Source organism: Ovis aries, chromosome 8 (assembly GCF_016772045.2).
Source record: "Ovis aries strain OAR_USU_Benz2616 breed Rambouillet chromosome 8, ARS-UI_Ramb_v3.0, whole genome shotgun sequence".
NCBI classification, from domain to species: domain Eukaryota; kingdom Metazoa; phylum Chordata; class Mammalia; order Artiodactyla; family Bovidae; genus Ovis; species Ovis aries.
Window position 1 is genome coordinate 20556486 of NC_056061.1, and position 288358 is coordinate 20844843.

Genomic DNA, 288358 nt, shown 5'->3' on the forward strand with positions numbered 1-288358 from the left:
CTCGAGAGTGAATGGGACTCGGGAAAGCTGAAGGCGGGGGACAGGAGAACTTATCTGCTGCGCAGAAGAGCTGAGGGAGGAAAGGGCCTGCGTGGGGGGTGGGGGGCAAGGCGAACACGTGAGTTCAAGCCAGAGTACTGAGCAGGGGCCGAACGCGGAGGGTTTGGAAGGGTGTTTAAACTTCATCCTCGAAGCAAGGAGCAGCCACGGAGGGTTCAGACGAGAGGAATGACATGATCCGATTATCTGGCGGGTGAAGGAGGGTTTGGGGGAGGACAGTTTGAAGAGGGGAGAATTACAAGGCTATTAGCGAATAGCTGGGTGGGGAAGAGGTAGTGGAAGTGAACGAGGACAGATTGAATACACATTTTAAAGACTGACGTCTCCAGATCGCTAGACATCAGCTCTCTACCATAACCTTCTCACTGCCTCTCCGCGCGCTGCGGTTTTCCCGGGTAACAGTTAACACCTGCGGAAGCCGAGAGGCGGAAATAATGGGGCGGGGGTGGGGGGTACCGATAGCCTCTCTAAGGTCCAGTATCGGTCCGTGAAGCGCTTTTTGGATACCCCCGATTGAGTCTGTTCACACATGCATTCCTTTTCTCCGTTGTTTTTTGACTAAGTGAAGTGAAGTGAAGTGAAGTCGCTCAGTCGTGTCCGACTCTTTGCGACCCGTGGACTGTAGCCCACCAGGCTCCTCTGTCCATGGGATTCTCTAGGCAAGAATACTGGAGTGGGTTGCCATTTCGTCGAAACTTCCAATGAGATTATCTTTGGGGCTTTGCTTTCTGGAAGGCAGCGGAACTTAAGAGAAAAGAATTTAGGCTTAGAAATGAGGTTGATCCAAGTCTGGATCTTGGATCAGCCACTGACTGGGACTGATTCTCTCTGGGCTTCTCTTCACTGGGAAGTATAATACCTAACTTTCCTGGTTGTCACAAAGACAAGATAAAATATGTATAAGAAGTTCTAGCATACTTCCCCGGAGAAGGCAATGGCACCCCACTCCAGTATTCTTGCCTGGAAAATCCCATGGAAGGAGGAGCCTGGTAGGCTGCAGTCCATGGGGTCGCTGAGAGTCGGACGTGACTGAGCGACTTCACTTTCACTTTTCACTTTCATGCATTGGAGAAGGAAACGGCAACCCACTCCAGTGTTCTTGCCTGGAGAAGCCCAGGGACGGGGGAGCCTGGTGGGCTGTCTCTATGGGGTCACAGAGTTGGACACGACTGAAGCGACTTAGCAGCAGCAGCAGCATACTTCCCTGGTGGTCCAGTGGCTAAGAATCCACCTGCCAATGCAGGGGACATGAGTTGGCTCCCTGGTCCAGGAAGATTCCACATGCCATGGGGCAACTAAGCCCCGGGGCCACAACTACAGAAGCCCTTGTGATGTGCTGTGCTTAGTCGCTCAGTCGTGCCCAACCCTTTGAGACCTGGTGGACTGTGGCCCGCCAGGCTCCTCTGTCCATGGGATTCTCCAGGCAAGAATACTGGAGTGGGTTGCCATGCTCTCCTCCAGGGGATCTTCCCAACTCAGGGATCAAACCCAGGTCTTCCGCATTGAAGGCTGATTCTTTACCATCTGAGCCACCAGGGAAGCCCAGGAATACTTGAGTGGGTAGCCTACCCCTTCTCCAGGAGATCTTGCGGGACCCAGGAATCAAACTAGGGTCTCCTGCATTTCAGGCAGGTTCTTTACCAGCTACCAGGGAAGCCCCACAGAAGCCCTTGGGCAGCCACAAATAAAGAAGTGAAAAGGGAGTTTTTTGTTTTGTTGTTGTTGTTTTTTTTAAGTTCTAGTATGTAAGTAATCAGTAAATAATAGGTTTAGCATATTTGTATTGAAAGCAAATTCACACCCATGAAAATATTATATATTCTTGCACACAAAACACAAAAAGATACTTTGATACACTGAATCATTTTCTAACTCCATTTTTTCCTTTTTTTTTTTTTTTCTTTCATTCTTGCTAAGAAGGTGGGTATGGGCAGCTTCTGGCTTCTACCAGGTGTGGCTCTGAGAGTAATGAATGAAGATAAACAATGGGAGCATTGTTCACCCTGAGGAATTCATAGGGTGGGGCAGGTGGGCTCCCTTGGGGATCTTTTCTGTCTAAGACAGTACCTTGATGGGAATCCAGTAGTTTATTTTACACCGGAATCCTGAGCTAGATCAGGAATTTGTTGATCAGGTAATGAGAAAACTAAAAGGCCAGGTGGATCCTAGTACTTTTACATGCCATTCTTTCCTTAAAAAAGTCTCTAGTAAAAAAAAAAAAGCATAGTGAAAGAAAAACATGGAAATGCAACAGATTATTGATCATACTTTTGTATATAATACAATAAATAAGCCTCCTTAAAACTGATATACTTCAGCCACACAGACTTTTATGTTAGGCATGTGCGCCTGTTTTATTCTTGAGTTCATACCATTTTGATTTTTCTTTTATAATGCATCCCTGAAGTTCATGTAAAGTTCCAAGATGCTATGAAGATTATAATTGTTAGAATCCATCTACAACATCTCACAAACTAAGATCTAAAACTTACTTGTCATGTGAAACATTTTTCAAAAGGGTCTCTCACAGGCTATCTAACCCCTACTCCTACGTACTATCTAATCTTCCTCTATTTTGCATCTCTAACTATAATTTATGCTTATATTTGCTAGCCCTTCTGTGAAAATTGAGAACAGCTGGTCAGGGCTCCTTTGTTTCGTGTATAAAAAATGTATTCTGTATTGCTTAGATAAGACAGAATTTAAACAGAACTGCAAGCCTAGTTTTATTCTAAAGTAGTTACAGTTCTTCAGATTGTCAGTTTGACGACCTAATCAATTTTGTCCTTAATATTTAGTAACCCTGATTGTCACTCTCTGGAGTAGACCAAATGAGGTATTAGTTTGAAACCTTTACAGGCTACTGCTTCCTTCACACTCTTCCTTTTCTGATTCAACTCAATAAATAAATATATTTTGAATATTTTCTATACGTGAAACAATGTGACAGAGATTCAATTAAAACAAATACAGGTACCTCTCTCCCTCATTCATGATCTATTGATAGAAATTTGAGACAAGTAATTATATAGGTTGATAAGTACAATGAAAGGAAGAGATCAGAGAGGAGAGAAAGGTTCATAACTTGGGAGGACACGAGAGGGGTGAAGATGGGAAACAGGAGAAATAATGTGTGTCAGATGAGAAGAACTTGTGAGAAAGCAGAAAAGTCTACTTGACAGGTGCTTACAGGAATGGAGTCTGATTCATGGGGGCTGGAAGAGTGAGCCTGAGACGGGAGTGGGTGCCTGAAGGCCGAGAAGGAGACAGCAGCAGGCTCTGAGGCTCTGAGGGTTATGGGAAGCGGAAAAACTGGCAGAACTCGTTTAGATTTGCATTTTTGAAAGACCACACTGGCTGCGGCATGGGAAATGGATTGGAAAAAGAGGCAGGGAGACCAGTTAGGAGTTTATACCAATACTCTAGACCAGAGACGATGACACCTCCCCTCTTATACTCTAAGTGCCCCAAACCAACAGCATCTGCAACACTTGGGAGCTTTCCAGAAACACAGACTCCTGTCTCCACCCCCACCAGGACCTCTGAACCAGATTCTGCATTATAATTATATTTCCAAGTCAGGATAGAGCCATGGGCAAATCTGAGCGATAAAGGGTGACAATACAAAATATATATTGAGTCTTAGAATGTAAACAGGGCGGAAAAAAAGAAAGATTAAATTTTGAATGCAATGGCCAAAACAATTTGTATTATCCACATTATTTCCTCATCTCTAACGGCCTATTGACTTTTCAAAAACTGGTTGTTGATGTTCACTGGTAGTTCCAGCAGTAATTCTTAATGCTGTAGCTCACCGTGGCCAGGTCTCACCTTCTGGGCCTCTCTTTTGTGGGCCCAGAAACTTGTTTTCTGTCAGTGTGCTTGCCATGGGTATACTGCTCCATGATTAAGTTAGTCACAGAAGTATACAAACCAGCACCAATGCCAGTATATTAAATATCAGTGAGAACTATAAGATGGTGAGGTACAGTCTCTTCAGCAGAAAACAACTTTGGGAGCCAAACTCCATCAGAGGTTGTTAGATAAACATAAAGAAAAGCAAAGTTGACTGAGGGATTCTGATGTTAGAAGCAACAAAGTAAGGATGCTTGTCCTTCCCACCTCTCAATCCTATTAAAGTACAATCTTGTTCTGACTCTTATTAAAACTGTAAGGAAGACTTTGTTCAGGACTATTGCAATAGGGGTCAAGACTATGGCAACAGTGGAAAGAGATCAAGGTTCACCTCTGAATATGGCAAAGACAGCCGGGGATTTCCAGGCAAGGAGCAGAATGACAAGGAGTCGATGGGACAGTACTAGGAGGAGACATTAATGCAAGGGGGATTCTTGTTGAACCCACTTAACAGGATTCCTGCTGAAGGCAGGTCAAGGATTTATACATCAAAGGCGGAGAATGAGGAACTGGATCAGATATCAGGGGTAATCAGATATTAAGGATGGGGGATTCTCTCTAAACTGACTTAGCAGAAATCTTCCTAAAACTGGACTAAGCAGGTCAGAGAGGACTCAAGGATGAGGCTTAATCAGAAAGGGGGCTTGGCGGAGTCTGACGTTAGTTTGATCAAGGAGAGAGTCTTCGTCATCACCGTCTGTGCAGTTCTGCCACCAGTGCTGAGTGAGTGAGTAAGTAAAAGTCACTCAGTTGTGTCTGACTCTTTGCAACCCCATGGACTATACCGTCCACAGAATTCTCCAGGCCAGAATACTGAAGTGGGTAGCCTGTTCCTCCTCCAGGGGATCTTGCCAACCCAGGGATTGAACCCAGGTCTCCCACATTGCAGGCGGATTCTTTATCAGCTGAGCCACCAGGGCAGCCACCAGTGCCACACAGCTAGAATAAGCTGACCAAATCCTCTCCCAGCACAGAGCTTGACAGAGCACTGTCTAGCTTGCCTCCTAAGCTGGCCTTTCTCTAATTTCTATTTCTTCTTTGGATGTTAATGAGAGAGTCGGGCTTTCTCCTGCTGAGACTTTTTCCCATGTTCCCTTCATTATCTGTTGATTTACAGTGTTAACTTTCAAGGAATATCCCTGCTTTCAAGTTTCTAGCTGCCTGCAATACATTTGCGTAGTTTAAAAAAATAGTTCTGGAAGAACATTCATATACTTGATCTGAGTGGGTTCTTAGTTTACCTACTCTCAGAGAGCCCCTGAGGCTGGAAAAGTTGCGAAGCCAAGAAAATGATTTATTGAAACTATTGTTTCCCAAATGGATTTGAAATTTCATTTCCGTTTCCTGCAGTATGTTGGGAGAGATTTAGGGTAACTTCACAGTTTCTATTTTGTTTTGTTTTTTTTTCCAAACACCTTCAGAAGAGGCACAGGGGGGCAGCTTCCCCCTCCAGGCTTAAAAGAGGCCATGACTAAGCAGTGGCCTGTTTCCACTCTCTTGGGGGAGATTGAGGTGGAGGGGAAGATCACTGTGGATTTCTGGAGGAGAGTTCTAGGTTCTGCTGTCATCACAGTTGCCACCTGCAGTCCAAAGACCTGAGCTGTTTGCCTGGCTGAGAGGCAGGGAGGGGAATTTTGAGGCTGGATCATTTCCACAAACAGGTTGAGCCAGGGTCCTCTTACTTCTCCTGGAACCACATGTCTTTAACAGCTGTCATGCAGACACCCCACTCATAACAGCCACAAACCCTTAACTTGAGTGTTGAAATTTGTCCTGGGCGTTGAATGTCAGGCTTAGCTTATGGTGCTAAGATCAATAGGGTTCTACCCTCATGACCGGAGAAGGTAATGGCAACCCACTCCAGTACTCTTGCCTGGAAAACCCCATGGACAGAGGAGCCTTGTAGGCTGCAGTCCATGGGGTCGCAAGTATCAATATTTTGGTTTTTTGCATCACCAATAAAAAAGCACACATTTAAATATAAAAAATAAAAAATATTGTAATTTCAAAAGTGAAATCATAGAAGGTAAGATGTAACCCAATGGAGAGATAAGAGTGTTCTCATAGAATGGGGGCCAAAATCTAGGAAGAGTTAGTGTGGTCAGCAGACTAGTGCTAGTAACATGTGCTCTAGTAGCCTGCATCTGAGCCACACCCATCCCAGCCCCTCACTAACCCTGACACCAGTGTGATATGGGCAGTTATGTTATAGAGCTTCCCTGGTGGCTCAGCCAGTAAAGAATTTGCCTGCAATGTGGGAGACTGCCTGAAATACACGAGACCTGGGTTCAATCTCTGGGTCAGGAAAATCCCCTGGAGCAGGAAATGGTAACCCACACCAATATTCTTGCCTGGGAAATCCCTTGTACAAGAGGAGCCTGGCAGTCTTGGGTTCACAAGAGTTGGACATGACTTAGCAACTAAACCACTTTATGTTTTAGAATTCTGAAATGGCCCAGTGTCAAATCAACTCATGCTGATTATCATGGGTCCCTGCCGCTAACTAGCTGTGTGACTTTGACTAAGTCACTTAACCTCTCTGGTACTAGTTCCTCTTTCAAAACTGGGAACATTGGAATGGATAATCACGCATTCTTTTCTAGAGCTAACTCTCTAGGGTTTCAAAGTGTACTTTCAAAATTTCCAAGGGCTCTCAGGATGACTAAGATCCCCAGAAGGATCACCAGCACGTGGTCTGCAGAGCCACCATCCCACACACCAGCTCTTCCTGCCCACTTCCATCTTCTCACCCCACGTTCCACACCTCCTCTCTCCTCTGCCCATCCTTCCTCTCTCCCAGTCCTCCCCACACCCCACACTGGAATCAATCAGAAAAGAATTTTAGATATGTATTTTTCTTAACTCACAAACATTGACTGATTACTAACAGTGTTTGTCAAAACCAAGAAAAAGGCTCTATGCCCCTGAAAATGTGTTTGTGCTTCATTGAGGCACCTTGTATATGACTTACCTTAGAACTGTATAACGCTTTGGAGATGCAAAGGTTCTTATGTATAGTATCATATTCCTGATGAGCTTGAAAGATAGGTTTTATTATCTATCTGTTATAGATGAGGAATCCAGCAAAGAAAAATAAAACTACTTGAACAAGAGCTCACAGTTAGTAAATGACAGATCCAGACCTCCTAAATCAAGATCTTCTAGGGTGGGGCTTTGAAAGTATACATTTTTACCTATAATTTTAGTTTCTTAGAAAATCCCCTTCAGATACATATAAATCAATATTATGATTTTTAAAAGAGAAACACTACCCCCAAAAAATCCACTTCAAGAATTATATCCAGAGCATTGTTGTTTAGCCTCTGGGGATAACTTTGATGTTTTATGGGATGTTTTTGTTTGCTCTTTTATTCTCCCAGTGCCACCTCCACATAAGGTGTTCCACAAAGTACTTTTTGAGAAGATAGATGGATAAAAAGAAAGATAGATGCATAGATGGCTGGATATATTAACCAAACAACAAATGAGTGACTGAATTAACGAATGGTCTCAGACTATTTAGCTTTTCAATTATTAATGAGAAAATATTACCACATCTTTGTTAAAGCCATGTATTTAACCAGTAATTTAAAAGCACATCTATCCACTTATTTAGTAAGCATTTGTCACTTTAATTAAGCATTATTAATTGGAAACATAAGATTGAGAATTACTCTCCTACTTTTATTCATCCACTTAATGTGCCAAGAATTTCTGTTGCAAATCAACAGAGATCAATTACCTACCTCTTTAATGGACTGGAAAGTGTAAAATGACAAATTGCTAAGCTTTTTCATCTATCTAGAATACAAAGAGGGCTTCCCTGGAGACTCAGACAGTAAAGAATCCACCTGCAATGCGGGAGACCTGGGTCCAGTCCCTGGGTTGGGAAAACCCCCCGGAGGAGGGCATGGCAACCCACTCCAGTATTCTTGCCTGGAGAATCTCATGGACAGAGGGCTTGGTGGGCTGGAGTCCATAGGATTGCAAAGAGTCAGACACGACTGAGCGACTAAGCACAGCACGGCACAGGATACAAAGAACTGGGTATTGTCCCAGAAGCTTTTCTTGCTTTGGCAGAGGCTTTCATCAAAGTTTAAGCTGCTGGTACTTACACCAGCTGACTTTTTCCATACAAAGAAAAGAAGCAAAAAAAGTAATTTATCCAAGAACTATTAAAAGTAAAAATATATCAATAACGTGAAAGCAAGTTTTACTGGGTGTGTAACGATTTGAGGTAAAGTTGGATTGGGTCACAAAAAGACTGTGGGAACCAAGAGAAACAGGCCTAACCAGCTCTTCTTGTTCCAAAGAATGGAATCTAGAATGAGTCATGTCTAACACTGGGAAGTGATTCCTTAAAGTCCCTATGATAACTTTACAGATAATGAACCAAATTTCATCTGCTTTAAAACATTTTATCTATGTGATGGGCAATATAATCACAAAATATTAGTTACACGTAAATAGTGATGTTCTTGAGGCAAAATCAAAACTCAATTTTGCAAATTCTTGAGGAATTCACACAAAAACCCAACAGTGTTTTTCTGGTGTGGGTGAGGAAAAGGAATGAAGAAGAAATAAATCCTAATTCTGTCCTATACTTCTGGAATGTTTTACCTTTTTACAACAATCACATACTATATTTTAAGCAGAAAAATAATTTAAAACATTATGTTCAGCTTCTGGAGTTTGCATGATCAATAAATAATTCCCACAGATTTCTACTCTGCATTATAAAGATGTTTTCTCATTCATATTGATTGCTTCTAATTCAGTACACACAGAGATTTAAGCAACTGAGTGAATACGAGGGCTGCAAAAATCAAAGTACAGTCACTGCAAAATGTATGTTTCTAGTCCTATTAGAGGGGCTTCCCAGGTGGCACAGTGGTGAAGAATCCGCCTACTGAGGCAGGAGACATTAGTTTGATTCCTGGTCAGGGAGATCCCCTGGAGTAGCAAATGGCAACCCACTCCAGTATTCCATGGAATCATGGACAGCGAAGCCAGTTGGACTACAGTCCATGGGGTTGCAAAGAATTGGACATGACTAAGTGACTGGACAGGTACACACAGTCCTACTAGAAACATTACTGCTGGCCCAGGTTTTCAAACACAGTTTCCTCAAACTTGAACTGAATAAATTAAAAGTTATTATCATTCTAAGTTGGACAGAAAATTTGCAAACCTAGCTACATATGTAATATAAATTTATTACAGGTTACTATTTAACTGTGTGTTTCTGATCAAAGTGTACAATTATATAATGCAAACTATATATGTTGCAAATTCACAACATTCCCTAAAGCAATAGAAAACTTGAAATAAATAATGACAAACTACAGATACCTCTTTTGTTTAAAATTCTTACACGTTTCATTGGCTTTAGGAAAGGACTTGGAACTCATAATAATGAACTTGGATTTATTACTTTGACAACTGTGGAGAAGAATAAGACATACATTTTTAGAAAAGTACCAAGAGTAGACTCTGTAAATATAATAACTATTTTAAAATAGTACTATCAAGTCATAAGTCTTTATCAAACAAGTTTAGGAAATTAGGTGTGGTACACGAGCAATTTTTAAGACAGCTGAAGTCAGCTGTATTAAATAGCATCTTAGTTTTAATGGCAATCTGTTAAAGCTGTAGCAGACATTTTCTCGCCTAACTGAACAGAATATATGGAGAAACACTTCACCTTTGTGCTAAGGTTCAGGGACATCAGGGGCCGTGCTGCGGGAGGCACGCCACGATGACTAAGGGTTTTACACGCTGTCCGGCTCCCTTGTTGCCTCCTTCGCTGCCTGTTTTTCCCAGCATGCCACAGCCCCCATCTCAGGTTTCCTCCTCGTATGCCACACCCTAAGAACACAGTAATAATTGGAAGTAGCCAGCAAAAAGACTGATAAGCAAGCTCATGTAATTTTACTCACAAACCTGAGTCAACAAGCTCTGATATTGAGGTGGGAGATATCCAGGCCCCAGTCTGAGCAGCTGCACCTGGTCCCCTGCCAACGCTTTGAGATGGCTTACCAACAGTGGACCCTGACTGGGTGCATTCCTGTGCATTTCCCTGACACACGCACAGAGAAGGCCCTCAGTCCAGGGGAAGGACAAAAGGAGGGAGAGGCTGGAATCCATCCGGACTGAGAGATCCATGCCCACCTGCCTGCCTGCTCAGTCACTTCAGTTGTGCAGGCGCATGGACGGTAGCCCGCCAGGCTCCTCTGTCCATGGAGATTCTCCAGGCTGGAGTCGGTTGCCATGCCCTTCTCCAGGGGATCTTCCCGACCCAGGGATCGGACCCACGTCTCATGTTTCCTAAATTGGCAGGCGGGCTCTTTACCACCAGCGCCATCTGGGAAGCCCCTCCATGCTCACACCAGGACTAAATTATAGAGGTGACTGGCCAGACACAACCCAGAAAACTGCTCCTATATTAGCAACCTAAGCGGCCCTTATTGTGGGCAACTCACTCTGAGCTCACCTGCATGCTCTTCCACGCACTTTGCTTCTTCCAGACATACTTTGCTTCTAATACATGCTTTTGTCTTTTTCACAGTCTTGGCTGAATTCTTTCTTCAAAGAAGACAAGAACTGAGGTCCGTCTTTCGGTGCTTCACCACTGGAATCAATGTCAAGCTCTGTTAACGGCTTCATTCCTCTCCAATGGTGAGATCATGACCTTTACGACTCAGCTCAGTACTCCATAGCTTTTTGCCAAGTCCATGCTGTATCTTGATCCAGGTTGGTAAGATGGTAGAAAAAATTAGTTGCCAAATAATAAAAGCAATGTAGTTCAGGTTAGTGAGTGCCTATGACAGTCAGTCTCTGGGTCAGCTCCCAATAAATAGTAGCCCTCTTCCCTGTCCCATTTTAAACAATTTTGGAGAAGGCAATGGCAACCCACTCCAGTACTCTTGCCTGGAGAATCCCATAGACGGAGGAGCCTGGTAGGCTGCAGTCCATGGGGTCGCACAGAGTCGGACACAACTGAACGATTTCACTTTCACTTTTCACTTTTATTCATTGGAGAAGGAAATGGCAACTCACTCCAGTGTTCTTGCCTGGAGAATTGCAGGGGCGGTGGAGCCTGGTGGGCTGCTGTCTCTGGGGTCACGGAGAGTCGGACACGATTGAAATGACTTAGCAGCAGCAGCCGCAGCCCCTGTCCCATTTTAAACAATTCAAGTAATAAAGTAAAAATGGAAGCCATTACCAATAGTCCTTGGTTGCAAATGTGAGATCCAACTAGGCCTGCTGACTAAACTACAAAGTTAGGAAAATTTTCCCACCCAATCCTAGACAGCCCAGGACGGAACCAGGCTTACATGATGGAGCCCTCCCTCCCAAGAAAACAGGAAACAGCTGAGCTGTGCATGCCTAATGTGACTTTCTGATTTATCAACTCCACTTAGATGATGTTGCATGAAATCATCTCAGCTTTCACTCTTCTATACAACCAGCCTTCCGTTACTCCGTCATCTTTTCTTCGTTAGTTACCTTAGATTCAGAGGATTGAGCTAAGATACTCATTGCAAGTCACAGTGTCATCAAGAGTCTATACAAAGCCCCTGTATGCTTAGTTATTTATATACCACCCCTGTTTTCTTCCCCACTACAGGCAACAAAACTAATGTAGTTTATATGTGTTCTTGAATTCACATGCAACTTTATAAAAAGCATTGTTGCTTGAGTGTGTGTTTTAAAACTTTATACAAATTTGCACACACAAAGTCCTATTCTGGGTCTTTTCTGTTTTTAATATCTGTCTATGTTGTTATATGCATATCCAGTTTATTTATTCTAAATGTTGCATGGTGCTCCAAGGTGTACAAACACATTTCACTTGGCTCAATCCCTCAAGTGATGGACGTCCTGATTCCTCTACATCCTCATGCCTGTCCCATTTTGTTCCCAGCTGGGTCGCAGAGCTGTGGGTACCTGATCTGATTGAGCACTGCCAAATTACTGTCCAGAATGGCTGCGCCCATCTACACTCTTTTCAGCAGTGCAGGAGGGTCCCTGTTATCCAATGTCCCCACCAAATTTTATATTATCTAACTTTCAATTTTTGCCATTCTCACAGAGTATAAGCTGGTGTTTCTCAGCTTTTAAAATTCATTACGGAGGCAGACATAGAGAACAGACTTATGGACACAGGGAGATGGGATAGATAGGAGAGGGTGAGACTACTGGAGAGAGTAGCATGGAAACGTATACAGTAATATATGCAAAATAGACAGCCAGTGGGAATTTTTTGTATGACTCAAGGAACTCCAGCCGGGGCTCTGTGACAACCTAGAGGGGTGGAACGGGGCGGGAGGTGGGAGGAAGGCTTCAGAGGGAGGGAACATATGTATGCCTATCACTGATTCATGTTGATGTTTGGCCGGAACCAGTACAATATTGTAAAACAAACATCTTGCAATAAAAACTTTTAAAAAATTCATTATTAAGTTTGGACAGCTGTCGATACACATGGTAGGCATTTAGGTTTCTGTAAATGATATGTCATACAATTTGCCTGTTTTCTGAAACAACTCCTAGATTTTTCAGGGTGAGATATATATATATATATATATATATATATATATATATGAATGTATTTCAAATGTTGGTTCCTTGTCTGTGTAGGAGTCACAAATATCTTCCCCTAGTCTCATCTACCAGTATGTCCCGTATGTCCATCTACCAGATTTTGTCCAGTATGTCCTTTGCAAAACAGACATCCTTATTTTTGCTTCAAACTCCTAAATTATTTTTGCTTTATGACTGTGCTTTAGTTCTTTCTGATGAGTCCATATTTGTTCTTATGACAGTTTAGTCTAGGCTACCTATATGTGCTGTTCCCTACACAATCAAGGTGAAAAGATTTATATGACCTGTTTTAGCTATATAAAAATAGTGGCTTTTTGCTTTCAATAAAAAAGCTGTTTTGTTTTAGTATTGGGGTAGTGTGGGCAGACAGACTTGATAAATACAGAATATGAGTTGAATGAAATATCCCCCGAATCCTACAGTGAATACAAACCGAATTACTCCCGCCAATAGATTAATAAGTGGGAAGAGAGAGAGAGAACTGTCTGGACCTGCCCAAAAACTTACAAATCAAGCCATTCCTTGCTAAACTCACCTTTGTGTTCTAGGAAGTTTCGGTAGATTCCTGGGATCTTCCCTATGTGGACAATCATGTTTTCAGCAAACCACTATAATATCGTAAAGTAATTAGGCTCCAATTAAAATAAATTAACTAATTTAAAAAAAAGTTTTCTTTTCTTTTTTTCTGATCTTATGCCCTTTCTTTTCTTTTTGTTTTTTGGTCTTACTGAACTGACTAGAGCTTCTAATGGTGAGAGCAGACATCCTTACCTTGTTCCCAATCTTCGTGGGAAGGCATAAGACTTTCACATTAAATATGATGTTAGCTGTAGGGGTTCTGATAGATTTTCTTTATGAAGTTGAGAGATTTCCTTTCTATTTCTATTTTTCTGAGTTTTTTGGTGAGTGAGTTAATACTGAATTACCAAATATTTTCCCAGCTTCAATTGATATGACCACGTACATTTTCTTTTTTAGCTTTCTAATATGGTGATGACAGTGATTTATTTTCAAATATTAAATCAGCCTTGTAAATCTGGCATAAGCCTCACTTGGTTACAGAATATAATTCTTTTTATACATTGCTAATTCTATATTGTTAGGGATTTAGAATATGTACTATTGAGGAATATTGGTCTGTATGTTTCTGGGATGTTTTTTCTTTGTTTGTATGCTGTCCATTTTGGAGTCAGGGTAAAATTAGCTTTATAAAATAAATTGAAATTATTCTCTCCTTTTCTGTTTTCTGGGAAGTTTGTATATAATTGATATTAATTTTTTAAATATTTGGTAGATATCTCCAGTGAAAGCATCTGGGCCCACAGATTTGTTTTTTGGAGGATTTTTACTTATGAAATGAATTTCCTTAATAGTTACAGGGATCTACAAAGTATTTCATATGGAGTGAATTACAGGAGTCCACATCTTTCAAAAAAAGAGGTTTATTTCATCTAAGTTGTCAAATATATGTGTGTAGAGTTTTTTGTACTGTAAATGTTCCCTTGTGATTCTTTTGATGTCTGCAGAATCTGTGCTCCTATCTTTATTTTCATTCCTAATATTGGTAATTTGTATCTTCTCTCTGTTTTATCAGTTTTGCTACAGATTTGTCAAATTTTGTTTTTTTTCCCCAAAGATCCAACTCTCTATTTTATTGATTTTCTGTGATTAAAAAAAAATTTTGCTATCATTGATTTCTGTTTTCACCTTTATTATTTCCTTGCTTCTTCTTGCTATGGGTTCAGTTTGTATTTACCTGTATTTTTGATTTCTGTGTTCTTCCCTCCCTCCTTATATTCCAGGGTTTGTCCCATTAAAGTTCCCTTTCTGTTTAAGGGATTCTTCAGCCATTCTTTAAGTACATCTACTGGAGATAAGTTCTTGTTTCTCCTTCCTTGGAGAATGTGTTGATTTCATTTTCATTCTTAAAAGACGTTTTCTCTGGGTGCAAGATCCTGGTTGACTTTTTTCAGTACTTGAAAATAGCGTTCAACTTCCTTCCAGTCACCATGATTTCTGATGAGAAATCTGCTGTCATTCTGATATGTTCCCCCATCATAGTAAAGTACTGTTTTCTCTATTTCCTAAATTTTTAAATTTGTCTTTAGTTTTTAGAAGTTTAATTGTGACATGCCATTCTGTAGATTTCTTTGGATTTATAGTGTTTGTGATCCATTCACCTTCTTGAATCCTTTTTTTGTTGTTTTGTTTTTAAAGATTTATTTATTTATTTTATGGCTGCTCTGGGTCTTCATTGCTGTGCACGGGCTTTCTACAGTTGTGGAGAGTGGGGGCTACTCCCTAGCTGCGGTGAACAGGAGCGTCTCATTGCAGTGATCTCTATTGTTTTGGAGCATGGGCTCCAGGGTGCCTGGGCTTCAGTAGTTGCCGGTCCTGGGCCCAGCTGTCCCACGGCATGTGGAATCTTCCCAGACCAGGGATTGAACCTGCTTCTTTTTAAATAACACATTTTGGTAACACAGCACACAGTACATTCTAGAGCAGATTTTCTGCAGAGTAAATTAAGAGGCTTATAGAGTTTCTATAATATCTGAACATGCAAAAGAACAGGAAGAAATAAGCCTGACTGTCATCAAAGCCAGGCAGGTGAAAAAGAGACAGTCTTCTCCAGGGTAATAATCTGGTCAAGCTTGCACACTAACAGAAGTGAGCCACTGACCCAGCATACTGTGCAGAAGCAAGCAGCTGAGACCTCAACAAAACCTTCAGTTCCTCAGCTCGTCATTTCCACTGTTGTACTTCTATTCTTTGAGCATCAAAGCTGTTTTTCACACCTCAGTCAGATGGGCATGAACAGCATGATGAGAACTTGCTGTCCTTCATAAGTAGACCTTGTCCTCAAATCAGGTTGGTTTGTTGACTTGGCTCTGAGACCCTCATCCTGATAGTACTTCTGGCTTTAGTCTTGACTTTTTACTTGGTCTCGGTGATCCTAACATTGCTGTCTTTTGTCTTTGATACTTCCCTGTCATGTCTCCAGCTGGAAATCAGGTCTATTTGCTCCCTTCCAATGAAAAGTAAAAGCAACCTCACTTCCCATGGAAAATTTGGTGACTGCAAGCTGGTGCATTGAATCTCAAATACATTCAATAGAGGAGAAAACTTAAGAATATGGGTGTAAAGATGTGATCGGTCACCCGTCCCTAAATTTGATAAATAGTACATAATATCAAGTCCCACTGTTGAGTGTGTCCTAGTCCTCAAGAGATGCCTTAGGAATAAAGCCAACTGGATTCACCTTCAAGTAGGGCCAGAAAACATTGGCCCAGGAAGTTGAATTTAATACTGTTGTTTTCAGTAGCTCCTATGCTATAGACTGAATTGCTGTGTCTTCCCCAGAATTCATTTTTTGAAGCTCTAATCCCCAGTGTGATTGTATTAAAAGGTGGAACCTTTAGGAGGTAATCAGGTCGTGAGGGTGCTACTGCTGCTGCTAAGCCACTTCAGTCGTGTCTGACTCTGTGCAACCCCATAGACAGCAGCCCACCCCCATCCCTGGGATTCTCCAGGCAAGAACACTGGAGTGGGTTGCCATTTCCTTCTCCAATGCATGAAAGTGAAAAGTGAAAGTGAAGTCACTCAGTTGTGTCTGACTCTTAGCGACCCCATGGACTGCAGCCCACCAGGCTCCTGCATCCATGGGATTTTCCAGGCAAGAGTACTGGAGTGGGGTGCCATTGCCTTCTCCAATGCATGAAAGTGAAAAGTGAAAGTGAAGTCGCTCAGTTGTGTAATATTTACATAGAGGGCTATAGTGAGTACTGAAGGAGAAAAAAGTATGGGAAATAGTCTGTCATAAATAATAGGTCCTCAGTGCAGACCACTTTCTTCATGGAATTTTATCATTTTATAATTTTGTCTCAGCAAATGGTCTTTAATTTTATGAGATAAGGTTCTAGTACATTTGAATTCTACCTCTCTAAGCAACTTGATTATAGATTTATGCAGAAGTGTAAGTTGGCAGGAGAGCACAATGTTTATTTGTATTTACTTTAAATTAATAAATACATTTGTCTGCATAACAAAGGAAATGGCTTTTCACTTGACAGTCTAGGACATGCCTTAGCTGATGATAGTTTTTCTAACAATGCTAATCTTACTTGAGTGGGTACAGAGAAGACAAGGGATGATGGAGAGGTATTTGGATCATAGTATGATCTCCTAGCCTCAGGTCCACACTGTTCAGAAAAATCTACAATTTCATCATTTCTCTCAGTACTCAGTAACACATATGCTATACTCAAAGTTATCAAATGCCTAAATAATGTTGGTTTGGGCCAACCTTTCTGCAACTTAAAAATGTATCTTCACTGCCTTAAAGATTATAGAAGTAACAGATGTATAAACAATTCAGACAAACATAAATAAAGTGGAAAGAACCTTGAAATGGGGCAAGGTTAGGGAAAGATAAAAGTCAGAGACATACATAATAAAAAATAATGTTGCCACTATTAAAAAAAACAGCAAATAACAAGTTTTGGTGAGGATGTGGAAAAATTGGGACCCTTTTGCATTGTTAGTAGGAATGCAAAATGGTGCAGCTGCTACGAAAAGCAGTACAGAGTTTCTTCAAAAAATAAAAGAAAACCCAGAATCACCATATGTTCTGGCAATCCCACTTCTGGGTATATATCCAAAACTGCTGAAAATAGGATCTTGAAGAGATATTCACACATCCGTGTTCATTACAGCGTTACTCACACTAGCTGAGAGACGGAAGCAACCTGTGTCCACCCACAGATAAATAAACTGTGGCATGATGCAGGTATTAATGCTACAGCGAAAGCCATATGCAACATATAAATGTGTCAATCAAACCAACACGTTGTATACCTTAAGCTCACACACTGGTTTTTGTCAATTATATCTCTTTTTAAAGAAAGGGGAAATGTGGTCTATACATATAACAAAGCATTATTTAGCCCTTAAAAAGGAGGGGATTCTGTCATATGCTACAAAAATGGATGAAACTTGAGTACATTGTGCTTAGTAGAGGAAGTCAGTCACAAAAAGACAAATACGGCATGATTTCACTTACATGAGGGATCTAAAATAGTCAGACTCTGAGACGCACAAAGTAGAAGGCTTGTTGAAGGGATTGGAGGAAGCAAAAAAGGAGAGTTGTTGTTTTATGGTGTTTGAGTTTTGTAAGATGAAAAAATTGTGAGCTCTGTTGCACAGCAATGTGCATATAGTTCAGTTGAGTTGAGTTCAGTTCAGTTGCTCAGTCGTGTCAGACTCTTTGCGACCCCATGAATTGCAGCACGCCAGGCCTCCTTGTCCATCACCATCTCCCAGAGTTCACTCAGAATCACGTCCATTGAGTCTGTGATGCCATCCAGCCATCTCGTCCTCTGCCGTCCCCTTCTCCTCCTGCCCCCAATCCCTCCCAGCATCAGAGTCTTTTCCAATGAATCAACTCTTCCCATGAGGTGGCCAAAGTACTGGAGCTTCAGCTTTAGCATCATTCCTTCCAAAGAAATCCCAGGGCTGATCTCCTTCAGAATGGACTGGTTGGATCTCCTTGCAGTCCAAGGGATTCTCAAGAGTCTTCTCCAACACCACAGTTCAAAAGCATCGATTCTTCGGTGCTCAGCCTTCTTCACAGTCCAACTCTCACATCCATACATGACCACAGGAAAAACCATAGCCTTGACTAGACGGACCTTAGTCGGCAAAGTAATGTCTCTGCTTTTGCATATAGTTAGCACTAAGAAATGGTTAAGATGGTAAATTTTATGTTACGTGTTGTTTTTTTTTTTTAAGCACAATAAAAAAAATAGAACCCACATGTTCCTCAAACAAACCCCAGTGATTCTATTTTGATGGAGGGCAAATGTTCTGTCTGAGTAGTTCTGGGGCTGGAGCTAGAGTTCTCCAGCTTTCTAATTTGTGAGATGGAACCTGTGTCCCTCTGCTATGTTGTCTGTTAGGCTAGAGATACAGATGTTTCCCAGGGAAGCCCCGTCATCCTTGGGAAGGAGCCCCTGGACAGCAGAGTGCTGCTGGAGAATCAGCCCCAGCTTCAGAGTACTCTGCACTGAGTACATCTCTGCATCTCTCAGCCTCAATTTCCTGGTCTGTACCTGTGGATAATATTTACTTTGCTCTGTTGTGAGGATTAGACCTTGAGCCTTCCCAAGTGGCTCGGTGGAAAAGAGCCTGCCTGCCAGTGCAGGAGATGAGGGTTCGATCCCTGGGTCTAGAAGATAGCCCTGGAGGAAGAAATGGCAACCCACGCCACTATTCTCATCTGGGAAATCCCATGAACAGAGGAGCCTGGTGGGCTACAGTCTGTGGGCTTGCAAGAGTTGGACAGGACTTAGTGACTAAACAACTTGTTAGCTATTTTGACTGCTACCCCTAGGCTGTTCTAGTTTGATTTTCAGGGTCCCTCTGTCAGCAAATCACATTCTCAGTGATCCAAGCAGGCAGTTCCAGGGGAAGCTCTTAGACACAAACCTTAATGAGCTCGGAAGGGGGGCATTGCTTTCCAGAGCAACCAACAATAGGCAAGTTATCTGAATGGGTCTTTGAAATCTGTTATAAAGGTGAGCAACCATCCCTAAAAGAAACATCAAAGACACAGCTCTCAAAAGCATCATTCATAGCAAACCAGTGCTTATACTGCCTATTTTATCAAACAGGAAGTTGTTATGTAAACTTCAGGATCTATTGAGAAACTGTAAGTGGGAAGGGCCTGGCTTCCTGTGGAAGAGAGTGATGGAACTAACTAATTAGTGGCTGAGCCCCCTACACAGATCAGGCAATGTGATTTAGAGAAGGTATTATTAGCTCAGGACTTCCCTGGTGGCTCAGATGGTAAAGCGTCTGCCTACAATGCGGGAGACCCGGGTTCAGCAATATAATCCATTTTTGAGGAAAGTAGCTCTCACGGCCTAGATATGTACTTAGGCCGCAAAGATCCTCTGCCACAGAGGATTGCCATCCTGGAAGGTACTTCTTAATAATAAAAACAAGATTGAAAACAAAAAATGACTCTATTCAATCTAATTATAGCTATTCAGTGTCCGTTTTTACATGAGCTGTTAAAGTGGGCATTGAGAATTTCCAAACAGAAGTTCATGGACAGAGTAGGACAAGCATTTAAACATTTGCTACCTTCTCTCTTAGAGAGTTCGATAGAATTAGAGAAAATTAGACAGTCACTGTCTACCTGTTCAGATTTCAGCAGTGTCATGATAGATATCTGAGTCAAACATGGGCAAACAAGAGACAAGTAAAATTAGGACTGAAGACTCCTAGAAGAAAACAGATTGCATCACGGGGCGCCCTTAGAGATCAGATTGCTTTTTATGCCATGAACACTGGGACCTGACATTAAAAAGTGAGAGAGAGAATATGTCTCTAGATTCATGTTTAGTCTGTGGGGTTTTTTTTTCCTCCTTTAGTTTTACTCAGTTGTTGAATCTTTAGTGCTGCTTTATTAACAAGAGGTGAACGCTGGCCTGGTGTGTGACTTAGAAACTGTAACAGGGAAATGGCATTTTTCAGTAATTTCAGTGTTGTCTTTTCATCTTGTAAAACAGAGCCCATACCTTCCTTTACCCCTACCTTTAATGATGTGAACAAAGTTTCCAAACTCCAAGGCTGCTGTCATTTGCAGCAAAATGTATACATTTCCTTCTGGACTCCTTTTTTAAAAGTAAATACAAAAATTTGTGAATATCATGTCTGCACCATCGGATTTATGCTAATAAGAGCCAATTCAAACTAAAGGTAATTGTTTTTGTGCTCATTTCCCAGATAACTTTGAGAATGTTCAAGAAAGGGGTTCAAGAATGTTCAAGAAAGGTTGGGCTAGAATTATGTTTCCTCAGTTTAAGAATTTTAACATACCCATGTGTCGAGATTTGGTGTTAAGCACGTAAAAGTAATTTATTTCTAAGAAGCAAGTATTGAAGCTAGTGAATGAGTAAATTAAAAACCAGACAAGATTCAAGATTATCCTTATATCCCTGTCATTTACCTGAATTTCAAAATTCTTCCTTAAATTGAGGGAAAGGAGTGAAATTATAATTCATGAAATGTCAGGGGCATGTGTAGTGTCTGAAAATGTGTTTTGTATTTTCTTGTGGAAAAAGGGTAGAAAACACTGAGTTTTTTTATTTTTAAGTCCCTAAGATTCTAAGATTTTGTCAAAAGAAATTTTCAAGAAAGCTTTAACAAAGGCATGCAATGTTAGCCTTTGAACTGTTTAAGTTTGTATTTCTTCTGCCATATGACCCAGCAATCCCACTGCTGGGCATACACACCAGGGAAACTAGAATTGAAAGAGACACGTGTACCCCAGTGTTCATTGCAGCACTGTTTATAATAGCCAGGACATGGAAGCAACCTAGATGTCTATCGGCAGACGAATGGATAAGAAAGCTGTGGTACATATACACAATGGAGTGTTACTCAGCTGTTAAAAAGAATGCATTTGAATCAGTTCTAATAAGGTGGATGAAACTAGGGCCTATTATACAGAGTGAAGTAAGTCAGAAAGAAAAACACCAGTACAGTATATTAACGCATATATATTGAATTTAGAAAGATGGTAACGATGACCCTATAGGCAAGACAGCAAAAGAGACACAGATGTAAAGAACAGACTTTTGGGCTCTGTGGGAGAAGATGAGGGTGGGATGATTTGAGAAAACAGCATTGAAACATGTATATTATCATATGTGAAATAGATCGCCAGTCCAGGTTCAATGCATGAGACAGGGTGCTCAGGGCTGGTGCACGGGGATGACCCAGAGGGATGGGATTGGGGGGGGAGGTGGGAAGGGGGTTCAGGATGGGGAACATATGTACACCATGGCTGATTCATGTCAATGTATGGCAAAACCCACCGCAATATTGTAAAGTAATTAGCCTCCAATTAAAATCAATTTTTAAAAAAGTTTGTATTTCTTGTTAGGGCTCCAGGGTGGTTTGGAAACATCAATCCTTAACCATCTGGGTCCATTTACCAGCCACACACACAAAAAAAGCCACTGATCTCAGGAGGAGTTGATTGGCCTTTGCCATTTCCCTGTAAAGATAAAGATTAGGTTTTGTTAACACAGGTGCTACTTAAATTCTGTTTGGGTTCATGGAGTGTTACACTGCCACCCTGTGGACATGAGGCTTTTCAGCTTTTGGGGTAGTGGTGCTCCGTCATGTCTGACTCTCAGTGACCCTTTGGACTGTAACTGGCCAGGCTCCTCTGTCTGTGGCATTTTCCAGGCAAGAATACTGGAACCGGTTGCCATTTCCTACTCCAGGGGATCTTCCCCACTTAGGGATTGAACTCATGTCTCTTGCATCTCATGCATTGGCAGGTGGCAGATTCTTTACCACTGTGTCTCCTGGGAAGCCTGTTTCAGCTTTTAGGGAGGTCTTTTAATTACTAACTAGTACCCAGCCTAAAAATATTCAGGGCAAGCAATTGTAACAAACATACCACTTTACTGGGAGACTTTGATTATGGAGGAGGCAATGTATGTGTAGGAGCCGGGGGGTATATAGGAAATCTCTATACCTTCCACTTTATTTTACTGTGAACCTGCTCCCAAAGATAAAGTCTTAAAAAATATCAAACAAGAAAAATAAAAATGTAGGGCAAATAGTATCTATCTACCCACCAGATAAATAGATATGTAGATAAATATGTATAACTTTAAAATAGTATATGTGAAATTGTGAAAATTTGGGGCATTTTTCACCGTGCAGAAATTAAAAGAATAATGGTTTTCTACTCCAATGAAATTATGTAAAACAATAATTACTCCATAAGCCAGTTAAAAAAATACAACTATAACATCACCAGAAATATGTAAAATGATAGGTACCGCAAAAGCCAGTTTAAAAAAATTAACAATACCACCACCAGAAACCATAAAACTCATTCTGGGAAAGTGGGTTTCTTTTCTGAGCTAAGTGCCAGTTGAGATTGGCCAACTATTCTGGTTTGTCCGGAACAAAAAGTTTTCCTAGGATGCAGGAATTTCCATGTTAAAACTGGAGAAGTTCTGGGCAAACCAGACTTCCCTGGTAACACAGACAGTAAAGAATCTGCCTGCAATGCAGGAGACCTGGGTTCGATCCCTGGGTCGGGAAGATCCCCTGGAGAAGGGAATGGCAACCACTTTAGTATTCTTGCCTGGAGAATTCCAGGGTAGACCATGGAATTGCAAAGAGTTGGACACGACTGATTGACTAACGCTTTCACTTCACTTTCTGGACAAACCAGAAAGACTTGATCACCCAGAGTGTGACCCACATATTGCTATCTTGCCCAGGGATTTTAGCCTTCTTTCTAGTAATTTGTTACAGACATAGGGGAGCTCATTGTAATCAGCATAGAGTAAAAGGGGAGTATGGTGAGCTGAAAGCAGATGGAACTAGCGTCATTAACAGCATTATTCATAATCATCCCAAAATGGAAGCAGTCCAGAAGTTTGTCATCTGTTGAATGGACAAATAAAATGTGGTATATTCATACAATGGAATATTATTGCGCAATAAAAATAAATTAAATACTGATACATGCTACAACCCCAGATAACTCTTGAAGACACCATGCTGAGTAAAAGCAGTGGACCTAAAAGGCCACAATTGCGATTCCATTTATATGAAATGTCCAGAGTAGGCAAATCCATAGAGACAGAAAGTAAATTAGTGGTTGCCAGGGGGTGGAGGGAGGGGAATGAAGAATGTTAATGGGTGCGGGTTTCTTTTTTGGATGATGAAATGTTCTTAGATTAGATAGTGGTAATGATTTCACAACTCTGTAAATAGACTAAAAGCCATGGAATATCACACTTTAAATGGGCGAATTGTCTGGTATGTGAATTATATTTCAATAAAGTTGTTTACAAAAGAGAATAGATCCTCAGTGTCATGCTTCCACTGTAGCAGACTGTCAGGAAACAGAATGATGAGTAATATGGAAAAACATGAAAAATTAACGTATATGTAAAAGTTTCCATGATTAACCCCTTTCAGATCTATAAGCTATGGAATCAATTAACTTGCAAATGACTTGAGAGAGTAAGGAAGCCATCAATTTCAGATGCAACTTTGTCTGAGAGATTCAGAGATATATGTATCTGGGTTTGACTCCTCACTGCTCAGGCCTCAGTTTCCTCACCTGTAAAATGGGTTTGATAACGTGTTCACTGAGTTGAGTTGCTGTAAGGCCTGAAGGCAGGTGGGTCTTGGGCAATCTGGTTGGCCTTCTGAGGCACAATTGTCGTGACTGTTGTTCATGCATATTCTATTTTCCTGTTGTCGTCGTCAGCCCAGAAACCGACCAAGTGCTGGGTTGGGTGAACTGTCATTCTGGGTAAACTATTCCGTATACTCAGTGTAAAAGTTAGGGGAGTTTTGACAAGGCATCCCTGGAGAGGAGCTCCTGACTGAGACAACCAGTCATGGTTTTAAACAATTAAAGTCAGTTTAGGAAGGGAAAGTGAAGAAGGGCATCTGAAGTAGGTGTGCGGCGGTGCAAAATCTAGACCCAGTCCTGGTTCCTCCTTCCACAGGTAGGAGGGAAATCCTGCGGAATTCGCCAGTAGGGGCTCCCGGGGGCTCCAGGTATGATCATTTCGGCTGAATCTACGGAAGAATGAAGAAAACTCACGTGAACAGAAAACTGGCCTAAGATCAAAGCAGTAGAGGGAAACTGCTGATGTATTTCAGGTAGGACCCGTGCTTCAGAATTCATTATTTTGTATAACTTTGAAAAAGGTTATACATTATGTATAACTTTGAAAAAAGTTGTACATTATGTATAACTTTGAAAAAAATTTGTGTGAAACCCAATTAAATTTTTAAAATTAGCATAATGTGAGATTTTTAAAATAACATTTAATTCTTTTAATAACAGTTAAAATTAGCATAATTTGCAATTCTTTTAATAACAGCTAACAATTGCTGAACACACACACACACCCAGAAATCCTAAAACCACAGTGACTGTTTTTTAATATGTTTACTTAATAAGTATTTGTCGAACAGGTGTTAGGTTGAATCATGTGAAACTGATGTTCGGATATCAGCCCATTTCACATGCTTGAGCCTATTGGCTAAATTTTAGTTCAAGGAGTCAGCAGTGAGAACACTGCTACTCTCAACTGATGGATAATCTAGGAAGGAATACAGCCTTAACACAAATAACTGAAGAGTAATTAGTTGGCAAATAATTACAGGTGTGCCAGCTATGAGCAGAAAGAGGGGTCCAGGGGACCATGGACTGAGGGAGCCAACTGGGAACGTGGTGGGAGGGATGGGCGAGAGGAGTCAGATGCAGAAAGGGGTGGGCCTTCTAGGTGCTGGAGAATGACCAGGGAAGGCCCGCTGGGGAAGAAAAGACCCAGAAAGCGCTCTGGCCAGTTGGAGGCTGATGTAAGGAGGAGATCAGAGGGAGAGGAGCCGAGCGGGTAGGCTGAGGAGGCCCTCGTAAACCATATTCGTTTTAGGGACTTCTAAACGTTGAACTGTTAAAAGGGTAAACTGCGGCACATTAATAATTTTGAGAGAAAATGTGAGCAAATGCAGATTCTAATGGGGCAGCGCCAAATCAGAATTCGTTAGGAGGGAAGTGGGTAGAAGAGCTCTGTGGACAGGAGCTAGGGGAGAGACTCACACAGCTAAGTGAAGAGGCAAAGCAAGGAAATTATTTATCTGTTTTATTTGGACGTGCCGCCTGACGTGTGTGATCTTATTTCCCGGACCAGGAATGGAACTCCGACCCGGCCCCATGCGTTGGCAGCCAGGGAAGTCCCAAGGAAATTATCTGATTGAGCAGCTGCCTCATTTGGGAAAAGCCCAGGTGGCTGTTCGCGATGGATTGTTCTCAGGTTTTAATTTCTCAACCTCGAGACATTTACAGGCAGGCTTAAGTTTTGGTTTGCTTACCTCAACCACCAGAACATTAGAACCAACTCAGACTAATGGCCTCCCTGTTTAATTAATTAAACAGTCTAAAGGGAAATTGGAAGCCACAAAGTGCTTTAGGTAGGGGAGCAGTTGATTTTTATTAATACATTGTGTATTGGTATCAAATTAGTCTCAGAGACCGTCTAGTTGTCATTTCCAAGTCTGAACAGAATGAAGCATCCAAAGTCTGAATTGCTGTCCAGTCTGAGGAGTGCAGGCTGTGCATCTGTGCCTCTAGAAGGAGTGTCCATTCGTGATGAGGGCAGTGCTTATCCTGATGGGCAGGGAGGCAGTGATCACACCACAGCCCTCACAGCCGGGTCCCTTGAGATTCATTTTCAGGCTCTCTTGTTCCTCTGAGAAACTGTGACTATTCAGTTTCCAGCAGAACAGATGGAAGTTGAGATTCAGAAAGGAGGTGGCATATGGAAGACATCATACTTCTCTTTTACACTTGAAATAAATGGCTTGGGGTGGATTAGCTGCTGAGAAGTCCCTTCAGAACAATTGAGCCAGGGTTTTAAAGTGGCTATTTTGGTGAAAATTCAAGGTAGGTATAAAAGCAACTGATAGGATGCAACATTGGTTACAGTAGTTGATCTGCTTTATACAATCACACTACACATAATATTGAAACACACAGCCATGCTGTCTGTAGGTAGTGCACCGAGTTGGTTGTTCTTTTCCAGTCACTAAGTCATGTCTGGCTCTTTGTAACCCCATGGGCTGTAGCATGTCAAGCTTCCTTGTCCTTCACTGTCTTCCAGAGTTTGCTCAAACTCATGTCCATTGAATCAATGATGCCATCCAATCATCTCGTCCTCTGTCACCCTCTTCTCCTCCTGCCTTCAATCTTTCCCAGTATCAGAGTGTTTTCAACTCTTTGCATCAGGTGGCCGAAGTATTGGTGTTTCAGCTTCAGCATCAGTCCTTCCAATGAATATTCAGGATTGATTTCCATTAGGATGGACTAGTTTAATCTCCTTGCAGTCTAAGGGACTCTCGAATCTTTTGCAGCACCACAGTTCAGAAGATCAATTCTTCGGTGCTCAGTCATCTTTATGGTCCGTCTCATATCTGTACATGAAATGTTAAAAAGAAACTGTATGCTGAAAAAACAGCTTTGACTATAGGGACCTTTGTCAGCAAAGTAATGTCTCTGCTTTTTAATATGATGTCTGGGTTTGTCATAGCTTTTCTTCCAAGGAGCAAGCATCTTTTAATTTCATGGCTATAAGACTGTTTAATACCTGGAACAAACCTTACTAGTAAATAACAGCTCTGTGCTCCTGAAGCTTAATTAGGATCCATTCTTTCCATGTAATTAGGATAAGCTACCAGAAAAAGAAAAATAGAGTTATTGTGAATTTTTAACAGTAAATCTTTTCATGTTTGATACCAATATTATCACCCACAAACATTTTTGTATGACCCGCAAGATGTTAGGCTTCATTTTTATCTGTTATCATTTCATATTCTTTTCATTTTTATTATAGTGTATCACTTTCAGAGACGGCAATGGCAACCCATTCCAGTACTCTTACCTGGAAAGTCCTGTGGATGGAGGAGCCTGGTAGGCTGCAGTCCATGGGGTTGCTAAGAGTCAGACATGACTGAGTGACTTTACTTTCACTTTTCACTTTCATGCATTGAAGGAAATGGCAACCCGCTCCAGTTCTCTTGCCTGGAGAATAATGAGGATGGGGGAGCCTGGTGGGCTGCTGTCTATGGGGTTGCACAGAGCTGGACACGACTGAAGTGACTTAGCAGCAGCACAGTGTATCGCTTTAGAAACTCTTGACTAAGAATCACAGTAACAAATTGAAAATATCTTAAACAACGTCTGAAAGTAGGTGGGCCCAGTGTTAATTCAATAAACTGCTAAATTTGTATGAATTTTAAAGTCAAAACTAGAGATAGAAAGAAAATTTGAGCTCGTAAATGGCTCAAAGCCCAAAACACAAACCCAAGTCCGGAGATGGCCATCATCCCCACTTAACTCATAAATTCTCCTTTGCTGTCAGAGTTCTCCCAGGGAGAGGAATCAAAAGCACAGAACATTGTGATCTTGTGAACATAGTGGTGTTGGTGATTAGAACAGGCCAATGAAGCGTAGTTATCTCACACATGTCAGAGGGATTTAGTGGGTCAGCTTTTCACAGTTCTAGAGATCAGGAAACAATCTGATTGACATATTCATAAGGACATTTTTAGTTCCCGGTAAGGCAGAATTTTGGCCTCTGTGGTGATTCAGGCAGTAAAGAATCTGCAGGAGACCTGGGTTTGACTCTGAGTCGGGAAGATCCCTTTGAGAAGGGTATGGCTACCCTCTCCAGTATTCTTGCCTGGAGAATTCCATGGACAGAGGAGCCTGGTGAACTGTTACAGTTCATGGAGTCACAAAGAACTGAACATGACTGAGTGACTAACACTTACTTACTTAAGCCAAAATTTAGTCTCTTGTCCAAAGCCTATTTAGTCTTAGATCTTTGTCTTGGTAATTCTTTTGAGAAACAGGTAGCATATTTCATATATTCTGAGAAACATCTAGCATAATGTGAGTCTTATATAAAGAATGTTACTATTACAAATGATAATAATATACTTAAAATGTTGCCATTCCTCCAAGAGCTTTATTCAAATCTAAAACTTGAGAAATGATGAGTTATAGCAACAATCAGAAAGTAATATAATTCAGGGATTGTTTTTCTCCTGTTATGATTATAATTGTTTTAAATTTGGGAGTGAAGGTGGGGAGTGGGAACTATTCTAAACTTTAAATTGATAGTGCTAAATAAAATGCATTTCTACCTTAAAAGGAGCAGGACCATTCTATAAATTAGATAGTCCACTTAAGAAAGATAAAAAGATTGCTGATGAGCCACTGAAAACATTATCTGGCTAAAGACAGTTTAATGTCAAGGTTAATGTTAAGATTAAGGTTATGGACTTTCAGTTCAGTTCAGTCGCTCAGTCGTGTCCGACTCTTTTCGACCCCATGAATTGCAGCATGCCAGGCCTCCCTGTCCATCACCATCTCCCGCAGTTCACTCAGACTAGCATCCATCGAGTCAGTGATGCCGTCCAGCCATCTCATCCTCTGTCGTCCCCTTCTTCTCCTGCCCCCAATCCCTCCCAGCATCAGAATCTTTTCCAATGAGTCAACTCTTCGCATGAAATGGCCAAAGTACTGGAGTTTCAGCTTTAGCATCATTCCTTCCAAAGAAATCCCAGGGCTGATCTCCTTCAGAATGGACTGGTTGGATCTCCTTGCAGTTCAAGGGACTCTCAAGAGTCTTCTCCAACACCACAGTTCAAAAGCATCAATTCTTCAGCGCTCAGCCTTCTTCACAGTCCAACTCTCACATCCATACATGACTACTGGAAAAACCATAGCCTTGACTAGATGGACCTTAGCTGGCAAAGTAATATCTCTGCTTTAGAATATGGACTTCAGGGTTAGATAAATATGGGTTTCATTCGCAAATCCTGCTACCTTTCATCTATCTGAACCTAAGAAAGTTTTTTAACCTTTCAGGCCTCAGTTTTCCCAACTGCAAAGTGGATATGCTAATAGTTATTTTTTTGAGTCTTAGACTATAACAAGATAACCCACATAAGCCATTTCTCGGTGTGTAGTACACAGACATTGCTCATTCTGTGTGAATAATCACAACAGCGGTATTTGTGTGTTGATACAAAACTCATGATAGAAGAAAACCACAAGAACCATCCCGAATTATGTGTGTATATCCAAACAGGGAAATTAAACTCTGACACATAAACAAAAACATTCAAATAGCATATTTTCAAAACTCCAATTGCAGACTTTTCCCCTTAGTGATTGCCTTTTAAATGGGAACCCTGATTGAGGCCCGCAAAGCAATTTACCGTGCTCTTGCCAGGCAGAAAATGGACACTCATGCCTCCTTGATGATATGGCAGCTTGGCACTGATCACATATTAGGCTGTTGGCTATTAATGTCCAGATGCCTGTGGTTTGAACTAACCTCCTTCTCCAAGCCCAGTCTTTGAAATAAAAAAGTAAATAATATAGTATTTTAAGTTACATTGTTAAATATATTTTTAGTAATATTAAACTACATTGTTTAATGATATTAATCATATTTTATAATAGCTAATAGTATATCATATAATTACTTATATTTAAAATATTTGATTAAATTTTAAAATTTAAAATATTTAATGGTACAAATCTGTTAATAAGACTTGAATAATTAATAAAATAAATATTAATTATTTAAAACACAAAATTATATAATTATAAACAATTTTAGAGGGGCTTTGCAATCATTTTGTGTTGCAAAATTTCTTTCTAGTGAAAGATTCAACTGGAACGTTTGTCTGAGGTATATGTTGCAATATTTGCAAATGCAGATCCGGTGATGTGATAAACAACCAACTTGCTAAGTCTGAAGTCATGGTTTCCTAGTTCATCATCTCTGAGTTTAAACAGCGTGTCTGTTGTCCACAATAGCAATAAGAGCTTGTGAAAGAAAGTACTTTGCTCTTGGCTCTGATCTTTGCTTGTAAGTGGTTGAAATATTTTTGTTGAAAAATATGTGAGGGGGATGGAGGCGTCTTTTTGCTAAACACAAATAGCTAAAGAAAATAATGTTTGTGCAAATGTTTTTAATTTGTGAGCAGATAACCTTGTTACATGGGACTAGTTCATATAATGGACCTAGTTCACTGTTCCAGTTAAAATCACAATCTTATATATCTTTAAATAATAAACAAAATTATATAGAGTTTCAGTTCAGTTCAGCTCAGTTCAGTCGCTCAGTTGTGTCCGACTCTTTGCGACCCCATGAATTGCAGCATGCCAGGCCTCCTGTCCATCACCAACTCCCGGAGTTTACCCAAACTCATGTCCATTAAGTCAGTGATGCCATCCAGCCATCTCATCCTCTATTGTCCCTTCTCCTCCTGCCCCCAATCCCTCCCAGGATCAGGGTCTTTTCCAATAGAGTTTACTCAGTGCTATAATATCTAATATAGCAACCTGCAAACTCAGCCCTCTAACTCCCCAAATGTGTCCTTTTTCCTCTTTAGAACTTATTAGCATATAATAACTTAGTATGTGTTTTACCTGTACCCGAGTGACAACGGGGATTTTGATCTGTTTGGTCCACTGGTGTTTTCATAGTTCTCTGCATGGTGTTTGGCACATAGTGCCAAATAACTGTTCAAAGAGTCAATTCAGTGACTGTCAAAGAGTCAACGAAGAAGTCATTAGAGCTAATTTAACCTCAACTGGAACAACCTGGGTACCTAGAGGGACAAAATTCTTAAACGTGAAGAAATTGACCAAGATCATACCAAGTGGCAGGTACTAATACACTGTGATTGAATCTGTTATAATCTCCACCTACAGATGAGGAAGTCGAGTCAGACAGAACTGAAGTAACTCCAAAGCTCATAGGCGGAGCCAAGATCAGATACAGGCTAATATAGGAGTCTGTGTTCTAACTACTGTGCTATTTCCAGAACAGGAAAGGTGAGGGCTCTGACGTCAGAGACATGTTGGAGGTGGGGGACATAAGAGAAATAAAGTGCTTTGAAATCTAATACCATGTCTACCGTGATGGTAGTAATAGATCTTTCCCTACAGGCTAAGGGTGAAGAACTGTTTTCCGACATACCAAGAGCCTCTCTTTACCACTGCAGTAATTTCTGAAGCAAAGGAAAACCTGAAAGATTCCTTTTCTTCTCTTTCCTAGGTGAACTTTGGTGGTATTCTTGGAAAGACATTGGTATTTAAAATTAATTGGTTTTGTGCTCAGACTAGGTCATAAATAGTAAACAGCAATAAATGGTGTAATAGAAATAGGAAGGAAGGGGGCAGGGCACAACCATTAAAAGACTGACACAGCTGTTGAGGACAGAAGGAAAACTGGTTAGCATCTACCAGGCGCAAGATGGTGGAAGATTGGACTCGCAGTAGACCCTGAGCCTCATTACACAGTCACTGCAATGCATTAGCAGGCTGAATGACACACGCCCAGGCACCATGGCGGTTCTGAGGCTGAGCAGAAGAGGCCAAAAAATGGGCAGTGCCCCTGTTCCTGGAAATCTCTGCCCATTCTCAGAGATAGTTAGAATATTCCTCCTGCTCAGTAGCCTAAGAAATTACCCAGCCCATAAAAACTATTAACAACCACTCCTGCACCCTGGGGCTGCTCTCACTTTCTGAGATGGACCTTATCTGACTCGGGAATGTGTATTCTCTCTAAATAAACTTGCTTTCACTTTTCTATGGATCGCTCTTGAATTCTCTCCTGTATGAAGCCAGGGACCCTCACTTGGTGGCCCGTCCCAGGAACTCGCCTAAGACATGGGACAGGACCATTCTCTTGATCCCCATTTTCCTGCAACATAATTAGATATTGGGTAAGTTTTCCTGTTTTCCCCCCTCTTTTGTTTCTCAATATCTGTATTAAGGACAATGTTGAAGTTTTTCCCACATCAGTTTAGTTCAGTGCAGTCCAGTCGCTCAGTCGTGTCTGACTCTTTGTGACCCCATGAATTGCAGCATGCCAGGCCTCCCTGTCCATCACCAACTCCCAGAGTTCACTCAGACTAGCGTCCATCGAGTCAGTGATGCCGTCCAGCCATCTCATCCTCGGTCGTCCCCTTCTCCTCCTGCCCCCAATCCCTCCCAGCATCAGAGTCTTTTCCAATGAGTCAACTCTTTGCATGAAGTGGCCAAAGTATTGGAGTTTCAGCTTTGGCATCCTTCCTTCCAAAGAAATCCCAGGGCTGATCTCCTTTAGAATGGACTGGTTGGATCTCCTTGCAGTCCAAGGGACTCAAGAGTCTTCTCCAACACCACAGTTCAAAAGCATCAATACTTCAGCGCTCAGCCTTCTTCACAGTCCAACTCTCACATCCATACATGACCACAGGAAAAACCATAGCCTTGACTAGACGGACCTTAGTTGGCAAAGTAATGTCTTTGCTTTTCAATATGCTATCTAGGTTGGTCATAACTTTTCTTCCAATACTCACAGCTTAATAATTACAGTTATAATCCCACATTTCTTAGAGCGTGCAACTTCATTACAAGATAAAAGTCCTGGGGCTTGGTTCTCATGGGTCAGAGTCGCTGCCTCCCTTACCTGCTCCCGTGTCCCACCGAGGTTCCCTGGCTCAGTGAGCTGCATCTGTGCTTTCCTGTCCTGTGCCCACCTTCTGTCCTATAGCAGTTGCTTCCTTTGCTCTGTTCAAGTATTTCATGCCTGGAGTAGGGTTTGAAACAGCAGCGGTTCTGTTCCAGTGGGGTGCTGGTAGTGTGCATGGCGGTGTGCAAGGTGGTGCTGTGTGACACTGTGGGGTTCCTGGGCCCCAGTGCCATGCTGGTTGGAGGAGCTTCATTAAGAACAAAGGTTGGGACTTCCCTGGCAGTCCAGTGGTTAAGACACTGCCCCTCCACTGCAGAGAGCACAGGTTCTATCCCTGGTAGAGGAACTGGGATCCTGCATGCTGTGGGGTGTGGTCAAAAAGCAGAAAAAAGAAAACAAGAGTTGGGGGCACTCTTGTTGGAGAGGAACCATGAGAACCCTGCTGTGGATTCTGACTCCTCTGATCTGGAGGCTGGGAGAGGAGGGCCTGATTTGGCATTTGAAAACCTCTCAACTTTATTACAAAAGCAGTTTTCACTTTGGGGCTGGCTGTGGGTAAAATATTAAGTGGTCATCCAGTGTCTGGATTCAATCTCTGAAAATATTTTCCATGAAAACACAAGGCCTTTTAGTCTCAATTAGATTGAAAAGGCTCGAAAAGTGCAAATACTTTCAAAATAAAACCGAAAAAAAAAATTGGTAGAAATATATCAGAATATTTTTTCTCTGAGTGGTGAAGAAAGAAAGAAAGGAGAAAGGAGGGAGGGAGAGAGGGAGCTGGTTTTACTTTACATACTTGAGACCAGTCTCAGAATACATATATAATTTTATACACTCCTTTCTACCTAATATTACGGCATTAATTTCCTCAAGCCATTAAAAACTCCTCCTAAGGCAGATTTTTAAGAACCGTTAAGTACCTCATACAAAGAGCAACTGCTTAAAAACTAGCCTCCTAGAACTTTATGAATCTGAGAAAGCTCCAAACTTGGAAGCAGCAGGGAAACAGGCTCTGAACAACAAAAACAATAATAAAATCCCCTGAGCACTCAGAGGTAAATAAATATACGAGACGAGCCGGAAAAAAAAAATGATGCCTTTATATTGTGATTTTTATCTTTTGTTGTTCCGTGCAAAAGGTGTGGCATAATTGATCCCATCTCCACCTTCAAGTCTCAGGGAAGGAGTGTGGAGGACATGAGTGTCTAATAACTCCTCACTTGTGCATTTCAGCCACAGAGGTCCCAGGCTAAAATAGAACTTAAATTTGATAATAATGTAGCAAATCCAAATTGCAGACCAGAAACTGAAATGTGTGTTTCTGGCCTCTGGTCCTCCTGGTGAGGGTATTGGCTGTTGAACCTGAAAAGCTAATAATTTAATATTTTCCTCCTTGACATGCTGTAGCATCACCCCTTTCTTGAGGGGTAAAGAGGAGATGCACTGGCTCTGATGAATGTCAGTGGGGGACCATACCCCCTCAATTGATACCCACCATAGGAATAATTATTGCCTTGGTGATGGCTAGTGTATCTGTCATTTTAGCCAATTTCATGGTTCAGCATATGTGCTATGGCAGAGCGTGATCAGGCTTCTAGTGGATCTGATAAAGTAGTAATGCAGGATGGCAAGGCCATGTGCTGGAGCAAGATTTTGCTAGCATGGCAAACTCTTAGGCCATGAATGTTGACATGGCCTTCTCAAGCCCGGTAGTGTAAAAGGTCCTTCTCTGAGGCTCCTTTTGATGATTGTAAAATTTTATTTCCCTGTAAAATTTCATTCCCCATGTGGTACTGATAGACTGCAACTGAGTTAGAGGATGTACATTGTATATTTTCAACATACATAATTTCAAAACTGAGATGTATTTGATCACATTAAATCTGTTGTTAACCATCTGTAAAGCTTATTCTAACAACATAGGATTAGAGTAAAGGTACATTTTACCAATTTCTCCTTTCCTACTGATTCAGCTATGAACCAGGCCATTGTTTCAGAATGTGATCTGTTCATTGCAGAATTGACCCTATGGGAAAGTCTTATTCTAAGGGATTTGTGGGAGTCTAAGTCTTATTTGCTAGGATAACATTTTTAACGCATTTACAAAAATTTTGTTCAAAGCCATCTTGGAGGAACTTGTTTGGTGTGAACTCTAGTCACGTGTTTCAAGTACCCTATTCTAACTTGAGATGAATTTGGAGGCTCAAGTAAGTCCTATGCTTTCAAATTCTCATTTAGAATATGTTAAAAAGTTATTATTTAAACATTAATTTTTTGAAGCCGTAATATGTACACATGGTACAAAACTCAGACATTACAAATAAATATTAACCTCTTGTCAGATACGTGATTTGCAAATATTTTCTCTCATTCTGTAGGTTGCTTTTTCATTTTGTTGATGAGTTCCTTAGCTATGCAGAAGCTTCTTAGTTTGCTCTAAGTTCTCTTTGTTTATTTTTGCTTTTGTTGCCTTTGTTTTTGGTATCAAATCCTTCATTTACATTTGATTCAAATATCACTTCTAGTTTTATCCGTTTTTATTTCTCTGCTGCAATTTTATCTTTGTCGGCCAATTCCTTTTTTCAATTATCCATTTTTCTAAACATCATTTTGCAAAATGTCATGTGGGTTTATCACTGGGAGACAAGGAGGCAACACGCTGGCTTGCTTTGCTGTCTGTGTAAGAACGGAATAACAGATATACAGTGAGTGGCCAATCACTGATAAACTTTGAAAGAAGCGACACGACTGATATCTGATCTTAATGTGCGTCTGTTATATACATCTGATTTGTGGACTGCAGAGATAGCAGAGAATTTCATATTTAATGCACAGTACTCACAGGTAATATATTGTGCTAGCTGAAGTTTGAACTGTATTAGTAGTTGACTAAGCTGTGGTAATTGAAACTCCTATATTCCAGTCATGACTGCCTGCACAGTGGCAGATTTTATTCCAAAGATGGTGCAATAGTCTCTCCCATCCTACATGTTCTTCTAAGATTTTGCCATTCCCATCTCAAAAGGTAGGGTCTAATTCCCCTTTCCTTGAATCAAGGCAGTTTTATGCCTTTCTGGTAACCAATAAAATGGGGAAAATAGCCTCATTAAAAAAAAATAGCTGAATGATTTCTAAAGATGAATCATGAAAGTCAATACACTTAATACTGGCACACTTTTATCAAAGCTCTAAGTCACCATGTGAGCTACCCAACTGCTTGGTGACTATTGTGCTGTGAAGTCCAAAGAAGTCTATTTGGAGAAATCACTTGGACAAGTTGTGTGAATTAATGGTTAATCCACTATTAGATTATTGAAATTTTAGGTGAAGTCTTTTGCTAATATAATTAATTTTATAACAAACATCTTGGAACTTACTTCATTTTTCACAAGTGTGAATCTATGTGCCAGTTAAATTCCTCAAATCAGAATAAGCACAAATCCTGATACTGAAAGGATACACCAAAGAATTAGATTAAGTGAGAGTAAAGATTATATTTAGGTTTTCAAGGAAGTACTTAGTGGTCCACTTAGCGAAGTAACAGTTACAAATATTACTTGTGCAAATAAGACAGAAAGGGCTAGTGGCACCAGGAAAAGATACATTTCTTTGGGAAGAGAAAATTCCATAGTTTATTCTCTGATTGAAACATACTTTTGTAGAAAAATGGCCATATCCTCTGACCAAGAAATTGGAGAGTTGCATATTCTTTGATCTATGTTCTTTCAAATGCAGACCATGAACAAAACATAAGCAGAGGGTGGGGAATTTTTTCAAGTGACCAGGTTTTAGGGGTCAATATGGAGTCAATACCATTCTTCATGTTGTTCACCAGTTTGGTTAGCATTTACTAAAGGATGCTCAGCTCGAAACAAACCCTCAGGTGGGTGTTCCTCACAATGAGAACTTCACATCATTAACACAAGGGTAAGTTACAACAGTATAATTTATTTAAGAAGACAAGGAAGTTGATTTGAAACTATAGATTGTCGTGAGAAAAAAAATACCAACATGACAATATCTGGCCTTAAGGAGTTAACCCTCAGCAATCTAAAAAGTAGCCATCCAGAATGACTCACTTCTGTACGTTGCAAACTTTTCAAATTCTTTGTTTCGGGCTTGAACTTTTATCTCCATGCTGAGCAGATTGAAATTTGTACAATATTTCCTTTTCAAGACAGTTACCCTCAGACATATCTTAGGTCTCTGTGGTGGCCAGTTTCAGTTCTCTGTCTCAATAGACTTGATGAGGCAGTGTTTTAGTTAATATGTAGTGAAGTTCTGAAAGTGCCTAACAAACTTCTGTGTCTTTAGCTGACCCTCAGAGTACTTATTAATTTCAGGTTTGTTTGCTTTTTCGTTTTAAAGTGTGTATGTTTGGTTTCAAAGGGTTAAGTTTTTCCTCTCTGCTGCATCATCTGATTTGGGCCCTTTGATTTTTTTTTTTAATATTCTTTATTAGAATAGTGTTACTGTTTGCTAAACATGCTTAAAACCCAGTTTCCTGCATAGCTGAACAAACCTCAAAGAAGTGAAGTGGTGGGGGGGTCCACTGAGTCTGATCCCATCTCAGACTGTGCGCCTGTCACGTGCTGGCTGAAATGTAATTTGCGTTCTCTGCTTTGTTTACTTTCCTTGGGAAGCGCGCTCCTAAGACCTAACCTTTACTCAGTGGGTGACTTTCTTTATGGGAGTGAAAGGAAGCCTCCTTATGAAATAGCTGTTACGGGAACGATACAAACTATCTAGGACTCAAAGTTCTAAACATTATTTAAAAGGCAAGGAGATCCCGACACATCAGAACAAGACCAAAGAGTCCACCCGCCACTCTTTCAGCTGCAGTGATGAAACCCAAAGAATTCAGATAGGGAAATGGAGAAAATGAGAAGAAAGTTCATGTGAACATCCGCCATTAGTGAAGTGATGAAGAACCTTCACTGGCTTAGCCTGAAACTTGTCAGTTTTGCAACTCTTGGCTGCATATGGATTTCTGTGGGCCAGTGTACAGTTTTAAACAGCTGTTTAAAGTCATGTGTAACTAACCTGGTAAGTTTTCCTGGTCTAACATTTGTCTTTATAGGAAGCAGAACAGGTAGAATTCAGCTTGTTATATTGGTTAAATTATTTTCTGTTTATGAGAAGTTTTCTCATGAGAAATGATGGCAAGGCAAGAGTCTTTTTCCAAAATAAGTTAGGAACGTTAGTGATTATAGTAAGTAGGGCAGAGCTGCTTCATTTCTTTCAAGTTGTCTGTTCATAGATTATTATTATTTTTGCAACAGGGGGCATGGGATTCGGGCAAAGGAGGTGTAAATGAAATCAATTTGCACACCTTAAAAAATATCAGTTAAATTCATTTATTACAAAATCATTTATATTTGTCTTGAAGCATGAAATAGGTTCAGCCACAGGGCAATGCCTTGTCATTGCAGGCAAAAGTACTATTTATATTGTGGATAGATGATTATATCGGGAGGGGGATGATGAGGGAAGCAGATGTGGATGCCATGTATAACACTTATCTCATTATTAATCATTATATATTTACATGTTATTTTATGTATTATATACTTATATGTGATTATCATTATTAAATGACAGAATTGTTTGTAAATTCCTATCTGTGCATTTATAATATTTTTGGTGAGTTTTTCTGGACATTTATAATTGTGTTCTCATTTCTGGGTGTCATTCCTCCTAAATAGTGTTTCACATCTTTAGAGTTATTGTGACTTATTTGTGCTTACAACAGTCACTGAATCAACTTTAAAAGCCAAATACATTCTAGTCAGGAAAGATGTACTCTCCTTATCTAAAGACAATGTGACAATACTTACAGTCATATCTTTAAAATAGAAAAATACCAAATACTATTCATTATTAGGCTAAAGTATTAGAGATAGAAGTCTGCGGTAGAGTGAAAAAGGAAAGGCATTTGTGTTATACTCTCGGTTTAATTTAAACTATCATTTTAAACACTGCTTACGCTTACTATTATTTCAGCACTTTTAAAAAATATGGTTCAAAAAATAATAAAAATATGGTAGGTATTTTATAAAATTCTTTGCTGAAGATGTCACTACCACGAATGTAGAAATATGTGCTTTAAGGTTTTTATAAACTTAAATATCCAAACTTAAAAATGGAAAACTGGGACTATTAAATATTTTCTTTTTTATTAAATTTTTTTCTCTGATTATAAAAACAATACATGTTCATTGTAAAATGTTTATGATAGAGAAGAATAAAAGATAAAATCCTGTAATTCCACAACGATTGACTTATAATTGTATTTTCTTTCAGTGATTTTTTTCCTCAAGTATGTATATAATTTTTCACACACTGTGCACCCAGATCTTTCATTGAACATTACTTTGTGGATTTTCCTGTACACAGGAAAACAGTTTATTGCACTGTTTGAATGTTTGATGTTTTTATGGAAATACAGTCCTTAATATATTTTAAATATTCCATCATATGAATGTGCCGCTACACTTTGTTTATTAATTTCCCAACTATCAAAACTGATGTTGGCTGTTTCTATTATTGGAGTCTCCATTTTAATTTTTAGCTAAACTTAGTCTTATCTTATTTTTGTGTGTGGGCTCCTTGATTTCAGGGTTTGGCAGAAGGAGTAGACAGTCTGTTCCTTTGCTGAGTTGCCTTCCGTTCACCTCCTACAGAGAAAGGCACAGCTGATATGGTGGCGACTGCAGAAGACACGGTCTGCCAGTTTGACTAGTGATTGTAATCCTGTTCTCCATCTGTTCCTCCCACATCAGGGCAGGGGAGACAAAAGCTAGGTGAAAGAACAATGAACAGAGCCACAGATCAGAGGAATGATATGAAAAGTGCTGGAGTTTATTGCACTGTTTGAATTTTTTTTTTCTATGCTACTGTTTTTAGCTTGGACTTTGCTATGCGGGCCATCTTTGATTTTATTGGGTAGTTCTTTGTGTTAATTAATTTTTTGTTATCATGCTTGGTAAATAACATATAACATACTTACTATAACTGCCAATTCATGTATCTCAACATTTTTAGAAAATTATTAGTCATTATTTCTCAAAAGGTTGCCTCTTCTATATCCTTTTTTTGCCTACTGATACTCTGTGTATGTTCAGTCACTCAGTTGCATCTGTCTCTTTGGGCCCATGGATTGTAACCTGCCAGGCTCCTCTGGAATTTCCCAGGCAAGGATACTGGAGTGGGTTGCCATCTCCTCCTCCAGCGATCTTCCCTACCCAGGGATCAAAACTGTGTCCCTGCATCTTTTGTATTGGCGGGCAGATTATTTACCACTGAACCACCTCGGAAGCCCTGAGACTCAAATTAGATGTATATTATATTATCATTCTCACTGGGTGATTCTTGATATTGAGGCATCTTTGCCTTTTAAAAAGAAACAGAAGTGTCTTGTAGAAAGGAATGTTAAAACTGCTGTCCCCAAATACACAAGTCATAGTTCTCTATTTGAGCGTGGGCTTTACACTAATGGAGGAATCTGTATGTTTTAGTTGAGTGTATTAACTGACCTGATATTTTAAGATTGCATATGCCATGTGCTGCAGAGAGCAAAAAAATAATTATTTTTCAGAACACTAGCATTGTGAGATCCTTTATGAAAAAAAAAAAAAAAGAGAGAGATTCATGGCCAAATAATTTATGGAAATGCTTTTTGCCCATACCCTCTTATTGTAGATTCAACAGGATACAACCTCATATTGATGGCTTTGTTTATTCATGACTTTGTGATCTTCTTGGGCAATAAAACTTTTTCTTTTTAAGTAACAAATCCCAACAGTTGAGGACCTAGTGCTTAGAAGTACTCTTTTAGAAGCCTCAAGTCAATTCAATAAGATTGTCAGAAATAATAAGATTCAGATGGTTGTCCTGTTTAAAAAAGTATATATATATATGTATATATACAATACCTTTCTTATATATCAATATACAACTTTATAACACACATGCTAAGTTGCTTCAGTTGTGTCCAACTCTTTGTGATCCTATGGACTGTAGCCCTCCAGGCTGCCCTGTCCATGGGGATTCTCCAGGCAAGATGCTGGAGTGGGTTGCCATGTCCTCCTCCAGGGGATCTTTCCAACCCAGGGATCCAACCTGCATCTCTTATGTCTCCTGCATTGACAAGTGGGTTTTTTACCACCAGTGCCCCCAAATCATAATTCCAAAATTCCATAAAATATCCAGAAATTAGTACAACATGTACCAATACAGGAATAGGCAAGCCAGTAAAACAGAATATGCTCCAGAAATTATACTATGTACATAAGGGAGTGTGGACTATGATAAAGATGAAAATTCAAACCAAAGTGAGGCTATCCATTTAGAATGAAAAGTAATTCCTTCCCTCAGTAGGTGAAAGAATCAGTAAACTGACAGTTCAGGTAAGGAAATATTGTTCAAAACTATGATAAAAAGAAATGAGCTATCAAGCCGCGAAAGACATGGAGGAAGCCTAAATGCCTGTTACTAAGTGGAAGAAGCAACCTGAAAAGGCTGTGTGACTCCAGCTGTATGATGTTCTGGAGAGGGCAGAGCTGCAGGGATACCGGAAAGGTCCGTGGTTCAGAGCGATGGCGTTGGGCTGTGGGGAGATGGATGGGCAGAACACAGAGGATTGTCACAGCAGTGAAAGTACTCTGTATGGTATTATATTATTATACTTTTGTCCAAATACCAAGACTGAACCCTAAGGTAAATTGTGGACTTTGGGCGGTTGTGATTATCCCACTGTAGGCTCGTGCTTACTAAAAATGTGCTATTCTGGTGAATGGTGTTGATAATGGGAGAAGCTATGCATGTGTGGGAGCAGGGAGCTGATGGGAAATCTCTGTACCTTAAACTCAGTTCTGTCATACACCTTAAGCTAATCTAAACAAAATAAAGTAAAAAATAAAGTACTCCTTTCTTTGAAAAGAAAAGTGAAAAAAAAGATTCAAAAAATTTCAACTCCTATTAACATATTACTACCAGATTAAAATAATATATATAATTTAAATACAAACAGACAACAAAAACAGAACAAGACCTCATCCTATAAAATATTTTGTTATGTTAGGGAAGACTATTTGTATAATCTTGGAGTGGGAAAGAAGTTGGTTTCAAAAACCTAGATTCACTAAAAGAAACTATTAATAAATTTAACTGCTTAGAAATTAAATATATGACAATAAAGAGAAAACAATAAAAACAAAGCCAAAGAATGGAAAAAGTTTTACATATGATAAACACAATTTTACCAACTCTTAGGAGAGTATTTAAATATTGTTCAGAACAAGAAGGCCTGCTTTTTTAATAAAGAAGCATTAATGACTGAAAAATGTGATAGATGTTCAACCTCACAGCAACATAGAATTGCACAGGAAAACCCGTGGTGGATTCATGTTGATGTATGGCAAAACCAATACAATATTGTAAAGTTAAAAAAAAAAAGAATTGCATAGGAAAAGTGAATTATCAGTCTTTATTCTATCAGATTGGCAGAGATAAAGACATCTTATAATTGGCCAAGTTTGGATAAGCTGGAACTTCCATGTGCTTTTCATTAGGATGTAACTTGATAGCATTCTAGAAAATACTGGGTAAATAAATACCAAAATTAAAAGAGAATGCATACTTTTAACCCTGAACATGAAGAAATTTATCTGAAGAGATTATTTCATCACTACCGAGGGAACATTTCATGCAAAAATGGGCTCGATAAAGGACAGAAATGGTATGGACCTAACGGATGCAGAATATATTAAGAAGAGGTGGCAAGAATATACAGACGAACTGTACAAAAAAGATCTTCATGACCCAGATAATCATGACAGTATGATCACTCACCTACAGCCAGATATCCTGGAATGTGAAGTCAAGTGGGCCTTAGAAAGCATCACTACGAACAAAGCTAGTGGAGGTGATGGAATTCCAGTAGGTCTATTTCAAATCCTGAAAGATGATGCTGTGAAAGTGCTGCGCTCAATATGCTGGCAAATGTGGAAAACTCAGCAGTGGCCACAGGACTGGAAAAGGTCAGTTTTCATTCCAATCCCAAAGAAAGGCAATGCCAAAGAATGCTCAAACTACCACACAATTGCACTCATCTCACACGCTAGCAAAGTAATTCTCAAAAGTCTCCAAGCCAGGCTTCGGCAATACGTGAACCGTGAACTTCCAGATGTTCAAGCTGGTTTTAGAAAAGACAGAGGAACCAGAGATTAAATTGCCAACATCTGCTGGATCATGGAAAAAGCAAGAGAGTTCCAGAAAAACATCTATTTCTGCTTTATTGACTATGCCAAAGTCTTTGACTGTGTGGATCACAATAAACTGGGGAAAATTCTGAAAGAGATGGGAATACCAGACCACCTGAACTGCCTCTTTATATGCAGGTCAGGAAGCAACAGTTAGAACTGGACATGGAACAACAGACTGGTTCCAAATAAGAAAAGGAGTACGTCAAGGCTGTATATTGTCACCTTGTTTATTTAACTTATATGTAGAGTACATCATGAGAAACTCTGGGCTGGAAGAAGCACAAGCTTCATTGAACATTGCCAGGAGAAATATCAATAACCTCAAATATGCAGATGACACTACCCTTAAGGCAGAAAATGAAGAAATAAAGAGCCTCTTGATGAAAGTGAAAGTGGAGAATGAAAAAGTGGGCTTAAAGCTCAACATTCAGAAAACGAAGATCACGGCATCTGGTCCCATCACTTCATGGGAAATAGATGGGGAAACAGTGGAAACAGTGTCAGACTTTATTTTTTGGGCTCCAAAATCACTGCAGATGGTGATTACAGCCATGAAATTAAAAGACGCTTACTCCTTGGAAGAAAAGTTATGACCAACCTAGATAGCATATTCAAAAGCAGAGGCATGACTTTGCCAACAAAGTCCATCTAGTCAAGGCTATGGTTTTTTTCCAGTGGTCATGTATGGATGCGAGAGTTGGACTGCTAAGAAGGCTGAGCGCTGAAGAATTGATGCTTTTGAACTGTGGTGTTGGAGAAGACTCTTGAGAGTCTCTCGGACTGCAAAGAGATCCAACCAATGTATTCTGAAGGAGATCAGCCCTGGGATTTCTTTGGAAGGAATGATGCTAAAGCTGAAACTCCAGTACTTTGGCCACCTCATGGGAAGAGTTGACTCACTGGAAAAGACTCTGATGCTGGGAGGGATTGTGGGCAGGAGGAAAAGGGGACGACCGAGGGTGAGATGGCTGGATGGCATCACAGACTCGGATGTGAGTCTGAGTGAACTCCAGGAGATGGTGATGGACAGGGAGGCCTGGTGTGCTGCGATTCACGGTGTCACAAAGAGTCGGACACGACTGAGTGACTGAACTAAACTGAACTGAACTGAACTGAACTGAATGATATGTCTGCAAAAGGCTGTTTATAGCAAATTTGCACATAATATTAATAATAGATTTCTAAGTGCCTGGCAGTGTACTATAATAATGAATATATAATTTAATTTAATCTTCACAGAACTTTGACTGAGTGAGTGAAGTCGCTCAGTCATGTCCGACTCTTTGCGACCCCGTGGACTGTAGCCCACCAGGCTCCTCTGTCCATGGGATTCTCCAGGCAAGAATACTGGAGTGGGTTGCCATTTCCTTCTCCAGGGGATCTTCCCAACCCAGGGATCGAACCCAGGTCTCCCGCATTGCAGGCAGACGCGTTAACCTCTGAGCCACCAGGGAAGCCCCACAGAACTTTAAGCACTAATTATTCTCCTACTTATGTTTCAGATGAGAATACGAAGTTTAAACAACACAGCTAGCTTTTAAAATGATTACATCAGGAGCAAATATCATATGTGGGATTAAAATGCAGATCATTCTGCTCTGTTTCACTAATAATAGAAAGTAAAGAGTGAAGTTAGTTCTGCCTGAGGTGGGCAATATAGGGACGCTTGTGCCAAGAAGTAGGAGTTGGGTTGAGGATCTAAGTTTCTGGGACTGGGACAGTGTCTTTCAAGCAGGTAATTGGAAGAGGTGAGCTCAGGTAAATGAGAACTCTCACTCCAATGTGAGGAATTCGGGACAGATTAGAGGCGGCATCTGTGCTTTGGTTAAGGGCACAGGCTCTGGAGGCAACTAGAGCCCCATTAAAATCCTAACTCTTGGACAACTTACTAGACCTCCCTGTCTCTCAGCCGCAAAATGAAGTTAATGAAAGTATCTCCCGAATAGGGTTGTTGGGACGTTGAATGAGATTCAGTGTAGAACACCAAGAAGAGTGCCTGGAACTTGAGACTCACTCACTAATGTTAGCTATGATTATGGGGAGGAGGGGGATGGAGAGGATGTTGGAAATTAGGGAAGAGTGTTGACAAAATCATCTTCCTCTGAACCTCCTAGACCTGACTCATGAGGCTACCTTGCCTAAGACTGTTCGATGGGCACGCCATTCGGTTTATTAAACTTAATTTTGAGAGCTGCCAACAGAAAAACTCAGTACTATTATGGTGTGACTTAAAGGTCACCAAGAAATGTCTCTGTTGTTTCATTATTTAAAAACTACCCAGGTATTCACTCTTTTGCTTTTATGAGCTAACATTGATTTTTGAAGGGATAGGAAAAAATTCAATTGCAAATTCGCCGTCTTACATGTCATTGTATTTGATTGTGTTTCAATCACATACGGGGGAATCAAAAGCTTCATTTTGAACAAAATTATGAACACAAAGAACTATGAAGCATTTTGTTGCACAATTAACCTAAAAGATACAGTTCTTACTCTCTATGTACTTAATTATCTAAAAACAAAAAATATTAAGCTTTCTTCTCCTTTCTCTAAAAATATAAATGGTTAGGGAATGGAGATCAAAGGAATCTTTATTCACACACCAAATGAGAGGAAAAGAAGTCAACATTTGTCCTTTGGTTCCTATGTCTGATTACTTCTCAAGAAATGAGAGTAATCCCTCATGATCTTAGGCTACTGGGTGATGCTTCCAAGGCACTTCTGGACCCTTCCTGAATAGTAGGCCATCTTGAATTCTTGGATTTATTCCTTCAGCATATAGTTATGGAACACCATTATCCTTTTGGCATTGTTCTAGAGGCTGGAGAGAGTGAGCAGCAAAGTGGATGGTGCTTACATGGAATGGAAAGAGAAGGCTCCAGTGATGGTCATCTTTTTGCTATCTTCTGAAAAGCACAGGCTCTTCCAAAGGCCACAACAGATGCTTAAGCCACCTTCCAAGCCCTTTTAGATTTTCTGTTGTCTCTTGAAACGTATCTTGCTTGTAGTGCTGGGTCACCCCAGGACAGATGGTGTGCTCCTTGCTAAACTAATCACCTCTCCAATTCAATGGCTCAGATTCAGCAACTTTTGAGGAGAGGTTCTGGCCAGTACTGGACCTTCTAAGTGACTCATTGGGAAAATAATTTGCCTGCCAAGGCAGGAGTCACAGGAAGCACTGGTTCCATTCTTGGGTCAGGAAGATCCCCTGGAGGAGGAAATGGCTATCCACTCCAGTATTCTTGCCTGGAAAAGCCCGTGGACAGAGGAGTCTGGCGGGCTACAGTCCATAGAGTCCTAAAGAGTTGGACACGGCTGAGCACAGGCTGGTGCTAGTTAGTGCCAGTTAGAGTTACTAAAAATATTCACTTAGTTCTCCTCTGCCTATAATTCTAAGTCAATGAGTAGGGCGGGTTGACAATGATATCATACCTATGTAAGGTTATTTGGGTGCATACCAGGTTATCATAGACTCAGCATTGCCATCTTTTGTAAGCCTTTCTTCTCAAGAAGGACTCTGCTCAAAAATGACTAGAGAGAGGATGAACAATATACAGACTCTTCCTTCTTAGTTTCCATTTATTTTCCTTCAGTCAAAAAAAAGATCTTAACATTTGTGAAAATGTGAGAAATAAACAGAGGAATCTGCTGTTTCACTGTATGCAATATTCTGAATTTGTATATTTCGCTTTGCTCTTAATAAGACTGCTTTAAAAAAAAAAAGCCATGTGCCCTGAGGTTAGAAGATCTGACCCCTAATTTGTCAGGTAGCAGCTGTTGCGCTTGCTTGCACACATTTATGCAGACACAGTGCCTCTGTGTAAAGTCTCGAATGTGTTTGCAAACTGGGCTTTTAAGAATTAATATCAATCTCGTATCTATCTGTGAGACAAATGAGACTTTAGTTTTTGTTTGTTTTAAGAAAAGAACCCTGGGCTTCAATGAACCATCAGCAAAAAATGTTGAAGCCATGACTATATAAATGAAAATAGGATGGTCTTCAATCAAAATACTGTTAAACCTGCACCAAGCTTGACCTATTGTACTACTTGCAAACAATTTAGAAATTTCTGGGTTGTGATTATATGCTAACTTGATGATTCATGGGAAATCCAGATGGGAATCTAATAATTCTTTTTGCCCAGCATGCAGGATCTTAGTTCCCACACCAGGGATTGAACCCATGCCCTCTACAGCAGAAGGGCGGAGTCCCAGGGGAGTCTGGTGGGAATCTAATAACTCTTGACGACAATGGGTGGTATTCTGTTTCATTTTACAGTAACAGGCTCTAGTAGTCACGTACAAGTTGTTTTGTCTGTGAGATTTAAGCAATGCGAAAGGAAGATGGGTACAGATACTCAAAAGCTTATATACTAAACAAGGTTGATGGCTCTTATGTTTACGAGAAGCTGAGAAAGATGGAAAAAATGTTTAATTTTTTTTTAAGATTGGCATCCAAGTTATAGAGATATGAGTAGAGAAATCTTTTAAATAGGAGCACAATTTTAGACTGTGCCTTACGTCTTCATGCAACTAATTGAAAATGTAGCTCTGCTCTTCATTTAACCATGGATAGTTGACATTTTAAAGGACTGGGTGGCAGAAAATTATGTTTATATAAAAATTGTTTCATCAAATGTGAACACTTTGCTAAGTGGCTTATCATGAAATTTGCCAAATCTCTGAAAAAGCAACAGTTCAAAATGAGGTTGAGAGTGTAATTTGAAACAGGATGTCCTATTTTGTTGGTTTGGCCGCTTTGATTAAAACCTTCTGTGAGGCAACTTTCGTGATCGGCTGAGATGCAAGTTAACGTGACAATATGTTGACCTAGTAAACAAAAAGCACAATGGCTCTGTAACCAAGAACAGATACAGTCACTTCACTGCTTAGTGAAAACAGCACAGCCTAGCCCCTAACCACTGCTCCCTGTCCCTCTGCCCCAAGGGGGGAAAAACCAGTTTCAGCAGTGGCTTCTTCTGGACATATGTAAATCCCTTCATGGAAAAGTTACGAAACCCCAGGAAATCCCACTTGTGAATCATTGTAGTTTTTGACCCAGAAGTTAGTTCCTATAATGCTCATTTCATGAAAAACTTCCCCCAACCCCCATTTCTAGCGGTTAGTTTGCATAAAAAAAGCTCAAGACTATAAACCTGACAAACCATAATTTTCCCAAACAGGCAGGATTTTTAGCAATTAACAGGTTAAGCTCATTATTCAGACAAAGTCTCTGAGTATAATTGTGTGTGTGTACGTGCCTGCTTAGTCCCTTAGTCTTGTCTGACTCTTTGTGACCCCATGCACTGTAGCCGGCCAGGCTCCTCTCTCCATGGAATTTTCCAGGCAAGTATACTGGAGAGAGTTGCCAGGTCCTACTGTGGAGGATCTTCCTGACCCAGAGATCGAATCCATGTCTCTTGCATCTCCTGCATTAGCAGGCAGATTCTTTACCACTGAGCCACCTGGGAAGCCCCATGATGGTATAAGCCACAGATTAATGATTATGCTAATCACTATGCTAATCACACATGGATTATATGCTGTTGTTGTTCAGTTGCTCAGTTGTGTCTGATTCTTTGGACCCCATGGACTGTAGCACTGCAGGCTTTCCTGTCCTTTGCCAACTCCAGGAGGTTGCTCAAACTCAAGTCCATTGAGCCAGTGATGCCATCCAACCATCTCATTCTCTGTCGTCCCCTTCTCCTCCTGCCATCAGTCTTTCCCAGCATCAGGGTCTTTTCAAATGAGTCAGTTCTTCACATCAGGTGCCCAAAGTATTGGAGTTTCAGCTTCAGCATCAGTCCTTCCAATGAATATTCAGGACTGATTTCCTTTAGGATTGACTGAATTGATTTCTTTGCAGTCCAAGGGAGTCTCAAGAGTCTTTTCCAACACCACAGTTTAAAAGCATCAATTCTTTAGCATTCAGCTTTCTTTAGGGTCCAACTCTCACATCTATATGTGACTGCTAGAAAAACTATAACTTTGACTATATGGACCTTTGTTGGCAAAGTAATGTCTCTGCTTTTTAACATGCTGTCTAAGTTGGTCATCAGAGAAGGCAATGGCACCCCATTCCAGTACTCTTGCCTGGAAAATCCCATGGATAGAGGAGCCTGGTAGGCTGCAGTCCATGGGGTAGCTAAGAGTCGGACACAACTGAGCGACTTCCCTTTCACTTTTCATTTTCATGCATTGGAGAAGGAAATGGCAACCCACTCCAGTGTTCTTGCCTGGAGAATCCCAGGGATGGGGGAGCCTGGTGGGTTCCCGTCTATGGGGTCGCACAGAGTCGGACACGACTGAAGCGACTTAGCAGCCTAGGTTAGTCACAGCTTTTCTTCCAAGGAGCAAGTGTGTTTTAATTTCATGGCTGTAGTCACCATTAGCACTGATTTTGGAGCCCAAGAAAATAAAGTTTGTCACTGTTTCCATTGTTTCCCCATCTATTTGCCATGAAGTAGTAGGACTGGATGCTATTATCTTCATTTTTTGAACGTTGAATTTTAAGCCAGCTTTTTCACTCTCCTCTTTCACCTTCATCAAGAGGCTCTTTAGTTCCTCTTCATTTTCTGCCTTAAAGGTGGTGTCATCTGCATATCTGAGGTTATTGATATTTCTCCCAGCAATCTTGACTCCAGCTTGTGCTTCATCCAGCCTGGCATTTTGCATGATAAACTCTGCATAAGTTAAATAAACTGGGTGACAACATACAGCCTTGATGTACTCCTTTCCCCATTTAGAACTATGGTTATATGTGTCATGTGGGAAAAATCATTCAAAGGACCCCAAGGTGATGATGGAATAGGCCTCCGAAACCTTGGGGTGCTTTGAGGTTTTGCATGACACATATAATTGTGTATCTGATTAGCACAGTCATTAATCTATTTCCGGCATGCATACTCTACACTTAGGTTTCCTGATACCACCTTTGTCTCTGTATAAGACAATTTAAGTGACTTGTGTTATAAGGGCATTGCGGCATTCTCCAAGTCATGTGCTTGGCAATTTACTCAAGTAAAGTGGAATACAGTGTTTTTTCATTATCCCTATTTTGGGGAGCTTCCAGGGCTTCCCAGGCAGCACTAGTGATAAAGAACCCACCTGCCAATACAGGAGACTTAAGAGCTGTGGGTTCGATCCCTGGGTCAGGAAGATTCCCTGGAGAAGGAAATGGTCACCCACTCCAGTATTTTTGCCTGGAAAATCCCATGGACAGAGGAGCTTGACAGGATATGGTCCATAGGGTCACAAACAGCCCAGTATGACTGAAGTGACTTTGCACACAAACACTAATTTTTACACCATGGCTTTATACAAAACTGTTTAATCTGTCTTCTGGTTGTATAGTATTTACAACAGAAATATTGTATGTTAAATGCTATACTTTTCAAGCAACCCAAACACCTGGTTAGCATAAATCTTTTAGTGGTAATGCCATTCCATTAGCTCCTTTGTTTCCAGAACTTCTGAAAATCCCTTTGCTAAAGAGTTGGAGACTGACTAGTCATATAAACCTCAAATATTGCATAGCCCAATGGCTCAGCTGGTAAAGCACCTGCCTGCTAATGCAGGAGATGCAAAAGACGTGGGTGTGATCCCTGGGTTCAGAAGATGCCCTGGAGAAGGAAATGGCAACCCATTCCAGTATTCTTGCCTGGAGAATCCCATGGACAGAGGAGCCCAGCAGGCTATAGTCTGTGGGGTCGCAAAGAGTCAGACATGACTGAGCATGCATGCCTAGACACACACATTGCATAGCCATGAGAACTGAGAAACACTGTTCATATTAGTACATGAGACTTTATGAGGAACAAAATCAAGTTGTTTCTGGGCTTCAGGTTATTAACCTCCTGGTCAAATAGTCTGCTTAGCTTATGATTTTATTTTTCCATTTTTAAATTCTGGATCTAAGGGCACTAATGATATTTGTATAGGAAGTACTTTCTTGGATGGAGGAAAATAGCTTTTCACATTATAAAAACAAATCCAAAATAATAAGCATAGAAACACAAGGAAGAAATACACCTTGAAAAAATCTTGCCTAGGGCAGCTGCTATTCACACATTCACCTTGTGTGTCATGAACAAAAACGTATACAGATTTAGGTTAGAAGATGAATGCACTTTTTGTGTGGTTTGTTATATAATATTAATTAAATGCAGTCAATTGTTGTTTTAGTCTCTTTAAAAAAATGAAAAATGCAAATGTAGTTCATCTCTAGTCTGGGAGTCCTTGATTGGCTAATGTCACAGGCTTATTTAATACTTATTTAATTGTTCTTAACCACTTTTTTTGGCTACATCCTGACTCCCACTTTTATCATTTCTGCAGAATCCTTAGGCATTGCATCTTATCCAGGCACACTTTGTTTTACTGCACTCTTCATATATTGTGGTTTTTTACAAATTGAAGATTTGTGATAACCTTGTATTGTTTCATGATGGTTAGCATTTGTTAGCAATAAAACATCTTAAATTAAAGCATGTACTTTTTAAAAAACAGTGCTATTGTACACTTAATAGATTATAGTATAGTGTGAACATACTTGTACATGCACTGGGAAGCCCCCAGATTTGCTGATTTCCTTTATTTCAGTAGTCTGGAACCAAACTCATGGGGTCTCCAAGGTATTCCTGTTAACTTGCAGAGGCATCTTGTCTGGTTTTATGACTGATTTAATGACTTTAAAACATTTGGCTCCTTAATTTACATTTAGAAAACACTGGAGAGGCAAAAAAAGGAAGCTCTTTTTTTCTTTTTTTTAATGTTGTGGTAGTTACACCGTCCCTCTTTCTTCATTTCAGGGCAGACAGCTTGATGTTGGCACGCCTCACAATCTGAGTGAACCGGTGAGTAATTGCTTCCACTGCCTGGGATTTTACAGTGTTTGCATTGATAAAAAAGGGACAAAAGTCAAGTTTGATTACCGTAATAATAATTCCTAAGTAAAAGCTCATATAATTGTGCCCGATGGAGGAAGCTGGATGGAAAATAGAGAGAAGTCTGCATCACAGATTATTCAAACATGAGTTCAGGCACAGTTCGTTGAAGTGGAAAGAACACAGGACTAAGCCAAGACCATGATTTTGATTATACCTAGCTGTGTTCAGTTCAGTTCAGTTGCTCATCCTGTCCGACTCTGTGAGACCCCATGGACTGCAGAAAGCCAGGCTTCCTTGTCCATCACCAACTCCCAGAGCTTGCTCAAACTCATGTCCATCAAGTCAGCGATGTCATCCAACCATCTCATCCTCTGTGGTCCCCTTCTCCTGCCTTCAATCTTTCCCAGCATCAGGGTCTTTTCTAATGAGTCAGTTCTTTGCATGAAGCAGCCAAAATATTGGAGCTTCAGCTTTAGCATCAGTCCTTCCGATGAATGTGGCTTTGGCCAAATTACTTAAAATTTCTGAGATGTAGTTAAAACTACTAAAATACAGGTGTTCTGAGAGGGTTGGATTAGACAGTGTCTGCTCTTTCCTCTATCAGTTACATTTATAGTCTTCTTTCTTTCCTGCACCTGTATCCATTTACACAACACGTGTTTGGTGACTCCAAGTATAGGTATAAACCAGGCGCTGTGCTGGGTAGTAGAGACTTAAGAATGAGTAAAACAGGGTCTCTGTTCCAAAGGACTCACAGTCTTGTAAGAGAGACAGACGTGTACCTAAAATCATAGCCAGACAGCATTGTGAGAGTCAGAATAGCGGTGGGTGGGAGGAGAAAGAAGAATACTCAGGAGGAAAAGCAGCTTGCTTGCCTGCAGGTCTTGCATGGCTAAAACTAGAAAAACGAAGAGTTTTCTAGAAGGACTAGAGGGGAAAGGTACACTAATCAGAGGGAGCCCTTTGTATCCAGACCCGGAAGTTTGAGACAGCTGAGTTGTGCAGAAAAGGAGGGGTACTTCAGCTTGCTTGGGGGAGTGTGTGTGTGCAGAGACAGGAAGCAGAAGGCTGGGCTGACAAGCTAGGTGGGGCCAGATGGTGGAGAGCTCGGTATACCATGTTGGGAATATTTGGTTTCAATGACACACAGGGTTTTAGATAGGATAAGGATATGATTAGGTTTTGTTGTCCCCCATGAAGCTGTTTGCAAGTGGTGGTGGCCCCAGAAAAACAAGGACATGAGTGAGCAAGGAACCGAGACAGAGTGCAGGCAACAAAGAAGTGAGTCCGTAGAACCTGGTGATGGATTGTCCGTGAGGATGGGGTGGGAAGGCAGTGAAAGAAGGAGAAGGTGCCCTGACTCCTGGCTCAGGCAGCTCAGAAGACTGAAGCGTATTAATAGCAAACAGGAGAGAGAGCAAATTTGAGGGTACAAAGGGAGGAATTTGATGTTTCATATGCGGAATTTGGGGCTTCCCAGGTGGCCCTAGGGGTGAAGAACCTGCTTGCCAATGCAGGAGATGTAAGAGACACGAGTTCGATCCCGGGGTAGAGAAGATCCCCTGCAGGAGGAAACGGCAACTCACTCCAGTACCTGAGGTGTTTGTCAGGACTCAAATGGAGCTATTTAACCAACAGTTGAAATCTGGGTCTGGCGCTCAGGAAGGGAAGTTCAAATTCGGATGGTTGATACTGACAAGGGAGATGAGCTCAGTCTTGGAGAACCTGAAGAGTGAAAAGAGAAAGAGTTGAGGATAGGACATAGACACGAAAGGAAGAAGGAGAGAAAAAGGAGATGGCAGAGCAGAAGGAACTGAGGGAAAGGGGAAGGCGATTTAGGTGTTGTTGCGGCCTGGGCACTGAATGGTCCACGCAATCACAGGCGCAGACAAACCAGGCAAGGAGGCACAAGCTGAATCTGTCCAGTGGGAGGTCAGGGCAGCTGACTTCCCAAACTACCCACCTACCTCGGTTTTGATGTGCTGCCTCTGCTTGAGTCTCCAGCTTTAGGTTTGGCTTGTTGCGTGATACACCCCAAGGACCTCTATGATGTGCTTGACACCATGCTGTTCTGGACTTCCCCTGCCCCAAGCACCCAGTGGACAGTGTGTTCCCAGACATTCCGTTGCTCCCTGGGGTCTAGGCCTGCCCGCCCCAGGCTAGACTCCACTCAGCACCCCTGAGCCACTCCAAGCCCTCCTCTGTCTGTGAATACGACAGCTCTGCTTACACTCTCAAAAGTCCTGATTGCTGCGAGGCCACAGATTCCTTGGCAGATAGATTTCTACTTCGGGAACACTGTTGAGAGCTGCACCTTCAGGTAACTAGAAAAATCACAGTTCTTCAGTCATCACTCTCTCTTACCTTCTCTTATAGTGTATCCAAGGATGTCACTTCTGGAATTCGGCAGATCAGGAAAACTGTGCCTTAAAGTGTGTAAGTATTAATTATGTTTCTGTTTTGATATTAATGTTTCCCTCAAGAGAAACATTCTCCATGAGGATTCCCATGTGAGTTTCCATTGGCTTTTAATTAGCTGGCTTGACTCTAAAGCAAAAGTATGAGTAATACATAATGGAAATGGAGTAATGGAGAAATGAGATCAGTTTTTTTTTTTTTTAAATCAATTAATTTGGCTTTGTGGGGTCTTAGTTGTGGCACCGGGAAGGCAATGGCACCCCATTCCAGTGCTCTTGCCTGGAAAATCCCATGGATGGAGGAGCCTGGTAGGCTGCAGTCCATGGGGTCGCTGAGGGTCGGACACGACTGAAGCGACTTAGCAGCAGCAGCTGCAGTTGCGGCACACGGAATCTTTGTTTGCATCACGGGAGAGCTTTCTCTGTGGTGCATAGACTCTTTAGTTGTGGAGTGAGCTCCGCAGTTGCAGTGTGAGGGCTTAGTTGCTCTGTGGCATGCGAGATCTTAATTCCCCAACCAGGGACTGAACATGCATCCTCTGCATTGCAAAGTGGATTTTAACCCCTGGACCATCGGGGAAGTCCCAAAATCAACATTATTAATGCAACTGGTGAACTGGAAACCAAAAGAAGTTAATGCAAACCATGGAAGCCAGAAATGACCAATTGCTCCAAACTGTAGCGACCTTTTAGTAAAATGTTAAGTATTTGGTAAATGTCCTAGTCCTGTACTTCTCAAATTTTAATATGCAAATATCTGGGATCTCGCTAAAATGCAGATTCTGATTCACTAGGTTTTGTGTGGGGACTAGAAATTCTGTGCTTGTAACACGCTCCTAGGTGATGCAATGCTGGGTGTTTCCAGACCACACTTTGAAGAGACCTAGATCACGTTCAGGGTTTCTCTGTGGGGAAGATGGAAGCAGTCTAACCCAGAGGGCACACACACCTAGGTTTACTTCACTTCGTGTAGGAAATACATTCCCTAATACTTTTTTATTTTTCATTTATCCTGGCTTTGCCAATTAGTGTGTGACTTCGTTAAGGTACTTGGTACTTTACTTTCCTAATAGGTAAATTAAGATAATAAGCGAATCTCTGCTAAGGATAGTACTTGTTACACTATAATTAATTACTTCTATCTCATGGATAAGAGTTTTATAATTTAAAAATGGGTTGCTTTGTTCAGTTCAGAGATTAAATTAGTTAGGATCATGATAACTTAAAGTAATATCACTTCTTGAACTTCCTTGGTGGCTGAGATGGTAAAGAATCCACTTGCGATGAGGGAGACCTGGGTTCAGTCCCTGATTTGGGAAGATCCCCTGGAGGGGTGCATGGCAACCCACTCCAGTATTTTTGCCTGGAGAATCCTCATGGACAGTGGAGCTTGATGGCGTGGAGTCCATGGGGTCGCAAAAGAGTTGGACACGACTGAGCGACTAAGCACACAGAATATCATTTTCTATTAATGACTCAAATTACAGCATGGAGATTTAAAGAAGGATATTAACGTCTTCGTATGTATAGTCAGTCCTCACAGCTTTTCTTGTACAAGTGTCCTCACAGATCTCAGCTCCAGGAGTCACTTACACCCACTCTCCTGCTTGTGACGGTGTGCTTCATAGACTGGCAGTTACCCAAAGATGGAGCAGGTGCTGTTTGGACTTGTGAACAATCACACACTCTAAATACATTTTTCCAGGGACTTCCTGGGTGGCCTGGTGGCTAAGACTCCACATTCCCAGGGCAGAGGGCTGTCGTTTGATCCCTGGTTGGGAAACGAGATCCCACATGCTGCCACTAAGACCCAGTGCAGCCAAGTAAATACACAAGCGAAAAAATAAAAACACTTTCCTTGCCCTTGGGAGCACATTGTCCAGATGGTAGTTTGAATCATTATTTGCCTGGTCACGTGTTTAGTGTCCTTTGCCGGCACGTGGGGCCATCAGGGGAAGACGCTTTCTGTCTTGTCCACACTGTCCCCTCCTCCGAACACAGTGAGGGGCGCGTAGCTAGTCCTCAGACTGCACTGAGCGAGTGAAGGAATGAGAAGTACCATGTGTTGGGGGAATCAGTCCGGCAAGCAGAGTGGATGCTGGGGTGGCCAGTTTGGGCAGAAGAATCTGCTGGCCTTTCCTAACCAGACCTATTGGTGGCTTTTCATTTCCGATTCTGTCTCCCTCGGCACCTACCAACAGCCCTTCATTGTCTAACCTGGTCTATCGCGGATTACTGCTTAGCTGAGATTTTCTAGGAGACATCGTGTGTCCTTGTTTTTCCAGTAATGCAAAGAACATACTTTTTACAGCAGTTTGTACAGTGGCCTTCCTGGACGGAAGGCCCAGCTCTGGAATCTTTTGCTTTGATTATTCTTTATCGATTGTTTCGTCATGTGTTCATGCTCATGCCCCATTGCTCAGCCTTATCCAACTCTTTGTGACCCTTTGGACCATAGTCCACCAGACTCCTCTGTCCATGGGGTTTTCCAGGCAAGAATATTGGAGTGGGTTGCCATATCCTCCTCCAGGTGGTCTTCCTAACTCAGGGACTGAAGCTGAGTCTCCTGTGTCCCCTGAATTGAAGGTGGATTCTTTTACCTGCTGAACCACAGGGGAAGCATTTTGTCGATGGTGGGGCATAAATTAATTTGGCAGAAATGCCTAGCTAAGTGTCATTAAAATTATTTACAACTCTAAAGATTTTGAGTAATTTTCCTTTCCTTTTTCCTCCATGCAGAATGAAACCTATGCTGCAGTTTGTGAGGTGAGTGCCAGTGACTTGCAGAAAAGGTGTCATTAAACCTCACGTCTTTCTCTCTTATCCTTAAAACACTATTAAAATAAGGATAAAGAAGGCTGAGTCATTCTTGGTGCACAGAAATGTTCTTGCTAGGAGTGCTCTAACTCTGGGTGTAAAAATGACTGTGTGTTTCTATCTTTGACTCAAGTACTTGCTGAACTCTACGTATCTATGTGCATATATAAAATGCATACATGAACGTACATAGATGTATGTATGCACTCATACACATTCACACGTGTACATATGTATTACTCTAATCTGGTTTGAAAGGTTCTTCTGCTTCCTGAAGCCTGGGTGGTGGGAAGAGAGGAAAAGGCACAGTGAGGATACCCTCATCTCTGCTGATTTCACCTCTTCCCCCTAAAGCCTATGGGTTATCATTAAATACAGTGCATTCGAAGATAACCTTTTATTTATTTGTTTGTTTATTTTCTCTTTTGGCCACATTCCACAGCAGGGATTGAACCCATGCTCTCTGCATAGGAAGTGCAGGATCTTAACCACTGGAAACTACCAGGAAAGTCGCAGAAGAGTACTCTGAGGTTGCAATCTTCTTCCTTATTCAGCAAACTCCTTTGGCAACACAGCTTTTTAAAATTTAAATTTCAGTTAATTTACTTCTTGCTGTGATAATAAGGGACCTCATACTGACTCTGGCTGACCAGGTGTCTTCCAATTACCCTCTCCTCTAGCCCCACGGGAGGTCTCTCCCCTGCACTTGACCTTCTTCTCCTTCAGTCTTCTTCAATTAAAATTTCCTGTCCAGGATTCTATATCCTGCAGAATTTATTAGTTTATTTGACGATAGGTACTTATGATGAAGCTGCATTATTTCTCAGTTTCACATCTATGCTGTATTCTATTTAAAATTTCCTTGAAACCAGAGAACAGAACTATCCTATCTTGCCTGAGGAAGAGATACAGATGATCATTCATTAGTAAAATAGAAAAAATTCCTTTGAATAGAAAATAAAAGCAAAAACTTAAATTGGAATATTCTCTCAATAGTCTGTGGTGACCCTGTATCTGAGTGATTTTTCCTTGGGAATGAATGGTGATTGAGTTAGGCAAGAAGAAATAAAGGAAAAATTGCTCCTTATGTAAATAGACAAGTAAAGCTCATTCCTGGATGAGATTAAAACAAAAGCAAAAAGACAACTGCCTGAGAACTCTTTGATGGGACCAAAACAAAAGCAGCAGCCAGAATAACAGTCCCGGAGAGGATTGTGTTTAGAAGCCAGAGAGCGAAAGTGCCTGAAGCATCCAAGCAGTTCAGGACTGGGTTTCTTTCTTTTTTTTTTTAAACTTTGTTAATTTAAAGCCTTTTTTTTTTTTTAAGTTGGAGGATAATTGCTTTATCCTGTTGTGTTAATTTTTGCTGTACAACAACGTGAATCTGCAGTATGTATACCTATATCCCCTTCCTCTTAAGCCTCCCTCCCACTCCCTGCATCCCGCCGGTCTAGGTCATCACAGCGCACAGAGCTGAGCTCCCCGAGTTATACAGCAGCTTCCCACTAGCTATTTATGTTACATGCAGCGTATACGCACCAATGCTGTTTCTCAATTCGTCCCACCCGCTTCCCGCCCTGTGTCCACACGCCCACTCTCTGCATGGGCATCTCTGTTCCTCGAGGACTGGGTCTCTAGCGCGATAGTTCACTGTTCATCACTATGCTGCCCAGTCCTGCTTACGTAACACGTACCTTGGCTCTCTGTTGTAACATGTAATTATTCTATTCTTTCCTATTATATTTTGCTACTTTATACATTAAATAATGTAGACCTGAACAGTCATACATGCTCGATAGAGGTGGAGGTAAAGAGAGAGAGATAGAGATAGATATTTTTAACTCAGCTGCTCACACCTGTAGGAAATTTGAACTCCTCGACCATCAACGCTTCCACCTAGAAAGCTTGGGATTTGCCCACACGTTTCTTGGAGGGAATAGTTTTAGAAGTGGTAGCTTGCAAGGTATAATTTGGAAAACGATGTGAGCAAGTAACATGGCTTATCCCTGATAATTTAGAACACAAATTAGATTATCCTAATCTAGAAGGTTCTAAAAACTTATGACTTCTCATTGCCATTTAAGCAAAAGTACAAACTACCAGTGTTTGCTGGCTCATCCACCTCATCTTGCCTCCTGTTCCTTGTTCTCTGCACCAGCCATACTGGCCTTTCCCTCATCTCCGAGTCTATGCGGCATATTCCTACCTCAAGGCATTTGCCCTTGTCCAGGTTTTTGCAAGTCCAGCTCCTTCTGATCACTCAGGTCTTGTCTTGAAGGTCACCTCTGCATGGTTCTTCCTGACCACCCTAACTAAAGTTAGTCCCCTTCCTGTCTGGTCATGCCTTATGTCTTTGACTTTTATCTAAGTCTCCTCATTCATGTCCAACTCTTTGTGACCTTTTGGGTCATAGCCCACCGGGCTCCTCTGTCCATGGGATTCCCCAGGCGAGAATACATTATCCAAGCATACTTTATTTTTTAAGTTAGTTACTTTGTTATTGTGTATTTTCTTCTAAGAGAATATAAATTCCATGAAGTCAGGGAACTTACTGGTCTTATACACTGCCATAGCCTTAAAATCTAAAACAGTGCTTGGCATGGAAAAGGTATCAGTAAATATTTTTTGAATGAATGACTTTTTAGGAGATGAAGCCACAATTCATATGGAGACTCTGCAATAGAGGCATCCAGGGAGGGTGGTGGGGCCTATCCTCCTTGAGCTGCAGGAATAGCAAAAGACAGCAGGTGTGATAGTCAGGGAAACACAGGAGTGGAGCCAGAGGGGGTGATGATAAAAGTCATCTTACTGCCAGGAGAACAGAGGCAGCAGATGGGTGTAGCCCCTGGGAAGGATGAACTTGGCTTTTGCAGTGGGAATGGCAGCTCAGTCGCCTGGAATATGTTGTATAAATGCCGTGTCCAGGGCTTTTGGCTCAGATTCTGTGAACTTCATAAATCCAAATTCCTTCAAGTTCTTTCCAGGGCAACTTGAGTTTGAGAAACACTGGATAACTTCATTTGAAGTCTAGTGTTAGATGAGAGAGAGAGAGAGCAAGGGAGATAGAGGGAGGAAGGCACACAGAAAAAGAGAGGGAGAGACAAAAGAGGAAATCCTATTCAATAGCTTTGCCTCCACTCGAGATAACACTTAAACTCTTTGGAGTACAAACTTCTAGTTATAAGATTAACAAGTTCTGGGAATCCAACATACAACATGGTGATTATAGCTAATAACACTGTATTATGTTCTTGAATGCTGCTAAAGAGTTGACCTTAAATATTCTCACCACAAAGCAGAAATGGTAATTATATGATGGAATGAAGGTGTTAGCTTATGGTGGTAATCATTTATCTTAATAAAGCTGGGGAAAAAAGGCAAGCTTCATTGAAATAAACAAAACATTTAAGCTCCTGGATAGGTCAGAACTAGCTGTGTTACCACATACTCATTATTCCATTTCCTTCCTTCTTCCTCAGTTTTCTTTCTTGAAAAGAAATCCCAGGTTAATGATAATTTTGCTGCCACTTGGTACATTTATTCTCTGCAGTTAATGAATGTGCTGAGTGTATTTTACTGAAACCACAAAGAAGATGTGAAAAATATACTAGACTCTTAAGTTAAATAATCCTGAGCCCAGACTGAGGTATTTAATCCCTAACTAAGCAAACCTGGGCTTATCAGGCTCCACTTCCTTGGAGAGCACAGATCAAATATGGGACAGTTGAGTATTTGCAAATTAAACAGCCCTTCTCTACCTGGACATGCAGAGGAAATGCACTGAGTCATGGTTTCCCTTATTATCATGAGAAACAATAGAATGTTGTCCCAGGAGTTATAATTATAAACTGAATGAGAGTGGGAAGATTGACTGTGGTTGTGTTGTAGTTTTATGCTGCGTGCCTTTTCTCCTTGCCTTTTCTCCTCCTAGCTATTGTTAATGTTAAAAGTCGCAGGAAATTTGTGTCTCAGCCCCCAAAATGTTTACTCTTTTTCAGTTAATGAGATGAGATGTTAAGCACCATTAGGTTTTTGTAGACCTTAAAATTTAACTTTGGCCCTTAGCATTCATTGAAATGTTCAGTTGCTCCAAAGTTTATAGTCCACTTTCAATTTTTCAAGGAAGGCACGGATACATAAAATAAATAGGCTTCATTTTAGGCTAGAGTTTTAAGTAACTCACTAAACCTTCGACTAAGATGCAAACATATAATTGCACTGTTGAGCTCAGTATTTTGTCACTTTGTGGGGTGTCACCCATTAGAAGGTCATGAAATTAACTTACTGGATTAAAGAGTTACAATAAATAAAATGACATAGGATAGAACGTGTAAGATTGCATCACAGCTCAGGATTCCTTTTGGAGATGAAAATGTTCTAAATTCAGATTGTGATGATGATTTTACAATTCTTTGAAGATTCTAAAAACCACTGAATTATGTGCTTTAAATGGGTAGATTTTATGGTATGTAAAATATATTTCAATAAAACTGTTTAAAAAAAAGGGAAAAAAACGACCATTTCAGCAATCTTTTTTCCCTAACTTGTATGCGTGTAAAAAGTTGTTTTGTTAAATGTATTTTGGGATTCAGGACATGGTCAAAAAAGATTGAAAGCTGTTGTTCTAATCCCACTAGCAAATGGGAACTTGAGTATTACAGCTCAAATTCTTGATATACAGGTATAGTTATATATCAGGCATTTCTATTTCAAAATTTGGTTGAAGCTTGTGAGCAAAAGCAGTACAAAGGCTGCGCTGACTGGCATGCTACCTGTCTTCCATAGCGAGAATCCTGTGAAGTCGGCTGCAGCAGCGGGGAAGGCGCCTATGAAGAGGAAGTGCTGGGTAAGCAGACTCACACAACTGTTGCTGAAAATAATCTGCACCACTCCAGGGACCTGTCCTAATGTAGGGGCAATGAGCCATCTCTTAAAATATCTAGACGTCTACGTCTCAGTGTGACACATATATACATACATTTATATAATCAAATATATATATATTTTATTAACTTCAAATGTGTAATCCATATTTAGAGACTCAGCAGAAGTCTTCTTTCAGAGGAAAACAGGGGAAACAGCATATGACATGTTTAGAATTTGAGATTTTGCCCTCAGTTCAGTGGATGCAATCACTTCTCTCTTAATATAAGGGACAAATGTGAATCCTGAGCAACTAGATTATCAGGAAATGCCACTGTTTTAATGAACTGAAAGTGTAGAAATATTTTATTTAATGTAAATTTCATTACTCAGCTAACAGTTTTTCAATTCACTGAGTGCCTTCTATAGTTATGGCTCCTTATAACATATTGGGAAATTTGCAGAATGTATAGAAGTTATGCTTCTCAGTGTTAGATCTGGAGTAAGTAAGGAACTTGACTGTATATGTCTCCAGTTCCCTCTGACTTATTTCAGAGCAGGTTGGGTGTCTTTAAGAGACTTTGCCCGAGTGTTTTAATTCTCTAGTCTAAGAATCAACACTTTGATAAACTATAGCCTATGTTAGCAGCTAGCTTTTCCAGGAATTCCCCAGTTTTTCCTCCCACTGGAAGATAAACAGTTCCTTCCAGAACAAGAGATGATTGGCTTTTCCATAAGCTGCAGTCCTTGTTTCAATGGTTGATGAAAATTGGCAGGTGGATCTTTCCTTGCTATCCTGATTTGCTTCTGAATCAGAGTGGTGAAGAAACCTTATCCTGTAAGTTCAGGAAAAGATGCCTGCTTTTGCCTGCTTTTCTATAATACTGGATGTCCTAGCCAAAGCAAGTAGGCAAGAAAAAGGCATCCAAATTTGAAAGGTGGAAGTAAAATGATTTTTGTTTGCAGATGATATAATCTTATATGCAGAAAACCCCAAAGATACCACAAAATACCCTGTTAGAACTAATAAACAAATTTGGCAAAGTAGCAAGAAACAAAGTTAAAACTAGAAAATTAACTGCATTACTATGCACAAATAATGAACCATCCAAAAAGGAAATTATGATGAAAACTTCATTTACAATAGCATCAATAAAATACTTAGAAATTAACCAAGGAGGTGAATGATTTGTAAAGTGAAATGTTCACCAAACATTTCCAAAACAAATTAAAGAAGGCAAGTAAATGGAAAGACATTCTACATTCATGGATTAAAAAACTTGGTATATTGCCAAGATGTCAATATTATCAGAGCAATCTACAGATTTAATGCAATCCCTATCAAAATTCCAAATACATTTTTGCAGATGTTTTACATGGGATCGAAAGACCGATTCTGCAATTTATATGGAATCTCAAGTGACCCCAAATTCTGAAAAGAACAGAGTTGGAGAATTCATACTTCCTGATTTCAAACTTATTGCAAACCTATAATAATCAAAACAGTATGGTTCTGGCATTCAGAATTCTAACACTTATATAGTGTCTGGGAAGTAGCACCAATAACTGTGGGTACCAATTGTAATGTTGCTAATGCTTAAAAGTCATGAAATATTTCATAATAAAAAAGAGAAGAATATAGGATCCTTTGGAGCTCAGTTACTTGCACATATAAAAATAATGTGTTTGACACAATGGGCTATAGATATGCCGGGGTCCAGCCCTGGTGGATCCAGGGTGATTCGAAGGTGGGGACAGAGTCGGCGTGTTTGGAAATAACTTATTTAATTACAGATAGAGAAGGATTAGAAAACTAGCAGAGCAAAAGAGGTTGAATAACTTGGTTCACATGGAATACCAATCACCACCTACGTAGGCCGCAGGCGTCTTCCCGTTCTCCCAAAGGAGAGGAGGCACTGAGGCCCCCCGGTCCGATCTTAGAAGCCCAGGCAAAATTAGCAGGCTTGGTGGGTACCCATGCACCAGATGGGAATTCAGCCAGAAAAACGGAGAGCAAGAAAGAAGCGACATGGGGAATCAGTCTTTCCGGAAACTGATCCCATTTCTTTATTTTTGGGTTTGCTTATATACCTTTTGTTACACATAGGGATGAATACAGAGTCACGCGGGGGTCAGCAGTCCTGACCTTTATCAAAATCAGGTGCTTCACATAAATGTATAAAAAAAAAGGTCTTAGGGGTTTTACATCATCTTCTGGCCATGAGACCTGCTGACATTTTACGACCCTTTCTTTCTGATAACCAAAAGACTTATTTTTTCCAAGGGTGTTTTTTCTTAAACCAGGCACCGCCCTCCAAATAAAGTTACATTCCTATAGGGTGAGGGTGTAGTGAGTTACAATCAAGAAAGTAATTTATTTAACCCACGGTCAACATGATTAATCTTAAAGGTTAATACTTATTTTTCCTATATACTTAAAGGTAATACTTATTTATCCTATATGCTAGTTATATTCATTATAAGGGCAGGGAATATGGAGATTTAGCAGCAAACATCAGCCCAACAAATGAAAATCCTTTCCCCAATGTTTCCCTTAAGATCTATTTAGTCTTAAGATAGTGATAAAGTTACATTTTTACATAGCAAGGACACAGTGATTTATAACAAAGAGATACAGTGATCTATTACAATAGAGAAAATTCATTAACTCAAAAAGTCTAGTATTGCTAACCTTAAAAACTACTATATTTCCTTTTCTATATTCCAAATACATTGATTAATATATTCCCAGGTGCCTAAGGATATGGAGGCCTGATGGCAATCATTGACTCAACAATGAGAAAAGCCCTGTGCTGATTAAGACTTTTGAAATACTCCAAAACTCTCCGTGCTGTTTATGGTTAAGAGGTAGAAAACAATCATGTGTGTAGTGGCAGGAGTATGGATAATCCTGTCACACAAGCTAGTCTGTCAGCAGAGAGGTTTGACCTGAGACACCCTTGTCACACCCAGGGCAGGGAATTAGCAGCAATTATTGGCACAACAAATGAAAAAACCCTTCACCAATATAATTCCTAACCAACCCACTATACTGACAATTTCCAACTTCCCAAAAGAATTTGCCTTTAGTAAGCCTAAAACATCTCATGCCTCTCTGGTTGGGAGGCTGTAAACAATCACATGTGGCCAGACGAACCTATACAGGCGGGCTACATAACCTTCAGAGGAGTCCGTAAGCTGAAACACTCTTGTCATGCCCAGGAATTTTTATTGACTTGGAGCTGCACGTTTACTCCTTCTCCGAGAGAACCGGTGGGGAGCAGCCCCCCATAAAGTCAGAGGTGTAGGCGAGAGCATGAAACAGTAAAGAAGATAGACTCTGGTTTGGGGGGTAGATGCTCGGGAACAGGGGTTTCCTGAGGCTTGATCACGCCTTTGCATATGCCAAGCCTCCTTCCTCATGACCTGTGCCATGGGCGGAGTTCCTCACGCTGGCCCCCGGCATCAATACATAGTGTAAAATTTAAAAGTATCTTGAGATATGTGCCCTGGGTCAGTGGATGGTTCTGTTGCCCTACACATACCCTTGGCATCCACCCCTCTAACCTATGAGAAGAGAAAACCAGTCTCAGAACACTCCATTTTGCTTGCCTGTAAGAAAAACTATCTTCAAAGATTAGATGGCTCAGTGGGTAAAGAATCTGCCTGCAATGCTAGAGACATAGGATATGCAGGTTCAATACCTGGGTCAGAAAGATCCCTTGGAGAAGGAAATGGCAACCCACTCCAATATTTTTCTTGGAAAACTGCATGGACAGAGGAGCCTGGTGGGCTACATCCAAAGGGTCACAAAGAGTTGGACACGACTAAGCAGGTAGGCAGGATGAGGGGAAAAAAGCTGCCAGACCAACTGGCTGATTTAAAGAAATAAACCACCTGAATTATAGGCATCAGTTACTGTTCAGATGAATAATTGTGGCAAGATGTAGCAGGAGCGTGCTGAGATGAAGCAGGGACATGCTGTCCTGTGTCAACAGACATGGGATGTGGTGAATGAAATCTTGCTTTCTCCCCAGAAAATGCAGACCTCCCCACTGCACCCTTTGCTTCTTCCATTGGAAGCCATGGTATGACATTACGATGGAAATCGGCCAACATCTCTGGAGTAAAATACATCATTCAGTGGAAATACACACAACTTCCTGGAAGCTGGACTTACACTGAGGTATGAACCACTGCCTACGTACCTGCATGCCCATTCAGTCACGCGACCCCATGGATTGTAGCCCTCCTGGCTCCTCTGCCCATGGGATTCTCCAGGCAAGAATACTGGAGTGGGTTGCCACTTCCTACTCCAGGGGATCCCAATCCATGGATCTAACTTGTGCCTCTTGTGTCTCCTGCGTTGGCAGGTGGATGCTTTACCACCGCTGAACTTCAGTCTTTGCTCTCTTCATGCTAAACCTTTTATTTTTGAGGAAAATATATTATTGGATATAGATATTATTGCTTCAGCTCAGCATCACATAACCAACTACTCATATCATTGGTCATTATCTGTCCATCCCATTGAAAATGATGCCAACTAGGGTGGAGGTCAGGGAGGTCATCCAGGCGGGTCCCTATTAAGACAGCAAAAGCAGGTTCAGAGAACAATCCCAAGACACCAGGTGTTTTAACACAGAAAATTAAAGGAAAGCCTTGAGGTAAATGCCAAATAATTGAATCCATAATTTTGCAGGTTTGAAGACGGAAGGAATTTCGGTGTGAATTGTGTGGACTGAGATGGGGATATCTCAGCTCTGAGCTCCAGGCCTCCTTTTCAGCTGGCCTGGCAGGCTCTGTGCTGTGTGTGCTTAGTTGCTCAGTCCTGTCTGACTCTTTGTGACCCACGTGGACTGTAGCCCTCAAGGCTCCTCTGTCCATGGAATTCTCCAGGCAAGAATACTAGAGTGGGAAGCCATTCCCTTCTCCAGGGGATCTTCCCGACCTAGGGATTGAACCCGGGTCTCCAGCGCTGCAGGTGGCTTCTTTACTGTCTGAGCCACCAGGGAAGCCCTGGATCACTTCATACCCAGAAGGCCATGCATCATCTACAAATGAATCTGTGCTCTTGAGTTACAATATCTGGAAGTGATTCCATGAATACTGATGTTTGATCTCTCATTGATTAGGCTGTGTCCAAGCTCTCCTACGTGGTAGAGCCCCTGCATCCCTTCACTGAATATGTTTTTCGAGTGGTTTGGATCTTCACAGCCCAGCTGCATCTGTATTCCCCTCCAAGTCCCAGTTACAGGACTCATCCTTATGGAGGTATGGCATGCATGCCTTGCTGGAGAAATCAGGGGTCATTCCAAAGCTTTGGTTTCGTTTGCTTTTATTTTAAATAGTGAAATAGATTTATTCCTTTGTTAATCAATCCATCTAACAATGGGGTATGTAACTAGGTGTCAAGTCGTCTTCTAGGTGCTCACCATGAAAAGTGAAAGTGTTAGTCACTCAGTCCTGTCCAACTTTTTGTGACCCCATGGACTGTAGCCTACCAGGCTCCTCTCTCCATGGGATTTCCCAGGCAAGAACACTGGAGTGGGCTGCCATTTCCTTCTCCAAGGGATGTTCTTGACCCAGGGATTGAACCCAGGTCTCCCACATTGCAGGCAGATTCTTTACCATCTGAGCCACCAGGGAAGTCCAGGTGCCCACCATACCTCTGATCAAAACAAAAGTCTCTGCTCTAGTGAAGCTCACCTTTTGGTGGAAAGGAAATTCCCTCGACAGTAAATCTAATAAAAAAGGAAAGTATACTGTGAATAGGAAGACATGGGTTGCTATGGTAAGAAAAATGCTTTGAGCAGGGTCTGTCCATGAAAAATGGGGAGTGCATTAAAGTAGTTGGTCAGAATAAGCCTCATTATGTGATTAGGAGTTATGGAAGGTTTTAAAGGAGTAATTGCTTCAAATGCTCCTTAAAAAGATAATTGGCAAATACACACAGACTGCGTTGAATGATATTGAGTGATAGGGACTGGGAAGTACAGAAGTAGCAAGACCAACTGGGAGGTTATTATTGAACTTCAACTTTTGGTTAGAGATGATTTTAAAAAATAGTCAATATGTTGGAACATTTTCTGATTTATTCTTTGAAAGATTTGACTTCCATACTGGGAAAAGGATTCAAGCCTAGAGGCTTTCAGGGAGATAAATGCCAGGAGAAGACATTCAGGGAGAGTTTCTGGTATTCTCAACATCTGAGTTAGCCGAGGGGACTTGGAAGGGCTTATTCCAAGCCAGATGTTGGATGTCCCTACCCCTCAGTTCTGGAGAATCAGCTGCGTGCAGAGACCCTCACACTGAACTAGGCCTTGGACCAAACCTCAGCAGGACAGCTGATGACGCTGGCTGGGGCATTTTCCCTCACGCCTGGTTAGTGCCTTCTTTTTGCTTATCAGACTTTAGGTACATGTGGTCCCTCTGATGATCATTCCTTGACCATCCTCAGGACCTCAGATTAGACATGGGTCTCGGGCAATATTTGAAATGTTCCAGGTCAGAGTAGAATACATAGATCCTTTTTGTTCAGAGCAGTGCCTCACGGACTCCAACAGTGTGGGAGCATTTTCCAGTACTGGATACATACGGTGGTCCAGGGCAGATGATTAGTTAAATCAAAGTAGTGAAGAAGGCAAATGTTTCTTTCCATTTCTGAGTCTTTCTCTGGATATGCAAGCCTCCAAACCCTCCATATGTTTCAGTTCTTGTACTGGGTATCCTTTCCATGGATAACATCTCATGCTTCAATTCTGTCTCACTTTTTTAGCCACATCAAAACTTAGAGTTATCCATTTTGTGTTCCGTCACCTTGTGGCCCTTTTCTCTTTCAGCTATGGGAAATATATGACTTTAGATGGTTGTTATTGCCTTTTAATTGGGGCCCTTATGAAGATAATTTCTTAATCAGGTGGAATAATCACCTTGCCTAACCTGACCAGCCTTTTCAGCCTTTTCAGAGAGATTTGGACTACTCACAACTTGCCCCAGAGGTGGCATGGAATGCACTTGCAGCGGGGCAGATCAAGCCTGTCTGGGTGTGGACTAAAGAGTTAGGTTTTCTGACATCCTAATTCCGATTCGCTAGCAGATGATTCCTACTTCCCCGCCCACCTGAGTCACTTAGTGCATGGAGCTGAGGAGTGAGGCAATGATATCTGTGTTTGCTCAAGCTGCGTCTGAGAGTTGGGGAGGCACCGTATCAGAGATCAGCTGAAGGGCCTTTTTAAAACACAGCCAGTGGGAAGGCTGCTCTGGCTTCTCTCTCCCCACTCTAAGGGGACACGGGTGATGCAGTGCACCTCCCAAAAACTGTTCAGAGGGAGAGAGCCTGCTGAAGAGCAAAGTGCTATCAGTCTGCCTTTCTATGAAAAGAGGAAATAAACGGTGGGGTTGCAGGGCATAGGAGGTATGGAAAGCAGGTGAGGGCGGACTGGGCTGTTAGGTCATTTGTTTTCCTTTCTGTTCTTTGCCACTGGGGTAGATCCTACAGTCTGTGGGTGAATGCTCGGTTAGCAAATGCATGCTCATTTTTGTCCTTCATGAGGGAAGGGATGCTGCTAAGGCACAGAAAACCTGGATTTGGGGGACCTTGAGAGCTGGGGGGAGGAGAGTACTGTCTGGGTCAGCAGAGCTGATGCCAGCAAAAGGGAAGCAGGCTGTTCTAATTCAGGCTTATCTAAATTCCTATCTTTAGCTAGAACTGGTCCAGCCACAGGACCCTAATGAGGGAAAAGGCCCCAGGCCTTATTTCTTTCAACTCGTGTTAATCATTGACTTCAGTTTTGTTACAGAGTCTCTTCTCCTTCCTAACCTGGTTCCATCCCATGTTTGAACTCAGTCAGGTACCTGGAGATTTTTCACAGTTTTTTTTTTTTTTCCCCCTACAGCATTATCCTATTTGTAGACTTCCACATTTAATTTTATTGCATAAATTAGAAGTGAGGGAAATAACACTTTCTTTAAAGAATCCCTTAGAAGAGTAGCTAACTGATATTGTTTAGGGATCAAGAATTGCAGTTCATAGATATATTACCTCCTACCACTTATTGTGACTATTAAAGAAAATATTTCATTTATGCTAAGTTTTCAAAAAACAAGACTTTACCCTACCCTATTTACGTTTTTCTCTGTATATTTTCTGCTCACGGTGTTACCATTATCTCTTCTAGTTCCTGAAACTGCTCCTTTCATTAGGAATATTGAAAGCTCAAGTCCCGACACGGTGGAAGTCAGTTGGGCTCCACCTCAATTCCCAGGTGGACCTATTTTGGGATATAACTTAAGGCTGATCAGCAAAAATCAGAAATTAGATTCAGGGACACAGAGAACCAGTTTCCAGTTTTACTCCACTCTACCAAATACCACCTACAGGTAAGAATTTAGTGGTGCATGAAGAACATAACCAGCATGGGTGCATGCATGATAATTATCTAAGAAATATGGCTACAAAATAATTTAAAATGTATTTTGAGATGTCTAACTGACTTTGTGCTGCTGATCTGAAGTTGTGTTTTCCCTCAAGTTTGTATGCTTGCTAGATTACACCATCCTAAGCAAAAACATTTTCAAGCATTTCTATTATATTCAGAGAAAAATACAAATGTGAGCTCATAAATATGGGCTAAAAAAAGACAACATAAGCACCATCAATATCATTTCTTCATTTAATCCAACATGAAGAAAGTAAAGAGGTAGAATTCTGTTAATGGTATTTTTACATTAACTGTTAAGGGAGTTATTTTATTATTGTTAGCTTTTCTAGCATTTACTAAGACCTCTGTAAATTAGGGCATGAATGAGGGTCATGCAGATAGCAGAGTTCAGTTTTTGACTTCTGTGACCCTGAACTGTTCTGTGGGGAATGCAAACAAGGACATGATTGATGGTCATTTCAGTGCTGAGCAGCAGCACCGAGTAACTAGATACACACATTGCCACCTTGTCCTTTAAATAGAAACGTTATTGCTCCTTCTATTTTTATCTTATGTTCACACCATGCCATGTAAAACACATCTCTCCAAATTGTTTTTGGAATAGGTTTTCTATTGCAGCAGTAAATGAAGTTGGTGAGGGGCCGGAAGCAGAATCTAGTATTACCACTCCGTCTCCAGCAGGTATAGACTGGGGGTGTGCCTCCTGCTACTGGGAAGTTGAGGGGTGGAAGGGTGGATTCAGATCTGACAGGTCCTGTGTCATCTGGTGTTCCTTAAGCCCCTGCTCGTCTGCCAAATAACACTGTCTTGTGAATACTTGATAAGTTTCCATTTTAAACGAGAAATCAGTCCCATCTGACAAACAGGAGTAAGTTGCCAGAGCAAAGTTTTCACATTGAAATTTAAAAATTAAAAAAAGAAAAAAAAAGGAATTGAAAAAATGGCCCCAAGCAAACTCTTGGTTTCAGTTAAAGTCTCTAGTGATTATGGGAGAAGGCAATGGCAACCCACTCCAGTACTCTTGCCTGGAAAATCCCATGGACGAAGGAGCCTGGTAGGCTGTAGTCCATGGGGTCGCTAACAGTCGGCACGACTGAACGACTTCACTTTCATTTTTCACTTTCATGTGTTGGAGAAGGAAATGGCAACCCACTCCAGTGTTCTTGCCTGGAGAATCCCAGGGATGGGGGAGCCTGGTGGGCTGCCGTCTATGGGGTCGCACAGAGTCTGACATGACTGAAGCGACTTAGCAGCAGCAGTGATTGTGACTTTCATTTACATACTTAGGGAATACATATATCCTACTCTAACCTCCGCTTTATGGGTCATCATTTAATAAAGATCAGATGTCTTTTTCTTCCAGTTTCCTTTAGTTTTCAAATCTATCTGGACTTAGTAAGTAACATTTTACTATTCTGAATATTCAAACTACGAAATTAGCTCTTGTTATTAGTTGGCAAGTACTTATTTTTTTTTTTTTTCAGCTTCAGCATTTTAACGTTTACCTTAGGAGACTAAATATTTACTGCATGATTCCCACGTAAGCAAAACCTTAATAAAAGAAAATGCTTGGAGAAGGAAATGGCAACCCACTCCAGTATTCTTGCCTAGGAAATCCCATGGACAGAGGAGCCTGGCGGGCTACAGTCTATGGAGTCTCAAGAGTCAGACACTACTAAGCAAGTAGCCACCCCCGATGTAAATGGTATTGTGTTTTTAATTTCAAATTCCACTTGTTCTTTGTGGTTATATAGGAAAACAATCAATATTTATATATCGATGTTGCTGTTGTTGGTTATTTGTTTCAGGAGTGTTTTATTGATATATATATATATTTTTTTTTTCTGTATACAAGATAAAATTTCTCACTATTAGGGAAAAAAAAAAAAAAGAAAATGCTCTCTAAGAAGCACCAGAAATATTTTAGGGAAAGTTAGTTCAAAACGTTTGGAATAATACGCGAAAACTCAAAATACTAGGAGTGTGTTTTCTGTCTACGTGGCAACCCTGTTTGCTGACTTGACCTCCCATTCCCCAAATCTGCCCCCAGATATGCTGGTGGGTATTTATTGAATGTCATCCATTACTAACCTTTAGTTTCTTTGGCTGTTACTAGACTCTAGGAAAAGAGAGGTATTTTTGTTATACAAGAAGCATCCCAAGGACGAGTTAAATATAGAGCAGGTTTAAGGTTGTTATTACTGTGATTACTGCATAACATTTATTAATTACCCTAAAAGTGTTGATCAAGGCACAATGCATCAGTCTCCAGTCGAATAGGACGTCACACAGAGTTCTGCAGTCCTCAGATTTCATTACTATAGGCTTTTCTCCTGCCTCAAAGGGAGAGATAATTGAAGACAAAACAGAGGCAACCAAAGTCTGCCCATAGGTGTGTGTTATGCAACCAGCCCCTCCAGCCTGCTGGTCTACCTTCACCAAGCAGTCAGATTCCCAGGGTGGAGGATAATGAGCCGAGCTCCTGTTTGGGCAAGGCTGTTGAGAAGAGTGACACTGCATGTGCTGTTATTTTGAGGGCATTCAGGGTCACATACCCAGAAATCCTGCTTGGTTGACACAGTACTTCCCGCCCCAATCATAGAATGTGATTTATACCGCAGTTGAAATACCCCAGTATCTTCCAAGAATATCTGGCAAAGCTCTTCTGTGTGCCAGCCTGCTTGTTTTTAAGGGTGGTATTGATCTGTTTTGTGTCACTATGTACATGATTGGTCTGTCTGTCTATAAAGTCGTGTTGTTGTTTTAGTTCAAGAAGAGGAACAGTGGCTCTTTTTATCCAGGAAAACTTCTCTAAGAAAGAGGTCTTTAAAGCATTTAGTAGATGAAGCACATTGCCTTCAGTCAGATGCCACACACCATAATATTACAGGTCAGTGTAATAGAGAAAAATGTTTCCTTAGTGTGTAAGGAAAGATCCAGGTTGACTTTAATGCCTTTGTTAAAGAGTAAATAAATGAGTTCTCTTTAGTGTCACTGTTTTGTCTGGTTTGTTACATAGTAACACATCTATTTGCCTCACTTCTCCAGGAATATCAGTTAATGTCCACCAGCAGGTTGTTTATTTCTCTGAAGGAACTCTCATATGGGTGAAGGACGCTGCCAACATGTCTGATGTGTCTGGCCTGAGAATTTTTTACAGAGGCTCAGGATTAATTTCTTCCATCTCCATAGACTGGCTTTATCAGAAAATGTATTTCATCATGGATGAAATGGTTAGTCTGAGAATTTAAAGTGAACAACTAGATATTGAAAATCTAATGCATATCTTGACATATTAATATTTATAAGTAAACATAATTCTTTCAATAATTAATCATTGAGTGTTCACTATGTTTTAGATACTGGGTTAGCAATGAATCATACATAGAGTCTTATAGGAGGGTCTAGATTTTACCTAGTACTAAGTACTTTACGAAGAATTGATGCTTTTGAACTGTGGTGTTGGAGAAGACTCTTGAGAGTCCCTTGGACTGCAAGGAGATCCAACCAGTCCATCCTAAAGGAGATCAGCCCTGGGATTTCTTTGGAAGGAATGATGCTAAAGCTGAAACTCCAGTACTTTGGCCACCTCATGGGAAGAGTTGACTCATTGGAAAAGACTCTGATGCTGAGAGGGATTGGGGGCAGGAGGAGAAGGGGACGACCGAGGATGAGATGGCTGGACGGCATCACCTACTCGATGGACGCGAGTCTGAGTGAACTCCGGGAGTTGGTGATGGACAGGGAGGCCTGGTGTACTGCAATTCATGGGATTGCAAAGAGTCGGACACGACTGAGCGACTGAACTGAACTGAACTGAAATATTTTACTTAGTCCTGATATACCATTAAATCATCTTTCTTGTGATTTTTCAGAGCTGTAATTTTTCACTAATGATAATTTGACTTCCATGAGACAGTGGTACCTGAATTATCACTGGATAACAACTGCCAATCATGATTAAAATCAGCTGTGAGCATTTTAAATTATGTAATATTGGTATTATCAAATCAAGTTTCCTTTTTTGAAAGAGAGGCTGGTCTCAGTCACCGTGGCTGGAAGCCCATAAGCTTCAGTTCAGTTCAGTTGCTCACTTGTGTCCGACTCTTTGCCACCCCATGGACTGCAGAGCGCCAGGCTTTCCTGTCCATCACCAACTCCCAGAGTTTACTCATACTCACGTCCATGAGCTGGTGATGCCATCCAACCATCTCCTCCTCTGTCGTCCCCTTCTCCTCCCGCCTTCAATCTTTCCCAGCATCAGGATCTTTTCAAATGAGTCTGCTCTTCACCTCAGGTGGCCAAAGTACTGGAGTTTCAGCTTCAACATCAGTCCTTCCAATGAATATTCAGGACTGATTTCCTTTAGGATGGACTGGTTGGATCTCCTTGCAGTCCAAGGGACTCTCAAGAGTCTTCTCCAACACCACAGTTCAAAAGCATCAATTCTTCAGTGCTTAGATAGGCCCATAAGCTTAGATATAGCTAAAATATTAATAAAATTAGTTGAGTATCTCCACAAATATGAAAAATATGTACTTGTATTTCATGGATACCAAGAGAATATGAACTCATCAAGATATAGGATATAAAACTGTCTTTTAAGGGCTTTTTCATGTTTTCAAAAAGTGCCTGTGACTAGTGGAATTCTAAGCACAGAACAGTTGCTCCAGGAATATTTGTTGGCCAAATAGACTAGAGACACTAATGCTACTGATGTACTTTTCTCTAGGTGTGTGTCTGTGATTTAGAGAACTGCTCAAACATTGAGACAATTACACCTCCCTCAATCATTGCACCTCAAAAAATTGTGGCTGATTCATACAATGGGTAAGTGTTAGCCTTGCAAATGTGAATTCTCTTCCTTTGGCAAGAATCTTAGGGAAACTTGTTTGCTAATAATATTGTAGTGACAGATGAGCCAATCTTATTTCATATTTAATTAAATCCAGGCAAAGTTTTCATTCTTATAGAGCTAAGAGGAAATTTCTTTAAAACTTCACCCACAACTTTTCTAGGTAAGCAGGTTTTCCTTTCTCCTTTGCAGTAGATTATGGGCATATGGGAAAAATCTCTTCTCTGGGACTCAGGGACCTGGCTTCTCTTCTTGGGTTTGTCATGATTTTATGCATGACTCAGAGTTTTATTCCCCTTCAGCTCTTCCAATGAGAAGCCCTTCCTGCCTATCTTTCCTCTCTTCATTACACCATTTTCTCTTGCTGAGCAGTTCAGTGCCTGTTTGCTTTTCTTGTCTGGCTATCATGTCTGTTGGGAGACAGGTTTAGCATTCTTCCACTGACTCCTTTCTGCTGATTTTGGGTGGTCCTTCCCAGCTGTTTTTACTCAATTGTGGGGTATTTCATCATGATTTTGTAAAACGCTGACACTATTGCCTCACTCATTTGTGAATATTTTTAAAAGCTTGTTACTGTTGTTCAGTTACTAAGTTGTGTCTGACTCCTTGTGACCCCATGAACTGCAGCATGCCAGGCTTCCTTGTCCTTCACTTTCTCCAGGAGTTTGCTCAAACTCAAGTCTACTGAGTCAGTGATGCCATCCAACCATCTCATCCTCAGTTGCCCCCTTCTTCTCCTGCCCTTAATCTTCCCCAGCATCAGGGTCTTTTCCAATGAGTTGGCTTTTCGCATCAAGCGTCTGGAGCTGCAGCTTCAGCACCAGTTCTTCCAATGAATATTTAATGTTGATGTCCTATAGGATTGGCCTGTTTAATCTCCTTGCAGTCCAAGGAGTCTTCTCCAACACCACAGTTTGAAGGCATCAATTCTTCGGGACTCAGCCTTCTTTATGGTCCAGCTCTCACATCCATACTTCTGGATAAACTGTAGCTATGACTATATGGACCTTTGTCAGCAATAAAGCTTAGTCTAATACAAATGCAGGGTTAGTATTGCTGGTAGCAACTGTGCAAAATAATACCATAAAGTTTTAAAAAATGGCTTAAATGTTTGTTTTCTTCCGTTTTGTCGTTCACAATGCATGGGAATATTTATGGACAGATTTTGACTAAGAATTTCTGTGTATTGGAGAAAAATGTTTCATAATAAATGACAGGTTCAGTCATGTAAGTTTTATGTAATATGATTTTAAGAGTAGACTTCACTAGAAAACCTGTAAAGACCCCTGTTGTTCTTAAATTCTGATTCCTTAAGAAGTCACATGTAATAATTAGGAGATTAAGTCTTATAAGAGAGGCTGACATTTTCCAGGATTCCAACTTCTAACTTAAATGAATAGAGCATATTTGTAATAAATGCCTTTACCAGTTTGCATCTTGGGAAACCCTGTACTTATCCACTCTGGAGATACTTGGTTCTGATTGCCCAACAGGATAAGACAATGGTGTTTTTCCTTCTTCACCCTTGCACTGACTCACACCAGGCTTCTTCCGCTCCTGTGTCAGGTACGTCTTTTATCTCCTGAGAGACGGCATTTATAGAGTCAATCTTCCTGTGCCTTCTGGTGGGGGCTCAGAAGCCATGCGTATTGTGCAGAGTGGCACTTTAAAGGACTTTGCAATCAAGCCACAGTCCAAGCGGATCATTTATTTCAACGACACTGCCCAAGTCTTCATGTCAACCTTTCTCGACGGCTCCGCATCCCACATCATCCTACCTCATGTCCCCTTTACTAATGTGAAGAGCTTTGCTTGTGAAAACAACGACTTCCTGGTCACAGATGGCAAGGCTGTTTTCCAACAGGATTCTCTGTCTTTTAATGAATTCATCGTGGGATGTGACCTGAGTCACATAGAAGAATTTGGCTTTGGCAACTTGGTCATCTTTGGCTCATACACCCAGCCACACCCGCTGCCGGGCCGCCCACAGCAGCTCTCCGTGCTGTTCGGCTCCCACCAGGCCCTGGTTCAGTGGAAGCCCCCTACGCTCGCCATCGGCGCCAGTGAGTTCCCTGTCCCCCGCCTGGAGGCTGGCCTTGTCAGAAGGAGAGGAAAACTTAATAGGCTTGGCATGGCAACTCAGCTTTGAGAGCCCTTATGTGATTATTTAGCCAGTAACCCAAAGTGCTACTTAGCACTCTCTTTGTCTCCTCTCTCTCACACATACACACAGTGTTATTACGTTTGTTCTACATTTACCAGTTTTGATAAAGAGAATTTCTATATTTTATCATGTACATCCAAACAGAAGGGTTGGAACATTTATTGAGAGTCTTCATGGAGCCAGGCACTGACATTCTAGTTGGAGGGAATGCATTAGCCAGGGGGATGGAACACTTGGGTTGAGATTTTGTATCTGGGAGACCTTGCATGAATTTGAGCCTAAAACTCTCGGGACTTGAATTTTCATCTCTGGAGAGGCAGCATGTGTGGTGGGTTTGCAGGTGGGCTCTAGGGCCCACCTGCACAGATTCAAAGGCTAGTATCAGCAGACTAGCCTTTTAGCAGAATGACCTGGGCAAGTTACTTAACCATTTCATACATGTTTCCACTACTGGAAATAAAAATATTAAGTATATCCTTCTAAGGGATTGTCATATAGACCGAATTAAGATGTATAGGTAGACCCCAGAACAGTATCTAGCAAAGCAGTTGGCAGTTTTTTTTCTTTTAATAAAAGAAGGACCAGATAATAAAGATTTTCCATTTTGTGGGTCATACAGTTTCTGGGATAGCTACTCAACTCTGTCTTTGTGGTATGTAAGCAGCCATAGATAATATGTAAATAAGTCACTATGACTGTGTTCCATTACAACTTTATTTATAAAAACAGGCAGTGGGCCAGATTTGGCCTGTGGGCTGCAGTTTGCCAACCTCTGGTCCCCTAGCAAACATTGGCTGCTGCTGCTAAGTCACTTCAGTCGTGTCCGACTCTGTGTGGCCCCATAGATGGCAGCCCTACTTTTACTTTAAGACCAAGTTAATTATGCCTGTTTGATGTATATCTCAAAGATGGCTGAAAATGAATTAGCAAAATTTTTTAATTTTTATTTTTTGGGCTTCTAGGAGAGTGATATTCTGCTGACACTGGAATAATATTAGAGATTCATTGTTAAGCGTTTATTAGGAGCTTGTATAGTATACCCTTCTGATAGTTCTATGCAGCCAGTCGCACAGCACAGAGAGGGGAACAGTGGCCTCCCATTTGTTGGCAAGATGTCTCTTTGATGAGACAAAATGAGTGAGTAGAACGGCCACTGTCCTAATCATGTCATCAAGTTAACCCTGGCAATTAAGGGGTAACAGGCTCAATTATCCTTCCACTCAAGCTGAAGCTGTAGATAAGTTGACTGACAATCCTTTGTTTGCCCTTTGCTGATATCATTCTGGTCAGTAATATTGTTTAACTCTTCCGCATAGGTCCTTCTGCCTGGCAGGACTGGACTTATGAGGTGAAAGTATCAACCCAAGACCTTCCTGAAACCACTCACGTGTTCTCTAATATAAGTGGGACCATCCTTAATGTACATGACCTTCAGAGTGCTACAAAATATGAGGTTTCTGTGAGAGCAAGTTCTCCCAAGGGGCCAGGCCCTTGGTCAGAGCCCTCAGTGGGAACTACTCTGGTACCAGGTGAGAGAATGCTCTTGATTTAGGGAGTGATTCTGACAAAAGAGGCTTTCTCCCTGTCTTCTTTAAAATTGTTCACCTTAGATGTTGGAAAGAAATGAGAATGAGGATGCACTGACCCCTTGAGCATGTTTATTGTCTGAGGTTAGGAAAGCAAGTAAAGCACAGTGTGATATGAATGTTTCTAATGTTCTATTTTATACTGTCCAAGATGTTTTTGAACAAACAATATCATTTTCTTCTTCTTCATGGTTTTCTCCTTTCTCATGGCTTATTAAGCTGTAGCACTGCTTGGATGCTGAAAGTCTCGACAAGAGAAGTTGAGGGGCTGTGAATTATGTTGAATTCTGTCCTCTTGGTTGAAAGAAAATGGAAAGAACTGAACCATTTATACTACCGTTGCTTCTGAATGTCACCAATAGCTAAAGCAAAACAGCAAAAGAATTTGCCATGATGTGACATTGCTATAGTGGCAGCATAATACACATTTCCCTTCACATTCAATTACAAATCTTTACATAAAAATAAAAGTGTGTTTAATATGATAGAGTATTCTTTTAAGCAGATACAATTATTCATATACTTCCAGTGTATTTTTCAAAATGCTGATTTGCTTTATAAAAGAAATCTAACAAACAAGATGTGTACCTAAAAATGCGTGTTTTCTGTGATATTTCTTTCAATTGTTTTTAAACCAAACAGCTGCAGAACCACCGTTTATCATGGCTGTGAAAGAAGATGGACTTTGGAGTAAGCCATTAAATAGCTTTGGCCCAGGAGAATTCCTATCCTCTGATATAGGAAATGTGTCAGGTAAACACCAAGTTCCCTGTACACTTGGATGGCGGGTTTCTACTTGTTAGACTTCCTGAGATATTTGACCAATCAGAAGAATTGAGTGTTTTAATATTAGGTCAATAATGAAAGGAAAAAATATTGACTGAATTATACTGCCAGTGATAAGATGGAGAAAATGTCTGTTCTCAAGGAGGAGGGCCATTTATTACTCCACAAAATGTGAGGTTATTTAATGATGTATGCCCATTTCTCGTGTATTTTAATCTCTCAGTGTCATCTCAAAGTAACCGCCTATCTTGTTCCATGAAGATAGCTATAGTTAAGTAATTTTTTATGAGTTTGCTATAAGACCAGAGCACAAAACAGCTATATGACGTTCTAAATAAAGCATAAGAAAGAATTTCATGGCAAAGAAGATCATGTAATAAATGCCTAAGGCAAACTACCTACCCGTTTATTACTTAATGGCATCTTCTATAATTATCTAATTATTTGATTTCTTTATTTGGTCATTAAAAATTACCACAGCACTTCTGACCAAAATGAGTTGGACTTAGGAGGTAGGGTGATACTAATGGAAAGAATGATACTTTGAAGTTGGTTCAATTCTGGGTTCCTCCTCTTTTCATCTGTGAGACTTCGGGCAAAACAGGTAATTTTTACCTAGTCTTGGGTTTGCCATGTCAAAAAATGGAAATGATTTCTACTTTAGAGCTTTAAGAATTGAGTGAGATATATAAAAGTGCCCAGGACAATGTTGGCAAAGAGGAGATGCTCAATGAATATTAGTTCCTGTGTCTAGTTCCAGGGCTTAAGATTTTAAAGTAATATTATTAAAACATTCTTGACACATCTCTGAAGCTCTAGTGAATATCCATGTTATTGTTGAGGTATGTGTGTGATTTGCTGATGCGCTACGTTTACACTGGCATGCATGAGAAAGTAACTGCTACCAATTCACTTTGTTTTGAGACATGGATTGGTATAACAACAGCCTCTACTACAGCGACATGAAAGGTGATGTTTATGTATGGCTGCTGAATGGGACAGACATCTCAGAGAATTATCAGATACCCAACATTGCAGGAGCAGGGGCTTTAGCTTTTGAGTGGCTGGGTCACTTTCTCTACTGGGCTGGAAAGACCTATGTGGTAAGTTAAAGCCTGATGTCCTACATGCTCTCAAACAATGCCTACCCACTTCAGTGACTGGCGTGTCTTCATGATTTTTTTCATACTTGTGTTTCACCTGTGTTATTATTTACTAAATATTTGTCTCTAAACCTACTCACCTTTTAATCAAAATATTCATGTAGAAAGGAAATTCTATATCAGTATTTGATTAATCAGTATTATATTTTCAATGATATCTTGAAATAAATATATTAAAATGTTCACCGGTAGAGTAGCGTCCTGGGGAAGATGGCACACCCCAAAGGCATAATGAAAAGAAACTAAGCGAGGGGACTATTTTCAACAGTATGGACAGGGCTAGGGAAAATGAGCATAGGACGGTGAAGCATGCTCTGGGCTAGCAAGTGTGGGAGGATATTACTGACTCTAGGCATTAAGGACAAGGGAAAGAAGGGAAAGAATGGTGAGGGATGTAGCTTTAGCAGAGTTGCCAACATGAAAATCAGCCATTGTCCAAAGGTATAGTCCAGCAAGGAGTGATACGATAGCACATATGAACCTCCATCCCTCTTTTCTTCTGCCCTCTGATCTTCGGCCGCTGCTTCCATTGGCTGAACCTCCCTGGAAGCCAGAGAACAGGGAGCTAGGTTGATGCACTCCATCAGTGTCAGGCTCAGGGGCCACTGAGGAGGGCGGACAGGGTGGGATTTGGGGGCAGGATGAAGACACCCTGTGCACTGTGCCCGCTGAAGGAAAGAATGGTTGATGAGATCAACGGTCTAATAGATCAAGAAAAAAATTGTTTCAGTTTTACAATACAAAAAAGTCATTTTGGTTTTATGGTACAAAAATTATTTCCTAATCAGGAGGGCACATGTCCATTTGTTTATTTATTCATTATCTGTTACCAGCATGTTTAGAGCCTTGAAAATTGGCATGGTAGAGAATATGAGGAAAATAGTAGTCATGTCTCTGCCTTTGAAAAAAATATATCAGCTTTCTTGAGATATAATTTATGTACCGTAAAATTCACCCTTTGATTATATAAAATGCAGTGGTTTTTAGTATGTTTTGTGCTGTGCAACCATCACCACTTGCCCCTGCTCTTTTCATGACATAAAAATAAATTCATGGGGATTTCCTTGGTGGTCCAGTGGCTAAGACTCCACATTCCCAATTCCTGGGGGGCCTGGGTTCGATTCCTAGTCAGGAGACTAGATCCCACATGCCACAACTAAGACCAGTGCCAAAAAAAGAAAACATCATGAGTCATCAGAAGCACACAGAGCATTGCTGTTGTATGTGCTCAGTCGTGTCCAACTCTTTGCGACTCCATAGACTGTAGCCCACCGGGCTCCTCTGTCCATGGGATTTTCCAGGCAGGCATACTGGAGTGGGTTGCCATTTCCTTCTCCAGGGACAGAGCATTGTATTTAGAAGCAAAGTAATATGGTATAGTCTGAATTCATAAGTGCCAATGACTTGTAGGCAGAATGGAGCTGAGTGGGGTTAATCAGAGAATGATTCCCAAAATGGATTAGTTTGAAAATAGTTTTGAAGGAGGCAGTAGTAGAGTAGTATAAAAACTGGTTTCAAGTGTTTGCTCTGTTTCTTATAAAATGATTTAACTTCTTGAAAAATCACTTCACCTTTTTAAATCCAGCTTACTTTACAGGCTTAATGTGAGGGTTATAATAACTAATATTTTAAAGATAAAAAAGAAGTACGGTGCCTGGCATAAAATCTGTACTTAATAATTACAGTAATTAATATTAGGGAGATTAAACAGACAGAGAGGAGCAAGGAGAGACATCACTATTTGGAGTATACATCTTTGGGAGTCTAACCAAATACATTCTTATGTTTTGATTATGTGTTGATTGTCTAGGTGTATGATTAGAAGCAGCAAGTATTAACTCAAAGTAAGTGTATCTTCTTTCTCTTTGGAGACATGAAAAGAAGTAAGCTTCCTTGTAATTACATTCCCGAAGCTAGGCGCATGACACAGCAGAGTGCCAGTAAATATTTATGGTTGGAGAAATGAATGGATGGATGCAGTAATTTACTAACAATTGCAAGAAACTATTCAGAATTAATGATGCCATTTAAAAATCACTAAAACTGAGTTATGATTATTTTATAGATTCAAAGGCAGTCTGTGTTGACAGGATGCACAGATATTGTGACTCACGTGAAGTTGCTGGTAAATGATATGGTGGTGGACTCGGTTGGTGGATATCTCTACTGGACCACGTTATATTCAGTTGAAAGTACCAGGCTAAATGGAGAAAGTCCACTTGTATTACAGGCGCAGCCTTGGTTTTCTGGGAAAAAGGTGAAAGTTAAAAAAATAAGATCTGATCATTTAATTATACTACATTATGCTGTTGTATAGTTATAATAATACTATTTCCACTTGTTGTGAATACTTCAGGTAGAATCTGAAAGGAAATACTATTATGGTAAGATCTTGGTATAACCAAATTTCTCTAAGTCTTATTTGATTGTCATAGTTGATTAAATAAAATATAATATGGAGATTTTTATATTTTGCTTTATATTGAAGCTCATACTTTAAGAGCATCTTAATTTGTCCATTTTTATAGTCTTTAGGAATTCTATTGGATATTTTAGAACTTCTTCTTGGGTGATTATTAGGTGTTTTATTATTTTTAGTCAATTTCTGGTACTGACTGCTCTGATAACTATGCAGCTCCTAGGAAAGTTATTTGACTTTTCTGTGACTGTTTCATTAACTGAAAAATGGGAATATTAACAATTGTCCTCCCTCTTAGGGTTGTTGTGATGATTAAATGAGATAATTCATGGGAAGTAGTGAGAACAACCACTCAATAGTTAAGTTATATTTTGTAACTCAATCTAAAAAATGCAATAATATATTAACAGAAATGATTCTAAGGCAATTTTTTTTTTACTTCCTCAACTTCTAGAAGCAATATCTATTTTTATTGATCCTGTTTAGCTTTCCTCTAGCTATCCATCCATATTTTGAAATTTTATTTTTTCTGATGATCTTAAGAATATGTCTACTGTAGAAATTTTAGAAATTACTGAAAAGTGTGAGGAAGAAATAAATCATTCATACTATTTCTATCTATTTAATATTTCTTAAAATTTTTTATCCATTTTTGTTGTCAGTAGAGATAAAACATACATAGTACAGGTATACCAGATCATTTATAAACAAACAAACAAATTGTTGAGTCATTTGATCCTCAATTCCAAAAGACGTGCTGGTTATAATTCCTAAGATTTTCATATACAGATTATAACACAGGTATTTAAAAGAAATAGACATTTACACACCATATCCAGAGATTATTCATTTCTGTTAAACAATGAAAAGATCCCTTAATTGTATTTTGGGGCCGCTTGAGTCTGAATACAAAGTATATTTTTTATGTTTTAATAAAAAAATGTTAGAGGAAAAACTCTTTTTAAAAAAGCATATTAAAGATAATAGTATCTCAAGAGTAACTTCCTATTCATCCCCTTGACTTCGTCTGTAATCACCCTGCTGTCCTGATCTCGTCCTTTGGGATACATCGTCTCAGGATAGCCCTGGAGTGGCCTTGGGGACTTTTCTATAAATGAGTGAATTTTTAGAGTTCTCAGCATGTTTGAGGAAATACATTTTTATTTAAAATCCACTCCAAACTCTCTCACAGGCTGGCTAATGGTGCTGCTGCTTGTGCCGATACGTGTTCTGGCTCCGCTGCTTGGCGTTTTATTCAGCTATCTCTGTTAATGCTAGGGAGTGTGTTGAAGGTAATATGTTTTGCACTGAGTGAAGCTTTCCCTCTCACTGTCATTCCTTTACATGTTACTCGCAAATTTGTCATGGAGTCATAAGATACTTTGAAATCAACAGGTATAACAAAATAGTCATTTATAGAAAGACTTATTTGTATGATGAAAAGGGAAAATGAAATGAGATATTCCTTTAAAGTGAAAAGGTCTAGGACTCATAGTATATAGTACATTTTACCACAGGATTAAACTTCAAGGTTTTAATTTAGATCAAAGGGATTACTTCCAAGGGATGGGCTTTATTAGACATAATGATGGTTACCAAAGGTTTATGGAACACCCTCTGACACTGTTTAACCATGGGCTCCAATGGTGGTGTAAAGGAATGGGGTAATGACCCATCCCCTGAATTTGACTTATGGCTGGCATAGTTTGTCCTGTTTCAGCAAAGGGAGTTGTAGAATCTTCTTTTTTAAGAGATAAAATAGAGTTAATCTGTAATTTATAAAACTCTAGGGCATCTCATTATAGATAAAAAGCAATATTAACTTGGTTTCACTTTAACTGGAAAAATTATCAATAAATCTCTTTTAGCCTGAAGCAAGGACATAATTCAATCCCCCAAAGGCTCGGAATTGCTAGAATAGTTTTCTACCTTTTGGAAAAAGAGTAGGTTGAGTTTTCTTAAAGATAGAAGGTTGTGATTCATATGATGACTGAAGGTTCTGGCAGCCATAACATGAGATTCTTTTTTTTTTTTAATGTATAATCTCACATTTTATTTTTTTAATTTAAATTTATTTATTTTAATTGGAGGTTAATTACTTTACAATATCGTGTTGGTTTTGCCATACATCAACATGAATCCAACACGGGTGTACACGTGTTCCCCATTCTGAACCTCCCTCCCACCTCCCTCCCCATACCATCCCTCTGGGTCATCCCAGTGCACTAGCCCCAAGCATCCTGTATCCTGCATCGAACATGGACTGGCAATTCATTTCTTATATGATATTATACATGTTTCAATGCCATTCTTCCAAATCATCCTACCCTCTCCCTTCTTTATAGCACGTCTTGGGTAACCAAGTACTTTTAGTTCTTGGATACTTCATTGTATTCTTTTTATATTTTTCACTGGTTGATGCTTTTGTTTATATGCTGTTATATCTTGCTAAAGATATTGTCATCAACTTTATTTTATCCGATACCTCTTAGCCTCCAGGTCTGCTCTGGAAAGACTCCACTACTCTGAGGTCAGACTCCTTGTAATCTCAATACCTATAAAGCCAAAGAAAGCAAAAAAGATCCCTTGGATTGTAAATTCTATCTCTTACACTCTATTTCATAGGAGACTCAGTCTTTCCACAGGTCTCACCTAATCAACTGGACTTAAAATTAAGACACAAATTGTAACAAGAAGACAAAGAGTAATAAAAAGTGGTTGTAAGATGTCAGCTGGAAATGGGACTAAAGTTCCATATGTACACAACTCTATCCAATTGTATCACATGAAAACCATGTCTATATTGTATTTTAGAAAACTATCAGCATGTTTTCAGTTGTAATTAACAGATGTTAATATAATTTAAAATGGCTTGAATGGTTGGTTCTCAAACTTGGTGACGCATTGGAATTATCTGGGGAATTTGAAGACATACTGGAGACTGGGTACCATCTCCAGAGATTAAAATTTAACAGGATGCCAGACTGGAAATTGATATATTTAAAGAATCACAGGTAATTCTAATCTGCAGCAATGTTTGAGAACAACTGATTTAAACAACGATCAGATTCATTGACTTATGTGGCTGAAGAGTCCAAAGTTGTGCTAGCTTTAGACAAGGCTTGGCACAGTGGTTCAAAGTTCCTCATTCAGTAGGACCTGGAGTGTGGTTGAAAATTTGTGTTTGTAACAAGTTCCCGGGTGATGCTGATCCTGGTAGTCCAAAAGTCAAACTTTGAGAACCACTAGAGACAAGTATATAGAAGTGAATAATAGATAGTTCCTGCCATTTGAGGATTTTTAGGAAACTAGTGCTTATATCCAAACTACATAGTAATAAGCATATTTACATGATATTTATATTCAGTAAAAGGTAGAAATCACCAAGTTTATTATTCCAAAGAGGATGCTAAAGAGAAATCTGTAGCTTAAGCATGATGTAATCACAAAGATTAAATATGTATTTGATTTGTTTTCTTTCCTTATTTTCTATTTAGGTAATTGCTTTAACTTTAGACCTTAGTGATGGGTTCCTATATTGGTTGGTTCAAGATAGTCAGTGTATTCACCTGTATACAGCTGTTCTTCGGGGTCAAAGGTGAGTAATACTGAAGGCAATTGGTTGAAAAAAAGGAAGTAACTTGCCCCTTAGTTATAAATGATAGTGCTTAAGAATTCATTTATTCTTTCAATAAACATTTACTAATTATCCACTGTGTTTGCAGACATTGTGCGTGCAAGGAAAGATGAGTTTATAAACAACTAATTAGTGTAGAACATGGTGAATATTCTATGGCTTTCCTCTTAGCTCAGTTGGTAAAGAATCTACCTGCAATGACAAAGACTTGGGTTCAGTTCCTGGGTTGGGAAGATCTCTTGGAGAAGGAAATGGCACCCTACTCCAGTATTCTTGCCTGGAGAATCCTATGGACAGAGGAACCTGGCGGGCTACAGTCCATGAGATTGCAAAAGTCAGACATGACTTAGCTGAATAAACCGCCACCATGGTGAATATGGCAATGAGGTATAAAGAGAGTCCAGCAGAGGCACTGAGAAGAATGCCCCTCAAGAGCCTAGGAAATGAGTGGATAGGTTTCTATGCTTCTAACACAGTCTCTAACTATGATTATAGACAGGCCGGTAGACCTCTTTAGTTGATCTATCTGAATGCTTTGTGTTTAGTATTCTTATATACATACTTGATTATATTTTCTTTTGTCACTATAAAATATTCTCATTCATCTATGGTAATACTCTTAATCTTAAAGACTATTTTGACATTCAGTTCAGTTCAGTTCAGTCACTCATTCATGTCCGACTCTTTGCGACTCCATGAACTGCAGCACGCCAGGTGTCCCTGTCCATCGCCAGCTTCCGGAGTCCACCCAAACCCACATCCATCGAGTTGGTGATGCCATGCAACCATTTCATCCTCTGTCGTCCCCTTCTCCTCCTGCCCTCAATCTTTCCCAGGATCATGGTCTTTTGCATTGAGTCAGCTCTTCGCACGATGTGGCCAAAGTATAGGAGTTTTAGCTACAACATCAGTCCTTCCAATGAACACCCAGGACTGATCTCCTTTAGGTTGGATCTCCTTGCAGTCCAAGGGTCTCTCAACAGTCTTCTCCAACACTACAGTTGAAAAGCATCAATTTTTCTCTGCTCAGCCCTGTTTATAGTCCAACTCTCACATCCATACGTGACCACAGGAAAAACCATAGCTTTGACTAGATGGACCTTTGCTGGCAAAGTAATGTCTCTGCTTTTTAATATGCTATCCAGGTTGGTCATAACTTTCCTTCCAAGGAGCAAGTGTCTTTTAATTTCATGGCTGCAATCACCATCTGCAGTGATTTTGGAGCCCCAAAAAATAAAGTCAGCCACTGTTTTCACTGTTTCCCCATCTATTTCCCATGAAGTGATGGGACCGGATGCCATGACTTTAGTTTTCTGAATGTTGAGCTTTAAGCCAACTTTTTCACTCTCCTCTCTCACTTTCATCAAGAGGCTCTTTAGTTCCTCTTCACTTTCTGCCATAAGGGTGTCATCTGCATATGACACCTGCCATCTGCATATCTGAGGTTATTGATATTTCTCCCAACAATCTTGATTCCAGCTTGTGCTTCCTCTAGCCCAGCATTTCTCGTGATGCACTCTGCATATAAGTTAAATAAGTAGGGTGACAATATACAGACTTGACGTACTCCTTTTCCTATTTGGAACCAGTCTGTTGTTCCATGTCCAGTTCTAACTGTTGCTTCCTGACCTGCATACAGGTTTCTCAGGAGGCAGGTCAGGTGTTCTGATATTCCCATCCCTTTCAGAATTTTCCACAGTTTATTGTGATCCACACAAAGACTTTGGCATAGTCAATAAAGCAGAAATAGATGTTTTTCTTGCTTTTACCATGATCTAGCAGATGTTGGCAATTTGATCTCTGGTTCCTCTGCCTTTTCTAAAACCAGCTTGAACATCTGGAAGTTTACAGTTCACGTATTGCTGAAGCCTGGCTTGGAGAATTTTGAGCATTACTATACTAGTGTGTGAGATGAGTGCAATTGTGTGGTAGTTTGAGCATTCTTTGACATCACTTTCTCTGGGATTGGAATGAAAACTGACCTTTTCTAGTCCTGTGGCCACTGCTGAGTTTTCCAAACTTGCTGGCATATTGAGTGCAGCACTTTCACAGCATCATCTTTCAGGATTTGAAATAGTTCTACCAGAATTCCATCACCTCCACTAGCTTTGTTCATAGTGATGCTTTCCAAGGCCCACTTGACTTCACATTCCAGGATGTCTGGCTCTAGGTGAGTGATCACACCATCGTGATTATCCGGGTCTTGAAGATCCTTTTTGTACAGTTCTGTGTATTCTTGCCACCTCTTCTTAATATCTTCTGCTTCTGTTAGGTCCCTACCATTTCTGTCCTTTATTGAGCCCATCTTTGCACAAAATGTTCCCTTGGTATCTCTAATTTTCTTAAAGAGATCTCTGGTCTTTCCCATTCTGTTGTTTTCCTCTATTTCTTTGCATTGATCTCTGAGGAAGGCTTTCTTATCTCTCCTTGTTATTCTTTGGAACTCTGCATTCAAATGGGTATATCTTTCCTTTTCCCTTTTGCTTTTCACTTCCTTTCATTTCACAGCTATTTGCAAGGCCTCCTTAGACAGCCATTTTGCTTTTTTGCATTTCTTTTTCTTCAGGATGGTCTTGATTCCTGTCTCCTGTACAATGTCATGAACCTCCGTCCATAGTTCATCAGACACTCTGTCTATCAGATCTAGTCCCTTAAATCTATTTCTCACTTCCACTGTATAGTCATAAGGGATTTGATTTAGGTCATACCTGAATGGTCTAGTGGTTTTCTCCACTTTCTTCAATTTCAGTCTAAATTTGGCAGTAAGGAGTTCATGATCTGAGCCACAGTCAGCTCCCAGTCTTGTTTTTGCTGACTGTATAGAGCTTCTCCATCTTTGGCTGCAAAGAATATAATCATTCTGATTTCAGTGTTGACCATCTGGTGATGTCCATGTGTAGAGTCTTCTCTTGTGTTGTTGGAAGAGGGTGTTTGCTATGACCAGTGCGTTCTCTTGGCAAAACTCTATTAGCCTTTGCCCTGCTTCATTCTGTACTCCAAGGCCAAATTTGCCTGTTACTCCAGTGTTTCTTGACTTCCTACTTTTGCATTCCAGTCCCCTATAATGAAAAGGACATCTTTTTTGGGTATTAGTTCTAGAAGGTTTTGTAGGTCTTAACTGTTCAACTTCAGCTTCTTCAGCATTACTGGTTGGGGCATAGACTTGGATAACTGTAATACTGAATGGTTTGCCTTGGAAACACAGAGATCATTCTGTAGTTTTTGAGATTGCATCCAAAAGATGCATTTGAGTACTGCATTTTGGACTCTTTTGTTGACCATGGTGGCTACTCCATTTCTTCTGAGGGATTCCTGTCCACAGTAGTAGATATAATGGTCATCTGAGTTAAATTCACCCATTCCAGTCCATCTTAGTTCGCTGCTTCCTAGAATGTCGATGTTCACTCTTGCCATCTCCTGTTTGACCACTTCCAATTTGCCTTGATTCATGGACCTGACATTCCAGGTTCCCATGCAATATTGCTCTTTATAGCATTGAACCTTGCTTCTATTGCCAGTCCCATCCACAACTGGGTGTTGTTTTTGTTTTGGCCCCATCCCTTCATTCTTTCTGGAGATATTTCTGGACTGATCTCCAGTAGCATATTGGGCACCTACCGACCCAGGGGGTCCATCTTTCAGTGTCCTATCTTTTGCCTTTTCATACTGTTCATGGGCTTCTCAAGGCAAGAATCCTGAAGTGGTTTGCCATTCCCTTCTCCAGTGGACCACATTCTGTCAGACCTCTCCACCATGACCTTTTCTGCCGTGGGTGGCCCCACACGGCATGGCTTAGTTTCACTGAGTTAGACAAGGTTGTGGTCCGTGTGATCAGATTGGCTAGCTGTCTGTGATTGTGGTTTCTATCTGTTGCCCTCTGATGCCCGCTCTCAGTGCCTATCGTATTACTTGGGTTTCTCTTCCCTTGGTCATGGGGTATCTCTTCACAGCTGCTCCAGGAAAGCACAGCTGCTGCTCCTTACCTTGGAAGTTAATATTTGTGATATTAGGATATTAAGAACGTCATAGCAGCATTCTTATGCTTAGTTTGCAGGGCACAGCTCTTTATCTCTTTACTTTCAATTTGTCTTTACCCTTGAAGTGTGTTCCTTGTAAGCAGCATATAAGTTTTTGCTTTTTTATGCAGTCTGACAGTTTCTGCCTTTTAATTGGGGTGTTTGGTTCATTTACATCTAGTATAATTATTTATTGATATGTTTGGATTTAAGTCTACCATCTTGGTGTTTGACTTCCATTAGTCTCATCAACCCTTTATTCCTCTATTCTACTTTACGCATTTTTGACAGTGAATAAAATACTATTTCAGTATTCCATTTTATCTCCTCTTATGACATTTAAATTATGTGTATTTATAATTTTCTTTAGATTGCTTTAGAGAGTAAAATAAGCGCTTTTAACAGTAAACATCTTCAACTTACCATTGTCATATTCAAAGTGTTCTTATTTCATAAATGACTTTAAAATTTTATAATGATATGTTTCCAATTATTGCAGTGGCAACCCACTCCAGTGTTCTTGCCTGGAGAATCCCAGGGATGGGGGAGCCTGGTGGGCTGCCGTCTATGGGGTCGCACAGAGTCAGACACGACTGCAGCGACTTAGCCTCAGCACTCTTTGTGTTCTTATTGTCATATATTTCACTTTTACCTATACCATAAAATCCATGTTTATTACTATTTTTAGTTTAAACAGCCAATAGTTTTTAACTTCAAGGAAACAGTTCAGTTCAGTTCAGTCGCTCAGTCATGTCCGACTCTTTGCGACCTCATGAATTGCAGCACGCCAGGCCTCCTTGTCCATCACCAACTCCCAGAGTTCACTCAAACTCACGTCCATCGAGTTGGTGATGCCATCCAGCCATCTCATCCTCTGTCGTCCCCTTTTCCTCCTGCCCCCAAAATCTCAAATTAAAATAAGGACGAAAAGTCATTAGAGAACAGCAGTCAGAGGGATAATTTAGAGGTCATGTTATTTCATAGAAGAGGATATTGAAGCAGACATGTGTATAAATTTGCTGACTGTTACACAGTAAATTGGGGAGATAGTCAGGAAAAGGTTAAAGTAAAGCAAAAGGTCCTGCTCAAGGGCAGAGATTTCTAATGCTGGGTTCTTGGACCCCCTAGGGAGTTCATGGCTGGCTTTAGGATGTGTGTGAGTGCTTGGAAGCTGAGCATCCATCATTTCATCAAATTTTCAAAAGAGTCTAATCTTATAAAGGCCAAAAGTTCCTGTTCTATGAATACAATTTCAAGATTACATTTCGATTAAAAAATACTTTTGTTTGGTTTATGGAAAAATTCTTAATCATAGAGAATATGAAAAAGGAATATGTATACATATATAATGGAGAAGGCAATGGCACCCCACTCCAGTACTCTTGCCTGGAAAATCCCATGGATGGAGGTGCCTGGTGGGCTGTAGTCCATGGGATCGCAAAGAGTCGGACACAACTGAGCAACTTCACTTTCACTTTTCACTTTCATGCATTGGAGAAGGAAATGGCAACCCACTCCAGTGTTCTTGCCTGGAGAATCCCAGGGATAGGGGAGCCTGGTGGGCTGCTGTCTATGGGGTCGCACAGAGTCAGACAATACTGAAGAGACTTAGCAGCAGTAGCAGCATACATATATAAACATATAATGGAGTGAATATGTGTATATATATGTAAAGGTGTATGTGCAGGCATCCTCAGTCACTCATGGGGTCAACTCTTTGTGACCCCATGGACTATAGCCTGCCAGGCTTCTCTGTCCTGGAATTCTCTAGGCAAGAATATTGGAGTGGGTAGCCATTCCCTTCTCCAGGGGATATTCCCAACCCAGGAATTGAACCCAGATATATAAAATGCATACAAGCATATACACAGCAATCTGATTAATCATTTATTTTATAGCAGCTGTAACATAAAGCTCTAGCTAGTTTCCCAGTTGTGAACCATAGAAAACTGGCTGTTCCTTTTCCTAGAAATGTGAAGTACTGGCAGTCTGATTGTCAAAAGAATCTGTCTGTGTGATATAGACAGTGCTCACAGTGACAGTGTCCTGAAGCATCATGATTCTTTGTATGCATCTGCACACCTCAGAGGACAGTCTAACTGGCGTTGTTTGAGAGTCCTGCTCTCAAGTGTCCAGAAAATCAATACTATTGGATTCAGCAGATAACAGAAGGAAGTTTCTCCTCTAAAAATGCATTTCTTTATCTCAAGGTTAATTTTCCTTGTATGTATGCCCAATGGAGTGCAACAGATCCAGACAAGGTTATACAAATGACAGGCATTTTGCCCTCCAAGTAAGTCTTACCTTTTCATCACACCAGAAAAAAACAGTGGTAGATAAAGATAGGAATTCCAGAACCATCTTACAAGCAGAAAATTTTCCCTAATTTAAAACCCAAATTCCTTCTTCAGCATTTCAAGTTCCTTAGCTCTAGTCTAGACCATCACTGCCCAATACAAATAATGTGAGCTATGTACATAATTGTAAACTTCCTAGTTAAATTATTAATGAGATATTTGCATTTTCATATTAATTCTAATTAATAGCCTGGGTGTATTTTACATACATAGCACATCTCAATTTGCACACTAAGTTTTTATAGGAAATATTTGATCTGTAGTTAGATTTTATAAAATTTACAGTTGAAAAAGTTGATTTATGTGCCCAAGTTTTTCTGAAATACTTGAAAAGTTTTCTAGTAAATCATATATATGATTTATAACATATAAATAAAATATTAGCTTAAAATTCTAACCTAAGTTAACTAAGATTAAATAACATAAAAATTCAGTTCCTTAATTTTGGTAGCTAAGGGCTCAGTAGTCACCTGTAGCCTACCTTATTGGACAGTGTAATTCTAGGATACAGTAGAGATGAGATTGGGCTCCCCTGGTGGCTCAGTGGTAAAGAATCCACCTGCCAATTCAGGAGACGCAAGTTCGATCTCTGGGTCAGAAAGATTCCCTGGAGAAGGAAATGGCAACCCACTCCAATATTCTTGCCTGGAGAAATCCCATGGACAGAGAAGCCTGATAGGCTGCAATCCATGAAGTCACAAAGAGTTGGATGTGACTTAGTGACTAAACAACAATAGAGATGAGATTAGCTGTTTACTGTCTTTCAGCATACCTGGAACTTGATGACAACTGTAAGTGGCTTTTCAAACTGTTCCCTCTGCTATGTACAACCGTTCCCTTTGGTTTATTAAATAATGAATCTATTATCAGTATAACACCACATCTGTCTTGGAGGTTAAAACAGGTTGCATCTGCCGTAAAAGTTCAGGCATATTTAGTCATGACAGAACTGAGTATATTGCTCTAAAGGTGCCTACACCCTGCTGTTCTCTCTGAATAAACTGGTCCCCAAACCTGCTTCTCTTGGTTACTTTGTGTTCAGACTGAGTGGCTCAGCTTAAACATGGTTTTCTCTAAGAGAGGCTTTCTCTGACCAGCCCAGCCCATTCTACCTTTCCATTTAAAGTGTCATTCAATGATGTAGTTATTTGCTTCTTACCTGCCTATTCTACTAGGCTGTATATTCTAGGAGGGCAGGAACTTCATTTGTCTTATTTACCACTGTATTCCTAGTGGCCACCAGAGAACTAGGCACCCAACATTTGCTGAATAAATGAGTAAGCCTCCAGTAGAGTAACCTCAGCTGACCTCTATACCTATCTCATGCTTCATGGAAGGAGTTACCTTTTAGTGCATTTATGGTTGAGTTTCTATTTAAATCCAGCTTTGGCACGATAAAGGACAGAAATGGTCTGGACCTAACAGAAGCAGAAGATATTAAGAAGAGGTGGCAAGAATACACAGAACTGTACAAAAAGGATCTTCAAGACCCGGATAATCACGATGGTGTGATCACTCATCTAAAGCCAGACATCTTGGAATGTGAAGTCAAGTGGGCCTTAGAAACCATCACTACGAACAAAGCTAGTGGAGGTGATGGAATTCCAGTTGAGCTATTTCAAATCCTGAAAGATGATGCTGTGAAAGTGCTGCACTCAATATGCCGGCAAATGTGGAAAACTCAGCAGTGGCCACAGGACTGGAAAAGGTCAGTTTTCATTCCAATCCCAAAGAAAGGCAATGCCAAAGAATGCTCAGACTACCGCACAATTGCACTCATCTCACATGCTAGTAAAGTAATGCTCAAAATTCTCCAAGCCAGGCTTCAGCAATACGTGAACCATGAACTTCCAGGTGTTCAAGCTGGTTTTCGAAAAGGCAGAGGAACCAGAGATCAAATTGCCAACGTCTACTGGATCATTGAAAAAGCAAGAGAGTTCCAGAAAAACATCTATTTCTGCTTTATTGACTATGCCAAAGCCTTTGACTGTGTGGATCACAATAAACTGGGGAAAATTCTGAAAAAGATGGGAATACAGACCACCTGACCTGCCTCTTGAGAAATCTGTATGCAGGCCAGGAAGCAACAGTTAGAACTGGACATGGAACAACAGACTGGTTCCAAATAGGAAAAGGAGTACGTCAAGGCTATATATTGTCACCCTGCTTATTTAACTTCTATGCAGAGTACATCATCATGAGAAACACTGGACTGGAAGAAGCACAAGCTGGAATCAAGATTGCCCAGAGAAATATCAATAACCTCAGATATGCAGATGACACCACCCTTATGGCAGAAAGTGAAGAGGAGCTAAAAGCCTCTTGATGAAAGTAAAAGAGGAGAGCGAAAAAGTTGGCTTAAAGCTCAACATTCAGAAAACAAAGATCATGGCATCTGGTCCCATCACTCCATGGGAAATAGATGGTGAAACCGTGGAAACAGTGTCAGACTTTATTTTTTGGGCTCCAAAATCACTGCAGATGGTGATTGCAGCCATGAAATTAAAAGATGCTTACTCCTTGGAAGAAAAGTTATGACCAACCTGGATAGCATATTCAAAAGCAGAGACATTACTTGTCGACTAAGGTCCGTCTAGTCAAGGCTATGGTTTTTCCAGTGGTCGTGTATGGATGTGAGAGTTGGACTGTGAAGAAGGCTGAGCACTGAAGAATTGATGCTTTTGAACTGTGGTGTTGGAGAAGACTCTTGAGAGTCCCTTGGACTGCAAGGAGATCCAACCAGTCCATTCTGAAGATCAACCCTGGGATTTCTTTGGAAGGAGTGATGCTAAAGTTGAAACTCCAGTACTTTGGCCACCTCATGCATGAGTTGACTCATTGGAGAAGACTTTGATGCTGGGAGGGACTGGGGGCAGGAGAAGAAGGGGACGACTGAGGATGAGATGGCTGGATGGCATCACTGACTCGATGAACGTGAGTCTGAGTGAACTCCGGGAGTTGGTGATGGACAGGGAGGCCTGGTCTGCTGTGATTCATGGGGTTGCAAAGAGTCGGACACGACTGAGTGACTGAACTGAACTGAACTTACCTGTTGCTGTGGACTGAAGCGTTTGAGGTGCTGACTTCCTGCAAGTGAGGAGGTTGTGCTGAATTTGTGATGAATACCAGATGTCAAGAATTTTTGGATCGGCCCAGAAGATATTCACAGAGTAATAGTCTTCAGCTGGGCATGAAGGGCAATCCCAGCCAATGACAATTAAGGGATTTCCAGTCTCAACCTGCAGGGAGGTCTCTGTCTTAGAGACTGTTTGGGGAATGCTGAATAAACCACTTGTGAACAAGGCTAACAGGAACCTATCTGTAAGATCTAGGCTGCAGCAGCCCTGTGCATGGTCCAGAAGTGCCAGCCTTCTCAGGTCAAGTGCATCCTGCTTGGTGAGCTTCCTTCCATATGGAATTTGGTTTTATATATCTCACCAAGAGATATACTGGAAAGGTCTCATGAGAAGTGGAAACAAGAAAGTGTAAAATTAGAAAAGGTGAAAGTCCAAAAGGCAAGCCAGGTGCTGTCTTCACATCTGAATAGGTATGAATAAAGAATCTTTTACAAGGAAAAGGACTATGGGAATAGTACGTGTGAATGTCGTTTTTCTTTATAAGGCTCACAACTTCCAGATCCTCTGAGGTAATTTTGATTTTCTCAGGGAGGTATTATGAAACTCTCAAAACAAAACTTTTATTTATTTTAAGTGCCATATTTTTCTATAAAGGGGAATGTCAACACTTTAAAAGATTTAGAGAAATCACTTTTTTAAAATGAAATGACTACTCCAAAAGGCTGAGAATCACTGAGATAGTTATTATTGAGTACTAGAAAACCAGAGTAATTAGTACTAGAAAACCGGAGTAATTAGTACTAGAAAACTGGAGTAAACCAAGCAGATTTTTAAAGTAAAAATCATTATAAAATTCCTCATCATTGAGAAAAAACTTTAAAAGCAATTTTGAATGACATTCTGTTTACTTGAATTCCCTGGTCTGAAACAGAGCATTTGGACTAAACTGTGGAAATTGGTAAGTATCAATGAAGCAACCGACAGTTGTGAATAGCATAAAGTGAAGGATCAAACAGCTTAGAATAAAGATTGGTGAGTAAACAGTATGACTAACCAAGAACAAGAGGAAGGCAGTGAGGAGAAACCAATCAGTGGGTTGTGCCTTCGATGTGGGGTTGTTACGAAAAATCACGAGGATTTATTAAGATCTGTGTAACACTTGCTATTGCCATATCACATTCGTAAGAGAAGCCCTGGAAAATCTACTTTAGGAATACTTCCTGAAAGAAATGCAAAAAGTCAACTTTACATAGAGTTAAGAATAATGAGAATTATTGTCGCCAAGTTTGTTCTCAAACACACACACTAAACAAACACACATTCTCTCCCCTTGAATTCGCTGCTTGAATGTACCAACCCTTACCCCTCTCCAGACACACACGCTAACTGGCGTCCTGTTTCAGCAGCGCTGGGGATACCACCATCACAGAATTCGCAGCCTGGAGTACCTCCGACATTTCCCAGAATGCACTGATGTACTACAGTGGTCGGCTCTTCTGGATCAATGGGTTTCGGATTATCACAGCTCAGGAAATCGGTCAGAGGACCAGCGTCTCTGTTTTGGAACCAGCCAAATTTAATCAGTTCACAATTGTTCAGACATCCCTCAAGCCTCTGCCAGGTACGATATTTTATTCCTGCTTACCCTCTCTTCTCCACACTTTCTGTTAAATAAATTTTAAGGTTGGGGTATTTTTTTTTTCCTATAAAATTATGTTTTAAGAGGGAAAAATGGCTTTAGTAGTTTCTGTTGATTTGCTTGCAATCCTTTTAACTCTTAACCCAAATTTTCAGCCTGAAACAGTCAGAAAAAGATGATTTTCAGAATATATTAAAGGAAAGAAAATTTTCATTTTGGTTCTAATTATCAGCAATTTCTATTAATATTCCATGTGTCCACGATAATTGATAATCCCCATTTTTTCTCTCTCTATTCTTTCTTTCATCCCTTAGGGAACTTTTCCTTTACCCCTAAGGTTATCCCTGATGCCATTCCAGAGTCTTCATTTATGATTGAAGGAAATGCTTCGAGATTTCACATCCTCTGGAATGCTCCCGCAGCAGTGGATTGGGGCATAATTTTCTACAGTGTGGAATTTAGTGCTCATTCTAAGGTATGGCATTGGTTCTAGTAACTTCTGGTTTTCAAACAGATTGTACCATCTTCATCAGGCCTGCCTATACTGATTTGTGCTTTCTTTACTTAGCTGAATCCATCTCCCTCACTGTTCCTGTAGCATTTGGTTATAAAGATTATTCCTGAGAATTCTGTTTTACAGCTAGTCTCTGATTGCTTTATGGTTAGTGTTAACCATTCGTGTGTTACATACACTAGTGTTGTGGAACAACATGAAACTTACCAACATTAGCATTTCCAAAATTGCAAGGTTAACTTTCATGTGGACCAAAGTTTTAAGATTGTAATTTGGAAAAAAATGTTATGATTCTCTTCCTAAGAAAATAATATTTTGTGCTTATATTTTAGTTCCTGGCTAGTGACCAACAGTCTAAACCTGTATTTACTGTGGAAGGCCTGGAGCCCTATGCCTTATTTAATCTTTCTGTCATTCCTTATACCTACTGGGGAAAGGGTCCCAAAACATCTCTATCACTCCGAACACCCGAAACAGGTACAGGGGCTAAAATCTCTTTTTAAAAAAGGCAAAATCTCGCTTTCCATGATCTAGAATGGATAATTAATCATTTTTAACAATAATATTTAGTTTTGTGTAGATGTATTTAGATTCAATACTCTTTCAGTGACTTTTTGGGGAATAGAATAGCACAATTAAATCTGCATAATTCATTTCGAAACAGTATTTCAGATTCCTTAAAGACTGTTTCATTTGACTGTGATGATGTATGTATATAATGCAGAAATATGTTTCAGGTTATTTGTGAAATGCTTCATAAGGACAAAGGGGATTTAAGAACGTAAAAATTTCCTGGAAGGCAGGTTTACCAGGAAGTGTTCTTACAGATGGTAACTCAGAATCTTCTGTAGGTGAACAACGGATGTCTAAACTTTAAAAAAAAATGTTTTTCTTTGGAATATATTTTTAAAAAGAAAATTAGCCACACCTTTACATGTGTATATCACTTAAAATGTACAAAGTACGTTTATATGTATCATTTCTTTATTAAACATTTATTACATCCCTATCATGTGTCAGAAACATCATTGTATCATTTATTTGATCCTTACATAGCTCTGCTGTAGGTAGAACAGGTGTTATTATCTCTGTTATGCTAAGAGATAACAATCTCTTAGCAGGTTATTATGTCATGTTAAGCCTAGGAGTTGCCCCATGTAGGACAGTTAGTAAGTGGCGGGGCTGGGGCTTACTCTGAACTTTTCACTCTAGTTTCTTCAAATCTCCACTCAGTCATTTTTGTAAACATTGGCAAATGATCATATCATGTTAATTTAATTTATATAAACTTCCCAGCATGGGACCTGGCAGGCAGTAAGAGCTCAATAAACATAGAAATCCATTTGCCATTGCATTTTTTTTTATACTGTTAAGATTTTATCAGCAGTATTTATTCATGAGTCTCATAACAGGAACATAGTGGAACCTGGGCAGGTTCTGGAGCAGTTAGCGTTTGGATCCAGGTGTGCACTCTTTGAGATTGTCTTGGGATGTTAGCTTTGGTAGAATTCTTCTGTGGAAACGGACTTGACTGCACCCATCAGGGGATGTACTGAGAGCAAGGTATCTTCAGTACTCAGCAGTAAGGAAGGATGATACGATTTGGCACTTGCCTCGGGGGAAATTTATAATATAGTTGGAAATTATTCAAATTGACAAATATTTATTAAGCACTTACTGTGTGCCAGTCCTCTCCTAGATTCGGGGGGATTTAATAAGGATCAAGAAAAGGTGCTTTCTCTCTTTCTCTGATGAAGCTCATAAAACAGTTATGAGTTCTGAGGATCAATGTACATCATGGTAACTGTAGTCAACAATACTGTATTATATACCTGAAAGTTGCTAAGAGAGTAGATAGTAAATATTATCACCACATCAAACAATTATAATTATGTAAGTTGATGTATTAATTGACCTTAATCATTTTGCAATATATATGTGTGTATCACACCATCACACTGTACACCTCAAACCTAAACGTTATATGTCTATTGAAAGTATTAGTCACTCAGTAGTATACAACTCTTTGCAACCCCATGGATTCTATCCTGCCAGGCTCTTCTGTCCATGTAATTCTCCAGGCAAGAATACTGCAGCGGGTGCCATTCCCTTCTCCAGGGCATTTTCCTGACTCAGGGATTGAATCTGGGTCTCCTGTATTGCAGGAGATTCTTTACTGTCTGAGCCACCAGGGAAGCCCGTGTATCAATTATATCTTAATAAAGCTGGGGGGAAAAGTTAAAAAAATGCAGACAGAAAAACACAGAAAGTGCTAATAATAATAGAAATGAGACAATGACAGTTGACTAGCAGTAGCAGAGAGTGAATGAACAAGCCGTGAAAACTTCGCCTCTATCAGGTGAAGCATTCTTAAGAGAGGGCCATGCTTGGGGACTGGTGCGACCAGGGAAAGCCTTCCTTCGGGGAGTGGAAACTTAAGCTGGGCTCTAAAGGATGAAGCAAGAAGAGGTTTATTCCATGTACGGACAATGTAAGAAGGCCTGGGGATTGGATATCCAGCCTGGGGATTGGATAATGATGTGAGGGCTGAACATTAAGGAGCGATGGGATTGGAGTGACAGACTGGGAGAAGACCTTGTGGGGGAATCCTGAGAAAGAAGAGGGACGTCTTGGATGGCACGACTTGGAAAACAGGCGGAAGAGCTTCTCTTGATTGACGTGCACACACAGAGAGAAATTAATTAAAGGACTGTGAGAGGCTCAGTTTCTTGGTTTGGCTCTAGAATAGATGGCAACAGTCAAGCCATACTCTCAGAGAGGGTTCTAGATGAGATGACCCGGACCCTGGATATGCTTTATTTTATACCCTGAACTGGCTAAAATCTAGATAGAGATAGTGTCTTCCTTCCAGTGGTGACTGCCATTTCCGCCTCCAGAATGAGAGTAAATACTGTATTTTCTAAGGAGAACTAGCCAGCTTCCATGTATACAAACACAGACTAGAAAGATGAGCCTCAATAGTAGTAAGCAGGATTTGGGTTGGAGAAAAGGAAAACTAGCAGAAATATCAGGATAGGTTCCTGAAGAAATCGATGGCATATTCTCTCCAGAGGATCTTTAAGGACAAGATAGATACACCTTAACTGTCTGGAATGAGAAATATTTATTACTACATTGCTCTGCACCCTCATCGTGAGTGATAGAAGTCGACCTTATATTCTTTTCTGCCCTGTGTCTCTGCTTTTCAGTTTCGTCAGCACCAGAGAATCCAAGAATATTTATATTACCAGGTGAAAAACACTGTAACAAGAATGAAGTTGTGGTGGAATTTAGGTGGAATAAGCCTCAGCATGAAAATGGTGTGTTAACAAGATTTGAAATTTTCTACCAAATATTCAACCAAAACGACACAAACAGAACAGTTGAAGACTGGCTTGCTGTCAATGTCACTCCCTCAGTGATGTCTTTTCAACTTGAGGGCGTGAGTCCCGGCTACAGTGTTGCCTTCCAGGTACGAGAGTGAAAATGGGGATACGGGGGTCTTGGTGTAGACAGTGGATTAAAGGACCAGGTTAAGAAGTCTGCTCTGTTAATAATCTGATGTATGCTGTAATCACAGAGGTCAAGTGGGCAGCAAATATACAGCAGGGAGAGGGTACAGCTAGGATAAAGGACATCTTGACACTTTCTTGCTTCCAGATTCAGAACAAATCATTATTTTTGGCCCCATCACTAAAGGCCATGTATCACGGTAGGCGCTTTTATGTTGATTATCTCATTTGATCTTCACATTGTGAAGAAAAAGCATGTCCCTGGGTGTGTCGGTGAGGTACCAAAGCTGTGTGGTTGGGAAGTAGTGTGCTGTTTGGTCTGGCTTCTAGAATCCTTTCCATCACATCACATCAAATGCTGGGAGGCATCCAACAAGTGGGGATGCCCTTACTTCCGGTTATCGAAGGAAATAAAAGCTGAGGGTCTAAGTAGTTGACATCTCACATTTTTCACCTGGCTGCTGAGAGAGAAGAAAGTGAAAGAGAGTAGAAGTCAAAAGGAAAAAGCTACTGCCACTTGTTTGGGCATTTTAAATTTAGTATGACAAAGCTTTCCCCTTATGGTAGATGGCTTGATGATTTTTACATCTTCATTATCTATCAGGCTAGTGACAAGGCTGTGCACATTTAGAGTTATTTTCCATCCTTTTTGGGAAACATATGGTTTTGGGGAGAGTTTTAAAGATTTGTGGTTTCCAGAAGATCTATTTTATTTTTGTACAATTTTAATTCAACAATTATTTTTATAATATATTAGGTTAACATATACTAATAAAAATTATACATAAAAGTGAAAGATAATACACATTCCTATTTGTTAAGAATTATGTGTGTGCCAGTTAAACAAATATACTGGTTAGGTGTGCTTGCCTCTATGGTTTGTTGATGTTGTTTAGTCTCACGGTTGTGTCTGACTTGCTTGTGACCCTGTGAACTGCATCTCACCAGGCTTCTCTGTCCATGGGATATCCCAGGCAAGATTATTGGAATGGCTTGCCATTTCCTCCTCCAGGGGCTCTTCCCATGTCTCCTGCACTGGCAGGCAGATTCTATAGTGCTGAGCCTATATGGTTATAGTGGTTCAAATCTCAGCACAGAACTTTGCAAAGTGACACACGTGCAAAGGCATGAGTTTTACTTGAATAGTCCAGTGCAAAAGTGGAGACTGCTTGATATATGTAAAATATATGTGTATGTATGTATGCACCATGTTACACACAGACAGACACACACACACCAGAGACAGATGGTAATAAATAGAATACAGTAGAATTGATTTAAGAGAAGTATAATAAAAATGAACCAATATTTTGTTGATTGAGAGAACACTTGAGGATCTGTTTTTCAAGGTCATCATTATGGACGGCAATTTTCTTGTAGGCTATAGTATACAGGCAAGGTTTGGAAGTGGAAATAATTGTTATATAATAAAAGACATTGAATAAAAATTGTTTAAAAATGTTGCTATTGGAATGCAGTATGGCACAGTGGGAAGAAAAGCATACAGACCTCAGAAGACTTAGTTCTCATGCCAGGCCCTACATGTATCCTTTTGGCTGGACACCCTAATGATGATCTTTGTCCAGTTTCTGCTCTCAGTAGCTGTGGAGATAATCTACATAAAAGTGGTTTTGAAACACACTATTCATTTTCAAACATAAGGGTTATTTACTATTTTCTTTGTATAAATCTCCTTTTTAAAAAGTACAGTAAATTTAGTTATTTGAAACTTCATGTGGATTTCATGATAAGTGGAAGTTTACCATAATCGATATAGTTTTGTTTCTGTTAAATATTCCATGTAACTTAATTTTGGAAATAGCTAAAGACCTTTTTTTAAAAACGTTAGATCTTTTGCAATAGGGATTTGTGCCATTACTTTGTACTTTTCTGGATGAGAAAAGCCCTAGCAATAGTAGTTTAGGGCAATATTTTCCCCCATAATTTATTGCTGTATACTTAGATGTGACTAACTGAAACTATTCATAATGTATCTCATAACTCTGAAATGAAGCATTCAATAATTTATCAGTCTCAGCACTTAATTATTGTCACTCAGGACACTTCTGAAAGCACTTCTTTACATCCTTTTCTTTCTTTAGGTTCGAGTCTTCACATCCAAAGGACCTGGACCATTTTCTGACATAGTAAAGTCCAAAACATCAGGTATTTATGATCTGAAACCTGTATAAATGTTAATTAGTTAGTGATTTAATTATAAAATATTAATATTATTTCAGTTTTATAGAAATATTAATATTATAGTAAGTTTATATAATATAAATTTGATTTGATTATCAAATATGAATAACAATTAGTGATTTAATTATCAGGAACTTCCTTGATAGCTCAGTTGGTAAAGAATCTGCCTGCATTGCAGGAGACCCTGGTTCGATTCCTGAGTTGGGAAGATCCCGTGGAGAAGGGAATGGCTACCCACTCCAGTATTCTGGCCTGGAGAATTCCATGGACAGTCCATGGGGTCTCAAAGAGTTGGGCATGACTGAGCGACTTTCACTTCACTCTCTCTCTAATGATTTAAAAACATTTTGACCCTTAGTATTCTCAGGGATACCCAAGTACTATCTCTGAGCTGAAATTAAAGTCAAACAAAGTAATCAATTTTTATCACCACCTAACCTGGTTATATAGACCCAGGCTTAGAGTGCCTGGGCAGTCTCCTTTGAGACAGGTATAGGTGTAGTCCATGAGCCCAGAGACTCATGGGTTTCAAAATGGTCTGATACTGAATCAAGGGGTTTTGCTAAAGTTCTTTTTCTCATACATATTATCTATGGGTTTTGTTTTTAGAAATTAACCCATTTCCATACCTCATAACTCTCGCTGACAACAAGATAACTCTGTTAGATATGGATCGAAATCAGGTTGCGTGGACGTTTTTGGCAGAAGGTGATGTCGCTGCCATGGGCTACACAGCTGATGATGCAGTGGGGTACTGTGCTCAGGGAGACTCCCTCTTCCTCCTCAGAATGGACAACCGGTCCAGCACTAAGGTATTGTGCTATGTAATTCCTTTGAACGAAAGTGAAATATTTGCCTATCACACAAACCTGTGATTAAAATGACTGGCCGGTGGTTGAGACATTAAGATTAGAATGGCTTAAAAAGACAGGTGTTGTACAGTTTTTAGTTCCAAATGAATTCAGGTTAGATTTTGGGCAAATGTGATTCAGGCTAAATTTAGCAAACAGTGGTTTTAAGGCACGGCGTTACCTGAGATAGAGGTTAAAAAAAAAAAAGTCACTGTCTTTGAACAAATCCAGTCTTGTATTAGTCTAAGATAAGGAAGACAGGGTTGCATAGTGGTTAAGAGGGTGAGCTTTGAAATCTGATAAGCTAGAGTTTAATTCTGACTCTATTACATGCTAGATCTGTGACCGTCAGCAGTTTCTTTAACCACTGTGGTTGCATAGTCCCTCATCTTAGGGTGAAGATGAATGAGCTAAGCCTTGGAAGGCACTTAGCACAATGCCTGGCATGTGGTAGGCATTCACTGAATTTAGCTAGTGGAGGGGATAGGCAGAAGACTGTAAGTGCTGTGCTGAGGGCAGGATGCAATGGGACTGCAGAGAATGGATACTTAACCCAGGGTGGAATGGCAGTGATAGTGGTAGAATGGAGAGACATCTTGGGTACAAAGATGATGAACCAGGTGAAAGTGGGGCATGGCTGAGAGATCAGCAAAGTCTGGGAAACCAGAGAGTCACAGCCTGTTTGGGGAGCTGTAAATAGAAGGAGGTCTTCCCTGGTGGCTCAGCAGTAAAGAATCCGCCTGCAATGCAGGAAACGTGGGTTTGATCCCTGGGTTGGGAAGATCCCCTGGAGAAGGAAATGGCAACCCACTCCTGTATTCTTGCCTGAGAAATCCCACAGACAGAGGAGCCTGGCTATAGTTCTTGGGGTGTCAAAAGAATTGAACATGATTTGGAGACTACACAACAGCAAGTAGAAGGAACTTGGAATGGAGATGGAGGTGAGGGGGCAGAGTGAAAGGCAGGTGTTAAAGCTGAAGAGGCGGGCAGGGCCCTGAATGGAGTGGGCCTTCTTTACTGTGCTAAGGAGTTGAGTGTCAATTTAAAAGCCAACATTAAGCCATTCAAGACATTTAGTGGATTATTAATGCAATCAACTAGTGTTTCAGGAAGACCTCTCTGTTACCTGTCTGAATAACCTTAGAGAAGGTTAAGTCGGAGGCAGTCAGGAGGCTATCACAGAAATCCAGATGGGAAATGTTAAGCAGGAAACGAGAGACAGTGAGTGAAAGAGGAGAGGATAAACTTGGAAGATATTTAAAATAGGACTAATTCACTACGGGTAGTAATGGGAGGAAGAAGTCAAGGGTGAATGACAGTTGTCAAGATTGTTCCTCAGGTGAGTGTTGGAAATCCATAATAATATCAAATGCAGGAGAAAAGGAGATTTGGGGTGGAGTGATGCATTCTGTTTTCTGGGATCATTCATTTGGAGATTTTCAGTAGGTAGTTTGATATTTGAATCAGTAACTCAATGAGCTGTCTTGCCTGAAAATGTAGATTTGTAGCACTGTCTATGGATTATAGTTGAAGCCGTGGTGATTGAAATTAACCCCATGTGAAAAGAGGTCCCATGTTACAATGGTACACAATCCAGAGTTATCAAGGTTTGATTTCACAAAAGAGAAGTGCAGTTAATAAGTAATCCGAATGTTTTTAAAAAGTCATCAGATTTGAGAAAAATGACCACTATCTTCTTGATTGTGCTTTCTACCTGTTGTTAAGATTTTCAGCGATGCACTGGTTTTTGATATCACATTTATTACAATTGACTGGATTTCAAGGCACCTCTACTTTGTGCTGAAAGAATCACAAAGTGAAATGCAAATATTTGATATGGATCTTGAAAACAAGGTGAAATATCCCAGGAAGCTGAAAGTTTGCAACAGAAATTCAACAATAACTTCTTTTTCTGTGTATCCTTTTTTAAGGTATGTGAAGTGTATCTATTTCTATTGTGATGAGATAGATATAAGCATATTTAATGCGATATCTTTGGTTTAATATCAGAGTCAGTGATGGGACAATAAGATGCTTAATGTTCTTGATGTTAACTTACAGTAAGTAATTCTATGTATGAATAATGAGCCCATAACCACCAATATATAAAATTCGTCCATACTGAGAACACCTTTAACCTAAAGTTAGATTAATTACCAGCAGGAAACTGAAGTGTATTTTTAATCTAATGAATTTAATAAATACCCCCAGTTGGTAAGGACAGGAAGAGGATTGAGACAGTGGTGGGAAATGAGCAGGAGATAGGCAGTTTTTTTGCACAGTGAATGATATTCTGGGCTCATTTGTCTTTAATTCATTAGATGAATTGTAAGACCTCCATTCAGACCTAAAGGGAAGTTTTTCAGGCTACTTGTGTTTGTGCCATTAGCATGGTTATAGTCTACCTTGAAACTAGATTGGTAACTAGTATTAAGTAGAAACAAACTTAAGAAGAGAGGAATGGCGATGGTGTTGATGGAAAGTATGCAAATGTATTTTATATTTAGAGCCTTTAATGAGCCATTTAATACAATACCTAAGATCATTAAGGCTTCCCTGGTGACTCAGACGGTAGAGAATTCGCCTGCAATTCAGGAGACACGGGTTTGATCCCTGGGTTGGGAAGATCCCCTGGACAAGGGAATGGCTGTTCACTGCAGTATTGTTGCCTGGAGAATTCCATGGATGGAGGAGCCGTCATGATGGGCTACAGTCCATGGGGCCACAAAGAGTCGGACACAGATGAGTGACTAACACACACTTACAAGGTCATTATAGTCCAAGGCTTTTGTTGTAAACACATTTATTGAGAAATTGTTGGAAAATGCTACATACTGGACTTCATGTGACCTTTTCCGTCAGAAGGTTTTTGAGCACTGAGACATGTCCTCTCTAAAGGTGGCATTTGTTCCCACAGTCATTAGAAATGATTTCTCTTCATTAGAAAGTGATATGTGTGAAGGTAGGTTTAACTGATTAAATTGGAGGATCTTTTCCCCCCTAATAGTCGCCTATATTGGACAGAAGTTTTTGATTCTGGATCTCAGATGTTCTACTACAGTATTATGAACCAGACTGTTCACCGAATTCTGCAACCTCCAGTCATAAACCATCCAAATGGCAGCCAATGTTCTTGCAACGTGACTGAATCTGAGTTGAGTGGAGCAATGACTATTGACACCTCTGATCTAAAGAAACCACAGATATACTTTGTCAAAGGTCAAGAGATCTGGGCAACAGATCTAGAATCATGTCAGTGTTGGCAAGTTATCATCCTGCCTGCTCCACTCGGTAAGACACCTGTGCGTATGCAGATCTTCACTGGCGATGGGAGACCTTCCCATCCCATTAAAAAGGGGTTACATTCAACACATACTCAAATGGATATATATATGTATATACATACAAATAATATACTGTATGGTATTTACTCCAAACCATGCCAGATGTTTTTGTGGATTTCAAGTTGTACTTAGGCAAATTGTACATAGGCATTCGCATAATTTTCTGGACCAGTAGGAAACTTTTTTCTTCTTGTCATTTTACAGTTAACAGAACTATTAATACAACTTATTGAGCTCGATTACATATTCTAAACAGGTTACTAAATGCCTTATTGCATTTGATCTTCAAACTACCTCAGTGAAGTAGATAGTAATATATGCGTTTTACAGATAAGGAAACTGAGGCTGAGAAAGGTGACGTCACATGTCTGTAGGGTTACAGTTAATGCAGGAGCTGGAGTTTGAAACTGGGTCTAACTCCAGCATCCCTGCTCTTCCTATCAGTGCTTCACTCCCATGAGATCATCGGATCTCATTGCCTCCACATTTAGTGGGACTTGGTCAATATTTGACAGATCTAGTTGCTGAAATTCACAAGCTTATGGAGGAAATATTTTAAAGTCATTTGGTAGTCTCCTAATTAGCAGTAGTTGTAAAATTTTAAAAGATACCCTAAACATCCACATATATTCTTAAGGCTCTAGTCCTCACCATCCAATATAGTAATCGCTCATCACATCTGGTGATTTAAGTTTAAATTAATTAAAATGAAATTCTAAATTTAATTCCTCAGCCATACTAGTCACATTTTAAATGGTCAAAACCCATTAAGTGGCTAATGGTTACTGTATTGGGCAGTATAGATATAAAAGATTTCCATCACTAAAAGTGCTATTGGGCATTTTGAAACTGCAAATGTATATGTGTGTCTGTGTGGTATAACTGAATATATGGTTTTGTTGACAAATCCCAGAGCATTCTAGAAACAATTGCAATGTACTTTCAGTGGGCTTCAGATTAGAGGTAATGTTTTGAACTTCTCTTACTGGGAGAATAACTTGCTTCTATTGAGTCTGTGACAAAAGATTCACAAAGACACTCACAAAGACTCACAAAGATAAAGACTTCCTGGTCAAACTTTAATTCCTTTTTTTTTTGTCTGTGCCTTGTGACCTGCTGGATCTTAGTTCCTGGACCAGGAATCCAACTGGTGCTTCATGCTGTAGAAGCATGGAGTCCAGGGTCTTAACCACTGGACCGCCAGGGAAGTCCCTGATTAAACTTTAGTTACACTCTTGTGAGGAGTGAAATAAACTAGGCCTCATACTTGACCTTGCATGTCCATCCTTGCTGAGTCCAGTTTTAGCAAGAATCTTGCCAAATCAGCTTAGAGAGAATCCCTCCCACTCAGTATCTGACCGAGTTCTTTATCCCTCACTGTTGATGTTCTTGGCTTGCCTTTAGCAAAAATCCTATTGGACCAGTTAGCAGGAGTTCCCCGCCCCTGCCCCTTGATGTCTCCTCTCCTTGTCGGCTACAGCCCCCAGCTGTTGTTGTTGTATTTGAGTTGTGCACGTTTCCCTCCACTATTGCAATATTAAAACAGCCTTGATTAAAGTCTTCCACGGGTCATGGTGGATTGGTCTGACAGAATGTGGTCCACTGGAGAAGGGAATGGCAAACCACTTCAGGATTCTTGCCTTGAGAACCCCATGAACAGTATGAAAAGGCAAAATGATAGGATACTGAAAGAGGAATTCCCCAGGTTGGTAGGTGCCCAATGTGCTACTGGAGATCAGTGGAGAAATAACTCCAGAAAGAGTGAAGGGATGGAGCCAAAGCAAAAACAATACCCAGTTGTGGATGTGACTGGTGATAGAAGTAAGGTCCGATGCTGTAAAGAGCAATATTGCATAGGAACCTGGAATGTCAGGTCCATGAATCAAGACAAATTGGAAGTGGGCAAACAGGAGATGGCAAGAGTGAACATCGACATTCTAGGAATCAGCGAACTAAAATGGACTGGAATGGGTGAATTTAACTCAGATAACTATTATATCTACTACTGTGGACAGGAATCCCTCAGAAGAAATGGAGTAGCCATCATGGTCAACAAAAGAGTCCGAAATAAAGTACTTGGATGCCATCTCAAAAATGACAGAATGATCTCTGTTCGTTTCCAAGGCAAACCATTCAGTATCACAGTAATCCAAGTCTATGCCCCAACCAGTAACACTGAAGAAGCTGAAGTTGAATGGTTTTATGAAGCCCTACAAGACCTTTTAGAACTAACACCCAAAAAAGGTGTCCTTTTCATTATAGTGGACTGGAATGCAAAAGTAGGAAGTCAAGAAACACCTGGAGTAACAGGCAAATTTGGCCTTGGAATGCGGAATGAAGCAGGGCAAAGGCTAATAGAGTTTTGCCAAGAGAACGTATTGGTCATAGCAAACACCCTCTTCCAACAACACAAGAGAAGACTCTACACATGGACATCACCAGATGGCCAACACTGAAATCAGATTGATTATATTCTTTGCAGCCAAAGATGGAGAAGCTCTATACAGTCAGCAAAAACAAGACCGGGAGCTGACTGTGGCTCAGATCATGAACCCCTTATTGCCAGATTCAGACTGAAATTGAAGAAAGTGGAGAAAACCACTAGACCATTCAGGTATGACCTAAATCAAATCCCTTATGATTATACAGTGGAAGTGAGAAATAGATTTAAGGGCCTAGATCTGATAGATAGAGTGCCTGATGAACTATGGACAGAGGTTTGTGACATTGTACAGAAGACAGGGATCAAGACCATCCCCATGGAAAAGAAATGCAAAAAAGCAAAATGGCTGCCCGGGGAGGCCTTTCAAATAGCTGTGAAAAGAAGAGAAGCGAAAAGCAAAGGAGAAAAAGAAAGATATAAGCATCTGAATGCAGAGTTCCAAAGAATAGCAAGAAGAGATAAGAAAACCTTGCTCAGTGATCAATGCAAAGAAATAGAGGAAAACAACAGAATGGGAAAGACCAGAGATCTCTTTAAGAAAATTAGAGATACCAAGGGAACATTTCATGCAAAGATGGGCTCGATAAAGGACAGAAATGGTAGGGACCTAACAGAAGCAGAAGATATTAAGAAGAGGTGGCAAGAATACACAGAACTGTACAAGAAAGATCTTCATGACTAAGATAATCACGAGGGTGTGATCACTCACCTAGAGCCAGACATCCTGCAATGTGAAGTCAAGTGGGCCTTAGAAAGCATCACTATGAACAAAGCTAGTGGAAGTGATGGAATTCCAGTTGAGCTATTTCAAATCCTGAAAGATGATGCTGTGAAAGTGGTGCACTCAATATGCCAGCAAATGTGGAAAACTCAGCAGCGGCCACAGGACTGGAAAAGGTCAATTTTCATTCCAAAGAAAGGCAATGCCAAAGAATGCTCAAACTACCGCACAACTGCACTCATTTCACACGCTAGTAAAGTAATGCTCAAAATTCTCCAAGCCAGCCTTCAGCAATACGTGAACCGTGAACTTCTTGATGTTCAAGCTGGTTTTAGAAAAGGCAGAAGAACCAGAGATCAAATTGCCAACATCCACTGGATCATGGTAAAAGCAAGAGAGTTCCAGAAAAACATCTATTTCTGCTTTATTAACTAGGCCAAAGCCTTTGACTGTGTGGATCACAACAAAGTGTGGAAAATTCTGAAAGAGATGAGAATACCAGACCACCTGACCTGTCTGTTGAGAAACCTATATGCAGGTAAGGAAGCAACAGTTAGAACTGGACATGGACCGACAGACTGGTTCCAAATAGGAAAAGGAGTACATCAAGGCTGTATATTGTCACCCTGCTTATTTAACTTCTATGCAGAGTACATCATGAGAAACGCTGGAATGGAAGAAGCACAAGCTGGAATCAAGATTACTGAGAGAAATATCAATAACCTCAGATATGCAGATGATACCACCCTTACGGCAGAAAGTGAAGAGGAACTAAAGAGCCTCTTGATGAAAGTGAAAGAGGAGAGCGAAAAAGTTGGCTTAAAGCTCAGCATTCAGAAAACGAAGATCATGGCATCTGGTCCCATCACTTCATGGGAAATAGATGGGGAAACAGTGGAAACAGTGTCAGACTTTATTTTTTGGGCTCCAAAATCACTGCAGATGGTGATTGCAGCCATGAAATTAAGACACTTGCTCCTTGGAAGGAAAGTTATGACCAACCTAGATAGCATATTCAAAAGAAGAGACATACTTTGCCAACAAAGGTCCATCTAGTCAAAGCTATGGTTTTTCCAGTGGTCATGTATGGATCTGAGAGTTTGACTGTGAAGAAAGCAGAGTGCCGAAGAATTGATGCTTTTGAACTGTGGTGTTGGAGAATACTCTTGAGAGTCCCTTGGACTGCAAGGAGATCCAACCAGTCCATTCTGAAGGAGATCAGTCCTGGGTGTTCTTTGGATGGAATGATGCTAAAGCTGAAGCTCCAGTACTTTGGATACCTCATGCGAAGAGTTGACTCATTGGAAAAGACTCTGATGCTGGGAGGGATTGGGGGCAGGAGGAGAAGGGGATGACAGAGGATGAGATGGCTGGATGGCATCACCGACTTGATGGATGTGAGTCTGAGTGAACTCCAGGAGTTGGTGATGGACAGGGAGGCCTGGCGTGCTGCGATTCATGGGGTCGCAGAGTCAGACACGACTGAGCAACTGAACTGAACTGAACTGAACTGACCATTTAAACAAGTGTCAGAACAACTTTCCTTACCATCTGATACACAAGAATTACCTAATGGGCCCTTATCTTATAGAACTAGTCAGTCTTTCTTGAAGCCACAATTGAAATCCATAATCCCAAAATTGGAAGATTAGAATGACTTTAAAGATCATTTAGCTGACATAATATTGGAAGAAATCTTTACAAAAACAGCCTTGAGCTCTTGTTTATAAAACATTTACTACCTTATAAAGAGGTCTGTTTAATTTTTGTGCAATTCTAAATATTATCTATTTTTCTTGTTTAACCAAAGTTTTCTCCCATTCCTCTAGTCACTGACCTGAATTCTGACTTTTAAATTTACAAAGAATAAGTCAATCACTTTCCACATGATAGGCACTTAACTGTAGAAACAGCTGTCATAGCCCATGCTAAACACTTTCTTTAGAGGAAAAATTCAAGTATCTATAAATACTCCTTAGGCAATGTGGCTTCTAGATCTTTCTTTGCCTTGGTCAGCCTCCTGAGATTTTACTCTAGCTGCTTAATCCTCTTAAATGTTGCCCCATAATAACTCACTGAACATTGAATGTGTTTTGGTCAGCGCAGAGGACCTCTGACTACCCAGGTCTTCTTTTGCTGCAGCTGAAGGTGACATCAGGCCTTTGAGCTGCCTACCATTTGAAGAACTCATGGTCTTCTTTATGTTTTAATGATTATTAAGCCAGATTTCTTTCATTCCTAATTTACAGACTTAATTTTAACCTTGAATTTAGGATGTTATATTTGTTATTAAATTAAATGCTGTTAAATTTCCTTCCATTTCATGATTCTGCTGTTATATTTTTGAATGGTAAGCTGGACTGAATGCACTAGCAACAGTAAGATTCATGCATTATCTGCAAACTTGATAATATGTTTGTTCTGCATTCATTCTCAATTATTGATAAAAGTATTGAGCAAGGCAGTGAGCCCTGAGCCTCATCTCTTACCTCCCTTCAGTCAGTGTTGTTTGATGTGAAATCATTCAGTTCAGTCGCTCAGTCGTGTCCGACTCTTTGCGACCCCATGAATCACAACATGCCAGGCCTCCCGGTCCATCACCAATTCCCGGAGTTCACTCAGACTCACGTCCATCGAGTCAGTGATGCCATCCAGCCATCTCATCCTCTGTCGTCCCCTTCTCCTCCTGCCCCCAATCCCTCCCAGCATCAGAGTCTTTTCCAATGAGTCAACTCTTCCCATGAGGTGGCCAAAGTACTGGAGCTTCATCTTTAGCATCATTCCATCCAAAGAACACCCAGGACTGATCTCCTTTGGATGGACTGGTTGGATCTCCTTGCAGTCCAAGGGACTCTCAAGAGTCTTCTCCAACATCACAGTTCAAAAGCATTGATTCTTTGGCGCTCAGCTTTCTTCACAGTCAAACTCTCAGATCCATACATGACCACTGGAAAAACCATAGCCTTGACTAGACAGACCTTTTTTGGCAAACTATGTCTCTTCTTTTGAATATGCTATCTAGGTTGGTCATAACTTTCCTTCCAAGGAGTAAGTGTCTTTTAATTTCATGGCTGCAATCACCATCTGCAGTGATTTTGGAGCCCAAAAAATAAAGTCTGACACTGTTTCCACTGTTTCTCCATCTACTTGCCATGAAGTGATGGGACTGGATGCCATGATCTTCGTTTTCTGAATGTTGAGCTTTAAGCCAACTTTTTCACTCTCCTCTTTCACTTTCATCAAGAGGCTTTTTAGTTCCTCTTCACTTTCTGCCATAAGGGTGGTGTCATCTGCATATCTGAGGTTATTGATATTTCTCCCAGTAATCTTGATTCCAGCTTGTGCTTCTTCCAGTCCAGTGTTTCTCGTGATGTACTCTGCATAGAAGTTAAATAAGCAGGGTGACAATATACAGCCTTGATGTACTCCCTTTCCTATTTGGAACCAGTCTGTTGTTCCATGTCCAGTTCTAACGGTTGCGTACTGACCTGCATACACATATTTCAAGAGGCAGGTCAGGTGGTCTGGTATTCCCATCTCTTTCAGAATTTTCCACACTTTGTTGTGATCCACACAGGCAAAGGCTTTGGCCTAGTTAATAAAGCAGAAATAGATGTTTTTCTGGAACTCTCTTGCTTTTTCGATGATCCACAAGTAAATTTTAAATACTGGTCTGCCCTTGGATAACTTTGTAGCCTTGAGGGGATTATTTCATCCCTCCAAGCCCCACTTTCTTAATTACAAAATTAGACTAATAATAATAGTATTTGCTTTGATATGGCTTCATATGGCAAGTTGGGTTGATATGGCACTAAAATGAGAAAATATCTGGAAAATGCTTAGGCTAAAAACTCAAAATTATTTTTTCATACTGAAATAATACTTTCAAAATTGAAATCAAAAGATTTCACACATTGCTTACAGCAGAAAAAGTCAGCTATGTATTTTGTTCTTTACGTTCTTTCTTTCATTTATGTTTTTCATCAGCAGGAAAAATGCTTGTTAGCTTGACTGTGGATGGAGAATTTCTATATTGGATCTCCAAAGCAGAGGACAGCACACAGATTTATCAAGCAAAGAAAAGCAATGGGGCCATCCTATCCCAGGTAGAAGCCCCAAGGAGTAAGCATATTTTGGTTTACAGTTCAGTTCTACAGCCTTTTCCAGGTAGGAAAGTCACAGTTTTTATAAGCTTGTTCCCCCAGTTTAGGGTCAGGGAAATCTCATCATGTCTCCTCCTCCAGGGCAGTCCTTCCAGCCCATCACTGTGCTCTCAGCATTGCTCCAGAGGGCAGGGTTTGGGGCACACTGCAATTGCTGTTTGCCCTGGGTCACAGTTTATCTCTGTGTACTCGTGGCTTGGGCTGTGGCAGGCCACTTTAGATGTGGGAAATCCTTGTCCTGTCAGTCTCTGTTCTCTTTCTCTTCTCAGTCATATAACTTCCCTTCTTTTTGTCTTGTGTTTCCCCTGATGATATTTTAGACTTCCCAGTGGTGTCAAAAAGCTTTGCATTTAATTTCGGGTCTTTTTCAAGGTGAAACGACTTATGTATTATAGTATTATATATGTCAACTATTTAACATGTGTACATGTGTGCTACTATTTTTATTGTTCCTATCTTGCTTATGTCATGTGTTACTCATGAAGTTTTCTAGTGTTGTGCTCCTAAATCTATTTTTCCCACAAACCTTCTGGATTTTGTTTAATGCAATGACTTTTAGGAATGTATGTATCATATTGTGGTGGAACTGACTGTATTTCTTGCTGAGAGTCATAATAAAAAATGTTTGGAATATAAAAACCAACCAACCAAAAACAAAAACAGCATCACATAGCCTTATGGGTGACATTAAAACCTAAAGTGGTTTTCTCAAGTTCTCTCTTCCATTAAAGTCACAATGTCATTCTAAATTCAGTATAATTCCCTCTTAGAGATGAACAGAAATGAATAAAAGAAACTCTCTTTGCTTAAATGTATTCAGTTATAAAATATGTAAGTTATACAGTATGAAAAATGGGAGAATTCATAAGTAAGCTGAATGTATATTTTGGTAAATAATTCATTAAGAGATTCAAAAGGCACGTGCAATATCTGGCTGAGGCTGAGCACACAGGCGTATTTGTAGAATGAAAGTCCTAAAGGTGACATCAGGTTTCATCATAGGAGTTTATTGAAAAATGTGATTGATAGAATACTCTCATTACTCTCTTCAAATAAAAAAGGGTCCATTTTGCTGCTGTCTAGGTACATAATTAGGGCTTCCCTGGTGGCTCAGTGGTAAAGAACCCACCTGCAATGCAGGTGACCCAGGTTCGATCCCTGGGTTGGGAAGATCCCCTGGAGGAGGGCATGGCAACCCACTCCAGTCCTCTTGCCTGGAGAATCCCATGGACAGAGGAGTCTGGCGAGCTACAAGCCATAGGGTCGCACAGTCACAACTTGGTCACAGCTGAGTGACTAAGCAGCCGCAGGTACATAATTAGGCGTACTTTAGCTCCATCTGCTGGAAATTGTAAGCAATTACCGGTTACTTTGATCTCTTTTCCCCAGGCATTTATCATCTTCAAAACTACCTGGAAAAAAAAAAAAAAAAGTGTCTTCCTGTCCAGAATAACATTTCCAACACTCCAATATATCATACCTTATCAGTTACATAAAAATGAAATGCGACATTATCCTTGATGTTAGATTAATCTCCTATTTCTCTCTTGTCCATATGTGTGTATATATTTAATCATTTTTATTATTATTTTAGATAGAGCATTTCTGTCTCTAGCTTCTGATATTGCAGAGCCAACTATACTTAACACTACTAACACCAGCCTCACAATCAGATTACCACCCGCCCGGACAAAACTCACATGGGATGGCATCACGGGTCCCACTCCCACATACCTGGTTTACTATAAAGAAGTAATTGACATGAAGAACAGCTCTGAACTGAGAGATAAAATGCTGGTAAGGCTGAAGCCAGTTGTCTTGTCTTTTTCCAAGATGCCCTATTTTGATATAAAATCCTCAGCCGAAGTATTTTCTGTATAATGTTCTGAAATATGCTCTTCCTCTGATTTTTAGAGCTGAATCATCAAACCATTCTGGATTCTAGTCTCTTGCCTAGCAGCAAGTTAAGCTCTAAGGAAGTACATTAACTCTAACCAATGGTAGATTGCCTTATAGTAACTGTTCCCTGAGTGTCCTAAAAGAGCTGTGTTTGTTGCCTCTCTAATATTATCTAATTAAACCCAGAAAGTGATAGAGACCTGTTTTTGTAGCCATCCCAACAGATTGAAGGGTAAGAAGTAAATTGGACAGAAAGAACATTATTGTGTACCTCTCTTCCATCGTATATAGCTAATATACAAATTGTACATTATATATTTATTTTCTACATGTTGTGAAAAGTGCGCTTAGGCAGGGACTACCTTTTTATCCATCACTGTATTCCTAGCACCTAGCATAATACTTGCCGTTGTATAGGCATTTACTAAGTATTTCTTGAATGAATGAATGGACACAATTCATTCCATCACTGATCCATGATGGAATCCAGGGATTCCATCACGGATGTTCCAATTCCATGTGATGGAATCATGTGTTTCTAGTATTTTTCTTTGTACTTATCTTTTGATCAAATCAAAAGGTGAAATTGGCCATCATCTATTGGAGGTAACAAGCACTGTACACTTTGATGGAAAGTACATCTGACTCTTGTTACTTCATTTGTCTATTTGTTAAAAATATAGTATTTATGTTTGAATTTTGTCTGTTTTAATCTTCCTTTACACAGTTCTGAAAGTTGTTGTTTCAGAGACAGATTAGATCGTTTGGCTGACTAAGACTGGGCTTCTGGCGTTGGCATTTCTCTTATTAGAGCTAATCTATCATTTTGGCTTCCCAGTGATTAACATGGATCCAAGGCAGTGAGTGGCTCTCAGCCTTGATGGTTCATTGGAGTTTTTAAAGTCTCTGAGCACGTGCGTCACCTAAGACTAACGTGATCAGATCTCTAGGGGTCGGACCCAGGCCTCACTGTTTTTTTAGAGTTCCCCAGATGATTACAAAGTATAACCAAAATTGAGAACCGTTGGTCTAAGGAAAGCCTTTTCAGTTTCTTAAGCTTTATTTCTAAGAATGATTAGGTAATGTAACTTACTGTATTCACTTATGTGTCCCATCCGTATAATACCTTCCTGCTGAAGGTATTTTTAATGCAAGGCTAATAAGACAGTTTTGTCCTCTGGGAATTCAACATCCTACATGAAATAATTAAGTCACAATTGACTGAGGGCTGCCAATCATTTGGCATTTATTCCTGGAAACATTAAACAACTCAGGTCTGGGCCGACTGAGACAATGAAGACCGTCAGTCATGATCTAAGATTTAAAAATAAATTTAAAAATTTGAGTCTTTTCCTTTTTATCTCTTTGATTAAATAATGTCTCCACATTTGTACAAAAAATAAGAATAAGATATTGATTTTTTAAAATTAATTACAGGAATTTCAGGAGAGTATAGCCTTTATTGAAGGTTTACAACCATTTTCAACATATATGATACAGATAGCTGTAAAGAATTATTATTCAGATCCTTTGGAACAAATACCTCTGGGAAAAGAGATTTGGGGAAAAACTAAAAGTGGAGGTGAGTTATGGGCATGGTGTGGGTTTCTAGAGTGGGATTTTGCCATTAATGTGATGTGTGAGCCTATATTCGGTTTTTATCTGGATGTTAAGAAATCTTTTTTATGTGAGTTTTTTTAAGCTTAGTAAGTAAATGTGTTTTAGAAGAATATTCTGATGACATCCTTACTCTAACACCAGAAGATGATGGATAATATTCCATCAAAATGAAAAGCAACTGTATAGCAAAACATCACAACCAATTCTGTTACTGGAAACACATTCTTTGGTCTCACCACACAGTGTCACTCTCTTCCTGTATATTTATAGATCTCTGTACACGTGGTAAGACCCAGGAAAGTCAAACTTTTTCTCTATGTGAATTTTAAAAATTTTGTTTATTTTTTAATTGAAGTTTTAATTTAGTTGCTTTACAGAATTTTGTTGTTTTCTGTCAAACCTCAACATGAATCAGCCATACGTAAATTTTACTGAGGGCTGCTGAGATGCAAAGTTATGTAACCTCATTGCCTCAAAGAAAATGGATTTAGAGCCTGAAAATGTGTTGTAAGAGGTGACAATCATTATGAGGAAATGCCATTTCTTGCACCTGTCTCCGATGGCTTTCACAAAACTCACCAGAATTGGCCAGATCCTCAGGCTGGAGTCAGAGAATGATTTAGTCATTAGTCAGAAATAAGCGGGAGCCTTTCAGGCAGCCTGGTAACCTACCGTTATATAAGAGGCTGGCTTTCCCTTGGAACATCAGTCATTCATTCTGCTCACATGATATGCTTATTCTTCAACCAAGACCCTATGACTTCTTTCCGTCTTTCAGTGATGTTGCAACATCCCTTATTGTGCGCTGCTATTTATTTCAGTACCAGAGGCAGTTTGGCTCATTAACACAACCGTGCAGTCAGACACCAGCCTCGTTATATCCTGGAGGGAATCTCACAAGCCAAATGGACCGAGAGAGTCCGTCCGCTATCAGGTGGCAATCTCTCATCTGGCTCCCATTCCAGAGATTCCACTAAGGCAAAGTGAATATCCAGATGGAAGTCTCTCTCTCCTCGTTACTAGACTGTCTGGTGGAAAACTCTATGTGTTAAAGGTACGGCCAGTGGATTGGGTACTTTAATTACCACTCTCGAGAGCCAAGATTCAAGGAAGGTTAAGCAATTGTTCTTTTTTACTAAAAGGTTCTGGCCTGCCATGCCGAGGAAATGTGGTGTGCGGAGAGTCACCCTGTCACTGTGGAAACATTTGACTCGCCAGAGAAACCTTATGCCTTTCTTCCAGAGAACACTAGTTTGCAGTTACATTGGAATGCTCCATCAAATGTTCACCTCATTAGATTTTGGTTTGAACTCCAAAAGGTACATTTCAGTGTACACTTTTAATGCAAATCTTTGTTTTATGCTATAGAATAAGTCAAAAGGCTTTTTCCAAAACATATCTTGAGGGCATTCACTTGTATTAAATGAGTGAAATATTTGACAACATTCATTGATTCAGATTTTCCGGATAGACGTGGTAAGCTATCTAGACTGATTTCTGATGGAAAAAATTCCCAGAGAGATTAATTTGCTCTTAAAAGGCTCCACATAAAAGGGTATAAATTACAGTTTACTGGTTTCATAATGTTTTACTTACTTTAGATGTTATCAGCATGGTTCTCTGGTTTGAACTCCATAGCAGTTTGTTTTATGTGGCTCAGAGGTTAAAGCGTCTGCCTGCAATGCGAGAGACCTGAGTTTGATCCCGGGGTCGGGAAGATCCCCTGGAAAAGGAAATGGCAACCCACTCCAGTATTCCTGCCTGGAGAATCCCATGGACAGAGGGGCCTGGTGGGCTACAGTCCACAGGTCACAAAGAGTCAGACACGACTGAGCGACTTCACTTTCACTTATGGAAAAAAAATGAACAAACATAAACCTAAAACCTGTTTATAAATGTTCTTTCAAACATTTAAGGACTGTATAGCAACAGGAAAGAAGTAAATGATAAACTAGTTTATTCTAAAGTAGTTGGACCTTGGCTTGTAAACTTTAAATAGTTCCTCATTCAAAAATCTTCATGCATTAACCAATGTAAAGATATCCACTGAATTTAAGCATCAGTTAATCTAATTAGTTCACTTCTAAGGAAAACCTATATTGATTTTTATACTGATACACTTAATAGATTATTAAGTTTTTATAATTGTGACATTTCATTTTTCACTACTATGTATTTGTGTGTCCATATTTGTAAAGACTGATTAAGAGTGTTTTGTAAAAACAAATCAGTATGGTCATGACCTCACTTTTCTTTAAAAATGAAGTTGCTTCGCAGAGGTTTTAAAATTTTACTATATAAAATATTTTTCAGAATCTTGTACTTTTAGATAAAAACTATGAAAAATAGGCAACAGCAGTGATAAGTTGCTCTAAGTATTGAGTTGATAAGATCAAAGACCATAGTTTAATTGGATTTTTTTCCATTGAGCATGTTTATGATGATTTGTTCCCTATTTAGAAAATAGTAATTTCATAAAAATTCAGTTTTAAATTGGAGAAATTGAGGGATCATCTTTTTGGGGGACATCTATTTAAGTAAGAGACATTACTTTGCCAACAAAGGTCCGTCTAGTCAAGGCTGTGGTTTTTCCAGTGGTCGCTGAGTGCTGAAGAATTGATGCTTTTGAACTGTGGTGTTGGAGAAGACTCTTGAGTGTCCCTTGGACTGCAAGGAGATCCAACCAGTCCATTCTAAAGGAGATCAGTCCTGGGTGTTCTTTGGAAGGACTGATGCTAAAGCTGAAACTCCAGTACTTTGGCCACCTCATGCGAAGAGTTGACTCATTGGAAAAGACCCTGATGCTGGGAGGGATTGGGGGCGGGAGGAGAAGGGGACAACAGAGGATGAGATGGCTGGATGGCATCACTGACTTGATGAATGTGAGTCTGAGTGAACTCTAGGAGTTGGTGATGGACAGGGAGGCCAGGCGTGCTTCGATTCATGGGGTCACAGAGTTCGACACGACTGAGCGACTGAACTGAAGAGAACTGAATTCGGTTCAGCTTGAAGTCAAGGGGAGGGATGTAAAATTCATTGCCCATATCAAAGGTGTGAACTGAGGAAGGATCTTAGAAGTGATTCCAGCCTCTCGTGTTACTCATGAGAGGCTAGAGACTCAGGCAGGTGGCCCAGTGAGTCAGAATCACGGCTGGGCAGGGGAGGACTCTCTGCCTCATCGCTGACTCATCACTACAGAGGCTTTCCTTAGTCCATCTGCATAAGGAACATGAGTCATCATCACCCACCCCACTTATTAAAGTTTAGGAGAGGGGCAGCAGACAGGGGCCACCTGGTTCTGTCCTCATGAGTTTCATATGATGCTTTTGTTTCAAGACCTCCTCTACCCTTGCTCAGAACAGGTTTTTAGATAGACCACTTGAGAAATAGACCACATGAGAAATCATGAAGCTGAAAATGTAATATGGTAGTTTCTACATGCATGATCACCTACGAGTACTAACGCAGGAGGTACAAATGTAAAGGCTGTGTTCTGAGAGGACTGGTGGTGACATCTAGTTGGAAAGGTCTATTTCTTTTGAGCAAGTTGAACCTACCTCATCACGATAGGAAGTTAGGAATAATCTGATAACTCCACACCGAAACTCTAAGGGGTGAGTGACAAAGGTGAATATGCATATTTTAACTAAATTTTTTTTGTTCCTTTCCTCCTCCGCCCTTCTCCTTTCTGAAAAAGGAGAAAAAGATAAACTTCCAGTCTTCATCTTTTCCTTACATGGAAGAATGAGAGTCTCAGAGCACAAGGGCTAAATTTTTATCTTGGTCTTTAGATTTCATGAATTCTGTATTATAATAATGCATAGAAAAAGAACACATTCAATTTAAGATTGAGGAGAAATAAATAATTTTGCTTTGGTAAATTTTTTTCATGAAATTCATTAAAATTGTCTTTTTCTCAGCTGTCCAGGGGAATCCCTACCAGAAATGGACATTTCTGAAATTTCTGTCTCTGAGACATCATAGTCTGCACCATTTCCCCCACACCCTTGCTCAATAATTTGGAGATCCTCTCTGATAGCCTTCCCCCCTGCACTTGTTGGCCTCTGATGAATGAAGATCCCAACTCCCTTGTGATTTACTGGGGTAGCCCATGGCCTCTCTACAAGTTAGCGGTCCACCCAGAACATTCATTGCTGTGGTGAGGTCAATACTGTACAGTTTTCCAGCAAAACCCTTGGCCAAATATCTCCCTGACATTCCAAGGAGTACTTATGATTTTTGAGCGGTGTGGGATGTTGGGCCATCTAGACTACTCACTGAAGAAGGCATTAAGGAGGCAGGACCAAAAAGGGCTAAAATTTTTCAGCCAGTACTCAACATCTCCCTTCCTCCTTCCCCCTCACCCCCATCAGAAGGTTCAGAATAAATATTATTCTGCATATCTGCATCTATTTCATTAGGCTATATGAATCAGTGGGACTGAGACATTTATGAGTTTAACAGGCAATGTCTCTGACATCAGCATTTCTGATTTTTCTTTCCATTCCTTCTGTTCCTCTTTCTGTAATAACATGATCTTCATGAAGGTGCTATAGTGAATTATTTCTAACTGAATAGAAAACTAATATAAGGTGCCCATCCAATGAAATGGCGTGACCTTGTGAATGCTAAATAAAAAAGGAGATGTAAAGTAAGGTTTATTTATGGAAACTGATCTTCTTAGGAAACTGTACTGGGGAAAATACATGAAGAACCCTTGACAGAATGCCGTATCCTCTGTCTTCTCCTATTTGTATGTTGAAAAAAGTCATCATTTTCATATAAGATATTAAGGATCTTGTATCTTATTGAAAATACACAGATATTTAAAAATACACAGATTCTTTAAAAGCAGTGTTTCAGAGAAGGAATTTTAATATAGCCCTAATTATAGACCCAGTGAAATGAAAGTAACATTTCCTATATGTAACTTCTAACCTTGCTACTTAGTGATTGAGTGACAATAGGCCAAGATTTCCCTCTTTTAGGGAACTAGGCTTCCTAGGTAGAAAAATAAGGAATGTTGCTTAGATGCCTGAAGAGGGTTAGGGGAGGAAAACCTAAATGTTTTCATTTATAAGTCATTGTGGACTTCTTCAGTATGTGAAATGTCATGAAAATATTACTACTTTGAAATCAGCAAATGTGTGGAATTGAAAATATCACAGTTTTAATCCATCATTTCCCTTCAGCTATGAATTTGCATCCTCAGCCATCCTGATTTGATAAAGAGGCCTATGATTAGGGATACCAAGAAGCCAAACAATCCTCCTGATGATAAACAGTCAGAGGTGCATGTCTCACCTTGGACTTATCCTCGGGACCATCATTCAAGTAACTTACAGCTTGTCATAAAAAATAAAATTGCTGTTGGTGGAAGGGGATACTATCTGGGACCTAGCACTCATAAAGAAGCTCTTATTTTAGTATAAACTTTAAGCTTTAATGCTTGCTACAGGCTTTTGGATTTCTATGTTTAAGAAGTTTTTCTTAAAGAAACAAAAATGTTAATTGAGACGTCTTTTCCTAGTGGAAGCACAATGAGTTTTACCATGTTAAAGCTTCGTGCAGCCGAGGTCCTGCTTATGTCTGCAACGTCACAGACCTCCAGCCTTATGCTTCCTATAATGTCCGAGCAGTGGTGGTGTACAGGACAGGAGCAAACAGCACTTCGCTTCCGGGAAGTTTTAAGACTAAAGGTGAGGACTAACATATTCAACACTCAGGAAACCCTGGACATCTCTCAATTCTTTTCTCATCGCTTACTTCACTAATCCTAGAGGTTGAGATTTTTCTTAAATTACTATCTTTAGAGCCTGACTGAAGAAGTTGAAAAGAGGTAGGGGTTTCTTACAGGCAGTAATGAGATAATACTCCTCTGGTTTTGCAGGATCCTAGACTGGGAAAACTTATTTCACCTTTCATTATTCTGATTTTCTGTCTAGCTATGATATTTTGTAGTAAGAAGTAAATGAAAACAGTGTGAATGGGTGTTCAAATATTAAAGTATAGACTACTACAACCAGATGTTAAAAATAAAAAATCTAACAAGTATATAAAATTAACCAGTGTTTTAACAGCTATACCGTAACTCCAAGTTGATCCCTGTAAGAATCAGTGAAAAACGCTCCAAATCTTACAATCATCTTTTTTACTTGCATCACTTATTTTGTGTCAGGCTAAGGTCTATTGTTACTCCTATCATAAATCTATCTAATCCATCACTAATGAAAACTGCAGGTACTCACTTAAACATATGCACTCATATGAACGCATTTCTGAACATTTCTTTAATGTATTTGACTTTTCTCTTAGTAAATGTTGTCTATAGAAAGATGGTATGCAGAATATTTTATACTTCTAACATATCAATCAAATTTTCTTTTGTTTCCAAAGCTGGAGTCCCAAGTAAACCAGGGATTCCAAAATTATTAGAAGGGAGTAAAAATTCAATACAGTGGGAAAAAGCTGATGATAATGGAAGCAGACTTATGTACTATATCCTTGAAATCAGGTATGTCTGTTTACAAAAGAACTTTGTAAATTACAAAGACCTAAGCAGTTGATTGTAAGGTATTCCTGGATCAAAATTAACAGTATTTATGAATGTGTATTTATAAGTAAACATAAGGGATCTTTAAGGGCCTTACATGCCTTATTACATTCTTTGCACAATTCCTAGTGGTCAGCCTTGGCATTCAGTTACAAGGCAGATAGTCATTCTCAGAAATCTGCAACAGCTTGTCAGTGGAAACAACTCAGTCTTTTGAGCATGCACCTAATATTTACTTAATATCGATTCTGTTTAAGAAGCTAAATTGATGTTTGATGTTAGATGATGGTATGTATGTAAATTTCTGAGACTGATTTGTTTTAGAAAGATGAATAAGATCTAGTGAGAACTGACAATGAGCTGGTATATTTCAGAAGGTAAAGTCAAGTCAAGATCTGAAATGGTCTGTTGTGTATAGGCAACCCAGGATTCTCTCTCCATTTTCAAGGTTACAGTTTGTAGTGTGTTCCCAGGGACTAAAACTGTGCCTTCGATGAAAACCTGATGAACATACGCAACCTCAGATCCAGCCAGTATGGGGAGCTCTGTGAATCATAACTGGCTCAGATGAGCTGACTTCGTGCCAGCTTGAGGAGAGAATTCCAAATTCCACAGACACTCCCCTCACGGGACTATGAAGCCATCTTTTAAGAAGCTCCAAGGACAAAAGTCACTTCCATAATTATAGTCCTGGCAACTTGAGCTTTAGATCTATTTTTGCTTCATCTTGCTCTGGCATTCCCATAACCTTAAAAAAATTTCCTGCTCACACTAGAGAATTATGTTTGCTTATTTCTGACTGAAAACTTCTTGAAATTTCTGGTACTTTTTTTTTTTTTTTTTTTAATGCAGAGTGAAGAACATTCTGACCTGTAGAACTGTCTTGGTGGTCTATGACTGCAGTTATGTTCACCCACCAGGCCGCACCATAGTCTTATAGCCTTGCTAGGAGCGCTGTAGTATATTGCCCTCAGTAACATGTTTAGTGCCTAGCTCCATAAATACTCTGCATTTCTTTGCCCCCAAGTCTGCACCCTCAGGAGAGGGACTGTAGAATCATATAAAGTGTCATCTATCTCAGAGGACCTCGCAGTATCTCAGAGTAACTTCTTCGGTCGAGACGTTTGTGTGTATTTGCTCATGGTGTGCTGGTGATCTTAGTGCCAAGTGCGTGCACTTGGGAGCTGAGTAAATTGCATGAGTTTCCCAAGGCAGTTTCCCAGGGCAGCCAGAACAAAGTGCCACCAACTGGGTGGCTTAAAACAACAGATATATGTTCTCCCACAGTCCTGGAGACTGGAAGTCTTAAGATCTTGGCAGGACGGATCCAGGGACGCATCCTTCCTTGCCTCTTCCCAGCTTTTGGTGATGGGCCACAGTCCTTGGCTCTCCTTTGTCTGCACGTACATCTCTCCAGTCTCTGGCTCTCTCGTCCCATGATGTTCTCCTAGTGTGTGTCTCTTCTTAAGACGGCACTGTCATTGGGTTTAGGGCCCACCCTAAACTAGGACCATCTCATCCTGGCTTAATTACATCTGAAAAGACTGTTCCCAAGCAAGGTCACATTCAGAAGGTCTGGGTGGCATGAATTTTGAGGGGGATTAGCCAACCCAGTCCATAGACTATTTAAAATCCTTGCTCTGTTTCTTTTTTGAACTTAAGCTTTCTCATCTGTAAAATGAGATGATGATATCTACCTCTTCAGGTTGTTGTGAAGATTCAGTGAAATGATACAGCATATGAAAAGCCCCAGTTGTAAACAGAAGGTGCTCAACCAACATAAAAAGCCTTCCTTCTCTTCCTTAGTGGCCAATGTCTGTGAAGAGCCACTTTATACATTTTAAAATTTATTTATTTTTAACTGAAGGATAATTGTTTTACCACTTTATACGTGTTTAAAGGTCTCTTTCTTTTGGATCAGAGCTGTTTGGGTTGAAAATTGAAATTGCTGGTTCCCAACATGTGGCTTCACACGATGCAGGAGAGACACCGTCCCACAGCTTTACTTAGGATGGTCCCAAGGACACTTAGCTGCTGGTCACAGTTGTAACCATCGCTGCTGTCTTGGTCCTCCTGATGTCCCAGGTCATCCTCTGTCCCCTGGAGGCTCAGCCTTTGCTGTCCTTGGTGCTCTTTCAGGACAGTCGTTCAGTTAGTGGGAGCAGAACTGGCTTCCATTATTTATCTTCAAGCTGACTGTGGGTTGGTACCATGCCCTAAGAACTGCTGTGGTCTGGAAAGTTTCAGACCTTTTCAGACTTGAAAAGGTCATTGTCAGAAAAGACATAATGGTAAGGCCTTGAGCTTACCTTCAGTCTATGATTCTGTTAAAAGTCATTTTAGCATGTCTTTTGAACCCAGCTCTTGTTCTCTTCCGATGTTTCATTAGGAAGGGTAGTGAGGACTGATACTGAGGTAGAGTGTAGGCTAATTGGAAGCAACGAGGCTCGGAATCTCAGATACAATGATAATTTTGGTAGCCGAACTATTTTATTTTCTTTTTCAATTTTATGTTCTGTGTTTTATCCAGATATGGTATCAGTAAATGACAGATAGCATAAGAGACTGAAAATTAAGAAAAATTTAAAAATTCCCAGTTAAAAAGTATGAAATCATTGTCTTATGTGTTTGGAATTCTGAAGAAAGTTTGCACACTCCAATAGTAAGAAGAGGCTCTTCAGCTGTCTCTCAGCCATTGATTATTCGTCATTTTCCAGATGGGCTGAGTTGGTTGGCTCCAGGCATTGCTGGGATGACTTTATAAGACTCTGCTATGTTCTGTAGCCAAACCATGTGAGAGGAATGAGATCAAGGGCAAAGTGTGCAACAGGAGATGCTCTGGAGTTCTGTCATTAAAATGATAAATGAGTATCTAGAAATAACACATATATTGTCTTGTATATTTCCTATATTTATGATTCTGCTCTTTTTTTTTTTTTTGCAGAAAGAGCACTTCAAATGATTCACAGAACCAGAATTTAACATGGAAAATGGCATTTAATGGCTCATGCAATAGCATTTGCACATGGAAGTCCAAAAACCTGAAGGGAACATTTCAGTTCAGAGTAGTAGCTGTAAATAATCTGGGGTTTGGTGAATATAGTGGAATCAGTGAGGATATTATATTAGTTGGAGGTATGTTAACCATGTCTGTCTAACATGTCATACTTATGTCTAACCATGTCATACTAACTTATTACACAAGGATTCAGAGATAAAGATAAATGTATTCTCAGCATTAGCAGTAATTGAGTGACAACATAACTTCACCAAACTACCATAGAAACTGTTGAACTATTCATTTTATGTGATGAGAGCTTCCTGAAACATCAATATCAACATGTCCTTTTTCTCCTCAGTAACCGTCAGCTGATCTTTAATGCCTACCGCATTAAATCCATGCTCCTAGATGGAGTTCCAAGGTTGTTCGCAGTCTGGTTTTTATCCAGCCTTATTTTTCTGTTCCTGGTTCTCTCATCTGCTACACAACACACTTGAAACTCAACTTTGTCTCTTCCCCAATATCTACATCTTCCACTGGGTAGCCTATTTTTGTTTATAATACATCGTCTTTCTGATCACATAGGCTAGAAATCTCAGTACCATGTTTGATTTTTTCCCTCTATTCAGTCACCAAGTTCTGTTGACTTTATCATCTTGATTTCTATCTACTAAGTTCCCTTCTTCCTGTTTCTACTTTGGCTTTCCTAACTTAAGCTACCACTTCTTGCCCATGCTCTTGGCTTAACCCCACTGCTGACAGCTAATCCAGCTGAAGCATAAGCTGGATCACTGCACCGCTCTCTGAAAATCTTGAAGTGGCTCTCCATTCACTGCTTTGAGAATCAAGTACAAACTTTTCTGTGGCATTTAAGGCCTTCCATGACTTGCCCTCCAGTTGTGGTTCCTCTTTCCCAATATTTATCCTTACGGCTATAGCCATACCAAACTGGTAAACAAACAAACTAACTTCCATGACGCCATGTTCCCTCAGCCTCAGATGCAGGCTTGCACCACCTACCACTTGCCCCTAACTGGGATTTTCTTTCTCTCACTTTGTCAACTGAAATTCTTCTCATCCATCAGTACCCATTGTGATGCTTAACTGACACTCCTTAGAGACACACAGCACACTACTCTATGCAAACCTGAAGTCATTCTTATTTGCATTAGTTACCTGGAGAAGAGCTCCACAAACCTTTTCTGAAAGAACCAAATAGTAAATATTTTAGGCTTTTCAGGCTACATTCGGTCTCTGTAGCATCTTCTTTTTTTTCTGATAATATTTTTAAAATGTAAAAATTATTCTTGGTTCACGAGTAGTACAAAATCAGGTTACTGTGGCCAGATGTGGCCCACATGCCATAGTCTGCCAAGCTCTGGTCCTCAGGTCTCTTCTCAGTGAAACAGAGCAGGTACGAGCAGGTACCATGTTTTCACCAGGTGGCGCTAGTGCCAAAGAACCCGCCTGCCAGTGCAGGAGATGTAAGAGATGAGGGTTTGATCCCTGGCTCGGGAAGATCCCTTGGAGGAGGGCACGTCACCCCACTCCAGTATTCTTGCCTCAGGAATCCCATGGACAGAGGAGCCTGGCAGTCTGCAGTACATAGGGTCCCACAAAGTCAGACATGAGACAAAAGTGACTTAGCAAGCACACACACAGATCACGTTTTCATGTTTATATTCCTCAGTTCAATACTCATGGAATTAAATGTATATGAAGACGTTACAGAGGAAATAATGCTCCCAACATTATGATAAATGAAAGTTGAGACTTCTTTGTCCCAAATTCATTAAAAAGATTATTCATGTTTTATCAACCATTTTAAAGTAGAAGATAGGGTGGGTATATCCCAATGATATATTGGAAACCAGATCACTGGAAATGAAAAAAGAGAAAAAAAACCCTTGACTTTGATTACTCACAGTGTAAATATACTCTCTTCATGGATGATTTCAAGCTACTGATGGTTTAACTATTGGCTTGCAAAAATTCAGTAGGGGCTAACTTTGGCATATTCAGGCATAATACCGAGACAATCGAGTTTTACTTTTTGAATTATGTTCTTTTTCTCATTTATTTTATTAGATGGTTTTTGGATACCAGAAACAAGCTTTATACTTACTATTATAATTGGAATATTTCTGGTTATTTCAATCCCATTAATCTTTGGTGAGTATAATAGATTTAAAAATATATCAATAGGTAATAAACTGCTTACTTGATCATATTAATTGATTTATCTGAGTTTAATTTATATCTGATTAATTTTCTACATGAAATAGATTCATGAAATTCACAATGTCACCTTTGGCTATGCTTCAATAACCACTAAACCCTGTGAATTGTTTTTTTTTTAATCTGGGGTAACCATTTTATGAAAAATATATCCATATTTATACTTCACAGTATTCTTTAGGTAAAACCACTTGCTAAGGCACCAGCTTCTAGCTACTAAAAGCCTTTAAAAAAAGGCTTCTAGCTTTTTTTAAAACAGTATTACAGATTGGCTATATGACAAGTGTTTGTAACTTATAGTTTGAAAAAAGTGAAAGAAAAATAACTCTGGGTATAAAAAAAATGTAGGATTAAAGGGAGACCAGTGAAACCCTTGTTCAGGATAGTCTGGGTCTCCAGGCAGACAGCCTAGTTTAAAATGAACAGGGCCTCTTGCAGAAGATCCATTTCTGGCTTGTAGCATTCACTCTCACTTTTGGATGTCTGGTCTATTTGTTTCAAATCTCTGCTCATTTGTAAATAACCAGGAAAGTAGAGCAGTTTGGCTACATTGATAGAAAGCTAGCTGTTTCTCATCACTAATTTTATACTAATGTGTTAGTCTTAAAAGTCTTTCTTTAAACATTTAATAATGAGAAAATACAGGGACAGCCCCCAAAAGGTGATTAAACATTAGACCTATCAGGTTATCATACATCAGGGCTTCCCTGGGAGCTCAGTTGGTAAAGAATCTGCCTGCAATGCAGGAGACCCCAATTTGATTCCTGGGTTGGGAAGATCTGCTGGAGAAGGGATAGGCCACCCACTCCAGTATTCTTGGGCTTCCCTTGTGGCTCAGCTGGTAGAGAATCCTCCTGCAATGCAGGAGACCTGGATTTGATCCCTGGGTTGGGAAGATCCCCTGTAGAAGGAAAATGCTATCCAGTATTCTGGCCTGGAGTATTCCATGGACTATATAGTCCACGGGGTCATAAAGAATTGGACATGACCAAGAGACTTTCACTCTCAGGTTATCATGGTGGATCATACATCCTGCTTTATCCCCATCATTCCATTATAGTCATTACTATTACTTTCTTTCAGTCTCCTAAAATGTCCTGATTTGGATTATAAGATACACAGTCACTCTGTCATTAACATATGAGCCTCTGACATGCCGAAGCATTACAAAAAAGACATGATATTTACCAGAAACCAACATTCAAGCATATAGTCAGGAAATTGAGGCTTCTTTTTTTTTTAATAAATAGGGGAAATTTTAAGGAAAAGTTACAAACATAAAAGTTGAACTCTCTGGATAAAGAAAGGCAATATTTCACTCCATGTCCTAAATCTGTATTCTTTCCGAAAACTGATTAGAGGCATAGCTATTAGCATGTTGAAACTTGAATTGAGGTTTCTTTTCAAACATTCCACACCAGACAATATATGGAATATATGATTTCTTCAGCTAACTTGGAAAGCTAAAAATTTCAACTGACCCTGCCAGGATTTTAACCTGTGGTTCCAGGGAGTCTAAGTACTGCACAGCTGATGTTTGTGCCACTAAGCCAAGCCCCTCCAGAGTTACGCATATGACTGTAGTATATTTGGCAGTTGGCATATAGGCTTGACTATTTGCTTTCCTACTGGGAAGGAGTGTTACGTGAAGGCTCCTTCATCTGACCTTTGCCTGCCTACTTGTACATCACCATTGTCTAAACTCTTGACTCTAGTGGATGAACATGAGATAATTTCAGACAACCTGTTGTGCTTTCAAGACCCTTCATGGATATCTGACTTTCTCAGGACTTAAAAGTCTTTGTTCTACGTGGAACTCATGCGTTTTTGAGTAGAGCTAAGCTGATTTGGTTCTTTTGCTTTTAGTAGTAGTGCATGTGGTTTTACTGGTACGATTGTGTGAGTGCATGAGGAAAGATTGAGTTATTCAAATAATGAAAACACCAATTGTCTAAAAATTTGAATTGTGCGGATGGCTCTCATCAGTCATACTTATAAATACAAAATTGAAACAAAGATTTTAAAATAAGCATCGACAGCCTACTCTTTGGTGAGTGGTTATATCTACTGTGCAACTTGAGCCTTACACTGGGAGCGAAGGGAAATAAACTGTAATGGAGCTCTGTGACGACCTAGGGGAGTGTGATGGGGAGTGGGAGGAGAGTTCAAGAGGGAGGGGATATATGTGTATTTATGGCTGGTTCATGTTGTTGAATGACAGAAACCAACACGACATTATAAAGCAAGTATCCTCCAATTAAAAATAAATTTAAAAATATAATTGCTGACCTCAGGAGCTTGTCGTTTAATGGGGGAGGTAAGACATATTGCTTTCCCTTGTGGCTCAGCTGGCAAAGAATCCACCTGCAATGTGGGAGACCTGGGTTCGATCCCTGGTTGGGAAGATCCCCTGGAGAAGGGAAAGGCTACCCACTCCAGTATTCTGGCCTAGAGAATTCTGTGGACTGTATAGTCCATGGGGTCATAAAGAGTTGTACACGACTGAGTGACTTTCACTTTCAAGACATATCCTGTGCAAAAAGTAAAATAATGAGAGATGTGTTAAACAGCAATAAAAGGAAGTAGTAAATGGAGTGTAGAAGAGAGTGTCACAGCTATGCTGACTGATAGCCACAGTTGGTCTTAGAAGTTCAGAGATGAGATATCAACAGAGGTGGCAGAGGTCTTGGATAGCATCCCTGAGGATATGGAGTCTTGAGCTGGGTCTTTAAAAATGAAGGACAGGTGGTAAGAGCATTTCAGGTTTAGAAAAATTGCATTAGCATAGGTACTTAAGATCTTTTCCTGTGTGGGCCCGCAGATGGAATTTCGCTTGTGTAAAACTCTCACCTGTTGGGTGCAGAAGCTACTGCGGAATAAAGTTCAAATTTTAATCATCATCTCGCAAAGCATCCTTACTGTTTTCAACTTTTGTGTCAATATTCTAGTATAGATGGGCAATGTTAATGACATAAATGTATTTTAATCTTTGAAAAATATAACATGTTTTATGGTTATAAAAATAATATTTGCCCATTGTATGAAAAAACAATACAAATCACCCATGATTCCACAACTAAGGAGGACCACTGCTAACACTTGGTAGATTTCATTCTAATAATCTTTCTATATATGTGAGTATGTGTATTATGAAAAAGAAAGAATATATACTCTGTACTCTGCATTTTAAAAGAAAGCATGCTGTTATATGGAAAGCAGCCTTTAGGTCTGCTGAGGAGAATAACCTGGATGTATCTGGATTCAAAAATGAATTTGTTCACTAACAACTATAATGCAAATTTGTTTTGGTTTATTTTGATTCTAGGCTATGAGTGATTTTGTGAAATAAATTCTGATAGTAAGATACTTCCACGTGTTTATAACAGCAATCGGAAATATATTAAGATTTACACTGAGAAGTGAGATAAAATGTAATGTGGTATAAATTATACATTTTCATATGACTTTTTACCTGGATTTAGTTAGTTTTTCTATTATGGACCTATTTTTTTAAATCAAATTTGGTTATTCTATCAATAGTGTTGTTCAGTATAAACTTTAAAAATGTATTGTTAGCAGCCTTTTCTAAAGAAAAAGAAAGCAATATTTTATTTGGTAAATTATGCTTTGTTTTTTCTTGATAGTCTGGCATAGATTAAAGAATCAAAGCACTCCCAAGGAAGGGCTGACGGTTCTCATAAACGAAGACAAAGAATTAGCTGAACTTCGAAGTCTGGCCACTGGAGTAGGGCTGGCAAACGCCTGCTATGCGATACAGTATGTAACCCGGGCTGGCATTACGGGACACCTAGATGAAAAGCGTGTGCGTGCCAAGTCGTTTCAGTCGTGTTGGACTCTGTGATCCTATGGTGGGCAACTCTAAAAAGAGGGTCCATGAGTGCCACGTTGTCCAGGACTGTCCTGGTTTATGCTCAGTTTTCTGGCATATTAAAAAATAACACCCCCTTTCATTCTCAAATGTGACCTGGGATGGATGGCAAATTATGTTGTTATCCTATCCTAAGAAACATGAACAAAAATCAAATGTTTTCTAGTGTTTTAGCACATAATTTAAAAATAAGTAAAACAAAGAGATAAATACTACGTGGAAGGAAGTAGATGGCAATATGGTTGATTCGCCAAGAAGAGAAGGATTCTCTTGTGTGTGCTGTAAGTCAGTTTTTTTCTGTTTTCAGAAATTGTATGGGGATTGTCTATAAAACTTCTCTAAAATATATGAGGTTTTAACTTCCATTGTCATCATAATTTAAGACAATATTTAAATGTCTCATTTAAAAGACAGACACTATATTATGCTCCATGCAAAAAGGATTATACATAGTCATACGCCTTGTTTCTAGAAATTTATTTAAAGACATAAGAACACAGGACTTGGAATAGACACAGAGGTGACCTAAATATGCTTTTCAGAGATGTCTTTTCCCTGAGAAGATATGCAGCGTATCTGATTTTCAAGATTCTCTTTTAAAAGCTCAAAGCATTTTTAATGCTGATGAACTTTCTCCTCCTCATAATATTCCAAGTGAGAAACTTGACTTTCTAAAAGTTAATGTGATGGACAAGAAATGATGTTGCGGTCATAGTAAATTTTGTATTACATGAGAGATTAGGTGTATGAAGTAAAGTAAAACTTTGAGCGCAGAAGCTCAGCTGTTTATTACTAATTTGCAATAGCTTTTTATACAAATAGGTGACCTGAAGAAAATACGAACTGATAATTTTAACAAAACAAACTACAGTGAAAAATTTTGAGGCAATGCACTCACAGGCATGTTATCAAAAGGAAGCTGCCTAGAAGTGAAGTAACCTACTCTGTCTGGGTTTCAGAAGACAGAAGGAATATTCTAGAAGGTGGAATAGGACTGGAATAGGAATGCAGACACAACACCGTGTCACATTGAAGGCACTACAGTGTTTCCAAGCCAGGAGATTTTTCTTCCCTTTCTCCTCCTTTTTTATTCTCAAACACTAACACCCACATCCACTTATAAACCATATGCTTTTTGGGAGACTGAAAATAACGTTATTTTCCAGTACTCTTCCGACCCAAGAGGAGATTGAAAGTCTTCCTGCCTTCCCTCGGGAAAAGCTGACTCTGCGTCTCTTGCTGGGAAGCGGGGCCTTTGGAGAAGTGTATGAAGGGACAGCGATAGACATCTTAGGAGCTGGAAGTGGAGAAACGGAAGTAGCTGTGAAGGTAATGCGGCTCTTTTAACTCCCGGGCTTGTTATGTCTGCGTTATTGACAGGGACTTATTTAAATATAACAACGAGAAAAAGGGAGTGATCTTGACTGAAAAGATGACTAGGAGAAGGCAGAAGCCTGTCCATGGCTACGGAAATCACAGTGCTTTTTCCATTTCCTGCATGAGTTCTGTTATTAACAGTTACCTCTGAGGTTACTAATTCGCCAAGACCAGCAGAGAGTTTTTCCCTTCAAATATACTCTAAGACAACTGCGGTGCTTGGTGCTAGAGCAGGAAGTAAATATTTTAGACTTGCTAGCCAGATGGTGTCAGTTCTAGCTATGCAGCTCTGTCACTGCAGTGTGAGAACAGCCACAGTCAATATGGGAATGAATGAGTGTGGTTGTGTCCCAATAAAACTTTATTTATAAAAATGGAAATTTTCATTTCACATAATTTTCATGTGTTATGCAGTCCTCTTATTTTTTTATAACTTTTTTCAACCATTTCAAAATGTAACAAGTTAATTATACCTCAATAAAACTGGAAAAATAAAAATGTAACACCTATTTTCAGATTATAACTGTACAAAAATAGATGATAGGCTAGAATTGGTCCACAGGTTGTAGTTTGCTGACCCCTGTACTACAAAATTATTCATCATAGTGTATTCAAAAGGAAGTTAAAAGGAAGCACTGAAAATACTCTTGTATTTTTGTAAAACTTTCTTGTGATCAACAGGTGATGTATCTTTTATGTAACTGAGTAATATACTGATTATTGTTTGTTAACAATTTACTGCTTTGAGAAATTGTCAGAGAAGTTGCAAAATTCTCTCCATTTCCAGTTGATAGCATTTTAACATACTTTAATCTCAAGTGGTTTAAACAAGTGTTTCTTTTTCTTACATAACAAGATGGCTTCTGGCTTTGGTATAGTACTGTGTCAAGCCAGAGCTTGTATATCTGAAATTCTCTTGACTTTGAACGTGTGTGGTGCCTCACGGTTCCAAGATGGCTGTCAAAGAATCAAGCATCACATCTTCATTCAGGATATGGAAAGGGGGAAGGATAGTGTTAGATGTATATGTTCAGGAAAGTAAAAAATTTCCACACACCTCCTCAACAATTTACCCCTTACATTTCATTGATCAGGACTGAGTCATATGACCACCCTTGCTTGCAAGAAAGGCTGGGGAATTGGAGAACATAGTTGAGGATAAAGGTGGCTATTACAAAACAAAGCTTGTCTACATTAACCTAGTTAGCTCACAGAAATGTCTGCTCTACTGATTCTTGGCTTGTTTTATGTTGTGTAGACTTTGAAGAAAGGCTCCACAGACCGGGAGAAGATTGAATTCCTGAAGGAGGCACATCTGATGAGGTATTAGGCAGTTCTGAAATAATTTTCCCTTGGTATGGGTAGGAAGATTTTACATATGGTTAGCGGATTTTTAACTTTCAAAATCAGCTGACATCACAGATTATGTTCAAAATAAGCATGGCTGAAATTTAAAAGGAAGTATGTCTGGAGTGACAAGTATTCTGTAGAATAGGTTTTTATGATAGATTCTCTGAGTCTGGGCACAGGCAGTCCTTGGACAATAGGTCTTTTCTTTTACCTCCAATAAGAAGCATGTTTTGCAAGGGATTTCTGAGGCTGATAAGCTTTAAATATGCTTATGTTCTTCTAAATGTATAATCATAAGTCAAGTAGACCAAGTAAGGGAGAGTTCTCTTAAGCACAGTGACATCAATGAAACTATCGTTGGTCTTGATAAACTTGTCTTCAAGTTCGAGTTAGTTGATAGTAATGAAAACGACTCAGGTACATTTTAATAGCCCTGAGGCGGTGGTCAACAAGGTCCCAGGTTATGGGTTCTGACCATTAGACTGGGGCTTATTTGCTTTGACCTCTTGAGAAAACAGTTGTAGCCAAAACTGTGTGTCTGAATTGTTTCTCTAAAAGGGAGAGAATTATTTCATATTTGTCATGACCAAAAATGTAGTGTTTTTTAAAATGTCTTCTGAAGAAAGGTATTAGTTAAAGTTACTTCTTTTTCCCCCAAACATAAAATACTTGATATAAATGCCACTTCTGAAACTACCCCTATTCTATCCACATGCCTTGGCCACTAGGGGCTGCAATATTACCTCTGTAAGGCAGGCATGAAAAGGAGGCTTTCATTTATTAGAGGGAGGAAAAAGATTAGGGGTTGAAAGGAAACCAGAGATAAAGATTTGCTGTTTCACAAAGGCCTTCACAAGACTTCTGTCGCTGACATGTCAACCTGCCTGTCTGTTTCCACCTTTTAGCAAGTTTAATCATCCCAACATTCTGAAGCAGCTTGGAGTTTGTCTGCTGAACGAACCCCAGTACATTATCCTGGAACTGATGGAAGGAGGAGACCTTCTTACCTATTTGCGTAAAGCCCGGATGACGCCGGTAGGAAATGGGCTCCACGCTATTGGTTTGGTAACGCAGATGACCTTTAAGTTCCTTCTTAATCTTCTTTTAAATTCAATAGACTGCAGTTTTGCCTGATGGTAGAAATTTAGAAGACTTCCATCAGAAAAATTCTTGTATTTCCTTCATGTTGGATTACTCAAACTAGAACCCTGGGCTAATGTCTGGCCTTTTCTGGCTGATTGAGCCTGTTTTTAGTATCTAATGGAAAAATAGGTTCCCCACCACCACCACGCTGCCAGAATCGTGTTCTCTCAAGAACAGAGAGTGTGTGGAGTTTCTCTGTACTTAATTTACCTGCCTTTATGTCACAAATTGAAGTTTCCAGCCCTCATGTCTTTACCAAGTGCTAGGTTATATGCCCTCCCAGCTGACATTTGCCATATGGATTTTCACAGGCATCTCAAAAACAGATCTCTTGATGTCATGCATCCTCCTTCATGCCCCCCATCCAGTTCCTTACTTTCTCTTTTCCTACCATCATGCTAGTAGGTCCTATCTGCTCTGGGGTTCCTCTTACAACATGCAGCCCCAGTCCATCCTCTGCATCTCCCGCAGGCCGCGAGCCGCACCCTGCACAGGTCATCACTGGAAATCCTGTGGCCTGCAGGTTGAATCAGGCTCGGCGGGGAGGGCAGTGTCTCAGCTCCTATGGAATTTGCTTTAGGTCTCAGATGAGAAACACCTGAGACAAAACAAGTAACTAAAATTTAAATCTATAGTTTTAAAAATTCTGTTTTTTATTTCTATCAAATACATGTGCGTGCATGCATGCTAAGTTGCTTCAGTTGTGTCTGACTCTTGACACCCTATGGACTGTAGCCTGCCAGGCTCCTCTTTCCATGGGATTCTCCAGGCAAGAATACTGGAGTGGGTAGCCATTACCTTCTCCAGGGGATCTTTCCAACCCAGGGATTGAACCCAGATCTCCTGCATTGCAGGCAGATTCTTTACCGTCTGAGCCACTAGGGAAACCCATCAAAGTACAAATTTTATGCCTTAAAAACTAAACTATATGACAAGGTTTATGATAAAAAATAGGTGTCTGCTCATTCCTTCTGGTGTTTACCTCTAGGTACCTAGGTGCTCTGTGTATATGGTACACAGTGAGTTTTCAGCCTTAGGGGAATCTATTGACTGTCTACCATGAGAGGCAAAGATTTAACCTGTTAGTCATGTACCAGCCCAGCCCCATCAGCTCTACACACAGAAAAACTTCTTTTTCCCTGTTCTTTGACAGTCACCCCAATTTGCAGATAAATCACCTTTGCAGGTCTATATTGCTATGCCTATTTAATTATTATTTGCTAGATACTCAAATACTATGGCTGTGATTTTTCTCTTGAGTAGTGTAATAAATGCCTCTTTCCCCCCATTTGTTTAGCTTTCTGTATACCTAAACTTTCTGGCAGAATTATAATCCTTTCTCAACATGGTTAAATGTATCAGATAATCCAGCTTCTCACAGTTTTTACCCTAGACACTTCCCTCATGGAGTTGATATGGGCACTTTGTCTTCTGGTCTCTACAGTGCTATTATCTAGGGGTTTCCTTCACGTTTACCCTGGTAATTTCCATGTTGGGCCCTTATTTCCTCAATTCCATGACTTTATTCTGTTTTAGAAAAGAGAAAGCACAAGAGGCAAAAATCTCCTTTTTTCCCCCCCGCTTTGAGGAAATGTTCTTTTTCATTCCCTCACACTGGGTTAATGATTTGCTGTGTTCTAGGTTGAGAATCCCTTTTCCTCAAAACTAAATCCTCTTTGTCTTTGTTTTCTAGCTTCTACAATTGTCTTTAAAACCTTTTATGCCATTCTGATTCCTGGACAATGATCAGTGACCTGATTTTTGCCCTTCTCTTTGGAAAATTTTAGAAACTTCTCCTTATCTGTGGTACTTTTTACTCATCTGGATGCTCAGCCTGGAAAATCATGTCTTTCAGTTCTGGAATTTTTTTCATATCATTTCTTTGGCAACTAACTCTTTGTTTTCTTCATTTCTTTGTTCTAAAAATCCTATTATTTGGATAATAGTCATCTTTGTTTTATCCTTTTATTAACTATTTTCTCCTATTTTCTACTCTGCATTTTTGCTCTCAATTTTGGTATATTTCCATAACTTTGAAATAGAATTCCACAGACTCATTCTTATATTTTGACTGCCTCTTAAAATAGTATTCTGATTTTTCCATACATGCAAAATCTTCTTTTATCTTTCCTAGGATACTAATTATAGTGGTGTTTTTTTTTAAGTGTTAATTTGCTTCCTACATTGTCTTGACTTCCTTTTTGCCTCTTTGTTCTGGGATCTGTTTGTAATGTGAGAGGCTTTTCTCAAATGTGTGGTGATTTGTGGCCAGTCTGCATATTTAATAGTGCGCCCTAAGGAGCTGATTGGAGCCTATGTGTCCGAGCAGCTTCCTTTTGTTGTCAGGTGGGACTGTGCTGTTCCGTTGGGGTCCCCTAATGACAGCATCTGGATGTCTTCCCTGGCATATGCCAGTCTCCCCCAGAGAGGAGTCTGCTGGTCTCCTGCTTGGGCAATGAATACATGAGCCTCAGTTCAGGGGGTCAAGCAGGGAAGAGAGCTGGGGGGTCTCAAGGTTCGGAATGAAGATGCTTGTTTAATTCCCTTCTCCATTTTCAGGACAGAGACTCAGCATGACTGGTATCTTTGAACCTGGAGTTGTTTTGGTTCTGTGTGTGTGTGTGTGTGTGTGTGTGTGTGTGTGTGTGTGTGTGTGTGTGTGTGTGTGTGTGTGTAGCGGGTGGTGGTGGGGGTGCGGTTTGCAGAGAAAAGCCTCCTGATGCAGTGAGGGGCTCTAGTTAGCCCATAAACAAGCTTTTAAGTATTCACCTTGCTCTTCACCATACTGCTCACCCCTGCATTCAGAGATAGTTGCTGCCTTCAATTCTAGAGTACTTGTAGGGTTCTATAGTGAAAAAAAATCTCTTAATTCTTGCTGTCTTCTCTGCAGGCAGGTAGCTTTCATTTCTATGGGCTCTGCTAAATGACCATGCCTCCATCTGCTTTCCTTCCTCTAAAACGTTGGCCCGTGCTCTATCTCTTCTCATCTGTTCATCCTCATGAGATTGTAACATTCCCTCTATAAGGTCACTTTAGTAAGGTTTGGGAAGAGACTTTAATAAGAAAGTTTCTCGGTAGCTTTCTTCTTTTAGTTTTTTGTTGGAGAGAGAAGAGACAATGAAGATGGGCTGAAAGCACTCACAGCGCTGCTTTTCTCTAATGAATCCCATTCAGCTAGTGTCTGAGTGGCTCTGATGATCGGTTTTCAAGTGCACGTCAGTCCTTCTGTTGTCTTTCCTGCTGGCTACCCAGGCAGCTTCCATGCTTGTCTCCCTTGCCAGGACCCTATAGGACAGGGTGCCCTTAGGTGCTCAGTGCTAGAATTAAGGTCTGGGGTCTGCAGCAGAGCACTACAGGCTCTAAGCTCTCATCAGGCTAAGTTCATGTGGGGCCAGCCGTCTCTCCACAGAGGGTACTCAGAGGCACCTTTCTAGATTTTCCACAAGCATCGTTCTCTCCATCCCTGCTCTGAGACTGTTTTGTTGAGTTGAATGCCTAGGGATTGACTGCAACTGGGTTTATAAACCTTAGGCTAGTCCTTCATTTTCAGGATACTCAGTTTCTGCATCTGTAACATGGAATATTGAATCCAAAACTTTCTCAGCTCCTTTTAACTTTGACATTGTAAGATAGAACTAACATTCTAAAATGTACTTAGATAGAAAAAGTGAAAAAACAAAAAGAGTGAAAAAAGAAAATAAAAACCAAAAAAGCTCTATCAAAAAAAGCTCTACAGAATACAAATCCATAGCCAGATACAATTCAATTCATGAAATTTCTGCTGCATATTTATTTCATTTAATACAGCAGTGGGGGATGTGGCAGTTGCTTTCAAAGACCTTGCCAGTATGGTAGGGTGGGTAAGTCACATGGGAATAACTCATTTAAGGTAGAATTTAAGGTAGAAAGAGGGAAGGTTCATTAGAATGGAGTAGAGAATATACTGCTGAAGCTCAGCTAAGAGAGAGAGATGTTACCTACTGGGAAGATGCAAAAAGGTTGCATGATGGAGGTCTTCTGTTTGGGACACAACCAAGTTGCAAGATAGAACAGTTTCTGAAACTACACCCATATGAGTTATAAAAGGCTTTGACTAGGGATAGACTGAGAGAGAGATTCGATATATCTGGAGAGTTGGCAAGAGAAGACAGATGCCCAGGGTAGCATCTGGAGTTAAAGAGGCCTGACATGGAGTGATGAGGTGTCCCAATAGGTTGTCACAGGGACTAATAGGTATAAGTTGTAGTTAGAGATCCAGGCAGGCAAGGAGCATCTGAAAATCTGTCAGCAGAGGACAAGGTACCAGCCATCAGACTGTCATTCAGGAGGAGGATTCTCTGGGAAGAATGTCTTCAAGAATAGAGTAGGTTTTGCCAGGAGTAAAGCAGGGTTCTGTTCGTCGAGGGGCCAGTGAACCTGAGAGGAGACCCGGCAGGGACTCAGACACAAGGCTGTGAGACAGGCATCTGGTCGACCGTGAAGGGGCTGCAGGGGACAGATTCTTGGGAGTAAAATCGGGTTGAGTTATAACATGTAGGTGTGGTTGAGTGGGATCATGGCAATACTGAGTCCCAGATCATCAGGATTCTTCCTACTCTGAGGACAAGACATGAGCTTGTCAGAGCAGGCAGAGGGAGCAATATTTAAGAGCACCCGTCTATGAGGAATCAAGGGGTTTCAAGGTTGTGAATCCTTTGAGATGCTCAATGAAGGATGTTGATGGAAATGAAGCATAGGGAAGGCCTTCCAGGAATGAGAGCAGGGATAATGTACAGAGGCTGAGAAATGCAGAGCAGGTGTAAGGAGCTGCAAATGGCCCAGTGTGACCGAAGCACAGATTGTGGGATGAGAATCTATGGAAAATAAATAGATGTGAGGAGAGGCTGGTGCAGCCTGGGGCTTCCATGGAGGCTTACTCAAGGATCTCTAATAGACTCTGCAGGCAGTGGGTCACAACAAAGTGAGCTAATTAAAGCACAGGGGGCTGGAGACATGGGAAGTTTGGGAAGCGTCAGATAGGGATGATAAAGGCTTGAAATAGGGTAATTTCAGGGAAATAGTAAGGAACAGACATATGAATATAGCCTCCAGGAAGGAACTTTGAATTTTTTCCATATGGTTCTAATAAAAACTCCAACTGGCTTTTTCCATGTAGAAATCATTGCAGCTAGTATAGGCTCAACTATGTGTTTGTGCTGGTTCTCCTAGATGAGAGGGGTAATCTGTGACCTTGAAATAGAGGATCGCTAGCAATTTCTGTGGGGCTCATATGGAGAACAAGCCCATTCTCATGCGTGACATTGGGCCAATAGTTCAGTTCAGTTCAGTCGCTCAGTCATGTCCGACTCTTTGCGACCCCATGAATCGTAGCACGCCAGGCCTCCCTGTCCATCACCAACTCCCGGAATTCACTCAGACTCACGTCCATCGAGTCAGTGATGCCATCCAGCCATCTCATCCTCTGTCGTCCCCTTCTCCTCCTGCCCCCAATCCCTCCCAGCATCAGAGTCTTTTCCAATGAGTCAACTCTTCGCATGAGGTGGCCACAGTACTGGAGCTTCAGCTTTAGCATCATTCCTTCCAAAGAAATCCCAGGGTTGATCTCCTTCAGAATGGACTGGTTGGATCTCCTTGCAGTCCAAGGGACTCTCAAGAGTCTTCTCCAACACCACAGTTCAAAAGCATCAATTCTTTGGCACTCAGCCTTCTTCACAGTCCAACTCTCACATCCATACATGACCACAGGAAAAACCATAGCCTTGACTAGACGGACCTTAGTTGGCAAAGTAATGTCTCTGCTTTTGAATATACTATCATAATTACTACTTATGAGAGCAGCTACTGTTTATTAAGTTCCTGGTATGTCCCACCAGATTACATATCTCATCTCAGACCCAACACAATCAGTCTTATTGTTCCCATTTTATACATGAGAAAGTTGTTTAGTGCATTAAGTCCTGTAAGCAAGTTCACACAACTTGTAAGTAGCAGCAATAGGTTTTACTAACATGGTCCATTTGACTAACACCCTGAGAGCTTTCCAATGAAGAGTCTACATTGCCTCAGCTTATTAAACATAGTCTTATTTATGTATATTTTGGTGGAAAGCCTATTAAATATAGCTTTTTCCTCTGTTTGAATTCCTTAACCGTAACAAAAAATTCCTTTAAAACATCATATACATGCAGTCATATGTATGCGTGAATGCTAAGTTGCTTCAGTAGTGTCCGACTCTTTGCAATCCCCCAGGCTCCTCTGTTCATGGGATTCTCCAGGCAAGAATACTGGAGTGGGTTGCCGTGCCATCTTCCAGGGGATCTTCCTGACCCAGGAATCAACCTGTGTCTCTTAAACCTGTCTCCTGCATTGGCAGGAGGGTTCTTACCACTAGTGCCACCTGGGAAGCCCAGCCATATTTATATATAGTGCAAACTGGAAAAGTGCCTGTAATTTTTCTTTTGTTTCCTACAGTTTCATGGTCCTTTACTCACCTTGGTTGACCTCGTAGACCTATGTGTAGAAATTTCAAAAGGCTGCGTCTACTTGGAGCAGATGCACTTCATTCACAGGTGTAGTGACTTTATGGACACTGGGTTCTTATGAATATTGATACAATAATCACCTTAGTTTGGGTGAAACTTATAAGATAATTAACATTTTCATTCCTTCAAGATAGCAATACTTTCTGTTAAAATCTCTCTTCTCTCCAGACCTACTAGGGTTGCTTGTCTGATCTCTGGAACTTCATTGTTATTATTATTATTAAATATAGCTTCTGCTGTAGGGATCTGGCAGCTCGGAATTGCCTTGTCTCCATGAAAGACTATACCAGTCCATCACGGACAGTGAAAATTGGGGACTTTGGACTCGCGAGGGACATCTATAAAAACGATTACTATAGGAAGAGAGGAGAAGGCCTGCTTCCTGTTCGGTGGATGGCTCCAGAAAGTTTGATGGATGGAATCTTCACTACTCAGTCTGATGTATGGTGAGCTTACAAGGCACAGGGAAATGTGGGCAGCACCGTCAAATATGAGAGCCAGAAGGGACCTTAAAAGGTCATCTTGTTTCGTATATGAGAGAACACAAGACCATAGAGGTTGAGTGGTTTTCCTCAAGCTAAAGTGAAAGCTAGAGGGCAAGAAGGGGCTATTCCTGGGTCTCAGCAGTTTATACCAATTCTTTTTGATCCTTTAGCTTACTGGTGTATGTTCAAGAGATCCATTTATTTCAGCTATCTTATTACTCTTCAAAAATGTAGAGGCTATGACTAATAGGAATTGGCACCTATGAATTAATGTCCAAGTTTGTGTCCAAATGCCTACTATTTTGGGATGTTTGGTCATTAATTTACAAGCAGAATTTAAATCTTGGATCTCAGAAAGATTAGGACATGAGGGAGGTTTGGACAGCTCTTTATTATGTGAATAGAACCCCTCCTTTCTGCTTGTTGACCCCAAACTTTTGATTAGAGCTGCTCAGAATGTAAAGATGTATCCAGTAACTTAAAAAGTAATTTTATTCATTTATTTCTTTGGCTATGCTGGGCCTTCGTTAATGCTTGGGCTCTTCTCTAGATGCGGTGAGTGGGGGCTACTGGAACGGGGCTGCTACCTAATTGTGGTGTGTGTGGTTTCTCTTGTTGCAGAGCACAGGCTCTAGGGCACTCGGGCTTCCGTAGTTGTGGCTTGTGGGCTCAGTACTTGTGGCTCCCGGACTCAAGGGTGTCACAGAGCCAGTAGTTGTGGCACACAGGCTTAATTACCCTGAGGCACATGGGGTCTTTCCAGACCAGGAATCAAACCCATGCAAATCACTTGCGTTGGCAGACAGATTTTTCACCAGGGAAGCCCTCCAATAACTTGTAAGCTAGACTGGACCTCTGCAAAATCGGGGATAAGATAAAGTTGGCCCTCAGTTTGCCAGTTTTTATGCATGCCTTCCCTCTCCACTTTTGCTAGCACTCAAACTCAAGTAGATGAAAAGCTTTCTTGCTCACCCCTAGTGTGTTTACATAATGAAGCTATGAAAACCATAGGTATTGCAGGTCTGTGGTGCACGTTCAGCCGGGAAGGAGGAGCAAAGTGTGTGTGTGTGTGTGTGTGTGTGTGTGTGTGTGTGTGTGTGTGCCCCTACTAAGCCTTCCTGTCACCTTTGAAGTGTTGCTAGTAGGCAGTTGTTTGTTCTACTTTTTCTTGAGGTTGGCTTGCTTTTAAGTCTCCCATTTGCCTTTTATGGGGCCAATAATGCCAATCACAAAGTAGAGTCTTGATAGCCCCAGGAATAATTATGTTGGAAAAACTACTGTAAACATGATGTTTGTAATAAGTATAATTAAAGCAAACTGTTTAATATCCTTAGGTCTTTTGGAATTCTGATTTGGGAAATTTTAACTCTTGGTCATCAGCCTTACCCAGCTCATTCCAACCTTGATGTTTTAAACTATGTGCAAACAGGAGGGAGACTAGAGCCACCAAGAAATTGTCCTGATGATCTGTAAGTTAATTATGTTCCCATAAGCATCTCAAAAACAAAAACACATGTACATGCCTTCTTATGCTTCATTGGTATGGTATTTTTAAATAAAAACTGGAGTTCATATATTTGTATATCCTATTTAAAATATAAATTGATTGTGACATTTAACTCACTAAATATATGATGATTTCTTTTTATTTATATATATATATATATACATAATACTTTACTGCAGAAGCAGAATCTAGAACAACAGAATTGTTCTGATTTGACTAACATCTTAACCTGCATAAAGGTTCTCTTAAATAGGAATATATTGTTTAAAAGCTGAATTGCTTTTGTTAATAAAGCTGATATTGGGATATACTACTACTAAAAATATATAACAATCTATATAGGTTGTTACCTATTTATGAACTTAACATAGAGTAAGTATTAGACTCTATCAAATTGGTCCTGGCAACTACTGAATTCTAGTAGATTTGTGATCCTTGGAACAGTTGGTGATTTTGATCTAATTATAAAGGGAAAACACACCAGGTTATTTTGCTGTGTACTAATCTACCTTCTTGTGAACAATGTTTTAGCAGAAATAGGAAGTCTTGACACTTTTTCTAAAAGATGTCTTACCCAAGATGTTTCTGAAAGAACATAGATTCAACAAGTATAGACTCCTCTGTTATATGTACACCAAGCTACAGACCGTGGAATACAGAGGCGTTTAAACCAGAGCCACGGCTCTTCAGCATCTCCAAATGTATTTTGAAAGAACAGACACACACATGGAGCAGTTGGATAACAAGCCAACATGTAATAAAGTGCTAAACTGTGTGGTACAGACAAGTGCAAGAGGAATTAGCAGTATGCGGATACACACCATGGCTGTACTGCCTTGACTGTGCTGTGTTATTTAGAGGATTATTCAGACTGGAGCCAAAAGATGATTAAGAACTGGGCACCTTGGTTGGATGTCCTGTGGGTGAATGTTTTTGAATTATTTAAATCTTCCAGCTCAAAGAAGATTGGAATCACTGTCTGTTTCTGATTTAGCTTTTATAGCCTCTGGGATATTTACAGAAGGATCAGTTATACACATATCTGAACAAGTTTGGTGGCAGTGCCTAAAAATATGATTCATGATCCTTTTGGGGCAGATGGAAAAACTTCTGTAAGTTAGGGGTAAGAAATTTATATAAAAATTTTAAAAAGTTAGTCTAGGGCTTGAGGAAAACAAACAAACAAACAAACCTAGCATTCCTAAGTATGAAATACATTTGTATCAAGTAGTTAGCAAACTAATCACTGTTTTGCACCTCTTATACATCTACTGAATACTCAGAAAATTTCCCCCAAATTTCAGTTGCACAAAATTTTCCTTGTGCTGTTAGAATTCTGTTTGGCATATGTTCCCCTCTAGGGGGTAATGTAGCTCGTCATAATTATGCATTTCTTTTTTTTGATAGGTACTCTAGGAATCACTGAATTATACATTTTGATTAATGTGTTCATTTGTTCTGTTTGGGGAGGAAGAAGGTAGATCATTAATTGTCCTATTGTAAGAAAGAAAAATGCAGTTATGTTGAACTTTGCCCTCTCCAAAGGTATCCAGAAATTTAACTAGAAGGAGGAGGGAGTGCTAGAAAAGTTCTAGAAAAATATTCCTGATTATGAGTAAAAAAAGATAATGTTCTATATGATTTTATCTTGAGTAATTATTCATTTGGATATATTATTGCTCTAATTTTATGAAAGTATAGTTTCCTTGAAGCCAAAATTTCCATTGCTGATTTTGAAGTTCATTTGAACATCAGTAAAAAGCAAACAATGCTCCACACCCTCCAAAGGCTGCCTGCTTCAGAGCCCCAGGAAGGGTTAATGATCCATGGCCGACTAGGAAGACAAGCCCTGCTAAGGAAATGGAGCTCTCAGCGATGCCATTCATCTGGCCACGGCCTTAAGTTGTCATGATAAAGATTAACTGCTCTCCTTAGAGTACAGAGGAAACTGATTTTTATTTGAAGCCTTTCTCTGAGATCACAGACCCAGCTTAGAGGGTTGAAAGTCTGCGCTGAGCCGGTCTGCACCTTCTATTCACTGCTTAAATACTCAGCACCTGGATGCACTCTGGGTCAGGTGAGCCCATAGATGGCTATGCTGTGCTTAGCTATTAATGGAATGTGAAAGTTCAGAGCATTCCCACCCTTCTTTCCATAGTCTGGGATGTATGGTGCAAAGCCCAGTCCTCAGTGTTCTCTTCAGCTTTTAGTTTGCACAACAACCTTAACACTCTCAGAAATAAACGGGATCAAAGGGCAATCTACATCAAGTGAGAGCTCTTTGGGGTTCTCGGCCACGGGTATCACAGGGAAAACTGAAATTACTGGAGAGTCTCTCCAATGCCTGAGGTCACAATAGAGAACATGGAGCCTCACCATCTTATTTTTACCCTTTAAGAATATGTATAAGTGTTAGTTGCTCCATCATGTCTGATTCTTTGGGACCCCAGGGACTGTAGCCTGCCAGGCTCCTCTGTCCATGGAATTCTCCAGGCAAGAATACTGGACTGGGTGGCCTTTTCCTTCTCCAGGGGATCTTCCTGACCCAGGGATCGAATCCGGGTCTCTTGTATTGCAGGCAGATTCTTTACCATCTGAACCACCAGGGAAGCCCAAGAATATGTATATCTGGATGTTAATTGCATCTTTCCAGGGCTGCATATAGTGAGTAAGGGAGTTTTTCAAATCTGAATTTTATGTGATTTGCTTAAATGCCTATTAATTAACCTCCCCTTAATTCTGAAGGATGCCGTGGAGTTTTCATCTGTTAAATTTCAATTGCTTTATGAATCCAAGAAATTTACTCATAAAAACTAATAATGAACATGGTTAATGAGTTTTGTGCTATTTTGGAAGAAATTGAAGCAAAGAGGAATAAAAGGGTTGGTATGGTGAATGGAAGAATTTGAACTGAAACACTTAGCTAAATGAGATATTTCAAGTATCGGAGTATCTGTTTAGAGGTAGAACCAGCCCAGGTAAATTTTAACAAAATTGAAGGACCTGTCACTTTATTTAGACTAATATGACTGAATATTTGTAACTATAACTTGGTAAAAGTATTTAATGCATGATACCAAATTGCGACAAGTAAGGAAAGACCCCTTTTTGTAAGGAAATACCCCTATACCAAAGAAATAGTTGTTAATTTACAAGACACAAGAAATGCATTTTGGGGGTTTGATAATATTTAAAAGCCTAGTCATTTATTCCACTGCCATTTTAATATTGTTTAAGAGCACAAGTTGTGTGTGTGCTCAATTGTGTCTGACTCTTGGCGACCCCATGGACTGTAACCTGCCCTGCTCCTTGGTCTATAGGATTTCCCAGGCAAGAATCCTGGAATGGGTTGCTGTTTCCTTCTCCAGGGGATCTTCTGGACCAAGGGATCGAACCCATGTCTCTTGTGTCTCCTCCATTGGCAGGCAGGTTCTTTACCACTGCACCACCTGGGAAGCCTGAACAAGTTTACTCTTTACTTTTAAATGACTTGCTTTATAGAGTGTGCCTCTTTTCTTAGTCTAGGGCAATCCGGTACTCATTTGACCCTGGACAGTGGGAGAGAAAGGTTTTATGTATTTATCAGGTCACTTGTTTTTGCCATTAGAGAGTTAAGAAGAATAATGTAAATTAAAGCCTCCATAGATAAAAATTAGGAATATCTGCTTAAATAACTTACATAAATTAAACTTTTGCAGGAAAGTGGGAGTGGGTGAGGTACAGAGTGGAGAAGGGGCAATTGTCTGGGTGCTTTCTCTCCTCTCTCCCTCCTTCTTTCCGTCCTTCCTTCTCACTCTATCATCTTCATTAAGTGTCTTGAATACTTTGTAGAATGAAGTGGATTATAAATGAAAACTTCATAATTGAAATATGACAAGTCTTGAGAGAGTCAACGTATCCTTTGATAATATCTCAGAATTACAACTTTGTTTTTAGAAGAGGTTAGGTTTCCTATGGCAAGTTACACTTTACTTTCTCCTTTCACCTGTGTGCTGGTCGTTCAGTTGTGTCCGACTCTCTTTGGCCCCACAGACTGTAGCCCACCAGTTCTTGGAATTTTCCAGGCAAGAGTACTGGAGGGGGTTGTCATTTCCTACTCCACAGAACCTTCCCGACCCAGGAATCGAACCTGCATCTCTTGCGCCTCCTACATTGGCCGGTGGATTCTTTACTGGTAACACCACCTTAGGAGTCCACCCTTAGGTTTGTCATTAAGATTCTGTTTTAAAATTGGTTTAAATTCCATGATCGGGTATCAGTTACATGATATTATTTCAGAGTTGAATTGTCCTTCTTTGAGATATTTGTTTCATACCTGTTGCTAAATGCCAGAGATTATCAAGCAATATGTAAAGGATTAGGTTCTTAGTGATGATTCTAATCTATAAAAAATACAGCCATGCTCAGTACTCTATATCCAGAATGTAAATTGTAATATAAATGAAAAGTCATCAGATCAATACCAAAAAAGATCAATATTAGGTTTCTCTATAATACTCTGATATTAACACTGACATGAGGTGCTTGTCAAGAAATAAAAGAGATGGAAGTGGAAATTTTGTGCCACATACAGATATTACTATTCAATCAATACCTATGATGGTTTCTGGGTCATTGTCACCTAGAGATTGAATGTATTTTCACTTCATTGTCATTGCTTTAGTCCAAACTACCATCGTCTCTCACCTGCTGCTGCTGCTGCTGCTGCTGCTAAGTCGCTTCAGTTGTGTCTGACTCTGTGCGACCCCGTAGATGGCAGCCCACCAGGCTCCTCCGTCCCTGGGATTCTCCAGGCAAGAACACTGGAGTGGGTTGCCATTTCCTTCTCCAATGCATCAAAGTGAAAAGTGAAAGTGAAGTCACTCGGTCATGTCCGACTCTTTGCAACATGGACTGCAGCCTACCAGGCTCCTCCATCCATGGGATTTTCCACCTAGTCTTCTCTAATAAATTCCTTGCTTCCAACTTGCCCCTCTACAATCAATTCTCCGTATATATCAGCTAGAGTCATCCTTTAAAAATGTAAAGATCATGCTCCCTTAAAAATCTTTGACAGCTTCCATTGTGTTGCATCAAATCTAGCACCTAGGCTGACCTTTGACTTTTGTGATCTCGCCTTCCTCTCTGGCCTCATCTCTTATACTCTCCCCTTCAGGGACTGCTCTACAGCTATACTGGCCGTCCTTCACATTCTAAAATGTGCCAAGTTCTTTCCAAAGTTAGGAATTTACACATGCTTTTGCCGCCTCTAGGTGTGTCCCCTGACTTTCATCCCCACCCAGTTCCCATGGCTAGCATCTTATTTTTCTATAGAGTTCATTGGCTTAAACGCCACCTCTGCAGAGGTTCTTCTATAAGCAGCTTACTGAAAATGTTCCATCTCTAATTAGCGTTCACATTTGTTTTCTCTAGTACCATTTTTAGAACTTATAATTTTAAATTATATATTTATCTGTTGATATGGTAGTACTAAAAATTTTAAACACGTCCCAGTTTACGTTTCTTTATTAGTCTTTCTCTCTCTGCCCCCAGTCAGCCTTCTAGCTCCAGAGAGTGAAAGAGGAGAGCAGGTACTTGACCTTTTTAGTGAGTCAGCAGACTTGGAGCAGTCTCTCTGCTTAGAGCAGAGAGAGGCTTATGTAGAATCCTTTAGCTCCTTGTTAGTTTGCTAAATGGCAACTTTGAGCTACTAAACCTATAATTCTATATAATCTAATAAACAAGAAGAGAAACTCCACTGCTTCTAAGCCCTGGACAAGGGTAGGAAGATAAAACCTTGACAAGGTAAGAGGGTGAAGATGTTGGATATTTAGGTCCTGAAACCTCTGTAGGCTTCAGTTAGATGAGGTGTCACCAAACACAGGGAGCAACTGCCCACTCCTCCCAGTATGGCAGGATGGCAAGGAGATCCCTGAGCATGGGACCCCCTGCATTGACAGGGACACTCAGCATCCTGAATAGGGACTGCATGTCCAGACAGAGAACATGTAGCTTGTACTTCCAAGCCTCCTTTGTTTCTCTGTGTAAAGTGAACATTTTGTTGAAAGCTCGAACTTTGGCTAGGGAGCATGCTGTAGGCATGCTGCAGAAACAGGAAAGGGTTCCCTGAGCCTTGTCAGCAGATGTAGGATGTGATGCAGTCTCAGAGAGGCCTGCAGCTAGAGAGAGAAACGGGAGGCCCAGTTCCCTGAGAAGGACCGAAAGAGCAGGTAAAGAGATCATGGACTGCAGATAGCAGTCGATGCCTGCAGGATGGACCAGACCAGTTGCTCCTTAGGGAATTCCTCATCATTCCACTCTGAGACTAGAGAAGGCCTGCAGGGCACAGTGGGGCCCAAAGCATCCTTCACGGGGCCAATACAGCTCATGCAAATCCTGACACCACCTTGGAGAGGAAGACAGAGGGAGTAGGAATGGCCTGAAGATAAGAGCACGTTATTAGCCATAAAAGACCAAGGATTACCCAAAAAGGGTGGGTTTCAGAGCAGACTAGTTTATAACTGGCATTGTTCTAAATGAAGTTAATTTTCTTCTGCTGTGTGGGGCTTTGCGAATCAGTTACAAAGCCATCAAAAGAGCTACGTTTCCCCCTGTTCCTGTGAGTTGTAGTGGGTAAATTTTGCCACCCTAATGGCAACCCACTCCAGTACTCTTGCCTGGAAAATTCCATGGACTGAGGAGCCTGATAGGCTGCAGTCCATGAGGTCGCAAAGAGTCAGACACGACTGAGCAACTTCACTTTCACTTATATGTGCTTCGTATATCATATGAGGACAGGAGCCACACTGCCACATCTTGCTCCTGATATCCTGCTCGTATATAATGTGTCCAGCAGATCTTTGCTGAATGAATGAATGAACACTCATTGAGAGTTCTGCACAGACATGTCTTAGACAATCATTAAGGAAAAGGTAATATTAAACAACCAGCTATTTATGGCCAGGGGAACTGAGCATCTTAATTAACCTGACAGTGAAGAACTGGATCTGATTTCTGCCTCTGGTTCTGCCACTAAATATCCATGTGGCTTGGAGTACATCTTAGATTTTGTTTCAGATATCAATGTATAAATGTAAAATTTAATCTCAGCTTCTTCAATAATTTGTAAAGCTGTTGGTTTTCTTATTGGTTCGGTAAACATTTTCTAACCGTTTATTTATCTATTTATTTGATTAATAACTGTTAAATGTTGGCCTTTCAGAAGGAAGATGTTTTCTAATAAAGGTGGTTATATTGTCAGCAACTGTTATCTTCCTGATGTGGCTCAGCAATTAAAGAATCCGCCTGCAGTATAGGAGACATGGGTTTGACTCCTGGGTCAGGAAGATCCCCTGGAGGAGGAAATGTATTCCTGCTTGGGAAATCCTACAGTCAGAGGCACCTGGCGGGCCACAGTCTGTGGGGCTGCAAAAGAGTCAGACTCAACTGAGCAACTAAACAACGACAACAAATTAAATAAATAAGAACCAAAGCTTTTGTTCTGGCTCAGTTATATTAACTGTGGAAAACTGGCAATAACTCAGATTCTTTTCTGTCTGAAATGACCTTATCCAGGTTATCGGCAATGGCTACCTAATGACATCCAGTCACCATTTACTTTCATGTCTTTACTCATATATCCAGGTGGAATTTAATGACCCAGTGCTGGGCTCAAGAACCTGACCAAAGACCCACCTTCCACAAAGTTCAAGAACAGCTTCAGTTATTCAGAAAATTTTCCTTAAATAGTATTTCTCAATGCAGAGGAGAAGCAAACCCCAGTGGGGTCATAAATGAAGGCTTTGAAGGTAAGTTTGATTCTTCTTCAGAATTTCTGGGTTTTCTCTCCAGTGTTAACTGAACAAGGTCAAAATGGGATGTACCTGGAAGACATCTTACAGTGCACAGGAGGAATAATATACCAGCACCATCCTCATAATTAAGTATTTATTATCCTCCTCTTTGAAAGTAATTTTGGTTTGTTCGTTACATTAAAAAAAAAAAAAGAATAATGATATGGCCCCTGGATTTATAACGTAAGATAGTAAGAAAGAGAATTAACATGTTAGACGGTGAGGCCTGTTCTCTTCATTCTCCACTTCTCATGCCAATTTGGACCTCAGTGGCAGAGTTGAGTTAATTACAGTTGATGGTACATTATCATGATTGGTCTCTGCAGGGTTTCTCTTTCATTTGTTTGTTTAGCCCCTTACTTCCATATCCCTCTTCTGTTCTAGTTCTCTCCCTACCTGCCAGGGAGCCATTTAACGTGTCTCTGTTAATTTGTATGTTTTCTACAAAATGTGTATTGTATGCATGGATACTTTAGTGCTATACAATGCTTCTTTTCTTCCTTTTTGCATTAATACTGTGTTTTTAAAAGCCATCCATGTGCATATATCTAATCTAGTACTTCAAATTGCCTAGTTAGTTTGCTGGGATTATTGTAGTGGGTCATACTCATAGTGTAATTCCACTTCAGTATTTTGGTATTAAACACAATAATCACTTAATTCATTTCCAGATTTATAATACATTTGCCTAATTGGCTGCAGAAAAATAAATTTTAAAATGATCCTTTCCAGCTGTTCTTAAACTCCATCCCATAGTTAAAAGTTCACAGGACTTTTTTCTTTTTTTTTTCAAATGCAAACATTCTTGCTGAGAAATAAACCTGGCAAGATGGACCATGACTCAGAATGCCTCAGAAACTAAGCCTCTTGGCTCAGCACTGATTGATTATACAATGGCTGATTGTTGCCCTGGAGGCATCTCTCTACAGTGAGACCTTCACCTTGAGTGATGCACTTGACTAATAATAGCAGGGAAAAATAAGAAGCCCAGGACGATTATCTGCTTGTCTTGTTTGCAGTGTTTCTAACTACACATTTTGAGTAAATTTCGATCCATGACATGAATGCAGATAAGACTCTTCTGCAGATGACACTCCTTTAACATGAACAGCTAAGCGAAAATTTGCAAAGAGATGTGCTTTGAGCATACATCCCGATCCTCCTCAGAATAAGCCTTGTTAATAATATCACATTGCTGCTACCTGCTATCTTGTCATGAGGCTGAGCTGATGATTCTGAGTGTCAGTGGTAGAAGACAGAAGACTGACTGACTGTTCTTGGTGGGCACTGGGAGAAGTCAGAATGGGAAGGGAAAGTTGTCATGGAAATCGAAAAGAGACTCACAGAGTCAGGAGTGGTCAAATGCTGCAGAGAAAGAGTTCTGTGGGGATATGAGGAATTTACAGCTGACTTGTGTTACATTTCAAAATTCAACTCTGCTCACAGAAGCCTTTCCTTCTAATATGTACAGACATTTGTATAAAAAAAAAAAAAAGCCAAGGCTGCCATAATGGGTGTTAGAAGACCTGAGAGCTTAGCTTTACCTTAGGGTCTACCAGATATCTCCATGAACCCTTACAGAAATCTTTTTACCAGGTAGCAGTACCTAGTTCATCTATGAAGCTGTAAGTACCAAACTGCTCACGGTATTTATAAAGGACAATCCCCTTTTAATGAATGGCTTTTAATAAGCACTTTTGAATATACCACTTGTGCTATTTAACTCATTAAATCCTTAAAATAGCCCTATGAAGTAAGCATTATAATATTACCATTTTACAGTGAAAAGACTGAGGTTAGTAACTTGCCCATGGTCATCCTGCTGAATAGGGCTGGAGCAGGATTCCATTCTAGAGCCTTTATTCACAGCCTTCACAGAGTGGTAGCAAAGGCAAGGAAACTTTGTTATCTTTAGCGTTCTGCATAGCTAGGGGTAGTGAAAGAATTTGCTACTTTTGGCCTGCTAGAAAAGATATAATAATCTTTCCTGGTTATATCTAATTTATTGAGGAGCCAAGTTGTTGACAGACTGAATTAAAATTCTAAAGGATATTTTTTAAAAATAGAGAAGCAGACATAACTAGGCAGAATAAGGACGAGGTTAACAGGGAATAATCAAACTCTAATAATTTTTTAGGAACAAGTCTGTGCCATGACAGATATATGACTTTGGTAGCAAGAGAAAATGACATTCTGAAATCGACAACAAATGTAAATCATGACCATAAGGAATGGACACATATATGGGGATCACCAGCGTTTTTTGATAATTGGCATGTGACTAAACAAAAGTGACAGAAGCGAGAAGAAATGCAATGAAAAGCAGAGTTTGAATATTTGCAAAGGATAGAAATCATAGAACAGTCACTTTAAGGCAAGCTTAAACTTAATTAACTTTTAAGTAAAAGAATGTGGTTAATAATAGTTTGCTGTTTTGCAGACTGGTGGATGTATTTAACAAAACAGTAAGAAGTCTTTTTTGTTATTGTCAGAGGTATATAAGAAGACAAGTAAAGCCACTGGGAGGACTTTTTTGGAAAAAAAAAAAAAGGAGAGGGGGCATCAGGATTAAGGGAGCAATAATACCATTCCTATGCTATGGTCCTACTGACCTAATGGGGTGGAGAGGGGATAGAGAGAAGATTAGTAACATATCTGGGCATCTAGTAAAAATATCCCAGTGACTTCATCCAAACATTTGTGTAAACATCACCTCATCAGTCCCAGAGAGTTCTACAGGAAACAAATCTAAATGCTCCTCTGCTGTTCTAAACATAGCCAGTCAGCCGGCATATGTCTCGTCTGTAAATACCCTGTCTTACTTGGAAGCTTTTATTTTAATATTTCCCTCTTAAACCAAGGGTTGCCAAGTGCATGCCATCTTTGCTCAGGATCTTTGCTCTGAGGACCTGAAAGTTTTCTATTCAGTAGTTTTTAAATCAAAATAAACAACCCGCCCCATCTCTCATAAATTCCTTATGCAATAAGAAGATGTATTCATTGCTGAAAGCTTGCCAGGGTCAAGTTACTAAATATTGTCCTAAGTACTATGAAGCGATGAAATAGTGAGCTAATGATTTTTCTTTGACATATTGCACCAGAATTTGTAAAAATAGAATTTATTTGCCTTATGGAAAAGAATTTTTTTCCAATGTAGGCAAAAAAATTAAATCATGTTTCCCAATATGCTATTTAATGAGCCAAAGGTATGGCAGTGAAGCGACTGATAATGTGAGTACCTAGACCTATGTTAGAAGCATATGTTTTTGTTGAAATTTTAAACTCCTTTAGCCTAATTTCTTTAAGCCCTTCAGGAATATCATCCTAATTTCCTCAATAATCTGGGCCACTGGGTAATTTAATCCTATTTCTTCCTATCGTTTTTTGATATTTTTATTGCTATTTTCATGCCTAACAAGTTATTCTTGTGTATTTCTCAATGGCTATCAGTACATAGTGACAATGATCATAACAGTTGGATTCTTCCATAGATATTCAGCACATAGGCACTAACCAAACTCAACATCTGATAAGCTTATTTTTATGGGGGAGATATTTTAGAAAAACTGACTATTCATATGGTTTGAAATATACTAGAATGATGTTGGAATAATGAAGAGGAACATGGAATGATACCAAAGAGCCTGCAGCCTGGCCTCTGTGTTATTCAGCAGTAGGGAGGGTCTGAAAAACGAAATAAACACCTACTAAGACAGAGCAAGAACAATGACTCATATGTTTTTATAATAAAATAAGCTTTGTAGTTCAGATTTGGAACTTGGTAATAGGTGTGTGCATGCGTGCTAAGTCACTCAGTCATGTCTGACTCTTTGGGACCCAATGGACTGTTAGCCCGCTAGGCTTCCCTGTCCATGGGGATTCTCCAGGCAAAAATACTGGAGTGGGTTGCCATGCCCTCCTCCAGGGGATCTTCTGACCCAGGGATCAAAACCGTGTCTCCTATGTCTCCTGCATTGCAGGCAGATTCTTTACCCCTGAAGCACTGGGGAAGCCCTGGTTAATAGGTAGATCCATTAAATTCCATCAGGGAATAAACAGGTGCAATGGTGCTTCCCTTCATCCCTCGAAATTATTTAAATTTTTCCGATATTTCAATTTAAATGCATTCCAAATAAATCCAGCCTGGGGTATACACAGAAGCTTGGCAGCCAGACTGGTCTCAGCCCACATTTGGACACTCTTGTGCTGGAAGTGTCATTAGGAGAAAGGGAGGGACCTTCATCTATTGACTGAAATGTTTCTGATTCGTAAAATGTGATGCTATATGAAAGGACAGTTCTATTTCTGACTGTAAACTTTTCATTCAGGCAGTAACACTCAGGGATTGGAAAACATGGATAAAAAACAAATAATTCCTACAATATACATTTGTATGTTTATCTTGTAGATTCCCTAGAATTTTGTGGAATGTTTCAGAAGCTCTGCTATTAGGTTTCAATAGAATTCTTATACGTTTCTAAGTAAGGTCAGCCTTTAAGTAAAGAAAGACAAAATAATCTGAGCATAGTTGTAAAGAAGGTCAGATTTCCCTCTGACTATCCGTTTTCCTGCAGGCACCCCCACCTCACACATGTGTGTCTGGAGTCAGCCCCTCTCAAGGACTCTTGCAGGGCACACTGCCCACCACCGCCTCTGCACCCAACAAGGCAGCGCCTCTCTCTGCTTGGCGAGGTGAACGCAAGGACCGCCTAGAGCCAGACAGTTTGGGTTCAAATTCTAGACGTGTGACCTTGGGCAAAGTATTAAGCTCTGTGTCCTCAATTTCCTCATGTGTTGAATGCAGATAGTGCCAGTACTTACTTAATAGGGGAAGAATGAGTTAATATGTGCATATAGCTTAGAATAGTGCCTGGTATGTAATTAGTACTCTATAAGTATTAATAACAATTATAATGATTATATTTCATATCAGTGTTTATTGCCACCTGACATAGATTTAGTTGTCCACAAGTTTATTCTTGTATCCCCGCACAGAGTGTAAACCCCAAATAGCAACAAATGTGTTTCGTGCACTGCTATATCATCAGTACCTAGGACACAGCCTGGTATGCAGTATGCAGGCAATAAATATTAGCTTAATAAATGATTGAATTCCTTGACCTAAAAACGTACATCTTTAAAGGTAGATATTTTAGCCAATGTGGCAAGATGAAAGGGTAAGCACTTTATACAAAAAGGGCCATCCTAGGGCCACTTAATTCCCGTCACAAAGACCAGACCTGTGTCACCTGTTATGCAGAGTTACCTCTATATGCTCTTACTGCTTCGTGTATTCCTTTCTTACATAAGCACACGTACCCTTCCATCGCATTTTATTACTTCTGGTCTCCTACTAGCCTGAAGTAGTATCAAGGACAGGGAACATGTCTTTTATCTTTGTGTTCCCTCAGTGGTCATCATAAATGTTTACTGAAGGTGTTTTTCTAGTTTTCACAGAGCCTGGATATTACAAATACAGGAAACCAAATAGATGCTAGAATAATGTTTGTATTTTTTTCACAGATGAAGATGGTCATCCAATTTGTTTGAATTCAGATGACGTTACGTCAGTTGCTTTAATGGAAACCAAGAACCAAGAAGGGTTAAACTACATGGTACTTGCTACAGAATGCAGACAAGGTGAAACCAATTCTGAGGGTCCTCTAGGCTCTAAGGAATCTGAATCTTGTGGTCTGAGGAAAGAAGAGAAGGAACCACATGCAGACATAGCTATCTGCCAAGAAAAACAAGTGGCTTACTGCCCTCCTGGCAAGCCTGGAGGCCTCAACTATGCCTGCCTCACTCACAGTGGATATGGAGATGGGTTTGAGTAATAGCTCTGTTTGGAACATGCAGGGTTGAGATAAACACTCCTCCCATTAAGTGGTCACTGAAAGAAAACCTAGTAGAGTGACAGATGTTGTGGCCTGGTGGTCTGTGACTCCAAATTAACACTGGAAAGTTCCTGTGTTCTAAGTTTGGTTCTTTAGAGCCATTTGGTTTAGGTTGAGACAATCTCCATACCAACAGTCTAACCTTGAGCAGAATTCTGTGGTGAACCTCTGAGCATTTGAAAAGCTTAGAAAGACTAATGAGTCTGGAAATGAAACTGTGATTCTTTGCCCTGAGGTTCCTTAGGCCACTTCCCACCCTTCAGTCTGGGCTCTAAGAGAAACATCTTAGGAAAAAAACACGTACATTCAAAGACCTGGAGGAGGAGAGCAAGTATGCTCAGGGGGCAAGTGAATTACAGATTATCCCAAGCAGGATAAAGGAAATGACTAAATAACTGTACATATACAGAAGGAACCAGCACCCAAGACGCAAGTCATAAAGAAAGCTATCAATACAATACAATGTTGTCCTTAATGACTACTCTAAAATATTTTGGTTTTTTGGAGTCTTGGAACAGCAGTTTCAATCATATTGCAAAGAGGACCATGAAGATCTCTATGTCCTAAAGTTTAGCATTCCATGATCTTTGGATCATATACAAATGACTCTGTGATTTGTGTGCTATTAATATTATAGAAATTAGCTAATATAGAGATTTTTATTTGCCATATCTATTTTCTACATAAAATACTTAAGATTACATTTACTATGAAATTGTCCTTAAAATTAAATATAAATGATAATATCATGTTAATTCAAGCTATATGATTTTCAGCAACCATACAAAATAATAAGCACCTAAATGAGAACTACTTAAAAATTGCTACAGGGAAACACTGATTTAAAGCCAGTCATTCTTTGCAGTTACCCATTTAAATCTGAAAGCCTCAAGCGTTCTAACAACAGATCTAATGAAAGTATTCGATGTGTTATTTAGTTGCAGCATACAGAGTGTTCACAAGACACAGAAAACACTTTGATTATACTAATAGCATTTGCTAAAATCTATTGTGGAAGCAGAACATGGATCCGCTTTGGATCATTTAGTTCATTTTTAAATTTGTCCACTGCCTGAGAACTTGCAGAGATGACAGGCTGTATGGTGAGGTATGCAGGGAGGTCAGTGTGTTTGTTCTGTGGTAAACAGCCCCCAAGTAAAGGTCCAGGATTTATGGCCACTCTATCACACCCTGGGATTTCTTTGGAAGGAATGATGCTAAAGCTGAAACTCCAGTACTGTGGCCACCTCATGCGAAGAGTTGACTCACTGGAAAAGACTCTGATGCTGGGAGGGATTGGGGGCAGGAGCAGAAGGGGACGACCGAGGATGAGATGGCTGGATGGCATCACTGACTTGATGGACGTGAGTCTGAGTGAACTCCGGGAGTTGGTGATGGACAGGGAGGCCTGGCGTGCTGCGATTCATGGGGTCGCAGAGAGTCGGACACGACTGAGCGACTGAACTGAACTGAACTGATCACACCTAGTATCCACTGAACAAGGCAGAATATTTTTCCTCTGATCTTCAGACTCTTTAATGGGCATTGATCATTCTTTTTGTTGGGCCACCATATGACGCCCCTACCCCTGTTGGGGAGTTCCTCTACCTTTGTCTTCAGATGGGGAGCCATGTTCTATTTGCTTCCCTAAGATCTCATGCAATACAAAGGCAGGCAGTGACCCTAGCCCCAGCACTCAGACACACCCACCACAGGCTTCTAATTGAGAGAGAAGGAAGCCAAGAAACAGGGACTCTGTGAGTCATGCCTGGTCATGGTGGCAAGTGGAGTTAGTCTGGCTCCCACAGCGCAGCGTCCAGGGCTAGGGGAGCCAGGAGAGCAAGCCTGGAGCCTGGTGCCTCTGGCAGGCAGACCTGGGGCTTGGTTCTGTTGTCTGCCTCTAGCAGGGGTTCCCTGCTCCATAGCCTCTGAGTTCAGTTCTCAAGCCCTCCCAAGGATTCTGTGACTTATGTCCATATCCTTTTAATAAACATTTTTCCTTTAAGTCAGCCAGAGTCAGCTTCTGTTTTTTCGCATCTATGACTTTTGCTCTGCCAAAGTAATACAGAAACTTTATTTTGGAATGCACAAAGAAAAGTATAGAAGAATTGGATTTTCAGTATAATACACTTGCATTACAATCTGGATAACAGAGAAATTTACAGAATATCTGAGGAGAAACAGCCCATAAAATATCATGCTTTAGCTAGGATATAAGTGCAAATTATTAGACTTAAAAAAATAATTCATAATAAATGATATTGGTAAAAAAAAATATTGGCCATCTACAACATAAAATAGTGGCTGAAACTGCATAGGAAAATTTATTATAGATCAAAGTAATTGATAAAAATATAAATGGCTGATAATATTGAAAACTGTAAATTTTTTCTGGAAAAATTAGATTTCGTAATCAAGAGGGAATAATTGGCTATAGCTAAAATCAGCACTAGTTAAAATGTGTTATTCACTAAAAATTAACAGAAGAATAAAATCTCATTGATAAATTTTTTTATCTGCAAAAATGACTTGGGAATATTAGACTTGAGAGAAATTATGGCTCCCAAAGGCAGAAGTTATCATTGGTATAAACAAAACAATACAAAGCCAATCAATAACTCTAACCTTAATTTTAAATTGTTCAAGGAAAAGAAACAGTCTGTAAGAAAAATATTTAAGTTGAAAATGAAAAACTTTTTTTTAACGTTGCCAGTTGAATAAAGATTTACCTGGATAACATTAATATGTTGCTATAATTCTGCTGCAAATGCTTTATTCAAAATGTCCTGGAGAAAAGAACCTGTCCTTGATCTCAGATATCCTGTGTTGCTTACCCATCTTGGTTTTCCCTGGCTTATTGGAATGTTCTCACCTATTCTTCTCTGCTTATCTAAATTCCGGACATCCTTTAGGGTCAGCTCATATTCCAACTTGTTGGAAAGGCTTGTCTCTAACTCCCTCCCCTCCTTCTTATCAGAATTACTGCTGCTCTTGTCTTTATGCCTTGTTAACTGGCAATTATGGTATTGTGGTATGGTATTTCTACCTTATTTCTATGTGTTTAATTAACTTGAATAAATTGCAAGCTTTCCAAACTCAGGTGGTATCTTTTAACCCTTTGTATCTTTAATATAAAGTAAGTTTTCATATTTAGTGGGTGAGTTAGCTTTCTCATCATCTTTTTCCAACACATTTCACAAGTTTTCACTTTTAGCTCATAAAAGAGATGCCAGAAGACTGGTATATTGCCAAGAGGGACACTTATGGGAATTCTTTTGATTCTGAGTTATCTGAAACCTAGATATATTACAGAAGTTTGTGGACTGCTTTGAGTTTCAGATCAGACTTAGATGAGCCTGAAATGCTGGAAGTCCTTGAAATGATGGTAAAGGATATTAAAGAAGACAAAAAATTATTTTTCTCCCTCATTGTAAACTCAACTTTTATCCTCAGAATGGCCTTATGGATGTGGAATAAATGTTAAGTTGTCCTTGACTTCCCTTTGACTTTCTCTCTTTGGTAAAGAGGAGCCCATTCAGTTTTCTTTTTCACAGCTGATCAAGGCTCTGGGTTGCCCAAACTAGACGACCTATCGCAATCCTTCTAGGCTTCTTCACAACCAGAAGAAACAAAGGGCCAACATATACAGCCCAAATGCCATTGTATGTAACTCAGAATATTTCCTTTTAGGTTTCTTTTTTCCTTCCTCAATGTGAGCTTATTTTCATGGCTGGGTTAATTTCTCTTTTTTTTCCCACTGACTTTTTTGCATATGCTTTCTCTCTTATCATTAAAAATTCCTTGTCTTCCTAATAACTGCGTACAGCCCCTTAGGATGGATACACTGTAGTTTAGTGTCCCCATGTAGAGTCATTCATTCATAAATATTTATTGAATGTTTATTACACAGAAAGCATAGGTGCTAGGAATAGAACAATAAAGCTAAGTCTCTGCCCTGATGGTGGCTATACTCTAGCATTCTAGATGGGGGAGAAGACATAGTAAATAAAAAATAGAAGTGTGTATCACAATACATTAAAAGGACGATACATCATGATCACGTGGGCTTTTTTCCAGGGTGCAAAGACGGTTTAAACATTCACAAATGAGTCAGTGTGATATACTGCATTAACAAAATGACAGATAAACATCATATGATCATCTCAGTAGATGTAGAAAAAGCTTTCGACAAAACTCAGCATCCATTTATGATTAAAACCTCTCAGCAAAGTGAGCATAGAGGGAATGTACCTCAACATAATAAAGACAGTATATTACAAACTCAGTTAACATCATAATCAACAGTGAAAAGTTGAAACCTTTTCCTCTAAGGTCAGAAACAAGACAGGGATGACCACTCTCTCCACTTTTATTCAGAATAGTATTGGAGTCCTAGCTAGAGTAATTAGGCAAGAAAAATAAATAAAAAACATCAAAATTGAGAAAGAAGTAAAACTGTCATTAGTTGCAGATACCACTGTATATAGAAAACTCTGAAGACTCCATAAAAAGACTATTAGAACTAATAAATTCAGTAAAGTTACAGGATACAAAATTAATGCACTAAAGTCTGCCACCTTACTTTACATTAAGAATGAACTATCACAAAGAGAAATTAAGAAAACAATCCCATTTATGACTGCAACAAAAAGAATAAATTAATCAAGGAAGTGAAAGAGCTATATTTTGAAAATTATAAGACATTAACTAAAAAAAAACTGAAGAAGACAAAAAGACCTTGATTAGCCAAAGCAATCTTGAGAAAGGAGAAGGAAGCTAGAAACATCATGTTTCCTGATTTCATACTATATTACAAAGCTATAGAATTAAAATAGTAGTGGTATTGATATAAAACAGAAACATAGATCAATGGAAGATACTAGGGAAGCCAGAAATAAACACAGGCATATATGGTCAATTAATTTATGACAAAAAATGGAGGCCAGAATGTACAACAGGGAAAGGATTGTCCCTTCAATAAATGGCATTGGGAAAATTGGACAGTCATGTGCAAAAGAACGAAACTGGATTGTTGTCTTATATACAACTCCCTTTAGTTAACAAAAGTTAACTTAAAATGGATTAAAGGCTTAAATATAAGACCTGAAACCTTAAAGCTTCTAGAAGAAAATAGGTGATAAATTCCTTGACATGGGTCTTAGCAATGATGTTTTGAATCTGACACCAAAAACAAAAGCAAAATTGAACAAGTGGAACTACATCAAACTAAAAAGCTAACACCATATACAAAAATAAACTCAAAATGGATTAAATATCTAAATGCAAGACCAGAAACTATAAAACTCCTAGAGGAGAACATAGGCAAAACACTCTCTGACATAAATCACAGCAGGATCCTCTATGACCCATCTCCCAGAATACTGGAAATAAAAGCAAAAATAAACAAATGGGACCTAATTAAAATTAAAAGCTTCTGCACAACAAAGGAAACTATAAGCAAGGTGAAAAGACAGCCTTCGGAATGGGAGAAAATAATAGCAAATGAAGCAACTGACAAACAACCAATCTCAAAAATATACAAGCAACTCCTGCAGCTCAATTCCAGAACAATAAACGACCCAATTAAAAAATGGGCCAAAGAACTAAATAGACATTTCTCCAAAGAAGACATACAGATGGCTAACAAACACGTGAAAAGATGTTCAACATCACTCATTATCAGAGAAATGCAAATCAAAACCACAATGAGGTACCATTTCACGCCAGTCAGAATGGCTGCGATCCAAAAGTCTACAAGCAATAAATGCTGGAGAGGGTGTGGAGAAAAGGGAACCCTCTTACACTGTTGGTGGGAATGGAAACTAGTACAGCCACTATGGAGAACACTTAAAAAAGATTCCTTAAAAAACTGGAACTAGAACTGCCTTATGACCCAGCAATCACACTGCTGGGCATACACACCGAGGAAACCAGAATAGAAAGAGACACATGTATTCCAGTGTTCATCGCAGCACTGTTTATAATAGCCAGGACATGGAAGCAACCTAGATGTCCATCAGCAGATGAATAGATAAGAAAGCTGTGGTACATATACACAATGGAGTATTACTCAGCCATTAAAAAGAATACATTTGAATCAGTTCTGATGAGGTGGATGAAACTGGAGCCGATTATACAGAGTGAAGTAAGCCAGAAAGAAAAACACCAATATAGTATACTAACACATATATATGGAATTTAGAAAGATGGTAATGATAACCCTGTATGCAAGACAGCAAAAGAGACACAGATGCATAGAACAGCCTTTTGGATTCTGTGGGAGAGGGCGAGGGTGGGATGATTTGGGAGAATGGCATTGAAACATGTATAATATCATATAAGAAACGAATCACCAGTCTAGGTTCGATGCAGGATATAGGATGCTTGGGGCTGGTGCACTGGGATGACCCAGAGGGATGGTATGGGGAGGGAGGTGGGAGAGGGGTTCAGGATTGGGAACACATTTATACCCGTGGAGGATTCATGTTGATGTATGGCAAAACCAATACAATATTGTAAAGTAAAAAAAAATAATAATAATAAAATAAATAAAAAATAAAAAGCTTTTGCACAGTAAAACACACACACACACACAACAACAAAATTAAAAAGAAATCTACTGAATGTGAGAAAATAATTGGAATTATAAATGCAATAAAGGGCTAATACCCCAAACCAAGGCTTCCCTGGTGGCTCAGACAGTAAAGAATCTGCCTGCAATGCAGGGGACCCAGGTTTGATCCTGGGTCGGGAAATCCCCTGGAGAAGGGAAAGGCTACCCACTCCCTACTCCAGCATTCTTGCCTGGAGATTTCCATGGACAGAGGCGCCTGGTGGGCTAAATATACAAAGAATTCATATAACTCAACAGCAAGTAAAACAATAGGGCGGAGAGGAGAGTGCTAGTGGGGGTCAGATCCTGCAGGCCACTGTATGGACTTCGGCTTTTTACCTGATAGGAAGACACTGGGGGGTTCTGAACATACGAAATGCATGATTTGACTTTGGTTTTAAAAGACTCTTTCCGAGCCTGTGTGAAGAAGGGACTGAGAGTAGGGTGGGACAGAGAGGTAAAAATAGGAAAATCAGTTAGAAAGTTATGATGATTAACCATGAGGTGATGATGGCTTGGCAGGGAAGGCGATGAAACAGCAGTAAAAGTGAAGAAAGTGGTTGATTCTATGTTTCTTCTGAAGGTTCTGCTGATGGATTAGATATGGAGTACCGGAGAAGAAAAGGTTAAGGTTTTAACCTGAGCAGTGGGAGGAACGTTAAGTTACCGCTTATCAGATGGGGAAGACTGAAGGGGAGAAGATTCACTTTGAGAGGTGAGGTGGCAATTAGAGGTTCAGTTTAGGATGTGTTCATATTGAGAGGATTCTTAGAGACCTAAGGAGAGAGGCTGAATACGCAGTGGGAAACGGGATTAAGGAGGGGTGCTGGCTGCAGAGTTGTCTCATTGACTAGCCACGAGACTGGCCCAGTTCCACCAGCAGTGAGGATAAATAAGAAGGGCTGAAGGCAGAGGCCAAAGTCTTTCCGTGTTTAGACATTCAGGAGCTGAGGAGCGACTAGCAAAGAAGACTGAGAAGGAGGTGTCAGAAAAGCAGCATGAAAATCAAGAGCCCATGGAGTCATGGAAGTCAAACAAACACAGTGTTTGAAGAAGGATGGAATTATGAACTGTGTCAAATATTATTGACAGTGACGGTGACCATATGTCTTAGTTGGCCTGGATACTCCCAGCTTACGCCTTTGTCCCGGATTATTACCCATGTTCATTTCACACTTACAAGTGATCTTGTTCAGACCATAAATTACATGGTCCCCTGTGGTTCCCGGAGGTGTGCTGTTTAGATCATCTTTCAAGAGAACCTGCCTTGCAGAGCATGGCTAATTGACACGTCCAGCTGCTGTACCTTCAGATCTGCTGTGACATTCATGCCAGGTCATGCTTCCCGTGGGCCATTTCCAGCCACTGACTAAACATAGGGGCATACCAGAAATGGGCCATTCTTGCCTGATCTGGACATTATTTGGCCACTGTCTGGCCATTCTGACTTGGGGACTGACACCTGCTCAGTCTGGCTGACACCTACCCAGAACAGCACTGTAGCTCCAGGCTCTCCTCATCCATCCCTCCTGACTCTCTGTTCTTACAGGTTTCAGGCCTGAATTGCAATCTGAAGGTCTTTTTTTTTTTTTTTAACCTACTCTTTCTCTCCCTCCCTTTATCTTTCCCAAACATTTATCCCAACAAATCATTTGCATATCTATTCCTCTTGACATCTGTTTCTTTGAGGCCCTTGACTAATATAGATAGTAGCAGGAACAGCCAAAGAAAACAGGTAGCAAGATGGGGTTTGGGGTCTGGCTCACTCATCACTCAAGGGGCTAAGAGGACCTCATCATGAAGGATATGTGGGGCGTGGACAGTCCTGGGCACAAAGTGGGGGCCCCAAGGGCTAAGGACTTCACCAGTGGTGAATAAGAAAAATGTCCCATGGAGCGTGCGATGATTCAGGCCTTTGAAAGACACAGAGGTGATAATGTCTATGAGAACACTGGATCTGGCTGGCTCTTATTAAGATGCCCTAATTCCCTGAAGAAGGATCATGAGAAATCAAGGTTATGTAACAAATAAAGGCTAAGTGTGAGAGCTAGAGGACGTCTCTGATAGGTTAAAAAGAGAAGTTTATAAACTGTCAAGTAAGAGCAAACACAAGTAAGGGGCAATCCTTGCATGTGAGTGTTACAGAGCTCCAGAGAGGTGGGACTGATCAGTCAAGGTAGGTCTGTTGAGAAAACCTAAGACCCTGAAACTCCGGACTGGGGAAAGAGACTGGATGGATGCCCCCAAGGAATTTGGCTCAGCAGACCCCTCTTACCCCTCCCTGCTTGTCGAGATGGCTCACAGCTCTAATGTCAGAGCCAGCATTCTGTACAGGAAGATACTCCTGTGGCCTCTCTACAGCAAGAAACATGGGCCCCCTCAGGAGCTGCACACATCTCCCCTGAACACTACCAACTTGATAACCAGGTTAAATTCCAGACTAGCCTGGCTTGGGATACACTGGATCTGATAGAGGAGGAAGAGACTACGTCCCAAAGGAGCTACATGAATCAGCTAATACCTAATGGTGGGAGCCGTCTAGTCAAGGCTATGGTTTTCCTGTGGTCATGCATGGATGTGAGAGGTGGACTGTGAAGAAGGCTGAGCGCCAAAGAATTGATGCTTTTGAACTGTGGTGTCAGAGAAGACTCTTAAGAGTCCCTTGGACTGCAAGGAGATCCAACCCAATCCATTCTGAAGGAGATCAGCCCTGGGATTTCTTTGGAAGGAATGATGCTAAAGCTGAAACTCCAGTACTTTGGCCACCTCATGGGAAGAGTTGACTCATTGGAAAAGACTCTGATGCTGGGAGGGATTGGGGGCAGGAGGAGAAGGGGACGACAGAGGATGAGATGGCTGGATGGCATCACCGACTCGATGGATGTGAGTCTGAGTGAACTCCGGGAGTTGGTGATGGACAGGGAGGCCTGGCGTGCTGCGATTCATGGGGTCGCAAAGAGTTGGACACGACTGAGCAACTGAACCGAACTGAACTGAATGGTGGGAGCCAGGCATCCCTGATGGCTTAGTGGTGAAGAATCTGCCTGCCAATGCAGGGGGCATAGGTTTGATGCCTGGTCGGGGAAGATCCCACATACCTGCCACGGGGCAACTAAGCCCATGTGCCACAATTAACGAAGCCCTTGTGCTGAGAACCTGTACTCCACAATGAGAAGCCACCGCAGTGAGAAACCTGAGCACTGCAATGAAGAGCAGCCCCTACTCCCAGAAACTAGAGAAAACCCATACAAAGCAATGAAGACCCAGTGCAGCCAAATAGATAAATAATTTTTTAAAATGTGTAATAGGGATTGACATACTTGGTGGCTGGCTCACTGCATCTTTGACCTGTGGGGTGAAATGTATCATGGTGTGTGGAAGGCCAGACAACTCTGGAACTGTGCCTCTCCTCTCTTCCCTCCCTTGGCTGATACAGTAAGTTAAAAATACAATAGGATCCCAGGGAATTACAATGATTAGCACCAGCATTTATGTTAGAAGGTCACAGTGTTCATGGCTTCTGTCTTATTTCCTTGTATTTCACCAGAGCTCCTGCAAAAACCACATGGACTCTGGAGAATAGCTATAGTGTAGCATGAGTCAATCAAATACTACCTCCGATTGCAGCTGCCATGCCAGGTGCAGTATCTTTGTTTGTAATGTGCTTAGTTGCTCAGTCGTGTCCAGCTCTTTGCAACCCCATGGACTGTAGCCTGCCAGGCTCCTCTGTCCATGGGATACTCCAGGCAAGAACACTGGAGTAGGTTGCCATGCCTTCCTCCAGGGGATCTTCCCAACCTGGGGATTGAACCCAGCTCTCCTGCATTGCAGGATTCTTCATCATCTCAGCCACTATCTTTGCTAGAATATATTAATAATGCCTCAAGTACATGGTATGTGTCCTGACATCTGCTTATTAGAGGATCTTAATGGATGCATCACCCTATTGCTGAGAGAAATAAAAGATTATTGAGAGCTGATCTTCAGGTTTATATAGAACTAGCTGATGACCTTGACAAGTGTGTGTAGTAGAATCTGTGCTAGAGTTGGTACAAGAGAAGATGTAAAAGTTAGTGGAGAGAGCAAGAAGATGACTCATTTAAGGCCTGTTGCTGTTTAAAGGTAGCAGAGAAATGTTACTAAGTAAAAAGTGCTGTGCTAAGTCACTCAGTTGTGTTGGATTCTTTGTGACCCCATGGACTATAGTCCTCCAGGCTGCTCTGTTCATGGGGATTCTCCAGGCACAAATCCTGGAGTGGGTTGCCATGCCTCCTCCAGGGTAACTTCCCAACCCAGGGATCGAACTGGGTCTCTGGCATTGAAGCTGTATTCTTTACCAGCTGAGCTACCAGGGAAGCCCAGTAACTAAAAGGAGATGGGGTCAAAGAAGGTTGCTTTTTTTTAAGGCAGGAAATATTGCAGCCTGTTTTTATATTAACGGAAATGATCCATTAGAGGGGGAGAAATGATGGTGCAGGAAGAGAGAGGACAACTGTTGAAGGGATGTCCTTGAGCAGAAGACCCAGACTGAGGATCCGGATAGAAGCACAGAAGAATGATGTGTGCACGTGTGCGTGCTCAGCCGTTCAGTCGTGTCTCACTCTTGAGGCCCCATAGACTGTGGCCCACCAGGTTCCTCTGTCCATGGTGTTTTCCAGGCAAGAATACTGGAGTGGGTTGCCATTTCCTACTGCAGGGGATCTTCTTGACCCAGGAATCGAACCTGCCTCTCCTGCATTAGCAGGCAGATTCTTTACCACCGAGCCACTTGGGACACTAATTGCCTCCTAAAAGTGACAGAACCTCTCCCTACTCCTTTTATTAAGAGGATTTTTTTTTTTTTAACTCAAGCAGGCTTTTAGACTACTTTTTTTCAACTTGTATGTTAAACCTTAGATGAACCTATATTTTAAAATTGCTTTGCACATAATAAAATAAAACAATTAATGCAATAATCTGTGTATTTTTCTCACAAGAGTTGGTGGTACCTGCTTAATGTACTTAATATCTAGTTGCTGCTGCGGCTAAGTCGCTTCAGTCGTGTTCGACTCTGTGTGACCCCATAGACGGCAGCCCACCAGGCTCCCCCGTCCCTGGGATTCTCCAGGCAAGAACACTGGAGTGGGTTGCCATTTCCTTCTCCAATGCATGAAAGTGAAAAGCCAAAGTGAACTCACTCAGTTGTGTCCGACTCTTCATGACCCCATGGACTGCAACCTACCAGTCTTCTCTGCCCATGGGACTCTCCAAGGCAAGGCTATTGGAGTGGGTTGCCATTGCCTTCTCCGAATATCTAGTTGAGGGGGTAAAGAACATTAAAGTCAAGAGAGAATGAGATAATCTTTAGGGTTATTGTAACCTTTTAAATCCTGAACTTGTGTCACAAGATATTAAATAATAAATGGAAAATACATGGCATAGACATTAGGTAGCAAGAGTTCTGATACAGGCGAGACCACTCACTGCATCTAGTGTGGAGACAAGGCTTTGTGTAAGAGGGAGAACTTTAGTGCGATGTCAAAGAATTGATAGCATTTGGATGAGAGGGTAGTTAGGTTGAAGGTTTCCTAATAGCACACAAGGGAGGAATTTACCAGGAAGCTTCTGTAGAATATAAGAAAGACATTGCTGAGTATGCTAACCCAGAGGAGCAGTCTAGTAGAATTGTTATGATGATGTATCCTTGAGCTGAAAGCATCTGATGGTGAGCTGGGTGTCCTCTTGGGAACTGTGACAAGACAGATCTAACCTCATTCTGAGCATCCATATGGACATGAGGGCTAGGAAGCATAGAAACTAGATCAGGAAATGAGCAGACAACATGGAAAGCTTTATTTATAATGTCACTTTTAGAACTTTTTTGTTTACAGTAAGTAAGAAGAAGGAGAATAAAGCTTATGTAATTGAGTTCAAATTAGAAAGTCCTCTAATAAAGAAGTGACAAAAATTAAATTTGCACTCTAAAGTAGCAGCGAAAATGTAGTCAGAAACTTTCATGATCTAAAGAACGTACATTATTAAGTGGTATAATTTTAACTTAATGTCTTGCCCTCGTTGTTGTTCTGTGACACATGGAGTCAGTGGAATCTGTACTTTCTACCTCAGTCTCCCGAGACCCAAAGCCTGTATTAGCCTGCAGCCTGGTATTTTATGATAATGAAGCTTTATTTGTTTTTCAAGTTTTTATACATTTTATTTTTTATCTTTTTATTGGAGTATAGTTGATTTAAAATAGTTTCAATACAATTTATATCACAAACATACAAACCAAGAAAAGGAGATGGTAGTAACTTACCGGTGGATTTAAAATTTTTTCAGTCCTTAAACATCAAATACCAAGATGTCCCAAACTTCAGTGAAAGATGACGGAGCCTATATTATAATTTTTAAAATTTATTAGGGAGTTTGAAACAGTTAAGTGTACAATTGTGAATAAAAATTTCCTTCTCATCAACCCCAAGTGAATATGACTGTATCATGGTTTTCCCTTAGGATACAAGTCTGACACTTCCCTAGACTCTTTTCGTATTCCTTTCAAAAAGTACAAGAATGTGTTTTTAGAAGAAGCCTTTGAACAAGGAGGAACAAATATCATAAGCCCTGTTCTTTGTGTTTCTTACCAAATCCGTCAACGCCCTCTGTCAGTTTCTGAGTGTGGAGGAGAAACTGCCTGGGGTAAAAGCAGGATTTCACGCTTCACAAAGCAAGGTGGAAAAATACAAGTAATACGGAACCTTTAGATATATGGGAATGACCTTCCAGATATGTCAAGAAATTCCCCCCAAAAGTTGCTACAATAAAAAAAGTGCTGTTCCCAAATGAGAAAACATCCCATTGTTTTCTGAGATGTATTACACAGTGGGTAAAATGCGCTAGAAGGAAAAAAAAGTAGGATTGTGTCTAGTAAAAATAAAAAGCAGTAACAGAAAGTTTCATTTTTTGTTTGGTTTCCACCCTGTTTCTTGATAATACCATGACTGGCCCAGGGCCAATAATGTCGTTGCCAAAAATAAGGGCAAAGCAGTAATAATGAGAATTAGCAGAAAAATAAATAAGTTCTGACATTCTCATCAGTTATAATGCATGTTCTAAGCAACAGTGTGTTTATATTTTTAAGATACCTGATTTGTTCTTCCTAAGTGAAAGCTATTTTTATGTGAAGTACTCTAAAGAAGCTTCCAAATTATGAGGTAAATAGTGTTTTACTAAATACATATATAGACTATAAACACATATATTATTTGTACATCTATAAGCTATAAATACATATATGATGTATACCTATAAATACACATATAGACTAAACTATGTACTTGTTAAATAAATGTTGGTAAAAATCTCTAAGTGGTAACTAGATCATTAGTCATGCAACTATTGATTAGAAATAAAAGTTAATATTTTAGTTTTGTTTTTCAAACTTTAGCCTACCTTTCACCTAAACTTCTTATAGGTAATAACAACTGTATACTTATTATACAATTTTGATAGGAAATGGAAATGATAATGACAGAGGAGGAGAGTTTGAACAAAATCACTCTTTAATGAACTACAAATTTTGGGAGAAAAGTAGGACTACGGCTTACTAAGAGATTCTACGGACAAAACAAAGGAACAGAAAATATGCTGCTGTTGTTTTTCTAGATGAAACAAATGAATTCAATATGATAAAGGAAAGTTGCTTCTGTTTTAGAGGAGCTTAGTTCCATAAGAGTTCACTGGTAGATGCCTGGAAACACTGTAATTTGAGATAGAACATGACACCACGAGTGGAGAACTTTAGATTTTTCTCTTACTGAGTTAAGTCATAAAGTGAAAAAATCCAAATAGAGGATGATGTTTTACCAAAGTATTAATTATTCCAGTAAATTCACTATATATATTGCGCTGAACAATGTTTCCCTACACATTTATTCTTCAGTCAAATATTTACTTCTTTTCCCCCAAAGGGGATTTGTCTATTTTCTTAAAGTGAGTTTGGATTAGCAGAATCACCTCTGCTGACTCTCATCAGCCGCTCTGCCTGGATGCGGTGTCTCCACTGGGGCGGAGGTCAAGGCTGGAGACAACTGCGCGCTCCTCCTGAAGGCTGCCTTGCCTTTTTAGGGTATGAGGGTCTCTCTGTGTTTAGGATAACATGATTGACAGCTCTGTTCCAGCTCCAATTAGCACCCTATAATTTATTAGCTTCTGCTTTCAGATTATGCGTTAACTTTACAAATATTCCAACCATGGAAACAGCAGCTATCAAGTGTCTCTTTCCTGATCCAGCCCTCTGGGGCTGGAGTGAAATACAAGGAAAGAGTGATACAGTTGGTCTGTCAAGTGAGAATAATCATTTGTGTCTGTGTCTGAGGGCATGGGGTCTCTGATTTCTCTTTAGGCCTGCATTAGTGATGTGTGTATTGGTAGATAAATAGATTTTATCGTGTGTGCGTATGTGGTATTTGTAGATAAACAGATTCTATCGTGTGAGTGTTGTGTATGTGGTATTTATAGATAAACAGATTCTATCGTGTGGATCCTGTATTTGTATTATGAATTTCATTTATTTATGGGACAGGAAGTAGAACTGGTAATGAGGAAATATGAAATTTATGTTTGCTTTACCCTGTTGTTTAAACGTCAAAACATCAGTTACGTGCAGAGAGCAACTGTAGTAATGATCGTGCCTTTAGGATGCTTTTCCCTTAACTCCAGATTTTAGAAATATGCAACAAATAATGAATAAGTCCTAAAACTCTTGCAAGGAAGAAGGGAATATAGAGAGCAAAGACTTTCACAGATATAATCAAAACATGAATTATCTGCATGCAAATGATCCACAGATTGTTAAAGTAATTTTATAAAGAAATCTTATATTTTCTGGTTTCGTTTAAAGTCTTTTCAAGTATCTTTCCATTTTTCCTCCATGCTTTGATACCTGGTGAGTTATGTTTAAAAATGCAGTTTATGGAAATGGCATTCATATGGAAAGCAGCTTAAGTTTTATTTTTAAAAATCTCCACCTCTGAAGTAACCAATCACTAAGTGTTTAAAAAAAAAAGCTTGTTTGACAGAAGGTATATGGGTGCCTGCATATAAGTACAGGATTTATGATTCTAAGTATTAATAAATGGGAGGTTAAAATTACCTTACGAGTTGTTTCCCCCAGTTTGAAAGGGCACAGAAATGCAGTACTTACCCAGGAAGAGTGGCAAGGGAAGCTTCCAGTCAGGCAGTCTGCGTTCCCAACCCCCACCATCTCTGCCCTCCCTCCCATCCAGGCCTGAATCAATCTTAAGTCATTGCTAGAATTTGCCACGCATTGAAATAGAACTTCAAAGGGGAAATGAGACAAGACGGCAACTCCTATTAAACCAGAGAAGTAGAACAGATAGAGTTCCCTGCAGTTGGATGACTGAGTTCTCAGCCAGAGGGCATTCGGCAACAGGATTACTTGGTAGCGGAGAGCTGTCTCTCCCCTTTTCGTCACCTCTCCCTCAGCGGAGGCCAAGTGCAAAGGAAAAACCGGGGGTAAGGATGACACTGGTGCCAACTGGGATGATTAGAGGAGAATCTCATCTCCTTGAGACCCCCAACTGGGTATAATATATGCAGACACATCATGGTTACCTTTCTCCTGTCATCCCTCCTTTCCTTCAATGTCTTTTTTTCAACTACTAGGGCCTCCTCTAGTCTGCACGGTTTCACGAATACTAGCAAGACAAGCAAGAGAATTCATCGTTTACATGACCTGGTAGGCCTAAAAGAATGTTGAAAAAATGTCAGTTAGGGCTACGAATTCACCAAAGTTCCCTCTGAAACTATTACACAGATCTGAACGATGGGAGTCCCAGGGCTTCTTGCATTTCTACTTCGGGGACGTAAAACATGGAGGGAAGCACTCTGCTCTGCCTGTTCCATGCGCCAGGTCACTGGAGCCCTGCTCGTCAGTCTGGAAGGTCTGTTCAGGACTGCCCCGAAGACCAGTTCCAGTGAATGAGTCTCCTCACCAGCAACCTGATATTCAGGTCAGATGCAGCTCAGGAGAGAGGCTTCAGTGATCAGAACCTCATGGCTGGGAAAAGGCTCCCTGTGGGTTTTGATCAGAGATCTTGAGTGCTAACATAGGTGGAGCTCAGGGAAAGCTTCTGAGAGAGGGAAGAGACTACTAGGAAAAGATATCCAGCAGAGAACACACTTGCTGTCTTCATCTGTACACTCACTGGCAAGTTTTTAAAAGTGCGCTGAAAGGGAATGCATTTTATTTATGCTTGTATACACTGGTGATCAATGCCAATGGAACATGGATTTAAAAAATCACAGAGAAGTCCAAAGTTAATTTTAGTTATTGCTTCAGTGTCCAAACCTCAGACTAACATGCTTAACACAACTCGGTTAGGTTGGGTGTGAAGAGCTTCAGAGCAAAGAAGGCTAAAAATACTGAAATGAATTACTAAGAGATGCAATAATAAGTCCTTCCTAGAGATGAATGGAACTCTGCATCTCGCTGCATGGTCTGCAGGTGGGAGTCTGGACAATGTCCTGTGATATTTCCTTTGAGACCTGGGATTCTATACATTCTAGAATGCCAGTCTTTGCTGCCCTGCCTCTTCATCTTCTGTGGAGGAGAAAGTAAAGAAAGTAAAGAAAGATGCCCAAAGTTGAGCATCTCAAGACAAGTCAGAAGTGGATCAACAGTTACTGTTGTGGGTAACAGTGCAGTCTCTGCCCCCTGGATGCCTGGGTTGGCTTCCTGGCTCTGCCACTTACTAGCTATGTGACTGGGCAGATTACTCCTCCTCTGTGAGCCTCTGTGGTAATAAGTACCACACAGAAATGTTGTGAGGTTGAGTTAACCTATATATAAAGCCCTCAGACCAGTGCCAGGAAAAATGATAAACAGTTAATATTTGTTATTGTTATACACAATGCAGTCATTAATGGTTATTACTGACTGCTATCACATCTGGAGAAATATAATCATATAGTACGTTCCATCTGAGCAAAACCAGTAGCAGGTTCTTTAGTGATCAGTCTACTTAACAGGTACCAAAATGATAGAAGAGATGGGTAACTCTGCTAAGCCATACTCTGAATAAGGTCCCCTAACTGCACCCAACTCTTGAGAATATTATCCAAGATAAATGGTATTTGCCTCTTGTGTTATAATGAAGGAAGAGGAGAATTCCTATGGGCAGAGGAGCCTGGCGGGCTACATTCTATGGGGTTGCAAAAAATCAGACACGTTATAATGAAGATCAAGATTTGAATTAATATTTTATGCTTCAACAGCCTTCAAGGGCAATTTTGGAACAACATTAACTCTCTCTCTTTAGGGAAAGAACACAAATAACTTTGGCATCAAGGGAACATAACACCATTAAGTTCTTAATAAATTCTTTTTTTTCTGGCCTAGTTGTATGTTTGGTTTCTTAGCCTAGCTGATCAACGTATAAAACAACCAAGATTTCAAAAACATTTTTAAACTGAGTACTTTACTATCTTAAGAGTGTGGAATCTAAGAAGTAACGATAATTCTCTTTTGGGGAATAATGTGTGTATCTGATCGAATGGTGCACAAGTCGCTTTTCCTATACATCTCTTTTACTTGATGAAAGCTATCAGGTAACCTGGGCTTCCTTGGGCCATGATTTTCTCATTTATGAAACAAAGTGGGAATACCTAACTTCTCCATCTCCAAGGTTGATACAAGGTGGAAAGGAGTTCTCAGATTTCATGGCATGGCAAACACTTTGGAAAACCAAAAATACTTACACAAAGTGATTTTACTTACTGACATCAGGTCATACTACTATAAATTATTTTATTCTATTAGAGAAAAACTAAGACATTTGTTTTCCTTTGAAGAAATAACACAGCAACCTAGTGGTAAACAAACATCTTTAATGTTCGTTTCTTCTTCCTCATCACCTTCAGTTTTGCCCACACATGTACCCCTTCCCCTGCCCCAATACTGAAGGGGTCAAATCATGACCATAGAGACTGAGAAGAATATTTGAGATACCCAAGACTCCATGGACATCTCTTCCCCTTGTGGTGATTCCTAGTTCTTCTTGGGAGACCACTGGGGTCTCTAGAGGCTTAATTTTTTTTTTTCCTCCCATCCAGAGGAGGATAGAGGGAGGGACAGAACTTGTGGGAGAGAAGGCAGAGAGAGTTTTTTCTTTCATCATAAAATGTCCTTTGTAAAAAATATGATATACACACACATGTATAAAACATATCCAGCGCAATTGCAATTGTTGTGCCAAACACTGGGAAGTGCCACCTTGGTCGATGTATTTCTGGAGTTTTAAACAGTTGTCCTACGACAGCTGCATTTCAGTAAGACTTGGGCAGGTGGCTCCAGATAAGCCACTTGCCACTCACATTCAGGCTGAGGCTTCTATGTTCACAGTCCGAAAGAAAAGGTGTATCTTTGTGTCTGGAGTGGGTGTTGCAGGGAGGGAGTGGGCAGGAAGGGAGCTGGAGGCTACAGGTGAGGAAGAAAGAACTGGCTTCTTTTGACTTCTCTACCATATAGTCTTCGATGCAAATACAAAGACATTTTCAATGTGAGGATATTGACGTCAGCAGTGCTGTGATCCCACTACTTAATGAAATGATTCACACCAGCATAAAAAAAATATTCACACCAAAATGTCTCTTTTTCTTTCCTTCTTTCCAAGAAAACCATGATATCTTGTCACCTGAGTGATCTCACCACGGATAGTTCCAGTGATTTGTCCAAAAGTCATTGAGCGTCATTCAGAGTCTCTGGGTCTGCTCTTTTGGCAGAAGGCATTCTTTTTAGATGAAAACTCGGTCGCGTGTGTTTTGGTTCTCCCGATACACGGAGCAGTTTGAAGTCTCTGCCTTCCCCCATGTCCTCATCCATGAAGTGAGAGGCACAGATGTTGAGCCTCCAAGGCTGGTCAGAAGGGAAGGGGCAAGGGGAAGGTCAGCAGATCAGCTCAGGAGGGATGCACCACAGAGGGAGTAACGACGAGCTGCAAACCAAGATCAGAAGCTGTTACAAACCCACTTGATTTCAGCTCTGAATGTCACCAATTGCGCTATGCAGAGACCTACAGGGAAGAAGGTGGGCTGTCTAAAACCAGTACAGATCCTTGCTTTTGTCCTGAGGCTGCAAACCTGAAAACAGAGAGAAAATAAAAGGGAGAGAGAGAGGGAGAAGAGACAGAGAGAGGGAGAGAAGGGGGTGGGGGAGGGAAGGCACAAGGTATTTAAAGAAAGAGAAAGACAAACACCACTGTTTTATTGTGAAAGTCACAGAATTCATCTAAAGGGCATGAATGAAAGTAAAAGCAAAGCAAACAAATGTCACATCTGCACCTGAGGGAACAGAAAGCGGGGCAAGGCTACAAGCCAATTTATTTGTAATTTTTTTTTCCATTTTGCCCTAAAAATAAAGCAAACAAAAAAGTAAACCCTTATTTGAATGTACCTTTCAAATTCAACTTTTTAAGCTAGGGATGTAATATTACCACTAACAACGAATCCTTTAAGTTTTCTGTTTTCAAGAGACCTGTTTCATTTGGCAATTAAGTTGTTATCAGTCATGGGTCATATTTGTATGACTTGTAACTATCACTAGGTGACAAGACCCTCTCCACCCCTCAAGTTGTAGAGGATTTTAAACTACATTCTTAGCAGGTACTCTAGATCAGCGCTGTCCAATAGAAACAATGGAAGCCATGGGTATAATTCTAAATTGTCTGGCAGCCACATTGAAAAAAGTAAAAAGAAACAGGTGAGAATTAATTTAGTAATATATTTTATTTAACCTTATATATTTAGTATGCAATGTTGAAACATGCAATCAATATAAAATATAATGAGATGAATTTTACATTCTTTTTGGGGACAAAGTCCTGAAATCCAGTGTGTATTATACACTTACAGCACACCCCAATTCAGCCTGGCCACGTTTCATGTGCTCAGCCGACACACGTGGCTGCTGGCTACGGTACTGAACAGCACAGAGCTAGAACCTCTCCGACAAATTTTATTCTTAAAAAATCCTCTGTAATATTAACCGGCCACTTTCTCATTTTGTCCACACCGATGACAGAGTCATCTGTCTGCTGAAACACAACCCCGCTATGTGCAGACCTTCGCGCCTCAGGGTCACTGGGGTCTCCAAGGAGAACTAAACGGGCTCCCCGGCTCAGCCCAGTTTGGGGCACAGGGCAGGAGGGGCCCGGGGATGCCACATCCCCTCTCCCGCTTACCTGAGTCCACGCTGAGGCCCAGACCCCCGGGCACGTCCCCCGCGGGGCTCGCGAAGGGTCCCCCGGGCGCGGCCCACGCGGCGCTGGCCGGCTCGCCCTTGGCGGAGAGCTCGCAGGGCGGGCTGCCGGGCGCGGGGGCCGGGGCTGGCGCGAGGCGGGCCGGACGCCCGGAGGCGGCGGGCATCAGCAGCGGCCCGTAGCGCGGGTCGAAGTGCGGCGCGTAGACCTCGTGCACGGCGGTGGGCCGCGGGTAGGCGGCGGCCTGGGCTCCGAGGGCGCCGCCCAGCGCGTACGGATGGTGCGGGTGCGCGTGGTGCGGGTGCGCGTGGTGCCAGGGCTCAGCCGTGCCCTGGTGCAGGTGGCCGTGCAGCGCGGCCGGCGAGTAGGGGTCGGCGGCGGCGGCGGCGGCGAAGGGCAGCTCCGAGTGCGCTGCGGCCAGTGGGCTGCCCAGCGGTGCGGGCACCGGCGTCTGGTAAGCGCTGTTCCAGAAGGAGGCGGGGAAGCTGCGCTGGCTCATGGGGTAGGAGCCGTCTTCGGGCGAGCGAGGCGGAGGGAAGGGAAGAGAGAGAGAGAGGAGCGCGTCACCGTCGGGAGACGGTCGCCGACCGACCCCGCGCGGCCGCCGGAGAGCTGATCGCTCCGGTTGGGCGAAGGGCGGGAAGGGCGCTTGTCTCGCGGGGCTGCGGCCTGGGAACGCGAGGTCGGGGAGGAGTGCCGCGCCCTCGCAAGTGGCGGAGGTATTCCCGCTGCGGGAACCCCGCTAGTGGCGGGGTGAGGAACTACGGAGCTTCCTTCCCCAGCCCCAGTTTCGGGGAGCGGGGAGCTTCCCTCGGACTCCGAACCGGGCCCCCTCGGACCAGAAGCGGCCTCGCCTTCCAGGCCTCTTCTCAAGCAAAGGCTACCTCTTCCCGCTCTTGGTTGGTCGCCTAGCGATCTCACTACCCCCTCTCGCATTTCAGCCTCCCTTGCTCCAGAAATCGTGCCCCTCCAAGGCCTCTGATAGACTGGAAATCCATCGACATATTTCGGAGTCTTGCTATTATTGGCCTCCTTTCTAGAAACTTTCTTTCAAAAAGCTTCCCCCCCCCCCCCCCGAAAGTAAACTTGACATGTTAGAAGTGCAGCTGTATTATTTGCACAGAGGGACACTAACGGACAGGTCTTTTCCGTTTTAATAAACTTTATGCATCAAAGTGTGGGTGCCAGGAATAATATAATAATTATTATTGTCCTTGTCATTGTTGACCCCTAGTGTCTGGAAGCATTTTAAGCGAGCAGCATTTAAATCAAATTTGTTGCCTTTAGTGAGGAGGAAAGGAAGGAAACGCATTTAATGAAAAGGACCTTGGAGAAGGCATCTGCACTTCATAGTCGATAATTTAAAATGCTTCGAAAATGCATTCTAAGTGAACAGTCTATTAAAAACATTTAGGCAACTGGAGAACAAAAGGAATGTTTTGTTTTGGGATCTTGTCTAGGCAAGGCTTGTACAAATGAACAGATTTAAGAAAAAATGGAAGGCCGATGGTTGTCATTTCCCCCAAAATGTAATACTTGTTTTCCTTTTTACAATAAAGTACTCATTTCTCATCTTGGTACACATCAAAAACTAAGATTAGTGAGAAACTTTACCAAATAGTTACCTCGGTGGAGATTTCAGAATAGAAGAGAGAGCTCCTTGACTTGTCCAAGAAGCCATTGTGCCAGGGTAGCTAAAGCAGGGCTTTGTGAGAATGGTAAAGTAATAGAGAGGGGATGTGTTTGGGGAAAACCTTTAGAGGTGTTTTGGCTACCCGTAAAGTCTTATTTCTTTTTTACTTTACTTGCTTATTGAAAGACATTCTCTGCTTCAAGATTTCCCAATTAACTGAAATCTGGCAAAAGGCATAAGTAGGTTTTAGGAGACATTCTTCAGCAGGTTTTGCTTGTAATGCATTCTCAGACATTTTTCTTTGGAGATATTCTCAGAAAGGGACTAAGGGCCCTGAAAGCTATTGTACTTGAAGATCCACCCTCCCCACCCCTGACTTGGGAAACCTCATGTTTTCATAGCACATTTACATATATTTTCTAGTTGCCTTACTGTCATCTCCAGGGGTAGTTAAGAGGGCAAGTGTTATTCTAATTTTAGAGACCAGTAAATAGAGTGACCTCCAAGAGGTTAAGAGACTTGCCCAAGGTCATATTGCTAGGGAGTGGTGGAATCCAATGCACAAACCAAGGGCTACCAATTCAAGGCTATTGATTTTCCTAGGCCACTGCTCTGCTCTGCCTCCTCAAGAAGAGATCTTATGCCTGCCTGTATCTATTCCTCCTCCGATTTCCTTACCCTCCCCCGATGCCCCATCTCACCTCTTCTCTTAACACCTATAATTCTTTCAGCTGCTCCTGCAGGTAGACCCCAGGCTGTGCGAGCTCTCAATCCCCTTTTGTTGGTGAGCCCCGTACTTACCCCGCCAAGGCCCGGAGCTCCGCGGGGCTTTGCTGCTTGTACAGCTTGGGGAATAGCTGCTAGGCTGGCTCAGGGCCCTGCTGAAGTGCTCGTCTACAACGGAGCTGATGTCTCCCTGGAAATAGGTGAAAAGGACGCAGCGGGAGTTGATGTACTCCGCCTCTGGTGGGCGCTCTTTCTCCGGGCTGCCTTCTTCTTCTTTTATACTAGCCGGAGTTTGGCTGGAGAAGGAGGAGCTGCCACTGCCGCTGCTGTTGCTGGGGCTGGCGTTGCACTCCTGGGCTTCTTGCATTTTGGAATAATAGGCTAGTTTCTGCTCAAAGGAGAAATAATAGAAAGTCAATTTCAAAAGACATAACAAGTTGGGTTCCGACTGCACTCCCTCATCCGTATCCCTAAGATAACCAGGAGCAACTGCCTTCTGTGAGTGCCTATGCCGGTCCTCAATAACCTCAATAATGTGGGCCGCAGTCGGCAGGCCTTTCAACCTGCAGCTGAACAAAGGTGGGGTTCCTGAGAGGTGGGGTCCTTCTTGGAGCTTGTCTCCCCAGAATTGTTGCTAGGCTACAGAGAAAACTGTCTGAAGGTGTCAGGGTGAAGGTCCTGGAAGAAGCCTAAGCAGTTTGACCGCAGAGGCAGGCACAAGGCAGATATATTTTTAAAATCAGGCTCCAAGGGTAAAGGGCACCCAAGTCCAGTTACAGCCTGACTGTTCCTTGCTGAGAATTCAGGGCAGACGTACAAGATGCAGGATTAAGCATCTTCGTGATAGAACACGAAGGTAACAAAATCCACTCCACACAACCAGGATGTAAAGGAAGAATTGCTATGGGGTAAAAACATGGAATAACAACATGATATGGATCATTTTAATAAATGGAAGTTGGTATGTGGTCATCCATGAGCTGGCTATTTTAAAAGTCTCAGCTTATAGAGAGACCTTCTTTTGAGAAAGGAAAAGCCAGTGGGCTGTTTCTACCCTCACCATCAGTGTGTATTGAGGAAAAAAAGAAATGAAAAGAAGCAGAGGATGATCTTGGCTGTGAGGTTGGATAAATCATGACTGTCTGATAGTGATTTACAAAACCAAGTGTAGTTGCTGAAACATTTTCTTAGCAATAAGCAATGGACAATGCAATGCTAAAGCAGTATGCAGACAGAGGTGTCCTTTGGGAGACCCTGATCATACAAAACTGAACAGAGATCTTGGTGATATAGATTGGTCGAGGGTCAGGGAGGAGAAAGGACCAAACAGATAGAAAACCAACCCACCTTTTTCTCTTTGTAATACTCCCAGCCTGGGAAGAAGCTCATCTTAGACACTGAAGCTAAAAGACTGAAGTTATTTAGCTACATCACCATTTCTACCATATTCCCGCTTGGCTTAAAATGAGAGACTCTGGTGATTCCTAAAGTTAACACTGAGACTAAATAAACTCCTAGTTGCAAAGTTTTACAAAGGAGAGGAGGAAGGGAAAAAGCAAAAACCAAAAATGCAAAATCTACCCATTCCATCATTAATTTATCAGGAAATTTTCAAATATATATTTTGCAAGCAAAATTTGGCAAAAAATGGGCTCAGGCACTGGGGTGTATTTCAGTTTTCCCAAAACAGGAGTCCAGGCTCTCACTTTGGAACCCGCTCAGGACTCCCAGCGGAGAAGGCTATGGCACCCCACTCCACTACTCTTCCCTGGAAAATCCCATGAACAGAGGAGCCTGGTAGGCTGCAGTCCATGGGGTCATGAAGAGTCAGACACGACTAAGCAACTTCCCTTTCACTTTTCATTTTCATGCATTGGAGAAGGAAATGGCAACCCACTCCAGTGTTCTTGCCTGGAGAATCCCAGGGTTGGGGGAGGCCTGGTGGGCTGCCGTCTATGGGGTCACACAAAGTCAGACACAACTGAAGTGGCTTAATAGCAGCAGCAGCAGCAGCAGCAGCAGCAGCAGCAGCAGCAGCAGCAGCAGCAGCAGCAGCAGGACTCCCAAAGGATCCCCCCTCCACCCACTGGAGTGTGTGATCTTATTCTTTTCCTTGACTACTGTCACCAGTTTCAACTACACCAGCTGAGGACTGAAAGAAAAATGTTCAATCAGAAAATTCCCAGAGAATAAAAATTGGAATAATTAAACAAAACGAAGAGTTTGCAGAACCGGGGCCAGTGGTCCTCTCCAAAGTGAATTTGTTGATGGCAGGGCAGCCGGATTCAGCTACTCAGGCTAGCGAAAGGCTAAGTATTAATATTATCTATTAAACTGGCCCCTACCGGGTCAATCGTACCCAGAACTTTGGGTCAATAATATTCCCCAGAACTTTGCAAAGCAAAGATTATAAAGTCAGCGAGTTTCGTGCGGTTCTCTTTATAATGAATTCGCTGGTTCTGAAATTAACTGGCCCGATCGCTTAAGAATTGAAACGGGGATTTAAAAAAAAGGCTTTGATAAGCTTGCATGGATGAGAACGCGAGTCTTTGCATCTCAGAAAGACAGAGGCAGACCCTTGCCTTTGTTTCGTCGTCACTCTCACCTTTGGGACCAAAGTTTGGTTTTCTCTGCGTGAGCTTTGCCGGCATCTCCGCGAGCAGGCACGGGGCTCGAAACAATCTGGAGTCCAACAGACTCCAAAGAAACAACGCGGTCCGCGAGATCCTGGTCTGATTATTCCTAGGAAATCCGGAGCGCGCATTAGCAGGGCTTAGCTGCCTTCCCGAGAGAGCAAACGGGCAAGCTAAAGGGGTTAGCTCAACCTATTAGGTGGCAGCGCGGGCAATCCCCGCATCCGAGGCGCCCGCGGCTGGTCGGCCTCCCTTGGACCGGCGCGGAGGTACCGGGAACCTCGGAGCACTGGCAGTACTGGGGAAGCCGGAGCGCGCCACCTGTCTACACGGGCCGGACGAGAGGAGACACGTACCTGGTGGTAGGGGGTGTAGGCGGCTGCGAAGTAAGGCTGGGGAGGACCATAGACTTGGTACATAACATCCAGACAGCTCATGGCTTCCCGCAGCGGAGACTTTTAAGTGTTTTATCGTCAACTCTCCTCGGACGGCTGAGGGCAGGGATGCTGCCTGGGCGCCACTTAGACCCGAGCTCCCGAGTCATCCGCGGCGGAGAGAGGGGCAGCGCGCTCCGCGGCTCGGGATCCCGCTCGCACGCTGCCTTCCCACCCCTGCAGTTCCAGCCGCCACCGCTCTCCGAGCTGGAAGCGCCCGGGCTCCCGCTAGTGGGCATTTAAACCCCACGCGGGGCCGGCGTGCTGACGCCACTCCTGGGCCGCAGAGGCGGGCGGGGGGGCGTCGGGGGCGGGGACCGGGGGGCCAATGGACTGAGGGACTAGGGACCGAGGGGCTGTCGGTGCGTTTTACCGGGACACCCGGCGGCGAGCCTATGCCCAGGGGTGAGGCGACCTGCGCAGCCCGGAACTTGAGCGCTGAGGCTTCGCACCGTGAGGAGTAGGGATTTTCCAGGCTAACGCCGGAGGGGCAGGAGGACGGAGGACGGAGAGGAGAGGGGGGAACTGGGGATCTTAGGTTTGGAGAGAGGAAGTTGTGGCACGGTGGGGAAAAGTCTTTGGGGAGAGCCCCGACTTCACAGTGGAGAATTGAGCGTGTGCGTCCGGGGTGACGAGGTGAGAGAGAGTCTCTGCTCTCGGCTCCTTGCGGGGAGAAACGGCGCCATCCCCAGGAATCCCCTAGGAGATCCGGATCTTCGCAGATAGGATGTCAGAGTCCGGGAACTCCTCTCCGCGTAGAGGAGCTCCCTCGGCGGGGAAATGGCTGCGGCCGAAGCCTGTGTAACCATTTCCCTACGCCACCTCCTTTGCGCCCCCTCGGAGCCGATCCACTCGCCGTCAGCTCCCACACCTCTCAGTTCCATTCACTGAGGCGGGTCCCTACTATCCCTCTAGAGTAAGATCCCCGCCCCTTTCTCCTGGAAGTCCTCCATCCGAACCCGCTGGGTGCGCGCTCTTCGCGCCCCGCCTCCTGCTCCTCTCTGTACACGCTGCTTTCGAGGAGTCCAGGAGGCCTTACCCAGCCCCCGGCCGCCCCGAGTCTCCTCGGCCGGCATCCTTTTAAGTTTCAGTAACTTTTTGGAACAAGGACTCGTTGGCTGCAAGAGGAATTATCTTAGGCACTGCAGGGAGGTCAGAGAGGGCTTTTGCTGAGTCTTCAGTCGGTAATACAGCAGCTGTGAAAGAGGATACACTCCAATTGTGAAACTCGCCTTGCGCATCGCCGTTCTTTCCAGAGAGCTTTCCCGGCTCGGACCGGCTTTCTGCGACGCTCCATCCTTTCCAAGCACCCCTCCCCCAGCTCTGGTGTGCTCGGTCCTTAAAATTTAGGAACGTATTGAGACAAGGCTTTTTATACATCCGGTCAGGCTGGGAAAGCACGTTACGGAAATACCTGTGGGGCGTACTTGGAGAGTAGAGAGGGTAGCGCTTGAGAGCTTTGAGAGCCCAGACCCATGGAAGTGACAGCGTGGATTACTGATAGAAATGCACTCTAGTGAATAACTAGAGTTTAAATACAGTTTAAATACAACAGAAAGTCCCACAGTGATTCACAGGCTATTAAAAACTGAGAACAAATACACCTTTAAAGATACATTTGTCTTTACAACGTATTTTAAGCCAAATACTTTTGGGGTTGAATTTTGGTTTTGCCCGATTTATAAGTTGGCTTCATGTCTCCAGTTCGGTTTATAAATGGTGAGAAGTCCTCAGTAACTGAAAATTTTTTTAATTAACTACAATGCAGTTTATTAAAGAAAATTAAAATAAAATAAAGACACCTCCGTGGTACAGTTTCAGGCAAGTCTGCTCTTAGCGGCCGGGCTGTCTTGTGGCTGAGCTCCGCGGTTTCTGCAGCCTACCGCGGCCCAGGCGCACAGGTGGGGCAGAAAGAACATCCCTCCCCACGTTACACCAGCCCTCCCTTCTCAGGAGTTTCAGAGGAGGGCAACAACCGCTTTATCCGTTTCTCTTCTGGGGACAAAAAAGCGAACACTCCAGGGAGGACCACCCTCGTTGCTGGGACCACTCCGCTTCGCACCGCCCTAGGCCCAGGGTGGGCTCGACCCGCAAGCCCAGGGTCAAGTGTAAGGGCAGCGCAGCGCTGCGCGCGGGAACGGATCACCGCCAGCCGGCGCAGCCTCCGTGAGTCACACTCCCCGCTTTCGCTGAGGTCCCGCTGTCCATCCTTGAACATAAGAATTTCGACTCTGGCTTCCTTGGGATAGGGCATCTCTAGGCCCGAGCATTCGTCGCCTGAGCGCGCTCCTTGCCTCTCAGCCTGGGCGCGCTCCTTGCCTCTCAGCCTGGGCTCTGCAGCGTGGCCAGAGGCTGGCAGAACAGAGCTGGGAAAACCGGTAGGAGGCAGGCACCGAATCGCAGGTCTAGCCAGTGCCAGGAAGCTGGAAACCTGTCCCTGATTACTTCCTAGTAACCACCTCCTATCCCCCGTACCTCCTCAGGTTGACATTTTAATTCTACTTTGGCCATGAACTTTACCTTTCCCACAAATGCAGGAAAGAAAAAAAAAAAAACCTTTCAGATTCAGTAAGGCCCAACGAATTGTTATTTTTCACAAGCATTATAGGAGCAACGATTTTCCACATTTTGAAGGAAGGAAGAAAAGGGAATGTGAGGCCAGTTGCCCCAGGCTGCTTTCTGTTCACATTTCTCAATCCTCTCTTATGGGAAACAGGTTTTAAAAACATCACTGAACCTAACTAATGGTCCAAGGGACTCTCAAGAGTCTTCTCCAGCACTACAGTTAGAAAGCCGTGCTTTGGTGCTCAGCTTTCTTTATGGTCCAACTGTCACATCCATACATGACTACTGGAAAAAACACAGCTTTGACTACATGGACCTTTGTCAGCAAAGTAATGTCTGTGCTTTTTAATATGCTGTCCAGATTTGTCATAGCTTTTCTTCCAAGGAGCAAGCGTCCTTTAATTTCATGGCTACAGTCACCATCTGCAGTGATTTTGGAGCCCAAGAAAATGAAGTCTGTCAGTGTTTCCATTGTTTCACCATCTATTTGCCATGAAGTGATTGGACCAGATGCCATGATCTTTGTTTTTTGAATGTTGAGTTTTAAGCCAGCTTTTTCACTCTCCTCCTTCACTTTCATCAGGAGGCTCTTTAGTTCTTCTTTGTTTTCTGCCAAAGGAGTGGTGTTATCTGCATATCTGAGGTTATTAACATTTCTCCCGGCAATCTTGATTCAGGCTTGTACTTTATCCAGCCTGGCATTTTTGCATGATGTACTGTACATATAAGTTAAATAAGCAGGGTGACAATATACAGCCTTGACGTACTCCTTTTCCAATTTGGAACCACTCCATTGTTTCATCTCCTGTTCTGATTGTTGCTTCTTGACCTGCATACAGATTTCTAAGGAGGCAGGTAAGGTGGTCTGGTATTCCCATCTCTTTAATAATTTTTCACAGTTGGACTGCAAGGAGATCAAACCAGTCAATCCTAAAGGAAGTCAGTCCTGAATATTCATTGGAAGGACTGAGGCTGAAGCTGAACCTCCAGTGCTTTGGCCACCTGATGCAAAGAGCTGACTCATTAGAAAAGACCCTGATGCTGGAAAAGATTGAAGGCAGGATGAGATGGTTGGATGGCATCACTGACTCGATGGACATGAGTTTGAGCAAGCTCTGCGAGTTGGTGATGGACAGGGAAGCCTGGTGTGCTGCAGTCCATGGGTTCGCAAAGAGACTGACCCGACTGAACTGAAGTGAACTAGGGGTACTGACTGCACAGAAGCTTAAAGGAATGTAGAGAATTGGGCCAGTGAGCATCAGTCCTGAATTTAGGCAGGAAAAAATCTTCCTCCAAGTCCAAAGTCAAGAGAGGAAAGCGAAAAGTCAGCAGTACATCCAAAGCATATTCAGTCTTTTCTGTATGTCTGAAAAGCTGTCATTTACATGTGGGTGGTATTTATCAATTTGATGAGGTCGCTTCTTGTTTTTGTGTTGAGGTAGAAAGTAAAACAAGTAAATTTAACTCCTCTACTCTCCCAGCCATTCAAACTGCCAAGACATTAGCAGGGTCAAAAGAGTCAGGTTTTGACTCAGAACCTTGGGGATAGGTCTCAGGTTGAAGGAGAAAACTGGGAGAAAAGTTTCTCTCCTCCTCCTCCCCTCTCTCTCTCTCTCTCTCTCTCTCTCTCTCTCTCTCTCCCCCTCGATTCCTCTTTCACAGTTATTTTAGGAGAAGAGACTACAAACCAAACAGTTGAATGTCTCAGAACTTGGATCCTGAGGAAAAAATGTACTAATATCCCCAGAAAAATCAGCTGTTTTGAATTGCATCTAATCTAATTGTCTCTTAATTTCCTAATTGGGCTGAGAGAATATAAAACTACTTTAAAAAAGGAATTCTACTTTATGATAGCTTCATGGCAATTTATTGAGCTGCCAAGGTGGGGGTGGGGAAGTTGCTATGTGAAAATTAAATTAGTTCCATCAAAATTCCCTTTGAGTACCCTAGTTCTCATGTACGATTCTAACAATATTTATAACTTTAAAGATAAAAGGTATCTTTACTCTCAAAGTTAATAAATGAAGCCAAGTTACCTTTGAGTGAATACATTTCAAGGTAGCATCACAATGAAATTTCCTCTTCAGAAGACTTGCCTTTCATTTTTTAATAAGCAAACTGACTTCATTACCTTCGGAATTTTTTCTGTCCACCTGTATTATCTCTTATTCTGAAAACTGCAAAGAAGCTGCTTTAAAGGAAAGATGTATGGAATAGAACTAATTTGGAGCACTGACCTGCAGCTAGCCCAACCCCCTCTTGGCCATGGTTTATTTGAATCATTGAGTGCTGGCATTTTATGCTGCCTTATTCTGCCAGCCAAAGAGGATGAACACATGGTAATCTCACAGGCTGTCCATCCCCCCGACCCCCATGGCCCCCGCTAAACCCATCATTGCCTGTTTCACAGAGCAGAGATGTGTTTGGAATTTGGAGAGTAGCTGACAAGATTTTGTGGATTCAACTTATTATAGTATTAGTTGAAAACATGTCTGCAGAAGCCAGCATTTTCAGTGTTACTCAGTAGTGATACTGTAGTGATTAATGGAGACTCTGAATGGTGATTTTATTTTAAAGAAATAAAAGAAAAAGAAATTCCTGTTCTCTGAAATCTCACTAAAATGCTAAGTGGAGGAATTCCAGTTTGCCTAGTGAAAAACCAAGACAAAGAGTGTTCAATTATTTTCATATAAATTAAAGTAGCTCTTAATAGTGTTTTCAAGTAAAAATCCTCCATGGTCTATCCTGATGAATAGATGAGGCTACTTTGTAATGATTAACATATATTTGATTATTATAAGAATGTTAAACTTTTCCTTCTTTATATTTTAATGACTATTTTCATGTTAGGTGTAAAAACTTTAGCTTAGGCTGAATAATTACAACTTTCTGAGTTTTTTATCTTGAATTCATGTTGACAATAATCAACAGTTCTAGGACTTTAAGACCAAATTTATCTTTCAGAAATGAGCTCTTTTTACTGGGTCTCTATGAGATACTTAGTATAAAGGTATTATGATACAAATATAATTGACAAGACCCAAACCTTTAAAATGATAACAAATGACGAAAAGGTAGATTTGGAATAGCTGTGTGTAAAATATTTTGACTTGTTAGATTTTTACAAGAGGATAAATATTAGAAGGAAATTTACATCCTCTGATTGTTGTTTGGAGGCAAAGAGTTAATTTAGAGAACATGTATAAATTATTTCTTAATGGGAAGAATTTGTTTTTCATCTTTTACTTAACTGGAAAAGTCTCCTTACTTGTCTTTTATTTCTGACCATAGTCTCTGACTCACTCATAGGATTTTTTTTTTTTCTTTGAAGATACACAGTCTGAAGATGGCAGCCTAGATACAAACATAGGCTGGAAACTAACATGTGTGTGAAGCCTCTTTTGTAAGATGCAGAGACACAGAGGATTTTGCACATGCTGAAGGTGTAAGTAGATTGAAGGATTTAAATTGTTGACTTAGATATTTGACAGTATTGGTGTTGATCCATCCCCAAACTTCTGTTTATAAACTTCATTTCAGCAGGATGCTAAAGGGATTAAAAGGAGACCACAGAAATAACAGACAGAAGGTGAAGATACCCATCTGAGTGTGATGTCCTGTCACATGCCTCAAGAGGTCTTGAAACAGCTTCTTAGAAACTCGCTCATAGCAAGTTTCTCTTGGCATGTGTGGAAGAAATTTTAGCACTGAATCCCAGGCTGGCAATTTTTTGTTTTTAACATCTTTGGTTATCATGATTGATTTTTAAGTATATTTCATCGTGGTATAAATAAGTTGGCTTAACTATGTTTTAAGTATAACATGTAGAAAGAAGATGGATAGTGCACATAGCCCAAGGCAGACTTCACATTTAATTTTGTTCTTAACTTTATGCTATAAATACTGGGCATCATATTTGAAAGTAAAAGTTTAGCTATTGACCATGACTTTTTAATCTTTCTTTATGAGAGGAATGAATCAATTTGTAAAATGACCTAACCCATGACATTACCTGAAAAAAATTGAAGTTTTAAAAATGTGAAAGGTACACTTTAAGAACAAACAGTACATCCTATTCAATTTATATGCCTCATGTAAGATGTTGCCACACAGTGAATTGAAGTGAAAATTTGGGGCTTCCCTGGTGGCTCAGTGGTAAGGAATCCCCCTGCCAGCGCAGGAGACACGGGTTTGATCCCCAGTCTGGAAAGATGTCACATTCTGTGGAGCAACTAAGCCCGGGTGCCACAATTATTCAACCTTTGCTCTAGAGCCTGGGAGCTTCAGTCACCAAAGCTCACACACCTAGAGCCTGAGCTCCCCAACAGGATAAGCCACCTCAATGGAAAGCTCGCACACCACAGCTAGAGAGTAGACCCCTGCTCACCACAGCCAGGGGAAAGCCCCGCAGCAGCCAAAAATAATGAATAGATAAAAGTGTATAAAAAGAGAAAATGTGGCAGTCATCCAGCTAATTTGGAGTGAAAACCAGCTAAATATGACCATGTCAGAAATCAAAGTGAGAAATTCAAATCTCAAAGTGGGCTTCACCAAGGAAGTCTCTTATTCTTCTGAGTGCTTATACTCTTGAGCACAGCTAATTCTCCAAAGAAATCATGTATTCAGAATGTGGCCATGACCTTGGGAGTGTCTGTTGGTGTTTGCAAATATTTTAGGAAGATGATGATTCTTAAATGGTTCAAAATGAGCATGTATTTTTATCTTTTAGCTTTCTTTTTCTCTGCAAGAATTCAGTGGTTAAAATAAGTTTGAATCCCCGACCTGCATCAATGTGTATAGCTTTGTTTCTGGGCATATGAGGGAGTAGCGAAAAAGCAAGGCACTGTATTATTTTTGTAATGGATGTGGCAAGACAGCTTTTCAGAAGTGGTGTAGGATAACTCTGTTAGTAAACAACTGTTGGAGTGGTAAAGAATCTGCCTGCTAATGCAGGAGATGCAAGAGACATAGGTTCAATCCCTGGATTGGGGGAAAGACCCCTGGGAGAAGGAAATGGCAACCCACTCCAGTGTTCTTGCCTGGAAAATTCCATGGGCAGAGGAGCCGGTGGGCTACAGTCCATGGGGCTGCAAAGAGTCAGGCATGACTGAGCGACTGAGCATACTCACAGGCACTTGCTATTAGAAAAATAGGCTGCAGCTGTACATTTAAAACAAAGGACTGTCGATAAATTAGAGACTTCCCTGGCAGTCCAGTGGTTAAGGCTCTGTACTTCCAATGCGGAGAGCATGGGTTCCATCCCTGGTTGGAGAACTGAGATCCCATATGCCAGCATGCAGCTGAATAGTTAAAACATGAAATAAAACCAAATGCTAAATTAAAGAAACTCTCCCAACAAGATAAAGAGAAACCAAGATCCTTTCCTCCCATTTTTTACCCTGGATAATAGACCTGAAAACTACACAGAGTTCTTTCAGTAGAAAGAAAATTCCAATAGCTGATGTTAAAAAAAAAAAACAGACAGTGGGCTTCCCTGGTGGCTCAGTGGTAAAGAATCCACCTGCCAGTGCAGGAGACATGGGTCTAATCCTGATCCCACATGCCCTGGAGCAACTAAGCCCTTGCCTCATAACTATTGAGCCTGTGCCCTAGAACCCAGGAGTCACAACTGTTGAGCATGCGTGTTACAGCTGCTGAAGCCTGTGCCCCGAGAGCCTGTGCTCCTCAACAAGAGAAGCCACCGCAATAAGAAGGCCTCCCACTGCAATGAAGAGCTGCAACTAGAGTTGCAAGTTGCAGTGAAGAGTTGCCCTGCTCATCAACACTAGAGCAAAGCCACTGCAGCTGCGAAGACCTGGCACAGCCAAAAATAAAATAAAGAAGTGAACACTTAAATTAGAAAAAGAAGGCATTTCAGGGCACATGTTGTCAAATAGTTATGTGAACAAGCAGTTGAAGAGCTGGAGAGACCCCTTAGCTCTTAAAAGGAGAGGGGAAAGGTGGAAGGGCATGCTGCTGATTGCCACCTTTGAAGCACAGAAGGCTGCAGGCTTAATCCCTGGGTGCCTGTAGCTGCAGAGGTCACATACTTTGGGATCTTGGCCCAGTGGCCGCATTTCATGGGACATTGCCCTGTCTTCTCTCTGAAAGTAATACACCCTCAACCTGATGACACTGTCTTAGCTACTTTCCTAAGAATGGAGGAGGCTAATGAGTAGCATGGAAGGAGTAATGGACTGGGTATCAAGACACTGGATACTGACCTGTGGTGTGAAATGTTGTCACCTCTTAAGCCCTCAGTTTGTGCATGTCTGCAAAGTAGAAACTGGACTAGGTGATCTCTATAGAAGGATGTTTATGATTCCAAACTCTGAAATGGGAACAAACTCACATTTGCTTTGAAAATAGTGTATAGTAGTTTTTTAAAATTTCTACTATGAGTGTTACTTCCAACCGAAGATCCTGTTTGAAGATGTAAAGATCAACTTTACTTGAAAATGTCCTGTGTTTCCCAAATCTCACCAAGCATGGGCCTGTTCTTAAATGTTGGACAGAATTAGTTAGCCAGGGATCCTTTAGAATTCCTCGGAAATGTAATACAAAAGGGAACTGTGTCTTCCAAGCATCAGATGAGTAAAGCTGAGATCTCTGGCATGCAGTATTGGAAGCAAACCTCTCATTACATTTGCTTTCTGTGGGCCTGAGTACATGTATGTATATACAGTGTCTGTTTCTTGGGAAATAAAAGTACAGCCTTTCTGAACTTGAGGCCAGGAGCAGAAGATAACCATGTTTTTTTAATCTGGTAAAACTGAGACTTCGAAACTAGAACTTTTTCAGTAACATGTAATTACCATAATTTTAATGTGCGTAATATATAGCTAACAGAAGCAGAATATATTAAGAAGAGGTGGCAAGAATACACAGAAGAACTGTACAAAAAAGAGCTTCACAACCAAGATAATCACGATGGTATGATCATTCACCTAGAGCCAGACATCCTGGAATGTGAAGTCAAGTGGGCCTTAGAAAGCATCACTATGAACAAAGCTAGTGGAAGTGATGAAATTCCAGTTGAGCTATTTCAAATTCTGAAAGATGATGCTGTGAAAGTGCTGAACTCAATACGCCAGCAAATTTGGAAAACTCAGCTGTGGCCACAGGACTGGAAAAGGTCAGTTTTCATTCCAATCCCAAAGAAAGGCAATGCCAACGAATGCTCAAACTACCGCACAGTTGCACTCATCTCACACGCTAGCAAAGGCATGCTCAAAATTCTCCAAGTCAGACTTCAGCAATACATGAACCATGAACTTCCAGATGTTCAAGCTGGTTTTAGAAAAGGCAGAGGAACCAGAGATCAAATTGCCAACATCTGGTAGATCATGGAAAAAGGAAGAGAGTTCCAGAAAACATCTATTTCTGCTTTATTGACTATGCCAAAGCCCTTGACTGTGTGGATCACAACAAAATGTGGAAAATTCTGAAAGAGATGGGAATACCAGACCACCTGACCTGCCTCTTGAGAAACCTATATGCAGGTCGGGAAGCAACAGTTAGAACTGGACATGGAACAACAGACTAGTTTCAAATAGGAAAAGGAGTACGTCAAGCCTGTATATTGTCACCCTGCTTATTTAACTTCTATGCAGAGTACATCATGAGAAACGCTGGACTGGAAGAAACACAAGCTGGAATCAAAATTGCCAGGAGAAATATCAATAACCTCAGAAATATCAATAACCTATGCAGATGATAGCACCCTTATGGCAGAAAGTGAAATGAAAGTGAAGTCGCTCAGTCCTGTCTGACTCTTTGCGACCCCATGGACTGTAGCCTACCAGGCTCCTCCCTCCATGGGATTCTCCAGGCAAGAGTACTGGAGTGGGTTGCCATTTCCTTCTCCAGGGGATCTTCCCAACCCAGGGATCGAACCCGGGTCTCCCACATTCCAGGCAGATACTTTAACCTCTAAGCCACCAGAAAGTGAAGAGGAACTAAAAAGCCTCCTGATGAAGGTGAAAGAGGAGAGTGAAAAAGTTGGCTTAAAGCTCAACATTCAGAAAACGAAGATCATGGCATCTGGTCCCATCACTTCATGGGAAATAGATGGGGAAACGGTGGAAACAGTGTCAGACTTTATTTTGGGGGGCTCCAAAATCACTGCAGATGGTGACTGCAGCCAATAAATTAAAAGACGCTTACTCCTTGGAAGAAAAGTTATGACCAACATAGATAGCATATTGAAAAGCAGAGACATTACTTTACCAATAAAGGTCTGTCTAGTCAAGGCTATGGTTTTTCCAGTGGTCATGTATGGATGTGAGAGTTGGACTGTGAAGAAAGCTGAGCACCGAAGAATTGATGCTTTTGAACTGTGGTGTTGGAGAAGACTCTTGAGAGTCCCTTGGACTGCAAGGAGATCCAACCAGTCCATTCTGAAGGAGATAAGCCCTGAGTATTCTTTAGAAGGAATGATGCTGAAGCTGAAACTCCAGTACTTTGGCCACCTCATGTGAAGAGTTGACTCATTGGAAAAGACTCTGATGCTGGGAGAGATTGGGGGCAGGAGGAGAAGGGGACGACTGAGGATGAGATGGCTGGATGGCATCACCGACTCGATGGATGTGAGTTTGAGTGAACTCCGGGAGATGGTGATGGACAGGGAGGCCTGGTGTGCTGCGATTCATGGGGTCTCAAAGAGTCAGACACGACTGAGCGATTGAACTGAACTGAATATATAGCTTTCTTAATGGAGGAAACAAATTACTAGAATTATTAGCTGTAATATCCAGCTTAATGAGGACCCATGAATGCCCTCTCTCAGGAAAGGTGAAATGATGAAATGGTAGATTACTGGAAGAAAACAGGCAATGACACACATTATATTAGGAGTCTTAGTTTAGATAGAAATTGTGTTATTTGGTTTTTCTTAAAGCATACATGAAAATCACTTTTTGGAGAGATGAGAGTGAATTAGCCATTAGATCCACTCCTTTTGTTTCAACCATATACAGATAATAAAGAAAATGTAAAAAGAGGTAACCAGAAAACACAACAGGACCCCAAAACGCATTCTAAGATAAAAAATAAGAAAACTCAAAGCTGTGAGCTAGGCGGATGCCCTGGGTGCCTCCTAGTCTGCAACCTGGTCTTAAGTGTGTTTTTCAGAGCTCCTGCTGCTCTTGGATAACAAAGACATGTGGATCTAGGCACTGGGTAAAAAGCCATCTGGCCCAGTCCTTGTTCATGAGGCTATTGCCTGTCTCTCCCTTCCCCTGCCCAGCCAGGATGAGAGCTTTAATAAAGATATAGCCAGTTCTCCTTTCAGCTTCTTTGTGGGTATGAAAGCCCTAGAACAAGCCTTGGTTTAGGTAGTGAGGCCAGCTCAGAACTTTTCATCTGGTTTCCCCTCAGGAATCAAGCACCTGATTGCCAGCTTCCAGCCCAGAGCCCAGCAAGCCTATGGCTGTACATTTTGATGGGTAGGTAAGTAGTACAGTTGTCCCTCAGAGCCTTTGGGAGATTGCTTCCAGGATACCCATGGATACAAAAATACATGGTGCTCAAGTCCCTTATCTAAAATGGTGTATTTTATAACCTACAGACAACCTCTTGTATACTTTAAATCATCTCTTTGGTGTTGTTCAGTCCCTAAGTTGTGTCTCACTCTTTGTAACCCCATAGATTATAGCCCACCAGGTTTGTCTCTCTGTGGGATTCTCCAGTTAAGAATACTGGAGTAGGTTGCCATGCCCTCCTCTAGGGTATCTTCCTGACCCAGGGATTGAACCAGCATCTCCTGCAGCTCCTGCATTGCAGGAGAATTCTTTGCCACTGAGCTACCAGGGAAGCCCTTATAATACATAATATGATGGAATTGCTATGTAAATACTTGTAAATATAATGTAAATGGTTGCCATCATATGAAAAATTCAAATTTTTGCTTTTGGAATGTTGTGAAATTTTAAAACATTATTTAGTGAAATAGTTGATTGCAATATTATTTTAGTTTTAGAGGAACTACATAATTATTTGACATTGCATATTCTGAAATGATCATGAAGACAAGGATGGTAACCATCTGTCTCCATACAAAGTTATCACAATATTATTGACCATAGTCCTTATGCTGCATATTACATTCGCGTGATTTAGAATGTACCTCTTAATCCCCTTAACCATTCCCTCTCTGGTGACTGTTCCTTTGCTTTCTGCATCTATGAGTCTGTTTTCAGATTCTACATATAAATTAGATCACGTAGTATTTATTTTTCTGTTTCACTTATTTCACTTAGAATAATGCCCTCTAGATCCATTCATGTTGTCACAAAGGGCAAGATTTTATTTTTCATGGCTGAGTAATACTCCAGTGTGTGTGTGTGTGTGTGTGTGTGTGTGTGTGTGTGTGTTTGTGTGTGTGTGTGTATGTAGAAATTAGTGTTTTTGTTTGCTTCAGGCAAATACTCAGAACTGAAATTGATGGATCATATATCAGGTCTTTTAAAAAAATTTTTGAGGAAAGTCTATACTGTTGAATCATAGTGACAGTACCAATTCACAATCCTACCAACAGTCTATGAGGGTTCCCTTTTCTCCACATCCTTTCAAAAACTTGGTATTTGTTGCTTTTTGATAATAGCCGTTCTAACACATGTGAGGTGGCATCTAATTGTGGCTTTGAATTGCACTTCCCTGATAGTTAGTGATATTGAGCATCTTTTCATGTGTCTTTTGGCCATCTGTATGTCTTTTTATTTGTTTATTTTTTCATCTGCCTGTCTTCTTAAGAAAAATGTTCAGGTCATCTGACTATTTTAAAATCAGGTTGTTTGCTTTTTTTGATGTTAAGTTGTATGAGTTCTTTGCATATTTTTTGTATTAACTTATTATATATACAGTTTGGAAATGTCTTCTCTCATTTGAGATAGGCCGCCTTTTCGTTTTGTTGGTAGTTGCCTTTGCTGTGCAAAAGCATCTTTATTGTAGTCCCATCTGTTTATTTTTGCTTTTGTTTCCCTTTCCTGAAGTCACATATCCAAAAAAATATTGCTAAAACTAAAGTCAAAGTACATACTGCCTATGTTTTCCTCTAGGAGTTTTATGATTTTCGTTCCTACATTTAAGTCTTTAATCCCTTTTGAGTTGTGTATGGACGACAGAGGATGAGATGGTTGGGTGGCATCAATGACTCGATGGACATGAGTTTGAGCAAGCTCCAGGAGCTCATGATGGACAGGGAAGCCTGGCGTGTGGCAGTCTGTGGGGTTGCAAAGAGTCAGACATGACTGAGCAACTAAACTGAACTGAGATTGTTGTCCTGCTTGATTTATTTGCATGCATTATTTTTCCATAAGATAGAAAAACCCAAATGAACTTTTTGGCCAATCCAATATATTCTTGCTTCCTTTGCTGGAGGTTAATTGACCATATACGTGTGAATTAACTTCTGGGCTCTATTCTGTTCCATTGCTCTATGCATCTGTTTTTGTAATTCATACTGTTTTGATTTCTGTAGCTTTATCCTATAGTTTGAAATCAGGATGCTTCCATTTAAATGAGATAATTTTTCTCTTAACTATTAAATAAGATTTGAAATGCGTCTTTCTGAGAGATGGCCAAAAGATCTCTGTCCCTTGGAGTTTCTGAAAACTTATCCCCTACCACTTCAGGGTACACCTGCACATATCATTTTTTTAGGAAGCAAAAGAAACAGTTGAATTTTCCAGCTAATGAATATATTGATTTAGACCTCTATTTTCTTTACATAAGGAATCTTTAGGTCAATGAAATTACTTAAGAAAAACTTTCATAACTCAAACAATAACAGAAATATCTTGTGAACATTCTAAATTGTCAGGGCCCCAGATTAACATAGTTGTTACTGATGTAATATTTTAATAATTGCATTAATAATAGATAACATTTTGAGTACTTAATAGGCACTTTGCTTATATTTTATTTAAGTTTTCTAACAGTCCTCTGATTTAATTTTACTTATTAGGGAGCTTATTTTTAGGAGTTCAGTAATCCTTCTGAAGTCACAGAGTAAACAGATGGGAGAGCCAGAATTCATATTTGCATTTTACTGATTCCATGACCTTTTCTCTGAAAGATGATTAGCATAGTTTTTCCTGCTGAGTCACAAGAAGGATTTATATAGATTTAAGTTTTATTTAGGGAAATCCTCTGTAAATGCTCAGTTAAGATCTTAATGGTTCTATAATTATTCAATATTTACTTAGCAGGGCCTCAAAGGTAAACATCTATTAATATCTTCCCTCCTAGCTCAGTGGGTAAAGAATCTGCCTACAGTGCAGGAGACCCGGGCTCGATTCCTGGGTCAGGACGTAAGAGTTAGGGCTTCCTCGGTGGCTTAGACGGTAAAGCGTCTGCCTGCAGATGCTTCTATGCTTGTAGAAGACCTGGGTTTGATCCCTGGGTCAGGATGATCCCCTGGAGAAGCGATGGCAACCCACTCCAGTACTCTTGCCTGGAAAATCCCACGGAGGGAGGAACCTGGTAGGCTACAGTCCCTGGGGTTGCGAAGAGTCAGACACGACTGAGTGACTTCACTAGCGATCAAACCACCACCATTAATATCTTCTATATTGATAAACATTGAACTGTATGAACAACTTAAGGTATAACTAGATTTCAACAGGTTTATCATAGCAATCTTCTTTGTATTTATTTTCTTTTTGTGTTTGACAAATATTGTTTAGTCGCTAAGTCGTGTTTGACTCTTTGTGACCCCACAGACTATAGCCCACTAGGCTTCCAGTCAAGAATACTGGATAGCCCACTAGGCATCTCTATCCATGGAATTCCCCAGTCAAGAATACTGAATTGGCAATCTGCCATTTCCTTCTGCAGGGGATCTTCCTGACCCAGGGACTGAACCCTCCTCTCCTGCACTGGCAAGCATATTTTTACCACTGAACCACCAGGGAAGCTCCTAACAATTATGTCCTCATTATAAGTTTATAAATTATCTCTACTACGTGAAGTTAGAGGCTACTGGCTATTCTTAAGCTTCTTTTGAGATAAATATTCTTGTATTTTGTAAACAATAATATGGGTCAGAGTTCTGTGGTCTTAGTGTACAATTCATAACTAAAGTCCTGTCCACTAAGGAAACGAAGACGTGATCTCTAAAAATTAAATATTCAACTGAGCGAGAAAAGGATTTAATTCGGGTTTAAATAAAGCATTTTCTTGTTTTTTACCCCAATTTCACCATCTGTGATGGACGTGGTTAAACAATGCAGCATTTAGTTTTGTCTCTTTATGAACTTCATGTAAATTGGCTCATACTGCGTGTGCATACGCTGCTTTCACTTAGGTTTAAGTTTTTACTATTTAATCAGGTTGATATTTAAAGCTGTAGTCCATTTTCTTCCTGTTGTGTGTACTACCATATGTAGTCTGTTGTAGAGAATAAAACTACACTTTTATTCATTCTATCCTTAAGGGGCATTTCAGGTGTTCACAGTTTGTTGTCTGTCTTTTGGCCATGCCATCTGGCTTGCAGGATCCTAGTTCCCTGACCAGGGATTGAACCCAGGCCCTGGGCAGTGAAAGTGTGGAGTTCTAACCACTGGGCATCCAGGGAATTCCCAGTGTCCACAGTTCTTTGATACTGAAAAAAAGGCAACTATGGACATGTTACATACAAGTACAAGGATTTCTCTAAAGTGTATCATACTTGGGAGGAAAATGGCTAATCATAGGGTTTTTGCATGTTTAACTCTACTAAGTAATGCCAACATGTATTTCTAACTGATTGTAGCTGTCATTGTTGTTCAGTCACCCAGTCATGTCCGACTCTTTATGACCCCATGGACTGTAGCACGCCAGGCCTCTCTGTCCCTCACCATCTCCCAGAGTTTGCCCAAGTTCACATCCGTTGCATCAGTAATGCCTTCCAGCCATCTCATCCTCTGATGTCCTCTTCTCCTTCTGTCCTTCATCTTTCCCAACATCATCTTTTCCAATGAGTCAGCTGTTTGCATCAGATGACCACAATACTGGAGTTTCAGCTTCAGCATCAGTCCTTCCAACGAGTATTCAGGGTTGATTTCCCTTAAGATTCTGTTTTGATAGCTTCATTGAGTTACACAAGCCCCTTTGCCACGACAAGGCAGTGATCCGTGAAGCAGGTACCTGTTATACTCCCACAAATAAGGCATGAGAGAGTTTCCATTCCTAAACATTTTCACCAGCACATGGTCTTGATTATTAAATTGGCCAATATGTTGTGTGTGTATCAGAGTCATATCCATTTTCTTTTTCTTGATTACTTATGACAACTAGCTGTTAATGTTTTGTCTTTCATGAAATGTTATGTATTCTGCACACTTTTCCTATTTGGTTGCTTATTTTTTTTCTTTTAGATTCATATAAGTTTCACATATATATTGAACACTAATTCTTTGTACTATGCAATGTAAATACCTTCTCCCATTTGTGGCTTGCCTTTCCACTCCTTTATGGTAGGGTGTATTCACATACCTTGTGGATTCTCTTTAGAGCATCCTGGGTATATTTCTATTTTGAATCACCATATAAAATTTTAAATTAGCTTGCTAGGTTCCATGAAAAATCTTCTAGATCTATTTGGGGGATCATTGATATCTTTTTGCCATTGGATATATTCTGTGCGAATACACAAAATAGCTCTCTATTTATTTAGGTCTTTAAAAATGTCTTTCAAGATGTATTCCTAGGCATTCTCCATTTTTTGTTCCTCTTTTTAATGATATCTTTTTAAAATTGAAATTTCTAATTTATTGTTGATGGTAAAGACAGATAGTTGTGCATTGATTTTTTTTTAATCCAGCCAACTGGTAAATTTGTTTATAAATACCAATAATTTACTTATAGATTTTCCAGTATATTTTTTGTGGATACTAATATCGTCTATAAATGGTGATGACTTTACTTCTCACATTGAATTAATTGAAATGACCGAACTTTCTCCTTAATCTGTTAATGTGGAGAATTTCATCAGTTGATTTTCGGTTGATAATATTAACCAACCATGGTGATGATGTCTCATTATTTTTTCATAATTTTTTGGATTTGGTTGTGAATATCTTGTTTAGGAATTTGTATATATATTCATGACTGAAGTTGTATCTTTTCTCTTTTGTAGTATGTTTAGCTGACTTTGTTATCAAGACTATGCTAACTTTATGTAAAGAGTTGGGGATGTTCCCTCGTTATTTTCTAAAATAATTTGCTAATGATGGAACACACGTGCAAATATTGCTTGCAAAGATCAACACGAAAGCACCTGAACATGTTCCTGAAGTCTCGTTTTTAAATGATATTGTGTGTGACTATTTAAAGAAAATTTAAATCCTTTCAACTTTAAAAGATTTTAGTTTGGGAAAATTATAGCAGTAGAGAAAGTATATCCTGTTGCATCTAGTACTGCCTCTCTTTGTTTCTGTCGTCTAAATTCTTCTTTATGATGAGAAGAATTCACATCTATGCTATGAGGTAATTTATACTGGTATATGAAATCTAATAAAAGTTAGATACAGGAAAAAGAGGAGATACTAATTCACCATCTCATAACTGGTCAGTAGTCTTGGAAAGCATCCAGCAATTTGAGAAAAAAAGTTGCTTGTTAAAATTGGGGGATTTCCTTGCGGAGGAGGGTGGGTAGACTGAGAAACTGGAAAAGTGGCCTGGGAAAGTCACAGTAACACTTCAAGCCTTCAGATTGCCAGCTTCTTGAAAAGGAAGGCAATCTACTTTAGTTTATGTAATCAAATACACTTTACCCTGAAAGTCAGAGAGCAGAGTATAATTATCTTCAAGAACATGTGTTCTTTGTTTAATTATTGCATGGTTGAAGCCCATGTTTGTTAAATCGGGTCACCATACCAGTTGATTCCAAAGGATTATCTTGGCAACCGATTCCAGACGATTTTCTCCTAAACCTTTATTGTAAAAGCTCAGCTCCTTTATAACTGCCAGAAGATTGGGTTACTGCTTATAGTAACTGCTCATTTATGTTCTTCAGTCTCAAAACACGGACTTTCAAAACATTTTACTTAACGCATTCCATTTTTACATAAAAAGGCTTCAAGTGAGATACCTTTTTAGTCTGGGTTACATTTGAGACATAAGTATGTCAGAATTTAAATCGAGTGAAATAAATAAGTGCATTGTGCATTTTTATCTCCAATCTAATTGCCGAGGTTTGTCAAGACAGTCTGAAGATACATCAGTAACTTATAGATACTCTTGACTTCCAACTAGCAGTTATGATCCAAGAGTCACAGGTAATGAGTGGAGTGTCAAAAACTGAAGATGCAAGAAGTTGGAGAAAAATGGCCAACCAAATTATAGCATTGTAACATTTTAACATTTCCTTATATTTTTCTTGCCTTTTGTATTCAAGAATCAGTCACAAGAACAATCTATCATTGTACTTTAAGAAATACCTTAATACTTTTTTGTTTTAGTTTATTTATTTACTTTACTTTTTTGGTGTGTGTGAACATTTTTTGCATTCATTTTATTTGTTTACATTAAATTTTTTTTTTAAAATTTTAAAATCTTTAATTCTTACATGCATTCTCAAACATGAACCCCCCTCCCACCTCCCTCCCCATAACATCTTTCTGGGTCTACATTAAATTTTTTTTTATGATTGTTGTGTTAGTTTTTGCCATACAATGCAAATCAGCCATCTTTGTACATACATCCCCTCCCTCCGCAGCCTTCCTCCCCTTCCCCTCCCATCTCTCCAGGTCATTGCAGAGAGCCAGACTGGGCTCCCTGTGGCACATAGCAACTTCTCACCAGCTGCCCACCTGGTAGTGTATATATGTTGATGCTACTTTCTCTATTCGTCCCACTCTCTCCCTCCCCAACTGTGTCCACAAGTTCATTCTTCACCTCTACATCTCCTTTCCTTCCATGCAAATAGATTCATCAATATAATGTCTCTAGATTTCACACATTTGTGTTAATACACTATATTTGTTTTTCTCTTTCTGACTTACTTCACTATGTATAACAGGCTCTAGGTTCATCCACCTCCCTAGAACTGACTCAGATTTGTTCTTTTTTATTGCTGAGTAACATTCCATCGTAGGTATGTACCACATCTTTGTCCATTTATCAGTTGATGGGCATCTAGGTTGCTTCCATGTCCTGGCGACTGTAAACAGGGCGGCCATGAACAATGAGGTACATGTGTCTTTTTCAATCATGGTTTTCTTGGAGTACCTGCCCAGCAGTGGAGTTCCTGGGTCATATAGTAGATTTATTCCTAGTTTTTTTTTTTTTTAAGGAATCACCATACTGTTCTCCATAATGGCTATATTAGTTTACATTTCCACCAACAATGCAGGAGGGTTCCCTTTTCTCCGCATCCTCTCCAGCGTTTATTGTTTGTAGATTTTATGATGATGGCCATTCTGGCTGGTGTGAGGGAATACCGTATTATAGCTCTGATTTGCATTTCTCTAATAATCAGTGATGGTGAGCATCTTTCCACGTGTTCATTGACCATGTGTGTCTTCTTTCGAGAAATGTCTGTTTAGCTCTTCTGCCCATTTTTTGACTGGTCTCTTCATACCGTAGTATTATAATCCCATTTGTTCCTTCAGTTCAGTTCAGTTGCTCAGTCGTGTCTGACTCTTTGCGACCCCATGAATTGCAGCACGCCAGGCCTCCCTGTCCATCACCATCTCCTAGAGTTCACTCAGACTCACGTCCATCAAGTCCATGATGCCATCCAGCCATCTCATCCTCAGTCGTCCCCTTCTCCTCCTGCCCCCAATCCCTCCCAGCATCAGAGTCTTTGCATCAGGTGGCCAAAGTACTGGAGTTTCAGCTTTAGCATCATTCCTTCCAAAGAAATCCCAGGGCTGATCTCCTTCAGAATGGACTGGTTGGATCTCCTTGCAGTCCAAGGGACTCTCAAGAGTCTTCTCCAACACCACAGTTCAAAAGCATCAATTCTTCGGCACTCAGCCTTCTTCACAGTCCAACTCTCACATCCATACATGACCACAGGAAAAACCATAGCCTTGACTAGACGGACCTTAGTTGGCAAAGTAATGTCTCTGCTTTTGAATATACTATCTAGGTTGGTCATAACTTTTCTTCCAAGGAGTAAGCGTCTTTTAATTTCATGGCTGCACTCACCATCTGCAGTGATTTTGGAGCCCCCAAAAATAAAGTCTGACACCATTTCCACTGTTTCTCCATCTATTTCCCAAGGAGTGATGGGACCAGATGCCATGATTTTCGTTTTATGAATGTTGAGCTTTAAGCCAACTTTTTTGCTCTCCTCTTTTACTTTCATCAAGAGGCTTTTTAGTTCCTCTTCACTTTCTGCCATAAGGGTGGTGTCATCTGCATTAGTTCAATACATTTTATAGTTTATCTGTGCTTGCAGGAGATGATTAATTGCTTGAAGGCTATAGTTTTTAACTTTACCTTTTTTTTTTTTCCTATTCTTTCTTCTTTTTTTTTCGTTTCAGTTCCTAAAGCTTAAGAGCTAGTGGATTTGAGGGAGGAAGACATGTCTGTCTTGGTATCACATTTGGAAAAGATAGAAGATTTCACTGCTCTTTTAGTAGAGAGAGTAATTAGGATCTTAGGGAAATTTCCATTTTTATACATTCAGAATGATTTTATCCCGTATTCCTAATCTTTCTGACATCATCTGATGTTAGCTAAAAAACATCAAGAATTGTTATTCTTCTTTCTTAACTGATGTTCTTTGTGGATGGATTTTGATTGGTATCATGGTTTTTCCAGTAGTCATGTACAGATGTGAGAATTGATCCATAAAAAAGGCTGAGCACCAAAGAATTGATGGTTTCACACTGTAATGCTGGAGAAGACTGTTGAGAGTCCCTTGGACAGCAAGGAGATCAAACCAGTCAATGTAAATAAATCAACCCTAAATATTCATTGGAAGGACTGATACTGAAGCTGACACTCCAATACTTTGGCCACCTGATGAGAAGAGCCAACAATGGAAAAGACCCTGATGCTGGAAAAGATTGAGGGCTGGAGGAGAAGGGGATTACAGAGGATGAGATGGTTGGATGGCATCATTGACTCAATGAACATGAGTTTGAACAAACTGTGGGAAATAGTGAAGGACAGGGAAGCCTGCCGTGCTGCAGTCCATGGGGTCGCAAAGAGAACCATGTGCGACAGAACTGAGCGACAGAACAATGTATACTCTAGGGTTTATGAATTAAAGTTTGCTAAGAGTTACTGTGAAAGTTTCTAGGCTTCATCATCTAATCCAAATCACTTAATTTGGTGTGGAAAGTCAAAACACAGAAAAGATTGTCTTCAGAATAATGAGATACTGCTTGGTCATGCTGTTTTACTTGTTTGGTTTAAGCTAGCAGTAGAATCTTTCTTTTCATTTCATTTTCTGAGAAGGTAAGGAAAAATATTTTATTGTCATTTTTATGAAAAGAGGAAAAGGAAAGGGACATTTAAAAATATTGATCCTAATGAAGGGAAAATGAAGCATGTCATTTATTGGAAGTTGACAATTATTTGAGGATAGCTTATTTTCTGCACTGTGTATGCACCATATCTAAACGTTTTCCTGCGTGAATTCTACTCTTAAATGTTAAGAATTGTTTTCTGTAAGTCAAAAAAGCGAATCACACTGCTTTCTAAAATACCCACACACATAAGCACACACACATAGAACTTTACCTTTCAGATTTCAGTATAAATCAACGGACTTTGTCTATTAATCTGTCCCTTTTTTCAGTTCCCAAAGAGCTAAGAAAATGACACCAAATCCCAAATGAAAGGGGATAAAAGAGTTCATAAAAGAACTGAGATTACTCAGTGACTCCATTTCAGCTGTCACTGATCTGGTGAGTGAAATGATTATAATTTTATAACATATGCATGCGTGCACACACACACACACACACACACACACACACACACACACACACACACACACACACCCCGGTGGCATGGATGTAACTTCCTTCAGGGAAATGACATCACAGGAGAAGCATACTTCAGATGAACTTTCCAGGTGCCCCTACTTCTGGATCACAGCTGACTAGTGTTACTTGAGTTGTGGACAGGGCTGATGTAATGTAAGCCATGAGTGTGGAAAGAAACATGGACTTGGAAATGTAATGTCTGAGGTCAAGTTCCACACTGACCTCAGCTTTTTTACCTGGGATTGCTTACACCTTTTCTGACCTTTCTGGCTTTTGCCTCTAAAAGGGGCACTATACCACATATCTTTCTTTCCTAGGATTTCAGATGAAATCATGACAGTGAACAATCTTTGTAAATGCTGTGCATAATTCAAGAGGAAGAGAGTACTATTATTCTTCTATCACTATTGACAACTATAAAACTTTTGAGAATCAGGATGTGAAAACAGTGATGAAGGGCAACTACGGAAGACCTGCGCATCCTGAGTACAGAGAGAATCATATCACACTGAGAACGTTTGAAGAAGCACCGAATGATTGCTTATCTTGTTTGTTTCTCCCTTTCTCTAAATGACTTTCATGGCCCCTAGGAACCCACGTCTCCTCATGGAACTTCCTGAATTAATCTCAAAATACTGAGAAAACTTTAAATCTCTTTTTGGGTTGCCCTGATAGCTCAGTTTGTAAAGAATCCACCTGCAATGCAGGAGACCCTGGTTCAATCTCTGGGTCAGGAAGATCTACTGGAGAAGGGATAGGCTACCCACTCTAGGATTCTTGGGCTTCTCAGCTGGTAGAGAATCTGCCTGTAATGTGGGAGACCTGGATTCGATCCCTGGGTGGGGAAGATCCCTTGGAGAAGGGAAAGGCTACCCACTCCAGTATTCTGGCTTAGAGAATTCCATGGACTGTGTCCAAAGAGTTGGACAAGACTAAGCGACTTTTCACTTTTCGCAGTGCTTTCCCTCTCTTAAAGACTGAGTTATGCTGGGATATTAAAACCTTGAGCTGCACCCCCGCCCCCAGTGAAGGGATGGAGAAAGTGGCTGCACACTGAAAAATGCAAGGCATCTGGAAAGAGTGCCCAAAGGCTGTAATGTGCCCTGATGACCAACTGGCTGCCTGTATCCTGTTCTCTCATTCTTTTATTCCCTCCAGACATCCTTGGTTTCTTTTCCAGCCCTGAGTAGTAATGACTTCTTCATCTGGCACAGCCACTGGAGAGGGAGAATGAGGGCCTTCCCAGGCCTTGGGGACCGTGTCCCGCTTCTATTGGCCGGAAGAGATGATGGACGAGCAGCAGATGCTGCTGTCAGCTCATCCCCATTGCTTTGCCTCTGGAGATTATTGATACACAGTAGAGGCTGGTCAGCTGTTTGGTGAAGGAGACCCAGGGTCAATATGGGTCCCCAATCCAGGAATATTGGAGTTCTCAGAAAGCAACTGCTTCTCAGCCATACATATAGAAAGGCAGTGTCCAGAAAAATGAAGTGAAAGTCGCTCAGTCATGTCCGACTCTTGGCAACCCCATAGAGCCTGCCAGGCTCCTTCGTCTGTGGAATTTTCCAGGCCAGAATACTGGAGTGGGTAGCCGTTCCCTTCTTCAGGGGATCTTCCCAACCCAGGGATCGAACCCAGGTCCCTTGCATTGCAGGCAGATTGTTCACCATCTGAGCCACCAGGGAAGCCTGATGGCATCACCTCAAAACTTAACACTGAAGTGTACTCCCCAAATATCCACTCGCAAAAAAGCAGCTGTGGAAAATTCACTGATCTCTCCATTCCAGGGTCCCAGAGAGGTCCTAGCACTTGTTGGATGTTGCCTCTTTCTTGTCCCACTTCCTCCTTACCACCTTACTCTATTTCCAGATTTAGTGACAGTGGCGTTGCTAAGCCACACTGGACAGTGCTGCAAACCCCAGTCTGTAAAACACTATCTGCCGATTAGTGCTGACCCAGTATTAGACTTCGAATGCCTGTTCAAATCCCTTTGCTTTTACCTTGCTTTCTCTCAGGAACTAAGGTTGGCCTGTTAATTGCCCATTTGCACCTAAATCTTTGATATACCTACAGCCTGAGTCCCTAGTTTGTACTGTGTAAAGAGAAAAGGGGATGGAGACACTGGTTTTTCTATGACCCAGACCTCTTAGATTCAGGTGAAAGTGCACAAGTTGCTGGCCCTCTACCTGGTCTCCATAGTGAGCAGCTGAGTGGTCTCTTGATGTATTTCAGTCTGCGATCTCTGTAGGGTGGAGGTGAAGCCTGGGACTGGCTGAGGCAGCAGCTGCTGCCGTCCATCACTCTCTGTCTGGCCAATAGGCAGAGGGAAGGACCTGCCTATAGGCAGGATGGGCTGAGTGCTAACTGACAAATGAAGGATCATTACTCAGGGTTGTAAGAGAAACCTGGCATGATGGGATGTAAGTCTTTGCTAGTAGACCTTTGCTCCAGTGCTCCTTTGATAGGTCAAATACTTTTCAGATTCAGAAATGTCTGTTGACAATGTGTCACTGATATTAATTCCTTATGATCGGATTGCATGGTTTAGGGGCAGGATGTTATTTTGGGAAAAATGACATGGCTCATAAGGCTACCTAAATATATCCTTAATGTTGAAGACTTGAAAATATGAAACATAAATTGTTACAAAGTTAGGCTGACTGGCAAAAGCAGTGCAGAATTAACTTACACTTCAATGCATAACAAATAGGTTAAAGCAAATATTTTTTTAAATGGCAGAGAAATAAATAAAGCATTTAATTTTTTCTTTCTTGCAGTGACCTTTCTGGTATTCTTGCCTAGAATAAACTCATATTCTGGGTATAGTTTCTTTGCATGCCCATGGGACCTCAGCTAGCACCACTATCCAAGGCCGCAGCACCCCCTCTTTGGGACAGCCTGAAGTCCAGGACTTATCAGTGGGATGTGTAGTACCTCATGCCTTTGCCAAGTAAGGTCTTTTTGTGAATGCATCACAGTTCAACGTCCCCCTCTGCCCGATCCTGCTTCCTTCTCTTCACTTCTCTTTCTCTCAGCAGGTATTGATCTAATGAACACTCTTCAGTGAACTTCCTGCATACAAATCTGATAATCAGAGTCTGCTTCTTTTTACTGAGAAACGCAATAAATGACAAGGAAAGAGGTTTTTTTAAAATTACTTATTTTAATTGGAGGATAATTACTTTACAATATTGTGGTGGCTTTCTCATACATCAACATGAATCAGCTATAGGTATACATGTGTCCCCCCATCCTGAACCCCCAATCCACCTCCCTCCCCACCCTATCCCTCTGGGTTGTCCCAGAGCACTGGCTTTCAGTGCCCTGCTTCATATATTGAACTTGCGCTGGTCATTTATTTTACATATGGTAATGTACATGTTCCAATGCTTTTCTCTCAAATCATCCCACACTTGCCTTCTCCCGCAGAGTCCAAAAGTCTGTTCTTTACATATGTGTCTCTTTTGCTGCCTTGCATATAGGATTGTCGTTGCTAAATTCTATATATATGCATTAATATACAATATTAGTGTTTCTGTTTCTGGCTTTACTTCACTCTGTATAATAGTCTCCAGTTTCATCCACCTCATTAGAAGACAAGGAAAGAGTTTTTAAAAGTTAAAATATGAAATTCCTGAAGTGTAAAGAATTAAATAAAAAGACTGGTAGATGATGTCAAGAAAATCTCCCAGAACTTAGAGTAACTAAGTGAGATGTGAGAAAAAATCTGATGTTCCTCCAAAAGGAGTTTTGAAGAAGGAGGGAACAAGGAAAAAAAAAAGAATAATTAAAAAGATAGAAAAGGACCCCCAGACTTAAAAGGACACAAGTTTTCAGATAGAAAGCATTCACAGAGTATTCAGCTAGATGGATGGAATGAAGATTCACCTTTATTTATTTATTTTTAATTATTTGGCTGTGAGGCACGGCATGTGGGGTCTTAAGTTCCCTGATAGGGGTTGAACCTGTACTCCCTTCAGTGGAAGCACAGAGTCTTAACCGCTGGGCCACCAGGGAAGTCCCAAGATTCACCTTTAGACTCATCATCATTCCATTTTAGAACACTGACAATAAAGAGAAGGAAGAAGAAGGAAGGTTTAGCTGCCACTTTTAGGGAATAGATCTGGGGAGGAGACAGGGAGGGTGTAGGAGTTTTTTATTTTTCATTTAATACCAATCATACTGCTTGTAAGAATTACTTTGTAACAAACATACAGAGAGTAAATAAAATCATCCATCTTTGATTCCATGTAATTTAATTGTCTAGGAAGTTACAGGGCTTCCTTGGTGGCTCAGACATTAAAGAATCTGCCTGTAATGCAGGAGACCTGGGTTTGTTCCCTGGGTCAGGAAAGACATGGCAACCCACTGCAGTATTCTTGCCTGGAGAATTCCATGGACAGAGAAGCCTGGAGTGACTAACATACAGGACGTTATAGAAGATTTTGAGTTCAGGCTCTGGAGTAAAACTCTGCATTGGAACCCTGACTTTGCTGTGTTCTTCTTGTGTGGACTTGGACAGTTTCCTTAACCTCTCTATGTCATCCATCCCCAGTAATGGGAATACTAATAGAACTTATTCATAGACTCTGTGAAGCTTAAAGGAGGTAATATATGCGCTTAGCTCAGAGACAGGTGCATAGTAAGAAAAGCAATCAATGTTAACTGTTACTACTTTATGAACATAAACATAATAAAGGTACAAATAAATTTATATACAAGATATTTATTCCAGTATAATGTGATAATAAAAACCTGAAACAATTTAAATGTTTAACAATAGGCAAATGTTTAAATGGTATGTGGTATTTATAAGACAGCAGTTAGCTGTTAAGAAAAATCTCATTTTCTAAGAGTGTTTATCGACATGAAAAAAGACAAGTATAAATTACCTATATCTGCATACAATACACATATATATTATGTATGTAGAGGTACATTCTAATTTTGTCAAGGAAAAATTCTAGGTATATATCGATAATAAAGCCTGAAAGAACATACCTAAAGTGTTAATGGTGATGGTCTCTAGGTGATGGGGTTACAGGTAATGTTTACTGTCTTCCTCATGGCGCTCCTATGGGAGGGGAGTCTTTTGTCTCCTTTGAAGAGAGTACCTCCCTAAAGTGGAGGCTCTCCACGCAGCCTGTGGTTGCCTCTCAGATGCTGCTGGAGTTCTGCTGCTGTCGGCTTTGTCTGTTTCTCACGGAAGCACCGGACAACGGACGGGAGAGGAGAGAAGAGGGAGGAAGCGGAGGGGCAAAGTGGGAAGGCTGGCAACTGACTGTCTTCAGGGCTGTGATAGATCAGCAGGGTCAACTATGACGCCATGTGGGATCCGAGATGGGAGGAAATGCTCTCTGTCGAGACCCACAAGGCTTGGTGAGCAATGAGGAGTTAGGAAAAGTGAGTAGAGGCCTTGCATCCAGATGTGTGGCTTAGAGAACCTGTTCAGGTTCTTTGCCTATTTTTAAATTGAGTTGTTTGATTTTTTGCTTTTGAATTATTAGCGTTTCGGATAATAGCCCCTTACCAGGTATATGCTCTGCTAATGTTGCTTCCCATTCCATGAGTTGTGTTTTCATGTTGTTCGCTTTGCTGCTTCTCACTACTTTCTAATCTCATTGCCCACGTTTCCTTAGTAGGACTCACCTTTCCTGCCAGCCTGGCTGGTGTACAGACAGACCTGTCATTTCCCATGCCCCTTTCCCTGGGTTGTTCCACTGCCTGGAGGCTTCCTGGTGGCTCAGATAGTAACAAGTCTGCCTGCAGTGTGGGACACCTGGGTCCGATCCCTGGGTTGGGACTATCCCTGGGAGAAGGGAATGGCTACCCACTCCAGTATTCTTGCCTGGAGAATCCCAGGGACAGAGGAGTCTGGTGGGCTACCGTCCATGGGGTGCAAAGATTCAGACGTGACTGAGCAACTAACCCATACAGTCCACTGCCTGCAGTGCCCTCTCCTCCTTCACCTGATGAAACACTAGGCTGTAAACATTTGTTGGTGGAAAACCATGTCTTCATCACTTTCATCTACCCTAAGCCTTATATAGTGTTTGCACTTAATGAATATTCAATAGATATGCACAGCCTCCCGTCCTCTTTGTGAGGGATCCACCAGGTTTCCTTTGGCTCGCTTTCACCATTCAGGTCCTTGGTGGCCCAGCAATTATCCCTGCACAGGACACACACATGTCTTTCAGTGCTGCCCTCTCCTTCCAGCCCATGCTTGCCAGCCCTCCTTTAATCTCCTGCCTTCCAGCAGCCTGCACACCCAGCGCTCCACGCATTCCACTGGGTCAGGACTCAGCTCCCAGGGCTCTGTCATCATTGGAAGACTGAACGGTTGTTGCTAAGCAGAGTATACAGGGCACAACTGGAGCCAACTGTTTAACTCAGGCTAATTCATGGTATTTCTCAGTTTGCCTGGATTATCAGTGGGGGAAGCCATGATTTCCCAGTTTACTGCAAAGTTGATACACCTCAATGACCTGTTATGAAAATGATAGTTATGTCCTATGACTTTAATCTTATTCAGACCCCAGGAATCAAACATTTATTCAGTTTACATTATTTGTGGCCTAGTGGTTAGCTCTGCAGGAAAATAACAAGTCACAGGAGAAATAGGTGACATTGAACCTGGGTTAGACAGTAAGACCTCATTTTTGAATCGGAACAGATTGGCATTTATGTGGTTGCTTTTTCTTCAGTTTCTTAAAATTGAAATACAGTTGAATTGCAATTTCGTGCTTGCATTTTGTTCCATTTAGCCAAGTGATAGAGTAAACTGTGTATGCCTGCACAAGTTCTGAACTCTGACACACGGAGATCGCTTGAAATTAAGAACTAAAATCAAATTCTGGTTCCATCTTGCACGAGTGTTGTGATAGGTGGCCAATTGTCTCACTTCTCTGAGTCTCAGGGCTTCTCTGGTGGCTCAGATGGTAAAGAATCCGCCTGCAATGTAGGAGACCGGGGTTCAATCCCTGGGTCAGGAAGATCCCCTGGAGAAGGGAATGGCTACTTACTGCAGTATTCTTGCCTGGCAGATTCCATGGACAGAGGGGCCTGGTGGGCTACAGTCCATGGGGTTGCAAAGAGCTACTAGACAGGGCTGTGTCCAGTTGCTCCAGACACGGAGCGAGTAATACTTTAACTTTTTCTGAGTCTGTGAAGAGGAGGTGATAATGGTCACTGTGAAAGTAAACAAATAGTCAGTGTGAAAGTAGCCATGTGTGTAAAGGGGCTTCTCTGTGTGCACCTACAAGGTCACTGTGCAGCAATGAGGGCCCCTCCCCCACCAACAGTGTCTGTTTTATGGACTTCAGTGTAAAGTTGCACTTTGTTTTAATCCTGAAAAACTGCTAAAGTAGTCGATATTTATTTATTAAGGAATAATAGATACTATGAGGATTGGTACAGTGGGAAACTGAATGATCATTTGGAACTTTCTGTCCTGACATAATTTCTGACTTAATTCAAACTGAATGTCATCGGTTGTGGAGGGCTGGCTGGAGATCTGATGAAATAACTCCATGGGCCTCATTCTCCTAGTTTTTGCATATATGATAAAATATCATATAGCCCAACATTATCAGATTCCAAGGTCTTAATGGTTAAATGGATGGGAAATATCAAGACTGGTGTCTTTATCAATATAGATGAACATTTTTCTGTTGTTGTATGGTGAAGGCGTAGTGATTTTCACGCTGGAGGCTGTGACTGATTCCGTGTGTGGAGTCCAGGGATGTTCACTGTGGGAGAGCTCTCACCTGCTCTGAAGTAGGTAATAGAACATCCTCCTCCTGTGACTGACAGGCTGTTGACATTTATTGGATGCTGCCGGGGTGCTAATCACCTCACTCATTTACATCCTTACCTCTTTCATTTCTCCCAACCGTGCCTTCCCACGGACTATTACTGAACCAAATCAGAGCAGTGTCTCTACAGCTTGGAAAATTCACATATTTTCCAAAGCCCTCTGGGCAAATTTATAGTCATCGATACATAGAGGACAGTTAGGTGGGGGTACCAGCTTAGGGGAAGAAAGCTAAACCAAACCAAATTAAACTTGAGCATAGTGACAGCATGACTCTCAGAGAAGTAGTAAGGAAAGGAAAGGAATATTTGTGTAGTGCCAACTACGTATTTGGCACTATGCATACATGACCTTGAAAGAATCTGCTGCAATGTCTTCCCTTTTAGATCCCAGCCCTCTTTATTGCATAGGATCTTTGAAATACACATGAAATAAACATGGACAAGCTGGAGAACTTTGTAGGGTGTAGGATAGAGAGGGGAAAATGTTAAGGGAAACTTTGCCTCTTTCCTGTCCCTAAAGCTTTGCATAAATCTGTCACCATACTCTGGGGTGTCCTTCTTGAGCTTAGAAGTGATGCCTGATGGGGAGAGCATGATCTCGGGGCTTAATTCTGGCTCTGCTCGCCTTACTCTATGACTTTGGGAAGCTAGACTCTGACAGTTTCAGCAGCCTCATGTGCAAAACGGGGATAATATGTACCTCAGAGGGTTATTTGAGGATTAGAAACAATGTCGGTAAAGTGCTTAGCACATATTTAGCACTCAAAATGCTATGGTTATTACTTGAATCTATCCCTATATCCAGTGCCTTATAATCACTTGCTGAAATTATATAAAATTTTCAGTTGATCCACTAGTATTGTTACCTGATTCAGCATCAGAGTGATCTTTTTAAAATACAAATTTAGTGTTCTTTTTCCACTTCAGAATCTTAAGTGCCTCAATCTTTAGTGTTCTTTCTTAAGGCATTTAAAGAGCTTTAAAACTTGTCCCCACACTATTTCAAAAAGCTTTCTTTGTATCCTCCATCCCCAAGACAGGCTTCTCAAGCACGCATTTGTACAGTCACACAGGGCCCTGCTTTCAAAAGGGACCCCATCCTTGGTCAAATGCTCTGCTATGCACTTCTTGAAATTCTTGATGATTTTATCTTTGAAGTTCTATTCTGTGAGCTACCACACAAGTATCAATAACAGTAGAGTATGGGCATAAGCAGTGCAGACATGTTAGGCTGTAGTTCACTCGTGCATGAGCTCAGCTCTGCTGCAGCTAATGTCTGCATTGCCTGGCCTCCTGGCATGTACCTCGGACAGTCTGGGATGACTTGGGTTCCCCAGGGGGCATCCAGATTTAGAACCTGGACCGAGATTGGCAGTGTCCATGGTGGCGCTGGAAACCGAAGCTGTAGCAGTGGAGTCAGTTTTGTCTCTGGGAGAGAGGAGGGCTTTTGTATGGGGTGAGCACCTGCACTGTGGTGGGAGACAGGCTTCTAGTCTATCCCTGGAGCCCATCCTTGTGCATTTGCACAAATATGAGCTGGAGCTCCAGCCTGAGTGCAGGGTCAGGAACTCTGGAGATGCGGCAGTAAACTTCGTTCGTAAATAATTACAAAGTCAAGGCATACACACAGATATTGCAATAAAGCATATCAGGAAGTTATCAGAATTTTTCAAAGAGTTTTGAATTTCTGATTTTGAAAACTGCTGCAGCATTATAAAGCAAATATCCACAGGCTTAGAAGCAGAAATTAAATTTAAGAATGATCACATTTGACAGAAAAGAATGCTATTTTCATGTGACACTTTACATGAATCATTATAAGGAGACAATTACAAAATCAAGTTTTCCTTGTAATTGAAGATACAGAGATGGATTGCATAAACAGGTATTTTGAATTATATGCAAATCATGAAGCTACTTTTAGCTTCTTATACAACCTCCACTAGTTTTAGGAAATGTCAGAGGAAACATTAAAATGTCATTGTATAAATTGACATTTAAAATTAAGTTGAGATCTACATGAAATTGATTCACAGGAAAAGTCAAATCTTTAAACAAATTGTTCTGGAATTATTGGCTCTAGATGTACTAAAATTCATATTATGAAATAATTTATCAGAAATGTATCTCAATGTAGCCACTCCATATGGAATACCCTTAACAGTTTAAGTAAATTTGTGTCAGCAGAAAGACCATTAGGAATTATCAAAAAATATTTGTGATCTATTTGTGTTAGCAGCTGACATTGCTTTTAATTATATTGTTTGAAAACTAAGTTCCTAAGAGTATATATTCTTTTTTCTTTGTAAATGAATTTGTAGAAAAATGAGTTAGAAACCAAGATACCACATTAATAAATATTATTATTCATTGTGTTACATAAAATTATGACATAAAATATTATCTTTTTGCAATTTACAAGTATATATTCATATATCACTATTATGAGCCTATTACTTTTTTTTTTTTTTTTAAGGAAAAAGCACTTTTCCTCCTGGTTTTTGAAGTAAGGCCTCACAAATATATAGCTGCCCACCCCCTCTACCATTGTAGGTGTGGTAGTTGCTCAGTTGTGTCTGACTGTTTGCAACCCGATGAATTGTAGCCTCCAGGCCCTTCTGTCCACAGGAATTCTCCAGGCAAGAGTACCGAAGTGGGTAGCCATTCCCTTCTCCAGGGGATCTTCCCTGGCCCAGGGATTGAACCGGGTCTCCTGCATTGCAGGCAGATTCTTCACTGTCTGAGCCACCTGGGAAGCCCCCTTCTCTGTTGCCCCTACCATTGCTCACCTCCTATTAGGCACTGAACAAACTTCTTTCTAACATTTGAATCTACAGTGTTCTTCCATATTGGCATTTCTTTGGTTATGATGTATCTCCTGCTGAGAATGTCCTCCATGCCCTCTTCCCTGTACAAGTCCTACGTATCCTTTAATTCTCAGTTCCACCTATAGACATATTCTTATAGCTCTTTTTACATACATTAGCTATAGCCTTATTATATTGTGATATCATTAGTTGTTTGTATGTTTCTTACTTTTGCTAGATTCTGATCTCCTTGAGGGCAAAGACTCTACTTCTTTAGTGGATACTGTTTCTTAGTACCTAATAACTGTGCTATTCATATTTTAGGAATTTAATGAGTATGATTAAACAGAGTACTGAGCAGAACAGCAGTCAGCATCATTAATAATAAGGAGGTACTGATCATTTTGCTGAAGCATTGAGGCGGGTTTGTCCACCTGATCAACAAATATCCTTGCTTTTTCAATGCTATATTCTTGGAGAAGTGGCATAGAATCCAAAGTCTGACAAAAGGGAGGAGGTGAGAAGAAGGCAGCCTCAAAGCAGAAGGGATACCAGATGTACAGACCCAGAGAACATGGTGAGTCCCAGGAACTGAAGATGCTTTCTTCCTCAGGATACATCCTTGTCCTGAGAAGGTGGCCTTCATGAAGAGAGAAGGAATGTTTTTTGACCAAAAATTCTAGAAATATTTTTGTCCCTCTCCAGGACCCCCAGATAAACTTTTAGAATTCATCTCTAGGTTCAAGATGATGGTAGTCAAAATATTTAACAAAATATTTAATGTAATGGGTGTGTGCTCAGATGCTCAGTCGTGTCCAGCTCTTTGCAACCCCAGGGCTTGCACGAGACTCCTCTGTCCATGGGATTTTCCAAGCAAGAATACTGGAGTGGGTTGCCATTTTCTCCTCCAGAGAATCTTCCTGACCCAGGGATCAAACCTGGGTCTCTTATGTCTCCTGTATTGGCAGGTGGATTCCTTACCACTAGTACCACCTGGGAAGCCCAATGTAATGGGTAGAACTTTCTTTATCCCTAAAGTTTGGGCTTCCCTGGTGGCTCAGATGGTAAAGAATCTGCCAGCAATGTGGAAGACCTGAGTTCAATCCCTGGGTTGGGAAGATTCCCTGGAGGAGAAAATGGCAATCCACTCCAGTATTCTTGCCTGGAAAATCCCATGGACAGAGGAGCCTGGCAGGCTGTAGTCCATGGGGTCGCAAAGAGTTGGACACGACTCAGTGACTAAGTACAGCACAAAGTTTGAATCATTAGGTGTGTCCCTGGATTCGTTCCATCTACCAGCTCATTAGCTAATCAGTGATGTTATTGATCCGATTGGATGGTCTCCTGAATTAATTAGCCTTTGTCACAGAGGTTCACTTCTGGGTATGGGATGGATAAGGATGACTTAGGTCTGTAGTTAGATATGGTGTCCCTACCTTTTGTGTCCAAGTCACAGTAGGAAATAGCTAAGAAGAAAGGATGATGGCAAACACAATCAGCACAAGAAAAAAAAAAAAAGCTTCTTAAAAGTCTTTGCATACAAAGGGGAACTAAGTCTGGTTTCCTAAATCCAGTGTGAAGGTCATATGTCTCCCTGAGTGGGACACATACCTTAAGAGTTTCCCTAGGGTAAAATGCTTTTCTTTCTTTCTTTTTTAGTTCAGAACTTCAATTACATCTTAAAATATTGTAGATGGTTGTATTATTTGTTGATTCCTTGATTTTACAGCTATAGGTAACTAACAACAAGAAGAAGTCTGAAAAAAACCTAAAGATTTCATGCTGATTAAGGCCACAGGCCTTTTTTGTCTTTTCTGATCCTTGAGACTTGTTTTTTTGTGTCTTTCTTAAGTAGTCTAAGGAATCAGTCCTAGAAAAAGAATTTATAAATATGATTTTTTGCATTTGTCCTATAGTGTCTTAACATATGGTAAAAGTTTCTGTAAAAAGAGTATGAAAGCCCCAAAAAGTAAAGGAGGCGTGAGCATACAACTAAATTTCAGTTCAGTTTGGTAATTATAAATACAAGTTATGTTTATAGGCTTATAAATAATTTTCTTATTGAATATGCTTCAGCTACTGCTGGTAATCAGCTGAAGGAAAGATAAGAGTGAGAATTCATATTTCACTTACAAAAACAAGTCCAAATGGAAGGCAGTGAGTGAAAGAGGAAGAATGAGTTTGTTTTGTATAGTAAAAGATGTTAAGAGTATATGTTATAAGCTGAGGATGTCTTAGGACTTTAAAGATGCACCCTGTGAAATTTTAGAAGTTATTGATGAAATAGTATACCAAGGTGAACTATATTAAAATGCTTTTGCCAGCCATTCCGGAAATCGTGGTCCAAGTTGGCGCGGCAGTCAAGGCTGGTAGGTCGTGCACTTTTGAGTGTCGCTTGGATTGCTGGGAGACACATCTTCCCCATTAGTTTCAGGTGACAGCTCAGTTCACTGTACAGGAGAGAGCCACTTGTAGAGAAAGAGAGAAGAGGGAGAGAAAGATTTAGCACTGCATTTTCACAGGGCAAGAAATTCCACCCCAGCTCCAATGTGTGTTGGCCCATTGCCTGGGATCTCGTTAAGCACATGACCATCCCTCTTCTGCCTATTTCTGGCCTGGATTTGGAGCTTGGTGGCTAAGCAAACTCTAGTCAGAGCTAAAATTAGGCAGCCACATTGTGACAAGACATACTTGTCTTCAACAAAGAGGAGAAATCTATTTAAGAAAAAGTGGGGACTTCCCTGGTAGTGCAGTGGATGAGAGTCTGCCTCTCAATGCAGAGGACATGGGTTCGATCTCTGGCTTGGGAAGATCCCATGTGTGACGGATTAGCTCAGCCCATGTGCCACAACTGCTGAGCCCACGTGCTGCAACTGCTGAAGCCTAGGCACCCAGAGGCCATGCTCTGCCAACAAGAGAATCCACCACAGGAAGAAGCCGTACACTGCAGTCAAGAGTAGCCCCTACTCACCACAACTAGAGCAAAGGAGCAGCAACGAAGACCCAAGGCAGCCAAAAATGGATAAATAAATATTTTTTTAAAAAAGAGAAAAATTGGATCTATCCTTGGGTCAATGTCAGTTGCATGCATCTTAGGAGTCTGTCTGTATTGTGCAAAATCTGAACTAAAATAAACCAATTAACTAGACTGCATTCTGTTTTCCAACCCTCTAGTACTACCGCAGTAGCCCAGTTGTGTTATAAACAGTCTGGTTTAGCTGGAGAAAAGTTTAAGGAGTGCAGCCTTGTTACGAACTGTTGACATGGATGGTGAAAAACTGTAGGAATAGTTACAACACTATCCTTTGGATTAAGGTAATTTTGTGATTTCAAAGATGTCAAAAATTTGAAGTCATTTGCATCATAGGAGGAATGTATTTAAAGTCTGAGAGTTACAGCATTCTCTTTCACTTGATGAGTATCTAATAGAAGAGGGATTGTCATCAAAACTAAAGCAAAGTATAGTAACACCATGCCTTATTTAAAACATATTTTTACGTATACTTTTCTAAACATCTCAGCCAAGATCTTTTGATCATCCACTTTATGACTGACTGACCGAGATGAATGACTAAGATGAATGAGATGAATGACTGAGATGAATCAGAGATTTTTCTGGCTTTCTGGGAGCATAGGCTATATATTTAGAGGCAAGAAATAAACACAGAAAATAAAACAGCAATAAAGAATTCAGTAGCAGCTTGGAATAATATAGAGGCAATAGTTGTTATTATACAGGAGGTACAGAGGTATACACTTACTTGAAAGATAAAGCCATTGTAAGTCCAGAGGAAGTCTAAAGACAGCTCTTTAGCTGTTTTGTGCAAGGTCTCAAGCTCGAGGAACCAGACAATTAGATTGTTACTCTTTACACTACTTGTAATACTAGGGCCAAAATACAAACAAACATCAGCAACAAAAATGAGCCAAACTGAATCACCCTCTTCTCTCCTCCAAACATAACCACGTTAGGGCCCCTGGTAATGCTAGTTTGATACCTCCTTTTCTGTCATCGAAGTGATTCATCCCATTTCTCTTAAGACAGCTCACGTATACCACCTCATTACGATCACACTCCCATCTCCGTTCTTGCAGAGTATCTTAGCTCTGTGAATTGTATTACTATCCATCCAGTCTCCTAAACCTTTGTATCAGGATTGAGCTTTTGTCTTATTGACTCCTTGTCATGTCTAGTCCTTCTGTCTAGTGGGGAGGCAGAGATTTAGCAGAATAACACCAAAGTTATACTCTAGTGGGAGGGGGATCAAATTAGGAAGGGAGAGTGTGCTTGTATTATGGGTGCTGTATTCTGAGAAATACCAGGATCCCCTACTGCTTTCCCAGAGTAGAGGCAGAACTGAGTTTTGCCAGCTTGAGACAAAAAGGGTTGGAATCTTGCTGGCCTCAGCCACAAGGGACACGCAGTTGCAGGCTGGAGCCTGGATTGTCAGGGTAGTAAGATAAAGGAAGGAGGTTCTAGGCATCTTTATGAGGCCAACTTTTTGAACTGAAATAGCAAAAAACTGTTTTAGACCCTGCCTTGAATCGTAACCCGATAACTAACTCAGTAAATGTAGTTTCTGTTTGGTGACAGATTAAGTCTTCCCAAACACCATGGAGCATGTAAGAGCAAGGTTACATTGGAAACCTCTGAGTCTTCATTGATCCATTGGATTGCCTCGAAAAAGTTCATGACATTTCACTTCTTCCTTATTTCAGATATCCAATTGCCTTCTAAAATCTATAAATTCTTTCTCTTGAAGATTTTTGGATCAGTCCAACTCTTTGCAATACAACTAACAATCTCTTAACATTAGCTCCCACTTGGATTCCCATCATGACGTATTAAATGGCTTCACTACCTTTAGCTTTGATCTCTTGAAACCTTCCTCCGAGCAGTGGCCACCATTTCTGGTCAGGCCATTCCCTTGCTTAAAATTCATCTGTGGTTTTCCACTGCCCTCTGGGTCAAGGCATGTTAACTCCTTTTAGGTTGTCAAATGTACTCTACCTCTTCTCAGAAACTTTCAACATTTTCTCTTTCTAGCCTAGAAGACTATTCCCTTTGTTTTCACTTCACAAATTCCAGCTCCTCCATCAGGTCTTTCCTAATGCCTCCCACTTCTGCCCCGTCTTAAGTTATATGTTCTTCTTTCTGCAGAATCTTGTGCTCACCCTCCCCCACAACATAGCACCCATGATGTTTTTTATAGTTGGTTTTTAATTTAATTTTTAAAGTAGTCTTCTCCACAAACCTATAAGCTTTGTGAAGTCAGGGACCATGATATCTTGCTCATTGCAGTATGATCTGACTCATAGTTAATCAATGAAAGCTTAATTAAAATTAAATGTGCATTAATTTTTTTAAACACTATCCTTGTAGAGAAGGGGGACAAAAAGAAGCAAATGTAGAAAAATATGGGAAATCTATTGAAAATATGTCCATTTCCCCAGTACCCCTCTACTCCCCCATCCTGCAACAAAAAACTAGTGCAGCTCACATTTTCATCAAAATTCCACTGTAACTCAAAAAGCAATATGGCTGGAAGTCTCCTGGTCCCTACATGGGAGTGTAGTTTTTATAGATATTAAAGAAAAATCTCTAAATTAAATTTGCCTTTATATATTCTTTTAAAATATAAAAGCCACAGGCCCCCCAGGCAGCCACCCTCCAAGGCCTCCAGTGTTGGTAATGTGACAGTCTACTTTTGGTTCAAGTTTTAACAAAAATAAAACTCTAGTTTTAATAAATCCAAGAGAGACCCCTCTTACTATACTATCAACCAAATATAAAGCATTTTGCTTGAGGTGAGATAACTTTATAATGATTTCTATAAGGTATTTTAAGCAGCTGCACAATAATTAAAATAATCAAATCAAAGCATCCAAGGAAAGTATAAACTTCTACTGATCTTGCTTATTTCATGTCACAGTGAACAGCTGTATTCATTTAATTCAGATTCTCTCACGAGCACCTATGTATGCCAGGTTTTGTTCTAGGTATTGGGAAACAAAAGTGACCTTAACAAGATTTTTCAGATGGCTCTTATCTGTGCTTTCATGGGGCTTCCATTCCAGTGGGGATAGACAGACAATAAAGTAATAAATATCAGTGAGATAATTTTACTTATAAAGTTTTAAAGCAGACAGTGGGAATTGGAAGGCAATTACTCATGGAGATGGTATTGGAGTTGAGACATGAATGAAGACCAAATATATATATTTATTGGAAATATATATATATTCCTTATTCTATGATACAATATCATAGAACCCCAAATAACTTCTGCTTATATAGTTATATCTATTGAGATTTATATTAGAAATTAAAACTGAGAATTAACTAATATTTGCTTATTAATTTACTAAAAGTAATAAATCTATTACATTAACATATTTTTTATAAAATATAGCTATATTTTCCAAAACAAAATAATTTTGGTTAGAATAGAGGCACTGTTGTATAGTTTTTTAAGTCTCTAATATCTAGCTTAACAAGAGTTGGATTCCCATATCTGCTTCTGTATTTAATCTGTTGCAATATCACATGTCCTATACCCTCTAGAAAACTCCACTGTTTACTCATACAAGAGAGAAAAAGACAAATAGCATCTTAGTAATATTATGAAAATAGTTTATGGATTTTCCCTGAAATGGTTTGAGAGCCCTAGGGTTCCCTGAAACACATCTTGAAAACCATTTTTTTATACTTCCCTTATTTTTTCCCAGAGTGTGGGGCCTGAAGTAGATGTTCAATATATATCAATATTTATTTACACATAGAAATTGAAATGTGGTTTAACTCTTTTTCTGCTTGCAGTTTTGTTTATTATCCTTGCATATGAAAAGATACAGAAATTGGCCAGTTTTCAGCCAATGCAGAATTCAGTTCAGTTCAGTCACTCAGTCGTGTCTGACTCTTTGCGAGCCCATGAATCGCAGCACGCCAGGCCTCCCTGTCCATCACCAGCTCCCGGAGTTCATTCAGACTCACGTCCATCGAGTCAGTGATGCCATCCAGCCATCTCATGCTTGGTCGTCCCCTTCTCCTCCTGCCCCCAATCCCTCCCAGCATCAGAGTCTTTTCCAATGAGTCAACTCTTCGCATGAGGTGGCCAAAGTACTGGAGTTTCAACTTTAGCATCATTCCTTCCAAAGCAATCCCAGGGCTGATCTCCTTCAGAATGGACTGGTTGGATCTCCTTGCAGTCCAAGGGACTCTCAAGAGTCTTCTCCAACACCACAATTCAAAAGCATCAATTCTTTGGTGCTTAGCTTTCTTCACAGTCCAACTCTCACATCCATACATGACCACAGGAAAAACCATAGCCTTGACTAGACGGACCTTAGTTGGCAAAGTAATGTCTCTGCTTTTGAATATACTATCTAGGTTGGTCATAACTTTCCTTCCAAGGAGTAAGCGTCTTTTAATTTCATGGCTGCAGTCACCATCTGCAGTGATTTTGGAGCCCCCCCCAAAATAAAGTCTGACACTGTTTCCACTAACTATTTATTTGGGGAAGTGATGCAATGTAAGCATGCAGAGGGGTGGGGAAGATATGTAATGCACACACTGCCTTGTGTCACCTAGAAATGGCAGTGCACACATGGGCAAGAGAAAGCTGGGACTGCAGGAGTTTCAGGAACCTGAGAGAGTACAGGGAGAGATGGATATGGAGCCAGTACTTGGTGTATTAATACAAGAGGTGCTTAGTCAGTGTGATTTTAATGCTCAAGAGAATGGAGTAGGAGTTGGTGAGGTCTCATGGGTCATGAAAGATCCACTTGCCAGGCTAGGGTGAAACCTTGTGGAAACAAATTCTAACCATTCATAAATCTCAAATGGCTTGTATGTGTGCGTGGTAAGTTGCTTTAGTCATGTCCGACTTTTGCAACACCATGGATTGCAGCCTGCCAGGATTCTCTTTCTATGGGGATTCTCCAGGCAAAACTACTGCAGTGGGTTACCCTTCCCTCCTCCAGGGGATCTTCCCAAACCAGGGATTGAACCTGTGTCTCTTATGTCTTCTGCACTGGCAGGCAGGTTCTTCAGGTTCTTTACCACTAGCACCACTTGGAAAGCCCTCAAATGACTTGACTTGTTATTAATATTAAAATACTATCAGACTTTGTATGGCACTGACTGTAGCATCTAATAAAGTTTAATAAAACACATAAAGATGCCGAGACATGGGCACCCTCAACCTCCTTACAAATGATCTTTGCAGAAGAGCTTACCAGTAAGGTTTGCAAATGAGAGCACCAAGTAACCAGGGGGTAATGATGGTTCTGACAGAGGAAGCCTCTCAGCATGGACATCTAACAAGCCAGATGACAGATTACTAACTGAGTAGATTGTTTTGAGGGCCTTTTCTCTAAATTCCTGGGCTTCCCTGGTGGCTCAGATGGTAAAGAATTTGCCCATACTGTGGGAGACCCAGGTTCAATCTCTGGGTTGGGAGAATCCCCTGGAGAAAGTATGGCTGCTCAGTTAAGTATTCTTGCTTGGAGAATCCCAGGGACAGAGGAGCCTGGCCGGCTACAATCCATGGGGTCGCAAAGAGTTGTATATCACTGAGTGACTTACACTTTCACTTTCTCTAAATTCCTCTAGGAACGAAAAGTTCCATAATATTTCATGGAGTATGTGATATTTCTAAGTCATGGAGGGTTTTAGTTACACTGTACTGAGGACACGTGAAAACAAAGACCCTTCTGAAGCTTTTAAAAAATGTATGAAAGTACCAATTTACTCCCCAGAAATCTAGTACTGTTACTTTAGAAAAACATCAGAGAAGAACAGAGGAAAAACTAAGGCACCAGTGATATTTCTAGTGAAATTGGTGACCAGCCTTTGTGCAGAGTCACAGTAGTGATAATAATTCTTTGGTTAAAATTCAGACATCAGAAGTTGGAACAGGAAGAGTGTGAGACACTGAAGGAATCTCTTAAGGATTTATGTATCAAGTATTTTCTAATAAGGATGCATGTTTGGCCTTTTATAAGTGAACTAGAATGCAAGTGAGCTTTTCCCCTGAAGTACCTCTTGTGTTGCTCAATTCAGGCATGACCTTGACACTTGAGAAGCCAGGCCATTCTGTTTCTTTCCTGAAGTTATCTGTTAATACCAGAAGTGTCCAGGCTGAGGGGAAATGAGATTTATGGTGGGCCAAGAAGATGGAGAAAGAGATGAAAAATATTATGAACATCTTATGACTTAATTTTATATTGCTTTCCTTAGACTGGAAGTTCAATTAGAAAATAAAGGATGTTTAACTGACTCTAAGACACTGTTGAAAAGTGCAAAATTTATGAATCATACAGTCATTCTAATGTGACTGATTTTTTTCATGTTGACTTTCCCCCTCTTCATTGTATTAACCGAACTATGTGAATTAGCTTGGAGGTAACCTTAAGATATTCAGTATGCTAGCTGGTTTTTACAGAATATCTTAAAAGAATTTAAATCCAGTACTTCATAGCAGGATGAGGGCCAATATTTTACAGGCATTGTGCTAAATAGAAATTTCACTGTTGTTCATGAACAAGATAAGACTCCTTCCTGATTTGTGGTTTTAAGGAATTCCTTCGATGCGTTCCTTGAGTCATCAACAAATTGAAAATATAGAAAATATCTGTAGAAAATGAAACAACATTCCATCCCCCCCAAAACCAAACAATGAGGGACAGCTGCTGATAGGGAGATTGGATTAACAAAGAAGCAAGTGTATGAAATGCAGTGGTATTTGCCCAGACACTGAGTTTCTTTCAGCCTCCCGGGCTGGCAGTGGTGACAGCCATCTGTCCTATCGTCTTGCCCTTTGCAGTCAGCCATCAATTTTCCACAAGGGCTCTCAGTGACAGCTCCCTCATAGTGACCATACTTGGACACGGGGTGTATGATACGTTTTATGAGAGTAGCTTCAAAGATTCAGGACTTAAGATACTGAATCTGTGGAGAAGGAGGAGTAGAAACATTTGTAGACAAGTCAAAGGCAGATGAAAACTTAGACATTTACTTATTTGAGGAAGCTGCTATATTTCTTTGTTATGGTTGATCTTAAAATCCCATGCTATATGGGTCTGACTCTTGGCTCATGTATGGTGGGGCTTGTTGTCTGAGTAAATCTAGAAAGATGCGAATAGGTTGTTCCTGAAAGTCCCAGAAAAGGAAAAACACAACTTTCCTACATCTCACTTTGAGATGATTTTCGTTTTTTGTTTTAATAGCAAGGTCCACAAAATCTCCTCTGCTTCCCAGTTCTTTCTCTCTCTCTCTCTCTCTCTCTCAGTCACTCGCAGCTGTTCTGCCCTCACTAGAAATAATATGCATAAAAGAGTATTCTGCAAATATGCATCAAAATTGGCATGCTATTTTCCTCCTGCTTGCACTGATGCTAGAGAGCACTCAGGCTTGGGTTTTAGAGCTCTAGGTTTCATGAAGAAAGATTTCAAGGATACGTTTAAAATAATCTCCTTGAAATATTATGCTGATAAAAGAGCATGAGGTCATTGTGAATAGCCCTGGAAAACCAACATTTCATTTCAGGGAGAATTCAATAACTACTTGGAATTGCTTTTGGTTGTTCTGAAGTTTTATCATCTCCAGTGCTGTTCATAATAAGTGAACTCCTTTTCCGGGTTTTTGTGGTCTGAGGAGATACAAAATGTAGGAATTTGGGCTAGGAATTCTATTTTTTCTCTGTGTGTGTGCTGTAGAGGACAGAACTTTATATGTCTGAGATCATTTGCAAAATGTCTTAAGACTCAGGCTAGAAATTAGCTTAAGCTCTAATCTAGAGAAGAAGTTTACTAATCAATATGCTTGATTCTAGTTGGTAAGAAACAAATTTTAGAACAAAGAGTTTTGGATGACTATTTAATATAGTATCAGCAAATGTCAGAGAGGTGAGAGAGGAGAAGATTAAAAGGCACATAGAAATTAAGAAGTTACCAAAACAAAGAGCAGATTAGGAGAAAATGCAATGACAAAATATGAAGTTCTCTGAATATAAGGAGCTCCTACGAAAATGTATGATGATGTAAACACAAAAATGAGCCAAGAATATAGTCAAGTAATTCACAAAAAGAATAGGCTGAATAAATAAATGAAATGTTCAACCCAATGAGCAATTGGAGAAATACCGATAGAAAAAAGAAAGATAATTTTGCCTATTTTTTGGAAGGTAATAAATATATTGGCCTTGCCTGGTGGCTCAGATGGTAAAGTGTCTGCCTACAATGCGGGAGACCTGGGTTCGATCCCTGGGTCAGGAAGATCCCCTGGAGAAGGAAATCACAACCCACTCCAGTATTCTTGCCTGGAAAATCCCATGGACGGAGGAGCTTGGTTGGCTACTGTCCATGGGGTCGCAAAGAGTTGGACACGACTGAGCAACTTCACTTCAATAAATATATGTCCAGTGTTGGAAAGGGGGTAGAAAAAGAACAAAATGTATTAAGAGGAACTTTGATCTAACTTTACAAAGACACACAGCTATACTGAGACAATTGGGGAAACTTTAAATATGGGCTGGGTATTAGAAGACACGAGGGGATAGTGGTTGAAAAATCAACCACAATCAATCACACAATTGGTGTGATATAGCTTATAAACATGTAAAAAGTTCTTATTAAGATGCAAAGTAAAATACTTACAGGTGAAACTGCATGATGGTCTAAGATTTGCATTAAAAACACTCCAGAATAAAAAATACGTGGATGTGGGGTAGATGAAATCAGACTGACAACATGTTGGTAATTTTTAGAGCTGAGTGTATTAGTTTACTACAGTTGTAGTAACAAATACCACAGACAAAGTCGTTGAAATAACAGAAATCTATTTTCCACAGTTCCGGAGCCTAGAAGTCCGAGAGCTGGGTGTCAGCAGGTTTGGTTTCTTCTGAACCCTCTCTCCTGAGCTTGTAGCTGATGCATTGTTGCTGTGTCATCATATGGCCTTTCCTCTGAACTTACACGTCCCTGGTGTTTCTTCTGTGTGTCCAAATTTCCTCTTCTTATAAGGACTCTAGACAGATTGGATTAGGGTTTACCCCAATGACTTCATTTTAACACAATCACCTCTTTAAAAGCACTATCTCTAAATACAGTCATATCCTGAGATACTGGGGGTTAGGGCTTCCACATGTGAATTTGGGAGGGATAGAATTCAGTCCATGACAACAGTAGAAAATGAGTTTATATGGATTTATTATGCTCTTCTCTCTACTTTTGGTACTCAATGGGCGGACATTTCCATAACATATTTTTTAAAAGCACATTTGCTTGTTCAGTTCAGTTCAGTTCAGTCGCTCAGTCGTGTCCGACTCTCTGCGACCCCATGAATCGCAGCACCGCAGGCTTTCCTGTCCATCACCAACTCCCGGAATTCACTCAGACTCACGTCCATCGAGTCCGTGATGCCATCCAGCCATCTCATCCTTGGTCGTCCCCTTCTCCTCCTGCCGCCATCCCTTCCAGCATCAGAGTCTTTTCCAATGAGTCAACTCTTCACATGAGGTGGCCAAAGTACTGGAGCTTCAGCTTTAGCATCATTCCTTCCAAAGAAATCCCAGGGTTGATCTCCTTCAGAATGGACTGGCTGGATCTCCTTGTAGTCCAAGGGACTCTCAAAGAGGCTTCTCCAACACCACAGTTCAAAAGCATCAATTCTTCGGCACTCAGCCTTCTTCACAGTCCAACTCTCACATCCATACATGACCACAGGAAAAACCATAGCCTTGACTAGATGGACCTTAGTTGGCAAAGTAATGTCTCTGCTTTTGAATATGCTATCTAGGTTGGTGAAAACTTTTCTTCTAAGGAGTAAGTGTCTTTTAATTTCATGGCTGCAGTCACCATCTGCAGTGATTTTGGGGCCCCCTAAAATAAAATCTGACACTGTTTCCACTGTTTCCCCATCTATTTGCCATGAAGTGATGGGACCAGATGCCATCATCTTTGTTTTCTGAATGTTGAGCTTTAAGCCAACGTTTCCACTCTCTTCTTTCACTTTCATCAAGAGGCTATTTAGCTCCTCTTCACTTTCTGCCATAAGGGTGGTGTCATCTGCATATCTGAGGTTATTGATATTTCTCCCGGCAATCTTGATTCCAGCTTGTGCTTCTTCCAGCCCAGCATTTCTCATGATGTACTCTGCATATAAGTTAAATAAGCAGGGTGACAATATAGAGCCTTGACGTACTCCTTTTCCTATTTGGAACCAGTCTGTTGTTCCATGTCCAGTTCTAACTGTTGCTTCCTGACCTGCATACAGATTTCTCAGGAGGCAGGTTAGGTGGTCTGGTATTCCCATCTCTTTCAGAATTTTCCACAGTTAATTGTGATCCGCACAGTCAAAGGCTTTGGCATAGTCAATAAAGCAGAAATAGATGTTTTCTGGAACTCTCTTGCTTTTCCATGATCCAGCGGATGTTGGCAATTTGATCTCTGGTTCCTCTGCCTTTTCTAAAACCAACTTGAACATCAGGTAATTCACGGTTCACATATTGCTGAAGCCTGGCTTGGAGAATTTTGAGCATTACTTTATTAGCATGTGAGATGAGTGCAATTGTGCGGTAGTTTGAGCATTCTTTGGCACTGCCTTTCTTTGGGATTGGAATGAAAACTGACCTTTTCCAGTCCTGTGGCCACTGCTGAGTTTTCCAAATTTGCTGGCATATTGAGCGCAGCACTTTCACATCATCATCTTCCAGGATTTGAAATAGCTCAACTGGAATTCCATCACCTCCACTAGCTTTGTTCGTAGTGATGATTTCTAAGGCCCACTTGACTTCACATTCCAAGATGTCTGGCTCTAGATTAGTGATCACATCATCATGATTATCTGGGTTGTGAAGATCTTTTTTGTACAGTTCGTCTGTGTATTCTTGCCACATCTTCTTAATATCTTCTGCTTCTGTTAGGTCCATACCATTTCTGTCCTTTATCGGGCCCATCTTTGCATGAAATGTTCCCTTGGTATCTCTAATTTTCTTGAAGAGATCTCTAGTCTTTCCCATTCTGTTGTTTTCCTCTATTTCTTTGCATTGATCGCTGAGGAAGGCTTTCTTATCTCTCCTTGCTATTCTTTGGAACTCTGCATTCAGATGCTTATATCTTTCCTTTTCTCCTTTGCTTTTCACCTCTCTTCTTTTCACAGTTATTTGTAAGGCCTCCCCAGACAGCCATTTTGCTTTTTTGCATTTCTTTTCCATGGGGATGGTCTTGATCCCTGTCTCCTGTACAATGTCACGAACCTCATTCCATAGTTCTTCAGGCACTCTATCTATCAGATCTAGGCCCTTAAATCTATTTCTCACTTCCACTGTATAATCATAAGGGATTTGATTTAGGTCATACCTGAATGGTCTAGGTGTTTTCCCTATTTTCTTCAATTTGAGTCTGAATTTGGTAATAAGGAGTTCATGATCTGAGCCACAGTCAGCTCCTGGTCTTGTTTCTATTGACTGTATAGAGCTTCTCCATCTTTGGCTGCAAAGAATATAATCAATCTGATTTCGGTGTTGACCATCTGGTGATGTCCATGTGTAGAGTCTTGTCTTGTGTTGTTGGAAGAGGGTGTTTGCTATGACCAGTGCATTCTCTTGGCAAAACTCTATTAGTCTTTGCCCTGCTTCATTCCGCATTCCAAGGCCAAATTTGCCTGTTACTCCAGGTGTTTCTTGACTTCCTACTTTTGCATTCCAGTCCCCTATAATGAAAAGGACATCTTTTTTGGGTGTTAGTTCTAAAAGGTCTTGTAGGTCTTCATAAAACCGTTCAACTTCAGTTTCTTTAGCATAACTGGTTGGGGCATAGACTTGGATAACTGTGATACTGAATGGTTTGCCTTGGAGACGAACAGAGATCATTCTGTCGTTTTGAGATTGCATCCAAGTACTGCATTTCGGACTCTTTTGTTGACTATGATGGCTACTCCATTTCTTCTGAGGGATTCCTGCCCGCAGTAGTAGATATAATGGTCATCTAAGTTAAATTCACCCATTCCAGTCCATTTTAGTTCACTGATTCCTAGAATGTCGATGTTCACCCTTGCCATCTCTTGTTTGACCACTTCCAATTTGCCTTGATTCATGGACCTGACATTCCAGGTTCCTATGGAATACTGCTCTTACAGCGTCGGATCTTGCTTCTATCACCAGTCACATCCACAACTGGGTATTGTTTTTGCTTTGGCTCCATCCCTTCATTCTTTCTGCATTTATTTCTCCACTGATCTCCAGGAGCATATTGGGCACCTACCAACCTGGGGAGCTCCTCTTTCAGTATCCTATCATTTTGCCTTTTCATACTGTTCATGGGGTTCTCAAGGCAAGAGTACTGAAGTGGTTTGCCATTCCCTTCTCCAGTGGACCATTCCCTTCTCTGTCAGATCTCTCCACCATGACCCGCCCGTCTTGGGTTGCCCCGCAGGCATGTCTTGGTTTCATTGAGTTAGACAAGGCTGTGGTCCTAGTGTGATTAGATTGACTAGTTTTCTGTGAGTATGGTTTGTGTGTCTGCCCTCTGATGCCCTCTTGCAACACCTACCATTTTACTTGGGTTTCTCTTACCTTGGGCGTGGGGTATCTCTTCACGGCTGCTCCAGCAAAGCACAGCTGCTGCTCCTTACCTTGGACGAGGGGTATCTCCTTACTGCCACTGTTCCTGACCTTCAATGTGGGATAGCTCCTCTAGACCCTCCTGCGCCTGCTCAGCCACCACTCCTCGGGTTGCTCCTCCCGGCCGTGGGCCCTGGCCTCGGGCGTGGGTGGCTCCTCAGGGTCACTGCCCCTGGCCTCGGGTGCGAGGTGGCTTCTCCCAGCAGCCACTGACCTCGGATCTGGGGTAGCTCCTCTTGGCCGTCGCCCCTGACCTCAGACGTGGGGTGGCTCCTCCCGGCCTGCCATTCCTGCGCTGTCGCAGCCTGGCACTCTGGGCCGCTGTCCCTGACTTCGGACGTGGGGTAGCTCTCAGCCGCGCTTAGTGCGCTGGCACATTTGCTTGTACTATTTAGAAAAAAGAGGAAAAGAAAAAAGTGAAGTAAAACCTATTCCCTATCTATCTTCTAATCTGTCTATGTAACTGCAGAAAGGGCTTCCCAGGTGACACTTAGTGGTAAAGAACCAATCTGCCAATGCAAGAGACATAAGAGATGCAGGTTTGACCCCAAGGTCAGGAAGATCCCCCGGAGGAGGGCATGGCAACCCACTCCAGTATTCTTGCCTAGAGAATTGCATGGACAGAGGAGCCTGGTGGGCTAGGGTCCATAGGGTTGCGAAGAGTCAGACATGACTGAAATGACTTAGCACACACAATTGCAGAAAAAATGGGTGGCAGTACACAGACCAAACTGCTAACAGCTGTTACTTCTGGAGAGGGTAGTGGAATAAGGGGAGGTAAAGGGGTCTTTTATATTTACTTTATATTCTTCTATACATTCACCATGTTTTTTGTTCTTTGCGCTCTCTGTTGAATTGACAGTTTGCTTCTTTTTTAAACACAAAAAAGAAAAATTTAATCTTTTATTATAATTTGGTAGCTTGAAAGTGATTTTTAAAAAATACATACCCACTTAGGTAAATATATTGAAGTCTTCCAAACAATGAAAGTTATATTACTTTATTATTTCACTTACTACTGTATAATTTTTAAAAATATATGTTACTTTTTATATTAGTTTTAGGGCTTCCCTAGCAGTCCAGTGTCTAAGACTCTGTGCTTCCAATGAAGGGGGTGGGAGTTCAGTCCTTGGTCAGGGAACTAAGATCCCACACGCCATGTGGTGTGGCCAAAAATTTTTTAAAATTAAAGTAGTTTTCGGTTCATGGCAAAATTGAGCAGAAGGCAAAGAGATTTTCCATATGCTAAAGCTGAAACTCCAGTACTTTGGCCACCTCATGCGAAGAGTTGACTCATTGGAAAAGACTCTGATGCTGGGAGGGATTGAGGGCAGGAGGAGAAGGGGACGACAGAGGATGAGATGGCTGGATGGCATCACCGACTTGATGCATATGAGTTTGGGTAAACTCCGGGAGTTGGTGATGGACAGGGAGGCCTGGCGTGCTGCAATTCATGGGGTCGCAAAGAGCTGGACACGACTGAGCGACTGAACTGACTGAACTGAACCAGCTCCCATATCTACACAGTCCACTCCAGTATCAAACTCCTACACCAGACTGGTACATTGGTTACAACTGACAAACTTACACTGACTCGTCATTATCACTTAGAGTCCTTAGTTTATGTTAGAGTCTCCATTCTGTGGGTTTTGACAAATGAATGATGCAGCGTATCCACCATTAGAGTATCGTACAGAGTAGTTTCACTGCCCTAAACAGCCTCTGTGCTTCACCTATTTATCCTTCCTTCTTCATCAACCTCTGATGAGTGCTGATTCTTTCAGTCTGAATAATTCCTTTTGCAGAATGTATTATAGCTGGAATCACACAGTATATAATCTTTTCATTTTGTAATATGCGGTTAAAGTTCCTTTGTGTCTTTTCTTGGCTTGATAGCTCCTTTCTTTTTAGTGCTAATAATCTATTGTCTGGAAGTAGGACAGTTTGCTTATCCTTTCACCTGCTGAAGACCACCTTGGTTACTTCTAAGTTTTGTTAATTATAAAATAATGCTGCTATAAACATTCTTGTGCATGTTTTTGTGTAGACATAGGTTTTCAGCTTCTTTGTGAAATATCAAGGAATGCAGTTGCTGATCATGTGATAAGAAGAGTGTGTTTAGTTTTGTAAAAGACTGCCAACTGTCTTTCAAAGTGTCTTCACCAATTCGCATTCCCACTGTTGTGATTGAGAATTCCTGGTCCTCTGCATTCTTGTCACCTTTAGTGTTGTCAGTGGTCTAGATTTTGGCCATTCTATTAAGGGTATAGTGGCATCTCCCTGTTATCTTGTTTTGGATTTTCCTGATGATATATGATGTGGAGCATTTTTCCAAGTACTTATTTGCCATCTGTATAGCTTCTTTAGTGTGGTGTCTATTCAGCTCTTTAGTCCATATTTTAATGGTTGTTCAGGTTGTGAATTTTCTTATAGTTGAGTTTCATTTTTGCTTCTTCTTTCTTTCTCTGGTGTTATGGATCTTATTATCCTCTATTTTAGATTTTTTTTGGCTCTTTTAATGATTACCCTTAGTATTTTAATATGTCTTTTAAAAGCTGATGTCTGAGAATAATCTGAATCTGTATTTTCTCAATGAACAAACAAAATGTTTTAGTATAGTTTTACTTGTCTATATACGTCACTGGTTTTGTCTCACATTTTGCAACCATTTGGATTTTTTAGATTTGGTTCGTTAATGGTTTTATTAAATATTGTTAATCAGCCATTGTTTAGACTTGATTATGTGATTGATTTATGTCTGGCTCACTACAGTTTGTTTAATCCTATATCATTCCTTCTCTGTTTTTTTTTTTTTTTTCTCTCCAGAAGATTTGCAATAAATAAGTATTCTCGATTCTTACATGTCAGAAATGACTTTTGCCCTGGAACTTAATGCTAGTTTGGCTGGGTATAGAATAGTAGGTCAAAATAATTTCCTTCAGGTCTTCAAAGTATTGCTGTATTGTCTTCTAGATTCCACTGTTGCTTGTTTAGAAGTCTTATACCAATTGGAATCTTTATCCTATTAAAATAGCTTTCTCCTTCTTTCTGGAAACGTCAAAAAATTTTCCATTTATCTTATGTATTTTGAAATTTCACAATGTTTTTCTCATCTATAAATCTTTTTTTATTTATTATGACTAGCATTGATGGAAACTTCAAAATGAAGGCTAATACTTTTCTAAAGTTCTAGGAACTTTTCTTTGATTAACTATATTTTCTTTTCTTTATAAAACTCCTATTAATATGTGTACAGAGAATGGAACTTCTAGATCTACCTTTGTATCTCTTAATTTTATTCGAAATTGTGTGTTTTTTTTTCCCCCTGCATAATGTTCTGGAGTAATTATGTGATTTGGTGGGACAGCTTACTCATTTGTTTTACTTTTTGATTGTTATGCTAGTTAATTCATGCATTGAGTTTTCAAAAGCAACAGATTTAAAATTTCCAAGCTCTTTAGTAGTTCCTTTTTCAAGGGGAGGTGCACTACCATTTCGGATCTCTTTGAGGATGTCAGTAATACTTACTTTCAATTATTGTTGTTTGTCCTGTTTTTTAAAAGTGTATTTATCTTTTCCCTTGAGTATTAGTCATTTCTGATTTCTTTAGACACTTGGTACTTACTGGTTGTGCACTCAACTTTGTATTTGATAATTCTTATTCATGTGTTCATAGAGCCCCAGTCAGTCCAGTCGCTCAGTCGTGTCCGACTCTTTGCAACCCCGTGAATCACAGCACACCAGGCCTCCCTGTCCATCACCAACTCCCGGAGTTCACTCAGATTCATGTCCATCGAGACGGTGATGCCATCCAGCCATCTCATCCTCTGTCATCCCCTTCTCCTTCTGCCCCCAATCCCTCCCAGCATCAGAGTCTTTTCCAATGAGTCAACTCATCACATGAGGTGGCCAAAGTACTGGAGTTTCAGCTTTAACATCATTCCTTCCAAAGAACACCCAGGACTGATCTCCTCTAGAATGGACTGGTTGGATCTCCTTGCAGTCCAAGGGACTCTCAAGAGTCTTCTCCAACACCACAGTTCAAAAGCATCAATTCTTCGGCACTCAGCCTTCTTCACAGTCCAACTCTCACATCCATACATGACCACAGGAAAAACCATAGCCTTGACTAGACTGACCTTAGTCGGCAAAGTAATGTCTCTGCTTTTGAATATGCTATCTAGGTTGGTCGTAACTTTCCTTCCAAGGAGTAAGCATCTTTTAATTTCATGGCTGCACTCACCATCTGCAGTGATTTTGGAGCCCCCCAAAATAAAGTCTGACACTGTTTCCACTGTTTCCCCATCTATTTGCCATGAAGTGATGGGACCAGATGCCATTATCTTCATTTTCTGAATGTTGAGCTGTAAGCCAACTTTTTCGCTCTCTTCTCTCACTTTCCTCAAGAGGCTTTTTAGTTCTTCACTTTCTGCCATAACGGTGGTGTCATCTGCATATCTGAGGTTATTGATATTTCTCCCAGCAATCTTGATTCCAACTTGTGCTTCTTCCAGCCCAGTGTTTCTCATGATATACTCTGCATAGAAGTTAAATAAGCAGGGTGACAATATACAGCCTTGATGTACTCTTTTTCCTATTTGAAACCAGTCTGTTGTTCCATGTCCAGTTCTAACTGTTGCTTCCTGACCTGCATATTGTTGGGGAGCCAGACCGGAGCCATGGCAGGCTCGACAGGTTGCACTAGGCCTAGGTTTTGAATTCTTGAAAACCTGGGTCATGATTCCAGGAGACTACCCCCTAGGAGGGTCCCACTCACCCTAGGATGAAGGGCCTGAGCTACTCCATCTTGTAAAAGAATTCCATCCCGCAAGGTCCCGGGCAAAAGAACTTTGGATGTTACCCAACCTGAGCCCACTACCCATAGCCAATCAACCCTCAGATTACCTAACCTAGCCCCGCTGTACACGAGCCAGTTGGCCCCTAGGCTAAACCTTCTGACTTTACATTCAGGAGCTTGTGATTTACCTTGGAAGTAAAAACCAATCAAGAATCTACACACAAATCCTGTGGATGGAAGTAACCAACCAGTTATCTGTCAACTTAAACACCCCCTAAAGTGGCCAATCAGTTATGCTCTTGCCTGAACACCCCCTTTGGTACCCTTTTACCTGAATAAATTCCTTATAAAAGCAGTGCAACCCAAGACTCAGGGCTCCCTCCCTATAGCCGCTGCGTTGGCGCCGGTGGGAGCCCTAACTAGAGCTAGCAATAAACCCCTTTATGCTTTTGCATTGCCGTGGACGTCTTATTTCTCTCAGTTTTGGGGACTCAGACTTCGGGCATAACATATAGGTTTCTCAAGAGGCAGGTCAGGTGCCTAGTTCTGTGTAAAAAAAAAAAAACAATTTGTGGATTTGGCTAGATGTGCTATCAAATGTTCATATCTTTCTTGAGTGATGGTTCCCTGTTCTTCTGGTTGTATCTGTTAGTTGGAGCTTCACCTATCTAGGCTAAGTTCCCATACTTACTTTTACTTGACAATGGATCTATATTACTTAGTAACTTTAAAAGCAATAAAAATAATTTTTAAAGCATTAAAATATTTAAAAGATGTAATATTAGTGTAATATCAGTATTTTACTTCACTGCCTGAATTTCTCATTGCCTGATAATAAAGCTGAAACTCCAGTACTTTGGCCACCTCATGCGAAGAGTTGACTCATTGGAAAAGACTTTGATGTTGGGAGGGATTGGGGGCAGGAGAAGAAGGGGACAACAGAGGATGAGATGGCCGGATAGCATCACCGACTCAATGGAAGTGAGTCTGAGTGAACTCCAGGAGTTGGTGATGGACAGGGAGGCCTGGCGTGCTGCGATTCATGGGGTCGCAAAGAGTCGGACACGACTGAGCGACTAAACTGAACTGAACTGAACTGAATCTAGCCAGTGCACCTTTAAGCTTACATTTCAAAAAAATGGTTAGGGTGTGATTACCTCTTAATAAACAGTGTGACAGTTGAGAATCTTTACCTTCTAATAAAACCTTTTAGTAAGAAATAAATGTATATGATATTAAATATATATATATATTTATTTTTATAATAGTTTGCATGTATTAAAAGTGAATGTTTGCATATGCCAGAAAAAAGCAAGCAGGTTTGTGTTAGTATGTTGTTTCTTACCATTCTTTGATGTTGTCCTAGGGAAAATTCTTACTAAATTGAGTTTTATTTGTCAGGGCAGGAACTAAATCTACTCTATTATTTGAACAAGCACAACTCTGAAAGGTTAACCACTCAAGGGTTATTAAAAGTAAGTCACTCAGAATATTTGTAAGCATAATTTTGGGTGGAAGGTAATGAGACAAAGATAGAAACTGAAATTATTTTCCTTACCCCAAATCAGTAATATATGTATAATCATTTCTATATCATTTCTGTAATGGCGGTTTTAAATAGTGACAGTCAGGAACAAATATAAACTCCCAACCTTTGCAAACATAGATTGTCCTTAATACCATTTATTTCAGTTAGTTTGAAGATTATCTGAAATACATCACTGTTGATATCCTTAACTGATAACTATTACAGCAGAGATGGTCAAAGTCATTTTACAACTAAAAGATGTAAGGCTCAGACTTAACTAACCTTGTCAAAAACACACACAATCAATTAAAAATGTCTGAAAAGTAATTTGGATTCTAGATGAATAGTTTTTTTTTATTCTCTGCACTAGATTTATTTATTTATTTTTTATTCATATAACCACACTCCACTCAACTGACTATCTCATATTTGACAATAAATACTCACTAAACAATGTAGTTCTGCTTGTGTCTGTTGCTGTCCCAAGGTGTTTATAATGTTTTGAATAAATTTTGCAAACCTACTAGAACTGATAGCTTTGATTCAGCATGTGCTAAAATGAGCTATGTCAGTCAGTACTTTCATGGCAGTTTCCTTTTAAAGAGTAATGTTAAGTGGAAAAGAGGTAAACAGGTTTTTTTACTAAAGGACTTTTTCTGAGCTTTGACTAAGCTAATGGTCACTGTTCACATCCTAGACGGAATAGTATACCAAGTTTTTCAAGCTTATCTTACCAAGAAGTACTTTTTTCTTCTCCCCAAAACATCTTGTTCATTGATGTTCTGTGGGATACACTTAGTGTTACTGGGTTGAGAGTTACTTTCCTCTTTTTGTCTTGTGTAACACGCTGCTTTTTGCTTCTTAGATATTCTAATAATATTGTGAGAAGAATCACGAATTTTCACTTTAATTCTTTTTCTGTAAATATGCCATTCTATGACCTATCAATTAAATGCAGAATGATACTGATATATAGGAATCCTGGTGTAGATACTGCTGTGAAGGTGATTTATCTCTAATCGAAAAATACTTGTCTTTTTCCTTGGTGGCCACATGAGGGAGCTAAAAAGAATTAAAGTTTTACTTTTTTTCTTTAATAAGAAATTTTAAATCAACTTTAAAATACCTATTGATGTGAGTGACTTAATATCAGATTTTACTTTCTTCAAGTTCATTTTTTAAAAGCCTGTTAACAATATTATCTCAGGGAAAAGATAAGTATCAACAGAGGAGCAGTACTCTATATTGCCACAAAAATTCAGGTGAGTATGTATGTGTGTGTGTTTGTGTGATTCTCTCTCAATGGACCAGAGGCTAAGGTGGTATAAACTTTCAGAAGGAAATCTATACATTTATACATCTAAGAATTAAGATTGTATTTTAATACGATACATATTTTGTTTTAAATTACTTACAGTTAGTCTTCTGAGTATTTTTTCCACAATATAACATTATATCTAAAATTCATCCAAGTTGTGCATGGGAGTGTATTTCACTTGTTTTCTCTGGTATATTAACATTCCATGTCCCTGCCACAAATTGTTCACCGGTTTAATGTATGTTTTATGTATGTTTCTTGGATTTTATTTTTAATTTTGTTTGAATGGAGGTTACATTTTCATATTATGTCTCATGGTGCAAATTCAAAGTAATTTTCCAAGGATAGTCTGAATTCCTTGGAATAGAGTTGTGCACATATTTGTATTAAAAAGAGAATTCTAGTTTTATTTCAAAGTTTGTTCTAGAAGTGAATAAGAATTCCTATTGCTCTATATCTTTGCCAACACTTGTTTTTTTCTCAATTAAAAATTTTACTAATTGAGTCTACTTCAAGTGTTATATTATTGAGGTCTTACGAACATAGCTTTAAATCTCTATTGAGATTTTTAGTATGTATATATATTTTACTTTTATTTATTTCACTTTACAATATTGTATTGGTTTTGCCATACATTGACATGAATCTGCCACGGGTGTACATGTGTTCTCCATCCTGAACCTCCCTCCCACCTCCCTCCCCATCCCATCTCTCTGGGTCATCCCAGTGCACCAGCCCCAAGCACCCTGTATCATGCATCAAACCTGGACTGGCGATTCGTTTCCCATGTGATAATTTACATGTTTCAGTGCTCTTCTCCCGTATTATCCTGCTCTTGCCCTCTCCCACAGAGTCCAAAAGACTGTTCTATACATCTGTGTCTCTTTTGCTGTCTTGCATACAGGGTTATTGGTACCATCTTTCTAAATTCCATATATAAGAATTAGTATACTGTATTGGTGTTTTTCTTTCTTACTTATTTCCCTCTGTATAATCGGCTCCAGTTTCATCCACCTCATTAGAACTGATTCTTTTTAATGGCTGAGTAATACTCCACTGTGTATATGTATCACACCTTTTTTATCCATTGGTCTGCTGATAGACATCTAGGTTGCTTCCATGTCCTGGATATTATAAACAGTGCTGCGAGGAACACTGGGGTACACGTGTCTCTTTCACTTCTGGTTTCCTTGGTGTGTATGCTCAGCAGTGGGATTGCTGGGTATATATATTTATTTATTTATGACTGTGCTGGGTCTTTGTTGCTTTGAATGGGCTTTCTCTAGTTCTCGAGACCTATTCTTTGTTGTGGTATGCAGACTTCTCATTTGTGGTGGCTTCACCTGTTGCAGAGCAACTAAGCCCACGTGCCACAACTACTGAGACTGGGCTCTAGAGCCCAGGAGGTGCAGCTACAAAAGCCTGCATATCCTGAGCCCGTGCTCCGCAACAAAAAAGGAAACACAGATGCCCAACAAGCCTATTAAAAAATCTCAATAGGGACTTCCCTGGTAGGGCATGTGGAATCTTCCTGGATCAAACTTTCGTTTCCTGCATTGGCAGGTGGATTCTGATCCACTGCCCTACCAATCTGTTGAGATTTTTAAAATAGGTTTGTTGGGCATTTGTGTTTCCTCTTTTGTGAAATGCCAATTTATGACCTTTGTTTTCCTTTTGGAGTGTTTGTGTTCTCATTGTTTTATGCAGTTTTTATCTTCTACATATAAATCTTTAATGGTTATATGTATGTTTTGCCTTCTTATTCTCCTTATGGTATCTTTTGATAAAAAGATCTTAATTTTAATTTTTGAATATATCAGTTTTTCTTTATGGTTTGTACTTTTTTTGTGCTCTTTTAAAAAATATTTTTTAAAAGATTTTTTGATGTGGACCATTTTTAAAGTCTTTATTGAGTTTGTAACAATATTGCTACTGTTTCATGTTTTTGTTTTTTGGACCCAAGACCTGTGGATCTTAGCTCCTCGGCCAGGGATTGAACCCACATCTCCTGCAGTGGAAGGTTAAAAATCTTTCTCTATATGTGTGGGGGAGGTCATTAAGATAATGTATTCTTCTAAATGTTTACATATTTTGATTTTCACATCTTCACTTTTTAAAAAACCTGAATTGATTTTTTGTGTATATGCTGCTGCTGCTGCTGCTGCTGCTAAGTCTCTTCAGTCGTGTCCGACTCTGTGCGACCCCAGAGAACTGCTGCTGCTAAGTCGCGTCAGTCGTGTCCGACTCCGTGTGACCCCAGAGACGGCAGCCCACCAGGCTCCCCTGTCCCTGGGATTCTCCAGGCAAGAACACTGGAGTGGGTTGCCATTTCCTTCTCCAATGCATTAAAGTGAAAAGTGAAATTGAAGTCGCTCAGTCGTGTCCGACTCTTAGTGACCCCATGGACTGCAGCCCACCAGGCTCCTCCATCCATGGGATTTTCCAGGCAAGAGTACTGGAGTGGGGTGCCATTGCCTTCTCCATATAAGATAAAGGGATGCAATTTGATTATTTTTATATCATGAATCAATTTTAACAGCTTCACTAGTTAATAGTTCAACCTTTCTTATAACTAGCCTCCTACATTAAACTCTCATTAATTCTAATAATTTTATGTTATTTTGGAGTTTTCTATGTTAATCTGAATATTATGATATTTTTATTTCTTTCTTTCCCAATAATTGTACCTTTCGGTTCTTCTTATCTTTACATATATATCAGGTATCTTGTCTCATTCCTTATTTTAAAAAGTATATTTCCAGTATTTCACCATTAAAATAATTTGATTTTTGGAGGTTAACCCTTTGCCAGCTTAAAATATTTCCTTTCTATCCCCAGTTTGGTTAGAGTATTTACTAAAAATGGGTGCTGAATTTTATGAAATCTATCCTCTACATTTATTGGGATTGTCATAGGTTTTTTCCCTAAACAGTTAACATGATAAATGACATCAGTGGATTTGCTAGATTTTATTTACAAATATTCTAAATATTTTATTAAGGATTTTGTGTTCATGTTTATGAGTGTCCTAGGAAAGTAATTTTCTTTTCTTTTCTTTTTTTGGTATCAAGCTGTATTAGCAACTTAGGATTAGTTGGGATGTATTTCCTCTTTTGCTCTTTCTGATAGAGATTGCATAAGGTCGGAGTGGTCTATTCCTTGAAAGCTTGACAAAACGTGTCTGTAACTTGCTTAAAAGTTTGATAGAATCAGATGCTTCCTTTGTAGAATAACTTTCAAGTGTGATACAATTTATTTAGTAGGTCTTTCTTTTGAAGACTATACAAGCTTTCTATTTCTTTTGCAGTTGATTTTGGTAAGTTTTAAAAATAAGAGTTTAGCTATTTCATCTTAGTTTTCCAATTACATGAAAGAATTTATAGTAGTAGTTTCTTAACTTTTTAATTACTACTGTATCTGTGACTATATCTTTTCTTTTAACTAGTGTTTTATATACTAGTATTTTGATTTTTTTCCCCCTTTGTTCAAACTTGCTAGAGATTTGTCGATTTTATTAGTATGTTTAAACATTCAAAATTTGGCTTTATTGGGCCTCTCATAGTTTTATTTCCTTCCTTTAAAAATAAAATTTTGATTTATCAAAATTTTCTGAGCACACAACTTAAGCAGTAAAGTAATTTAAAAAATTAGTTTTCAGAAAATCATAGGCTTCTGACTTTTTTCTCCCATTCCTTCCTCCTTGGACACATCACTTTCATTTCTTTTAGCTGATTATTTTGATATTTATTGCCAAGACTCTGAATGACATGTTTTTACTGTTACTTCCTATTTTTTAAGGTCAGTGTTAACAGTGATAAATCTCATTCTGGTCTCTCATCCTTGTTTATTTGTAAGTTTCTAGTCCAAGAGTAAGAAATCTGGCTCTTATTTATTTAGTTAATTGCTTAATTCTTATATATATACATGTATGTATATGTTGGTAGAAATATCAATATTGTTAATTTGTTAACCTCATGGAAAATGACTTTATTAACTAGAGAATACTGTTTATGTGCTGTTTCTTTTGCCTTTAGATTCACAGACTCCACTAATTTTTAAGTTACTGAGGGCAACATACCCCGCTACTCCCCAACTTCAGGGGATTGTTTCATGCATTTGTAATAGATCCTGTCACATTCTGCCTTCCATTCTGTGATTCTCCTCAACCTTCTAAATAATTTCTAAAAATGTGCATTCATTAAAGTTATTCTTTGTGCTGTAAAGTTCTATAATAGTAGTTGCTCAGTTGTGTCTGGCTCTTTGAGACCCCATGGACGGTAGCTCTCCAGGCAGGAATATTGGAGTGGGTTGCCATTTTCTTCTCCAGGGGACCAAACCCAGGTCTCCGGCATTGCAGGTAGATACTTTACTGTTTGAGCTACACGGGAAGCCCAGAAAGTTCTGTGGATTTTGACAAATACATACTATTTTGTATCTTTAGTTACAGTATCATATAGAACAGATATCATACAGTATCATATAAAAGTCATCTGTGCCTTCTCCCTATTCTGAAACCTCTGACAACCACTAGTGTTTTTACTTTTGCGTTTTTCAGAATGTCATAGAATTGGAATCATACAGTCTGTAGCCTTTTAGATGCTCCGTTTAACTTAGCAACATGCATTTAAGGTTCAGTTATGCTTTTTGTGGGTTGATACCTAATTTCTTTTTTTAAAAAAATATTTATTTGGTGTGCTGTGTCTTATTTGTGGCACGTGGAATCTTTAGTTGTGGCTTACCAGATCTTTTCTTTGAGATGGGCATGTGAACTCTTAGTGGCCATGTGGGATCTAATTCCCTGACCAGGTATCAAACCTGGGCCCCCTGCACTGGGAACACAGGGTCTTAGCCACTGGACCACCAGGGAAGTCTTGCTAACTTCCTTTTAACATAGAATAATGGTCCATTGTATGAATGTGACATAGTTTTTTAAAATTCTTTCACCCATTGAAGGACTTCTTCATTGCCTTTAGTTTTGGGAGATTATGAGTAAAGCTATTTTAAATGTTTGTGTGCAAGATTTATGAAAACATGTTTTTAAATCAATTGGGTAAATACCCAGAAGTGTCGTTGCTGGATTGTATGGTAAAACTATGTTTAGTTTTGTAATAAACTATCAAACTGCCTTCCAAAATGGCTATGTCATTTTGCATTCCCAGCAGCACTGAAAGAAAATTCCTGTTGCTTTTCACCATTGCTAGCACTTGGCATTGTCGGTTTTTTGTACGTCAGTCATTCTAATAAGTGTGTAGTGGTATTCCATTATTGTCCTAAAATAGTTTTAAATAGTGAATTAAATCAAAATTGTTTGTATTAATTAGTGATTTGGATTAGCTAATATATCTGATTAACTTTTGTTTTTAAAAATAACTTGATTGCATTGATATTATTTCATTTTTAAGATCTGCACATATACCTCAGATATTTAATGGAATGTAAACACTTGTGAGAACTAGAGAAAAAGACATGATTCTTCTATATAAATATATTGAGATCATTTGCCTCCTTATAAAATGTAAGATTAATACAAAGATTGATTTTTAAATTTTCTTTTATGGTATATTGATAATTCAATTTATTTAAGAACCATTTAAATTATTATATTTCAATTTTATATTAAAAAGTTTAATGTTTTAAAAAGACCAGACTAATGGGGGAAGAGACCAAGGTATTGGCAAATCCCCACAAAAGGAAAATCCTATAGAAGTGAAATTGCACAATAATAAGAGAACAGAAGGAAACAGAAGAATGATAGAGCCTGTGTGCTGTATTATTTGTTAAATGTTTGCTGAATTATGAATGAATTCATTCATTCAATTCAACTATTTTTTGAGCCTTTCCTATATAGCAGACAGCTGGGAACACAGCAGTGAATAAAAACAGGCAAGATCCCTACTCTTATGCAACTTCTAGGCTAGTAAATGAATTTGGAGGAGGAATGAATGAGTAAATACTACAACATTCTTTTATGGTCATGTCATAAGCTCTTGCAGTCTTAAATAATTTGAATGAAATATTTGAAATTTCATCTCACCAGATGCTACTTGTGCTGTGACTGCTTCTCTCTTTGCCCATTTTTAGGTTAATTTTGCTCTAGAAATCCCCAGGCTTGGTCATGTGCATGGCTGCTGTCTGCAAGGTAACATCCAGAGAGCTTATTACATCCATACGCTGGGGGGGAATAGGGAACATGTTTCTGGGATGGGTGAATGATTTTTCACTTCTGTCAGAGAGATCAAATTATCAGCAGGGCTGCTAATCTGCCTATCTGCAAAAATAGCCAGAAATATGCACAAATGTAAACATAAAAGGGGACACTCATAATTTGCATAGCTCTCGTGTTTGTCCATCAGTCACCCTAAGTGCTTGTAAGCTGTGAGGCTGGACACAAATGTGCTGTAGCTTGAGGAATTGTCGTTTTATCTTCCGATGAGATACTTTATTATCGCCATTAATTGATTAAACATTTTCAACACTCTCGGAGTAAACCCGTCACGCCGTCTATTTCTACCTTGGGCTTCTGTTGATGGTCAGAGTGTGCCAAACATCCAGACTAAATGAAAATATACCCTCCAGGAACCACGCGCGGCATCCTCATAACAAGCTACAGCACCTCTGTGAAGCACGGCTGCTATGCCGTGGAGAATCCCGGGAATCTTCAGCTTAACTCACGGTGCTAGGAGGACCGGAGCGTGAGTGGCGCTGGAGGCTTCATGCGTGCGGATGATTGGCATACTTAGGTCCCTCATTTTGAGGGCAAAGGAGTAGTGTCAAACACAGATTAGGTACCTTGGGATAACTGGGATTTGTGACGATCCCTCAATTAACAATGTGAGTTCCAGCCAGATCTCCGAAGCTGTCCCAGGGCTGAGCTTCTGTGGTTTGGTGGATCAAGGGAGGGTGCTGATTTCCCTGCTGCTCGTGCCTTTCCCGTTTAAAATTCTCTATCAAATCCAAGTAAAGAGAGAAATGATCCCCCGCTTGCTGCTCCATCTGCAAGATGGTTCTAAAGCCTGGGAAAGAGAGTGGGGGTGGGGAAAGGGAAAAGCTTGGCTAAATGGAAAGTGTTGAGATGATTCAAAGGGCTTGTGCTGACAGAGCAGGGGTGGCTTGACCTTCTGTGGGGGCCGCCGAGGCAGCTTCCTACTGGTGGTTATTTTGGGTGCTGGAAAGCCTGCCTGCCCTGAAATATCTCTCCGTGCCATCTTGCCAGGTTCTGAAATTCCCACAAGAGTCAGCCACCACTTAAAGGCATTGTGTCTCCAGGAGGCCCGGCCAGGAGTGCAGCCACCCATAGCACCACCGCACACAATTAACCCGTAATCGCCCGTAAACCCGGAACCTGGATGCGGAGAACAGCTCCCAGCTGTTGGTAACCCAACACTGCCTTGCTAAGAGAAGCTTTTCGACAGCCTCTTCACATAAGTGGGGGAAATGGGTGCCGCAAAGCTCTCGATCGGGAGCGTAATGGCTTCCATGGGAGCAGCCAGATCACCACAGTGATGGTGTCTCCATTCCATCCTCCCTGGGTAGGGAAGGCTGGACTGCAGCTACTGAGAGGAATATGGAAATGCAAACAGCATCCAGGCAGTGCACATACGTTCATGGGTGATGGATCCTATGTGGAATCAGGGAGCGCTCGGGTCACACCCTTAGCTGGTTAACTGAGGGAAGAAGACCGCTGTCTACCGTGATTTGGTGTTCATCCGCCCGCCCCACCCCCCAATATCCTGTCATTGGTCAGTAAATATGTCTGAAAGTGTCACCGTGGTTATTTCTTTGGAGGTTATTTCTAGGAGGCACCTGTTAAAAAGTAAACATGTTCTCAGAGAGGGATAACCTGGCATTTTTCAGAATTGAAACCATTCACGAGAATTAAATCATCTCATAGGATAGTCAGTCAGAAAGAAAGCTTGGAAGCTTGGTATGCTGCTGCTATGCATGAGAAAAACATTCTTCACAAAGTACGGGAACCACCAGCCAGCTAGCGGGGGAGTGACCCCCTTCCTACTAAGGGTGGTTAGAGGGTCACGTGCTCTCTTCCTAAAATTAAGTTCTTAGGATGGTTATTTAGGGCTGCCTTTCTCTTCTGGCTTTGCTTCTCTTCTTTCTTTGTCTTGGTGTCTCTTTTTGAATTCCCTCCAGGGGATGGAAAGTTGCACCCGCATATCCACCTCTACTTTCCTCATTTTCTTTTGGGAGCTCTTTGCACAACCCATCAGCTGGTTGGACAGAAGAGTGCCACTGCAGGTGCAGGCAGGCCACCCTTCCTTAGAACATGCTTCTGGAAGCTGGCTATGTACCTGTGCCTCGCAGGCAGCCTACCGACAGTGTGGCAGTTTAGGAGCAGACTCCCTGAAGGGGCCCTGCTGGCGAATCTTCCCTAAAAGCAACAACTATGGGTCCCAACAGAGAAAGGATAGCGAGCACGCTCCCCCAGGGGACAGACAGGAGCCTGCAAAAGAGCATAGACACAATAGGGGCTTCAAAGTCAAGGAGTCTAGGAGTGCCAAAGAGAGAGCAAGTAGAATTGGATGTGAGAAGAAGTCAGATGGACTTGGGTGTAAAACTCAGCAACATTTTAAAGTGTGCCTCCTTGAAGTTACTTAATGTCTCTGAGCCTTAATTTTCTTTTACAAGTGATAGATGAATAGTAATATCTGCTTCATGAGGTGTAATTAAAAGCACATGGTTGATCGGCACTGTGATTCTGGCTCAAATAGACGTTTAAAATATTCACTGTCATGCTGATTGTTAACAGCATTTTCAGTAGAGTGGTGGACTGAGTGTGAATAGGAAGTTAGGATGTGAAGTCCAATTGGAAAGGCAGATAGAGTTACAAGATTAACTTTTGGCTCAGGTGGGGTTGAAATAATGATTTTTTCAGGATGAAGGAAACTTGAGCACGGGTGTATATTCAAACAGAAGTTAGAGATGTGATATTCAAGAAAAAAGGATAGTTTACAAATCAATAATAACTAAATAATGCTGAATAACTTAATAGGAAGTAGATGTTATCTCAAGACAAGGATTATTATCCTAAAGGAGCAGGGACACATTTTACTGTGAAAGAAAGGGAAGCTTTGTAAGGATGGATAAATATTTCATGAGTTTTGAAGTGGTGGAAACAAAGGGAGTTTGAGAGATTCTAGCCTCATGGATTCGAATCTGTAGAAAGTATTGGTAGTAACTATAGGATCATGGCCTTTGGAAGAATAATAAAGCCTTGCAAAACCACGAATTTATAAGCCAATACTCGTCACGATCCAGGGGCTGTTACTGGACTTCAATATGAAACATCATAAGGGGATTATACCAGAATGTAAATCAGTTGTATGGCTAAGGGCATTAGTTAATTCAGCTCTTTTTTTTTCCTTAGGAAGACTTTCTCAATGGTGGAAAGAGTGTTTTCTTTTACATTCTGGTGCTAGCTTCTTGCCTTGTCGTAGAATGGTAACACATCGTCACACATAGCCATGTAGACTGGCTACATAGAGTTGCATTGCTATAAGCCACTGAATTTTGGAGGGTTGTTTGTTGTTGCAGCTGAGACCGACCCAGTCAATTGCGATGGTCTGAATATTTGTGTCCTCCCAAAATTCAGAATTTGAAATCTTAACCCCCAAAGATGATGATATTAGGAGGCAAGATCTGTGGGAGGTGCTTGTCATGAGAGTGGAGCCCTCAGTGAGTGTGTGTATGTGTGTGTATGTGTGTGCTAAGTTGCTTCAGTCATGTCTGACTCTCTGCAGCCGTATGGACTGCAGCCTGCCAGGCTCCTCTGTCCATGGGGTTTCCCAGGCAAAAATACTGAAGTGGGTTGCCAGGCCCTCCTCCAGGGCATCTTCCTGACCCTGGGATCGAACCCATGTCTCCTGCATTGGCAGGTGGATTCTTTACCTCTAGTGCCACATAGGAAGTTCTCAGTGAGTATAATTCAGTTCAGTTCAGTCGCTCAGTCGTGTCCAACTCTTTGTGACCCCATGAATTGCAGCACGCCAGGCCTCCCTGTCCATCACCAACTCTCGGAGTTCACTCAAGCTCACGTCTATTGAGAATAATTGGTGCCTTATAAAAGAAGGTCCAGAGAGAGACTGCCAGCCCCTTCTGCCATTTGAGAACACATGGTGAGTAGGCTCTGGTCTGACCAGAACACCACCATGGTGGTGCCTTGATCATGGAATTTGTAGCCTCCAGAACTGTGAGCAAAAGCCACCCAGCCTATGGTATTTCATTGTAACAGCCCTAACAGACTAGAACAGCTAACACAGCAGGTTTGGGGAAATAGAAGAAAAGGCAAGGATAAGTAGATTGTAGTCAGAGAAGGAACATCCAGGATTGCAGATGCCAAGGGACTTGTGAAATGCTCTGTGTGCCTTAGGTGTAGGGAGGCAGAAAGATGGGTGCTAAAGAGAAAGCCTATAAATGGAATGTAATGGCTTTAGAATTCCAGTTGGAATTTGGTGTAGCATTCTGTCATCATTTAAACATTCTTTTTCCATGTATGGTGAGGACAGTTGTCTATGTCTATGGAGATTTTGGAGTTAAAATTGCCTCAACCTGTATCTCGGCTCCATCACTGTCTGGTTGTTGTCCTTAAGCAAGACACTTTGCTAAAATTCAGTTTCCTCATCTGTGATCTTATGGACAACCCTGTGTACTCTACACTGTGAAGTACAGTCCATGATAACCCGGGATAAGACATGTAAAGCAAATGGTACCTGAGTGAGCTCTTATTGAGCCCCCAATGCAAATGACTTTCTCTTGCTTCTGTCATAGCCAGAGTGGAGGCCTTCCTGATCTTGCTACATGGCCACTCTCCAATACAACTTTTTTGCAGTTATAGGGATGCCTATAATCTACACCTTCCAGTGTGGTAGATATTACCTCTATGTGGCCGAATACTTGAAATGTTTGCTAGTGCAGCTGAAGACTGATAGTTTAATTCTGTATCATTTCAATTAATTTTAAATTTAACTTAAATAGCTACATGTGACTAGTGGGTACCATATTGGATGGCATGGCCTATAGGCATTATTGTTCTAATCTGTTCCAATCTGTCTTTTTCTGATCCATCTTCTGTACTGCTCTCTGAGTTAACTTACTGAAATACCTCTCTTGTCATATGATTCTTTCATCTCAAACATCTTTAGTAGTTCTGTGTTTTCTAGAAAACGAAATGAGTCTGAGCAAGGAAGGAAGAGGGCCAAGAAAAGAGAAGTGAGAGTCAATCTTCTTTGGAGAAACAGAAGCAACAGAATATGTACATATATGTATGCATAGATATATAGATAGGGATTTATCTTAGAGAATTGGCTCGTGTGGCTGTGGAAGATGGCAAGTCTATAATCTGCTGGGTAGGGCCCAGGCTGGAGACCTGGTAGAGAGAGGATTTTGTGGTCCAAAGACTGACTCCTAACAGAATTCCCTCTTCTGTGAAAGATCAGTCGTTTTCTAGAAGGCCTTTAACTGATTGGGTGAGGTCCACCCACATTATGAAGAGTAATTTATGTTACTGATTTAAATGTCAATCTCAATGAGAAAACTAACCTTCAAAGTAATATCTAGAATGATGTTTGACCAAATATCTGAGTACCATGGCCTACTCAAGTTAACACATGACATTGGCCATCATACCTAATAATTCCTCTGTCTAGACAGTCATCACCCATCCTTGGTATCAAAGTAAAAACAAGTCGGGCTTTCCACATGGGGTCAGCATTCTTTCTGCCATACCATCAGTTCAGTTCAGTCACTCAGTCGTGTTTGACTCTTTGCGAGCCCATGAATCGCAGCACGCCAGGCCTCCCTGTCCATCACCAACTCCTGGAGTTCATTCAGACTCATGTCCGTCGAGTCAGTGATGCCATCCAGCCATCTCATCCTCTGTCGTCTCCTGCTTCTCCTGCCCCTAATCCCTCCCAGCATCAGAGTCTTTTCCAATGAGTCAACTCTTCACATGAGGTGGCCAAAGTACTGGAGTTTCAACTTTAGCATCATTCCTTCCAAAGAATACCCAGGGCTGATCTCCTTCAGAATGGACTGGTTGGATCTCCTTACAGTCCATGGGACTCTCAAGAGTCTTCTCCAACACCGCAGTTCAAAAGGATCAATTCTTCAGTGCTCAGCCTTCTTCACAGTCCAACTCTCACATCCATACATGACCACTGGAAAAACCATAGCCTTGACTAGACGGACCTTAGTCGGCAAAGTAATGTCTCTGCTTTTCAATATGCTATCTAGGTTGGTCATAACTTTTCTTCCAAGGAGTAAGTGTCTTTTAATTTCATGGCTGCAATCACCATGTACAGTGATTTTGGAGCCCCAAAAAATAAAGTCTGACACTGTTTCTACTGTTTCCCATCTATTTCCCATGAAGTGATGACACCAGATGCCATGATCTTCAGTTCAGTTCAGTTCAGTCACTCAGTCGTGTCCAACTCTTTGCGACCCCATGAATCGCAGCACGCCAGGCCTCCCTGTCTATCACCATCTCCCGGAGTTCACTCAGACTCGCATCCATCGAGTCAGTGATGCCATCCAGCCATCTCATCCTTGGTTGTCCCCTTCTTATCCTGCCCCCAATCCCTCCCAGAATCAAAGTCTTTTCCAATGAGTCAACTCTTTGCATGAGGTGGCCAAAGTACTGGAGTTTCAGCTTTAGCATCATTCCCTCCCAAGAAATCCCAGGGTTGATAGTTTTCTGCATGTTGAGCTTTAAGCCAACTTTTTCACTCTCCTCTTTCACTTTCCTCAAGAGGCTTTTCAGTTCCTCTTCACTTTCTGCCGTAAGGGTGGTGTCATCTGCATATCTGAGGTTATTGATTTTTCTCTGGGCAATCTTGATTCCAGCTTGTGTTTCTTCCAGTCCAGCGTTTCTCATGATGTACTCTGCATAGAAGTTAAATAAGCAGGGTGACAATATACAGCCTTGACGTACTCCTTTTCCTATTTGGAACCAGTCTGTTGTTCCATGTCCAGTTCTAACTGTTGCTTCCTTACCTGCATATAGGTTTCTCAAGAGGCAGGTGGTCTGGTATTCCCATTTCTTTCAGAATTTTCCACAATTTATTGTGATCCACACAGTTAAAGGCTTTGGCATAGTCAATAAAGCAGAAATAGATGTTTTTCTGGAACTCTCTTGCTTTTTCCATGATCCAGCGGATGTTGGCAATTTGATCTCTGGTTCCTCTGCCTTTTCTAAAACCAGCTTGAACATCAGGAAGTTCAGTTTATGTATTGCTGAAGCCTGGCTTGGAGAATTTTGAGCATTACTTTACTAGCATGTGAGATGAGTGCAATTGTGCGGTAGTTTGAGCATTCTTTGGCACTGCCTTTCTTTGGGATTGGAATGAAAACTGACCTTTTCCAGTCCTGTGGCCACTGCTGAGTTTTCCAAATTTGCTGGCATATTGAGCGCAGCACTTTCACATCATCGTCTTCCAGGATTTGAAATAGCTCAACTGGAATTCCATCACCTCCACTAGTTTTGTTTGTAGTGATGCCTTAGAAAGCCCACTTGACTTCACATTCTAGGATGTCTGGCTCTAGGTGAGTGATCACACCATCGTGATTATCTGGGTCATGAAGATCTAGGGCAGGCATTTTAAAGCTTTGTTTTTCTTTCAAAACCTTTATCCCCTGTCTTGTTGACCATCTCTGTGGACCACACCCAGGTCTTTGGCCCTTTTCTTGTTTGCAAAAACCCAGCACTTGGCTCTGCTTTCTCCATGTAGGTTCTTATTAGACTGATTCCGGAAATGACCCTTGACACTGGGTCTGCAGGGTCTTGGCCAGCAGCTTGTGCACTTTGGTCTCTTCTGCACTGGGCTTGGCCTGATTAAAAACAGGAACTTGGAGGGGAAAAATCTTGATATCTTGTTATCAGTTCACTGAATATTTAGCCTCTGCCTGACTGTAAATGTGACGGTGTTACTAACAACTTGAGCCCAATTTGATTTATTGGTGAAATTAAATTCTATACTTCCACAATGATGTCAGTACTTCCTGGGTCTTAAACACACACAAGGCAAAGCAGCAACTGCAAGCTTAACTGGTTAATCCATAAGTTGTCCAGGCCAGTTGCTCTCTAGATGTCAGGAGAGCAGTGCAGTGCCCATTTGGCTCTGGGGAACACAAAAAGAAACCTCATCTTCAAATGTCCAGGGCAGTCAAGCTGTTAAAATAAAATACTAAGCCCTCTCAAAATATTTTGGGGAAAAGATTGTAATTTGCACTTCTGACTTTTAATGACGTCTTTTAATGATGGGATTATTATGAAAGCAAGTTTTCTTCCTCACAGTATGTAACAAGATTTTTCAAGGAGATAAATACGTGAAGCACAATTTATTATTATTATCGAAATTAAGCTGGCAAATGTGGTCTACTTGACAACATGAAGATGACAATCTGTTATAACTATGAAGATCAGTAAATTATATGAGCATTTCTATACTCTGCAAAATTATTTCTGCCATTCTCACACTGTGCTTTAGGAAAACCCAGCTGTGGAAAAAGCCATGATGCAGTTAAATAAAACACAATTGATGCAATTGCTGTGTTCATCTCAAAAATACTGACACTGGGGAAAGAATTTGGATAGTCCATTTTAATAGATGACACAGCCCACCCGCCTGGTAAGTGTAACTAATGGGGAGAGACAGGATGGTGAAATCTGAGCTCCCAGCATCTCCAAAAAAAAACAGGTTTTTACTCATGAAAGTAAAACAGGACTTATAAAAAGTAAACCTTCATGTAAATCTATTATTTCTTTGTGGATGTGTAGAGTGTGACTCTATTAGTCAGCCCCATGTTTGTTTGAATTGGAATTGAGCAGCCTGTTTGGATTAAGGGATTTTTTGGGGTCCTAGAAGATGGGGGTAAATTGACTTCAATCTTGTATAGATACCATTGTTAAAAAAATGCAATTTCAGTGTTATAAAATGATTTTGTATAAAGTGTCTGGTTGCAATTTGGAAAATATTGCATGGACCATGAGCACACAATAAAGATGAACAAATCCAATTAGTGCTGTATATTGATACATGACTGCTTCTGATGAGGAGCTGGATATCACTCATGGGGTTCTTGGCTGCCTGTTGCCCAGATCTCTAGAGAGAGGCATTTGAGATACAGGAAGACACTTCAGACCATCAGTGTTTGACCTGAGATGCTGTCAGTCCTCCTAGCCATGTCAAGCATGTTCTTCAATCCCAGGAGACTATAATTATGACCAAGTGATTTAAACCAGTGTATCATAGACCAGTGCTCTATGATGCAAAGGAAATCCATTCTTAAGAAATCTGATGGGAATGGTGTAAATGTGAGCATGCAAAAAGTGAGGCAGAAGTTGAAGCCAGAATAAGTGGGATAAAATATTGGATTGGATTCAGATGTGCATTTGTTTGAGGAAATCTGTCGTATCTGGGTGGTCTGGGCCTTTTGTCCCTCTCCAAGCCTTTGCTATGGAACAACAACCACTCTTTGAGGTCAGAGTTAACTTTTTATTTTGCTTTCATGACATTCAGACAATTGTACATGTTGTTGTTACTGTTCAGTCGTTAAATTGTGTTCAACTCTTTGTGACCCCATGGACTGTAGCACGCCAGGCTCCTCTGTCCTGCACTATCTCCTGGCGTTTGCTCAGATTCATGTCCATTGAGTCAGTGATGCTATCTAACCATTTCATCCTCTGCCATACCCTTCTCCTTTTGCCTTCGGTCTTTCCCAGCATCAGGGTCTTTTCCAAGAAAACCATTTCCCTGGGTGTTATGTTGTTGAACTGAGTTGCCTTGTTTATGGTATTTAGAGCTCCCTCAGGCTTGATTGTTGGAAATCTCCAGTAGTGTTTGAATTAGAATTTAAAACTAGAAGCTTAGCATTTTAGGAAAGAAATAAAGAGAATGTAGTATACATGTGTCTGCAAAACTACAGATGGTGAGGCCACACATTATACGTGAGCTCTATGCATATGTGTGTATAGCACTGAGCATCTGTTTATATTCTGTGAAGTAGTTATTTTGGAATCTGGGTCCAAGTCCATAGATTTTCTCAAGGCACATCTGTTGGGCTACTTTAAATATAGTCATAAATTAAAGGAACTTAAGATAAATTTTCCTTTATTCTATTTCCTTGCATACATTTTCCCCTAATATTTTCTTTCTGGATGGTAGAAGCTTTGTACTATATCAGTTCAGACCAAGTTTGGATACAAGTAATGCAATACTTAAGAGAGATTTTTTGCCGTAGTATGAGGATTCTTGAAGTTAATGGTGCAGGCAGGCATGCATTCAGCTTCTCAATGATGTTATGAAGCCATATGTTTATCCACATAATTACATTCTAATTTTTTTCTCCTTTATGATAGCATATTATTTTGAAATGTTGCTTGGTATTTACTTTTCCTTTTTGGAAATTCCTTTTTCTTTTCTTTTTTTTTTAAACAAACAACTCTGTAGCTTTTCCACCACTACCATAGATAATGATTAAGCATTTTTGGTTTCAGGGAGGGAATTCCTGAAAGCAGCAAAGAGCCAAATTATTGGCTTTTGAGCAATTAAATAGACTTATCCAAATTTGTACCAGAGCCCATATACTTGAAAGATATGTCTTTCAAATGGAAGAGTCAGTTGGGCCCTAGATAAGGTTATTTTGGAATTCACTTAAAACTATTCATTGAGTACATATAATGTGCTGGGTACTGTAAATATTAATAAATAAAATACCCTACTCTCATAACAGTTGTTAGCCAAGAGAAGAAGATAAGAAATACAATAGGACATAAGCAAATTATTAGGAGGTATGGTGGATACAGTGATGTTCCACTGGAAAACTCCTTCTGGAACGAAGGACTTACTTCTCTTGGCTACTGATAGAACCTGACCTTCAACTGTCGGTCTCCTCTTGGGATTGCCTTTAAACAAAACTCCTCACTCAAGGTTGGGTCTCTTTCCAGAGGTAGCCCACATCCAGACACAAAGGCCCAACCTTTCATCCTAACTTGGAATATCTGAGCTCCATAACTCCCGGAAGGTCAGCTGAGACCTCTTCACTGGGACCATATTACTGTTCCGCCTTCCCCCTCTCTGCCCAACCTTGTTTCCCTGCCCTCACTTTCACAGGTACCTGGTCATAGTTACTCTCTAATGAACATTCTGCTTGCTTTTCAACATCTGAGAATCTGCAGCTCAAGGAAACTACCTGAGATAGCAGATGATAAACACGATGTTAAGAGGGGGAATAAAAGAAGGTGGGCAATTCATTTGAGGTGGGGCAAGGTTGTAACATGAATCGAAGTGTTCAGAGTAGGCAGCATGGAGAAAGTGGGATTTGAGCAGAGATAGGAAGGTGTTGAGGGAGTTATTGAGGAGATTTTGGGGAGCAGAACATTCCAGGAAGAGAGAACAGTTAGAGCAAAGGCCATCAGGCATAAGGTGCATGCCTGGTGTGTTCAGGGAGCATTAGGAAGGTCAGGAGAGCTGGAGTTAGGGAGATCAGAGTTAAGAGGGTTGAAGTCATGTGGGGCCTTGGAGGCTATGGTAAGGCCTTCAGCTTTCACTGAGTGAAATAAAGAGCAAGTGCTAGGTTAGAATAGTGTATCAGAGTCTAACATGTTTTAGGCAGATTACTCTTGCTTCTTTGTGGAGAACAGATTTTGAGAAAATAAAAGTAGAAGCAAGGAGTCCAGAAGGAGACTTAACCCATTTGAGCTGCTATAATGGAGTGGAAACAGTGTCAGACTTTTATTTTTTGGGCTCCAAAATCACTGCAGATGGTGACTGCAGCCATGAAATTAAAAGACGCTTACTCCTTGGAAGAAAAGTTATGACCAACCTAGATAGTATATTCAAAAGCAGAGACATTACTTTGCCGACTAAGGTCCATCTAGTCAAGGCTATGGTTTTTCCAGTGGTCATGTATGGATGTGAGAGTTGGACTGTGAAGAAGGCTGAGTGCCTAAGAACTGATGCTTTTGAACTGTGGTGTTGGAGAAGACTCTTGAGAGTCCCTTGGACTGCAAGGAGATCCAGCCAGTCCATTCTGAGGGAGATCAGCCCTGGGATTTCTTTGGAAGGAATGATGCTAAAGCTGAAGCTCCAGTACTTTGGCCACCTCATGAGAAGAGTTGACTCATTGGAAAAGACTCTGATGCTGGGAGGGATTGGGGGCAGGAGGAGAAGGGGACGACAGAGGATGAGATGGCTGGATGGCATCACGGACTCGATGGACGCGAGTCTGAGTGAACTTGGGGAGTTGGTGATGGACAGGGAGGCCTGGCGTGCTGCGATTCATGGGGTCGCAAAGAGTCAGGCACGACTGAGCGACTGAACTGAACTGAACTGAACTGAATGGAGTATCATCAGTTGGGTAGCTTACAAACAACAGACATTTATTTCTCACAGTTCCAGAGACTGGAAGTCCAGGGTCAGGGCACGTGGCAGTAGGCCAGGTGAGAGGTGATGATGACTTGGGGTAGAATGGCAGTAGAAGAGACAGGATGAAGTTGGCTTCTGAATGCATGGTGAAAGGCCTCAGAGCCAATAGGGTTTTTGATGATTTGGAAAGGAGAGATGGCTTACAATTTAAAATAATCTGGCCTGAAAGATCAAGTGTCAAGAATGGAATGAAGATGCCATGGAGTTTATTTCTAAATAATGCACTATGAGAAGAATATACCATGAACTCTGAAAGAAATGAAAAGGCTGACCAGCTCATGGCAAGGAGGGGATCTGGAGAGGATGTAATCAATTTGCAATCTGTCTTTGAGAAATGCCCAGTATCCTCACCCTTCCTACTCTGAAACCCTGGGGGTTAACTGGGCAGTGAACAGGCTGAGGGGAAGGTGGATGGCCTGGAAGGTGGAAAGAGTAAGGGAGAAGATCCTCATCCAACACAGTGTTTGAGCAATGGTTTATCTGTGAGTGAGGGAGGCATCTGGGTAGATGGGCCTGAGAGGACGCTTAGTGTCCTCTGCCTCAGAGTGGTGTGGGGGAGTGTCTGAATAGAGAGAGCCATAGGCAGGGTTGCAAATAGTAGGGACCTGTATGAATGAAGGAGGGAGCCCCAGTGCCCAGTGAGCCCCAGTGAGGAGAACCAGAACATCAGTGATGGACACCAGTACATGACAAGATAAGCTGAGGCAAGCTGTCCCTCAGAGGTTCGTAGAGATGGAGGAGAGCAGTGGGATCATAGACTCTACCTGGGTGCCACAACGACGCACGAGGCAGAGGTTGATGCTGGGAGAGAGTGGTCTACTTTGTGTTGTCCACTTTGAGTTTTCTATTGTAAAACCTTCAATGGACATGAGATCTCAAGAGCTAAATTAATTCCAGTTAATATAAAAGGAAGAAGAGTGCATCTTGACACCCCGAACTTTTATGACTTGAAAATTCATACCTAGTAGATATTTATTCGTTATCCAAAATTACAGTGTAAACCTAAACCTTTGGCATTTTTAGTGTCTAAAGATATTTCTTTGGCCACCTGATATGAAGAGCCAACTGTTTGGAAAAGACCCTGATGCTGGGAAAGATTGAGGGCAGGAGGAGAAGGGGGTGACAGAGGATGAGATGCTTGGATGGTGTCACTGACTCAATGGACATGAGTTTGAGCAAGCTCTGGGAGATGGTGAAGAACGCGGAAGCCTGATGTGCTGCAGTCTATGGGGTTTCAAAGAATTGGACATGACTTAGCAACTGAACAACAACAACAGATATTTCTGAATTAATTTAGTGCTAACAGTTTTATATGTATAACATCCTGATGACATGCTATTTTTCACAATCTACACTGATTATCCTAATCTCTTTAGCATCTTCAGGGTTGACACTATAAATTAGAAGTATATCAAAGAATACTGTTTTTTTTGTCCCCATTTCTTCATTAGTTAAATCTATAGTTACCCCCACCCCCCTACTTAATTAAGGGTTTCTCAGGTGGTGCTAGTGGTGAAGAACCCACATGCCAGTGCAGGAGATGTAAGCGATATGGGTTTGATTCCTGGATTGGAAAGTTTCCCTGAAGGAGGGCATGGCAACCTGGAAAATCCCGTGGACAGGGGAACCTTGTGGGCTACAATCCATAGGGTTGCAAAGACTCTGACATGACTGAAGCGACTTAGCACCACTTAATTAAATTCCCTGTAGCTAAAACTTAGACTCATTCATTTGAAAAGAAGCCCAAATTCTTTTTTTTTTAATTGAGGTATAATTTACATCTAATGAAGTATACACATTAAAGTGAATATTTGAAGTGTTTAGATGAGCCCCTGGTGGCTCAGAGGGTAAAGAATCTGCCTGTAAGGCAAGAGACCTGGGTTCGATTACTGGGTTGGGAAGATTCCCTGGAGGAGAAAATGGCAACCCACTCCAATATTCTTGCCTGGAGAATCCCATGGACAGAGGAGCCTGGCAAGCTACAGTCCGTGGGATTGAAAAGAGTCAGACACCACTGAGCAACTCACACACACACGCACGAAACCAAAAACCATCACCACAATCAAGATGGTGGCCATTTCCATCATCTCCAAAAGATTCCTCATGATTCTTTGCTCTCTCCCTCAGCTGCTAAATCCAGGCAGTCACTGATCTGATTTCTTTCACTACATATTCACATTTTCTAGAATTTTACATAAATAAAGTCATCAGTATAGACTTTTTTTGGGTCCAACCTTTTTCACTTGGCATCACAGTTTTGAGATTCCTCCATGTTGCTACCTAGGTGGAATTCCATTGTACTGATATAACACTTGTTACTCATTCACCTGTTTTTGTACATCCCCACCTACCATGTGAAAATGGAAGTGTAAGTCGCTTAGTCATGTCTGACTCTTTGTGACCCCATGGACTGTAGCCTACCAGGCTCCTATGTCAGTGGAATTCTCCAGTCAACAATACTGGAGTGGGTAGCAATTCCCTTCTCTAGAGGCTCTTCTTGACCACACCAGGTAGTGGGTTAGATTGTGTTCTCTAATCCCATGTGTTCAAATCCTAAGCTTTAGTACCTGAATATGTGACCTTATTTGAAAATAGGGTCTTTGCAGATATAATTGGCTGACATGAGGTCATCCTGGATTAAGGTGAACCTTGAAACTGTTCACGGGTGGCCTTATAAGAAAAGAACAGACACATAGAGACACAAAGGGAAGAAAGCTATATGATAACAGAGGAAGAGCTCAGAGAGATGCAGCTGCAATCCCAGGAATGCCAGGGATTGCCCAGCAACCTCCAGAAGCTAGGAGAGAGGCATGGAACAGATTCCTCCCTGGAGCCTCTAGAAGCAATGCATCTGCTGACGCCTGGTCTCCTGAACTGTGAGAGAAATCAGTTTCTGTTGTTTCAGCCACTCGGTTGGTGGTAGTTTGTTACAGCAGCTCTAGGAAACTAATATATCCAGTTTTCAGCAATTTGACTTAGGCTGCTATGAATATTCACATATCATGGTGTGGATGTATGCTCTCATTTCTTTGGGATAAATGTCTCGAAGAGGAATGACTGGAACATAGGTTTAACTGGCATTTTATTTCCTCAAACAGGGATTGAACCCATGTCCCCTGCATTGGAAGGCAGATTCTTAACCACTGGACCACCAGGGAAGCCTCAGGTTTAACTTTTAAAGAAACTGCCAAGTAGTTTTCCAAAGTGATTGTACCACTTTACATTTGCACCAGCGAGGTAGGAGGCTTCCAGGTGCCTACCTCTTTGAGCAATTGTATTACAGCATTGCCAGTATTTTTAATTTGTCATTCTAACCTGTATGTAGTAGTAGTCTGTGTGCTTTAACATTTCTGTTTTGTTTATGTATTTATGAACTTTAATTGACTTACAATTACTATATTAGATTCAGGTGTACAATATAGTGGTTCATTATTTTTACACATTATAAAATGATCACCCCAATAAGTCTGGTTATCACTTGTCACCATAGAAAGATATTACAGTATCATTGCCTATAGACCATATGCTGTACATTGCATCCCTGTGGCTTATTTTAAAACTGGAAGTTTGAACATCTTAACCTTTTTAACCTATTTCACTCATTCCCCCACCCCCTTCCCTCTCCAGTTCATTCTCTGGACCCGCGAGTCTGAATCAGTTTTGTTATATTTGTTTATTTTGTTTTGTAGGTTCCCAAAGAAGGGAAATCATACAATATGTGTCTTTTTCTATATGACTTATTTCACTTGGCAAAATATCCTCTAAGTCCATCCACGTAACAAGCGGCAGGATTTTAGTCTTTCTATGGCTGAGTCATATTCCATTGTACTGCATCTTCTTTATCCGCTCATCTATTGATGGACACTTTAGTCGCCGCTATATCTCGGTCACTCAGTTGTGTCTGACTCTTTGTGACCTATAGCCCGTGAACCGTAGTCCACCAGGCTCCTGTGTCCATGGGATTTTCCAGGCAAGAATACTGGAGTGGGTTGCCATTTCCTTCTCCAGCGGATCTTCCTGACCCAGGGACTGAACAAGCAACTCCTATAATGGAGGCAGGTTCTTTACCATTGAGCCTCCTGGGAGCCCTCCTTTACGTTACTGACTTTCAATGCTGCTACCAGAAAAGCTGTATTCTGCTTCACATCTCCTTGCTTCTGTTGTTAGATACTTTAAAAGCAACATCTACTAATTGAGAAGGATTCATTTCAAATACAACATCTAATCTCTATAATTTTTAATCTCTGGGGCACTTTGCTTGATGAAGGTCATATTTATCATCCTTATGTTCTCAGGGGCCTCAGGGTCTATATCTGTGTAACACCTATAAATTTGATAAATCCTTTCTAGAAACCCTGATGGATTCTCAGTTCAATTTTATTTTATCTCCTAAATTTTGTTTAACCTCTTTTATCTAGGTTCCCTGTTGAGTTTTTCTTCAGACCTCCATAACATACGGTGATAGTCCTCTGACTCTTTTTTCTCCTGATGCAGTGTTATAAATGCTTCTACATATAGTATCTCATCTCTTTTCCCTGATCTTTTACAAAACACTTCTAGCTATGAGATGGCATAATAGTTGAGTGAGCCTTTCTGAGGCCATTGCTCTTCTGTTCCTAACATATATTGGGTCCACACCCTATTATAGTAGTGTAGTCATAAGCTTACAATTATATTTTGCCCATTTATCCAATATATGCCCAAAAGGGCTGTCTTTTGAGATAGATGGAGTAATCCCCATTTATAGGTGGAATACTTCCCATTTTTAGAAGTATGACCATACCACAACATGTATAGCAACTCCAATATAAAGAATTCCACAAAAAAATTACAGCATCAAAACACCCACAATTGGCTCTCAGCTCCCAAACTTACTCTGCAAGCCAAAGGATAATTTCAATTAGGGTAGACTTACCCCCACAAGAACTAGTTCTCCAGTAAACTGGTTCCAACTGAACATGTTCCCAACTCAGGTAAATAAACTTCAGTTCAGTTGCTCAGTTGTGTCCGACTCTTTGTGACCCCATGAATCACAGCACGCCAGGCCTCCCTGTCTATCACCAACTCCCGGAGTTCACTCAGATTCGTGTCCACCGAGTCAGTAATGCCATCCAGCCATCTCATCCTCGGTCGTCCCCTTCTCCTCCTGCCCCCAGTCCCTCCCAGCATCAGAGTCTTTTCCAATGAGTCAACTCTTCACATGACGTGGCCAAAGTACTGGAGTTTCAGCTTTAGCATCATTCCTTCCAAAGAAATCCCAGGGCTGATCTCCCTCAGAATGGACTGGTTGGATCTCCTTGCAGTCCAAGGGACTCTCAAGAGTCTTCTCCAACACCACAGTTCAAAAGCATCAATTCTTCAGCGTTCAGCCTTCTTCACAGTCCAACTCTCACATCCATACATGACCACAGGAAAAACCATAGCCTTGACTAGATGGACCTTAGTTGGCAAAGTAATTTCTGCTTTTGAATATGCTATCTAGGTTGGTCATAACTTTCCTTCCAAGGAGTAAGCATCTTTTAATTTCATGGCTGCACTCACCATCTGCAGTGATTTTGGAGCCCCCCAAAATAAAGTCTGACACTGTTACCACTGTTTCCCCATCTATTTCCCATGAAGTAATGGGACAGGATGCCATGATCTTCGTTTTCTGAATGTTGAGCTTTAAGCCACCCTTCTGTATCTTGGCTATTTTAAATAATGCTGCAATGAACATTGGGGTGCATATATCTTTTTGAATTAATGTTTTAATTTTCTTCATATAAATACAGAGAAATGAAATTGCTGGATCATATGCTAGTTCTAGTTTTAATTTTTTTCGGGATCTCTACTTCCCTGGTGGCTCAGATGGTAAAGTATCTGTCTACAATGCGGGATTCCCCAGGTTCAATCCCAGGGTTGGGAAGATCCTCTGGAGAAGGAAATGGCAATCCACTCCAGTACTATTGCCTGGAAAATCCCATGGACAGAGGAGCCTGGTAGGCTACAGTCCATGGGGTCACAAAGAGTTGGACACGACTGAGTGACTTCACTTTCTTTCTTGCTTTCTTTGTACTATTTTCCATAGTGAATATTATGGTTTTAATTTGCATTTCTCTAGTTCCATTTAGCCTTTTGTATATCTTTTCTCTGTTCAAACCCTTTGGGAGTTTTGTCTTATAATTCTGAATAAAAATGTTTTTATATTGGTGTGCGTGTATTATATATATCTATAGCCTCATTATATCCTATGTTCACCCTTTTCTTTTTTAATGGTATCTTTTTAAAAAGTATTTATTTATTTATTTTTTATTTGCCTGAGCTGGGTCATAGTTACGGCACGTGAGGTCTAGTTCCCAGACCAGGGATCGAATCTGGGTTTCCGCATGGCGAGTATGAAGTCTTTGCCACTGGACCACCAGGGAAGTCCTTTAATGGTATCATTTGAAAAGAAAAAAAGTTCTTAATTTTGATTATGTAGCATCAATATATCTTCTGTGTTTTCTATCTTTTTTGGCCTTTCTAAATTGACGTGTAGTTCACTTACAGCCCCACTGACAAATACTTGCTGTGTTTTCCACAAATGTATGTTTCATAGCTCTGCTTCTATGCTTTGGCACGCCCAATGCTTTCTGTTTCAGTGTTCTATCATGTCATAATACTTTAAAGATATTTTAAGCACAATTACAAATTAAAGATCCACGTTGAGTTAAATCCAAATAGCTCAACCAAGGTGGGCAATTGAATGAACTGACTCATTTGGCAAACCCGTCAGTAAGTTCTCACGTGCTTCACATCCTCCTGTTGGTGGATGGTACTCGGGAGGTGCTGACATTCATCCACTCACTGCTGATGTGTATGGACATTGACATGACAGCTCTAGCCTCTGCCTGGGGAAGGAGAGAGGAAGGCAGAGACAAAGAAGGCAGATGAGGAGCAGCAAAGAGTAGTGAAGGACTTTTTGCCCAAACCACAGCCATGGAAAGAGCCATCTGCAGTTTTAATATAACTTTGCCTGCCGTGGAGAAATATCAATAACCTCAGATATGCAGATGACACCAGCCTTATGGAAGAAAGTGAAGAGGAGCTAAAAGCCTCCTGATGAAAGTGAAAGAGGAGAGTGAAAAGGTTGGCTTAAAGCTCAACATTCAGAAAACAAAGATCATGGCATCTGGTCCCATCACTTCATGGCAAATAGATGGGGAAACAGTGGTAACAGTGTCAGACTTTATTTTTTGGGGCTCCAAAATCACTGCAGATGGTGACTGCAGCCATGAAATTAAAAGACGCTTACTCCTTGGAAGGAAAGTTATGACCAACCTAGATAGCATATTCAAAAGCAGAGACATTACTTTGGCAACAAAGGTCCGTCTAGTCAAGGCTATTGTTTTTCCTGTGGTCATGTATGGATGTGAGAGTTGGACTGTGAAGAAAGCTGAGCACCGAAGAGTTGATGCTTTTGAACTGTGGTGTTGGAGAAGACTCTTGAGAGTCCCTTGGACTGCAAGGAGATCCAACCAGTCCATTCTGAAGGAGATCAACCCTGGGATTGCTTTGGAAGGAATGATGCTAAAGCTGAAACTCCAGTACTCTGGCCACGTCATGTGAAGAGTTGACTCATTGGAAAAGACTCTGATGCTGGGAGGGATTGGGGGCAGGAGGAGAAGGGGATGACAGAGGATGAGATGGCTGGATGGCATTACTGACTCGATGGACACGAATCTGAGTGAACTCCGGGAGATGGTGATGGACAGGGAGGCCTGGTGTGCTGCGATTCATGGGGTCGCAAAGAGTCGGACACGACTGAGCGACTGAACTGAGCTGAACTGAACTGCCTGCTGTGGTCAAGACAAAGCACTTTCCCTTTAAAGAAACTTGACTGCAACAGTTGCTCTTTTAGAGTGTTAAAAACTGGGTATGAGGAAAACATTAAAAAAAAAACCACCCCAAGTTGTGTGGTGGTGTGAGGATGGAGGGAGGATTTAATTTCATGGGATGGGAGAAAATATAAAGTTAAAAATCTAAAGATGTTTCCAAAAAGTTTTCATCTGACTTATGTTGATGTACAGTTGGATTCTAATTAAGGCATCTTAATTCTGTAATATGGGCTTCCCGTCGTTCAATGGTAAAGGACCTGCCTGCCAGTGCAGGAGATGCAGGAGATGTGGGTTTGGTCCCTGGTAGGGAAGACCCCCTGGAGGCAGAAATGGCTGCCCACTCCACTCCAGTGTTCTTGCCTGGAAATCCCATGGACAGAAGAGACTCGCAGGCTACAGTTCGTGGAGTCGCAAAGAGCCGGTCATGACTGCGTACCCATGGATGCAATTCTTTAATGTGGCAAGCCTACAGGAATGATCAATATCTAAAGTGACTGTAAAACTAACTTAAGGACATATAATGTAATTGTCCGTAATAGGTTATATAAGTTTATACCACAAGCATAACACTTACACTAATTATTTTACAGTTTCATTTCTGTATGATGCAGCTCATTTCTCTCTCCTTTTCACACTCCTTGGCACCCCCTGAAGCTGGATTGAAGGACTGAGTGACAGAGTGGGAAGAGGTGTTAAGAAGTTTACATTTTGCAGCTATAAAAGACAGCAAATGTGGTAGAGCTGGGAGTTAGGGAACTGCTGCCTTATGGAATTCCAGAAGGATTTAGTCAGTTTGATTTTCTGTTTGACTCCCAGTAACGGGAGACATTCCAATCCCACTGCTTTTTGTGGATCAAATGTATTGTTTTTTGGCCACCCAGCTGGGTGACTGGAACTTGGCAAGAGTAAGAAATCGTCTCCTGAAGAGATGTGAGTGCCTGGAGGAGGGGTGAGTGCTCCCACTGGAGTCTGGGCTATAAAGGCATTGCAGAGAAACGTTAAAGACGAGCAAAGACACCTGCTCTGCTGTGCTCTGCAGGAGTGTCAGGCTCCAAGTGAGTGTGACTTTGGATTTAAAATGTTCTAGGCAACTGAAATGGGAATCACATTGGAAACAAGGAGATAACTTGTGTTTCAGTGACACCATAACTCACAGTCTACAAATGAAGCAGCAGCAACCAAGGATAGATACTTGATTGCTCATCTTTTATGGAACCCATGCTCCTCTCCAATTTCTACCCATTCATTCATCCAGTATGCACTGGGAACACCTGGTGCATCTGGGCACTATTGCAGGCACCAGGGGTACAGTTCTGAACCAAACAAAACCTCTCCTCTAGGAGCTAACCTTCCAGGTGGGGGAGATAGGCCACAAACAAACAAGCAGATATTCCATGCCAAATAGTGCGAAATGCTATGGGGAAAAAATACCAGGTTAAGACAGAGGCAGTTTTAGGGTAATACATTTTGGAATGTGAACAAGCTTTCCTCTTTGTTAAATTGATACTGCTTACAATGTGTGAAGGCCAGGCAAGGTACCTGACAGACACATTTGTTGGACACCACATTTATGTAACGATATCTGTGAATATAATTGTGTTTTCACTTGTGTTTCCTTTCTGGCTGTCACAACTACCCCCACGTGGGAAACAGGATAGGTGTGCTCCTCCTGGGATACTGAGACGTGGAGAGGTTAGTGATCTGCTCACGGATAGGCACTTAGTTAAAAGCAGACTTTAGATTTAAGTAATAAGTGACTTATACCATGCTTATATCACACTTAATTTTTCATTCACTCAGCAAATATTTATTTAGTGCCTGGAATTTTGTGGGTCTGGTTTTGATTGCTGTCTCAGTGGCCAAAGACATAGATACTGGTCCAGACTCATGGAGTTGAGAGTGTTGTGGAGAGACGATATTAAGCAAATGATTAGATGTGACATAAAAGTTAGGAAGAAATGTTTTGAGCTGGGGAATCTAGACAAGGGAACCTGACCTTGTCTGGCCTAAGAAATAGTCATCTGAATAATCTAGTTATAGTTAGAAAACCATAATGTAATCTTGTTACATTAAAAATTCCTGAATATGGCATAGTGGAAAAAATGTTCCTTGCTCAGTCGTGTCTGACTCTTTGTGACCCCATGGACTGTGGCCTGCTAGGTTCCTCTGTCCATAGAATTCTCTAGGCAAGAAAACTGAGTGGGTTGCCATTGCCTTCTCCAGGAAGGAATGACCTAGGGGTAGAACTGGGTCTCCTGCATTGCAAGCATATTCTTTACCAACTGAACCACCAGGGAAGCCCAAATATAGCATATTTAAAGTTAATTGGTTGACCAGAATTGTAAATTTTGTGTGCACCATTAAAAATTGAACTACCGTCATATATTTGTGTATGTATGCAGTTCTCCCTTGGCCATGACTGAATAGCCCTAGCATTACAGCACCTTGGAGATAATATCCAGGTCTTTCCTTGGTGTATCATGAAGAAAGGACCACTGCTTATTTATCAACTTTTTAGTGATGGTAATTGCCCTTTGTGTATGGTTTTAAAATGGTAAAGAGCTACTCATAATATTTTATCATTATTCTGACTTATGCAAAATTTAGAATACTTGAAATTTACCCATTTATCCATCATGTCTTCTCAAATAAATAGTAATGATTAGCTTCAGTGGAGCCCTTTACTATGTCCTGGTCACTGAGTGAGATAGTATTTATGTAGTATTCACCTATGAGGCAGGTTCTATTAAAGCCCGTGTTTACTTGTGGTTAAATGGAAGCACTAAGCAGTTAATAAAGCTGCTCAAGGTCATACGGCTGGTAAGTGGGGAAGCCGGAATTGGAATGCTCAACTTTTATGCTATGATGAATGAGTAAGAGCAAAGCTGTGAGTATGAAGTTTGATAGTAGCCACAACTGAAGTGACTTAGCAGCAGCAGCACAACTCCTTTTGTAGAAGCAGGTCCCAACCAATCTGTGCTCACTGTGGGACTGAAACATATGCTGAGCTTATGTGGACATCACTGTGGACATTCACTGAGAGACTGAGTTGGCAATGGAGGAGGAGGTCACCCAAAGGGAAGCAAGCTTCAGGAAGCAGCGGTTTGGTTCAGGGACAGCGGTCAGCATTGGAAGGCGGTCGTAATCTCAGCCAGCCCCACGACTGTCATCTGAGTGCTGTCTGACCCTCTGGCCTGGCCCTGTGCCTTCATGCATGAATTCTGGGGCAGGAGAGAGGATGCTGGGGGGCTGTGGGGAGAAGGACCAGTGTGTGTCAGGGGGAGCAGAATAAGAGTGTAAGAACTCTAGAATTTCTGTGGGAAGCACAGGTTGAAACAAGAGCGTCAGTATCTGTGTTACTAGGGATGGAGAACGACATTTTAATGTTAAAGAAACACGGAAACACTGATGGCGATAATGTGCGGAAGAGACTTTTCTACACTTACCCAACTCTAAGCCTCGGCTCCTCTCCAATCCTACCCCAGTAGGCTCGGAGATGGGATGAAAAACCCTCTCTTGTTTTGTGTCATAAACTTTTAAGGATGCATGACATATGTGCGGAAGAATGCACTAGTTATACGTGGACAGCATAGTGAGTTTTCATGAAGTGGACACCATATGAAGACCAAGAGGCAAAACTTAAATGTATCTCCACAGCCCCCTCACTGTCCACCTCACTGTCTTGACTTCTCATGGCGTATGTTAGTGGAAGATACTGCGTTTTTAATATTTTTAATAAAATTAGTTCAAAGACCAATGAAAGTCTCCCAACTGCAAGCCTCTTTTTTTCTAGTTGATAAAAGAATTTTCAGCAACCAAATTACTTAATGATGAAAACTTTTCCAAAATATTCTTTTAGAAGCATGAGTGTCTTTCAAAAAGCAACTACTTTCCCCCCTCATCTCCCTTATAAGAAACCCGTTTCTGAGTTTCTGACTCAGGAAGCCTGGGGGCCCTAGAATTGGTATTTTTAAGACGGTCCCAGGTGAATTGATGCTGCTAGTCTGCCTTGAGAGCCTTGAACATGACTGCTTGAAGCTAAGAGCTAATGGGGAAAAGATGAATAGATTTGCAAGACTCCAGGCTGGAAGCCAGAATTTATTTTAGCTGATGGGTAAGGAGTCACCTCGCCCTTTCTGGGCGAGGAGTATGGAGGCCTGCCTATGCCAAAGATCGCACACTTGGCAGTCTCCTTCCAGAAGCTTCAAGTGTCTATGAGCAGTGCCTCCGTCACACTTCCCTTTGAGACCAACAAATATGTCAGGTGCACATCTTGAGAAACTGTTTAGAGGGTCTCTTTTATTCATCATCTCCTAAGTGCAGATGATAATAGTTTATGCCGAATTGTTCTAATTTTCTTACTTTATATCTGAGATATATATGATTTATGTAAATATCACATTGATTAAAAATTAAAAAAATTCTATTTATCTATTTATTTTTGGCTGTGCTGGATATTTGTTGCTGCATGGATTTTCTCTAGTTGCAGCGAGTAGGGACTATTCTTTAGTTGCAGTGCATGGGCTTCCCATTGTGGGAGCTTCTCTTGTTGCAGGGCTCTAGGGCTTGCAGGGGAGAAGGCAATGGCTAACCCACTCTAGTACTCTTGCCTGCAAAGTCCCATGGATGGAGGAGCCTGGTAGGCTGCAGTCCATAGGGTTGCTAAGAGTCGGACATGACTGAGCGACTTCACTCTCACTTTTCACTTTTCTGCATTGGAGAAGGAAATGGCAGCCCACTCCAGTGTTCCTGCCTGGAGAATCCCAGGGACGGGGGAGCCTCATCGGCTGCTGTCTGTGGGGTCACACAGAGTTGGACATGACTGAAGTGACTTAGCAGCAGCAGCAGGGCTTGCAGGCTTCAATAGTTGTGGACCTGGGGTCAGTGCAGCTTCTAGGTTCTAGAGCACAGGCTTAATAGTTGTGATGCATGGGCTTAGTTGTTCTGAGACATGTGGGATCTTCCCAGATCAGGATCGAATCCATATAACCTGCACTGGCTGGCATATTCTTTACCACTGAGCCACCAGGGAAACCCTTAATTTTTAACATATATAAAATATCCTATATTTTCCTATTTATTCTTATTCCTAAAATTACTTCCTATTTATGTTGTAAATCTCATTAGGAGACAAGACCATTATGCTTGAATTTTAAAAACTATATTGCCATAACTCCCCACAGTATTTTAGCGCTCTTATCATTTGCTTTTTCTAGGCACTTGTTTTCATCAGAGTTCTGATTGATTAAATACTGCAGGGTGTTGTTTGCTTATGATAGATCCACAATGCAGATACAAGTAATAGATCTGTAATTAAAGGGAGCAGACATTTGAAATGAAACATCAGTATTGGTAAAAGAGAATTATGTGATGCTGATTAGATTGTGTGTGTGTGTGTGTGTGTTTATCGCTCAATCATGTCCAGCTCTTTGTGATCCCATGGACTGTAGCCCGCCAGGCTTCTATGTCCATGGAATTCTTTGGGCAAGAATACCGGAGTGGGGTGTTATTCCCTTCTCCAAGATTGCTTATATACTACATCTAATATTTGGGCTGAGTCAGAACTAGGGTCAGCCCCTTTTATCCTGTCACCTCAGTGACTTGCAGTCTAGAAGAGGCTCTCTTTCAAATGTCACCCAAAGTTGACTTAATGCAAATGAGCTATGAGCAGTTAAGAATTCAATCTTGGAAGCAAAGTTTTTTCTCAATGATAGGGTTATATGGAAAAACGCTGTGTGGAGCACCGCAACCTCTGTTGTAAATATTCTTTCAGTTTTAACGATAGGTGTTACTCTGGCCATGAAATCCTGCGCATTATTTACAGCTGTTCCTCTTGTTCTCACCTGGTGTGACAAAACAGTCACTGGAAACACAAGGCAAACTACTTTGATGCTCTCGGAGGGTTAAATACTGCTTATCGACATCTGCTGGGATCTTATGCTAGACTTTACTGCAGGCTCTGGTTCCTTCCACTATGGAATTTACTCCTGCTGGCACTCACGCTTTTTGGCTTGTAACTTTCAGTGACCTTTAACTCTGGGAGGAGGGTCTCTCTCTACACCCTGGCTTTTGGTTTAACAGGTGCCTGTTTAGGCTAGTAGGATGGTCAGAAGTAATGATGTGCTTCTTCCGAACCTAGGCCTCAGGAGGTCTTACGTGTTTCCTGTCTGTTCTCTTGCACCTCCCATCACCATGAAAGAACATCTGGGATAGCCTATAGATCCCAGCATTAGAATAAGAGACACATGGATCTTAATTGCCCTTTCCAAGTTGTACTGGCCAAACCCAGCTTAAAGCTGCTGCTGCTAAGTCACTTCAGTCGTGTCTGACTCTGTGCGACCCCAGAGACGGCAGCCCACCAGGCTCCCCCGTCCCTGGGCTTCTCCAGGCAAGAACACTGGAGTGGGTTGCCATTTCCTTCTCCAATGCACTAAAGTGAAAAGTCAAAGTGAAGTCACTCAGTCGTGTCCGACCCTCAGCGACCCCATGGACTGCAGCCTACCAGGCTTCTCCATCCATGGGATTTTCCAGGCAAGAATACTGGAGTGGGGTGCCATTGCCTTCTCTGAGCTTAAAGCAGAGCCACCATTCAATCCTCAGATACATGAGCAAGCTAAGCCTAGTTCAGTTGATCCCCCGCTGACTGTAGATGTATGAGCAAGCCTCGCTGCAGTCAGCAGAGTCATACAGCTGAGCCAAGCCTAGATCAGCCAATCTGTGGCCAGCTTACAGATGGCATAAGCTATAAAAGATGATTGTTGTTCTAAGCCACCGAGTCTTGAGGTGCTTTGTTATGCAGCTGTAGCTGATTGATATGTTTTTGGATGCCAAAGAGATCACCAAAATGTGACAAAAAAGGAAATAGAAATTGATTGTGTGGAGAACTGAAAGCTAATGTCATGCATTTCTGTGTAAAAAATACATCAGTAGTAAAAGGAACGGGATTTCAAAATAGGAAGAAAAGCAAAATGAACAAAATGTTTAGAGACAAGGATTAGCCAAAGGTAAGATAAGATTAGATATATCACTGAACAAAAGCATATAGAATAAATGCACAGTGGACGGTAAGAAAAAATGCTGTCTGAGGATTCTGGAAAATCTTCAGGCTTCCCAATTAAATGACCAAACTGTATACTTTCTGGAAAAAAGATCTACTTGAGGAAACAGAAGGCAAAAATGTTGAAAAATCTACTTAAATAGTAACTCATTTATTCAGCCCAATGACTGCTAATTTCTAGGCATGAAATGTTCATAAAATGGCTGTAATTGAAGGTATTTTGCTCCAATAGAGTAAAATTTAATCTTAAATCCATGGCATTTAAACTTATTTGTATGAGATTCTGGTAAATGCTTTTTGGACAACGTCAATCCTTAGAAATGTGTGAGCTTTTGTTTGTTTTTGCTCAATATGGATACCATGAGGGAAAACATGAGCTCATTGGATCAGTATGACTGAAACAGCTTATATTTTTGTAGTCAATTCCTAATTTGCAATGTATTTTCTTATTGACAATGTTGTTGATATTATTATCATCCTTAATTTATAAGTAAAGTAAATTACTTGAGGCTCAGAGAACTTAAGGGGCTTGGGATTCAGCTACTTTTGGCTCTGGTTTCAGGTACTGACGTGTCCATCAGCATTGCTCTTTTTATGGAATTATTATTTATTCACTTATTTCTGGCGGTGCCGGGTCTTCGTTGTTGCATGGGCTTTTCCTGGTTGCAGCGAGCAGGGGCTCCTCTCTAGGTGCCGTGCGCAAGCTTCCCATTTCCGTGGCCCCTCTTGTTGCAGGGCACAGGCTGTAGGGCCCGTGGGCTTCAGCAGCTGCAGCATGTGGGCTCAGTGCTGGGGCTCTTGGGCTCCAGAGCGCAGGCACAGCAGTTGTGGTGCACAGGTTTAGTTGCCCGGCGGCACGGGGGATCTTCCCAGACCGAGGACTGAACCCTTGCCTCCTGTGCTGGCAGGTAGATTCTTCACCACTTAGGCTCCAGTGAAGCTCAGCATTGCTCTTTTTAACATAAATGTTGGAGACAAGCTTGAAGCAGTTCTTCATTCTGAATTGTAGGAGTTAAGATGGAAATATTACCATTCTGACATAATTCTTTTTAAAAAAAATTGTTTATTTTAGTTGGAGGCTAATTACTTTACAATATTGTAGTGGTTTTTGCCATACAATGACATGAATCAGCCATGAGTGTACATGTATTTCCCATCCTGAACCCCCCTCCCACCTCCCTCCCCATCCCATCCCTCAGGGTTGTCCTGGGGCACCGGCTTTGAGTGCCCTGTTTCATGCATCGAACCTGGACTGGTGATCTGTTTCACATATGGTAATATACACGTTTCAGTGCTATGCTCTCAAATCATCCCACCCTTGCCTTTTCCCACAGAGTCCAAAAGTCTGTTCTTTACATCTGTGTCTCTTTTGCTGTCTCACATATAGGGTCATTATTACCATCTTTGTAAATTCCATATATATGCGTTAATACACTGTATTGGTGTTTTTCTTTCTGACTTACTTCACTCTGGGCTCCAGTTTATCCACCTCATTAGAACTGATTCAAACGCAGTCTTTTTAATAGCTGAGTAATATTTCATTGTGTATATGTACCACAGCTTTCTTATCCATTCATCTGCTGATGGACATCTAGGTTGCTTCCATGTCCTGGCTATTGTAAACAGTGCTGTGATGAACATTGGGGCAGACGTGTCTCTTTCAATTCTGGTTTCCTTGGTGTGTATGCCCAGCAGTGGGATTGCTGGGTCATAAGGCAGTTCTATTTCCAGTTTTTTAAGGAATCTCCACACTGTTCTCCATAGTGGCTGTACTAGTTTGCATTCTCACCAACAGGGTAAGAGTGCTCCTTTTTCTCCACACCCTCTCTAGCATTTACTGTTCATAGACTTTTTGAGCAGCCATTCTGACTGGCATGAGATGGGACCTCATTGTGGTTTTAATTTGCATTTCTCTGATAATGAGTGATGTTGAGCATCTTTTCCTGTGTTAGCCATCTATATGTCTTCTTTGGAGAAATGTCTGTTTAGTTCTTTGGCCCAGTTTTGATTGGGTCATTTATTTTTCTCATGTTGAGCTGCATGAGCTGCTTGTATATTTTTGGGATTAATTCTTTGCATTCTGACATAATTCTGAGAGAACTCTTTAAGCTCTGAAATAAGATGCATTAGAAATGGTTAAGGGTGGAAGGAGGCTCAAGAGGAAGGGGATGTATGTGTGTATATATAAAAAACTGATTCACATTGTTGTACAGAAGAAACTAACACAATAAGACAATTATACTCCAATTAAAAAATAAAACAAAGAAATGGTTAGGAATTCTGGGGAAATATTCAATATAGACTATTCTGAAAGAGCTAAAAATTTGTCATATATTTAGAGTGCTAGATTGAATAACACTCAGCATTTAAATTGTTTGGTTTTGGCACTTGGGTGCACGCTGCTTTCTTCAGTATGTTTTATGGATATGTCTTATCTACCCATATGATTATTCTACTCATATATTTCCCCAATTTCTTAGAAGGAGCCAGAAATTCTCTTGGGGTGTTTCATTAATGTTAGTTTTCTTTATCCCACAAACTTATTTTAAAGGATGTCTGGCCCACTGCAGGTAGGAAACAAATATTTGTAAAATCAATAAGCATGGCCATGCTAAGGGGCTGCTTGCTGCCAGCAGTAATTGTGAATCTGTGTGATAAAAATAGACTGCCCTTGTGCTAGTGCCTCACATATGTTATTTCCATTCATCTTTATAACAATACCATCCAGTACTCATTCTTTTCCCCATTTGCAGATGAGGAAAATGAGGCTCAGAGAGATTAAGCCATTTGCCCAAACTTGCACAGCATTAAATGGCCAAGGCTAGATTCATATCTGTGTTTGAAAGACCAGAAGCCTAAAATTGTTTGTCTAGAGCTCTTTTCCTGGGTTGGGAAGATCCCTTGGAGAAGGGAAAGGCTACCCACTGCAGTATTCTGGCCTAGAGTATTCCACGGACTGTATAGTTCCATGGGGTCACAAAGAGTCGGACATGACTGAGCGACTTTCACTTTCACAGCTCCTTTCCGCAACAAATCAAGAAACCTGAGCTGTTTCCTTATCATTCCTGTAAAAGGGAAGAAAATAATGAGCTGTAAAGTGCAGTTTTTATTGTGTTCCTTTATGTTTAACCTGAAGTAGATCTTGCAGGTGGGCCCCAGAGATCTTAGGTCTTGGTCCAAGCTCAGGGCTTTCCCCAACCATCTTCTACTCTTTCTTTCTTACTTTTTTAAAAAAATTTAGTATAGTTGCTTTATAATGTTGTGTTAGTGTCTGCAGTACAATGCAGTGAATCAGCTATATGTATACATATATCTCCTCTCTCATGAGCCTCCCTCCCACCCCCACCATCCCACCCCTGTAGGTCCTCATAGAGCAGTGAGCTGATCTCTCTGTATATACTTGACTCTTTCTTCATGCCCATGAGCTGACACTTCTTGATGATTGCTCACAAACATGCATCTGATGAAACTCAGAGCTTTCTCAGATGCTTGCTTGCCCAAGGCTCTTTAGAGATTTTCTAGCAGCTGAGTGCTCTGGACAAACCTCCCCTCCTCACTTCCCCCTTAGCATGTCACGCTTCCAGACTTGGCCCGGTTTGTGGGATGGTGTAGCTGGGTGGGAAAGGGGAGCAGCAGTGGAGGAATATAATTTCAGAGGACCTTCCAACAAAGATCTAGATGGTGGGCACAGTAGCTGAGCTGGGATTGGATGTGAAATATTTGGTGACCCCCAGTTATTTTAGTATAACGTTTCTTTAAGCTTGTGAACCCTTTGTCTTCCTATGAGAATATCTTCTGTGATATAGCTGAAGGGGCAAGCTGGAAGTGACTGGGACCTTGCTGATGTGAAACCCAAACTAATATATATATATTGTCGATTGCTAGGATTCTGGAAAGAAGGAAGGGCCAGCTGACAGATAACCCTGGACTTCCACCAAGACTCTATTTTCCACTCATTAAAAATAGGAACTAAATTTGGTATGAAACCACCAAACAAAATTCGACCGAAGAATGCAGTGTCCGTGTTTTTATACTGGCATTGCAGTCATCCCACAAGCCAATGATAATAATTTCCCAAGTAGACTTTGGCCAGGCCTAGGCCTTTTGCCTTAGGCATGTTTCCCTCTTGATGTCATACTGTCTCCTCTTTGGCATTTTACTAGATCTTGTGGGTCTCCGCCAAGGGCACCAGACAAGCTTTCTGTCAGGAGTTTTTCCAGGCTAGGAGCCAAAAAAGTGGCTTGGGGTTGTCCAAAACCTCCTTAACTGTTCTTTTCAGCCTCATCAGTTATAACAGAGGTGAGAGGGTGCAGGACACAATGGCTTATGTCATTGAGTGGGTTTGCTGACTGTTTATTAATTGGCAACATATAGAAATCTGTTAGAAGAATGTGACTTGTTACTACCAGCATGCAAGTTATGTCTAGCAGGAAGAAACTAAGAATTGGAAATGGGAAATATCTTCCAATTCAATCTGTCTTCACCAAAGGAAGGAAAATCTTCTGGTTTCACCAGTGTGAAAGCTCCAGTTACAACCAACAATCAGCTTGATATTTGAGTCCTGTGTTCATTGTGGTTTTCACGTTGTGTGAAGTCGCCCAGACTTACATTGTAACACAGACATCGCACTGGACCTTTCAGACCCAAGATGGAAAGTTGAGCTGCCTATCAGTAAGCAATATTTTTAAAATCTTGGAGCCTTTTCATCATGACGTCATTTGGGTTCACAGCTCAGATTGCTTCCTAGCTGATACTCTTTCCGTCCAGAATTGCAACGTGCGCCTTGTGGCGCTTGGGAAATGCCTTGAGACTTTCACTCTGCTTTTACTTATAAATAGATTTCCACCATTACCGTATAAATCAAGTTAAGATTAAGTCACCTTGTATTAGTATCCAGAATATCACCATAAATTGGAATGTGGCATAAGCTGTAATGAGACCAAACTCAGTTAGTGGACGCAAAAATATGAGCAGCTAACATACAGACTCACAGTTTATTCAGTTAAAAATATTGTTTTAATTAAAAATATTTTTTTAAATTCCATTTCATCTAGCTCAAGTTAACTTGCTTAGGTTTCCATTTTGTATCATTTCTTTTAGGGAGATTTGAAAATCATCATCAATTGCCTCCTGGGGTTATTTAATTTGAATTTTGAATTGCCTGTTTATCTCAAGTTGATGGTTTAGATTGCAAAGCACAGTTCAAAAACAGGCAAGCAGCCTCAGAATAAATACTCCAACTTATTTTTTTCATAGATTGCTTAAATTATGTTATATTCAACTGTGTAGAGACAAACAGAGAGTGCCTTTAGCAAGATGAGCCATCGCTTTATTTTTAAAGCTCGCTTATGTCAACGCTTTCTATCCATGGCTAGGTTAGCCACCATTATTCAGGGGTGAGATCAGAGTCCTTTTCTTTCCTAGAGCTGCTTGCCATTTTCTCCACACCTGCCTTACAAGTGACAGCTCTGTGGGTGTCCTCATAAATTACAAATCATGTGCCTTGGTCCTGATGCCTTGGGACAGGCACAAAGTTAGAAACTGTCCTGTAACTTTAGAACTGTAGCTGCAGGATGGGACAGCTGAGTAGAGAACAGAGATGCGCATCAGCAGGGGTTCTGTTAAGACACTATCAAGCCCCCTGCCTGAGGCTGGTGGACAGTTTGTCCAGTTTGTGCTGGAAACTCAGTAGAAGTTGTAAAAGGAAATGGGATGGTCAGTAGGCTAAGGGGGTGGGAGGATGCATCTGAAAGGGAGGGTTTTTTCCTTTTAGGGTAATAATCAGGTCTGTGATCATGTGGTAAAAATATACTCCCTTTCAGCATCCTCATTTTGTTTAAAAACTTACTGAATTTGCTGAGACCGATGACATTCTGATTTCTGAATGGAATAAGGATTTAAATTTCCTCCTTTAAAATTTCTCCTCCCATAGATTTCATAATAAAAGCTTGAAGTAGACATAAGAACAGCCAAAAATGTAAATGTATATAATGAATAACTTTCCACATAATTTTTCCTAGATATACCAGGTAACTGATGCACCTATAAGGAAGCATGATATATCAGTTAGCTCTAGCTGTGTAACAAATCACCCCCAAAGCTTACTGACTTAACAAAATCATTTATTACTTCTCATGGGTCCACAGTTCTGACGGTCAGTTTTCCTAGTCTGAGCTGCAGTCAACTGAACTCATTCAGGAATCCATGATCAATAGCTGGTCCACTAGACAGCACTCTTAATCTTGGCCAAATTGTCTAGGGCTTCAGTTAGGACAGCTGAGCAGATCTGACTTTGTTCCACATATTGCAAACTTACCTGAGCATATAATCGTTGTGAAAGTTTAGGAATATAAAGACAGTAGATGTGCAATAAATGTGCAAAAGCTTTATAAAGTCTCTGCTTATGTCAATTTGCTACTGCCCAATTGCAAGAAGATCCAACCAGTCCATCCTAAAGGAAATCAGTCCTGAATATTCATTGGAAGGACTGATGCTAAAGCTGAAACTCCAATATTTTGGCCACCTGATATGAAGAACTGACTCATTTGAAAAGACCCTGATGCTAGGAAAGATTGAAGGCAAGAGGAGAAGGGGATGACAGAGGATGAAATGGTTGGATAGCATCACCGACTCAATGGACATGAGTTTGAGTAAACTCTGGGAGTTGGTGATGGACAGGGAGACCTGGTGTGCTGCACTCTGTGGGGTCGCAAAGAGTCAGACACAACTGAGTGACTGAACTGAACTGAACTGAACTGGCTGAAGCAAATCATATGGCAAATCCAAGAGTTAGTGTGGGAGGAAAAGTGTAGATACATGAACACATCAAAAAACAGATTTTTTTTTTTTTTTTGGTATTCCACACATGGCAAACAGCCTAACTCTTCCGACTGAGTTATTAATGTAATAGAATGTTATGATTAGAGCTGTACTGACCAAGAACTGTGGAGGCAGTCTGAAAGACCTCTCCACTTCCCCAACCCCCACCAACCTGTCAGGTGTTATTCTTCTACCTAGAATAAGTTTATTTATAATATTAGGACTAAAACATAAAGGTCATGTCTTTGAAATTCCTTAGTTGTATTACAACAGCAAATCTCAGTTATTTTTGCCTTTTTAAATGAAGAAAAAGGTTAGAAGGAGGGTTAAGGGACTTTCTTCCCCACCCCCACCCCGCACCTGAAATATGTGTTTTCCAGGGATGGAAGCTGCAGTTGACCTGCAGTGATATTTAATAGTTCATTCCTAGGATAAATCAGGCGCTTTGCTGATGCTACGCTTAGCAAGGAAAAAATTAATCAAATTTTCTGACATATGGGTTTTACCAGGTGTCTAGTTTGGTCTTAATGTTAGAGGATTTTCTCTTTTGCCCCCTGCTAGAGTGGAACCAAGGCTTAGGGCCACACAGGCAGACATGCTGTATGTTCTGATTTAGAAGCAGACCTCATCTTCTCCAAGACAGAGCAGAATTGTTCATGGCCTTGATGAGCTCCACCTGCCCTGTTTCTCTAGTGTGGTTGAAGCAATTTCATCTGCTGACCACCCAGTGTGTGTGTGCGTGTACACTTTTGTGTGTGTGTTTAAACTAATAATTATATAATGGTCAGTGTTTCTCTCTCTGGGAAAACACTCTGTTCTGGGAATCTGAAAGCTGAGTGACAGTTTAGTGCTCTCAGTGTATGGACCAGCAGCCTCAGGATCATCTGCGAACTTGTTTTAAGTGCAAAGTCTGGAACCCTCACCGCATTCCCACTGAATCTGAAACTCTGAGTGGAGGAAGAGATCAAGTGATCTGACTTGTGTTTTAACAGACCTTCCAGGGGATGCTGATGCTTGCTAAAGTCCAGGGGATGCTGATGCTTGCTAAAGTCCAGGGGATGCTGATGCTTGCTAAAGTTGGAAATCACTCATTTGGAGCTTCTGTAGCTGCGCTGTCCAGTATAGTAGACACTACCCACCTGTGGCTATTTACATTGACATTACTTAAAACTTAAAATTCAGTTTCTCAGCCACACTAGCTATATTTCAAGTGCTCAATAACCACGTGTGGCTAGAGGTGACTATATTACATGGTGCAAATCTGGAGGATTTCATCTATCACTGCAGTTCTGTTGCACAGTTCTCTCCTATAGCATTTCAAGTCTCCAGCTAACACCCTGGGATCCTCGTTCCTTCAAGTACTCCTCTCCAGGGTGCTTCCCTTTTCAACTGGGAGGGTCTTGACTCTTGTAATCTCCGGGGTCTTTTATTATCATGGGTATCTTGTACATATGATGGCTTCCTTTCCTCCTTGTCTAATGTTCTAATTGGCACACGGTGGCGCTAGCGGTAAAGAACCTGCCTGCCAATGCAGGGGGCGTAAAAGAGACGTGGGTCTGATCCCAGGATTGGAAAGATCCCCTGGAGGAAGGCATGGCATCCTATTCCAGTATTCTCGCCTGGAGAATCCCATGGATAGAGGCACCGGGTGGGCTACAGTCCATACGTTCCCAAAGAGTTGGACATGTCTGAAGCGATTTAGCAGCAACAGCATGCTTAACAATGGAATTAATTTCCATCACTAAAAATTGGGATTATTTCTTACACAAAAATTTTCATTTATCTCCAAAAAAATTGGAGTATCTGGCCACCAGGACTTCTACCTGCCTGTAATCTGCTGGGCTGGGCAGCAGTTTCCCCCTCTAGCTGGGTGGGTGCACTCCAGTTTGCCCCAAGCCTCTACCCAGTTCACTCGTTTATGGTCCCTGCCTTACCACACTTGAATTTTGGATTGCCTGATATAGGCGTCCCATCTTCTCTTCCTTAGTTCTTCATTTCAGGGGCCACGGGATTCTCAAAATCTCTGTAAAAGTCTCTGACAAGTTCTCTGATGACGGGTTGGATTGTAGTTCCTCGATGAAATAAGTTTTTTTAAGAGAACTTTTAACAGGCCACCCAAGGTAACTGAAAGAAGCCGATCAGTTAGCTGAGAGAGAGATGTTCACGGACACCATCTCACTCCCGAGGCAGGATCCATGACCACTGACTTCCGTTTGACTCAAGGCAAGGCTGTCCGGGTTGCACTGAGGAGTCTTTAAGACTTTTTGGGCAGCGCCTGCCTCAGGAAGCAAGAGCACTTTACAAAAACCCTGGAGAAATCTTCATATGTCTTTGTAGAGAGCAGAACAGTCTGACAGAAATGTGTATAATGCAAATGGAAATCTTGAATTACAAAAGAGAAGCTGGGGATGTATTTTCAAAAATTGAAGTATAGTTGATGTACAATATGATGTTAGTTCCAAGTGTACAGCTTAATGGTCTGGCAGTCAAATACAGTAGGAAATGATCAGCACCACAAGCCTAGTAACCATCTGTTACCAAACAAAATTATGGCAATGTTTTGCCTATATTTCTTATGCTATATATTATATTCCTGTGATTTGTTTATTTTATACCTGGAAGTTTGTACTTCTTAAACAGCTCCTCCTATTTTGTTCACCCCCCAACCCATACCTCTTACCAGTGGCAATTACCAGTTTGCTCCTGTCTGTATCTGTAGGTCTGATTCTGTTTTATTTGTTTATTTGTTTTGTTTTCTAGATTATACCTATAAGTCAGATCATACAATAGTTGTCTTTCTCTGCCTGACTTATTCACTTAGCATAGTACCCTCTAGATCCATCCATGTTGTCACAAAAAACAAGATTTTATTCATGTTTATGGCCAAGCAATGTTCCATTGCATGTATTAATATATACCACACCTTCTCTATCTTTTTATCTATCAGTGACCATTTAGGTTGCTCCCATATCTGGCAACTGTATATAATACTGCGATAAGCTTAGAGATACATATATCTTTTCAAATTAGTGTTTTTGTTTTCTTCAGTTAACTACCCAGAAGTGGAATTGCTGGACCATATGGTGCATGAATGCATGTGAAGTCACTTCAGTCATGTCCAACTCTTTGTTGCCTTATGGACTGTAGGCTCCGCCAGGCTCCTCTGTCCATGGATTCTCCAGGCAAGAATACTGGAGTGGGTTGCCATTTCCTTCTCCAGGGGATCCTCCCGACCCAGGGATCAAAGCTGTGTCTCTTAAGTCTCCAGCATTGGCATGCAGGGTGGTTTTATTCTTAATTTTTTGATGAAGCTCCATTTTGTTTTCCTTTTTAGTTGCACCAATTTACATTCCCATTAACAGTTTATGAGGGTTCCCTTTTCTCTACATTCTCACAAACACTTGCTATTTGTTGTGTTTTTTAATGATGGTTATTCTGATGGGTGTGATGTGGTATCTCACTGTGGTTTTGATTTACATTCCCCTTATGATCAGTGATGTTGAGCACCTTTTCATGTGCCTGCTGGCCATTTAAATACCTTCTTTGGAAAAAATGTCTGTTTAGGCCTTTGACCATTTTAAAATTTGAATATTTCATTTTTTGTGGTATTGAATTGTGTAAACTCTTTATACAATTTAAATATTAACATTTTATCAGATATATCATTGCAAATACTTTCTCCCATTCAGTAGATGGCCTTTTCATTTTGTTGATGATTTTCTTCACTGTGCAAATGCATCTTAGTTTGATGCTGTCCAGTTTTTTATTTTTGCTCTTGATGCCCTTTCTTGAGGAAACAGATTAAAAAAAATACTGTTAATACTGATGTCAGAGTTTACTACCCATGTTTTTTTCCTATGAGTTTTATGGTTTCAGTTCTTAGATTTAAGTCCTTAATCTATTTTGATTCTAGTTTTACACATGGTGTAAGAAAACGGTCCAGTTTTATTTTTTGTATATAGCTATCTAATTTTCTCAACAACGTTTATTAAGACTGTCTTTCCCGCCTTGTATACTCTTGCCTCCTTTGTAGAGACTGATTGACCACAAAAGCATAGGGTTTTTTTTCTGAGTTTTGTATTCTGTACCATTGGTCTATGTTTCAGCCTTTGACCCAGTACCATACTGTTTTAATTACAGTATTTTTGCAGTATAGTTTGCAAAAAGGGAGTATGATGTCTTCAACTTTGTTCTTTTATAAGATCAGTTTGGATATTCAAGGTATTCTGTAGCTCCATACAAATTAAAAAATTTTTTGTTTCAGTTCTGTGAAAAAAATGCCATTGGCATTTTGATAGCAATCACACTGAATCAGTAGATTTCTCTGGCCAAGGTCAGAGTCATTGTTGGTAGGCACTA

The 288358-nt window shown here is 40.7% G+C and overlaps 2 protein-coding genes and 1 long non-coding RNA gene across 6 annotated transcripts; 1 reads left to right on the forward strand and 2 right to left on the reverse strand.

Moving 5' to 3' along the window:
* Nucleotides 1-37347: 37347 nt before the first annotated feature.
* ROS1 (ROS proto-oncogene 1, receptor tyrosine kinase) lies at nucleotides 37348-164249 on the forward strand. Of its 3 annotated transcripts, none has more exons than XM_060419469.1 (44): nucleotides 37348-37727; nucleotides 51757-51801; nucleotides 54211-54270; nucleotides 56991-57017; nucleotides 61854-61914; nucleotides 65969-66117; nucleotides 67067-67205; nucleotides 70112-70313; nucleotides 70980-71056; nucleotides 73143-73265; nucleotides 73424-73608; nucleotides 75108-75205; nucleotides 76797-77293; nucleotides 78711-78923; nucleotides 79623-79733; nucleotides 80691-80869; nucleotides 82995-83186; nucleotides 86846-86946; nucleotides 97839-98056; nucleotides 98389-98549; nucleotides 98921-99065; nucleotides 101798-102060; nucleotides 104203-104266; nucleotides 104912-105114; nucleotides 106879-107084; nucleotides 108161-108444; nucleotides 115649-115828; nucleotides 117419-117621; nucleotides 119161-119305; nucleotides 120165-120397; nucleotides 120486-120662; nucleotides 124874-125042; nucleotides 125740-125857; nucleotides 128841-129031; nucleotides 130986-131069; nucleotides 134780-134912; nucleotides 136191-136353; nucleotides 137660-137724; nucleotides 138657-138786; nucleotides 145366-145463; nucleotides 145679-145882; nucleotides 147256-147390; nucleotides 155052-155215; nucleotides 160784-164249. In XM_060419469.1, exons 1-44 carry the CDS (start codon nucleotides 37605-37607, stop codon nucleotides 161092-161094), a joined length of 7029 nt encoding a protein of 2342 aa, XP_060275452.1. In that variant the 5' UTR covers nucleotides 37348-37604; the 3' UTR covers nucleotides 161095-164249. The 3 variants fall into 3 exon arrangements, with proteins under 3 accessions (XP_060275452.1, XP_042109217.1, XP_042109218.1); XM_042253283.2 differs by having other exon boundaries at nucleotides 97842-98056; XM_042253284.2 differs by having other exon boundaries at nucleotides 97842-98056; nucleotides 115652-115828.
* On the reverse strand, nucleotides 117147-177185 carry LOC114116062 (uncharacterized). The gene is made up of 4 exons (XR_003590106.3): nucleotides 176949-177185; nucleotides 174063-174139; nucleotides 138759-138881; nucleotides 117147-117236 (listed from the first exon to the last, which is right to left on the reverse strand). It is a non-coding gene; the product is annotated as an uncharacterized LOC114116062 (long non-coding RNA).
* A 2368-nt stretch (nucleotides 177186-179553) lies between these two features.
* VGLL2 (vestigial like family member 2) lies at nucleotides 179554-187663 on the reverse strand. 2 transcript variants are annotated; one of them, XM_015097334.4, is made up of 4 exons: nucleotides 187371-187663; nucleotides 184457-184769; nucleotides 182005-182535; nucleotides 179554-180759 (listed from the first exon to the last, which is right to left on the reverse strand). In XM_015097334.4, the coding sequence occupies exons 1-4, from the start codon at nucleotides 187449-187451 to the stop codon at nucleotides 180719-180721; spliced, it is 966 nt and encodes a 321-aa protein (XP_014952820.2). In that variant the 5' UTR covers nucleotides 187452-187663; the 3' UTR covers nucleotides 179554-180718. The 2 variants fall into 2 exon arrangements, with proteins under 2 accessions (XP_014952820.2, XP_027828148.1); XM_027972347.3 differs by having other exon boundaries at nucleotides 179554-182535.
* Nucleotides 187664-288358: the final 100695 nt, after the last annotated feature.

Bases quoted from the DNA above. Each gene is read 5' to 3' on its own strand.
- ROS1 (XM_060419469.1), top strand. From the start codon at position 37,605: ATGAAGAACCTTCACTGGCTTAGCCTGAAACTTGTCAGTTTTGCAACT. The intron at 54,271-56,990 runs GTAAGTATTAAT...TCCTCCATGCAG, and splicing joins AAAACTGTGCCTTAAAGTGT to AATGAAACCTATGCTGCAGT. The intron at 79,734-80,690 runs GTAAACACCAAG...CTTTGTTTTGAG, and splicing joins TGATATAGGAAATGTGTCAG to ACATGGATTGGTATAACAAC.
- VGLL2 (XM_027972347.3), bottom strand. From the start codon at position 187,451: ATGAGCTGTCTGGATGTTATGTACCAAGTCTATGGTCCTCCCCAGCCT. The intron at 184,770-187,370 runs GTACGTGTCTCC...TCCTTTGAGCAG, and splicing joins CCTACACCCCCTACCACCAG to AAACTAGCCTATTATTCCAA. The intron at 182,536-184,456 runs GTAAGTACGGGG...GCTCGCCCGAAG, and splicing joins GAGCTCCGGGCCTTGGCGGG to ACGGCTCCTACCCCATGAGC.